Genomic DNA, 269055 nt, shown 5'->3' on the forward strand with positions numbered 1-269055 from the left:
AGGCCCTGGGCCTTTGCTGACACCTGCTGGCCTGGCTGAGTCACTGCAGCCTCAGAACTCAGAGCCTGGAGGATGGACGGAGTTTGCGAGCTGGAGGAGACTGGGGGGGGGGGGGGGTGTGGCGCCTTGCAGGTGGGGCAAGAGCAGTGGATTTCTTGGTCACCCCTCGAATCCCACTCCTCTTTGGCTGCGCACAGGGAAAGAGGCGGAGTAGCCAGACTTCAGGTCCCTCAGGTTGCTCCCACCCGGGAGCCCTGTCCCAGTGAGCTGGAATATGGGGGCTTCCACTCCATTTTTGCCGGCAGTCCCTTCCCCCATCGAAGGTCGCTGCCCACTCCCATCCACCAAGAACTTCATCCTGGCTCAGCCGAAGCAACATCCCTGCTCGCAGGAGAAAGAAAGGGGGCTTGCTTTTTTTTTTTTTTTTTTTTTTTGCCGTACGCGGGCCTCTCACTGTTGTGGCCTCTCCCGTTGCGGAGCACAGGCTCCGGACGCGCAGGCTCAGCGGCCATGGCTCACGGGCCCAGCCGCTCCGCGGCACGTGGGATCTTCCCGGACCGGGGCACGAACCCGCGTCCCCTGCATCGGCAGGCGGACTCTCAACCACTGCGCCACCAGGGAAGCCCGGGGCTTGCTTTTTGATGTAAGAGAGCCTCATCCTCCCCCAATCAGAGATCGCTCAGAGCCGTCCCAGAAATCTTCCCCTTGACCAAACTGATCCCTGACACCCATGCACTCACACACACTCACACAGTTGGCCAAGGCTCACAGGGTGTTGAAAGAGGAAAGAAGGAGGCCTAACTTCTTCCAGTTAGTCCCACGGCCCTGGGCGCCCCCGTCCCCAGGGTCCTGAGAAGTCGGTGACAAGGTGAGGGACAGGAGGGTCATGCAGAAGCCTGGGGGCAGCCGTCACCAAGAAGGGAAATCCAGCCCTACACCCTGCACCTCCCCTAAGAGGGGCGGCTCAGACGCTGTGTCCCTGTGAGTGGGGCAGACCCAGGGAGAGTCGGGGTTACAGAAAGAAGCAGGAGCTGAGTGGAGAGAGCGAGAGCCACCTAATGCTCGCCTTTCAGAAATGGGGGGAGGCCTCCCCTCACTTTTTCTGTGCTGATGGTCATTCTCCTCGTTGTCCAGATGCTGAAGATCTTGATACTCCTTGGTCATGGTAGGGCTGGCTGGACCTGGGACCAGGTCAGGGCTGGGGTTAGGGCTGAGGCTACGGCTGAACAGAGTTGGGGTGTGTGGTCCAGTCCCTTTCTAGGTGATCAGCAGGAGACCTTTCTTCTTGCTCCCATTCCCTCCCAGGCCTGACATCCAAACTCTATCTTCCACAGTTTTCCCACTCCATCCCCAGCCCTCCTGACATGGGGCCCCTCCATCCCCTCCGCCACCCCACCCCCCAGTTAGTCACCCCCCCACAGCCGTTCTTCCCCTTTTACTTGCTGAAGGTCTCAAGGTTGACTGCTGGGTCCCTCGATGCTGCACAGATCCCAGGCTAAGAAACGGGCTGAAGCCTGGAGGATTAGGGTGCGCAGACAGCCCTGGGTGGTGGGAGAGGAGGGGGCAGGGTCCATATGAGGGCCCTGAGCCCTGTGCGTCTGCCTGTCTGTGCGTCTGCTTGTCTATGTGTCCAAACACACCAAACCTGGCATCTCCAGTGCCTGGGACTTTGGACGTAAACAGAGGTAGAACTGGATTTGGAACTCTGGGGTGTGGGGCTGGGAGCGGGGGATGGGTTGCCTCTTCTTTTCCTCCCAGGGGTGGGGAGTCTCCCCGGTCTGTCCCCATTCCTTGTATGCAGTCACCTCACTCATGGCACCATTTGGGAGGGGGCCAGGCCAGGAGGGGCCAGGGTGCAGTTTGCCGTTTCCCCTCTGCCCCTCCCCCCTTTCACTTCCTGCCTCTGAATTTCCCAGAATTGGTGGTGTCTCCAAATATCCCTGACCGGGATCAGAGGGGCCGATCTCTGCTCTTGCCCAATCCAGGCCTGTGACCCTGGCATCTGAGCCTGGGCCCGGCTTCACTGGGGCTCAGCCGCCAGACTCCCCAGCCTGCGGCTGAATGGCTTTGCTCTCCGGGGGGGAGTAAAGTCCTCCCAGCCGCGTAGGAGGCGGTGCAGGGAGAGGCAGGAGGACAGGCTTTTCCCACTCAGCCGGGATTGGTGCCAAAAAACCTCCAGTAATTCCTGTGTGCTTTTCCTTCATTACCTCCTCTCCTTAGCCCCCCGAGCACATCCCTATTCGATTCGCAGATGAAAAAACCGAGACCCTGAATGGTAAGACCTTACCCAGAGTCACACTGCAAGGAACAGCAGAGGGAGGGCTGGGATGTGGGCAGCCGGACTCCAGGACCTGTGTGCTGCCCCCAGAACCAGGGTCCCGTCCCGTCACCATAGCTGGGCCCCGGGGTCCCAGAAATGCTAAAAGTGGTCCCTCACAGCCCCAGGGAGAGTTCAGGGAGTGTTGTGTTCAGAGGAGTGTCTGGATTGGAATTATGCTAAATTAGAAATTGGGCAATGTTAAAGACGTTAATAAGTCTCACTTTAGGACCAAATGTGAAGTCACAGGAATCCTAGGTTACAGTTATTTCAGTGAGAAAACTAGACCTGAGTTAGGAGAGTTTACATTACATGAGATATTCAGGAACACGTCCCTTGCATAAAATAAGAAGCCCTGGCTACATCTCCTTTATCCGTGTCTTGAAAAGCCCCACGTTGTTTGCATGCACTGGGACTGTGGCCAGTAATTTTGGTGACTGTTGGGCTGTTAATTTGGCCTTCTCTGATATTATCGCTTACGATCCGGTTTATTCAGGCAAACAAACCTACGATGTTTCGGTCAGAATAACGGTCACCCTTACAGGAGTGGTGATTGGAAGGGAGCTTCTGGGCGATGGAAATGTTCTACTTCTTGAACTGGATGCCAGTTGCAAGGCTGTGTTCAGTTTGTAAAACTGCTGAAAGCTGTACACTTAAGATCTGTGCATTCTTCTGTTTGCATCTTATACAGGAATAAGATGTTCCTGCAAGCTGGTTCTACCCTATAACCATATTCCCAAACCCCTTGCTTAGGGAGCAGTACTTGGACCAGTGCCGAAAAATACGCCAAAGCCAACAAGTTTAGGGTGAGAGTCAGAGGTGATAAAACACTGTGAAGAAAGCCAGACAAACAACACGATACACCCGGTGGCTGACTTACAAGCCACCTGTAAGATACCAGAGATAATCCTGAGAAACTAAAAAGTAGCTAAAAACAAAACAACAACACATGGCGGTAGATATATGCACCCTGAGAACTCTTTACATTTATCCCTTTAAGAATATATACCTTGGGATTTCCCTGGCGGTCCAGTGGTTAGGACTCCGCACTTCCACAGCAGGGGTCCTGGGTTCGATCCCTGGTCAGGGAACCCACAAGCTGCGCAGCAAGGCCAAAAAACAAAAAAGAATGTATACCTTGAATTATGCAAGGTCTTCAGGGACACAGCCTCGCGTATTCATTTTCTATTGCAGAGTAACAATGCAACCCAAACCTAGTGGCTTGAAAGGACACCGATTTATTAGCTCATAGCTCCGTAGGGCAGAAGTCCAAGCTGGCTTCTCTGCTCAGGGTCTGACAAAGCTGAGATTAAGGTGCTGGCAGGACTGTATTCATTTTTGGAGGCAAAGGAGAAGAATCTGCTCCCAAGCTCCTTCAGGTTGCTGACAGAACCCAGTTCCTTGCAGCCGTAGGATTGAGGTCCCCATCTCCTTGCTGGCTGTCGTCTGGGGGCCACCCTCTGTTCCTCGAGGCCACCTGCCTTCCTCATCGCATGGCCCCTCCATCTGCAAAGTCAGCAACAGTGCCTGGAATCTTCCTCAAGGTGCAGATCTCTCTGACTCCCCCTGTGCTTTCAAAGGGGCTCCTGGGATTCGATTAGGCCCACCTGGAGAATCTTCCTGTCCTAAGGTCAGCTGTGTACATGACATACACAACAACTTAAGAACAGGAGCCAGAAGTGATGAGACGCTATGAAGAAAGCCAGACAAACAACACGACACACCGGGTGCCGATTGACAAGCCAGACCCCTGTACAGTGTGTACGGCCATAGGTAAGGGTCACTCCCTATAACATAACAATTGTGAGAGAGATCTCAGCATGTCCTCAGGTGCTGGGGAGGACAGTATGGAATCTTGGGGGCCACTTTTAGAACTCTGCCTCTTCATGCAAAGTGACGCTGTCCCCTCTGAGTACACTTCACCTTGGGATATGGAGCACGTGCAGAGAGCAATTCAGAGAGGCCAGGCTCCAAACCTGGGAATCCCACCACCAGGCTCCCTAGGGGAGGTCTGTGACGCTGGCCTGAAAGAACAGGAAGGATTTTTATCAGCTGTAATAAGCAAGTGACCCTGGAAAGAGTGGGAGAAATGTCCAGAGTTGTAGCTTGGGCCACCCTGAGGAGGGCCTTCAGTCTCAGGGTGAGGCATCTTGAATGTCATTCAGAAGCACAGAGGTCTCCAAACTGGGGGAGCATGTGCCCCAGGGGTATCACAAGATCATCCATTAAGAAGGTGGCAAGAGGCGGCAAGGAATGCTTCCCAGAACTTCTGCTGCCAGTGTCCTTGTCCCCACGGTGAGCCACGGCCATCCCCCCTCTGCAGGAAACACTCCAACACTAGCATGTCTCAAGATTCTGCCCTCCAAGAAAATCTTGCCATGATTGGATAGGACCCCCAAATAAATATTCCAACCTTCAACCTGTTCACTTTTACATCCCTGAAAATGAATCACCATTGGAACAAAAGTTAAGAGAATTAAGACAAGAAACACAAGAACGGAACCAACAGTTCTGGGCAAACCAGAATTTGACTTTTCTAAAGGCTTTGAGATGGGCCACTTCTCAGGAAATCCACATCCAGACTTCTCCAGAGCACTGAGAGCTGTGTCCTAGCCAAGGAAAAACAAAAAGACGAAGAAAGGGAGTTCTGATAGCTGTCTTCTTTTAGGAAAAAGAAGAATTTATTGACTCAAGACTAAAAGCCAAAGGCCTGGAACTGAGAGCTGAATTAGGTCAAAAAGCAACATTGAATGCAGAAGAAATGGCTGACTTTTTTTTTTTTTTTTTTTGCAGTACGCGGGCCTCTCACTGCTGTGGCCTCTCCCGTTGCGGAGCACAGGCTCCGGACGCGCGGGCTCAGCGGCCATGGCTCACGGGCCCAGCCACTCCGCGGTATGTGGGATCCTCCTGGACCGGGACACGAACCCGTGTCCCCCGCACCAGCAGGCGGACTCCCAACCACTGCGCCACCAGGGAAGCCCGAAATGGCTGACTTTTACAAGGAATTTTTAAGTAAACATTTTCGGAAGCACATGTATTGTAACAGGGACTGGTACAAGCGTAATTTTGCCATCACCTTCTTCATGGGAAAAGTGGCCCTGGAGAGGATGTGGAACAAGCTTAAACTGAAATAAAAGAAGACCAGCAATGAGGAGCCCACCCTGACCCGCCCACCCTGAACCACCCACCGGTGTCTGAGTTTCCACGAGAAGCAGCTGCTTATAGGAGCTCATTTTACGAGGGCTCTAAAACCTGTGAGTGCAGGGCAGGCTGGGAGGACGCGGGTCCTGGTGCGCTGTGGCCCATGCGGCTCCATCCTGGCTGTGGATTCCAGGCTGGCTCTTGGTCACGGAAGTGATGTTAAATAAAACCCAAGCACTGTGGGGGAAAAAAAAAAAAGAGGGTGTGGCAAGAAAACATTAGAACTTTATTTAGGGAATCCCCTGGAGGTCCAGTGGTTAGGACTCTGGGCTTTCACTGCTGAGGGCCCGGGTTCAATCCCTGGTGGGGAGCTAAAGTCCCTCAAGCTGTGTGGCGTGGCAAAAAAGAAACAAAACCAAAAAACAAAACCAAACACTTTATATATATTTTTATCCCTTTTCTTTAGATTTCTACTTGGGGATGTGTTTTATCACGTGCATAATAGACCTGTACAGTGGTCAATGTGTGTTAGTGATCTATTGCTGTAAAATGATCGCTCCAAAACTGAGCAATTTAAAGCGAAGAATAGTTATCATCTCACTCAGTTTCTGAGGGTCAGGAACCTGGGTGCAGCTTAGCGGGTTAGTTCTGGCTCAGAGTCTCTCAGGAGAGTGCAGTCAGGATGTATATCCATGCTACAGTCATTTGAAGACTTGACTGAGACTGGAGGATCAGCTTCCAAGATGACTCACTCACAAGACTGGCAAGTTAGTGCTGGCTGTTGGCAGGAGGTCTCAGCTCCTCACCACACGGGCCCCTCCACAGGGCTGCTTGAGTGTCCTTGCAACATGGCAGCTGGCTTCCCCCAGAGCAAATGATCGGAGAGCACAGGTGGAGGCTGCAATTTCTTTTATGACCTAGCCTCAGAAGTAACACTCCATCATCTCCACAGCATCCTAGTGGCTCCCCAGTGTGGAAAGGAACCACACGAGAGTGTGAATTCCAGGGGGTGAGAATAATCAGGGTCCATCTTGAAGGCTGGCTGCCACAAGATGTATAGAATTATTAGATGAGTGAATGTGCACTGGGGACACACAACCAAAAACACTGTACTGATGTTGGCACCTGAACAGCCAAGTTAAAGACTGACTACAGGGGCCCGTGAAGAGTTGCAGGCAGGGCAGTGGTGAGGTCAGAGCTGCAAGCTGAACAATGGCCTGGCCTCGGGGTGGGTGCTGGGTCAAAGGTGGGTCCCTGAGAGGCAGGGGGCTCTGTCAGGAGGCTGCTGAGTGGGTCTCAGTAAGAAAGTGTGAGGCTTGAGGCCAGAGAGGGAAGGTCACAGGGGCAGAACGTTGCAGAAGATGGAGCTGACCTGGCGGCTGCTGAACACAGAGCGAAGGGGGGATGGGGGCAAGGGCAGCAGTGCACCTGACCGGGGTCCACAAGGCTCCTGGAGACCACAGAGACTTCTGCTTACACTGAAGGCAGGGTCTTGGGTGCTGCCCTGTGATGAGGCCACAGTGGAAAGAAAGCAGACCAGGACGGAATCCCCCACTGTGGGGGAAGCAGAAGAAAGAGCCCCAGGAAGTGGGGGTGACCTTCAGGGCCAGCTCTGGGGACTCCAAGTGCCAGATTAAAGACGGTCAAGGAGAAAGGGGTCTGGGCCTCCTATCGGAGTGAGTCAGGAAGAGGGAAGTGCTTTTCTGGCAGGTGGAGGCGGGGCCTGGGCAGTTGGGGGACGGAGAAGGGGCTGGTGGGGAGAGGGACGCTGAGAAGGAAGGATGCCGACGGCCAGAGGTCCCCAAGAAGGATGTTAAGGGGGTGGAAAACTAGAGAAGCAGAAAGAACCTAAAGGCTGCTATCAGCCAGATCTGAGTTCACCTTATCTAGGAAGTGGGTTTAATGCCCATCTCAGAGGTACGTCAAGGTTAAATAAGATAATGAGTGGAAAGCCCTTAGAACAGTACCTGGCACGTACCAAGTGCTCTGTGCATGCTACCTATTTTTATTCTTATTATTATCACTAGCAGCACAGCCAAGCGTTGAGTTACCTCCAGGGCCTCTGCATGAGGGGAAAGGGGGAAGGCTGGGTCAGGATAGCAGAGGAGGTCTCTCCCCAAATCCCAGAGGGTGGTGAGCAACTTCCCCAGGGCAGAACTGGGGCCCTGGGGTGTTGTCTGAGTTAAGACAGCCCCCTCCCCTCCTATGGAGGAGACCTGTGTCCTGAGCCCACACCTGCTCACACTTCTCTCTCAGAGCGCTTTTGACCTCGTGTTTGGAGTGGGCCCCAGACCCAGAGGGTTGGGATTCCACCTCGTGCCTCTCAGCACCCTGTGGGCTGCAGAGTTGTGTGCCCAGCAGACCCAGCAGAAGAGGTGACAACAAATGGGCAGAGGGGCACAGAGAAGGCTCTGTGCTGACTTTCCAAAGAGGGTGACCAGTGGTTCCCCAAATCTAGCCGAGGCTGACTTGGGCTTGGGTGGAGATGAGACAGGGGAGGTTAGGGGGCTGCACTAGGGCTGGAGGGCTCAGCGCCAGAAGCAGCGGCAGAGAAAGAGGGGGCTCTGAGCAGGAAGCGGGGGAGCCACTGCACACAAGTTTCAGATGTGAACTGATAAACCCACCCAGGGGCTTCAGCATCCCCTCCCTGGTGCTGGACGAGAACTCGCCTGTGTGGAGGGGCCGCAGCGCCCCGTCTCCCGTAGGCACGCCCCATCCTGGCTCTGTCCTCCCCAACCCCACTGTCTTTTGTGCTGGGACAGCCAGGATCCTGTGACACAGGACCCTCTGTCCTCTTTCCTACTTTTAGAGGGTGAAAATTTTAGAAAATTGTAAAACTCCAAAGGTTTCCAAGTTTTATTTAACTTTCCAGTTTACCCAGTAACAGAGAACAGATCAAGAGGCCAAGAGCAATAACCATTAGCAGATTCTAGCGTGTGCCAGGCAGTGTAACAATGGCTTTACGTGTTTTTTCCCTTCATTCCTCACAAGAATCCAACAAAGTAGTTACTATTCCCATTTAACAGCCAGGGAAACAGGGTCAGAGGCGTTAAGCCCTTTGGCCAGTTGCAGTGACACCACGCCTCTCATCTTGGCCTCTCATCTTGACCTACGACCACCTCCTCCCTGGCTCTCTACTGCCCCCGACCATACCTCCTTCACCAGGACCCACGGCAGCCAGCCGCTGCCCTCTTACAGCCCTCCCGCAGGACTTTTCCTGGTATTTATAAAATCCGCGTGAAGGCCTCAGGCCTTGCTGATTCCTCTGACCCATATCCTACTTATCTCCCTCCCCTGACCCTGCTCCACTCTGTGACCTCTTTCTGTCCACCAACGTTACAAACTTCTTCCTACCTTGCATCTTCTCTCTACCTGACACACTCCCCCACCCCATGCTTCATCACAGTTCAGGTCTCAACTCAAACGTCGCTCCAAGAAGAAGCCGCCCTGACAACCCTGTCTAGACTAGCAAGGACACACACCCAGTGGTCACTTTCTTTCCTCAATAGCACCGTCATTATCTTAAATTCCCTGCATTCCTTTACTTGCTACTCTCTGTCCCCACTGGGTAGACCCCCCAAGTTCCCCAAGGGCAGGGACACTGTGTTCCCAGCATTTCAAACACTGGCACCAAGGAAGATCCAAATTAGTATTTGTTGAAAAAAACAGAGGGGGGTGAAGAGGAGCCAGGCTTTTTAAAAATAATAAATTTAAAAATAAATAAAAGTGGGAAAAAAAAAAAAAAGAGGATCAGGCTTTGAACTCCAGTCTGTGTGGGAACCCAGCGCGCCTACCACTCAAGCACATGTGGTCTCCCTAAAGGGACAGGAAAGAGCTCTTTATAGATTTGGAAGAATACATCCCAAACTGCTAACATGCTTCCCTCTGAGGAGTATGTGGAATGAGATGGGGAAGGAACTTTTTTTTAGCCACGCGTATTTCTATATTTATTTGCAGTTTTGTAAGGTATGCGTATTAGTGTTGTAACCTAAAACACAACACATGCACAACTAGGGGATTTTACCCCTTCTCAGTGAACTCTCCTTAACCCCCTAGATGCAGACGGGTTACCTGCACACGCCTTCCTCAGCTCACAGCTTTCTCCCTTCAGCCAATGGCAGAGAATGTGAGCACAGCCTCAAACCATTTGCTCCTACGTAGAATCAAGCTAAAAGAAGGGTTATTGGAAAAGGCGGTGCTTCTCCATCCACCAAGACATCAGAATCACCTGCGACGTTTCCTGAAAGGCAGACACCACCACCCCCAGTCCCACCCCCAGGACTGGCCTCTGCTGGATTGAGTGCTGCTCAAAAACCAGCAGGGCGATCCAGAGAGGACCCCTGCTTTAAGGGCCACACCTCTGGGGATCTCCACCTCTAGCCTTGGATCTGGTCAGGCCAGGGCAGCACCCCCCAACACTGCCCCCCAACACTGCCCCTGGGGGTTGGTCTTTTCCATCCAACTCCCAAATCTGGCAGCGGTGGCTACAAAATTGCCCTTTTGCACAGTTCAGGACTTAACCACCCCACCTCAGCCTTCCTCCCTGGGGTCCCTGAATGAGAGATAGAAAGAGGTAGGTGGGATCCCCCAGCTGGTGTCAGCAATGGCTCATCTATGCTGCAGTTGAGGCTGGTGTGAGGGGAGCCTGTCAAGCATATGAACAGTGGCAGACGGGAAGCTGAGAACGAGTATCTACGGAGCAGCATCTGAGAAACTTCAGTTAGGATTTAGGGCCCAGGAAAACCTGACTCCCTAAAAGAGCCAGAAGTTTTTCTCCTTCATAATATACACAACATACATGTATATGTATGTATGTATGTATGTAATGGACCATTTCCCTTTTTGCCCTGTCTACCAGGAAGCTCAGAAATCATATTTACCCTCATAGCTAATACATCTGTTTCTCCTATTTTTACCTTTGGTATCACATTCTATTTTCCTACCCTTATTATTTGGAAAACTGCTTCAAATATTTCCTATAGAGATGGGGCAGACATAAAGAAATCCAATGAATATTCACACAGCATTTCTTATCAGCAAACCTCTCTGAAGGTCACTGCCAGAGCCCAGCTCTGTCCACGGCTCCAAACATGAATGAAGTGTCCTCACTATTTTCTTTAGAGACCATTCTGCTGCCCGACAGGACTGAGACAGCCCAGGGGAGTGGTCAGGGCTGGGCTACATTTGCAAGTCCTCTTTCTGGGTCTGTCAGTGACCTTGGACCGAGCTCCAGCCCTGCCCCACCCCAACCCCAGGCCCATTCTTCATTAACGACCCTGAAGCCTTGATTTGCAGGTTCCAACAAGGCCCGTTTCAGGCCACTCTATCCTGTGGGGTGGGGAGTGCAGGGGGGCGGGGAAGAAGGATCTGACCTTACCAGACCCATCCCTATGCTCCCACCCGGTCTCCCCCCTCACCCGGGGCCCAAATAACCAGGCCACACACCAGGTTTCAAGTATCTGTCTCTTCCTTTCACTCTCTCAAAAGAAAAAATAAATAAATTGCAGAAGGCGGCAGCATTTCCAGTCTTCCCCTGGTTCCCAGACACCCTACCCCCAACCCTGCCCCCCCCCACATTCCCGCTCCCTAGACCCATCCCTCCCCATTCCCCCAAAAAAAAATCCCAGGAAAAAAAAAAAAAAAAAAGCCACAGTTAGACCTTCCACTCATGCAAACCGGCAAAGAAAAAAGGTGGGGGGCATGTAGAAAGCAGGGGGCTCACAGTGGAGTCCCCCTACTTATCCCCCCAAAAACCACCTTTGAGAAGAAAAAAAATGGAAAAAAATAAATGAGAAATCAAGGGGCAGGGGGAGTTATGATGGGGGCAGGGATGACCCCAGACCCTGCCTCGGGAGAGCGCGGAGGCCTGTAGCCCTGCATCCCTGCAGCGGGGTGCTCCTTGAGGGGGGCCCTGACTTCCGCAATGTGTGTGGGAGAAGATGGGGGAAGGCAGGTGGCCCCTGGTGGGTCTGTGTGTGCGTTGGGGGCGGGCAGGGGCGAGGGGTCCTAAGGAGCTAGGGCTCGGGATCAGGAGCCCAGGGCTCCCCCCCCAGACCCCAGGTTCCTGGGGTTCAGGAGTCCAGTTCTGGGGTGCGGGGATACATGCAGAGGAGTGTCCCCCCTCCAATGGGCTGGATCCAGTTAGAAAGGAAATAAATAAGAAGGGGTGGGAGGGAGGCTGGAGGTGCGAAGGGCGTGGGCAATTCAGTCCAGACCAAGGGCCTGGGCGATGGAGGCGGGGCGAGTCCAGGCCAAGCCAGGGCAGGAATCAGAGTCTCTCTCGGGCTGGGACCCAGATGTAGGGGCCTGAGAGGTCCTCGATGACGCGCTTCACCTTGTGGTAGATCTCCTCAAAGCTGTCTCCCTCCACGATGGCTGGGGGTAGGGGGGGAGCAGGGAGTCAGGCCCAGAGGGGCACCTTTTTCTAATTCTCCTATCCACGTGCCGCGGGGCTGCACCCACCCAAAGGGGACACGTCTCTCTAAACCACCCACCCAGTGGGGGCCCCCTCTTTGAATCTGAACCAAAGGTGCCTTGTGTGCGCCTCACCTGAGAAGCACTCTGTGAATTCCTGCTCCAGTTTGGTGGCTCTGTCGAAGGCTTTGCGGGCTTGCTCCTCTGTGATCCGCTTATTAATCTCTCTGTGGACAGTGAGAGACACACAGACCTGAGGGTGGGTCCTGCCCCACCTTTTATCTCCTCCATCCAGAGCTGTGAGGTCGCAACCAGTATTTTCTCATCTGGAGCACGAAGCAAAAAATACAATTCCTGGGCTTCCCTGGTGGCGCAGTGGTTGAGAGTCGGCAGGCGACACGGGTTCCTGCCCCGGTCCGGGAAGATCCCAAATGACGCGGAGCAGCTAGGCCCGTGAGCCGTGGCCACTGAGCCTGCGCGTCCGCAACGGGAGAGGCCACAACAGTGAGAGGCCCGCGTACCGCAAAAAAAAACACAAAAAACAAAACAATTCCCAATAACCTCTGGGGCCACAGACGGGCCCCCTCCCCATGACCCACCCCAGCCGGGTGTGGCCACTCCAGGGACCTCTCCAGAGCCTCAGCCTTCCAGCCGGCAGCCCCAGTGAAGGGATTAAGACCCTAACTGCCGAGAGCCCCGAAGCCCTGGCTCGGCCTAGAAGGTGTGTACCCCCAGGGGTTGCTGGGAGTTGTAGTCCTGCCTAGCCCGGGGCAGGAGAAAAGGAAAGAGGCCTGGGAGTCCTGGTATCCTCTGGGTTCCAGCTCTAGGTGCAGATTTCCCTCAAGGGCTGCCGGAGCTGCTGTCTAGGGTTCTGAGGGAACAGTGCAACACAGAGGCCTTCTGAGGCCCAGAGCCACAGGTGTGGGCGAGCAGAGGGGAAGCCCCCCGGGACCATACTCACAGCACATTCTCCAGGGAGCGGGGGCGGATGAAGATGGCGATAGGGTGCAGGTGGGCCGCCTGCAGCCGCCGCACGGCATTGGCCGAGACATCGAGGATGCAGTGCTTCCCCTGGGGGCGGGCAGCGGGGGCGGAGGCGGACCAGCAGGTGGCGGGAAAGGACACAGGTGCCAGGACAGGACACAGTTCATGGAAAGGTAGGGAACGGGGGATTGGCCGAAAGGGAAATGACATGGATGTCGAAAGACACACAGACAGAGAGAGTTGAGGCAGGAAAGGTATGGATAGACAGAATGAAAGACAGAGAGAAAAAGGCGAGGGGCAGACGGAGGGCAAGGGAGGGGTCAGCACAGGAGGGAGGGAGTGGGGGGAAGGAGGGAGGTGTGAGGAACCAAAAGATGGGGCAGAGCAAGGCGGGGAGGGGGGGGTCGCGAGAAGCAAAGAAAAAGGAGAAAGGAAGTAGGATAGAGGGAGGAGGGAGGGGAGGAAGTAGGATAGAGAGAGGAGGGAGGGGAGGACGGACAGAGGACAGACAGATGGAAGGAACAAGGAGAGACAGATGGGAGGGAGGAGAGGCAGATGGAGAAAGGAGCCATGGAGGGAGAGGGCAGGGTGGGGGCAGCAGGGAGAAGGTGGGGGCAGAGGAGTGGGAGGGGAGAGGGGAGAGGGCCAAAGGGGAGCCGGCAGAAGGGAGGGACCGAGTGGGGGGAGGCCGAGCCACCAAGGGCAAGGCCGCAGGAAGAGAGGTGAAATGGGGCAAGGAGGAGGGCAGGGGAGGAGAGGGGACAGATGGCAGAGCAGAGTTTGGGGTCAGGCACCAAGGGAGGGAGGGAGGCAGGGAGAGCGGGGCACCAGAGAGCAGGCGGGCAGAGTTGCCCAAGAGGAGCAGGAGGTGGAGAAGCGGAGTGGAGACCCAGCAGGGAAGAGACAGAGAGAGAGCGCGTTAGAGAGCTAAAGGAAGGCCACGGGGGGCGGGCAGGAGGACGGCGCCGCGGCTCCTACCTGCTCGGCCACCTCGCGCACGGACTGGACGCTGGTTCCATACAGGTGGCTGTTGTACTGGCCGGCCTCAATGAACTTGTGCGCCTGGATGTCCTTCTCCATTTTCTCCCGGGATGACACGAAGTGGTAATCCCGGCCATCTATCTCATACTCCCGCTTGGGCCGTGTCGTATCTGCCAGGAAGTCACCACCCAAAGATCTAACCACCATCCCTCTAGCTTAAACCCTGCCTACAGTGACACCCCCCCCCCCCACAGAGTGCCCAGCCAGTCCTTCAGGGAAGGGGGCAGCTGGGGAGACTTCCTCAGCAACCCCGGGTCCTCCAAGTCCCCGGCCTGGAAAGGTCACCATGGAACATGAGGGTGGCTGAGAAGCACCCTTCTCTGAGAACCCGTATGTCCAGCTGCATCCCAATGCCCGGAAGCGGCTCTGCCTGTGTGACCGCTTGGGCCCCCCCACCCATTCCAAGGCCCCGGCACTCACGGGGAACACAGGATCCAAACTTGTCGGGGAACTCGGAGAGGAGATCATCATTGGCACGGTCCTTGGTGGGCCCGAGGATGATGATGGGGCGAGCGTAGTGCACTGAGGAGAGAGTGCGGGGTCAGGTGGGGAGCAGAGCAGGGAGCAGGGGTGGCTGGGCCAGGTCGCACAGCCAGACCTCACCTTCCATCTGTGTCACCGTCTCGTAGCTCAGGACCGAGTCTTCTCGACCTAGTGGGAGGCAGGGCGTCGGCAAGGGGGCTCTGATGCAGGGGACCTGGGGCCCTGTGCTGCCGTCCTGAGGACTCAAGTGAGGCTCAGGGCCCCTCTCACCTCAGGTCTTCCCAAACTGACCCTACGTACCCTGTGATCCAGAGCTGGAGCCCCAATCCTAGGAAGAAAGAGCAGGCCATGCGATTGGTCAAGAGTCCAGGCCCACGAGCCCCCCACTCTTCCACCCAAGCTCACGGCCTCCTCTACCTACCTTGGCCTTTAACCTTGACCACTCCCGTCGCTCAACCCTGTGGGATACATGGAGGGATGGTGGGGGGGCGTGTAGGGAAATGCCCATGAGGAGCCCGATGGCCTCACCCCGGGCCAGCTGAGAACCCCATCTCTCAGCAGCCCCTGGGCCCCGTGCTCCTAAATGAGGCGTTTGCCAGAAGTGCTCATGTGAGTCATGGTGCTGCTGGGAAGGCCCAGCAGACGGATGCCCAAGGAGTCAGTAGGCAGACCCATGTCCTCCCTACTGGCTGCCCAGCCTGGGGACCTTGGGAGCGTCAGTGCCTGGGGCAGGAAGGCTCACCGCCGTTTGCTGGGGATAAAGCCGATGTCATCAGTCTCGCTGTCAGAGTGGACCCGCCGCGCCTGCCACCACTCCTCGTCACTGGCGTCGATGACATGCAGCACATCCCCAAAGCGGAAGCTCAGAGCCTGGCTCAGGAAGCCACAGTCCTTGGTCTTGTCGTAGTCAAACAGGGCCCTGGAGGGCAGGCGGCCTTTGGTCAGAGCCTGGTGAGGACTCCGTCCCCCAGGACCCAACCTGGAGGTTCTGCCCCGGGGTCTAGAGACAAGCACAGGTGCCGTGGATTCTGAGAAACCCTAGAACTGTGTGGGGACCAAAAGCTCTACCGAAACTCATGATCACCATAACTATGAACTGTCATTCAGTCCACACTGTGTCAGGGATCAGACAGGCTATGGATTCAGTGCAATTTCTAGAGTAAGATCTAGAACGGCACCCTCCCAAGAAAGCAGTTGCAGTATGCACACACGTCACAGTCACAGGGGCAACGTGGACCCGAACTCGTAAGGGAAAGAAAAAAAGATCACTCTCTGCAAACTCTGGTTACCCTCAGCAGTATGAAACTCCTGTAAGTCATAACCCCTGAGGTCAGGACAAGGGAAGGAATGACCGCAGAGATAGCAGAGATGTTGAGCAGATCACTGGGGCTAGAAAGATGGGAAGGGACCCCAGGATTGCCCGGCATCACCTGGGAGTCAGAACTGACCAGCCCTGGGAGCCAGCTGAAGCCTGCAGGGAGGAAAGGGCCAGACGAGGCTCCAGTCTGAGCCGGGCATCTGGGCGGATGGAGGTGCCATTCAGGGAGAGAGAACACTGACTGGGTGGGACAGACAGCACGAGCGCACGGGAGAAAGAGGTGAGCTCACAGTTTGGGACATGTTGCGTGTGAATGCCTGTGGGACATCCCCATGGACGTGTCCAGAAAGCAGATGGCCAGAACTGCAGGTCTAGACCTCAAGGAAGAGGCCAGGCCAGAGCTGACAGCTCTGAGAGACATCTGCAAGCGAGTGGCAGGTGAGGCCATGGGAGTGGACGGGCCCCCAAAGGGAGAGAAGGGAAAAAGCATCAGACACAGCGCCTAGGCCTGCGGAGAATGAGAAAGAGGAGCCAATGGGAGAAGGAGCCCCAAGAAGGTAGCAAAACGCCACCGGAGAGATGGGGACAGACTGGAGAGAGCGGTGGTCCACCTCCCCTGGACTGCGTTATCCCACAGGGCTGGGCAGTCTGCAGCAATATATTCCAAAAGCCGAGAGGCCCCCTGCTCTGCCAGGCGTTACCCTTTGAGTTACCAGATTGTGGGACAGCTGGGGGTACCAGGGGAGGTGCCAGGGTGACCGGGGCTAGTGGCAGTAGGGATCACAGGGACTACTTCACAATGCTAACCTGTGCGGGAATGCCAGCTGAGCGTCGCCAGCTGAGCGTCGGCCGGCAGGGGTGGGGGGAGGGGGGGGCCAGCAGGGTTGAGGGGGAAAGCTGGCTGGGGGACGAGGGGCACAGGAGGACTTGGAGCCCAGCCCGGGAAGCGTCCGACCTGATGTAGAAACCCCTTTTGGGATTGCTTCGCAGGGAGGCAGTCCCTGAGCCCAGGCTGCTGTTCATGAGCTGTTCCCGAAGGTCGTGGATCTTGGCCTCGAACCGGCTGTACTCTGAGGAAGGACAAGAAGGTTCCTGAGCTCGGGCCCCATACTACCGCCACCCTCCCTCGCCCCCTGCTGAAGCCAGGAGCCGAGGAGACAGAGAGCTGAGCCCACGAGAAGGCGCGCTGCAGGCCCGATACCTTCCGGTTTATACTGAGCGATGATCGTGACTGTCTGACCTGCGTTCTTCAGGGCAATGGCAGCCTGCTCGTGGCTGGCGTTGCGGAGGTCAACACCATTGACCTAGAGAGAGCAGGAGAGGCTGAGTCACTAGAGATGCAGGCCAGGCTCCAGCCCCCAGGCCTCTGCCCTCAGGGGAGGGGGTGGTCCGGGCAAGGGCTGGCCTTCCCTCACCGAGAGGATCTGGTCCCCCTTCCGCAGCTCCCCACTGAGGTCCGCAGGGCCCCCGGCCAGGATGAAGGAGATGAAGATGCCTTCACCGTCCTCGCCACCCACGATGTTGAAGCCCAGGCCCGTGGATCCCCGGTGGATCACGATCCGCCTCGGTTCTCGGGGGATGTCTTCCTCCCCGAGCAGGTCCTTGGCCACTGGGGAGTAGCGCCGAGGGGAGGTGGGGGTCATGGCTGTGGGGTAGTCAGTGCCCAGGTAGCTGCTATGACTGATCTCGTTGTCCAGGTGCTGGGAATAGGCTGGGGGAAGACGTGGGCGAAAGGATGAGATGGAAGTACATGGAAGAAGACAGCGCCCACCACCCCACCTCCTCCCTAGGGAATCAGCAGAGCCAGACTCAGGGAAAGGGGAAGTTACTGTGCCAGAGAAACAAGGCTGGGGTGGTGAAGGGGGCGTCAGGTCACAGCAATGTCAGGGGCAGGAATTCACAGGTGACGTAGAGGTTGGTGCTCCTAGGGGACAGTGGATCTTAAGGGTATGTGACCTCGGTATGGCAGGGATCACGGAGCCAAGGAGAATATTAATACCAGGCTTTGGGGTTTTTCGTTTGGTTGTAGCATCTCTCAAATCCCTTCATCTATGAAATTCCTCTCCCTTTCCCCACCCCCCCCTTGGCCATTCATTTGTTGAAAAAACTAGGGCATTGTCTAGCAGAATTTCCCACATTCTACTAGGGAAATTCTAATAGGTAAATCACTGCTTGCATCCCTGCCCCTGGGGTGTTAACCTGCGCCTCTGCCCTGTATTTCCTGTACTCTGGTCATCCGCAAAGAGACTCAAGTTCACTTTTTGGCAAGAATATTTCATAGGTGGTGCTGCGTGCTTTCTGCATTATGACAGGATGCAATAATGTCCGGTTGCCTTCTCTTAGGTAAGACATATCTGTAGGTTCAGGGATTGTCAACCTGATCCATACATTGTAAAGCCCCCCATCAGGCTTTCACCTAAGAGTTTTAGCAGCCACTGATGATCGCTGCCTGGTCCTCACAGTTCACTGGGGACAGCAAAATAGCGCTGACATTCTATGTTTGTTTGTGGTTTTTCTTTGAGGGAGGAACATTTATTAGTGAGAATTCGTCTGTAAAAGAGAACGTTCCTGGGCTTCCCTGGTGGCGCAGTGGTTAAGAATCCGCCTGCCAATGCAGGGGACACAGTTTCGAGCCCTGGTCCGGGAACATCCCACATGCCACGGAGCAACTAAGCCTGTGCGCCACAACTACTGAACCTGCGCTCTAAAGTCCGCGAGCCACAACTACGGAGCCTGCATGCCACAACTACTGAAGCCCGTGTGCCTAGAGCCTGTGCTCTGCAACAAAGAGAAGCCACCACAACGAGAAGCCCGCGCACCGCAAATAGTAGCCCCCGCTCGTTGCAACTAGAGAAAGCCCGCGCGCGGCAACGAAGACCCAATGCAGCCCAAAAATAAATAAATAAATAGATTCAAAAAAAAAAAAAGAACGTTCCCATATCAACCATTTGGTTACTCTAAGGTGCAGTTTGTACAGGAAGGGAGAATAAATGCTTGACTCTTTCCCTTTATTTGCCAGTTTTCAGAATGGATGAGTTCCCTAGCATCCTCTAAAGGTACCCAATTGTTTTGAAGTATCATTATAATCCTGTAGATTTTAACATATCTAATGAGTTTTGGTTGAATGGCCAGTTTCAACTTCTGTGTCTTTGACACGACCCTTTCATATCTTCCTTGCTTTCTAGTATGAAAGATGTGACAAGCTCATCTTGCACATTTCTTGCTCAAGATTTGGAATTGAATAAAAAAAAAAAGATTTGGAATTGGCCCTTTCTCCAAGGAGCCAAGGTTCCTTTTGGTAGGTTATGGTGTTTAGAAACAAGACCATGTGATTTTAATATGGTCTTACAGTATGATTTCAGATTTGGACGGAGCAGTCACATCTCGTTATTCTTTTCCAAAAATTTCTTAGCTATTCTCCCAAATGTATTTTTCCAGTTGGGGGTAGGGGGGACATTAAAATTCTGATGAGGACTGCATAAAATGTAGAGATTAACTTGGAGAAGATTGAGATATTTAGCATATTATGTTTTTTGCGTCAGGAAGCACGATGTGACTCTCCAATTCTTCAGTCTTCTTTTATGTCCTTCAGTAAAGTTTCATCATTTTTCTCATGTAAATCTTACACACTTCTTGTCAAGCTTATTTTTCTACGAATTTTATAGAGCTTTTCTCCTGTGGCAAAAGGGATCTTTTTACCCATTACATTTTTGATGGCCACTTTCTTAACCCTACATATTATTTCTAAGTTCTTCGGTTAATTCACTTAGATTTTAATCTAGATGGACAAAAGTATAATTTACAAATAAGGATAAGTTTGTTTCTCCCCTTTCAAATGTAAGTAACATCTATTCATTCTTTTTCTCTTGCTACACTGCCTGAAGGCTCTAAAGCAGTGATTCTCACGCAGGGGAATTTCGCCTCCCGGGGGACATTTGGCAGTGTCTCAAGACATTCTTGGTTGTTCTCACTGGTGGGGAGGGGTACCATTTCATCTGATAGACAGAGGCCAGGGCTGCTGTTAAACATCCTACAGGGCACAGAACAACCCCCTACAACAAAGAATGTCAACAGTCCCAACACTGAGAAACTCCGCTCTAAAGCAATGTGGAATAACAGTAGCAGGAAGAGGCATCCTTGCCTAGTTCCTAACTTAATGTACACACTGCTAGGATTTTATCATTAGAATGTGTTCATTGTTAGTTTTTGATAGCTATTCTTCAATCACGTTAAGGAAAATTCTTCTGTTCCTAGTATACTAAGTTTCCCTCCAAAAATAGGATGATGGATTTCATCAAATGCCTTTTCCACATCTATTTGAAATGAACTTACCCTTTTTCTCCCTTAACTTTTCAATACAAAAAATCATACTGAGAGGTTTCATAATATGAACCACCTTTAATTCCCTGAAATAAACCCTACTTTGTGACAATGTTATTCCCTTAATACACTGCTGCGTTTGTTGTGCAACTATGTTATTAGATACTTTTACATCTCTGTTCAGAAGCAAAATTGGCCTATACTTTCCTTCTTCTTCCTCCTTTTTTTTTTTTTTTTTTTTTTTGCCACACCGCACGGCTTGCAGGATCTTAGTTCTGCCACCAGGGATTGAAGCCAGGCCACGGCAGTGAAAGCCCAGAATCCTAACCATTAGGTCACCAGGGAACTCCCTACTTTCCTTCTTTTATATAATCTTTGTGACCATTTTCAAATGCCCTCATAAAATGAAATGTGAGACATTTTATCTTTTCTTATATTCAAAAAGAGCATAAGAATTATCTACTCCATGAGGATTTGATAAAATTAGCCATAAAACCATCTGGGCCTTGTGCCCTCTGCGGGAGGAACTATTGACAATCTTTTCTAGTTCTTTGATGGTGACCGATTTTCCATCTATTCTCCAACCACAGGAAGTGACAGAGGTTGTGGCCAGTTCAGGGGAAATATCTGAAGAGGAATGGTCGGTCACCAGGGATGTCATGGGGTGACTGAGCTGGGGCATGGGCAGCTCTGGGGTTTGGAGGGCTCTCACAGGTTGTGATGTCTGGGGGAGCATAGCTGTCACTCAGGTAGGCATTGCTGGGCTTGGCCACCTTTAGGTAGACAACATCATATGTGTTCTTCAGGGCTGCCACGGCATCCTCATGCATGACGTCCTCCAGCCCCACACTGTTGACCTAGGGTCAAGGGAAGCAGAGTTCAGACAGAACCAGAAACATCCTCAAGACGGATGCACTGAGGGTGAGCCGATGAGGAAGCCTGGGCCTGCTCAGGACCAGGAGGCAAGACCTAAGTGTGGGCTAGAAAAGTGATGGGGGTCCTCACCGCCAGGATCTTGTCTCCAATCTGCAACCTCCCATCCTTGTGGGCAGCACCCCCTTCGATAATCTTGGTTACATAGATGCTATTATCTCCGGGGATGTGCTGGTTCCCTACACCTCCAGCAATGCTGAAGCCAAGACCTAGATGGAGGGGAAGGCAGAGGTGGGTGCCCAGGTACCTGGGGAGCAGGCCTTGGGGCAGCGGACAGTGGGATGGGGGTGGAGACATAACAGGTTACTACCTTTAGGCCCCTTGATGAGCTTGATCTCCATGAGCTTCTCAGCCGGGGGCTTCCGGCGCATGACGTAGAGGCGGACGATGGAGCCTGCCTCTTTGAGGGCCTCCACCGCAGCTGAGTGGGTCACCTCCCGCACGTCCACTTCATTTACAAACAAGATGCTATCGTTGACCCTGAGGGCAGCAAAGTGGGCCTGAGCCAGGAGCTTCCTGCTGCCCTGGCCCTCCCTTTCCAGGGAATCAGCATCCTAACCCCTGTCTCTTCTCCCCACCTGAGACGGCCATCCTGGGCAGCAGCCCCACCAGGAATGATCTTGGTGATGAAAATGGATGGGTCGTCACCGATGTGTGGGTTATCAGTGCCACCTGCGATGCTGAAGCCCAGACCTGAGTTACCCTGGGCAGAAGGAGGGGAAGAGGGTCAGCTCCCCTCACCACCCGCTCTAGACAGGGCAAGGGGGTAGGGGAGTGGGTCGGGGAGTTGTGACCAGAGCAGGAAGGGACAGGGTTAAGAGGCTGGCCACAGAGAACGGGCACAGAGAGAAGCACAGACAGGGAGCGAGCGGGGAGGACCTTGGAGGGAGGAGCCTGCTCACCCTTTCCAGTGTGATCTCCTCGTATTCCATTTCCCCCTCTGTCCCGTTCACCTGCAACTCCAGCACGGGCCAGAAACACAAGAGCAGTGAGACAGACTTCCTACCTGAGAACCTGGCCCTACCCTGGCTGCTGGGACCCAGGCCCTCCCTGTCTCCCTCCTCTCTTCTGTAATGGCCACAAAATCTAAACAACTCACATATCCCGGGGCTTCTAGGGTATCTGTGTTGACAATCACAGGGGGAGAATTGGCCTGTGAGGGGAAAAAGGAGACGAAAAGCTGCCTGAACCTTGGCTCAAGAGGGAGCCGGTAACCAAGAGTCCCACCAGCCTGGCTACCTCCTCAGTCTCTTAACCCAGCCCGCTCTGCTACCCTTGACTCCCTGAAGGACCCAGCCTCAGTCCGTGTTACATACACACACACACACACACATACACATGCTGGACCCAATTCTGCCCAGCCCAGGCCCCCTGCATGTGGAAGGAGGTGTCTGAGAAGGAGGAAGGGAGAGACAGCCAGATAGGGGAGCAGCAGATGGTAAAGGGTTGGCTGGAGGGGCGCCTTGGAGGGGGGGAAGCGTCTCACCGGATGTAACACCACCGAGTGTTACATGCCTTATGCGCTACACACAGACACCACAGGACTTATGTCCACTGGGTCCTGCTCTCCCTTCCTGCCCCCATCCCTGTCCCTATCCGCCCACATACACCCAGATACCTTCATAACCCTCCCTCAGATTTGCCCCTCATTTTCACACACATTTGCCCTAAACCCTGGGCCCCGGGAATCCGGGGTTCCCCCAGATGCAGGCCCCACCCTCCCTCTCGCCCACCCACCATTAAATCTACTCCTTCCTCTAGGGACCCTGTTGCCTAGCAACGGTATCTAAGCCCAGCCAAGGCCTGGGGAGACCCACCTCCTGGAGGCCCCGTCGCCAGGACAACAGGAGGGGGAGATGGGGCGTGGCCTAAGGACAACCAGATTCCCAAAGGCAGAAGGGATCCTCTAGCCCCGCCTTTCCTGACCTGGGCCCCGCCCCCTCCCCCCCACCGCCGCGTTAGCCCGGCAGAAATAAGTCCAGGCTGAGGAGGATTGAGGGCGCAGCGCACCCTGAATAACTTCCTTTCCTCCCTCCCGTACGCCCCTCACCCTATGCAGTGCAAAGAACATCAGGAAAGAGGAGTGGTGAAAGACATCCGGGTCCTATCCTCTCATCTATTCTCCGCCCGCCCACCACTTCATCCGGGAAAGGGTTAAAGTGGGGTGTGCCCAGGTCCCTGACGTCAGTCGCCTCGACGCAGCAGGGTCTCTAGATTCCAGGGCGGAGCCCGCTTTAGGCCGGTCCTAGGGGCTTCCCCAATTGCCTGGGCAACCGAAGCCACGTTTCCATGGCAATGGGGGAAGGCGGCCAAAAGCCTCCTTCCGGGGTCCCCAACCTATCTCCTCCTTAAACAAGTATTTATTTGGAGCCTACCAAGCGCGAGGCACTCATCACGGATTCCCCAGACTCCTCGCTCTCTCCTTCCAAAGGGGTCCCTCCTCTCTCCTACTGCTATTTGTCCATACTACACATTTTCAAGCTCTATAGTTGATTTCATATCCATAAATCTATTAACACCATCCTCCGACCCTTCAAATCTCAGCAGATGCTAACTGTCCAACCAATAGCCACTGACTGCCCAACTCTCATCCGCACGTCCATCCTCTATCCCACAGCCTATCCTCAATCGCCATCCCCATCCTTATCCTAGAATTTCCTTTCCCAGGCCCCATCTTGTATCCGCAACTACCTTCATCTGTGTCCCTCTCTCTACCCCACCCGATAACCTCCATCTACATCTCTGCCCCACCCTTCAATTCGCATCTTCCATTCTCCATCCGCTTCCCTGTCCACTTCCCTGTCCGCATCCTCCCATCTGGGCCCATCCCTTATCAGTCTCCTGCTCTTATCCTCCACCTTAATTTCTGATTCCCCAGAGAGATCAGCACCACCCTCCCTTAGTTCATCCTCAAACCCTCAAGATTCTATGGCCAAATCACAATCCTTCATTCTCAACCCATTCCCCCTCTCCTCTGAAAATTGAGGCTTCTCCTGTCCCCCAGCTCAGGCCTTGTCATGGGACCTCCCTCCCACACTCACGGCCTCCAGCACTCTCTCCTTCCACTTCCCTCTGCTTCCTGGGCTCAGATTCCAAATCTCCCTAGTTCTGTACTAACTACCACCTTCTCTCCTCTTCTCCTTCCCCAGGGACTTAATGGCCCCATCTTGGGGGAAAAAAAGCATCTCTAGGAATCCTCTGCACCATCTCCTCATCTCCAGAGCCTTCCTTTCCTTCCTCTCAATCAGTTCGACCTGCTGCCCTGATTTCACAGTCTCATCCTTGTCTGTCTCCTGGCCCAGGACCTCTTACCCTTCTGTTGCCTCTCCACTTTGCTACCTGCCTGAGAACAGTCTTTTTCTCCCTCTCCAATTCCTCTCCTACCACATCCTTCTCACCCCAGAACCTACTGCTGCCCCCTCTCTGCCTCCTCATCTCTAGGCTCAGAAACCTCCTCACCATCTTCTTGGTGAAATGTCAACAACCCCCCCTTCCAGGGCATCCCACAAGATCCTAGAATCTCACCCCTGACCCCACAGTGTTCCCGTGAATCTCCCTGCTAGCCTGGTACACTCCATCCTCCCCAGCCTGTGCCCCCGGAAGAGGAGATTGAGGGGGAAGAAGTTGGGAGCCGGCTGCCGAGGCAGAAGGCTGATCAGGCCGCAGAGGGCCTGAGCTGGGGATCAGGGAGAGGGAGAAAGAGAGTGCGTGGGAGGAAGAGAGAGACAGCATCTAGAACCAGCCCGCCAGCCAACAGGGAGGGAAAGGCAGCGAGGGGGGTGGCGCACAGGAGGGGTGCAAAGGCCGGGGCAGGGGATGGAGGCAGAAAGGCCCGTGCGACTAGTCTCAGGCCAGACAGATGGAAAGGGCTGGAGAGCCAGGCCCAGAGGCCGGAAGTGGGGGGGAGGAGGCAGCGAAGGGACAAGAGCAAATGAGGGCAGCGCTCTGGCCGCAGAAAATGGAAATGGAGATGGAGGGTGTGAAGGAATGAAGAGGGCTGGGGCGCGAGAGCATCCTGGGGGATGCACACATCTCAACACACGTGCGCACAGACACGCAGACACACACACACACGCACACACACACACTCCTGGCTGTAAGCCCTACACCCACTCCCAATTGCCTGGCCTCTCTTTCTCCTCTTTGGTAATCAGGTGTTTCCAACGCCCCAAATGCCCCCTCCCTCCCCCGGCCCCAGGAGCCCAAGCCCAGCTCCCCAGCCCCGGCCTCCCCCCACCTACGGCTCACGCCCTACCGGGCCTTGGGGGATGTTGTAGCTCCGAGGCTCCGAGGGCCGCACTGGGGAGGGGGCCGCCTGAGTCTCCTACCTTGAGGGGGGAGAAGTGGGCGTGGCCCACGACCCCTTGGACGGCCTCGAGGTGGGACAAGTTCCTCTCCGCCACGTGCACCAGCTCGGGGGCGTTTACCTGGTTGGGGAGGTGGGCCGGGCTGTGCTCCAGAGGGGGCGTGTCTTCATCTTGGTAGCGGTATTTCTGGGGACGGGGACGAAGGCGTCACAGGGGCCGGCCCAGCGCCTCGGGCTCCAGGCTGCCCGCCCCGGCGCGCCTCCTCTTCTCCCCCCCGCCCCCCCCCCGCCCCCCCGCCAGTGCAGTGCGGAAGGCCCTGGGGCCTGGCCAGCTCCTCCCCCTCCCTGTCCTCCAGCCCATTGGCTCCCCTCTCTCCACCTCCCCACATCCCCTTCTCCCGCCAGGGCCTCGGCACCTCTCCTCTCTTCCCAAAGCCCTGCCCCATCCCCCAACTCCTTCAACTCCCAGCCTAGGACCCCCGCCTTCTACCCAGCACACTCCCTCCTCTGGCTTCCGTTTCCTCACCCCTCTCCCAGAGCTCCAGCCCTTCTGACACGTGCACCCCCGTTCTCTACATCCATCCCCAGCGTCCTTGCTTTCCTCATCAGCTTCCCCCCATTTCCTCTTTACCTTAATCCCACTGCTTCCTTCCAGTTGCTTCTCCCACTCTGTACCCCACCCCACCCTCCTTGCCTCAGTCTCCCCACTGCAGCCTCTACCCCTGGAGTGAGTGGCTCTCCAGCACCTTGCAGGCCCCAGGCAGGGACCACAGTCAAGCCCTTCGACTAGCCGGTACTTGGCGTCAGCCCCCCTGGCAGGACACAGCTAAACCCGGCCAGCTGGCCTCGCTGGTTCCCAGGTCATTGGCAAAGGGGCCCCAGGAGTCTACCCCGCCTCTACAAACGCCTACAGCCCAGGCAGCTAATCGGATATACTAGAAGGAGAAGGGGGAGAAAAGGGGAGGAACAGAGACAGTAGGGCTCAGAAGGGGGGCAGGAATGGGTGTCAGCTTCCAGGTTTGCTGACTGCGGGAGGGGGTAGAGCCTCAGAACGAATTCCTGGTCTCCCTCCGGCCTCTTGGAGTGAGAGACCCAACCTGACCCCTGACTCCCTTCCTAACTAACCACGTGCCATCTCAAGGGCCTCCCATACTACCTTAATAGGGACATCAGTAAGTGAGATTAACTGGGGACCAGAGAGAGGAAAAGGGCAGCTGGAGATAGTGAAGGGCAGTGCCTCTGCCTGGGTCCTCCCACATCTGCCTCTGCTCTCATAGAAGCAAATCCTCCCCAAAACCAGGCTCCATGGAGGAGGGGGAGGCTGCCATATGCAGGGCTCCCTCAGAGACTGGAAAAGACAGAATACACTCCCCAGTACACGTGGGTGAAAAGAGAAGGCAAGATTTCCCTCTCAAAAAAAGTATCTGAGAAACTGAGAGGACCCCAACATTTGGAGACCAACAGTTACAAGGTCAAACTGGAGGAAACTTATCAAGGTCAATGCCTGATGCTACAGTATGACTGAAAATTCTGAGGATGAGGAACCAAGGCTGAGGATGTAATCCAACTTTGGCCGTGGTTAAGGATGAAGTAAGAGAATAGGAAGAAGAAGATGGTACATGGAGATTCTCAAACCCAGGACACACCTTGATACATTTGAAGAGCCTTAAAGAAGGAAAACATGGGGCTCATCAAGGTACACTCTGTTTTCTGGCCTTGGAGAGAGACTTGACTTGGAGACAGTCTCGGAGAGAGAATCCCAAGCTCCCTCCAGGTTTCCATATCATGAACACCAAAAGTGGAGAAGGGAAGCTAGGGGAAGTATAAGCTAAATAATCCTCCTCAAAGCTGGGCCCTCCTGGATAACAGAATTCGATGAAATGAAAGAGGCTGTCATTCCACACCCTGAAAAGGTGGTCTTCAGCCTGGACAGTGCGAGATCTGAGGGACAGAGCCCCAGAACTGGAGGGGCCAGGGAGAAAGGGAGGAGGCAGCTGTGCCTCCACTTCACCAGGCCCCCAATTCCCTGCATGATACATGAGGCAGGGCCAAGGGTTGCAGCTTCAAGTTTGGAGTCAGGGGAAGGGTTTGAGCCCAATGCCCCTCCATCTTTATTTACCCCACCTCACACAGAAAATTCCCGAATCTCGATGAAGAACTATCAGGGTGCACATAACAAAAATGGAAGTTTGCGAAGGGACATTTCATTGTTTATTCTAGATAGGAGATGAAAGTAAATTTGTAGCACAGTGAGACTGCAGACACCTCTCCCTGCCTCATCCCCATGGGGGGCGGGGGTGTCTAGGACTGAGGAAAAGGCTGCTCCTGATTGGGAGACAAGGTGAGGGAGATGGGGAACAAGGAAAGGGTACCAAAGTTCCCAGAATGTGGCTGGAGGAGGTTAGGGCCTGTGCTCAGTCCCTGGACATTTTCTAAGTAAATGTAGTAAGGAAAAACCTCTGGAGAGGTGGGGCTGGGAGAGAGTCATTCAGAAACTGCAAACTGGTAGGTGGGGGTCGGGGTCAGCACCTCTCATCCCAGATGACAGGACAACTAAAGCAGGACAGGCAAGAAAGGAGGATCCCCTCTTTTACCCTACAGGGACTCAGGGCCGCCGCGGGGCGACAGCTCCAGTGCTATTGGGATCAAGTCTGAACCCCCAATATATTAAGGCATAGGATAAATCAAAAGGCTGGGGGGTGCTGTTGTTCTTTCCCCCTTGGCTCCCTCCTCACCGGAGCCCCAGTTACAAGAATGACCTGGAACCCAGCCTTGTACCCCCAGAATAGAGGGGTGTGAGTGAAAGTGGATGATCATAGGAGGGGCGACCCACTGTGCCTGTCCGCGAGACACTGCAACCCAGAGACCCCCCAAGCAGAAGGAAGAGCGACAGCACTTGAAGCTTGCACCCTGAGATTTGGGGGGTCCGGGAAGAGGGGAGCGGAGCCGGAGCCCGTACCGCGGCACGTACCACGCAGAGACACATGGAGGCGAATCTGTTCCGAGCCGACATGGAGAAGGGGAGGGGACTGAGGGGAAGGGGTGGGTGGGAGAGCAAGGGTCCCAGGGTTGGGGGAGGGGGAGGGGCAGAGGGGCGGGGGCTGCGGCGGCCGCGGCAACTGGAGGCTGCAGCCTGGGGGGTGGGGGGTGAAACGGCGCCTGCGCAGTGCGGGAGAGCGTCACGATGGGAGAGAAGGGGTGAGGGGAGACCCTCTTAGCAATCAACTTCCTTGGTTCCAGCTGTTTCTCTGTGCACTTCACGTTCCACAGTATATTCCTATTCCTTTACAAATAGACTCACTCCTAAAATTTACCAATTTATCGCTCTGGTTCTCTGGGACCCCTTATTCTATCCAATCTCCCACCCCTAAAATCACCAGGTCCTAACTATTACAAAACCTCACTGGACTCTCAGGGTGCAGGGAAGGAAGCAGCTCTTCTCCCTCATTTCAGAAGGACCCCCAAGGGATCTAAACTGCCTCCCACAATCCCCTCCCCCCAACCTCCCCAAAGATTGTTAATGTAGACAACATCCCCACAGATGCCAAGACACCTCCTATTCTAACCAGCGGGAAAGCCCCACATGATAGCCAGACAACGCTTTCCAAGAGTTGAAGGACCACAGATCCTGTTGTGCCCTCAAATTAATCTACCCTTTAAATCATCCCTATTAAAATTATATCTATTCCCCCAATCCACTGACAGAGACCTTGAAATTAGTGCAACTATTACCCTTGCTCTAATGTAAACACCCAAATAAGCAGTCCTCAAATTTGTTTGGGGTCCCCTGTCCAAATCCTTGAACCTAATGAGATACTCATGAGTTTCTAATATACCGTTCCCCAATACCACCAAATCCCATTTCAGGGAATACGTAATGTAATTTAAAGCTGACCTTCTAAATTCAATTGAAACCTCTTCAATTTATTACCAAACCTTTAAATTAAGAGATGTTTCCCTATTCCTTTTCTTTCCCCCTTAAATGCATACATTACTCCCTTTTCTGGCTGCCCTCCCCTACATCTCAACATTCCCCCCACCATGATTCTGAATTTTAACTTTGTTGGAAGATTACTCCCAAATATATCTATCTCCCCCACACCCAAGTCTCAAAAATTTTTTACCAAAATAAGATCTGGCCTGCAACTTGCAGTGACCCACAAATCTCCCATAACACCCCAAAATGACTGCCTCAGATGTCTTGCATTTTGTCCCAAACTGAACCTGAAAGCATCTCTTCCAAATATTCTCCCATTGAACGCCCACCTTTCCAACTCTTAAAGCCCAGTGAGCAGTCCCCTAAAATCTGCTTCTCTTGGCTTTTCTAAAATGCCTACATATGGTAGAGAGGACGGACTTCCCTAGAACCTGACCCATGCCCCCTCTCTCCCCGTTGGTTGGAATCTGTTAGATGCGCCCCCGAGATGACCCCCAAGGTCCTAGTTTCATATCTGGACAGAATGCTTGGATCCGGGAGCCAGTGCGGAAAGGGCTGAACTCGAAATTCCTTCTAGAAAAGAAAATGCACAGGCCCTAGTTCTCCACCAGTGGGCGCTGTGGCCCATTAAGACCCTCCCCCATCCCCCATTTCCTTTTTCCCTCCATTTTCCGTTTCCCCGTTGCCTGGCAACGCAGCAATCCAGGACTTTGCTGTCGCCTAGCAACCGTCTCCCTGGAACATAGAGCTGAGGTAGGAGGTTTTGCTCTGATGGAATCCGAACAGGCCTCCATCTTAGGAAAACTGAGACGTCAGATCGCCCAACCCCCGGATTCTCCTTTCCAAAGACCCCCGCGCCCCGCAGTTTCTTAGACAACAAGCCCCTCAAACCCTGTCTCCTTTCGGCACATGGGACCACGTCACGCCCCTGCCGGGTCAGCCCCGCCCTCATTTCGGGCCGGTTACCCAGCCTAAGGCCCCGCCCCTTTCGTTGCCCGCCACCCTTGGTAGAGTAAGCCAGACCCCGCCCACCTGCCTCCAGGAGACCGCGCCTCCGTCCACTTCCCGCCCATTCGCTCCCCCGGCCTCGCCCACACTGCCCCTCCGCCACGCCCCAGTCGGCCAATGAATGAGGCCGTTGGCCACACTGCCCCGCCCCCGGCATCTTAGCTTTGCCCAATAAGGACCACCCGGAGGGTTTAACCGCTTCGCCTCCGGGACTCTGGCCAAATACCCCTGGTCTTTCCCCACTTTCCCCCCTCCCCCACTTGTTCTGCTCCGCCCCCCGCCCCCCTCGCCCGGCCCTCAAGTCCGCCACGCAACTTCAGTCGTCGCCGGTTACCATGGCAACGGCGGCAGCAGCGCGGGGAGAAGGGGGAGGGACGGGGGCGGAGTGGGAGAAAGAGATGCTCAGAGACAAGAGATACAGCCAGAGAGCTAGGCACAGAGTAAGACTAAGTGACAGCTATAAAGGCACAGTTAGCACAAAGCACAGGACCTGGCACATTGTAGGTATTCAATAAATGATCCTTAAATTACTGCGGCAGAAGTCTAAATATAGGCAATGAAAGATGGAGGACTCAGACGGAGCCGGGAAGCTCAACGACCGCAAAGCATGAGCACCGTCTACCCCACCCAGCATTTTTGGGGGGGGACAAGTGCCATGTGCCCCCTGCTGGCTCCTCCTAAGCTAACCCTCCGCTGCCCTGGATAGAGATGAACCACAACTCCCAACAGCCCCACGGGCAGCAACTCGCCAACACCGACAGATCTTGCGCCTCAAGGCCTTATGGGACTTCGAGTCCCCGCCATCCCGAGACTGACAAGTTTTCCGGCCAAGGAACGTGGCAAGCCTGGGTCTCCACAGCTCTGTAAAACCACAAAATGCATGATCCTCTCTGCGCAAGACTCCTTCCTTCGGGGATGCTCAACCCTGGGCTCCATCGAAGAAGCAGGATTCTTGAAGGGAAATGAATAAACCCATCCTCCCAGAATAGCTGCCACTGCAGGCAAACCCCTCACCCTTGCTCGTGTATGTGTGTTCACATGTTGGAAGCAGAGCCCACACATTCCAACTGGCTTTCTGTGTACACCTGCACATAAGGGACCATAGCCAGGGAGCCTAAGGCTAAGAGGCAGGCTAAGGGCAGGAGACAGGAGGAACTGAGAATCAGACAGACATTAAAGGAGAGCAGGCCAGAGAAACTGAGGCACAAAAATCCACTGAAACTACAGGGATGGGAGGAAGAGGCAGTATGGGAGAAAGCCCAAAGCCCACAAAATGGGGGATAAGCAAGTAGCCCTGGAGAGGCGGTGGGGGCTTGGACTTAAAGGTCCCCAGCCCCCAGTCTCCTCCATCCATGCTCACACATGCATGACGCATGTGTAGATGCATGTGTATATACATATATGAGTTTGTGGCAAAGAACATGTGTGTCCTCAGCTCCCTCCCCTGAGAATCTGCAGTTCCCACTAAATATAACCCCCTCCCCAGCCTGTGACTCACCCAGACCCCGCCTCCCGGCCCCCACTTCCTGTCCCACCCCCCAACCCCCAGCTGCCTGCCACCCGCCCAAGCCTCCCTCCACACACCAGGCATCCAGCTTTCCAGTCCCAGAGTCTTACAGCCAAGACCTAGGTATTCTGCATCCCACCAGAAGCTTGCTAGTGCTCCCCATCCAAGATCTCCTGCACTTGCCAGCCTCCAACCACAGGGACACCCTTGTACAGATCTTCACTGCTGCCAGCCCGGCCTTTCTCCTACACCTTCTCACCCCAGTAACCTTAGATCCAGGTGTCTTCCTCCACCTTGATCCCAAGTGTCAGGGGTAACAGGAACATTCCCCTCCATCTGCTCTTCTCCCTCCTTCTCAACCAGGGGTAGATTCAGTGTGGGAGGAAACGGGGATGTTGGGCACCTTCCTGGGCCACCCCCAAATTTTGCACCACGCACCTGGTGCCCCTCCTCAAATCCCCTCTCCCCAAACCTCTCATCCTCCTCCTCAGGAGCTGGCAACCTCAGCTGCTGCAACCTTCTACCTCCCAAGGGAATACCCCAAATCCTAACCTCACCTGGTCCATTCCCTCAGGTGATCCTATGTCAGGCCCCAGCTCTCTGACAACTCCCAAGTATCCCCATTCCACATGATCGAACCCTAAATTGACAGTTCCCTCAAATTGAGAGCGCCCCCAAATGTATCAGCCATGAGACGCTTCTTTTATAGCCTGAAGGCCCACCCCTTCCCTGCCAGCTGACACCCCCAGACCAGTCAGGTACTCACAACCAGTAACCTTCTACCCTCAAGCCAGGAGCCCTGTGAAATTGGGCAAGGCACCTGGAAGCCAGCTTGTCCTCCAAGAGGGAAGAGGTCCCCCCCGCCATGCAGTCCACCTTCTAACATACAGCAAGCAGGACTCCCATGTGAGCCAGGCTTCTCCTTAAATAAGTCTCCCTCAAACATCATTGGTGAACCTCAAAATCCACCAGATCCCCCAAGTCACAGAATACCCCCAATTTTCCATTTCCCTCAAAGGGCTCACTCCAGGGGGCACCTGTGGCCAAACCCAGCATTTTCTCAGATGTGAACCCCCAAACTAAATTATGACCCCCGTAGATACATCTTCTGATGCTCTCACCCCAGGGCCCCCAGCCGCGGATTAGGCCTGACTAACCCCTCCCCACGAACTCATACCCTCCCCCCAGTTTATAGGTCCCCCCTCATGCTTACCTTGGTTGTCACTATACAGAGACAGTCCATGTTGGGGGGCCTGGCCGCGGCGGCGGGTAAGGGGCTCTGACTTCATCGGAGTTTCGTTCCTCCCCTCCGTGGGTTCTCACCCCTCCCCCCTCCGCACCCCACTTTTGCAGGGGGGGCCAGGATGGGGGGAGGGGTGAGAGGGGAAAGAGGGGGTTGGAGAAGGGAAGGGTAGGGGAGCGTGGGAGGGAGGGGAAGGGGGCCCTAAAAAGGGGTCCCCAATGGAGGGGAGGGGGCTTAGGGAGCACACCCCGATTCTCAGGAGGGGCGGGGGCACCGGGGGCTGGCAGCCCCGGAGTTCGGGGGCTGGGGCATGAGCTGAGGTGGGGGAGGGGAACTGGATTTCGGGGAGCCCCGGGGTAGGGGGGGGTCTTGCCTAACGGCCAGGGGCTAGGGGCCGTGGCGGGGGAGTGGGGTGGGGGGGGTCGGAGGCGGCAGCGGCCGAGGGAGCCGTGGAGCCGAGGAGGGAAGGGGAGAGAGGAGGAGAGAGGAAGCAGGGGGAGGGAGGGAGGGAGGGAGCGAGGAGCGAGAAGGGGGGGGGGTGCCTTGGCAGAGTTAACTGCTTCCGCGCTGGCAGGAACCCGGATAATGGGAAAGGAGAAGGAAGCAGGAGCCCAGAGGCCCTGAGGCAAACATGGAGTCTCGGCCAGCCACCAGCGATGACAGCAGAGGCAGTGAGGAGGAAGTTCATTTCTCAGACGAGGAGGCACACACAGATGGGCTGGGAGCACCCGGGGTTGTTGAGATACTGGAGAAAGGCCATGGTAGGGGGTAGGGAGTGAGGGAGGGGCTGGCAGGAGGGAATCCCTGGGGGCCTAGTGCTCCCTCAGGATTCACAGGAGGAAGCCTGAAAAGTGACTGCGTCCTAGACTCTTCAGTGCCTGAAACTGGGGCAGGTAAAGAAGAGTGGGAAGCAAGAGGGCGAAGGGGCTACAGGACGGGAAAGAGTGCATTCTCCTTGCCCCTGACTCAGGATGTTGTCCCCAGGGCCCCCAAGTCTCAGGTTCATATTCGCAGTACTTTGGTCCCCCTCCAGCCCTGCCTGCTCCCTTGGGAAGTCAGGCCCCCACCCTCACCCCTTTACCTGACTCTCTGAGATGGAAGCCTCGTAATAGTCCAGGATGTCTGTCACAGGAACAGAGCTGAGTTAGCTCTCCCCCCACCTCCCACCCCCCACCCCATCCCCCCGCCTCCCTGGCTGCCCCTGCCATCACCTCTCCTCCATCTGCCTGGTAAGGACAGAGGAACTCCTCTAGCCAAGGCTGGTGGACTGGATGCTGACGGATGACCCCTGCCCGGGGCTCCTGCTTGTACCAAACGATCTCCAGGCTCCAAACCAGCCCCCAAGTTCAGTAATTGCCCTCACAGGCACAGGCCAGCCCTTTCCACAACCGCCCCCCAGAAAACTGGGGCGACTCACCCAGCAAGGCCTGGAAGAGGTCACTGTGCAGCACCGTGAGGAGAGGGGGTGCCCATCGCAATAGTGGGGGGGCCAGGAGCCAGAGGGCTGACCTGGGAGCTGGTGAAATGCAAGTGAGGGGGGATTGGGACAAGGACGAGATTGAGGGACCAACACACTCACCTCCTCTTCCCCAGCCTTTGCCCTCTCACCCCAGACTCTCTGGAAAGGTCCAGGGAGAAGGACCCCTGGGTCCCAGCCCCCCACCAGCCCCCAGGCCTCTCCTTCACAAGGACTCCTGTTTTTCACCTCTTGGTCCTGGTCCCTCAGACATCTCTCTCTTCTCTCACTTTAATCTCTCTAATCCACCGGATCAGAGCTGAGCTGTCTTCTCCCCACCCAGCCTGAGCTGTCAGGTAAAGTTGGCAGGCTTGAGCCGCCCACCATTCCATTCTTCCCAGGTCCCCAGGCACCACCGCCACCACCACCTTCCCCCTCACACGCTGGCCCCTCTCTCCAAAGCCAGGCATGACCCCAACATTTTCCTGAGAACCGGGGAAGAGGGCCACCCCCAAGGGGCTCTGCTCTCACAGCTCAAAAGGAGGGGAAGCTGTCACTCTCTCCTCCTGGGGCCTGTCCCCAGTGAGAATGGCAAAAAGAGGGGCATAAATTACCTGGGACTTCTTGACCCAGAGTAGACGTGTGTGTGTGTGTGTGTGTGTGTGTGTGTGTGTGTGTGTGTGTGTGTGTGTGTGTGTGTGTGTGTGTGTGTGAAGGGGACGGGACATGAGAATTCCTACAGTTCCTCTCAGGACTGGGAAGAATCCATCTGCCCAGAGGTCTGCCCTGAGCACATGGTCTCAGGAAGGAACAAGAGAGGGTGCAGAGAGATGTTCAGGAAGCTTTCAGAGGCCCTAAGGGGGAGGCAGCAAACCTCGGGGTCCTTCCTACTGTGAAAATTTTGGTGTTTCCAGAGTTAGTGACAACTCTGTCGTCTCAGGATAATATGCCTGAGCCATTCACACTCACTTTGAGTCACCCACCCCACTATTTTTTTTAATTGAATTAAATTTATTTATTTTTTTATACAACAGGTTCTTACTAGTTATCTATTTTATACACATCAGTGTATACATGTCAATCCCAATCTCCCAATTCATCCCGCCACCAACACCCCCGTCCCCTACCCCTTTCCCCCCTTGGTGTCCATATGTTTGTTCTCTACATTTGTGTCTCTATTTCTGCATTGCAAACGGTTCATCTGTATGTACCATTTTTCTAGATTCCACATATATGTGTTAATTTACGATATTTGTTTTTCTCTTTCTGACTTACTTCACTCTGTAAAACAGTCTCTAGATCCATCCATGTCTCTACAAGTGACCCAATTTTGTTCCTTTTTATGGCTGAGTAATATTCCATTGTATATATGTACCATATCTTCTTTATCCATTTGTCTGTTGATGGGCATTTAGGTTGTTTCCATGACCTGGCTATTGTAAATAGTGCTGCAATGAACATGGGGGTGCATGTGTCTTTTTCAATTATGGTTCTCTCAGGGTATATGCCCAGTAGTGGGATTGCTGGGTCATAGGGTAGTTCTATTTTTAGATTTTTAAGGAAACTTCATACTGTTCTCCATAGTGGCTGTATCAATTTACATTCCCACCAATAGTGCAAGAGGGTTCCCTTTTCTCCACACCCTCTCCAGCATTTGTTGTTTGTAGATTTTCTGATGATGCCCATTCTAACCGCACCCCACTATTTCCCTCTGTTTTGTGTTGGTGGAGACGGATTTCACGAGGAACCCCAAAGAGTCCTCTTTCCATGCCTCTGCCTCTGGCATCTATCTTACGTTTATGTCTTCCCACCTCTCCCTTCTAATTCCACCTGGGAAGTCCTCCCTTCAGTCTACCCTCCATCCCTCTGGCTGCAGCCGCCTAAGTTCCTCAGTCTTCCGTCTCAGCCTATCTTATCACCCCTTCTGAGGGCTACACTCCAGTTCGGACAGGCGAGATGAAGGAGTTTGGGGGAGACAAGGGACATTTGGAAATGACCCTAGGTCAACCAGAATGCAGGGGTTCGGTGGCGCTCCGGAACTACAGCCCCCAGCATGCCCCAGCGGCCGGAAACCCCGCCCACCGCCTCCCGGTGCATTGTGGAGGATGAGGCAAGGCTGGAGGACCAGACTTTGGCTAACCCGGCGAGAGCGCTAAGTCAACGCTCAGGGTAGCAGCGGTCGGAGCGGTTCGGTGATGCAGGCGGCGAGGATGGCGCCGAGCATGGGGCGGCAGCTGCTGAGGTTGGGGAGCGGGAGGTGTGTGTATGACAGGGGGTAAGGGGGCAGTGGGCTCGGACACCGGGCCAGGACTGAACCCCCTACTCCCCACAGCTCGCGGTCCAGTGCGCTCCTTGGGCAGCCCCGGCCCGGCCTCGCCTGGCGACCCTATGCCAGTGGGGCCGCCCAGGTAAGTGACGGCCACCTTCGAGGGTATGAGAGCGGGAAGCCGCCTCGGCTCCCACCTCCCCGCCGCCGGCAGGGGTCTCCCTCTTGGTCCCAGTCACCTGCCGATCGCCCTGGCGCCGAAAGTAGGGGAAAGGGCAGACCAGGGTGCCCTGAAGATGAAACTAGGGGAAAGGTGGCGGATGCGCCCTCCCCTGGCACCCAGCTCTTCCCCTTTGCTTTCCTTGGTACTTTGGAATCCCCTTCCCCGGCCTCACTAACCATCCCTTTCCCCAGGCGGCTGTGGAGAAGTCCGATTCTCTCTCTTCTGAGGCTTCGACCAGGGAAAACCGGGCCAAGCCGGTATGTGGCTCGAGCCCGGGAGGAGCTAAGCCAGGGACAGACCCACCCCACACTGCTCCCTGAAACTCCCTTCTCCCTGTGCAGGAATCTAAGTCCTTTGCTGTAGGGATGTTCAAAGGCCAGCTCACCACCGATCAGGTGTTCCCGTACCCCTCTGGTAAGGAAACGGATAGGCGGAGCTGGATAGGGATGGGGCGTCTTCCCCTGACCGCCTCGCCTGGCCTGACCTGCCCGTCCCTCTCGCCACTCCAACCCCTGCAGTGCTCAACGAGGACCAGACACAGTTTCTTAAAGAGCTGGTGGGGCCTGTGTCCCGATTCTTTGAGGTGAGCAATGCCAGCCTGAGGAATAGAGCTTGGTCCCTGATGGGGTGGGAAAGAGGATAAGGAGCTTAACAGGAGCCTGGATGTGAGATCCTGTGCCTTCCCCAGGAGGTGAACGATCCTGCCAAGAATGACATGCTGGAGCAAGTGGAGGAGACCACTATGCAGGGTCTCAAGGAGCTGGGGGCCTTTGGTCTGCAAGTGCCCAGTGAACTGGGTGGTGTGGGTCTCTGCAACACCCAGGTGAGGGAGCTCCCTCGGTCACCTCCAGTGTCCCAGTCTACACCTCACCCCTGGAGCTAAGGTCTCTGCCAAGAGCTGCCCTGGGGGCCTGTGGGATGTTGACGGTTACCACCAAACTACTTGCAGTTCCCAAGGGCCATGGACCTCACCCAGGGTCCCAAGTCCTAATGAATCGCTAAGGTGGGGACTGCCTGAGGGTAGTGTAGGGAACCAACCTCCCACCAAGACCTGGAACAGACCTGCCAGTGTCCTTCTGCCGTGGCCCCACTTGCTCTGCCCACTCGCTCTGCACGGATGCCCACGTCGGGCTCTGCCCTGCTGCCCACGCTTTCCTGCTAAGGGCAGGTCCCCACGTAGCCAGTTACAGCCCCAGATGCCTGTTTCCCCTCCAGTATGCCCGCTTGGTGGAGATCGTGGGCATGCATGACCTCGGCCTGGCCATCGTCCTGGGGGCCCATCAGAGCATCGGTTTCAAAGGCATCCTGCTCTTCGGCACAAAGGCCCAGAAAGAAAAATACCTCCCCAAACTGGCATCTGGTGAGGCAGCCCTAGGAGACCCAGAGATCGGGCGTGTCCTGGGCCTGGCACAAATTAGGCTGTGTGCTCCTTAGATCACCACACAGCTGGGTGTGTTGGCTGGGGGAGATTCTGGGTAGACATCACAGTGTGCTGGTGGGGAAATACAAAGACACTGAATATCGCCAGAAGCGTTAAGGGGGAATACCTTTGTGGGTGGGTGGGCACTAAAGGGCCTTTCCTGCCCATCAGAACCCAGTGTAAAGGAGCTCTTTCTCCAACAGGGGAGACTATTGCCGCTTTCTGTCTAACTGAGCCCTCAAGTGGATCAGATGCAGCCTCTATCCGAACCTCAGCTGTGCCTAGCCCCTGTGGAAGATACTATACCCTCAGTGGAAGCAAGATTTGGATCAGGCACTCTGCTCCCACTTTTCCCTCTTCTCCACCTCTGCCCACGTCCAGGCCCCACTGCTCCATCCTGACTGCCTCTCACTTTTCCACAGTAATGGAGGCCTAGCGGATATCTTCACGGTCTTTGCCAAGACACCAGTTAAAGACACAGCCACGGGGGCCATGAAGGAGAAGATCACAGCTTTTGTGGTGGAGAGGAGCTTTGGAGGTGTCACCAAGTGAGTGGGCTGGGGAGAAAGAGGTAGAGCCAGGGAGAGGGCAGTACTGAGTTCCAGGGCAGATGGCTGTCACAGGTCACTCTGGGGATGGGTGCAAAAGCCAGAGCATTTGGATGGCATGTTCCTTTTAGGCCTAGCATGCATGCAACTGACCTAAAGTTTGGCTTCAGCAACCACTGAGCCCATCACACGACAGCGGGATAGAGCCAGGCCTCCTCAGCCCTCTGGGCATGCCAGGGACTGCTGCCTGCGCCTCCTACAGGCTGGCTCATAATGAATGAATGGCTCACCCACACACACCCAGTGGCAACTTCTCCACCCTGTCTGTCACAGCGGGCCCCCTGAGAAGAAGATGGGCATCAAGGCCTCAAACACGGCAGAGGTGCACTTTGACGGAGTACAGGTGCCGTCAGAGAACGTACTGGGTGAGGTGGGGGGCGGCTTCAAGGTCGCCATGCACATTCTCAACAACGGAAGGTTTGGCATGGCCGCGGCCATGGCAGGCACCATGAAGGGCATCATTGCTAAGGCGGTGAGTACCCTGCCTGAGTCCCTAGCTAGCCTGAATCTAAGCCTAAGTCACACTGTCTCCCTTTCCATGTGTCCCCTGGTCTCTTGCAAGCCCTCCCTCCACCAGAGGCCCCTCCCCTGCCAACAGCTCCAGACTTGATAGCTTAGGTCTCCACCCAGCCTGGACTGAACTCTTGGCTGTGGCCAAAGCCCACCCATCCCAGCGCAGCCCAGCCCCTCTCCCGGAAAGAGGAGACTAGAGAACCACAGTGGGACACACGTGCCCTCTTCCAGGTGGATCATGCTGCTAATCGTACCCAGTTTGGGGAAAAAATTCACAACTTTGGGATGATCCAGGAGAAGCTGGCCCGGATGGCTATGCTGCAATATGTGACTGAGGTGAGGGCCACCCCCCTCCCCGGAGCCCTGAGGCCTTCTTCCCGGTTGGGTCAGACTACAACCCCCAGCAGCACCTGGGGCAGTGGGTCTCCAGCTTTACACCAATGCCCTAGGGGATGCGGGGAGGCATAGTCAGCTCAGCTTCCGCAGGATGGAGAGAGCCATGCTGTTCTGCCGAGGTGCTTCCAGAGGTCCCTGAAATTTGGTCTACCCCACCCCACCCTTACTCCTTCTTCACCCCTTTCAAGAAGTCAAATGCCTGCAAGCCCCTGACGAACTGACCAGGGAACCAAATATTTGGACATGCCTGACACACGGCATTGGAAGGTGAAGGCGAGGGCCACAGGGCGCCAGGGCAGACCCAGTCTTGTAGATGTGGGTGATCAGGTCGAGTCTGATGCAGCCCTTTTCCATTTCCCTTCACGTGTCCCAACCTCAGTCCATGGCGTACATGGTGAGCGCCAACATGGACCAGGGATCCACAGACTTCCAGATAGAGGCTGCCATCAGCAAGATCTTTGGCTCGGTGAGGTCCCAGGCCTGGGGGGAGGGAGAGCCCGGTTTGGGAGCTTGGCTCCAAACCCAATTTTGGGTGTTTTCTTTGTCCCTAGGAGGCAGCCTGGAAGGTGACAGATGAGTGCATCCAAATCATGGGGGGCATGGGCTTCATGAAGGTACAGAACACTTCTCTGCCCAGGCCGGCTGCAGCGGGCCAGGAGGAGGAGGCGGCACGTCCAGCATGGGTGTATGATCTGTCTTCCCCTGTGGCAGGAGCCTGGGGTAGAGCGTGTGCTCCGAGATCTTCGCATCTTCCGGATCTTTGAAGGGACGAATGACATTCTCCGGCTGTTCGTGGCTCTGCAGGGCTGTATGGTAAGAGGGAGGAGAAATGGGGGGAGGAGCTGGGCAGGACAGCGGAGTCCTGACTATTGGACCCTCCTCCCCCCACAGGACAAAGGAAAGGAACTCTCGGGGCTTGGCAATGCTCTAAAGAATCCTTTTGGGAATGCTGGCCTCCTGCTGGGAGAGGCAAGCAAACAGCTGAGGCGGTAAGCTTAGGGGCCAGGGCAGGGCGGGGCGGGGCGGGGTAGGGCAGGGTATGGCAACTAACCAGTCACCCTTCCCCTTTCTCTAAGGCGGGCAGGGCTGGGCAGTGGCCTGAGTCTCAGCGGCACCATCCACCAGGAACTGAGTCGGAGCGGTGAGCTGGTGAGTAAGTGGTCAAGGTGGGGGGACAGTCTGCGTCGAAGACTGACAGGGCTGGGCCCCACTCTGAGCCCCGGGCACCTTCCCCATCTCTTTAGGCAGTGCAGGCTCTGGAGCAGTTTGCTGCAGTGGTGGAGACCAAGCTGATAAAACACAAGAAGGAGATAGTCAGTGAGTGAGCTCTACCCCATTCCCGCCCCCCACTTTCCTTTCCCTCCCACTAACCACCCCCCAACCGCATCCCATCTACCTGACAGACGAACAGTTTCTGCTGCAGCGTCTGGCAGACAGTGCCATTGACCTCTATGCCATGGTGGTGGTTCTGTCCAGGTGAGGAGGCAGTGGGGGAGGCCTGAGCTGCAATGGGGGCACTGGGGGTCCTGGGCCAGGCTCACAGCCCAGATTGGTTTCCTCCTACTTCCCCCCAGGGCCTCAAGGGCCCTGAGTGAGGGCCACCCCACAGCCCAGCATGAGAAAATGCTCTGTGACAGCTGGTGTACTGAGGTGAGATCCAGGGCTACCAAGTACGGGGGGGCGGCAGGGGGGCCCTCGAGGCACAGGCCTGACCCCTCCTTCCCCCTCCCCAGGCTGCAGCCCGGATCCGGGAGAACATGGCTGCTCTGCAGTCTGACCCCCAGCAGCAGGAACTCTTCCGTAACTTCAAAAGCATCTCCAAGGCCTTGGTGGAGCGGGGGGGCGTGGTCACCAGCAACCCCCTTGGCTTCTGAATACTCCCAGCTAGGGCCTGGCCCAGAATATGCCTTCTCCCAAGCCCAAGCCCAGGCCCCTTCTGTGCTGATCCTGGTTCTGCCTTGAAGGGGGCCTCGGCCCAGGACGGTGCCTACTCTCAGAGGGAGTGCTCACCGCCTCACAAATAAAGTCTCTAACAAGTCATGCTCTGCTGCCGTACCGCTGTCCTTTCCCTTGCTGCCTGCCTCCCTCCCAAAGAAAGGAGCCAGAGGCATGGGGAGTTTGCCCCTATTGCTTTATTTGGTGTTTTATACAAGTGACTAAAATAAATAGAGTAACAAAAGCAGCTACACAACCCCCAAATACCCCAGCTTTCTTTGACTGCTGTCTAGGGGAACCAACCCCCTTCCACTTCCCAGGGTACCACCGACTGACCACCCTCCCACCCTGTGCAGGACAGAGCTGACTGGGCAAATGGAGTAGGAGATCACATTTTGGGGTTAGAAGAAGGGGCCCAGGAGACAGGGATTCTTCATACAAAAGAGAAAACGTCTAGTAAAAAAATAGTCCCAAAAATGTAAAAAAAGTCTATTTTAACCCCCCAAAAAGGCTTATAAAAAACAATAAAGCTAAAAATAACCAAAGGTCCCTTGTTGACCCCTGAGGGAAGGGGGAGGAACCAGGCACTGCTGGAAAGAGTCACAGTGGCAACAACCTCACAGCAGGCAGCAGCCCACAGGACAGGCTGAGTCCAGGCACCAGAGGAGTAATGAGCACGTGACTGACGAGACACCCAATCACAGGACAGGAGCACCAAGCACTGACAGGCCAAGGTTGGAGATCCAACATGGCCCCACCACACGCTCTACATAACATCCACAAAGAACTCACTGGGGTTGCCCATGGCCATGTGGAAGCTTTGGCGGCTGGCCGTCAGCTCTGGGGGCACGGAGCCCAGGTCTCTGACTGGAGGGGCCCCTGGAGGCTGCACTGCTGGAGGGACAGGGGGCGGGGGAGGGGGCATCATGACCACCATCATGGGGTTATACGGGAGGGCCATGCCAGGAGGCGGGCCATAGGGATGGAGCCCTGGGTGGGCTCGGAGATTGGGAGCACCTCCTGATGAGCCCCTGGATGGGGGAGGGCCCCCATCACCAGTCCCACCAGGTTCCCCACCCCGCCGAAGGCTGCCGCCCCGGCTGGAAGGCTCAGACTCACTGCCGCTGCCAGACTTGGACTCAGGGGCCCGCTCCTCAGGCCTCCCTGTGCGCCCCACCCCCCCATCGCTTCGTGTCGACCCACTGCTCCGGCTCCCTGTGGGGGGAGAGGGGATGGGAGCAACTGAGCCCCAGCCCAGGGTCCCTTGGCCTCCCCAGTCCCCGCTCCAGCCTCTGCTCCCTGGCTTCACCTTGGTGCCCACGTCCAGGCCCCAGCTGTATGGGGATCTGGCGGTGACTTACCCTCACTGTGCTGGCTGCTGGCACTGCCTCCGCCGTAGGTGTAGGATGAGAGCTCGTGGTAGGGTGGGGGCTGGGGACTGTATGGATGCGGGGCTGGGTACTGGTAGGAGAAGGTAGGCAGCAGGGGCCAGGGCGTGGCCCCGGGCAAGGGAGCCAAGGTGTCCTGGTCCGAAGCGCCACTGGAGCCATCGTTGTCATTCAGAGACAGGTTGACTAGGTCTGGAAGGCAAGAGAAAGACCCAGAATCACTGCTTTAAGAAGCCAGCACCCCAAGACATCGAATGAAGAGGAACTGGGAACCGTTTCCCCACAACCATCCATGATGGGGGTTAAAACGAAGGCCTCGGACAGGAAATGTCCCACCGGCCACAGCCATCAGGGCAGAAACTCGGCCAGGGCCACCACTAGTCCCACGTGCTTCTATGTGACTCAGGAAAAGCCGCCCTCCCCACCAGCAGACACAACCCTGCACGTGACGCACAGCTCGTCCGGCAGAACACCGGGGGACGTCAGCCCCCACGCGTGTCACCAGCCAGCGCAGGGCCCAGCGCAGGACGCACGCTGCTCAGCGTCCACGGTGGCCCTTAGGCCTGGGGTTGGAGAGGCAGGACGAGGCGGCCAGATCCGCTCTCCCTGGGCTGGGACAGGGGCACTCACAACTCTCACAGCCGCCACTGAGGTCTCCAAAGACATAATAGCACTGCTCAGAGAAGGTGATCTTGTTCACAGTGTGCCGGATGAGGCCCGCCTTGAGCAGCCCGCTGGCATACTTTCGGGCCTCCCGCCGCTCAGGAAAGCCCTCCACGTGATGGTAGAGCCAGTCAACCACGTCCGAGCCTAGATCGCCCAGGGCAAAGAAAGGCCTCAGGTTCTCCTCCCCAGCTCCTGCCTCACCCCTGCCTGGACCACTCCCAGCTGTGGCCTCCTCCTCCCCACACCACCTGCCCAGAGCCCAGCCATACCCAGAAAGGCGTTAGGGATGGTGATCTTGAGCCACATGCGGTCCCGAACTTCCAGTCCAGACTCTGGAGCTGCCATGGCCTTGGTCACAGATGCCATGTCTGTATGGATGGAGAGGCCCCGGCCCTCACAGCCTGACAAAGGAGAAACAGAGGAGCGGTGGATTCACACCACACTGGGTGGTCTTCCAGGGAGGCTGGATGAGGTGGGCCTGGGGGCTCACCATCCGGAAGAGAGGACCCAGATGTGATGGTGCTCATGGACGAAGAGCCTGGATAGGCTGGGAAGGTGCCAGTCAGCGCAGCAGAGTGTGAGACCCAGGCAGCAGGGTCAATCGGCTGGATGGGCTCATCTGGGAGAGCAAAGGCCACCAAGATGGTCACTTCCCAGTCCCAGAGAGCCAGCCCTGTCCCTCCCCGAATCAGACTCCTGTCCCAGCCCCACCTTGACCCTCACCCACCCACTCCCTGTAGCCTGGAGGCCAAGGGTATCCACACCCGCCCTGTCCTCCCAGCTACAGGTCCCTGAGCATCACTCACTTCGGGGGAGAGTGAAATAGGCCTGGGGAGAGGGATCCCAGCACTTGGCTACAGTCAGCACGATGGGGCTGTGAGGAAGAGGAGGCCAGTCAGGCTGGGGTGAGGGGAGAGGCCTGAGGAGTGGGGAAGCCTGGAATGAGAATAGGTGAGGGACAAAAAAAGGAAAAGAAAAAAGGAGCACAGACATGGCTGGGCCAGAGAAGGTAATGGTGGAAGGCTCCACAATGCGGGTGACTCACCAACACGGGTAACTCTTAAAAACACACTGCTGAGTAATTCAAGTGAGTATACGCCGCATGGTCCCATTCAGAGCAAGTCCGAAAACAGGTAAAACTAAACTGTGTTGTTCAAAAACACGTGTATGGCCGGTGAAACAACGACCAAGCAAACCATCGTGGTGATGACCAAAGCATCAGCAGAGTGGTTACCTCTGGGGGAGTGAGGAGGGAGGGAGTGGGAAGGGACACTGTGAGGGGCTCTCCCCGGGTCAGAAAGCTTCTAGGTCATGATCTAGGCGGTGGCGACGCAAACACCCACTCACTCCAGACTCACTTGTCACGCGTTCTTGCTCTACATATTTTTTTTGGGCAGCGCCGTGCGGTATGCGGGATCTTAGTTCCCTGACCAAGGACCGAACCCTCGCCCCCTGCAGTGGAAGCGCGGAGTCCCAACCACTGGACCGCCAGGGAAGTCCCATATTACGTACTTTCTGATGAGCGTTATGTTTTACCACTTTTTAAAGTAATAAAACGAAAGGTGAAAAGGCAAAGAAAGAGAACCAAGGACCTGAGACCAGCTCGAAGGCTCACCCCGGCTTGTGCACGATGTCCCTCAGCACCCGCACCGCATCATCGTTGCTCATGTTCTCAAAGTTCATGTCGTTCACCTGGCAGGAGGGGCGGTGGGTCAAAGGTGGGGGAGAGGGGCTGAGGGCCCCGGCCTGGGTCAGCGGGTGGCCCCGCCCCAGCTCACCTGCAAAAGCATGTCCCCGGGCTCAATGCGCCCATCAGCCGCCACAGCCCCACCCTTCATGATGGAGCCGATGTAGATGCCTCCATCTCCCCGCTCGTTGCTCTGACCCACGATGGAGATGCCCAGGAAGTTGTACTTCTCTGTGGAGGGAGGCCAGGTGACGAGAGGAAGGCCCAGCCTCATGCCTCCCAGGGACCCTGGAGACCAGGTCCTCCCAGCCCCCAGGGCCCGGGCGCCCTCCATACCCATGTTGAGCGTGACTGTGATGATGTTGAGAGACATGGTGGAATCGGTGACGCTGCTGAAGGATGAGGCCTGTGGTGGGTAAAGGGGAAGGAGCCGGACTGCCTCCAACAAGCCGGGACAAGCCCCAGGATTCTCCCTGTCTGGGCCTTGTACCCCCGAAACCAAGGCCCGTGCCCCCAGCTCCCCCGAGGTCCAGCTGCCCCACAAGAAGCCCCTCACCCTCTCCAGGCGGGGTGGCCGCTGTTTCCTCCGCCGCCGGTGGCGCTTGAGGAGGCGGGAGGCGCTGCTCTGCTCCGTGGAGCTGCTGAACCTGCCGGGAGGTCGGGCGGGGAGCTGGCCGGGCGGTGGTCGCGGGGCCAAAGGAGAGGACGGAGTGGCGGTGGGGGGGCACCCCGGGGAGGCCTACGGAGCCCCACCTGCTCATGGTGTCCTCCTCGTCCGAGTCCCCCAGGCTGGTGCTCTCCAGCTCACTGGTCATGAGGGTGGAGGAGCTCTCGTACCCTGCCAGGTGGCGCTCCAGCCTCGAGGGGCCGCTGGGCCGGTGGCCCCCCGCTGAGGGAGAACAGGAACCTCAGGAACCAGGACTCGGGCTCCTCACCCTTGTCAGGGCTTTGGGTCGGAGCCGACCCCTCCCCAACTCCCAGTCTAGCCGGCCTCCAGGCCTGGCCCCCCTCACCGCCGCGCTCACTGCTGTCTCGCCTGCGAGGTCGCTCCCGCCTCAGAGACACCACTGACTCTGTTTCTGTCTCGGGCTCCAGATTTTCCCGGCTGCTAGACACGTTAGGGCTAGATGGGCAGAGAGGGTTTCCCACCTGCGTCAGTGGGACAAGGCTCCTAATCGTCGGCTTCCCCTCCCAAGGGGCTTGGATTCCTTCCTCACCTCCCTCCCCTGGACTCAAGAATCCCACGGACTCACTGGAAGGATGGAGGCCTGGAGTCTCCAATGCCACTGGTCCTCTCTGGTGGCAGAGGGGGTACAGGTGGCGGTGGAGGCACCGGGTCTGTCCGAGGCTCGTGGGCTGGGGGGGCCATCTCAGGTTGGGGGTTATCTGATGACACTAACTAGAAGGATGCAAGTGATTTGAAAAGAACAACAACAAAAGAAAACGGCTCAATGAGGAATATGAGAGGCACATGAGATGAGAGTAAGAGGAAAGAGTAGAAAAGGGGACGGCGCCTGAGAGAGCCCGGAGAAAAGCACAAAAAAAGCGGCAGCAAGCATTAGAGGCTCCAGAAGGAGAAGGCTGAGGAGCTCCAGCTGGCTGGCTCTCCAAAAGGTAAGGAGGATGGGAGTTCCCTGGCAGTACAGCGGTTAGGACTCGGCGCTCTCACCGGCAGGCCCAGGTTCAATCCCTGTCGGGAAGGCCACACAGGGCATGGCCAAAAACAAACAAAGAAACAAACAGGTAAGGAGGCAAAGAGCCAGAGCTTCCGGCAACTGCGAGGGGGCGGGCACAGGCTGAGGCTTGGAGGAGTTTGGCAATGCCAGAGGGACTCTCCGGCAGGGCCCCTTACCCAGGATACCACCCTTCCGTTGAAGCAGGGAAGGCGAGCATTGTCATCTGAAATCTCTTCCTTCACCACCCTGCCGAGAGACAAGGTAAAGGTCAGTGAGACTGGACTGGCTTCCCCCATTCCCACCCGCATTCGAAGTTTCTCCCAATCTTCATCCAGCTCAAGGATGTGGCTTTTCTCCAACGTTGTCCGAGTCCCCTTCTCTGACGCTGTAACACTTACACCTAAGAAATCACCAAACTCAATTCCCTTTTCTTATTTCTCCTTCTCTCCCCAGCTCATCCTCAGGGGCTCAGCGCTGTTCCAGAGATTTCCTAGAGTCTGATTCAAACCTCTCAGTCCAATTTCAAAGGCTTCCCGTAAGGTTGCCCCAGCTGCCCCAAATATCTAACCTTAGGAGCTTGCAGGCAGCCTCCCTCCAACTTTCACCGTATTCCTCACACAACTTCCCCCAAAGGCTTTGGTCCTCATCTACATCTCTACTTTTATGCTTTCCTTAGTTTTCTCTAATTCACTTTCAGAGAGATGTCCAAATGTACTGTCTTCCCCTAGATAAAAATACCCATTAGATCAAAGAATAGTACTTCCTCACTAGACTGAGCTCCCAAGCAGAGGTGAAGCCCAGATCCCCATTCTCCTGTGCCTCACCTGGCACAAACTCTGCACTAAGCAATCTGCTCCTCCTGATAGACCCTAAAGCCCAGTCCTGGGGGTCACCTCTCCCATCGGTTCCTTCAACGGACCTTCTTTTCAATCACCAAGTGAAATCATCAATGCCTGTTTTGTTCAACACCATGTCCCCGGCCACAGACCAAAGTACCTGACACTTCGTAAGCATTAACAAATACCTGCTGGCTAAACTAATAAACGTATAAACTATGACACACTCTGCCCTGAACAGACTCTCACACACACTCACCCCCAAATTGGGATATCTGGTCGGATTAACCCTTTAGCCTAATATGGTTCTAAGAATGTGGATATATGTCAACTCAATCCCACCTATTATCAATGTGACAACACAACCCAGTCACTACCAATCTGTCTCAGCATAACGTTGTATTCTTCACAACATAATCCAGTCTCAGCATAGTCCAGCCTTCCAAGTGATTCTATCCTGTATTATCATAACCTAGTTTAAGAATTAGACTCAATGCTAATAAGGGCAATGACCACACACCAAGAACGTACCATGCACCTGTACTAAGCATTTTACTCTGGTTAACTCCATTTCACAGATGAAATCAAGGCACAAAAGTTGAATAAACTACCCCAGATTATAGTGCTGACAAATAGAACATTGAAATCCAAGGTAACCCCCAAGACAGTACCACCTTCCCAACGTCCAACAGTGTTTCTAGGTAGAGCCCAGTCTGTTCAGCTTTCCTATAACCCAGGCTATCCCAGCCTGATCCAGCCTCCCTTCAAGAGCTGAGACTGAGGACCAAGAGAGCACAGTCCCAAAGGCTATAAACACAAAAGGGCCTACTCTGCATTATTTAAAGTCCCGGTCTTGCCCAGACTGTCCCAAATTACCCCAGGGTAGCCCAATCTAGTCTACCACGTGCAGCTGTCTACACCAATATAGACTAGAATATCCCAATACAGCTGACTGTACCAGCTGTATTGGTACAGACCCCGTCAGCCCCGTCTGCCCTTGTATTGAGTGTCCCAATAAAAACTAGGCCCCCAGAGAAACTAAAATCAATCAATAGAACCCGCTGGAGACCAGAATGGCATCCCAACAGAACACTCTGCGTTAGTACGGACTAGACTGTCCCCAAACTATCCTGTCTGCCTTAGTATAGGACAGAACATCCCAAGCCTGCCCAGTATAGCCTAATCTACATCAGCAGAGTCCACAATATCCCTACATAGCCTGTGTGCTACAGGACTACTCACAATGTAGTTACCAGCGGAGAGATCAATCTACCTCAGCACAGACCAGAACACCCAAAAATAAACCAGTGTGCCCCACTCTATTCCAGTATAGCCTAATCTTCTATAATCTGGTTTAGTATATCCCAGTCTGTCCTCCTACAGTTCCGCACGCCTCAATCTGTCTAAGCATAACCTTGTCCGTCCTGGGATAGCCAATCTACACGAGCATAGTAAAGATGTGCTCCACTATAGCCCAGAAAATCCCAGCATGTCCCAAAGAAGACCAGTGACCCTCAAAATTACCCAACCCACAAAAGCACAGCCCCCGTCGTTCCTAGTCTAGGCCTCGCGCTCACCCGAAATCCTGATCCATAGACTTGAAAAAGTACTTAGCGCCCGCGGGCCGCTGCAAGACGCTCTTGAAATCGCCGAGGGTGATGCGCTCGGCGGGGACTGGGATCTTCACCAGGTAGGGAGTCTCTTCTTCATCCAGGTGGTAAATCACCTTCGTCTCCCCGACACCACCGCCCCCAGCGCCGCTGCCCGCCATGGTCTCGCCCGCGCGCTCCCGGGCTCCGCCGCCCACCCAGCGGGGCTGATCGCCCCCGCCGCGCCTGCGCACTCCCACGAACCGACGCGCGAGCAACGCGACCGACCCAGCGTAAGAAAGGTGCAAAAGGGAAAAAGACAAGGCTCAGCGGGGTGACGGCGTGGGGGGGGGGGCCGGTGGGGACGGGCCGTGGGGCGCGACCCAAAGCCGCGGGCTCCGGCGCCGCAGCCGCCGCAGACGTCGCGAAGGCTCTCCAGCGCCCCGCCCACCTCTCCCCATGTCACGTGACTAGAACTAGCCCACCCCCGCTCTGCCCGTAACGCCCCACCACGTGATCCTCACTGGTCACGTGACTCTCAGCTCCGCCTAGCGCCCTCGTCACATTATTGCCACTTTCAGCAACGGTCTCCCAACCCTCTACGGCTCCGCCCCCAAGTGTGTCCCCACCCGCCTCCTCCAACTACCCCGGCTCGGCTGGCCTCTGCCCTCAGGGGGCACCCCGCTTTACCCCCTGAGGGAGAGAGCTTCAAGCAACTATATGATCCGCTGGAGCGTGCAAGTGGGAGGTGAGGGTGGGAATTGGGGGGGGGGTCCTTGACTGGGGGGTGAGGTGGGGCAAAGCCAATCGAGGTCCTAGGGTTGGTGGAAAAGGCGCAGCGCCAGGCCATTTTCAGCTTGGACTTTTAAGAGAGGCGTTTCAGCCCCACCTCCAGCCAGCTTTTCCAAAGCCTCCCTCCCAAGCAGGACAGTCAGTGAGGGCTATAAACACAAAAGAGCCCACTCTGCTTTATTTACAACACGAAGGCTGCCTGTACAAACAGCTGGCCAATATTATTAAAAACAAAAGAGGTGAGTGAGAACATCGTCACCTTTCTGTTTTCCTTCCTCCCTCGGCCAAGCTCTGGTTGGTACTCCACCTCTGAGCTGCCATACTCAAAAGGTGAAGTCCAAAATTAAAAATACAACCGGTGTAGAATAAATGGGGAGTGAGATAAAAGAAAAAATGAGGGAGGGGAGTGCTATATTTACACTAGCGTTTTATAGACAACCGTCCCACTCCATCCCAACTCCAACCCTGGCCCAGGAAGTGAGCGGTGGCAGGTCCAAGGGACAGAGCTTAAGTGTCTAGGGACCCAGACAGCTTCCCACCCCCAACTGCAATAGGTCCGAGTTCAAGTCCACAAGATGGGAAGAAAGGGTAGGATAGGAACATCACTCATTTCCAAACCAGCCTCCCTTGGGAATTTCTGCCTTGAAGTGGGACAACATCCCAGCTCCGGGGGACAAGCTGATGACCCTGAGGCTCAGTTCCCAAGTCATGTTGCCATTCGAAGTTCCAGCCTAGAGATGGCATATGTCAGGGCTCTCCAGATTTCGGAGGCCCCGCTAACCGCCGGGCCTCTGGCCGCAGTTCCTTGCATTTCTGGCAGTAAAAGAAATCAGGGACATTGGTCTTCTTAATCTTAGCACAGGAGAGGTGGATCCATGTTCCACACAGGCTGCACTCAATCATGGGCCGGCCTGCAAAGGGCTTTCGGCAGTAACATGTGATCAGATCCCATGAGTCATCACCTGGGGAAAAGAAGGTTTGTTTGGTGTTCTGCTGGAGCTCTTAGATCCACAATACCCCCAAACCCACCAACCCAGCTACCCCTGGGCAGCCCCAAACTTCTCACCTGATTCTACCATGATGTCCTCATCCATGACCCGCATCTCGCCTTCACTGGAGCTGGCATCTCCATCTTGGCTTGTTTCAGTGCTGCCCACGTCCTTGCTTTCACTGTCAGTGGGAGGGACTCCTTCAGGGTGCACTGTGGCAGGGGGCCTAGGAGCCTCAGGAGGTGTTGGCAGCACAGGGGCTGGGGCTTCCCCTCCTACCACTGCTGCCATCTCTTCCTCCTCCTCTTCTTCCTCTTCTTCCTCCTCCTCTTCAGAGTCTGTATCGCTGGGGGGTGCCCGAGGAGGCCCAGGAGGTGGGAGTCTATCCCCCCGCTCTGCCTTTTTCAACTTCCGCTTCTTGCTCTTCTTGATTCGAGACCTCTTTTCCCCATCCCCAGGGGCTGGCCGAGGCCTCCGAAGCACCCCAAAGCCTGTCCCCCCTCCTGGCCCCAACTTTCGGTTCTTTCGGTCCTTCTTTCGAGGAGGCTGGGAGAGATCCCCCTGGGAAAGGGGCACTGGGGTGAGAGCAGCAGGGGGCCGGGAGGCATGTGTCAGGGATGTGGGGGACAGTGGAGATGCCATTTTGGGCCCATCTAGATCAAAGAGAGAGTCCTTGAGTTTCATCTTCTCAAGCAGGGTGGCACTATCAGGGGCCTGCAGACGAGGGAAAGTGGACCTTGGGGGTCCTGGCTGGGTGGGACCTGCTTGAGCTGCCCTTCTCTTGGATGACTTTGCTTTCTTAACAAAGGTCTGGATGGTTCTGAGATCTGAGGGGGCTGAGTCCCAGCCATCGCTGTCTGCCGCACTCTCACCTCGCAATGGAGAGCTGGAGCCGGAGGCTGGCCAGTCATTTTCCTTAAAGGGGAGAAGAGACCAGGATCAGCAAGGGGCCCAGGGTCATCTCAGCCCCTATACACACCCAACTTAAAAGACCAAAATATCTGGCCAAAACCACTAAATCTTACTATATTCAGAAAACTTATCCCCATCCCAATTCCCATCAGCATCTCCTCTTGAACACTTCATGTTACCCCTGACCTCAAATTATAACCATCTCCCCAATGCCCACTGCCTTCACAACACAGCATCCCCCAGACCAGAGCCATTTTTCTCTAGCTCTTTCTGAACAGCCTCATTTTTTACCATTTTCAGTCCCTAAAGTTTTTACCCAAAAGCACCTTCCATTTAGAGCACCCCAAAACCATTCACTGCACTCAAACCACCTATTAGTCCCACCCCCACTCCAGATACTAATTTTCCCACCAAAATTTCCATTTCCCTAGTCTTACATATAATTTCTAGGCTTTGCCTACAACGTAACACAGTCTCATAAGCTCAAGAGCCCCTCTACAGCCCTAGGACACCACCCTCCAGTCAGTTGTCCTCCTGTCCCTACCTCCTTGCTAGGGGGGATGTAACCAGCATAGGCCAAAACAAAACTGCAGAATTTGTTGAAATCCTCAATTGTTCTCCGTCGTTTCTCTGGTGGCTGAAAGGAAAAAAATATGTAGCACACAGAGTTTACGAGGGACATTCCCAAAAGCATAGTCCCTGGAGTGAGAAATCTGGAAAAAGTGGGAGAGGGAGAGAGAAAGAGCAGGAGATCCTGCAGTAATACTGGGCTGCAAAAGAATGGGAAACCTCACCTGAGTCTCTGGCTTAAGGGTCGGAGGTGGATCTGTGAAAGCAATAAAAACTGAGTCAAGGCACTAGGAAAGAGTCGGTGTAAGACCCCACCTCTCAACCTCCGAGGTCCCAAGTGAACCCCCTCCTCTCCCAGGTCCCTCAGCCAGGCGAGCAGGCCCCCAGCGGTGCTGGACCCGCCGCTGCTCCCCCTTCCGCCCCGCGAGGGGCGGAGCCTGGGCGCGGCGCCCTCTCAGGCCTCGCTATAGCGCTCCCCTTCCCCCCACCGGAGGCTTGGCGCTCCGCCCCCCCCACCCCCAACTCACGGTTTCTCTAGACTCCGGGTTCCTCGGCTCTCTCGGCGCCCCACCCGCCATACCGCCCCCCGGACCGAGCTCGGGCTGCCGCCTGCCCCTGTCCTTCACACGCGCCCAGTGCCCGGAGTTCCCACCCCGCCGCGCTCTACCGCCCCGGGCCCTCCGCGACCGCACACGCCGCCCGCCGGCCCCCAGGGTCTAGGATGACCACGCCGAACCGCTCCCCGCCCTCCGGCCCCTTCTACTTGAGCACGAGGCCCGGCGCGCCCCTCACCCCCACCAAACACACACGGGCTCACACATCCAACGCCACTTCGCGGCCGGGACAGACCTGAGAGCTCTCACCCGGACGCGGCCCCACCTGCCCCCCCTTACCGCGCTCCCCACAATTTCGCCGTCCCCCCGCCCCCATCCGGGGCTTTGGCCCCTCCCCGTCTCGAGCTCCTCGGGCTCCCCGCCGGGCCCCGGGCCCAGTTCCGAGCTCTCTCCGGCCGCCGCCCCCCCTCCCTGCCCCCGGACTCGCCAGCAAGTCACTAGGCTACGGACCCCTAAACTCGAGCCCCCCCCAACCAGCTACTCTCTTCCTCCCCAGCAACCCCCGCTGCTGCCGCCGCTGCCCCCCTCACCCTCCGCAACTCCCAGGCTCTAACCCTCGCCGACCGACCAACCCCCCCTCCCCCCGGCGCAACTCGCCGGCCTTAAACCCCCACCCCGCCCCACCGCCCCCAAAACTAGCCAGCTCTTGTCGCTTCCCGGCTCCCTCTCCCCACAACCACCCCCCGCATAGATCTCTCTATCGCAGACAATACCCAGACCCTCTCTTCTCCCCACAACTATCTGCCCACCCCTCCAACAATCACCGGGCTAGCTCCGGCGGCAACTACCGGGAGCTCCGGCACCACCGCCACAAACTCCCCCACCTCGCCGAACTACCGAGCTCCTCACTCAATCCTTTTCTACATCCTTCCTCCCCAACAACTCTCCGGCCCCCAAATTCCCCCGACCTCCCAGTTCTAGGGCCCCAACCTGCCGGAGGCCCTTTCGGCCCCTAACCCCCGAAGCTGTGGGTTTCCAGCTCCCGCTCCCCCATCCCACCCCACCCGCCCTACACACACACAGCGCCTGATCTCCAACTACCCCCAGCCCAGTCTCCCACTCCTCTTTCTCCAACGTCTCTCAACTCGTCACTCTCCCACCTCCAGGGGCAGGCCCCCGACCCCTTCCCCGCCCTCCCCCGCTGGGCTCCGGGGCTCGACCTCCAAGTTTGCCAATAGATTCCTCGCCCGCCCCCCGCCGGCTAAGCGCTCTGTACCGGTCGAGAGCTCACCTTCGGGACTGGGCTCCGCCATGGCTTCCAGCATCGCCCCCTCCCCTCCTCCCGGTCCGGCGCCCCCCTCCCCTGAGCCGGGGATCCCGGTGCCGCCTCCGGTGCTCGGTGCTCCTACTGCCTCGCTCCACGGAGGTGTCTGCTTCGACTCGGTTGTGACTCGAGTCCGCTAGCCGCTGCCGCCACCTCCCTCTACCACTGCCTCCCGCACTCCCGGACCGGGCCCCCTCCCCCCGCGCCGCCGGCCGCCTGCTCCCTCCTCCTTCTCTCCTCCCTCCCTCCTCCTCTCTCCCCCCTCCCTTCGCGGGCGCTAACGCGCAATGCATCAAGGGGATTATAGTCCGTCCGGGGGCAGCAAAAAGGACACTGCATAACCCTCCGGAACTTCAGTTCCCAGCAAGCCACGGATTGGCGCAGGCGCACTAAACCGCTCTCCTCCCCCGGGGAGTGGCGGGGAGATTGGGAGCAGAGGGGAGAGGGGAAGAGTGCGCTCAGGCTCCTGGGAAATGTAGGCTGGGCGGGGCTAAGAAAGAAGGGGACGAAGGGAAAGAAGGGATTAGAACTTTCGGCCACCATACTGCCTCATTCTGCGGCTTCTTTCTACCCACGGGGGACCGCCCCACTTCCGGCCAGACACAGAAAAGGCTGCTGGGAGATGAAGTTCTCCCGGTGATAATGGCTCCCTCCTCCCCGTGTTCTCCCTCTCCTGGATTACACTCCACTGGATCCCTCACGCCGGCACAGAGTCTGTCTAAGCGACATGCATCTGAGGACAGAGTCCTTTTACTAGCTCCCACACTCGAAAATCTCCTTCACCCAAAAGATTATGACAAACTTGGATGGTTTATCTAAAGCAGGTGCTTTCAAACTTCCACAGAAACCCACAGTAAAAAAAAAATTTTCTTTTATAACCTCAGGACCCAATCCATACACACGTATATAAAACTGAACTTTCATGAAATGATACTCAGTATTCCATCCATCACAACAAAAGCACACTTTTTATGCACAAGGAAAAGCCCAACATAAAAACAAACCAAAATATACCACTATCCCTCCAACCTCCTCTTTCCCCACCACTGACGAGGGAGAACAAAAGGGGGAGGGGAGCAACACAAAGAAAAATCCAGTTCAGTTCGGTGGTTTTCTCTTTATTGATGTGCCTCCTACCTCCCCCCACAATTTCAGTCCCTTCCATCTACCCCCAAAAAAGAAGGTGGTGAAAAGAAGGGATTGTTGGGGTTCTGAGCCCCTTGGGCAGTTAGAAAGGGAAAAGAAACCAAAACAATCACCAGATGTGACACAGATTGACAGTCAAGAAGTCTAAAGCAGAATGGGAAAGGTGGTAAAGGGGAAGAATGGAGAAAGAGTGGGTACTAGAGGCCATCTCCCACATTAACTCTTGTGTTTAAAGGGGCTGGAAGAGAGTCTCAAACATTAGGAAGTGCAGGTCCTGAAAAAGGGAGGTGGTGTTTGACCCTCAAGGAGGAGCAGGTCAAGGAAGGGGGGCCACCTCTCTCTTTGTAGAATGGGACCCCCCCACCTTAGGGACAGCAGCTTCACAGACCATAGACACTTTCGTCACTGTAGGCAATGTATAGAAAGAAGTCTTCTTCATGGTGTTCCTGGGGTGAAAGCAGAAAGTAACAGTGTTCAGGCAACTGGGCCTTAGTTACTTGAACCACCCACCACCGGGGCAGATTCTTCCAAAACCATTCTTTTTGACTCTCCCTCTCACTTGCTCCAGGCCCTAGATGTTGAACAGTATTATTCTAGCCAACAGTCTTGGGCAAAAAGACCTCAAACTGTTCTCTGCTGCCTTGGAACAGGGAGGGGCCTGGGGAGAGTCTGCATCACAACAGTTGTTCCAGCTCACTATTCTCTCTTCTTTCTACTCCCACGGCCCTGTCCAAATCCCCAACCCAGGACTATGTGGAAATTTTAAGAGCAAATATAAAATTGAGAGCTAAGTAAGCCAGTTTGGTCCAAGAATTGCTGACTTAAAACTTTTTCCCTCTCAAGTGCTTCCAACTCCTCTCCAAAGCCTCCACTAGTTCCCAGGCACCATACCTGGTATAGCTGACCCATCGTGGCACTGGTGGGTGGAATGACATTGTTGACAAAGAAAAACAAGGCATCCTCAGCTCGGAGATGAATTCGCTTCCGGATCAAGAAGTAGAACTGACCAACTGCCAAAGATACAAGGCCTGATAAAGTCAGAGATCACAAATGCCCTCAAAAGAACACCTTCTATGTGGAGCCTCCTCCCACAGAGACTGCGCTCCCACCCCCAGGAAGCAAACCCGGGTATTGGGTCAGATTCCCACCTGTAAGATCAGAAGGCACCAGATATTTCTTTTTGTCCAGGTCTCCTATCCGAGCTTTGGGAGCCTTTTCTACTATCACCTGTTAAAGAGAAGGTTAAAATTAGGAGACATTAGGTATATAGCCCGACAGCTCCACCTGTCAAGAACTCAAACAACAACATTCCTAGCACCCACACCTACCCCAGACTCATTTCTCTTTGTCTCTGAACACGCGGCGCAGCCCTGAGTAGGGATTCTGACCCCACTGACTCAAATTCACCTAAACATCCAGGATCCCTAAACAGGGCGTCATAACAAACCGTTATTTTAATCATAAGGGGATGACCTGTCTGGGCCGACTACAGCTTCAATTTCAAAAACCCCATGTGAAGCTCAGACTGTCAAACGCCCCACAGCTTCCCACATGAATCTCAAGGTCTGTCTCTCGCGTCTACATCCTCTCACCCCCAGCTCTACCGCTACCCCACTCCTTTCACCTCCGGTCCCAGGGACAGCAGTTTCGGTCTCGTTCCCAACCCCGCCACAGCCGGCAGCCTGAGGCCCGCGCTGCGGGTCCCGGACTCAAGCCCGGGCTGTGGCGTCAGCGCCAGCGCCCCGCGCCCTCGGCCCTGGCTACTGTCCTCACCGGGACCCGGTCCGGGTATTTCTTTCGGATCTTCTCGCCCTCAGAGCGGCGCTTCTCGAACGGATGCTCCTCTTTATACACGAACTTCATCCTCCCGGGAACCGGGCTGGACCGGGCTGGGCTGAGGGAACCCGGGGGGGGCCGGGATGGGGGGCGGTGGCGACGGCGGCGACGCGCGGGCGGATTCGGCGGAGCGATCCCGGGACTTGGGCCACTTCCCTATTCACCAACCCCGCCCCCGACCAGCAGGAGCCTCCCCGCCTGCTATGTTACGCCGCTAGCGCAACGGCCCTAACGCCACTAGCGTAGCACCACCTACTGACCGCCACCCCCACGCCGTCAGTGCGATAGCTTTGGAATCAACTTGGAGGCTACGCAGGCGGCGTAGGAAAGACTGTTGGCTTTTGCTATCGTCGAAAATAACTGAAAACCCATTTTCCGAGTTCCCCCCAGGAAGGTAATGATGAAAATGGCTGGAAGATGGTAACCGTAATTTGAGACTTGGCTCTCCAAAAGTTCTTTTCGGAAATAACGTACAGGAAAAAGAGCAGATAATTACAAGGAGAGCTATTCACGAAACGTGTTGGTACGTTGAAGGCGGCCGTTGACACCAAAACAAAGTAGTACCCAAGCGGAGGAAGTGGTCTCCGGAAATAGAGGGCAAAAACGAAACGTATGTTTGGAGAGACGCACGGAACGCTTAGGTTCCAGGGGTGAGTGGACCAATAGGGACTAGAGAGGAGGTCCGAAAAGTAAGGGCTACGTCAGCGCGGAAGAATACTGCACTGTCTGTACCCGAGAATCATGTGATCTCGGAGAAGGGCGGGGCGTCACGTGGCGGGTGCGAGGAAGTAGAGCCGGCTTAGGCTTCGGGGAGGAAAGCGCTGGGGAGGTGGAGCCCCGGTGCTCGGCCTGCCCGCCGGTGGCGTGGAGCACCCCCCCTCTTCCCGCCCCACGCCGCTCAGGGGCAGCGTCTGCTTAGCTTGTTCACGTCAACCCCCTAGACGAAATGCTGGCTTTGCCGGCGCCCAGGTCTCTCCTTTCGTATTTCTCCGTCCTACCGCACTGAAGCTCACGTTCCCTCAGGACACACAGTTGTCCTTTCACTCCCCGACAAGGGCGCCCATCCTGTCACTAAGTCCCTTTCCACCAGGGAAAGCTACCACCACCATTCCCCCTACCCCTCGGGTCTCCAGCAGCCTCTTTTCCTTCTGCCTAGGGGACAGGGTGGGTGTGAACACAGACCCCTCCCTTCATTTCCCAAAACCCCAGAGAAGGACCTAGGGCAGCCTTGGTTTTAAAGTTATAATGCATGGTTTAAAAGAGAGAAAAGAAAAAAAAAGAAAGCTGGTTACAGGTCTGAGGGAATCTAGGAAGAAGGGAAAATAGAAAGTAAGGGAGGGGACAAGTTTGGGGAAAATCCAGTGGCCCAAAATCCCAGTTTCCCACCCACAACCCAGCCCTTGGAGTGAAGAATTAGATCAGTTTTGTACAAGAGTTTTTAAAAAAACAAATCACAACAAAGCTGGCTTGGCTTCTCTTTGAGCCTCCCGGATTACCGAATGTCTGTCTCCCACTCTGGCCAGTCCTGTCTCTCCACCAGACACTGTTGCGGCTCTCCTAGGCCTCCGCTTATGTCCCAGTCTGGGGTTTCCAGGGAGTGCGAACACGAAGTTAGAGTGAGGCTGCTTGAGAATCTGGCCCTTGTGTCCATCCAGACTCCATATGGAGTGCAGGGCTCCCAGGGCAGAGAGGGGTGGGAGGGGCAGACCCTGCCCAGGCAGTCCTCACCAGTGGACAGGGCACCAGACGGCATCCCGAGGGCTCACCCTCCCTTTCCCCCCCACCCCAACTCAGGTGGAGGGGGAGCAGCTGTCACCAGAGCCTATGTTGGTGAAGGTTTCGGCTCAGCACAGAACGAACATCAGCGGTGAACCTGGGACAACAATAACTTGCATTGGTAGAGTCCTTATGTTGATATCCTCACACTAGTGTAAGGCAGCCTCACGGAAGACGTGGGGTGGAAAGGATCACCGTTTTCACATGAGACAGGTTCAGTTTGCCCAAAACCCAAAGGCTAAAAGTGATGAGTTTTAAAAAGACCTTGTTCAAAAGTAATATTCTTAAGGGAAAAGAGATAAGTAAAGTAAAACAGGACAAACTTTTATTCCTTCTTGGGATCCCCCACCCGCTTCTCTCCTCAGAAATCTAAGTGTCTAGCTTCCCTTACCTGAGGGCATCCAGCATCGGAAGCAGGTTGAGAAGGGCGGTATCGCTGGGGTCACTGAACCAGGATTTGATGGGGATGGCATTGTCTAGAGTGGGTGAAAAGGCACATGAGAAGAAACAAAGGATTCAAGAGAGATAGGGTGTTTTTCCTTTTATTTGGGGGTGGGTTTCATTACTTTAAAATATATATCCCCCCCGCAAACTGAATGACCTAAGTAAAACCTCCTTGATTTATTCTTCAAAATAAAATAAAATTTTAATCACCGTATTTCATACTAGGGCGAGGCTTCTAGTCAAACTTACTGCCTTGTGTGTACCTGAAGCAATTTGATATGAGAAATCTGATTTATGAAATGGATATGGCGGGGCGGGGAACATCTCATTTAAAAGAGAAACAACTTGCATCCTGACCTACTGTAAACCAGGGAATCCCAGCTCCATGCATTCAAAATACCTACTCAGAACCACTTCCTAGTCCTGCCAGACTCACCACCGTCCCCTGTACCTGGATGGCTCCTGTAAGCCCCTGGGGAGTTATCCAGGATCACAATGCTGGAGAGGTCACTGTGGACCACAGAGAGGTCCTTGATGTAGCTGCCCAATTCCAAAGTGCAGTGCTGGAAGGCAGGGTGAGCTGGTCATCAAAAGGAGACTCGCCCTCTGTGATTGCTCCCCCAATCCCAACAATGCCCACAGGCAGCCAGTTCTCACAAAAGGGATTATACAGTATGCCTCCCCGACACCCTCAGAAGGTTCCATTCCAGGGCAGTTGCCTTAAACTCAGGTCCCTCCCTGATGGCCTGCCTCCCAAGCCTCACTCTTAGACCTGGACGCTAGCCCCTTACCTGTCTGTAGTATCTCCTTTTGAGAATGCTTCTGCTATTATCCAGTTTATCTGCCACAGCAGAGCCGTAAATTTCCATGCTTGCTGTGAACACCACCAGCTCGTACCACTGGCTCACCTAAAAGAGATTGGAGGAGAGGAAGGTGTCAGAAGAGATGATCATTCAGACATATAGATCCCTTTTACTAAGACTCTAGCAGAGTCCTTCAGGACTTCCAACAACACTGAATGTCTCTGAGGACACAAAATTCTGAAACTGTCCTCAAACTCAAGAGTCTTAGGCACCATACACCCTTAAGATTCACAGATGCAAGAACAAAAGAGTGGGAAGGGGCTTCCCTGGTGGCGCAGTGGTTGAGAGTCCGCCTGCTGATGCAGGGGACGCGGGTTCGTGCCCCGGTCCGGGAGGATCCCACATGTCGCGGAGCGGCTAGGCCTGTGGGCCATGGCCGCTGGGCCTGCGCGTCCGGAGCCTGTGCTCCGCAACAAGAGAGGCCGCAGCAGTGAGAGGCCCGCGTACCGCAAAAAAAAAAAGAGCGGGAAGGCTGTGGAAGAATAGAATTGCATCAGCAAAACAAATGAACCCAAACTATCGAAAGCCATTCTCTGAGCATCCTACAACCTCCCCTCTCCAAAACTGCCCTTACCCATTTCTCCTGATCCCTTACTTCCTCCAAATCCTCTAAATTCCCTGAGCCCTAAAACCATTGCTTCATCACAGAGCTGCCTTCAGCTTCTGCAAACTCACCACTTCCAAGAAGAAATCCACATGGGGCCTCTTATGTACAAAAAACCGGACGGGATGTTTGTCTATTACCACCTGTAGAGGAACACAGCAGGGCTGGGAGAAGTCCTGAGCACCACAACACAGGCCTAAAGGATACCCCCCACCCTCCCACTGCCTGCTTCCCTCCTTCAGGCTGCCAGAGGACACAGCCAGGGATGAGATGCTCTGGGACTGGCAAAGAATTGAGCAGAATAACAGACGTAACCATTCCATCACTTCCCAGCCCCACACACCTTGAGAATGAAGTCAGGAGGCGTTCCAGGCCGGACTGTAGGCCTCAGGACCCCATCGTGATGGGAGTGAATAAGTGTCTCATCCAGATCCAGCACCAGGATCTTCCTCTTCACCTGGCCTGAACCACAACGGGAAGGGGTAACACCAACCAACCTCCAGCCAAGACCTTGAACCCTACCTCAGCTAGGGTTCCTCCCAGTCAGCATACTCACTTAGCCGATTCCGGGACACAGGAGATAAGGGAAGGATGTCATATCGAACAGTTTGGTACTGAATTACCTAGGAATAGCAAGAGAGAGGTTTAGAACCCTTGACAAGGAAATCTTCCCCACTAGTAATAGGAAGCACGTGTTGAACATTTACCATACACTGGGCATAGTGTAATTTAGGGTTGTTTCTTTAATTCTCAGAACAACCCTAATAACAATATCATCTACATCTTAAGGACAAAGAAACCAAGGCTTGGAAAAGTTAAATACTTTGCCTAACACCCCACAGCTAGGAATTGTCTTATGTAGCAGTTTGCCCCTCCAGTTAGAATGAAAGCAAGGATTTTGTCTCAATCGTGGCTGTATTCCTAGAACACTATAGCAGGGGTGGTCACTTACATTAGAATCAATGAAATGGTGGAGGCAGGATTGTACCTGTGCAGTCTGATCCAAGAACGTGCCCTCTTAACCATGATGTTATCCTGCTACATGGAACAAAGAAATGCGTGGCCCTCCCCACCTCCACCTCAAGAATTCTCTGTGACACCTCTCATCACCTCCTGTTGGGAGCTGAGGGCCTCAGATTCCTTAGTGGACAGGGCGTAGGAGTCAGGAGGGGAGGTCCTTGGGTCACTAAGGGGAACAGAGAATGAGGGAATCCAGGGGTTGTCAGGTCAGCTAAGTTCCTCTGGCTGGGGGCCACCAGGCCTATTTTAACCAGCCACCTGTCCATTTCTGTCTCTACTAGCCAAGTCACAAGTTGTAGAGAACCTCAGCCCTCTGAACAGCCTCCTTATCCTGGTACCCAGGGCAAGGCAGAGAACACTGGAAAGCCCCACTCACCAGGCAGACCGATAGAGTATCAAGAAGGCCAGAGTGAAGTAAGGGCTGTGAGTGGGAGGTGAGGAAGGGACAAGGACATCACCATCTCGGCCTTCCAGCTTCTCCAAGCCTTCTCTAGAGGCTCCTGTTTCCAGCACTCAAATCTCTCCCATGCAAAGCTTGGCAATTCCCTCCTCTGCTCTTTTCTTCTAAGCACAGTCCGTCCCTAGGCCCCAAGCCTCACGAACCAGGCTCTCCACGTGCAAACCAAAGGGCTCTCTCCCCCTAATCCCAAGGCATGTGCCCTTCTTTTCTCTCGGGGCTGCGATGAGGGCTGCAACAGCTCGGGTGTCCTGCCCTGCTATCTCGGGTTGCACATGCGGGGCATGTAGGGAATGCTCTAAGCATCTGCCAGAAAGGGGGTGGGGGGAGAAACCAGATTGGAAAGGAAGGAAGGGAAGACAAAAGGCTGTGGGGTCAGTGCTGCCCAGAGGAGAGCAATTTTGCAAGGAACCAGTCTCTGCATGGGCTGGAGCCCATCCCTGCACCCAGAACAGAAAACTGCTATGTTAGGGGAAGAAGGGGAGATGCTCGGAGCAAGGCCAGGAAGAGAGGACAGCAGCTAACACGTAAGGAAAATCCCAGGAGCTAGTCCCCCACACATCTCCGTATCTCTGACCCGATTCTTCTTGGCTCCTAACCCTTATCTCAGGGAAACAGCCCTGCCTACAACCATGACCACCCTGAAACAATCCTCACCCTAAACCCTAAATCAGGAAGTGGAAGGAGTGGAGTAGTAAAGGAGACACTGAATCCAAGGCCATTCCCCAAATCAGTAAGTCAACCACCACTACCACTCAGGGCTTTCTGGAAGTTCCTTGACCTAGGCAGCCCCTACCTGGTTTTATTCCTTCATGTTTTATTGAGGTATGCCTGAGTACAGACTGGAGACCCTCTGCACCCCAGCTCACCGAATCCTCCCCAGACTCCTTCAGAGGATTCTCCCCCGTGATGGTGAGAACACAGAGCACATTAAATGATGTTAGCCTAAGGAGGTTTGACCTTGGAGAAAAGCTATGGGGGAGGAAACCCAGAGATACACTCCCCACAGTATCCCTCACAATGCTGGGGTCTCCTGGAGAAACAATCTGAGAAGCGTGCCCTCAGATTCAAACCTTAAACTGACAAGCACCGTCTTCTGATAGGGACACCCAAACTTTAATGTGCTCCCTTCCACAACTAAAGATGCCAATGATAAATGCATCTTTTTTAATCTCAAAGTCTTAATAAACCCAAATATTCACACTCACACTATGAAATGAGTTTTCAGGACCTTTTTGGAAGAGTTCCCTTAATTTGAACTGCAGGGGTTTCTCCTTCACACCCAGGGCTTTTCCCACGTTCCCATCCTTGTTGGTGACATACGCCCCCCACCCACCCCCACCCCTGGCACATGAGCCTGTCTCTCCCTTGTTATGAGACCAAACACACACGGAGGTTCCAAATAATAGGAGGGTCTTTCACAAGCCCACATCAACAGACCTGCTGCCATCAAACAGGTGTTCCCCGCCCCTCGGCTTCTTTAGCAACAACTCTAGCTTTCTTAAAGAGCACCCCACCCATCACCCTAGCCCCCAAGAGTTGCCAAATCCTTTTCCCATCTAGCCCCCCTCCACCATCTCGGTTCTACTACAAGGGTCTTCCTCTTCCCCGTCCCACCCCATGCCCAGCGACGGGTGCTCTAATTCTCTAGCGATAAAAGCTGCCGCCGGGGCTCAGTCTCTAGGCCCAAACAGAGGCCCGAGACTTTCCAAAAACCCTCGAGCACCGCTGACAGAGGTCCCCACCACCACCAGCGCCCACCCAGGCTCACCGTGCGGATCTGCCTCCGCAAAAGGTAAATGAAGAAGCTCCAGAGCTTGGCGGCGAAGGCCACGAACGTGCGCAGCCCCAGCAGACACTGCGTCCGCATCATCCCGATGACCCCGGCACCGCCGGCCCCGGGGCCCCCGCGGCCCAGCTCCGCCAGCCCCCCGGGGGCAGCCCCCCGCCACCGGGAGGGGGAACGGGGGCCCCGAGTGGCAGGAGAGGCTGCAGAGAGGGGCACGGAGCGGGCGGCTCAGAAAGCCACCCACGACGAGGGGAAAGCCCAGCGGAACGGGGAGCTGGGGGACAGGCGTGGGCAGCCCGCGGGGGCCCACATGGGCGGGGAGTGGCACCGACGAATTCGCGGAGGTTGCGGGCCGAGACAGGTCGGGCTACGATGGGGTCCTCCGAGACCAGGAGGGAAGGGGATGGAGAATTGGGGGAGGGGGCTGTGGGGGAGGGGGCTAGGGAGAAGGGAGGGAGGGAGAAGGAAGGGGGAGGGGAAGGGGGAAGCGGAGGGTGGCCCGCTGCGCAGGCGCGCTAGGGGGCTGCCCGCGGGAAAGGGGCGGGCGGGGGCAGCGGCGGGCGCAGGGCCGCGGTGGCGGCGAACGGACCGGCTGAGCCAAGGAGTCGGGAAGGAGGGGAGGGGGAGCCGAAGGGCGCGGATGGCTGGACTGGAGCGGCCTCCCCCTCCCCGAGGTCGGGGGTGCCTCAGCCGCTAGGAAGCGGGGTTGCAGCCTCTGCAGCTGGATTTCCCACTCTGACAGGCGCCATTTTACCGCCCAAAGGCCTCCCTCCTTCTTTCTTCCCCCCTCCTCTTCCCCTCTGACGCTACTTCCGGTGGTGACGTGTATTCGCTTCACCGGGGCTGAAGTTCCCCCTACTCTGTCTTCGGGGGTGGGGATAAGGAAAGTGGAGCGTGCTCCGAACAAGGCCCCAGTATGGCGCATGCGCGGAGGGTGGTGCTGGGGCGGGGCCTAGGGCAAAGCAGGCCCGCCTCGAATTGCATGGGCGGGGCGGAGTGACATCACTTGCGCCAGAGGCTCCGACAGTAGGGCGGGCTTGCGCGGCCACTTGCCCCTCCCATAGACAACTGCCCCAACGGCTCTTCCCGCCCTAGTCACGGTAAAAATGTAGAGAGGGGCGTCGTCCCTGCGTCTGTGCACCAGGGCTCAGGAGGGGTCGATCCGCGTGAGCCTTCCTGGGATAGTAAACCTAAGCACCACTCACGCCAGGTTACGCCAGGTCTTAGTGGTGGGAGAGATCGTGGATGCCCCGCCCCTTCCATGTGGAGGGGCGGGGCAATGGGTAGTTACGCCATCAGAGGGCGTCCGAAGAGGGACGCGACGCATTTTGGAGATGCTGGAGTCGCTCTTGGCTCTTGGTGGCCTGGTGCTGCTGCGGGGTGAGGGTCACAGACACAGGAGCAGGGCCCAAGGGGCGGAAGTGGAGAGGAAGGGCCGTGGGTAAGAGGCCAGGGGTGGAGGCCGTTACCGGTTCGCGAATGCGAAAACCTCAGTGTTCTCAGGCTGTTTTTCCGTCCCTCGCTCTCCCCAGACTCCGTGGAGTGGGAGGGGCGCAGCCTCTTGAAGGCGCTTATCAAGAAATCTGCACTGTGGTGAGTATCCCGCAGTGTCTCGCTGTCCTACCCGAGAAGGGAGCCTGGGCCCCACTCTTTGACACTCCCCCTCATCTCTGCCTCAGTGGGGAGCAAGTCCACATCCTGGGCTGTGAAGTGAGCGAAGAAGAGTTTCGTGAAGGTTTTGACTCCAATATCAACAGCCGGTAAGTACAAATTGGAAGAGATTTAATTGAATTTGGGACCTCTGTTGCTGAGGAACTCCCCTTCCAGCAACAGGGGCAAACCTGATATGTAGTAGCAGCTACTTATTCATCGAATGGATATGCGTTTTTCAAGAGGTAGGAATTAGTAAGAGGAATGATGAAGAGTAGTATCTGGAGAATCCAAAGCAGGGACCATAGAAGATGAGAGGAACAGAGTAATAAAAGGCCGACAGTACAGGTTAGCACTAGAGGCTGGACTGGAGAACAAGAATAAACGTGTGCTGCCTTTTGAGTTATTCAGAATCTGGTGATCAACATGCATCAGCACTAACTGCAGGGTACATAGGGACTTGTCCTACAGGCAGAAGGAACAGTTTATGCAAAATTAGAGAGGTATGGAAGGCATACCTGTTCATGGGAGATGGAAGAGCTTCCTGAGGTCAGACAGAGAGAGGTACCTGGTAGTAAAAGGTCTTAACAGAGCACGAAAAGGAAAATTTGGGAGGAGAGTGATAACATCATACTGGTTAGAAAGACTCGTCCAGTGACCACAGTGTGGAGAATGGGTTAGGAGGGGGCAGCCAGGAGATAGGGATACCAGGTGGGAAGGCTGTTGCAGTAATGCAGGTTCACTCAGAGGTATAAGTACCGGTTAAGAACTAGTTGTGAACCAGGAGCTGAGCTAGGCTAGAGCAGTGAATGAAGCCGACATGATTCCTGTTCCAGTGAATCTTAGAGAATAGCGGTAGGAGGCGACAGAGGCCTGGCTAAAGACAGTGGCAGTAGGGATGGAGAGTTTAGGACAAATGTAAAAGGACTTTAGCAGGTAGAATTTCCAGGGCTTAACAGACTGATGTGGGGTAGAGGAAAGCAGCCAGATCAGGAGGTACCTGAATCCACCTATGTTGGGTGGTTAAGAAAGATTACTTCCTGGTCTGGTTAGCTAAGTGGATAATAACAGTTTACACCTGTCTGTTGAGCCCTAATTTTGTATCAGCTGTTATAGTAGAGGTGATGCTGTAAAGATGGCATTCACAAGAGAAGCAGAAGAAAGGAGATGTCTGGGAACAAGTTCTACCACTGTGAAGCTTTCCCAGGATTTCTAGTCCATGCCAGTCTCTTTTCCTGAATCGCTGTGTAATCTGTAGTTAGTACCTCAGGACTTGATTCTTGACCTTCTCTAAGCTGTCCTACAGGCAGGAACCATGTCTCAGGTCCTCTCTTTTCTCTTTATCCATTCGAGAATGATACACTTTAGGCATCACTTAGTACTGTGCCGTCAGGAGGTTGGTATTCCTATTTTATAAATGAAGAAACCGAGTCTTACAGAGGTGAAGTAACGTATCAGTTAGGTGACCTTGGACAGGTAGAACCAAGCTTGCAGCTCAGGGCTGCCTGATGCCAAAGTCTGTGCTCTCAATTACTGTATTCTACTTCTCAGTAAAAACTTTTCACTAATGTTTAGGATATTAGTGAAAATTGAGAAACAAGCTGCAAAGATCAGAAGCTGAATTTGGAGATTGGGGGAAGGGCAGTAGGATCATGCCTTTCCGTTTCTCTTTGCAGGCTGGTTTACCATGACCTCTTTAGAGACCCTCTCAACTGGTCAGAGACTGGGGAAACCCTTCCTGGGGGTCCCCTGGAAGCCTTGAGGGCCCTGTGCAGGAGGACAGATCCTGGCCCTGTCACTATTGCTCTCGATTCCCTCAGCTGGCTGCTGCTTCACCTTCCCTGCACCACACTCTGCCAGACTCTGCACACTCTGAGCCATCAGGACTCCTGCCATGGTGAGACTCTTCCTTCATTTCTTCCCACCATAAATTCCCCCTGCCAAGGGATGTGCCCCTTTCCACCCTAACAGGAAACATATCAGGGATCTCCAACTGGACTTTTTCCATCTCTTTAGCCTTTATTCTAGTTCTTGGTTTCTTCATAATGCTATCTAATTACTCTTTTTTTTCTTTTCCAAGTTTTTTTTTCCCTCATTCATTCATTCAACAAACATATGCATACATACACTGTATCAGGTAGAGTTCTAGATAATGGAAAAATAAAGGCTAACTGTAGTCAGCTCCTTGCCTTCCAGGAGCTCAAAATTCTGTAAAGGTATAGACAAGTAAACCAGCAATTACTAGACAGTCTGATAAGGACCATGATGATAAAGGAACATGCACAGAGTACCTTAAGGAAGGAATGTCTTGAAGAGCAAGGGCCATTTTGTCCAGCTGGGGGCACTGGGACTAGCCCTAAAGTACAGTGGGTACTAGAATGGGCTTTAGAGTCAGATACCCAGCTCGGTATGCAGGTGCTTGGTCTCACAGTGCTTCTGTTTCCTCAGTAAAAGCCAAGGAAGGAGGGAGTTTATAGTATGAAGATGAACCACTTGGAATTGCTTTTTTTGTGGATCAGATATGATCAAATGTCAGCAATTTCATACAGTCCAACCTAAAAATGCAAGTATTTAGTGCGGTGCCTGACGCTTTGTAAATGCTGCTAAAAAGGGAGGGAAGGAAAGAGGGGATCTAAGGCACTGACTGGGATCTTGGCAAGTTCCTGACACTGCAGATGGTTCAGTGTGTAAGAGATGAGGCTGGAAAACAAGCGGAGAACAGATGCTGAAAGTGTGGATTCCATCCTGAAAGCCTTGAGGCGCTCCTGTGGAATGATGTCAGAGCAGTGCCTTGATTCGATGTGCATTGGAATAAGAAAGTGTTTCAAAGATGAGGGCTGAAAGAGGTCAGAGCAGGGCAGTGACACTGGCCGAGGTCAGTCAGGATCCTGGCAGAGCTCTGAGGGAATGTGGCCCTCTCCTTCCTTTTTTCCTCTTCACTATTTGATCCCAGGCCTCCCCTGAATGCTCCCTACTGCCCTTCGTGCACCACCTTTCTTGTCCCTTTCCAGGTGACAGCTCCCCAGGAGAGCAGGTGCATGTGCTGGGCCTGCTGCATGAAGAGCTTCACGGCCCAGGCCCCTTGGGAGTGCTGAGCAGCCTTGCTCAGACCGAGGTGACCCTGAGCGGTGCGATGGGCCAGGCTTCAGCCCACATCCTCTATCGGAGGCCCCAACAGCGCCCGACCCACCAGGTCAGAAGCACAGGAGAACTGGAGGTTGGGGTCAGAGAGGAAGAGCAATAAAACGGCTGATGCGATGGAGCACCTCCCTAGGCTCTCGTGGTTTGAGCATTGCCCTCGTATCTGCACAGCTGCCCTGTGAGGTAGATTGTTTTATTATCCCCATTCTGTAGCCTGGAAAGCTTGGATCCTGTGAGCTTAACCAATGAAAGACACTGCCTTCCAGGAGATGAAAAAGGAGAACAAGAGCTGGAAGTAGCCAGTTACATAAGTGGCTGGGAGCTGGGGTGGCAGGTCCTGGTTCTCTGGTTTGCTCAGTAAGACGAAAAAAACCTTCTTAATACTCTTCTTTCTTCTCCCCAGACTCAGTGGTTCTCCATCCTTCCTGACTTCAACCTGGAGCTCCAGGGGGGGCTGCCCCTAGAGCCCCAGCCTTACCCAGATCCTCGTGTTCCCTCGGTATCTAAGAGAGCCAGGGCCGGAACAAGGGGATGCAGTTTGGAGTCTGGAAAAAGGAGAGAGGGGGATAAAGACTGCAGAGGTTGGGGGTGGGGTCGGGGATTTCAGTGATGGGGCAGAGTGGCAGCATCCTTTGTCTCTACAGATGGACCCCACGACTCATTTGACTTTTAACCTTCGCCTGTCCAAGAAAGAGAGAGAAGCCAAAGATAGCCTGACCCTGCCCTTCCAGTTCAGCTCAGAAAAGTAAGGTTGGGGCCTCAGTGCCCGGGTCCCTGAGCTGAGCCCAGCATCTGCGCCTAAGAGGTGGGGCAACAGCAGGTTGTTGATTAACCTCTTAGACTTTATAGGGGCTGAAGTCCACTTCCAGAGGCACGTCTGGGGAGGAGTTCTCTACCCACCCAAACCCCAGCAATGGCAAAGGTCCTTTATGTCTTTTTTCTCTCCGTTAGAGCCTTGGGTCCCAGCTCCACAGATATCCCTAGAGTAATCTGGGCCTGGGTTGAGCCAGACCAGACCCTGGGGAAGCGGCCCTGTCTCCAGGCAGTGGTGCTAAGACGATAGGAAGCTAGATGGGTATGGTAGAGGCAGGTTAATAAAGGCTTAGTAGATGCCTGTTGTCCTGTGCCCAGTGTGTGGGCAGGTGAAGCAAGACTTCGGCAGGATCCTTGCCCTCAAGCTAAGAACTTAGGCTATTATGAGAGCGGTATAGGAGTATCTACCCTGTACCAGGTGGTGCTTCCGTGCTAACTAAACGAGGTCACACAAAGGGACTTAGACCAAGAAAACATGGAGGCCAAAGAGGGAGTCACTGTCAAGGAAAGAGGGTATCCAGACATGACCCATTACCCACCCTCACCAGCACCAATCTCCCTTTATGTCTTCTCAGACAGCAGGCGCTACTGTGCCCTGGGCTGGGCCAGGCTACCAGCCACATTTTCTATGAGCCAGATGCTTACGATGACCTGGACCAAGAAGACCCAGATGATGACCTAGATGTTTAACTGGCCAGGAGATGTGACTAGACTGTAATTGGAGGAAGAGGGAGACCTTGGGCCCATAACCATCCTTCCATTGTTTGCATTGGCCTTAGCCTGTCTCTGCCCCATCTTTGTTCCCTGTGTCTGTGGAGGCCGTGCCCTGTGACCCATGAGCCAGGGAGCAGCTTCCAGTGAGGAGAGAAAGTGGAATGGGGGCATAAGGGAAGGTGACACCCCCCCCAAGCCTAATAAAATCTTAATTTTTAAATTAAAAACAAAAGCTCTTTGGTTGCTATTTAAGCAAGAGTTGCGAGTGGATAGGATTGGAGGCTGGGCGGGGATGAGGGAAGCCAAGAACATGAGTTGTTTAGAGTCAATAGTCAAAAGTGTCGGGGACTGCATGACTGAAATGGTGGAGCTGGGACACCCTTGCACACCATTGGTGGTCAATAAATGTTTTTTTAACTGAAGTAGGTACACTTTAGGTTCTGCAAGGATCTGGGTTGGAAGAAAGCAGATGCCCCAAGGGAAAAAAGTCTACTTTCCAAAACATATTTTTATTACTGTACAAAAAGCACACCCTCCCCCTTTTTGTCTCCCTGCCACCCAACACCCCAGGGAACTGTACATGGTGTGCTGGGCTAGAGTGACCGCAGGCTTCTGCTCGGCACCCTGCCCACGGGTTGAGCTCTCTGCCCCAGGTCCTTTCAGATGTCTGGGGGCACCTCTAGGCTGCCAGGCTGGGGTAAGGGCATTCCCAGCTTACACGTACTCCTTGGCAGAGTTGGGCTTAGGGTAGGAGCGGGGTGCACGGTACCCAACTTTGCCCTCACTCCCAGGACAGGAGCAAGAGAGCAGTGCACCTCCCAGGAGGACCAGAGCGGACCCTGCCCAACCAATGAAGATGGCAGGACCAAACTCATACCTGTGGAGACAGAATTGGGGTCAGAAACCCTGGCCTGCCTCTTCCGACCCCAGACCCCTTAGGAGGCAGGGCTCCCTTACTTACTTAACATTCATGGGGACCAACGGGTTGTAAAAGTCTGTGACAATCTGGTGGCCATACCAGGAGCAAGCTATCAAGGCAGCAAGACCTGGAGAAAGAATGAGGATTGAGATATTGTGAGCTCCCTGCAAACCAACACCGTGCCCACCCTTACCCCTCCAGGATGGGCAAGAAGAGAGTCCTTGGGCCCACCTTGGACTTGTTGCTCACCTGCCAAGATGAAAATGATGCCTCCGGCCATGGCTGTACGGGCCTTCTTCACTTTGTCGTCCCCCCCACAGTTTGTACACTTCATGCCCATCGTGGCCACAAACGTGGCCAGGAAGCCCAGCACCAGGGAGACCACCATTAGGGCTCGGGTGGCCTGCAAGGCCGCTGCAGGAAAGGGGGAAGGATGCTGTCCTTGATGGAAATGCCAGCGGCCCTCGGATGGCTCCAGCCTCTGAGTCGCCGGCTGCACCCACTCGCCGCAGGGCTGGGGCCCCCTCGACGCCCAAGTCCCGGGCCAGAGCGGGTGGATCCCGCCCCCTCCCGACTCCGCGGGCCTTCCCGCTCCGCCCCGCCCTCTCGGCTCCAGGATCCGCCCGGGGCGCCAGGGTTTCGACGAAACTGACACGGGGAGGGGAAAGGGTGAAAGGGTACATCGAAGAGGAACCGAGGTGGTGGCCTGAGCCCCGGAAGCGGTGGTCGGAGCCCCGACGCCGCCCTCAGATCCCGGCCCTCGTCCCAGCTCTGACCCCACTATCGAGGCCACGGTTTGTGGCTTCGGCTAATCTGCCGATAAGATTAGAAGCCGCAGGCGGCGCCCCAGGACTGACAGGGTGCACGACTCCTCGGCCCTCGGTCCGACCCCGCGGGCCCCAACCCAACTCCGAGGCCTCCAGCCCGCGCCGCCTTTTGTCAGAGAAAAGGGCGGGAGATGGCGGAGGCCGTGGCCTCCTCGGGGTGGGGGGAGGGGAAGGCCCCGCCCCGGCCCCAGGACTCGGCTTCCCGGGAGGTGCTTGGGCCGCCGGCCGCCAAGCCCGAAGACTAGGCCGGTCCGTAGGCGAAGAGGGGCGCAGCCGGCCCCGGAGGCGCGCACGTGCAGCCCCAGAATCTCGGCCCGCGGCGTCCCCAGCCCGACCGCTTCCGCTTCCTCCTCTCCGCCCGCCCTCGCCGGCAACCCAGGGCGTCGGGCCGTGTGGCCTGGGGCGGGGGCCCGCGCCCACCCCGCGACCTCGGCCCTGGACGCGTCCGCCCCGTCGGTCCCGCGGCCTTACCAGGCAGGGCGAGCACCGAGTCGTACATTTTGCAGCTCATCATGCCCGTGCTCTGCGTGACGCAGTCCATCCACAGCCCCTTGTACATGGCCTGGGCGGTGATGATGTTGTCGCCGGCGTACGAGCTCACCTGCCACTGCGGGATGGCGGTGCACGCCACCAGGCCCACCCAGCCCAGTAGAGCCATGGAAAAGCCCAGCAGCTGCAGGCCCGAATTGGCCATTTCCTCCCTCAGAAAAGACGGGAGGCGCCGGGCTGGCGAGTTTTGTCCCCCAGAGAGGCAAAAAAGTTTTTGGCCGAGTGCTTGCAAATCTTGTCACCGAAGTAAACACAAATCTACCCCTCCGGCGGGGCGAGGATCTCACAGCAGAGGGAACAGGACTGGTGGCCGACAAAAGCAATCCGCGAAGACCCGGCAGTTCCCTTCGGCGCTCGGCGACCCTTCCCAAACAAAAGGTGGAGGGGCCGTGTGGGCGCGGTCCCGGGTGCTGGAAGTCCCCAGAGTATCCTGGGCTGTCGGCCCAAGGCTGCTGTGCGATGAGAGGCCGCTCAGCGGTGAGCGGGCAGGTGCGGGCGGACAGGTGCGGCGCACCTGAGTATATGTAGGTCGTCGGGGGCGCGCCCCCGCGGGCACCGGGAGCGCGAGGCGGGGAGGGACCGGAGGGGCGGCCGAGGATGACCTGACGTCACCGAAGGGACACTCACCTGAGCCGGAAGTTCTGGCCCCCACCCCTCCTGGCCCAGGTGAGGAGGAAGAAACCTGAGCACCAGGGTCACGCCCCTTCACTTGCCGGGCTTGGACCGCCGGAGGGGAGGAGGCGGAGTCTTCTCGGGAGTCCCAAGCTCCGAGTAAGCCCCTCTGGACCGGAGGTCCCTCGGGCACCAGGATGTCCCTTCCCCTCTCCCCAACAGGTGCTCTAAGAGCGCGCCGGAGCCGGAGCGGGGGGGATGCCCCAGACCTGCCTTGGCTCCACCTTTCCCCCACGCAGGGACTCTCGGGTTCTACTCTGGGCGCTCTTTGTCCCGCCCTACTTTCGCCCCAACCCTCTGCTCTTTTTCTCTTTTCCTAGCCGATCCCACCTTCAAGGGCTCTGGCTCCAATCCTGCAGAACTCCCCACTTCAGCAGCCTTATTGGAGTCTCCACCGCCAAAGCCACCTACCTCCTAGCACCCACCCACCCCTCGCCGCTGTCGCCCTCCAACAGACACCCGGCTTCCAGGCATGGCGCCCCAACACCCCCCATCTCCTTGGCCCCTATTCCGATCCCTGCTTGACATGACTTAATGGCGGGGCCGTTGGCACCCCACCTCCCAGCGTTCACTATCCCATCCCGCCTCAAGGGTCCTTGTAGCAGAAGGAAGAAACCGCTGAGGCCAGAAGGCAGCAGAGAGTGGGAGCGAGGTAAAGCCAGGGTCAGAGTCTTGGCCACACCCATCATTCCGCTCCCTTGGAGTCTTTCCAACTTGTCCTCCACCTTTCCTTCTTCCTCCTCCCCCAGCCCTGCACACATTTCTCTCCCTCATTCTGAGCCTGAACCTGACCCTTTATGTGCCCTCTCCCACCCTCTCACCATTCTGTCCTCCAGAACACCTGGCTCTAATGTAGCCTTTGATTCAGCCCTCAGATTGCCACCTCGCCCTCAGGTTTCTTCTCTCACTCTCCCCGAGCTATGTATGGCCCCATCCTTTCTCCACACATCTCCTCCAAGCACCCCCCATTTATTCATTCCTCCCTCATCTGTTATCATCTCCCCTTCCTGTCTTTTCTGCTTCCTATTTTACTTCCTACTCTTTTGGTCTACCTTTGTGCCCTATCTCCAGCCCCCTTGGAGCCCAGCATCACCAAGTAGCCTTTCTTTGCATCTTCCTGAGTGCACATCGCTGCCACCGCCTTGTCCAGTTTCCTCCCAATCTTCCTCTCCAACCTCCTGACACCGCTCAGGCTCACACACCTTTCTTACTCTGTCTCTCTCATTTAATTTTTCTCTCTCCTTTTTTCACCTCAACTCTCTCACATTTCCCGTCTTTGCTCCTCCCTCTCAAACATTTCTCTGTAAGTCTTTCCTTCTTTTATTCAATAAAAATATTAAAGCGTCCTTCATGCTCAGCTAATTAACCTGCTTTTCTATAAAATGCAGACTTTAATGAACTCTTTTTTTTTTTTTTTTTTTTGCGGTACGCGGGCCTCTCACTGCTGTGGCCTCTCCCGTTGCGGAGCACAGGCTCCGGACACGCAGGCTCAGCGGCCATGGCTCACGGGCCCAACCACTCCACGGCATGTGGGATCTTCCCGGACCGAGGCACGAACCCGTGTCCCCTGCCTCGGCAGGCGGACTCTCAACCACTGCTCCACCAGGGAAGCCCTAATGAACTCTTTATTATTCATTTTAATTTTTCTACCTTTTGATTAATGGTGAGGTTCTTTGTTTTTTTTTTTTTTCAGGTGCTTTCCAGCTCAGAAATTCCATGTTTCTCATTACGTAAGTATATCCAGGTCCCCTCCAAGTTAAGAGCATCTCAGGCCAAGCCACCATCACCTCTTGCCTGGACACTGCAACTGCCTCCAAACCAATCTCCCTGCTTCCCTCCTGGTCCTTCTAAAATCTGTTCTCCGGAAGTGACTTTTTTTTCCCCAAATAAACTTAAATCTTGTCACTTCCTGTTTAAAATCCTTAAAACTTCCAATGGCACACTTTTGCTCCTATTGCTGCACTGGATTTGGCTAATAAATGCCACACTGTGGCTTACCAGACTGTGCGTCAGCCACACTTCCTGAACTGTGCTATGTGCCTTCCCACAACAGTGCCTTTGCACTCTGTTCTCTATGCCTGGGTGCTCATCTCCATCTACCCCACCCAACCTCCCTCTACCTTGCTAACCGACTCATCCTTCAGCTCTCAGCTCAAATATTACTTCTCCTGGGAAGCCTGGCCTGACTACCCCATCCCAGGCTGAGTCAGATCACCTGCTGAATGCTCTCACCGCTACACGTACTTTACTTTCAAAGCTCTTATCATGGTTAGAAACTATTTACCTTGTGTGATTATTTACTCTATGTCAGTCTCCCCACTGTTAGGTTCCAAGAGGGCAGAGATATGTCTGAATTTTATCACCAATAAATAGTTGATGAATGAATGATTAAATTGCAAATTAACAAGATTTTCATCCACCTGTTTGACAAGTAGAAATTTTCTGAGTCCCTATGTAATGTACCAGGCACCATGCTTGACACGGGGGCTACAGCTATAAACAAGAGGACACTGCAGACTTCCCTGGTGGTCCAGTGGTTAAGACTCCGCGCTTCCACTACAGGGGGCACGAGTTCAATCCCTCGTCAGGGAAGTTCTGAATGCCAGGCAGTGCAGCCAAAGAGAAGAAAAACAAAAAACAAGAGGACACTGCACTCAGGTAACTTAGATTCTAGAGGGAGGAGGCTGGCAATAAAGACATAAAAATGGTGCATGTTTTGAAGGCAATAAAATAGGGTAATGTGTTGGATGAGGTTGGGTCCACTCCAGAGTGAGGTCAGGGAGACCTTTCTAGGAAGGGACTGTTAAATAATGAGCCAGCCAGGGGAGAACCATATTATAGGTAGAGGGAACAGCAAGTGCTAAGACCCTGTGTCGATTGTCCCTTTGAGACTTGTTGTATTAACTTAAAGCAGGATCTCTCAACCTCGGCACTGTTAATACTCGGGGCCAGATAATTCTTTATTATGGGTGACTGTCCTGTGCATCATAGGATATTTAACAGCACCCTTTTCTTCCACTGATTTGATGCCAGTAGAACCTTCCCCAACACCCCAGTGTGACAATCAAAAATGTCTCCAGAATAAACAACAAGGTCCTGCTGTATAGCACAGGGAACCATATTCAATATTCTGTAATAAACCATAATGGAAAAGAATGTGTGTGTGTATTTGAATCACTTTGCTGTACAGCAGAAATGAACACAACATTGTAAATCAACTACACTTCAATAAAATAAAATTTTTTAAAATGTCTCCAGACATTGCCAGATGTCCCAGTGAGGGGATGAGCAAAATTGGTCCCAGTTAAGAACCACTGATTTAAAGTGTGACCAGTCAGCATCACTAGTAGCCTAGTAGCCTTCAAGTAAAGAGTTGGGTCCAAGGAGCAAGTGGATGGATGGTTGGAATTAATCAGGATTTGGGTTTTGCTAAAAAGAGAGAGAAGGGTGAGTTCCCTGGTGGACTAGTGGTTAGGATTCTGGGCTTTCACTGGTGTAGCCTGGGTTCAATCCCTCGTCAGGGAACTGAGAATCCAAAATAAAAGAAAAAAAAACACAGAGAGAGAGAAGGGATTTTAAAGTATTTGCATGAGAGTGATTATGTGCTAGATCATGGATATAAATTGGGTATAAAAGAGAGTAAACATAAAAGGGAGTCAGTGTCGGTGGATAGTGAAAAACTGATTGGGTCAATGATTTCAAGGTCTCCATGAAGTGAAAGGAGTAGGGATACGTGAGTAGATGACCCGGAAGGCTAGGAGGTGATCATAAGAGGTGCAAGGCTTGAATTCCAGAAACTGGAAGAGGGTGTTTTAGGAGATGACAGAGCTATGAGTAGGGGCCTGAGGGTGGGCTGAAGAGAAAGGTCACTGGAGAGGAGACTGAAGGCTGAGAGACTGTAAGTCGGTGGAGTAGTGGGCTTTGAAGTCAACAGCAATGATGATGAGAACATAGGTGTAAAGAGGAAGACGATGAGCCAGGTGCTAAAGTTGTCAGTGAATGCGGGTGAAGGATCAGGCTGGAAGACCCCAGCAACAATTAGAGGTAGTGGGCAATGTACTTCCAGAGATGAACATCATAGGAGCAGAGGATTTCGAAGGATGAAGGAAGAATAATGGTCTAAAGTAGCATTGAGGATCAGTACTCCCAGCTCCAGACCCTGAGGTATATGAAGTAGGACCAAAAATAGGCCTTTATTAAAAGGGCTGCTGGGACTTCTCTGGCGGTCCAGTGGTTAAGATTCCGTGCTTCCACTGCAAGGGATGCAGGTTTGATCCCTGGTTGGGGAGCTAAGATCCCATGTGCCATGCAGCGTGGCAAAAAATAATTTAATTTAATTTAAGAAAAGGGCTGCCAGGGAAGTGTGTCCTCCAAGACAGCCAGGTTTCAGAAAGGAGCATTCAGAGAAGAGGCTGGCATATAAGGGTGATGACAGATGTTGAGTCCAGAAGTTACAGTGGAAGAATTTGAAAGATCAAATTTGGTTGGAATATTGGATCAGGTTAGGGGACCTACACCATATGAGGTAGGCAACCTGATGTGGAAACCCTACCAACTTGTTTATTTCTATGGGAAAATATGTTTTGAGTTCTGAAAAAAACTGATAAATAAGTGAACTCTGGAAACTTGCAATGTTATTTTAATATTATGTATTATAACTCAAAAACTCATTATTATACAGGTCACTGGTGATTATTTTACTGGTCAGACCAAGAAGTTATGCACCCAAGGCAGTTAAAATATTCCAGGTTCCAATTCCACCCCATTCAGGAATTTATTCTTGGGCCTCAATTGCCTCATCTATAAAATAGGAACGATAATATTTTGCCTGCTTGGGAAACAGGATGCTGGTCCAGATAATCTCCTATGGTTCAGCCTGGAGTGCATTTTGAGATACAGATCTGGAGAAGGAGTGAAAAAGTGACCAACTCATTTTCTGAGGCTACGTTACTCTTGCCTCTGAAATCAGTTAAGGGTAATATAAGTATTATAGGCCCATTTCATTTATAAATACAGATGCAAACATCATTAATAAAATATTACTTAACCAAATGTAAAAAATGTTTTTAAAGAGTAATACATTACGGGCTTCCCTGGTAGCGCAGTGGTTGAGAGTCCGCCTGCCGATGCAGGGGACACGGGTTCGTGCCACAGTCCGGGAAGATCCCACATGCCGCATAGCGGCTGGGTCCGTGGGCCATGGCCGCTGAGCCTGCGCGTCTGGAGCCTGTGCTCTGCAACGGGAGAGGCCACGACAGTGAGAGGCCCGTGTATCACAAAAAAACAAACAAAAAAAAACACTCAGTTTGCATCACTGACAAAAATTATGAAGCATCTAGGAAACCAAGTATTCATAAGACCTCAGTGGAAGAAAAAATTTAATTCTACTAAAAAACATAGAAGATGACTTGAATAAACAGAGAGATAGTCCATGCTCTTAAATGGGATGACTTAACATTATAAAGATATCACTTGTCCCCAGAATAACTTACGATTTGATATATTACCCATAAAAATTCATCTGGTGGTTGTTTTTTGTTTTGGGGGAGGGTTTTTGAAAGATCTTGATAAGTTTACCCTCAAATTTGTTTGGAGCAATAAGAAAAAGAACAAAAAAACACAAATGGTTAAGTTGACACTGAGAGGGAAGATTTCTCCGGTGGTCCAGTGGGTAGGACTCCACGCTCCCAAGTTCGATCCCTGCTCGGGGAACTAGATCCCACATGCACGCTGCAACTAAGAGTTCACGTGCCACAACTAAGAAGTGCACATGCCACAACTAAGGATCCCTCACTAAACATGCCACAATGAAGATCCCACGTGCTGCAACTAAGACCCAGCACAGCCTAAATAAATAAATCAATTAATTAAAAAAAAAAGTTGACGCTGAGTGGTAAGAGTAACAAGAGGGATCTTGCCCTTCCAGAAATTTAAACTTGCTACAAAGCATCCAGCAACAATAACTGTATAGTATTAGTGCAAGGACAGATACACCAATGGAACAGAATACCAGAGACAGACACTTGTATATGTCAGAATCGGACATGTGGTAAATGTGGCTCAATATGAGGAAAATAAATTGGATCCCTAACACCCAAAACAAGGATGAACTCTAGATGGATTAAAAAGAGCTAAATATCAAGAGTAAAACTATAAAGTTATTGGAAGAAAAGGTGAATTTGTGATGCAGAGATGGAAAAGAACATATGCAAAATTTCAAAATCACAAACCCTAAAGGGAAAATTGGTCATTCTGATTACACCAAATTTAAGGATTTCTATCAAATGAAGTTCACCGAAGAAAAATTAATAGGCAGCCGATACAACAAGAGAAAATATTTGCAATGTCCAAATCTGACAAAGAACTGATATTATTTGTTTAAATGTCTTGCCCATCAACAAGAAAAATATTCCAAGAGAAAATGGGCAGAGAATACAAGGAGGGAATCTGCAGAAAAAAGACGGTCAAAGTGCTAACAAGTGTTTAAAGGGATGCTCCAAGCCGTTAAGTAATCACAGAAAACTGCAGTAAGATATCACCTTTCACCTACTGAACTGACACATATTAGAAATCGAAGCAAATTGTCATTTGATTAAAATCTCATATAGCCCATTCTGAATTTTAAAAGACTGACCATCTTAAGTGTTGGTGAGGGTGTGGAAGAACTGGAACTTTCAGACATTGCTGGTGGGAATGTAAAATGGGACAACCACTTTGGAAAACAGTTTGGCCGATTCATAAAAAATTACACACTACTGTCTGCTGCTAAGGTTTCCACTACAGATGCAAGAAAAAAGTGTCCTGGCACTTTCTGTCTGTCTGATTGTGGCAGCCCAGACTGAGTAGGGGAAATATAGGGAAAAATTGTTTGCAACTCAGAAATGACCTTGTGAGCAGTAAAAGCCTGGTTTACTCACCAAAAAAAAAAAAAAAGTTACACACACACCTATCATATAATCCAGCCGTTCTACTCCTAGGTATTTTCCAAGAGAAATAAAAGCATACATGTCCTTACAAAGACTTGTACGTGAATGTTCCTGGCAGCTTTATTTGTAATGGCCCCAAACTGGAAATAACCCAGATATCCATCAACAGGTGAATGGATAATCAAACTAATTACTATGGATAATCAAATCAATGATATTTCCCAACAAAAATGAATGAACTCGTAATACACGCAACAACATACATGAATCTCAAAATAATTACAGTAAGTAAAAGAAACCCAGACAAAAAGAGTACGCCCTGTATGATTTCATTTGCATAAAATTCTAAAAAATGCAAACTGGCCCATAATGACCGAAATCAGATCAGTGGTTGCCTAGAGGCTGAAGAGACGAATTACAAAGAGGTACAAGGAAACACTGCAGGTGATGGATGTGTTCATTATTTTGATTCTGGGGAGAGTTTCATGGGTGTATACATATGTCAAAACTTATCAGATTATGGATGTTAACCTGACTTACTGTGGTAATCATTTCGCAATATATACAAATATAGAATCATTATGTTATACACCAGAAATTAATGTTACATGTCAGTTATACATCAATTAAAAAAATCTTTTGACTTACCAAATTGTACATTTTATTTCATAAAAAAATTTTTTTTTCTTTTTTCTTTTTTTTGCTGTGTTGCGTCTTCATTGCTGCGTGTGGGCTTTCTCTAGTTGTGGTGAGCAGGGGCTACTCTTTGTGGAGGTTCGTGGGCTTCTCATTGCAGTGCGCGGGCTTCTCATTGCAGTTCGCAGGCTTCTCATTGCGGTGGCTTCTCTTGTTGTGGAACATGGGCTCCAGGCGTGCAGGCTTCAGTAGTTGTGGCTCGCAGCCTCAGTAGTTGTGGCGCACGGGCTTAGTTGCTCCGCGGCATGTGGGATCTTCCCAGACCAGGGCTCGAACCCGTGTCCCCTGCATTGGCAGGCGGATTCTTAACCACTGTGCCACCAAGGAAGTCCCCAAATTGTACATTTTAAATATGTGCAGTTTATTGTTTGTCGATTATATCTCAATAGAGCTGTTTTAAAAAAACAAAAACAATTAACTGTATTCAATTCTATTTTAAGCACGATGTGACTATTACATTATTCACCTTCATTAAAACCCTAAGATGTAGATACTATTATTATCTCACTTCTCATTTTACAGATGAGGTAAACAAGGCACAAAGAGCTTAGGTAACTTTCCCAACGGCGGCTTGAAGTTAGTAAATATCAAAGCTGGGACTCACCTCAGGCAGTTTGGGCTCTTAACTATGCATACCCTTAACTATCCTGCTCTGGGTGGATGCTGCCTGAGAGGGTATGGTGGTAGTGGAACCCTCCCAAACTGCTGATGGAACTGGAGACTGTGATTGTCATTCTTATGAGCAAGCTGGTAACTCTTAGTCAAATTAGGTGTAAGTATACCCTATGACTCAGCAATTCTGCTCGGTGGAGATAGATAGAAATAAAGACAAAGACCTAGGCAGAGGCAGAGACATATCCCCCATAAAGAGCCTTGTATGAAAATGTTCACTGCCACGTTATTTGTTGTGGTTGGGAAGTGGAGGTGACATGGGTGCTTATCAAGGGGATGACTGACATTGTGGAGTATAATGCAACAATAAATTATGCAATAAATAAATAATGCAATAGATTAATTATACAACAATAACTTTGATAATCATAGAACATGAAGGGGGTTTTTATTTTTTTGGCTGCGCCCTGCGGCTTGTGGGACCTTAGTTCCCTGACCAGGGATCGAACGCATGCCCCCTGCAATGGAAGCTCAGAGTCCTGACCACCAGACCGCCAGGGAATTCCCTGAATGGGTTTTTAAAACATAGTGCTTACTGAAAATAAGTAAGATCAGATTGAAATAGGTAACCAGTTGCTATTTACATAAATTAAAAATGTGTGCACACAAAAAATGTCATGTTTTGCAGGTGAGCATTAAATACATTGGAATGGTTGTCTTTTGAGGGAGGACAAATGAGAAATGGGTGTGGAAATAAAAGAGAATAACTTTTTAAATAAAAACAAGATAAGATAGAGATCAGTGAGGATCATGTACCAAGAACTGTGTCATTAATTCAATCCTCTGTACCTGAGACTCTCATATATTGACAAAAACAGTGACGGGACAAAGGGAGGAGATGGCATTGCTGGAGCTCAGGGGTCCAAGCTTTCCCTCCAGAAGCTGGAAGCAAAGTGGGCCTGTAGAGTAGGAGCTGGACGCAGAGAGAGGGAAGAAATATTCTGGCTTTCTCCTGCCCTCCAATCTCTTACCTACTGTGGGCTGCACCAGGCCAGAAGGCAGTGAACACAGGAGCTTGAAAACAAAAGCCCACAGGGATCAACTCCCCATGACATAGGGCAGAGCTTAGGAAGGGCTACAACTGGTTCTGAGATCAAATGGGCCAAAGATTAATTTCTAGGCAAATCAACACACACAGGCTCCAGTGTGAAGTACCCACTTGTGTCCTGTGTCTCTCTCCTTCCTTTTCCATCCTCTCTCAATCGACCTCTTTCTCCCACCGTCCCAGCCATTTTTCTTCCTCCCTCCCAACTGTCTCTCCTTATTCCTGTTGTCTCTTCTACTCCTCCATCACTCTCTCCATACACTTTACTCTATCTCCTGTATCTAGCTCCGATTTGCTTTCCTTGATTCCACTTTCTCTGGGGTTTAAACTCCTGGAAGCGTCAGAACACAGCATCTGAATGAGATCAGGAATGTGCCGTGCCCTGAGTGCCAGGACAGACCCCAGCCCTGCACTCCACCTGCTACACTGACTTATCATCTGCCCCCAATCTGTGCCTCCCCCCAACTCCCTTTTTTCCTCTTGGCACTCTTCTTGGCTTTTCCTCTCTCCCTGCCCTCCTCCCTTTGTGGTATTCCAGCATCCCTGGCTTTCCTTTTACCTTCCTGATTGGTCCCTCTCCGCTTCCATCAATCGCTTCTGCTCCTTTCTGCTCATAAATGATTGGTTCTCCTCAACCAGCAGACCTTAGTTCTCCATCTACATCTACTTGGTCAGATATGTGGAGCCATTCACCAAAGGTTTCCCCGCTTTGTGATTGCTCCCTAATCCGCATTCTTGGCCATCAGGAGCAGACCCTCATTCCATTCGTTCAACAAACATTTACTGAGTGCCCACCCCTAGGCTGGGTGCTGGGGATACAGAGGTAAACAAGATGCTCATCTGTCCTCAAGGTTAAGGTGCAGAGAAGAAACTATGACAATACACTATATTGGAGACACATGGACTTTTTTTTAAAAATAAATTTACTTATTTATTTTTGGCTGTGTTGGGTCTTCATTGCTGCACGCAGGCTTTCTCTAGTTGTGGCGAGCGGGAGCTTCTCTTGTTGCAGAGCATGGGCTCTAGGCGCGCGGGCTTCAGTAGTTGTGGCACGCGGGTCAGCAGTTGTGGCGCACAGGCTTAGTTGCTCCGCGGCATGTGGGATCTTCCGGACCAGGGCTCGAACACTTGTCCCCTGCAGCGGCAGGCAGATTCTTAACCACTGTGCCACCAGGGAAGTCCTGGGGACACACGGATTTCTGGAGGAAAGCCAAGGAAGGTGTCACAGAGAGGGTGAGCTTTTTTTGGAGGATGAATAGGAGTCCTCTGGTATTGCAGACTGAAGGATTAGCATGGCAAAGGCACCAAGGAGTGAAACAGCACAGTGTGTTCTAGGTACAAGAAGTGGTTAAGGGGGCTTCCCTGGTGGCGCAGTGGTTGAGAGTTCGCCTGCCAATGCGGGGGACACGGGTTCGTGCCTCGGTCCGGGAAGATCCCACATGCCGCGGAGTGGCTGGGCCCGTGAGCCATGGCCGCTGAGCCTGCGTGTCCGGAGCCTGTTCTCCACAATGGGAGGGGCCACAAAAGTGAGAGTCCCGCGTACCGCAAAAAAAAAAAAAAAAAAAAAAAAGTAGTTAGGAATTGACTAAAACTCAAGGGAGAGGACAGAAAGTGAGGCAAAGATAGAAGAGGAAAGGCAGGAGGTTTTGTTCACTCTGAAAGGGGTTTGAACTTGACAGTAGGCAACAAAGACTTCTGGGGGGAGCGTGAGTGAGAGGTTGGACTGTTTTGTGTGGTACTCTGCCCTCCCTGTTGGGGAAGAGGAGGAGCAGGGAGACCAGTCAGGGTGATGGTGGTCTGGACCAGAGTGGCAACAGTACAGGTGGAGAAAATCAGATGACTATGAGAGTTTAGGAGGTCAAAACTCCAATGTTGATAACTAACTGGATAAAGGGGTGGGGGCGGGTGCAGGAGGGGAGAAATCAAGCATGACTTCCTCCTTCTGATAGGAGTGACAGGATGGCTAATAGGACCATTCACTGGGATGAGGAAGTTAGCAGGAGGAGCAGGTCTGGACACTCTTACCATGTGAGCTGCCCACCCACGCGGCAGCTGAACAGTCGGATCTGGAGCTCCAGAAAGAGGCCTGGGCTGGAAGTAATGGAAGCCTTAGAGAGGTAGAATGACGGGGACAGTGGGCCGGAGACCACCCTGGCCCGATCCGCTGCGGATCCGCGTTCTCCCTCCAGGTGGCACTAAAGCCCCGCGCTTCTGAGTCCCCTTTTCCCAGACGCGCGCTCTCTGTACTCCGAGTGTTCCGCTGCTCTGGGGACTCGCCACCCCTAGGTCGCGCCCTCCTCGCTGGGCAGGATTTAGCTGGGGATTCAAACCCAGAGCGACCTCTAGAAAGCGTGTCCTAGTCGTCCACGCGGCTAGCACATTTTTGGCGGCTCTGGGGGCTCAGGACTGGTGACGTGGTTGGTGTGACCACCTGTCCCTCGGGCCGCCTCCAGGAACCAACGTGGGGAACCGGTGTAGGGGCAGGGCCAGATAGACAGTGCCCAGAGCAGGGATGCATGGAAAGAGGACCACCAAGGCCAGACACCCGACCCGCTAGGAACGGAATTTCCTGTGCCCAAGGCCATCTCCGCGTGGGAAGCGTGTCGCGGATCCTTTAAGGCTCCGTCTCCCTGCCCTCCCCCGCCCGGGACCGGCCGGGACACCCGGGACCTGACATTTGGCGTCTCCCAATGTGGGAGCTAAAAATAACCACTGTGGGTTACTCCAGGCCATTGCTCCGCACCCACCCCGCGCGCCGGCTCGCGCAGTTTTGGGCCGCCCGAGTTGTCTCCCGGGCAAGTGTACCTGGTCCGTCCCTTCCTCTCGGACCCCGCCGTCCCGAGCCGCCGCTAAGGGCTTTGAAGTCGCTTCTTCAGCCCCGAACCTTGGCCGGGGGGCGGAGTCCTCACACTGAGGGGAACTTGGTCTCCAGGGGTCCCAGGACCCCCTTTTCAAAACTTCCGGGACGTAGGCCGGCGGGAACCCGCGGGGCGTGTCTCGCCCGGCTCGCTGACGGGCGTGGCCTCGCTGGCCTACCCTACAGCAGGTGCCAAACTCTCAGCCTCAGGGAGGGGCGTGGCCTTCTGGGGTGTGCGGGCTCCCGGCCAATGGGTGCTGTGAAAGGCGTGGCCCTGGGGAACCGCCGGGGCTGCTCTTCGGGTCTTTCCCCCGCCGGCCAGGCTCAGCCAGATCCCCGGGAGCTGCTCTCTGGCTCCTCGGCTTGTGGCTGTGGGTCCCACCAGGCTCGCCCTCCGCACAAAGCTCCGCGACCCCCATCGCCCCCGCTCCCTCTGCCCGCCAAGGCTAGGGCCGCAGACCCCCAGTCGCCTCCCTCTCATCTACGGCAGCTCGTGCATCTCCAGTTCCTAAGACAAGATGCCGTCGGGCTTCCAACAGATCGGCTCCGAAGTAGGGTTTGGCATGCGGGGGCGGGACGCGGACACGGGTCCCGCTTTTCTCGGGCTGGGGTCGCGGTTGGGGTCAGCTAGGGGGCGGTCCTTGCGCAGACGCAGGGGGTGGGGGTGGGGGACTGGCTATTTATACCCGGGCTGGACAACCCGTGACTGTCGGATTCCAGTCCCTCCAAGAGGCAGAGTGCGTCTGGGGGATTATTCGGGGGCTAGGACAGCGGCTGGATTCTGCGAGTCCAGGGTTCGCCCCCTTCTCTAGTTGGCGGCGAGTTGCGCCGGGATCGTGGACACTCTGCCCTCAAGAAAGCAGATCCAGGCGGGTCTTGCCCTTCAGCAGCTGTCCTAGCTCGCCCGCAACTTTTCGAGGACCGGAGGTTCTCCGTAGGCCCACCCCCACCCCCACTCTTGTCAGTCCTCCAGGACGCTGAACTTTCCCTCGCCCCACGGTTGGTGGAGGGGTAGAGGGGAGTGTCAGCCCTTCCTCCCCCAGCTCAGGTTTCCGTTTGGAGACAGTCTGTGCCGCCAGCGATCAGGCACCACCGCTACCGCACCTCATACCACCTTCCCGCCCCCATCCCCTGGGCAAGGCTCTCCTAGGCAAAAGCCAGCATGGCCCCCTGCCCTTCGTCGCAGCTTAGAGGGGGAAGGGAGGCCGGGGCGGAGACAGAGAAGGCCATAGGCCAGGAGGAATGACCCCGATGTCCTTTTGGGAAATGGCTTTCTTGAGCCTGTTGGGGGCTTCCAGGAGCCCGCGGAGAGAACCCCCAGATGGGAGGGGAGAGGACAGACGGTGATGACGATGATGCACTTGTCACTTTATAAAACCAGCACTGTTGGGGACACTGTTAACGTTTGATTTTGATTTTCACACTTTCACGGACAGGTAGGCAAATTAGGCAACATCACCCCTATCTCCCCAGTTCAGAGTGGGGCAGCGACTTACCCAAGGTCACACAAATCTGAACTCAGGTCTTTTAAGCCCAAGCCTGTCCCAAGGTCACAGAGGAATTGTGAGACCCAGGTCCTCAAACATTTCTCTGCCTGCTGGACTCAAACATCAGTTTCTTCTCCATGCCCTGGTACTCTCGGGTTCTTCCTGCTCTTGTTTACGTTGAGATCTTCAAGTGACTCCTAATATGGCCCACTTTGCCTCGCCCAACATGTTGGATGGAACCCAGCATCTCAAGGCTCCTGCTGGGCCTGGGCCCCTTGAGGAAGGAAAGATGCCATGATTCCATGTGATATGCCTCCTCTCTGCTTCCGCCTGCCCAGGATGGGGAGCACCCCCAGCAACGAGTCACTGGGACCCTGGTCCTCGCCGTATTCTCCGCTGTGCTCGGCTCCCTGCAGTTTGGCTACAACATCGGGGTCATCAATGCCCCCCAGAAGGTGAGGGGCTACAGCCGGCAGAGTGGGGGGCCCAGACAAGGCAGGGGGTGTCAGGAGTGAGCAGAGAGGGAGGAGTCTGCAGGGAATAACTCCTGTGCTGTCCCCCAGGTGATTGAACAGAGCTACAATGAGACGTGGCTGGGGAGGCAGGGGCCTGAGGGACCCGGCTCCATCCCACCAGGCACCCTCACCATGCTCTGGGCTCTCTCCGTGGCCATCTTCTCTGTGGGCGGCATGATCTCCTCCTTCCTGATTGGAGTCATCTCTCAGTGGTTGGGAAGGTATGAGGCTGGAGGGCAAGGGAAAACAGGAAGGGAGCCAGAGTACCAATGCCCTAACTCTCACAGCCCCACTCTTTGCCTGCCAGGAAGAGGGCAATGCTGTTCAACAATGCCCTGGCAGTGCTAGGAGGCGCCCTCATGGGCCTGGCCAAGGCGGCTGCCTCCTACGAGTTGCTCATTCTTGGACGGTTCCTCATTGGCGCCTACTCAGGTACCCGCGGGCACTGTGGTCCCGCCCAGTGCCTTGCTCTCCTTCACTCTCCCTGGGCTTGGGGGTCAGAGTGGGCAGCTGCCCTCAGAAGCTCTCTCCTTCCCTCTGCCCAGGGCTGACGTCGGGGCTGGTGCCCATGTACGTGGGGGAGATCGCCCCCACTCACCTGCGGGGCGCCTTGGGGACACTCAACCAACTGGCCATCGTCACTGGCATCCTGATTGCCCAGGTGACTGGACCTGGCCTCATGGGAGGCTGGGAAGGGGGTTGGGGTGGGGCTCTGGGGACAGGCTGAACGGCCTGCCCTCCCTCCCACCCTTCTGCCACAGGTGCTGGGCTTGGAGTCCATACTGGGCACTGCTACCCTATGGCCACTACTCCTGGGCATCACTATGCTGCCTGCCCTCCTGCAGCTGGTCCTGCTGCCCTTCTGCCCAGAAAGCCCCCGCTACCTGTACATCATCCGGAACCTGGAGGGGCCCGCCAGAAAGAGTGAGCTCCCACGCCGTCTTGCTGGTGCCTGTCCTCCTCCCAGGCCCCCTCCCTGCCCTCTCAGACCTGACCCTACTCACCTCCAGGTTTGAAGCGCCTGACAGGCTGGGCCGACGTGTCTGAAGAGCTGGCTGAGCTGAAGGAGGAGAAGCGGAAGCTGGAGCATGAGCGGCCACTGTCCCTGCTCCAGCTCCTGGGCAGCCACATCCATCGGCAACCCCTCGTCATTGCAATTGTGCTGCAGCTGAGCCAGCAGCTGTCGGGCATCAACGCAGTACGTATGCAGCAGCCTCCAGGAAGGGCAAGGGTCAGGGAAGAGCCTGAGAGGAGGGAAGAAGGGAGCAAGCCCCCTCCGTTAAAATTCAGGGTCAGTCCAGCTTGGAGTGGCTGCAAGGGAGGGAGGGACACATCCCTGCCATCCCCTTTTCTTCTCGCCCACCTCTAGGTTTTCTATTATTCAACCAGCATCTTCGAGACGGCGGGGGTAGGGCAACCAGCCTACGCCACCATCGGAGCCGGTGTGGTCAACATGGTCTTCACCTTGGTCTCGGTAACTACTTACCTCTGGAAGGGCCCCCACCATTGGTTTCACAACCCTGGGCTTCCTGGAGATCCAGCTCTTGGTTGGCCCCACCCACCTAACCCCTCCCACTTCCCAAGCCTTAAAGGCCCCTTGCAAGCCCTGACTCTCCCCTCAGGTGTTCTTGGTGGAACGGGCTGGGCGCCGGACCCTCCAACTCCTAGGCCTGGCAGGCATGTGTGGCTGTGCCATCTTGATGACCGTGGCTCTGCTTCTGCTGGTGAGGCCTAGGGAGAGGGAAGGGGACCTGTGGCCCAACCCAGGGGAACTGCCCCAAGGGGCTCTGTGGGCAGCCAGGGCCATGCCTCAACATACATGCCTTTGATCCTGAGGCCAGGCCGTATGCCAGGACCGTGCTGCCGAGGGACCCAGGCTGCACTTCCTCCTCTGGGTGGAAGCTGTAGCACAATCCTGGCAGCCAGGGAGGAGAGCCCCTGTCAAGCCTCAGGACCAATAATTCCTAAGGACCCAGCTCTAGAACCAAGTGGGAATCCACAGTCGTAAGAGCTGGGAGACCACATGTTCCCTCTGCCCTGAATTGGCAAAGGGTGGCCAGCTGAATGTCAAATGCTCGAGGACCTATTCTAACCAAGGGTGGCCAGCCCCCCGTGAGCAGCTGGTAGGGGTAGATGCCAGTTTGCTGGGTTGAGGGCAAAGGAAGATCCAGAAAGACCTAACCTGAATTCTCCACCCTCCCTGCCTGGCCCCCAGGAGCGGGTTCCAGCCATGAGCTATGTCTCCATCGTGGCCATCTTTGGCTTTGTGGCCTTCTTTGAGATTGGCCCTGGCCCCATCCCCTGGTTCATCGTGGCCGAGCTCTTCAGCCAGGGACCCCGCCCAGCAGCCATGGCTGTGGCTGGTTTCTCCAACTGGACGTGCAACTTCATCATTGGCATGGGTTTCCAGTATGTTGCGGTAGGTCCCCTGCCCGGTCCCCATCTCCCACATGGTCAGCCATAGGATGGCAACTCACACTCACAACTAGCCCAGTTGCTTTCCAGTCAGCATTTCCCCCTTTCCCCTGCCCATAGAGTGCTGGTCTAGGGGTCACTTTGGTGGACCACGTGGGTCCTGAAGACCACCTGTTCCACCAGAATCAAAGAAGGGAACTGACCTAGATTGGATAACAACAGAGGTTTCTTCAGAACAAACTAGTGGCATAACTTACTTAGACTAGGAGTAATATTACAAACTTCATATTAATACTGCAAATGGCCGGGAATCCACTCTGACTTCAGTGACTCAGGATGGTAAGAGAGGGAGAAACCAGGAGAGTTGGGGTTCAGAGAATTCTTTTCTCACTAAATTCTCCTGGTAATTTCCATTGCCCCGCAAAGGAGCCACCTGCTCTGTGCAGTATCCCTGTGAAGGCTTTCGTCCCTGGCTTGCCGGAGGCCACCCGTTCCCTCCCCTCTGTCAACACCTCTTTCTCCACTTGTCCCAGGATGCTATGGGTCCCTACGTCTTCCTTCTATTCGCGGTCCTCCTGCTTGGCTTCTTCATCTTCACCTTCTTAAAAGTGCCTGAAACCCGCGGCCGGACGTTTGACCAGATCTCAGCCGCCTTCCGCCGGACACCCTCTCTTTTAGAGCAGGAGGTGAAACCCAGCACAGAGCTTGAGTACTTAGGGCCAGATGAGAATGACTGAGGGGCCAAGCAGGGGCGGGAGAGCCAGTTCTTCAACCCGCCCAGAGACCCCCTCCTTTCCTCTGCAGCACTTTAACCCTCTCTTCCCCATTACTTCCAGGGTGGAGAAACCCCCTGCAGCCTGGTGGAATTGGGAAGCTGGAGGGAAGGGTGGTCTGAGCACCCCCCTCATTCCCCTCGTGTGACTCTTGGATTATTTGTGTTGTGGTTAGGCTGTGGCCGTGGGGTGGGCCATTCTCCCTTCTCATCCCCTCCTTCCTCTGTAGCCCACCCGCACCCCGCCCCAGCTCCAGGATACTTCCGCCCCAGCCAGAGTAGGGGGATTATAGGGAGGAGAGGCTCTAAGACTGACTTTCCGGTGGGCGTGAACTGAAGCCAAGAGCAGGACTGGAGAAGAGATATCTAGTTCCTGCCACCTTGGACTCCTCCCACTCTGGCACTTTCTCTGAATTCTTGCCACAGACTCTGGGTGAAAGGGGGGGGGTCTGTCTTGTCCCCTCCAGGGCAAAGGACGCACCCCTCCCAAGGTCTAACCTCACCTCTCTCACTGCAGGCTCAGTCCTCTTGCTCGGGCTTCTGGGGTGAGAGGGAACACACGTCCACACGTGGGGAGAGGAAGGGACAGCAGGCACCTCTCTAGACTCAGGGTTCCGGGACCCACCCCAGCTGCTCCCCAAGGCTGCCAGATGGGGGCCCCAGCTCTTTCCTCCTCTCCCATCCCGGGAGGGTGTTGTACCCAAAGGCTTTTGACCAACTAAGGGAAAGAGGGATTTGAAAGGCTGCCTGTGAACACTGGGCTGGGAGGAGCCTTCAGATATTTTTGTATATGTTTGGAAAAGAAGGGGCAGGGAGAAGAAACTGAAGGTCTGTTGTACTAAATGTATATATATATAGATCCGTATATAAAGTTACTGTATGAGATGAGCGTCCTGTCATGCGAAGACACTCCGGGATGGGCTGAGGCAGGGACCATAGCCACCCCAACCCCCATCTCCTCTCCATCCTGCCTCAGCTCGAGGCCCCCTCTGGATGCTGTCACTCACTCACCCCCCCGCCACCTCAAGAGTTGTAGTCACTGCTTTCCTTAACGGTAGTAAATGCTCGGTAAGGTGACGCTGCAGGTGCCAGACGCTGCTCTCGGCACTTCAGGAAACACTCATTCTGCCAGCGAGGCATTAGCCCCGTTTCACAGATGGGAAAAGTCAACTTCACAGGGATGAAGGCACTTCTGCAGAGCTGTACAGCTAGAAACGTGGGCACAGGATCTGAGCGCAGGCCCTGCCGCCACCCCCTCTACAGTAAGTTACGAGCGAGGCTCTGAACAGAAAAGAGGCAGAGACCAAGACAACAGGAAAGCCTGTTTTTGTTTTTACTGGAGGCTCAGGTGGCACATGACGGTTCATAAAATGGCTTCAGAGGTAGGGGGTAGTGGGGAAACAAAAAATAAACTGGGAGGGGAAAGAAAAACAACCAGGAGGAGGTAAGAGCTGGCTGGTTCCTTCTCAGCCTGATTTAGGGGAGGGAGTTGGTGACTCTGAACTATAAGGATGGATCCCTTCCTTTAACCCTTGGTCAGGGAGAGAAAAAAAAGCCAAAGGCTGTTGCTTTGGCCCTCCTGAGTCTCCAGGAAAAAGGGGAAAAGCTGGTGTTTCGATGTCATGAATTGTGGGAAAGCGGGGAGGGAGCTGCTGGGTAGGATCCAGGTCAGTTGGAAAAACTGGCAGATACCTGAGAGGAAGAGAGACCGAAAAATCACGACCAGCAGCTTATCACCACCCAGCCCCATCCCCACCCTCTTGGTACCTGTCCTGGGCCTGCCACTCACCAGATGGTGGCTCTGGGTGTCCTTCGAGTTGGAATCACTCCGGTATGCCAGTTGGGGGGTCCCCACTGTTGATGGGGGCCGAGGTCTAGAGAGAACAAGGGTGGCCGACTGAGACCCTCTTGTCCTTTGGAGCCCCCAACTTCAACCTCCTCCCACCTTTTCTCTTCCCGTTCCTCCCCCAGTTCACATCCACAGGCTGGTGCTGGGGCTCCCAGCAGAGCTGAGAGGGAGTCTGCAGGGGGTGACGTGGGCTCGACCGCCTCTGCTGGGGTTTCCTGGTGGGTTGGGGTGCCCGCCAGGCGTGGACCCAGCAGCACTGTCTCTTGGGTGTCAGGCTGCGTGAAACAGGGTGGGTGGGAGCAAGGCCAGGAGAAGGGGGACAAAGAGAGGGAAGGGAAAGGAAAAGAAGACAGAAGTGGGGGAAGAAGGGAGACAGGCAAGTTGGCCACAGCCTTTTCCTTCATTCTCCCCTGCCACACACGAACAGTCCAAGGTCCTCACCTCTGGGGCTGTGGGCCGCCCGGGTCCAGGGGGCTGCTGACGTCTCCGCTGGAAGTAGGGGCGGTTTCGTGAGCGCTGGGGCTCAGGCCGGGAACCGTCAGTGGGGCCTTGGCTGGGCTTGGTCTCGCCATCCCCACTTTCTGTGGTGGGCTGCTGGGGTGGCCTGGGGTGGAAAGGCCTGGGGAGAAAAGTAGGGACCCTGAAGGGACAGGAGCCCTGTGCGGACCACGTCCCTCCCTCCCAGGGCCACCCAGCAGAGGTGGACCAGGCTGCCTCTCCGTCCCCACCCCATCCCAGCAGTGCCTGCTAACCCCTGGGCACCTCAGCAGTAATTGCTCAGCTACCCAGCCCTCATGACTACTGGCTTCAGGGCCATCCCCTTCCCATCCTCCTGTCCCCATACTGGCTGGCAAAGGGGAAGACAGAGCCCAGGACAGGGAGTCTTACCTTCGGTACCTGGGCCGGAATCTGGGTGGGGGTACCCGCTCATCTCCCTGCTGTTGGTCCCCCTCCAACGGGGCTCTCTCTTTGGGATCTGCCCCATCAGTGCCCTGGGAACACACAAAGGCCCGGGTGAGCCGGGTGGCACCAGCTGTCCAGGTGTCTGCAGCTCTTCCCAGGCCACCATTCTGCTTCGTCTGGGGACTCTGGTCTCCAGCCTCACCAACTCTCGCAGCTGGTTCCCACGTTCCCAGTTCCCCTCACCTCTATGGGCGGCTGCTGGGTGGGGGGCCGAGGGCCTCGCACAAAGCGCCGTCGGTAGAAGAAGGGTGGTGGGCGCCGTCGTCTGGGCCGCTGCCCGGAGTCTTCAGCACGCTCCCCTTCGCTGCCTAGTTCTGTCCGGCCCGATGGAGCCTCTGCCACCATGGGTGGCGGGGCAGCTGGGCGGGGCCGGGGGATGAATCGGCGGAACCTACGTCGGTTGGGGGCATAGCGGCTGCCCTTCACTGGCACCCCGCCGGGCCCAGTTACATTAGCAGCTTCTGCGCCCTGCGGGGGGAGGTGGGGAGGAACGGGTGAGAACCTGCTCCAAAAACCAGTGCGCAACCTTCCCAGTCTTGCCTGAATCATTGTCTTCCCATCCTTCCAGCTAAATGCCCCTTTCCAGCTTTCCTCCAGGTCCTATAACTTCTACTTCTTTCCACCCTCCCCAGAGAAAGAGTGGCAGGTGTTTGGACCCTTCTAGGAGGGACCACATCTGCAACTGGTCCTTTTGAAATAGCTGCCACTGGACCCTCTTGAGGTTTAGCCTGGAGGTGGGGTGGGGAGGGAGAAAGAGGGTTGGCAGTAGGTGTCTGTCTCCGGGAGGGCTGATTCTGAGAGGAGAATGTGGGCACGGGCCCCGCGTGGAGAACAGGCATGGGAGTATTTGGTGAACTATACAAAGAAACCCAGATACTGCTGACTGGTGACAGCGACACGTTCTTTAGGACATCCCTTAGAGTGGCCAGAACGTTAAGGATGACAAGGTCTGCGTGAGTACACAGTCCTGGTCCTACAGCCTGGGCTGCTCGGCCAGAGGAGGAGCTGGCCTGAGGAGGCCAGAGCCTCAGGGGACTTCCAGGCCACCCTCCCACGGCTTGGTGGGCTCTCCATCCCACCGCAGCCCTCGAACCTTCTCTCCTTCCACGACATCGAACTCCACAGTCTCCCCATCTCCAACGCTGCGCAGAAACTTCCTCGGGTTGTTTCTTTTAATAGCTGTCTGGTTAGGGAAAGGCCAGGAGAAAGGTGAGGACAGCCAGCCGGGAGTCTCTCGCGCCCCTGCTGGGTCCACCACCCAATTTCATTCTTTTCAAAATTTTATTGAATACTTGTGGGCTGGGGCTGGAGGGTGGAGCAAGGAGAAGGCAGTCAAAGTTTAGCGGGGGAAAAGCCACAGACTAGCGGCTTTCAAACAACTGTGCAGTTCACCATGGTCCCCAGAACACACTCCCTCCTCCCCCACCCCTCAAGGATTTCAAGAAGGGAAGCAAGAAACATGAACTCAAAAGCAAAACAAAAAGCTGAGAGAGTCTTAAGTTGCAAAGTGGGTAAAACGTACTGTGCTTCTTACCTCAATCCCACTGAGAGCGCTCTCCACCAAAGCAGTGGTTCTCAAACTGTGCGTGCATCACAAACACCTGGAGAGCTTGTAAAAACAGGCTGCTGGTCCCTCCCCCAAGCCTGATTGATTCGCTAGGACTGAGGTGGGCCTGAGAATTTGGATGTCAGGTGATGCTGCTGTTGCAGGGACCACACTTTGAGAACCACTGCACCCAAGTAGCGCAAGCCTGTGTCCTTTCCCTTGGACACCGCCTGTAATTCATTCTAAGGGTGTTCACAGGTCCCAGTAGGTAGTGAGCGTGCCATGCCCAGAGGGCAACAGGTACGTTTCTTACAGAGACAACCCAACACAAGTGGGGCCAATGCAGTTAATACAGGCACCTGAGGCGGGTGGATGGGGGAACTATTTCCGGGTAGGAGATGAAAGCTGGAGAAACATGATCTGTGCTGCTAAGGATAAGGGCAAAAGCCATCAAAGAGGGCGGGTTCCTCCCCTCAGAAAGTCAACCTAGCTCTTACCTGGTGAACAAAGACATCCTCCTTGGTGTCATTCCTGCAGGACAGGATGGGTTGTTAGGGGGTGACTTTGGTAAGGCGCTCACCTCCACTGAAGCCTCCCTAGCTACCATTCCTAAGACTTGTGGCCCCATCCTCTCCACCTTCCACGGCAGCTTGGGGTGAAACAGGGCCCAGGGAGTGAGACAAGAGCCAGCGGGGGCCCCCTGAAGCTGGTATGAAGCAAATATCCCTAAAACCTCCATGAAAAACCTGGGCTTCACGAGGAAAGGGCTGTGGGGGGAGGCAAAGGCACCTTGAAGGAGCTGGGCCAGATTTCACCTGCTGAGCACTCCACCCTCTACCCCAGGGCACCTTAGAACCTGGTGGTGCTGGGTATAACTGTCCCCAGCCAACAACCCCTCTTCCCCAACCCACATCACGGGTGGAAAATTCCACTCGGTTTCCCTCTTTCTATAGTCAAGGAGGGAGAAAGTGGGGACGGGAGTTGAGGTGCAGAACACGTTTGAGGAGGGGAAAATGGGTCAAGAACTTGCTCCAAACAGCCACAAAACTGTGTTCTCAGCCTGGAGGTGAACCCCAGGCCCCCTCTCAACACACCAAGAAATCAAGGATGAGAGAGAACATTCGATCTGTCACGACCTTGCCTATCACCCCAGTTTATCCTAGCACCCCAATGGGGGAGGGGTGAGGTCTTCCCTCAGAACCTCCCAGGAGTCCTCATTTCCAGAATTAGAGAGGGACCCTTCCCTAGAACAAGTGTTCTAGCTTTAAAGCACTTAGATCTGCACAAAGGTCAGCCTGCTAAGAGGGAACTGGGACCTCCCAGGAGGTCTGGGCTCGGCAGGGTGCCTGGGCTGGGGAAGGCCCTCTGGGAGAGACCTGGCTCCGCTCAGAATCCGCCACTACGCCCCGCCCAGTGCGGGGGCGGGGGTGGGTGGGTGGGTGGGAGGGGCTGCGGAACTGAAGGAAAGCAGCAGCCTCGGGCTGTGCTGGCGCCTCCCTTCCCCAACCCCCACCGGACGCAGTCCCATCAGGTGGGGGATTGATTCAACGAGCTAACAGCTCCGTTAGGGAGATGAGTTATGAGAGTGCTAAGTGTGCTGCCCTAAACAGGAAATGAGTGAGGATTCCAGCCCGGAGGCACAGAGAGCAGGTACATTCTGCCACAAAGGCGGCGGCAAACTAAACCAGAAGGTGACCCAGACAGGCTTGGGAGGGTCAGAACCAGGTTTGCCAACTTCTTAGATCATTAACCCTCTGCTGCCCTTGAAGATGTGGAGGCGGCTTCGTCTTGCCCACATCTGTGCTGTGGTTAAAGACTTTCAATCAGCGTCAGCTGGACATTGCAACCATGTGCCTTGGTAGGGGTAGGGATGAGGCTGGAAAGGTGTCCAGTCCCACAGGCCAGTTTGGAAGGCACCCATTCCACCCCCTCCCTGGGTTCCTCAGATACCTGTTGATGAATCCGTAACCATTCCGCACGTTGAACCATTTGACAGTGCCCAGGACTTGGATTGCTGCCAGGCAGGGATGCAGTGGGGACAGTAAGATGGGGAAAGAGATGGAGTTCGACTCAGTTTTGAGACACTCCAAAATCTAGTCTACCTCCCTATTACCTATTAAGCTTAACTTCACGCCAACCAAGTTTCACCCAGTAGCTTCAAGGCATTCTTACCCCAGTTCCACTACGTAAATGGAAGCGCCCATACAGGGGGGCTCAGGCTTTCAAAACTTCCGATTCTAAGGCACGTTCCTCACATCCTACAAATCAAGGCCCTTCACCTAGAACCGGGTACTCACCTGGTCCACGAACTTCCGCCCTCAGGTCATAACTGAGGGTCTCTCTAGCCCTCCCCGTGTAAGGGTCACTAGTGCACTTGCTTCCTGGTCCCAGAGATTTACCTAACACTAACTCGAGTCATCAAGGCCAAAAGTCTCCCGCCCCGGGGGCGTGGCCAGACCCTACCAGACTAACCACGCCCTCCCGCCCAAGAACTGCAGGATTTCCCACCAGGGGAACCCACTTCGGTCCGCTGGCCTCAGCCTAGCTAGTCCTTTGAGTCTCGAGCCAAACCGGCCTTCGGCTTTCCGGACCCCACCGGGGTCCACGATGCCCCTCCCCCAGCCCGCCGACCCCCTTAGAGCAGCCCTGGCGCGCGCCCCGCCCCTCACCCAGCACCGGCTTGTCCGCCTGACTCCGGGCCGGGGGCGCGGGGGTCCCCGAGGCCGCCGTCGCTGGGTTGCCAGGGGTGCGGGGGCCCGGCGCCGAGGGGGTCCCAGCAGCGGGGCCCGAGGAGGCTGCGGCTCCGACTCCGCCCGCCCCGCTGCCTGCTTTCTGCGACTCCCCTGCGGGCACCGGAACCACCACCGCTACCACCCCTGCCGCCGTCGCGGGCACCGTGGCCGCGGGGGCCGCTGTCGCCACCACTGCCGCCTCCGCCTCGCTCATCCCGCCGGGCCCAGTACCGGCCCCCGCCGCCACCTCCTCCTCCTCCGCCGCCACCGGCCCGGCCCCTCCCCCTGGCTCGCGAACCCACTGCCAGGCTTGGTCCTCGCGCCCCGAGCCTCGCCTGCACGCCGGCAGCGGGCCCTGAGCTGAAGCCAATCGGAGCCCGCAGCCGCGGCGCGCGCAGGCCCCGCCTCCCGGCCACAGGCCAATCCTAGCGAAGCTACCCCCCCCAGGCCAGCACGCCGGCCCCGCCTCCTGAACTTGGCAAGGAGGCCGAGGCCCCCGCCCGCAGCCTTGTAAGTACACCTGGGCCCCGCCCCGTTGCCGTCACGTGACCCACCACAGCCCAACCCATTGGCCGACGGCCTCTTTCCCTTCCCCCCGCCCCTTTCCACCGGCCGCGGGAAATCAAACGGGCTGGTCGCGCCCCAACCGCCACCTGGCCTCTGCACGAAGGGCGGGGCGGGGCGGGGGGCGCAGCTCTAAGGTTGCCTCTGACGACCCGGGCGGGGGGCCTGAGCCCGCAGCCTCGGTCCCGGCTGTGAGCGGTACCGCTCGCTTCCACTCTCGAGGCCACGCTTGCCCGCACAGCGCCAGGTGTGGTTGCTTTCTCCTAGCCCGCCCGACCCTCTCCCTAGAGGATGACCCACACACCCTGGCCTGCGGGATCAGCCCGCGCGGCCAGCCAGACTTTCCCAGCTCACGGTTGCTCTCACAAGCCGAGGACTCTCACACTTCAGTTTGTTTTTGAGGTATAATTTACATACAGCAAAATGCACAACTCTTCGCTGAGTTTTGATAAACTGTTCATCCATGTAATCAACACCTTAACCAAGGTGTTTTTCCCTCGCTCTGGGAGGTTCCCTCGAGCCCCTTCCGGGCAGGTCCAACCTCCGCACAAACCACCGCTGTTCTGATGTTTTCCACCCGAGATCAGTTTCAGGGTCCACAGTGCTGGGCGCTTTGGTCTCCGGCTAGGTGGGGCCTCCGTCTCCAGCTCCTCGCCCTCTCCCTGGCTGCTCCCTCCGCCTTCTTCCTTTTATCCAACTGGCCAGGCTCTTCGGACTCAAGGCAGTTTCGTCTGCCTCCATGTCTCTCAGGGTGACTTGGCTTCAAGTATCAGCTTACATTTCACTCCTCACTATCACTTCTTTACTTTTCTCATGGCATTTTTTGAAATATGAAATTGCTTATTTATACTATTCCTGCCCACTCCGAAACTCTTAAGCCGTGAACTCCACAGCAAAATCCGTGTAGTTATGCCTGACTCCTGGAACAGTGCCTGGCATAACACTGGCACGCAATATTGCTTGAGCAAATGAATGGTCCCCATTCCACAGATGAAAAAACTGAGGCCCTGTGCGAGGCTTGCCCCGGGTTTCTCGGGAGTCCAGGTGTCCGGCCCGGGAGACGCTCTCTCTCTCCCAGAAAGATGCGGCTCCAGAAGCCGCTCCCGCCGAGGGCCGTCTCCCCGACCCGGGCAGGACGCGTATTTTTAGCAGGGACAGCACGCCCCCGGGCAGCACACGTGCCCCCAGGCTCTGCCCGGCCCCACGTGCGCTTCCGCAGCCCCGAAGTCCCCCGCCAGGCCAGCGTCCGCTTTCCAGACGGCGGCCGCTGCCAATCCCGGTGCCGGCGCGCCCTCTGCCGGCCGCTTCGGGAGGCCGCCCGCCCCGGCTTCCTCTCTGTCCTTCCACCGCTACCCCGCTAGCCCCACCGCTCCCACCCTTTCGCAGTTGAAGATTCTGTTTCCCGGGGCATCGGGCACCAGAAAAAGAGAAAAGATGCGAAAACAACTAAATCAAGGCGAGGCCGTGAAGGATAAAGAAATGACCACCCTCTTTTAGACTATTAAGGACCAACTTACCTATATCCAGCCCTGAGCTCAAGGAATTCGAGAAGCATGAGACCAAGGCTGGGGGGAGGCAAGCAAGGTAACTCACAGTGTGACCCCGGCAACCAAAGAATCGCGTGGAAGGTACAGAGGGAGCTCAGGTGTGGACTGGTTAACTGTAAGGTTAGAAGGTGAGAGAGAGGAAGCTAACAGAAAGGGTGAGCCCTATTTGTAGTAAAATTAAAAATATGTCAGGAGATCAAGGGTGCTGCAGGAAAAGTACATTTGGCCGACAGCACCGAGACATGAAACAATACTTAGACATACAACAATTACATACTCTCTATCCCCATGGATAAGAAGTAGCAGATGCCACAGAGATTTGCAATTAATATCCCTGTTCAGTTGAAGGGTTTGTGCATGTAATTTTCTGGTTATTTAATTTCACACACACACACACACACACACACACACACACACACACACTCACACACACCCCACAAGGCATACGGGATCTTAGTTCTCCCACCAGGGATCGAACCCGTGCCCCCTGCAGTGGAAGCCCAAATTCTTAACCACTGGACTGCCAGGGAAGTCCCTATTTAAATATTTTTAAGTACTATAGATAACAAGGGCTCCAGGCATTCTTGTGAAAAGCCTTCCTCCTCTTACTGTCCCTCTCTTTCTGTCATTTCCTGCCCACCTGCAATCTGGCCTATCTTGTTCACTGTTAAAAATAAATAAATAAATAAAACAAAACCCCTACCTCCTAACTCTTGCTCTACACCTCTCCATCAAATTAACACAAAACTTCCTGAAGAAAGTCTCTACTGTCTCTACTTCCTCATCTTTCTTTCACACCCCACCAACCCAAACCTGGTTTCTGTCCCCACCACTCCACTGAGATGGCTTCACCAATGGTCCACACCCTCTTCTTAACTGAGACATTTGGGGCCTGGTTTTGGGTTCTCTTTCAACTCCATCTGCAGAAGTGGTCCTGCCAAAGCTTCCACAGCTTCACCTTCCCCCATGCCCTGATACCTCTCCTTCTGTGGCTTGTTCTCCACCAGCCTCAATCTTTCCTGGACTGTCTTCTCCTGTCACCCCCCTTCTATAGGTAATTTTATCCATTCCCCTGGTTTTGGTGACCATCTGCTACTGATCGCTCTTAAACCTGTGTGTCTCCAGCCCTGAGTCTTTCCCACCTTCTAGCAGACTCTGAGCCAGACATCCTCTAGCCAATTGCTTCTCAGGCTTCTGAAACGTAAGTCCTCATCCAGGCTCCTCTTTTTCCCCCTCCCATGCTGAGGTATGTCGCCACTTACCCACAATCATTCCTTAGTGCCCATTCCTCCTTTGTAGAACAGTTTCCCCTGGATGCCCACGCTCAGCACAGCAAAGGTGAAGGTTTATGGTATCAAACTGAGATATGTGAAAGATTTACAAGATGCTGTTGCCTCGCTTTACCCTTAGTACCAAACACTACCAGCGACTTCCGCCTCTAACTTTCTCCTTGCTGCCCAAATCAAGGTCTATTGCTTCTTCTGTCTGCTAATACCTGCTCTCTTATTTCTCAGCTGCTACCAAGAGAGTGCTCCATACCTACAGCCCCTCCCTCTCTTGCCCCATTTGCTCTTTAGCTACTGTTAGCTCTGCCCTCTCCTTTTCCAGGTTCTGCTAGCACTCCGCCAAATCCTTGACCTTTTCTCTGCCCTCTACGTCCTGTCCTACCTACTATATCTGATATTACTTACTGCCTCCTTCTTGAAACCTCCTCCTTGTATTTTTTTTAACCTAATTGCAGTAACAGTCAATATTTATTGAGCACTAAGTATGTGCCACATGCTGTGTTAAACACTTTAAATGTCTTCAGTCATTTACTCCTTCCAGCAGCCCTGAGAAGTGGATACTAGTATAATTATCCCCATTTTCCAGATAACAAAACAGAGGAATAGTGAAGTTAAGCAACCATCCTAAAGTCACACAGCTCTTGAACAAGCCAAGCTGAGAATCCAGTGCAGACCAGCCCAACTCCAGAGGCCATCTTCTTTCTTTTTTAATATTTACTTATTTATTTATTTTGGCTGTGCCGGGTCTTCGTTGTGGCACGTGGGATCTTCGTTGTGGCATGTGAACTCTTAGCTACGGCATGTGGGATCTAGTTCCCTGACCAGGGATCGAACCCGGGCCCCCTGCGTTGGGAGCTCAGAGACTTAGCCACTGGACCACCAGGGATGTCCCCCAGAGCCCATCTTCTAAGTCGCCAACCTCCTTCCACTGTGCTGGGACTATACTTTCCCATCTTCCCCAACAATCCTTTGACCCCCACATTCCCTCTAGTACTTTCCATATGTCAGGCTTTTCCTTCGAAACTAATTTTTTTTAATTTATTTTTTATTGAAGTATAGTTGAATTACGATGTTGTGTTAATTACTGCTGTACAGAAAAGTGACTTGTATACATTCTTTTTCATATTCTTTTCCATTATGGTTTATCACAGGATAGTGAATATAGTTCTTTGTGCTCTACAGTAGGACCTTGTTGTTTATCCATCCTATATATACCAGCCTTTGAAACTACATTTCTTAAAAGACTGTTTCCATCACCCAGGCTCTGCTTCTTCCCTTGGGAGGGGGGAGGGGCATGAGGAAAGACACTGACATCTGCCCTGTCACTTAGTTCAATGGACCCTTTTTTTACCCTTGTTCCTCCACCTCTGTCTATGTGACAGATGTAACTGGAGACCATCTCCTTCTCAGACTTCTTCGTGGGCTCCTCAAGCTTTTATTTGCTAGAGTCCCCAGTTCTTCTGTTCTGACTCTGTCACCTTTGGGGAATTTGTCCACTTCCACTGCTTCAGCTATGACCTGTTACAGGTAGAATTGTGTCCCCCAAAATATACGTTGAAACCCCAACCCCTGGTACCTGTGAATGTGACCTTATTTGGAAATAAGGTCCTTGCAGATGAAATGAAATCAAGATGAAGTCATTGGGCTGGGCCCTAATCCATATGACGGGTGTCCTTATAAGAGGAAACTACCATGTAAAGACAGACACATAGGGACAATGCCATGCGATGACAGGGCAGAGACGCAAGTGCTATAGCTGCAATCCAAGGAGTGCCTGGGCTACCAGAAGCTGAAAGAGGCAAGGAAGGATCCTCTTTTCAAGACTTGGAAGAGAGGGCAGCCCTGCCAACATCTTGATTTCAGACTTCTATCCTATAGAACTGTAAGAATAAGCTTCTGTAGTTTTCAGCACCAAGTTTGTGACACTTTGTTACAGCAGCCCTAGGAAACCAATAAACAACCCAAACACAGATGACTCCCCAGGCTATGCCGCTAGCCCAGACCACCCTCCTGAGCTCCAGATCTGTGATGCCCAGCTGCCACCTGGAACTCTCCAGGGTCCCCTGTCTCGGGAAAGGGCTCCAGTATATCTGGCTGTGGTGATATGCACTCTGCTGTGCTTACCTGTTTCATGCTCTCAGCATTTCTCACCTGCATCCTCCAAAATTGCCCCCCTCCCATCCACTTTTCACGAAGCACCCCACAAGCAAAATAGCCTCCCAGTCATTCTGTCCTAACCCTGCCTTTATTTTCACTGTAGTATTTATCAGTACCTGATATTTTCTTGTTTTTAATGTATATAAGCTCGGGTTCTTGGCTGGCTTCTTCACTGCTGTATTCTAAGCATCTAAAACTGTACCTGGCATCTGGTAAGTGGCCAGTAAAGAGCTGACTGAATGAAAGAAGAAAGCCAGAAAGATCTTTCTAAAATGCTTTTTTTTCTCAGTACAGATCTGTCGTCACAGAAAGTTCTAGCAGACAGCACTGTTACACAACGCTCTCTTTCAACCTCAACTTCCATGATACTAAATCCGTTCTCAAAGTTCCAGGGATTCCCTGTTTGAATTAACTTCACGGACATTTATGGAGTACCTTCCTCCGACCATGTGGTGGGGAAGGCAGGGTGGACGGAATGATCACCACAGCGCTCCTTAGCAACTCTGTGTGTCTTCTAAAAATAGTTCAGGTGGGAAATTCCCTGGCACTCCAGTGCTTAGGACTCTGGACTTCCACTGCAGAGAGACTGGGTTCGATCCCTGGTCAGGGAACTAAGATCTCATAAGCCGGGCTGTGCAGCCAATAAATAAATAAATACATACATAAACAAATAAAAATAGTTCAGGTGGTTTACAATAAAATATGCCTGTTCATTTATTTCCTCAACAAGCATTTAGTGAGCACTTTCTGTGCGCCAAGGTGCTATAAAAGGTGCTGGGAAGACACTTATTCGGTGGTGAATAAGACACTCCCTGCCCTCACACCACTTACAGTCTAGTAAAGGAAGTGATGAAATAAGTCAACAGATATACATGATAATAACAGATGTAATCAAAGCCATGAAGGAAATGCACAGATTGGTGTGGTGTGTAGAATAGGAGGCTGTAAGGGGATAATCTAGAATTAGGCCACCAGGAAGACACTGCTGGGAGGTGTGTCACAGTTTATGCTGTGACCTGAAGGATGAGAAGAAGACAGCCAAGTGTTGGGATTAGGGAAGAGAGTTCCAGGCACATGAAAAAAAAAATTAATGCAAAGGCCCTGACGCAGAAAAGACATGAGCCTATCAGAGGAAAATGTTTAGTGAACAAGGTGGAGGATGAGATAGGCAGGGCCAGATTAGCCAACGCTTTGGAACCTGGATTTTATCCTAAGAGTGATGGGAAGTCTTTGAAGGGTTTTATTTTTATTTAAAATTTAAAATAAATTAATTTATTTGGCTGCGTTGGGTCTTCGTTGCGGTGCGCGAGCTTCTCATTGCAGTGGCTTCTCTTGTATCAGAGCACAGGCTCTAGGCATGCGGGCTTCAGTAGTGGCAGCACACAGGCTCAGTAGTTGTGGCTCACAGGCTCTAGAGCGCAGGCTTGGTAGTTGTGGCGCACAGACTTAGTTGCTCCGTGGCATGTGGGATCTTCCCAGACCAGGGCTCGAACCCCTGTCCCCTAGCACTGGCAGGCGGGTTCTAAACCACTGCGCCACCAGGGAAGTCCCCTTTCAAGGGTTTTAAAAGGGGGAATGAGTGATATGGTCTAATTTATTATTTTTTAATAAACTTTATTTTTTTAATTAAAAAAATTTTTTTTGGCCACACTGCATGGCTTGCGGGATCTTAGTTCCCTGACCAGGGGTCCAACCTGCGCCCTTGACAGTGAAAGCACAGTCCTAACCCCTGGACCACAGGGAATTCCCAAAACTTTATTTTTTAAAGCAGTTTTAGATTCACAGCAAAATTAAGTGGATGATACAGAGCTTTCTCGTATACCCTCTGCACCCATGCATGCACAGCCTCCCCTACTTGACTTACATTTTAAAAATATTACTTGGCTGCTCTGGGGAAAATAAACTGGAGGGAGGCAGAGGTGATGGGGCCGCGGATTAGTGAGGATGGAGAGAAATGGACGAGTTTGAAGTACATTTTGGAAGTAGTGTCTGCAGGGCTTGATGGTGGACTGGATGTGGCGGTGAGAGAAAAGGAATCACGGAATCTAGGGTTTTAGCTTGAACGTGGGCAGATGCTGATGCTATTTATTTCCACGAGAAACCCTGGCAAGAGGAACATAGTCAGGGGCTTGGTTTGGGGCTTGTTTGAAACATCCAAGAAGAGCGCTCAGGCAGGCAGTTTGAGGGATGCGTCTGCGGCTCAGGAGAAAGTTGAGGCTGGAGCCCCGCGCAGATGGGAGTTACAGCCCTAGGTCAGGCTGAGCTCCCTATGAAGTAAGTGTTGAACTCTCTATTGTCACAGATGAGGAGATAGTCCCAGAGAGGCTAAGTGACTGGGCCAAAGTGATGTACCGAATTGAATCTCGGAGACAGAGTTTTGGGTGAAGTAGAAAAGAATAGCCTTATTGCTTTGCCAGGCAAAGGGGGACACAGCGGGCTCGTGCCTCTCAGAATTGTGTGTCCCAACCCATGAGGAATTGGTGAGGAGTTTTTTTTTTTTGTTTTTTTTTTTTTTTTTTTACGGTGTGCGGGCCTCCCACTGTCGCGGCCTCTCCCGTTGCGGAGCACAGGCTCCAGACGCGCAGGCTCAGCGTCCACGGCGCACGGGCCAAGCCGCTCCGCGGCACGCGGGATCCCCCCGGACCGGGGCACGAACCCACGTCCCCTGAATCGGCAGGCGGACCCTCAACCACTGCGCCACCAGGGAAGCCCTGGTGAGGAGTTTTTATAGCAATGGATCAAGTGTAGGGTTGCTGATAAGATTAGAGTGTGTGCAGGGCTTGCACTCCTTTCATCTTGTCTCAGGTGGTCTCCTAATTTTTTTTTTTGGCCTGGCATGCAGGATCTTAGTTCCCCGACCAGGGATTGAACCTGCGCCCTCTGCAGGAGTCTTAACCACTGGACCAGGGAAGTCCCTGCTTTCCTAATCCTGATTGACTTCTCTGGTTCCTTTAATGTTGCCTCAGGTGGTTTCTTGGCTGCCTCTCCCTTGTCTCTGTCTGCATCCTCTCCCTTCCCGAGGAGCAACTGTTTGAATCTGCCCTTTGGAACCCAGGGAAGGTCATGGAGGCTGGAGTCTGTTCCCTACAAACAAGAAACAGGGGACAGAAAGGCTTCCATGCCCAGGAGCCCCACAGGGTCCTGCTCGGTTTCAAAAGCTACACAGTGTGAGTGGCCCAGGAGGGGGAAGGGCATGACTGTGTTGGGAGGTGCAGGAGGCCTGCGGAGGCTCTGGCGAGGAACAGCTGGGATGGGGAGGTTGGAACCTAAATCCCGCAGGCCTCGAATCCAGGCAAAAATCCTGTCCTGAATCCAGAGGCGCCTGAATGATGTCTAAAGCGCTTTACTGGGTTCTTCTCGGTGGAATTGACTCTTCTCAGAGGACTAACCCCTTTGGTGAGGATTTAGTCCTCCCTGGCAGGCTGCAGAAGACAGTGGGGGTAGTTTGGTCAGATCAAACTCTGACATTACAGCTCAGTCTGGGGAGCCCAAGCAGCCCCTAAGATGGGCTACGCAGATGAACTGCAGGGCAGACTTGAGGAACTTCCTCTTCAGGGTTGGCAGGAGGGGAGACTCCCTCCTCTCTAAACAGGCAGGAGATGGGCCTCAAGCAGGGGGAATCCTCTTTCTTTCTTTTTTAAATTAAATTTAATTAATTAATTAATTAAGGCTGCATCGGGTCTTAGTTGCGGCACGCGGGATATCCATTGAGGCATGCCGGATCTTTCATTGTGGCAAGCGGGCTTCTCTCTAGTTGTGGCGTGCGGGTTTTCTCTTCTCTAGCTGTGGCACGCGGGTTCCAGAGCGTGTGGTCTCTGTAGTTTGCGGCACGTGGGCTCCAGTTGAGGCGTGCGAGCTCAGTAGTTGTGGCGTGAGGGCTTAGTTGCGCCTCTGGAATGTGAGATCTTATGTCCCAGACCAAGGATCCAACCCACGTCCCCTGCATCGCACAGTGGGGAAACTTCTTTCTTGTCCAACTTCCATCTCTAAAGCTGGTTTCCCCTTTGTGAAACTAGGAGTTCGTGAGTCCCACTCATCTCTGAGTTGCCCAGTCCCGTTTTCCTTCAAAGAACAAATTGGGGGCACCAGTGCCAAGAAGAGTCAGTTATTTTAAGCTGAACCGAGCATCGTAAAGACGAGGAGAGGTGAACACAGGAGAGAGAAGGGCATGCAGGTCTTGGACCTGTTTCCTGGCAGGTCAGGACAAGGTGGCTCTGATGTGTGCCCTGAGTAGACTCTTTAATCTCTAACTTCAACTCACATCTCACTGTTTTTGATTTCGTTTTGTTTTTGAGATATAATTGACATATAATATTATATTTGTTTCAGATGTGCAACATAGTGATTTGATATATGTATAGATTGCAAAATGATTATCACACTATCTAGTTAACATCCTTATCACACTATATCTAGTTAACATACATCACCACACATAGTTACAATTTTTCCTTCTTCCTGTGATGAGAACTTTGAACCTCTACTCTTAGCAACTTTCAAGCATACAATACAGTGTAATTAGGTATAGTCACCATGCTGTACATTACATCCTCAGGACTTTTTACTTTATAATTGGAAGTTTGTACCTTTGACCCCCTTCACCCATTTCACCCACCTGCCACATCTCACTGGTCTTTTTTTTCCATGCCACATGGCATGCAGGATCTTAGTTCCCCAACCAGGGATTGAATGCATGCCCCCTGCAGTGGAAGTCTTTTTTTTTTTTCCACATTCTCAACTTTATTTCCCATCCTAGTGATGGCTCCTCTGTACAGTGTAGGAAAGGGACCCCCACCAGGGGTGCGGAGAGACAGTGTAGGCCGGACTTGACCGTCAGTGAAGGTGACGAGGATGACCAGAGACTGGCAACCACACAACAGGAAGCCAGAGGTGGCCCTTCCAAGTCTCATCAAGGACCCAGAGTGGGTTTCAGAGCCCCAAGGGCCTAACAGTACGATTCCCAGAAGCCAAGGTCCGCAAGCCATCAAGGAGTGCCCAAGGCCCCAGTGAGGCCTAGAGGGCCAGGGTGTCTTTGATGAGGCTGCGCATGGTGTTGGTGACGGAGGAGCCCAGGGTGTCGGTGATTTGGAAGGAGATCTTGTAGAGGTAGGGCTGCACGTCCCGCAAGCCTGTGTCACACACGTTGTCCACCTCCGACTGCGAGGGCATCTTGGGCGTGTCCTCGTGCTGGTTCATCACCTCTACAATGTTGGTGATCTTCTTGCAAAACTTCTCACCCACCTTCTCCCGGCAGATCTGCCGCCCCCTGTAGTGGAAGTCTTAGCTACTGAACCACCAGGAAGGTCCCCTCACTGGTGTTTTTTTTTTTTTTAATAAATTTATTTATTTATGGCTGTGTTGGGTCTTCATTGCTGTGCACGGGCTTTCTTTAGTTGTGGCGAGCGGGGGCTACTCTTTGTTGCAGTGAGCGGGCTTCTCATTGTGGCTTCTCTTGTTGCGGAGCACGGGCTCTAGGCGCACAGGCTTCAGTAGTTGTGGCACGTGGGCATAGTAGTTATGTCTCGTGGGCTCTAGAGCTCAGGCTCAGTAGTTGTGGTGCACGGGCTTAGTTGCTTCGCGGCATGTGGGATCTTCCCAGGCCAGGGCTCGAACCCGTGTCCCTGCATTGGCAGGCAGATTCTTAACCACTGCGCCACCAGGGAAGCCCCCCTCGCTGGTCTTAAAACCCTCTTTCTTCTTGATTCCCGCTGAGCATCTGGCAGTTTCTCTCGGGCTCAGATTGCTGCCCCTCCTCATTCATTCACTCATTTATTTATTCATTCTATAAACATTCAGAGCTAGCCACGTGTCAGGTTCTGTGGTGGGTGTGGGGACTACCCTGCTCACACAGAGCTCAGCGTCTGGAGAGGGAGACAGACATATTGTCTGTAGGACAGGCGATGGGTAGGAGTGAGCACAGGGGCAGAGAAGATGCCATTCAAGTTAGCCTGGGAGTGTCAGGATGGCATGGGCTGGAGGTGAAGCCAGACCTCAGTGCTGAAAGGCACAGGAGAAATGGCCAGGTGGAGAGAGGGGAGGCAGGAATGGGATTTGGAGTGACCAAGTGACTGTGGGCCGGTGCACGGGCCCTGGACCCAGGATGCAGCAAGGGTAGTCCTGTTTGAGGATTGAGGCCCTAACCTGCCCCTTGGATCTTCCTTCTCTCAACACAGAGGCCATCTGCCCTTCAGTTCCTCTCTTATACCTTGAGATATTCTTTTTGGTTTTTTTGGCCTCGTGGCTTGCGTTCCCGACCAGGGATTGAACCCAGGGCTCCTGCAGTGGGAGTGCAGATTCCTAACCACTGCACCGCCAGGGAATTCCCCTTTGAGGTGTTCTTTTCATGGGTCTAGACCAGCCAAGAAGGGTTGATACCCAGCTAATTTTGCTTTATCCCTTGCCCACCAAGTTCCCAGACCTTCCCTCACCCTGTTGACGGCCGATCTTTCTCCAGGTTCCTCAGCTCGGGTGTCTCCCTGACAAAAGAACTGCCGGGCTTCCAGGCTGGGTTTGGCCCCTCTGGGCGCTCACTCAGCCCCCGCGTGCCCTGCTGTCGGCTGCATGGCTCTGCTCTGCAGTTGCCCGGCTACCTTTTTTAAAAAATATATTTATTTATTTATTTGGTTGCACCAGGTCTTAGTTGCAGAAGGCGGGCTCCTTAGTTGTGGCATGCAAACTCTCAGTTGCGGCATGCATGTGGGATCTAGTTCCCTGACCAGGGATTGAACCTGGGCCCCCTGCATTGGGGGCACGGAATCTTAGCCACTGTGCCACCAGGGAAGTCCCCTGGCTACCTCTTCAGTCTGACCACAGGGCTTGGCCCAGAGCGAGCCTCAGTTTCTACCTGGAGAGTGAATGACTGAGCAAACGAATGATCTAATGCTCTAGAGTCATTTGCGATGGGCTCACTGAGTTTCCTTCTTCTGTGAACTGGGTCCCTGTTCCGTCCTCAGACCTATTCCCTACTTGCTTGGTCCAGTTTCTAAGAGACTTTCTGGCTTCTCTCCCTAGCACCTGGGTTCTGCAAGGCCTCTGGGAATGGGGGGGGGGGGTGGGGAGAACTCCTGGGCCTTTCCTCCAGGCCCAGAACCACTCCAGTCTCATTCTTCTCCATCTCCACCCTCTTTTTCTTAACTTCCACAGGAGCAAGGTCAAAATCACGGAAGATCCCTCAGGCATTTTCTCAGGGCTTCTCCTCCTACTCTCATACCAACTGCTGTTCATAAACCCATCAGTCACTGGTGGTAGACAGGTACTGGCCTGAGCACACGGGCTAATGTTATACATTGGTTTATTATCTGATAATCTCCTTCTCCCAACTGTGGGGCAGGGACCATAGTGCTAATCTCACCACCCTTGTATCCCAAGTATCTGGCACTTAATGGACTCAGTAAATATGAACTGAATGAATGGACGACTGAGTGAATGCACTCAAGGTTTCTCCGCTGATCCCAGCAGCTGAGTGCTGTAAGAGCGGGTCCAGGAACGTCCCGCCCCCTCACCCACACCTAAGCGTTACCCATTTGCTCATCCTCAAGCTTCGCTTAGTCTGTTTGACTTTTTTTTAACTTTGTTTTGTTTTGGCCGCGCCACACGGCGGCATGTGGGAGCTTAGTTCCTCCCTCCACCAGGAATCGAACCCACACCCTCAACAGTGAAAGCGCAGAGTCCTAACTCCTGGACCGCCAGGGAATTCCCAACAACACATTTTTTTTTTCCATCAATTTGGTAAGAGTTTATTTAGGTTTTCTATTTCTTTGATTTAATTTTGATAAATTGTATATATGTATACACATACATTATATATTTCAGGAAATTGTCCACTTAGACTGTTTACAAATGTATTAACAAAGAACGGTCTGAAGCACTTTGATTATGGAAAATGTCAAACATGCATAAGGAGAAAAAAGAGTATCATAAACCCATTTCCCATCCCCTAACTTTAGCCTTATCTATACCTCTTCCCACTTCTGCCTCTCATGTATTATTTTGAGACAAACTCCAGAGATATCATTTCACATGTAAATAGTTCCATATGTACTGTTAAAGACGACTTTAAAAAATAACCTCATATTAGCACACCAAACACATGAATAATTTCCTAATATAAAATACCAGTGTTCAGACTTCTAATTGTCTCTTAATGTTCCCACCCTTTTGTACTTTGTTTGAGTCCAAACTCACTCATTTGACTTACATTTTTTAATCTGTAGTTTCCCCTGCTGGTTTTCTTTTTCCCTTTGTAATTTATTTATTGAGGAAATGCTCATTTTTTTTTCTTTTGTTCAGCAAGTCTTCTTCATAGTTTGTCTTATAATGGTTTCTAATCTCAGCTATAGTTGATTTATGACCTTTTCCACTTCTAACATAGTTTATGTCTTTTTTTTCTAGGTTGATCTTGCCAGAGGTATGTCTATTGTTATTATTTTTTTAAACAAAGGACCAGCTTTAGCTTTTCCAACAACACATTTTTAAAGTAACAGCTTTATCAGGATATTCATATACTAACAATTTAATTATTTAAAGTGTACAATTCGATGGTTTGTTTTTTGTTTTTTGTTTTTTGTTTTTTGCGGTACGCGGGCCTGTTGTGGCCTCTCCCGTTGCAGAGCACAGGCTCTGGACGCGCAGTCTCAGTGGCCATGGCTCACGGGCCCAGCCGCTCCGTGGCATGTGGGATCTTCCCGGACCGGGTCACGAACCCGTGTCCCCTGCATCGGCAGGCGGACTCTCAACCACTGCGCCACCAGGGAAGCCCCAATTCAATGTTTTTTAATATCTGAAGAGGGCAACCATCACTCCAATCAATTTTAGAACATTTTCATCATCCTAAAAGACACCCTTTGCCCCTTCCCCCACAGGCGTTAGCAGTCCCTCCCCATGTCTTCATTTCTCCCTAACCCCTAAGCACTAGGCAACTACTCTCTACTTTCTGTCTCTATGGATTTGCCTATTCTGTACATTTCATGTAAATGGAATTACACACTACTGTATGTGGCCTTTTGTGACTGACTTTTATTTAGCATAGTTTCATGGTTCATCCATGTTGTAGCATGTACCCAGTACTTCAATCCTTTTTATTGTTGAATAAGATTTCATTGTATGGATATACTATATTTTATTTATCCTTTCATCAGTTGATGGACATTTGAGTAGTTTCTACTTTTTGGCTGTTATGAATAATGCTGCTTTGAATATTCGTGTACAAGAGTTTTCATTTTCTTTTTAATTAATTAATTAATTTATTCACCTATTTATTTGGCTGTGTTGGGTCTTTGTTGCTGCACACGGGCTTTCTCTAGTTGCGGCGAGCAGGGGCTACTCCTCGTTGCAGTGCGCGGGGCTTCTCATTGCAGTGGCTTCTCTTGTTGCGGAGTACGGGCTGTAGGTGTGCAGACTTCAGTAGTTGTGGCATGCAAGCTCAGTAGTTGTGGCACACGGGCTTAGTTGCTCTGAGGCATGTGGGATCTTCCCCCACCAGGGCTCGAACCCGTGTCCCCTGCGTTGGCAGGCAGATTCTTAACCACTGCGCCACCAGAGAACCCCAAGTGTTTTTAAATTGAGGGTGAAATTCACATAACATAAAACTAAACATTTTAAATAAACAATTCAGTGGTATTTAGTACATTCATATGTTGTGCAACCACCACCTCTAATTCCAAAACATTTCATCACTCTAAAATAAAACCCCATGACCATTAAGCGGTTACTTCCCATTCCCCTCCCTTTTAGCACCTGGTGACCACCAGCCTGCTTTTTTTTTTTTTTTTTTTTTGCTGTACGCGGGCCTCTCACTGTTGTGGCCTCTCCCATTGCGGAGCACAGGCTCCGGACGCGCAGGCTCAGCAGCCATGGCTCATGGGCCCAGCCGCTCCGTGGCATGTGGGATCTTCCCGGACCGGGGCACGAACCCACGTCCCCTGCATCGGCAGGCGGACTCTTAACCACTGCGCCACCACGGAAGCCCCAGCCTGCTTTTTTTTCTATGGATTTACCTATTCTGTATATCTCATATCAATGGACTCATAGAGTATGTGACCTATTTTTGTTTGGCTTCTTTCACCTATCATGATGTTTTCAAAGTTCATCTAGGCTCTCTAAACATTTGTGTGCAAGGATTTGAGTACCTGTTTTTAATTTTTGGGGGTGGGTATATACTTAGGAGTGGAATTGTTGGGTCATTTGGACAATACATCTTTGAGAAGAGCATGAATTGAACTTTCAAACAGTGCACCCAGGAAGTTTGTTTTCCCCAAAGGAAATGGCAGAAACTTCAGAAAATTGAGTGGGAGGAGCTGGGGGTGATAGTATAATGTGCTACGTAAATGTATTAATTCAAGCTAGTGTTTGCAGTTCATATCCATCATGTCACATCTTAAACAAGAACCAGATTTAGGATTTTGGATTCCAAGTCGAGCTATTTAGCTGCTTGTCTTGTTCCATAATACTGTTGTCAACCTAGCTTACTGAAGCAAACAAGGTAGCTATGAAGGTAGTGCTGAAAACCTAGGAACTAGAGGAAGAAGACTACAAACTTTCAGGAAAAGCAGCGCCTTTCTTCTCTAGAACGAGGGCCAGGGAAATTCATTCCGAGAGATAGTTTGTTTCTGGTTTCATTGGTCACTTCCCATGATTTAGAGAATGTCAGTGTAATTTGATACAGCACTCTTCTTTATAGAGAATTTTTTCTAAGGGTGCTCGTAGACAACTGTTTTGGAGACCGCAGAGAACAGTTGGGGGAAAAAGAGAAACGTCATGTAAATCTCTTTATTTTAGGATTCAGAAGTAGAATGGCCTCTATGGAAGCCATAGAGACCAACATGGACCGAGGGTTTAAACAAGATGGTGGCTGGGACAGGACCGCTCTATCTTTCTGGATGAAACTCTATGGCAGAGCAGAGTCGCACAGTTCAGAGAAGTGAAGCTGAGATGGGTGGTAACCCGACCACACTAGCGCGCTGGGAAGAGTGGAGCGTAAAGAGCTCTCTCGCGCATGTGTGGAACCAGGGGAAGTGGGAAGCGGGGAAATGGGTTTTGAGACCAAGGACCCACCCCACAGTACAAGTTTTCTGAAACGTGTGAGTCTTAAGCCCAGCTAAAGTCGAGGTGGGGCGTTTCCTAAGGCGCATGCGTTCTAGACGACACCAGCAGTACAGTGGCGTGGTCTTTTCAACGCCTGGCGTACAGACGACGTCTGAAGTGGAAGGGGCGGTCAGGACTCCCAACACGCATGCGCCTTGAGGCCGAGGCGTTTCCTTCAGAGGGTGTGGAGTGCAGGGCTTCTTATTGCGCAGGCGCAAGAACCGTCCGGTAGGGCTGGTGGTCTAACACGGGGATGGGAGAGGAGGTTGAAGGGATTAAAAAACCGGATGCGCCTGCGCGTTGCCTACTGGTGGGACGAACTCAGGAATTGTGAGGGGCGGGGTCACGGATGCGCGTCATTGGATGGGTAGGTGGGAGGGAGGGTGGAGAGCCGGGAGAATCTGTGCGCTTGCGCAGTGCGGGGGTGGAGGGCGGAGGAGATAGATAGCACGCTTGCGCGGCTGTCACAGGGCTGCTTGGTTGGTCAGTGGGGAGTCGGCGCCTGCGTACTAAGACCCGTGTGCAGCAGCGGCGGCGGCGGTAGAGGCGGCGGCGGCGGCGGCAGCGGGCTCTGGGGCAGCGGTTGGGCTCGCCGCGAGTGAACGGGGTCGAGTCAGTGCATTCGCGCGAGGTGAGAGCGGGCAGGGCGCGCGTGCGCGGAACCTTGGCTTGGGCCTGGGAGTAGAGATGGAACTGCGCGAGGGTCGGGGAGGGGGCAGAGGGGATCGGCGGCCGCCGCCGCCGCACAAGATTCGGTCTGAGAGCGGCGCGAGGTGCGGAGAGGCTCGGGCGCGCGACCCGGTTGGCGCGCGGGGTGACGGTTGGGGCTGGCCCGGTGACGTTGGAGCGACGCAGGGCGGGGGACGGCGAGCCGCGAGGCCGCCACGCGGGAAAGGCCGCCGGGCGGCCAAGCTGGGGCGAGGGCCGGGGGCAAGATCGGCCCGCCGGGGTAAGGGTACCTGGGACGTTGAGAACCGGGCGCCGCGCGGCCACGTGAGGTGGGGGAGGGGGCTATTCGGTGTGAGGGCATGTGGGGGGGGGTTGGCGGCCGGCGGGGGGGAGGGGAGGCTGCGTGGCTCCGGCCTGGCGCGGCCTTTGAGGAGGGGGTGGCCGCAGTACCGGAAGTGCCCCCTATGAGAGGCTGCCCTTGGGGTCGGAGGCCGCATGGCCGAAGGTGGACGGGGGCCGCATGGCAGCGCGGGGACCCCTCCCCCCAGGTCCCGGCCACCGGAAGCCCCGGGCGGCCACATGGTGGGCGGGAGCCGGCAACCCCCAGCGCGGAGAGAGGTGGTCCTCGCGGGCGCCTAAGGGAGTTTGGAATTTTGAGGAGTGGGAGAAGCCCGACGCCCTGATCTTGATCACCTCCGTGAGCCCGCTGTGGGCATATGTTAGCGCTCCCCCACCTCATGGGCCCCTGTAGCTTTTCCCCCAATCCTCCTGTGAAGTGAGGCGGCCAGCCAGGTGTAAGTGGCATTTGTCCGTGCTGGGACGCCAGAGAAAGTGGGAAACCGAGGGCGATTGGACGGGAGCCCAACTCTTATCGGTCGTCCCGACAGCGCTTTAAAGTCCCGGGCAGATGAATTACCCATTTTGATAGGTGCTCTTCACCTTGTCACTGTCTTTCTCGTTGTGTCTGTTTTGGGAGTTCCTGGTTTTAGGGTCCTTAACTCTGCTAGCCTAGTATAATTTACACTACTCACTAACTACTACCAGCCTTTTGCTTTCATTTTATCGTCATTCACCACTCCCCACTCTCCCACTTTCTACTGACTGTACAGGCCCGGCCTGAAAAGCCGACAGGACCGGTGCATCCTGGGAAAAGTGGGAGGGCCCTTGAGGAGAGGCTGGGTTCCTGGGTTCCCTTTGGGAAAGCAGAGGTGTTTGGCAGGGAGATCAGTTAGAAAACAACTTTACTTTCTCCCCCTCGGCTGCGTCTGCAAATGCATGTTGGAGAGGCGGGAATCCCCCAAAGAGGCCTTGTGGTTTCCTGTACCAGTGACTGGCTCGTGTGTGGATAGGGTGGGGGGGGTAACAGAGACGGGTGGGGCTCCCTGTCCTCCGGTCTCCACCCCTCCCCCCCCACATTAGCCCCGCCCTTTTGCTGGCTCATAGCTGCTCACCTAATTATAGCCCTGGTTATGTGTGGGGAAGAGGGGTGGTTGGTTTTCAGTGGCAAGCAACACCTGAGTCCTCCCCCTACCAGGAATTAGGCCTTTGCCCATCTCAGAGATTTGACATCCTGACTTCCTGGAGCTTTTTCTATCCCGGGCCACCCCTTTAGCTTTCATTTGGGGTGGGGAATCCTGCTTATCTCCCACCGCCACACACATAGTATTTTTGATTCCAATCAGTATTTAATCTAGGAACTTTATTTTACGTGGGTAATGGAATAAAGTGCTGGGGAAAAAATGAAGCAGTGTTTCTAGAGTAGAGTGGGATAAATTGGAGACCCTATTAATTCTATCCTTACTGACCCTAGTTCTCTTCTTGATTCTAGTTGGAATCGAAGCCTCTTAAAATGGCAGATGATTTGGACTTCGAGACAGGAGATGCAGGGGCCTCAGCCACCTTCCCGATGCAGTGCTCAGCATTACGTAAGAATGGCTTTGTGGTGCTCAAAGGCCGGCCATGTAAGATTGTGGAGATGTCAACCTCCAAGACTGGCAAGCACGGCCATGCCAAGGTTAGAATTTCATTTCCATATCTTGTCTTCCCCACCAGCTGTCATCAATGCTAGCCCCCTATCTTCTTTAGCTCTTTTATTACCATCCAGTTCCTTGTGTTCAGCACTCAGCCCTGGACACCTTTTTCAACTACTACACCAGCCTTCAGCTTCCTCCTTGGTTACCCTTCTGTGCCCTGTCATCCTTGGAATCCCCCCTTTCTCCATCTTTGTGTGTCTCCAACTTCTCTTTGTGGTCCTTTATGCTCTGACTCTTCAGCTGCTCCGTCACTTTTTCTATTTGTCTGTCCATTTGAGTCTTTGTAGGTTCTCTTTGTTTCTATCACTTTGCCCAGGATTTCTCCAATCCTAACATCTCTCGGAGGGGCTCCAGTGTACACCTCTGATTTTCCAAATTGCTGCCCCACTCTCCAGTGCCAGCTCTCCCCTTGGATCTCTGATGCAGCATCAGAGTGTCTCTACCTGCCCCCTCTCCTGGAGCCTCCTTGCTTCCTTAGGTCCTAACATTTTTCTTATATCCCTCCTTGTAACTTTACTTTTTCTTTTTTCTCAAAAGTTCAACCTGATTCACCCTTGTTGGATTTCTTGTGGTTTTGTTCCCAAATCAGTTTTTCTGTCTTCTGTTGACTTGGCACATCCTGAGTTACCCCAGATGTCTAGATCATTCTTTGTTCTTTCTGGTTTTCTTATTTCCTAAATGCATCGTTTTTTCTGTTCTTTCCCCAAGTCCTTTTTTCTTTTCAGCTGTCTTCTTTCTCATTCCTTCCTGTTTTCTCAGCTCTTTTCCTTCTACCTTCCTTATTTTCCAAGTTCTCAGCCTTTTATGCTGATGTCCAGAAAGCTTCTTCCAGACTTTCACCTAGACTCCTCCTGCTCCCCTAGGATCCTGGTCTCTCGTTAATGTTTTGATAGCTCGAGGTGACTGCTCCAAGCCTGTCCTACAACCTTCCTGTGTGCTGTCAACTCCAGTCTCAGTGGTGGTCTTTTGGCCCCAGGCTCTTTTTAGAGGCTTTAGTGTTTCTTTCTTGAGTTGATTGGTTCAATTCCAGCTCCTCTAATCTTTGTCCTGACAACCTAGTCTGACTTCCCTCACTAGCCAGGGATAACTTGAGCCTTTATCTCCTCCATCCTAGAGTTTGGTTGGGTTTCTCTTTGATGTGATGCATGCATACAGGTCCATCTGGTTGGTATTGACATCTTTACTGGGAAGAAATATGAAGATATCTGCCCGTCAACTCATAATATGGATGTCCCCAACATCAAAAGGAACGATTTCCAGGTATGTAGATGGTCTGGATGTAGATGGGTTAGTGGTTTGTGGGAGGAAAATAGAGACTGGCGAGAAGACCTTGTGCTGAGAGAAGGGAGATTGGCAGGAGGAGAGGGTATTTGGTATTAGCAGTTTCCCACCCTAGTTTGCCCATCAGACCCTTTATCCTCAGGCTACTTGGGCCTACCTTCAGCTTCCTTCCCTGTCTGCCCCCAGCTGATTGGCATCCAGGATGGGTATCTATCACTGCTCCAAGACAGCGGGGAGGTGCGAGAGGACCTCCGTCTGCCTGAGGGAGATCTTGGCAAGGAGATTGAGCAGAAGTACGACTGTGGAGAAGAGATACTGGTATGGTGCCCCCCCTCTTTCTTTTATGCCCAGCCTTGTTCTTTGTGCTTCTTTCTCTGAGCTCAGACTTGACTATCCCCCATGCTCCCCCAGATCACGGTGCTGTCTGCCATGACAGAGGAGGCAGCTGTTGCAATCAAGGCCATGGCAAAATAACTGGCTCCCAGGTGAGTGTGGTGACCCCCCTCCCCCCAGCCCCCTCCACTCACTTTGTTATCTCCATGGAAGAGCTACTTTGGTCTTAATTGACTGTGGTGCTTGTTCCCCTCACCCTTTTTCCCTTTGAAGGTTTTATCCTGTCTCACCTGGTTTCTCTCTTCTACCCAGGGTGGCTGTGGTGGCAGCAGTGATCCTCCAGCCTGCAGAGGCCCCCTCCCCCAGCCTGGCCCAGCTCTGGCCCGGCCCTTGGCTGGACTCCTCCTACACAATTTATTTGACATTTTATTTTGGTTTCCCCTACACCCTCAATCTGTCGGGGAGCCCGTGCCCTTCACCCTGCTCCCTTGGCCAGGAGTGAGTGAACCATGGCCTTGGTGACGCTGCCCTCCTCTTCTCCCCTCGCACTACAGCCCTGGTGGGGGAGACCGGGTGGGTGCTGCTTGTGGTTTAGGTTGGTTTGGTTTTTTTTTTTTTTTTTTGGTATTTTTTTTTTTTTTTTTTTAATTCAATCTGGAATCAGAAAGCTGTGGATTCTGGCAAATGTTCCTTGTGCCCTTCTCCTACTCATCCCTGGTCTGGTCCCTTATTCCCCAATAGCCCTTTTTCCCAAGCACCACCCCCACAGACTGGGGACCAGCCCCCTCCCCTGCCTATGTCTCTCCCCAAATCCCTTTAAATGGGAAGGGAAGAGGAGGAGAGGGGAGGGGACCTGCCCCCTCCTCAGGCATCTGGGAGGGCCCTGCCCCCATGGGCTTCACCCTTTCCTGCGGGCTCTCTCCCCGACACATTTGTTAAAAATCAAACCTGAATAAAACTACAAGTTTAATATGAAGCCCCCAACTCAGCTGCTGCATCGAAATAAATCGGTATTTGCTGACTAGAACGTCAATTTGGAAATCAGAAAGAAGAGTATAGGTTGAACTCTGCCACTGAGCTCATTACAACCAACCTGCTGTCCCCCTGTGGTTCCTATGGACCTGCCAGCCACCCCTCACCCTCCTAGCAGCCCAGTGGGAGGCAACACAGATAGTCGCAGCCAGGGTCAGTGGCAAGTAGATTTTATTGGCCTGGGACTAAGACACACCAGGGATCCTCCCCCACGGCAGGGGCTGGGGGCAAGGTTGAAGATCAAATCTGATGGTCACTTGTGGTAGAATCGCGGGTTCTGGCTGTGCTGGATGAAGGGGAGCCGAGGGCCAGGCTGGCTGGTGGTTGCAAAGCCCGACTGGCAGCGGTGATGAAAGGAGGGCTTTGTCAGCGTGCGTGCCCTCCCTTTTACTCCACGCCCAACTGAGAGCCATCCCAAGGGAGGAAGGGAATATGGGGGTGGGGACCACCTATCCTACCCAGTCCTGTTTCCTTGTCGTGTAGGGATTCTCACGGGCTGGATTACCACCTTACCTTTCCTGCTGGTTGCATCTGCACAGGGAGCTGGGGTGAGGCCAGGAGTCCAGGAGCTGGATGCAGAGCTTGGGGATGCATGGGGCGCAGGGAGGACTGCAGAGAACAAAGTTAGCTGAGGCAACCTGCGGCTCCCCTTAGCATAGGTAGCCCTTCCCTGACCTCGCAAGGCTCTACTCACTGAGTCAGAGAAGCCCGTCTGTTGGTTAGCATGTTCCATTTGTTTTTGCAAGGACAGGGCACCACCAGGCTGGAGGAACCCTAGGTGGGGAGGAAGGGTGTGAAGTGAGTAGAGAATGGAGAAAGGAAGGGAGGACCCGTGAAACTGGGCCCCTGCGTGGGGTGTCCGTCACCTGTCTGGGTGGGCTGAAAGTGGCTGTGCACGGCATAGGGCTGAGGCTGTGGCTGAGACAGGTACTGTACTGCAGGAAATGCGGAAGGTGCTGAGGAGGCAAGAGACAGTCACGAGAACCTCCTCGTAGCCTGTTCCCCACTCCTCCCTCTGGGCCTTGAGGAAAGCTCTCTTCCTCTTTTCCCACTGCTCACCTCTGAGCTGCTGACTAGGACTGTAGGCAGGCTGTGTGGGTCCATAGTGAGGTGGGGGCTGAGCAGTCCCATAGGCGCCGCCCGGGCTGCCTTGGAATTGCCCATGCTCTGGGGTCCCTGCGAAAGCAGCTGCTGAGCCCACGTAGTGCCGGGTCTAAGGAGGAAAGATGAGAACTCAACTGCCTGTGAACTCCATGAAGCAAAAACTCAAGTGACTGCCTCATTTCCTGTACACAGTTTGGTGGGACACACTCATGACTTGAGTGCTGGCTGGTAAGCACGCTGGGGTCTGGGTGGTAGTAGTAGGGAAAAAAATTCAGCCTAGACACCCATTTCTACTGTTCTTACCGTAAGCACTTGGGGTCCAAACATCTGTTTGGCTCTGTCTGCTGCCATGAGGGTGCCTGGGCGATTGTGTCCTCCAGGGCTCCCTAGAGAGGGAGAGGGGCTTCATGATGCTGAAATGAGGCAGCAACCTACTGGAAGGCGCATTCTGACAAGCAGTTTCTTTAATCCTTACCCTGCATGCTGAGGAGGTGAGTTCCAGTGTGAACGGTCAGGCCTTGCTGGTATGCCGCTGATGTCAGAGTGGTCAGGTCACTGGAGGGAAAGGAAGGCAGATCAAAGACAAGTCCGACCCATGCCGTTCCCACCCCCCTCCCCGTCCCGTTTGCCATTAAACACTGATGTTTTGTTACCCGATCCCAGTTACACTTTGGGCCCAATTTTATTTTTAGCTCTCCAATCTCACCTCTGCTCTTTTCGCCTCCGTTTTTCCTCCTCATGTAAAACTTTCTTGAGCTGCAGGAAAAGCTGATGTTTCTCTTCCTGTAGGGCTAAAAGCTTCTCCTGCAACTTCAGGATCTGGGGAGGGGAGAGAAGGTGAAGGCAGGAGAGCCAAGAGAAGAAAGAGCTGGGAGAGATGAAGAGACTGCTTACTTGTTCCTTGGTTTCCTCTAGTGACATTCTCTCTTCCATCTCCTTTTTCTTTCTTCTCTCCTGCTCTTCCTTCATCTTCTGTTCCATCATCTTGTCCACCTCTTCCTCCTCTGGAATAAGAGTCAGGTAGAAAGAGAAAGTGGCTGGATGGTTAAACTATCAGAATGTTAGAGAATGAAGACCGGCAAAAACTGGTTATCCCAGTACTCTTTGTACTTGCTCCAGTACCAAAAGCACTAGGAGGGGACAGGCTTCCCCATCACCGCGCGGGGGCTGGGGCGGGGAGGTTTATTAGGTGCTCTCCAAGGTCCTTCCCAGCTCCAGGGCGCTGGAGTTTAGGTGTGGCCTCTAATCCCCGACACAACGGGGCTGTCCGTCCCTCTAGCTTCGGCCGCTGTGCACTGGTCTGCCCGTGGGTGGGGGGGTCAGCCCTGGGAGAGCGGTGCTCCCCGGGCCGTGCATCCTCCCGCTTTGGCCCCGTCTCACCCTGCCGCTTGCGCTCCCGCTCCATCATGATGTGCCGGTGCAACGCCCTGGCCATGGCGTTGGAAAGCTTGGGGCGCTCCAGGAGCGCAGGCATGGTGCTGCCGGGGGCGCTCGGGCCGTGGGCGCCCGGCTCTGTCGCTGGCTGCCAGACCTCGGGCCGGGCCTACGGGGAGGCGGGCGCTCAGGGGTAGCGCGCCGGGCCGGGCAGAAGCCGCCCGCCCGCCGCCCCGGTCACGTGCCCACCGCCCGGACCGACCCTCAACGCGGCTCCTCCGCGTGCGCGGGCGGGGGTCTTGGCGCTCCCGCCCCCTGCCCGCCACCCGGGCGCCTGCCCCTCCCTACCCGCCTTCTCGTCGCTTTCTCCGCGGCCTCCCGAGCGCCTGGGCCGTAGCGTCACATCCGGCCGCTCGGCCGAATCCTTCCGGAGTCGGGGCGGCCGCGGGCTCGCGGGTTGGGCGGGGCGGTGGGGCGGGGCGGGGCGGTGGGGCGGGGCAGACGGTAGCGCCCGCGACGGGTGCCCGCGGTGTCCAAACGCCTCCGCTGCGCCCCGGCCGCGCACCGCGAAACGCCCCTACCGGGCCGGCCCCGCGGGCGGAGTCCCTGACGTGGCGGGGCCGGGGCTCCTCCGGGAGGCGAGAGGCGCGCGCGAGAGAGGCCGAGGCGGCTGCTCTGAGACGGCGTTTATTGGCTCCTTAGAAATCAGAGTCAGTAACAACTGTACAGAGGCCCGACCCCCGGCGCCGCCTTCCCCACTCCCGCCTGGGCCGGAAAAGCAGCTTCATGTGGGGCACCGGGAGACTCCTCTGGAATTCACAGTAACCAGAACAGAAACGGAAATAAATTAAGTGTATGGGGGAGGAGTCGCGGGGAGTCATGCTCCCCAGATCAGTGCATGGAGAGGGTTCCCCAGGGCCTGCGGCCGGGCTCCCCGCTGCGCCTTCACCTCGGAGGGAGGGACTGTCCGAGCCCTGGGCACGGAGACAGCTCCGCTTCCCAGCTAGTCTGAGAGTCTGCCCGCATGCTCCTGTGCATCTGCCAGGCTGAGCACTCAGCGTGCCGTGGGTCGCTGGAGTGAGGTGGTGGCAGTCGTCATTCAGAGTCCACGGGCCGAGGCCCAACTGTGCTTGTAGTGGTGCGGCCTCACCCCTCACTCCACCCGTACCAGCAGGGCATAGAGAAGTGTGGCCCCCTTCTCCTTGGTTACCCACTCAAGTTCAGCTGGGCTGAAGTGAGGGTCGGGAGGCTCTCTGAGGGCAGCGGAAGGGGGTCCGGGGGTGTAGGAGCCAGGGCGCACACACACCTGGAACGCCACCTGGGCCTGGTGTGTCTGCTGGGATTTGGGGTCCCGGAATCTGTCAGGTAAGAAGCATAAATAGGGCAGTGAGACCTCTGGGCCCAAGACCTCTCCCCCTTTCCAGCTGCCACCACGACAGTTAGAAGCTGGCCTTGCTGTTCTCAGGAATCACTCTCTCCGTACAGGAACCTGGCTCTAGCCGTCCTCTCTACTTGAAATGGCCTTCCTCCCAATGCCTGCTCGCCTAACTCCCTCCTGCCTTCTCCAAGTCTTTGCTCAGATCTCACCTTCTTAATGAAGTCTACCCAGACCACCCTATACCATACGCCCGCTCCAACCACACTTCTGACCCACTTCACCCACTCTTTTTGTTTCCATAGTACTTACTTGTCACCTTTAAAAATACTAAATACTTATTATGCATAAACATTCTAGAGCAAGAAAGAGCATAACTTCCACATGCCTAGGGTTCCCTTCTTTGTTCTCTGTGATAGGACAAAATAAGTGGTACTTGTGCAAAGACTGTGTGAAGAAAGGGCTGGGTAGAGACTGAGGAACTAGGGAGACAAGGTGGGAGAGGAGAGGGAATCATGGCGACCCGTGTGGCCCCAGGCCCTGCTTCCTGTGTACTCACTGCACTTTGGATGCCAGGGCCTCAGCCCCAGCGTATTGGAGGGAGGGGGAAAGCAGCACTGGAGGGGGCTGCTGCTCCCGAGGAGGCGCGCAGTTCTCGCCAGGCTCCTCAAACCCCAGCCCAGGCTCTCCCTTCAAGGGCCGGCAGCTCAGGATGGAAGCAGTGCCTGTGAGGAGAGCTGGGTCAGGGTGGCCCCCCCATGGCCCATGGGCCCGGCCTGCCCGGCCTCTGCCGGTGCCGCGGTACCTGCTCCCAGCTCCCCCCGGTCCAGCACCCTCCGGACGGCTGCCACGTTGCTCCCATGATACGCCATGTGCCACTTCTTGGTTAGTGTCCCAGCCTCTAGGCGGGGATTCACCCTAGGAGGTGGACAGATAGGACAAAGGTCACTGGCTCCCCGAGGTCATTCCCCAGACAAGAAGTTTTGTCTTCTACCATACACCCTCTCGGGACCTCCCTTTCTCAAGGGGGCAAAGAACAGTGAGAGAGAAGCATGACCCTGCCCCATACGTACCTGAGGTTGAACCTGCACCAGCCAAAGGGCAGAGCGTATTCCCGCGGGGGCTCCCCACGGCGCCTGTGGGCCTCATCCCCTCGAAGCTTCCGGCAAGACTCACAGTAGCACAGGCTGCGCTTCGGCGGAGGCATGAAATAATCCTCTGTGGAGAGTGAGTGGCAGACTTTGTGGCATGGCTCCCGCCCTGGGTCTCAGCCATGTGGCCTCTTTCCTACTGGTCTCCAGGGCTCCGGCCATGGCCCTGGGCTGGGCAGGGAATGAGGCAGGTTCTGGGGGACTGGGGACTCACCAGGAAGCAGCAGCAGTTCCTGGAAACGGGAGCAAAGGGCGTGGTACTCACAGCTCTTGAGGGGGCTAGCAGTGGGCGGTGGACCCCAGCACACACTCTCCTTGATACCTGAGGGAGCAGAAGGGGCAAAGGTCACGGGAGCCGGGGCCAGAAGTACGAGGTGGGGGTGAGATGGGATCCTGGCCCCTTCGGCTGGCTCACCATCCACCATGTCAGCTTTCTCCATGTCCCCTTGGGTTCCAGCACTCTTTCCACTGGCAGCCCCTGGTTCAGGGGTCACGATTGTCACCTGCAGGGGAGAGGGGTGGTCAGCCAGAGTGTGACCAGCCCCCAGAGCCTGCTGATCCCCTCCTTGAACTCCAGACTTCCCCTGTCCTTGGACAGCCCAGCCTCCCAGGCACCACTCCTCCCCGCCTCTGCTGCCACTAACCTGCTCACACTGCCCGTAGAGGTCCACGAGCGCATGGCAGGGCTGGGGGACATCTGGCACAGCCACTCCCTGGTCCATCCCATTGATGTGGAGATGCAGCCCCCCAGAGCTGTCTAGCCGCAGTCCCAGGATGGTGCCTTCAGGACATGTGTCCAGATTTGGCCCAAACTTCTCACAGATCTGGGGGGAGAGACCTACTGTCTTCCCAGAGATCAGACTCCCACCGGCAGCAGCCGCCCCGGCCCTTCACTAAGCTTCGGGTCGCCAGTCCCTGGGCTTTGCCTCCACACTTGCCCACTGCCCAGGCTCTGCCCCTGCTTCAGTTACCTAGACTCCACCTCCCCCAGCCCCACCCCCCGCAACATTCTCCACGGCAGGGATGTAGGAGGAGACGATGAGCCCGAGACTGACCAGGTAACGCCGCTCACGCCCTTGCCCATCCACTACAGGACGCCTTTATACCTACGGTCCTAGCTCCAGGGCTAGGGGCCCCTCTTCTTCCTCTCGGCCAGCCCCTCCCCCTTCTCTCTGCTCCCTACCCACCTTGAGACCGTTGTGGAAGACCCCACGGCCCCGCAGCAGCCAGGCCGCCCGTTTGAGGGCACAGGCAGAAGCAGGGAAGTTGAGCCTCTCCGGTGGGCAGGTAATGACTCCCAGGACAAGGGAAGATGTCCACTGCCGGTTCAAGAAGTCTATCCGTACCTGGGGAGAAGGCAACCACTCCGCAATCATGGCCTCCTACAAAGAGGTCACCCACCCTGCAGGACCGGGCTCCTCACCCCAGCCAGGGAGAGAAGACGGCACCCCACAGTGTGGCCTGGGATGCCACCCCTTCCGATGCCTGGACGGACAGGAAACTGCAAATTCAGCTGTGTCCTTCCTTCTTTCAGCCTTGGTCTTGTTATTGCTTCTAAAAGGATTCTTGTCCCCATGGGCTTTCTTCACCTGCCTAACTCTGACAAATTGTAGTCTGCAGCACAAGACCCCCTCCTCTGGAAAGCATGCCCTGTTCCCACATATAGAATCAGGAGTCTCCCTGGCATCCCTCAGCCCCTCTCCACTGCTTCCCTCGTCACAGCCCCCAGGTGGGTACTTCCTGGAAACTGATATACAACTGCCACCACAGGATATGAACAAAAGCCCAGGAAGCTCACCCAAAGGGCATGCCTTCCACTTTGTCCTCAACCTGGAAAAGCCTCTCTGCAGGAGGGCTGGCCCTGGGTCACCCTGAGCAAGAGGAGCCGGGGACAAGGAGGTGAGGCCCACCTGGACCAGCAGCTGGGGCACCAGGGGCTGGCTGATGACAACGATGCCCTGGTTGTAGCTGGCCACTCGTGTAGCTGTACGGTTCCCGTTGGACAAGAGAATATTCTTCCCATGGTTCTCTAGGAACTCGAGGGCTGTGGGCATAACGGCCACTTGATTCTGGCCCTGGTGTGGAGGAGAGAGTGAGCTGCGGGGCGGCCGACACGAGGCCTGAGCCACCCCACTGGGCTTGACAGAGCCTGCAGATAAGCCTCCGCCCACCCAGGGCTGGATCAGAGAACCTGAAGACGACCCAACGGGCCACCAACGGTCCCTCCCTGTGCCCAGTGGGCCCTGCTGCTGCCTCTTACTTCCAGGCTGTGCTCCTCGCCCTCATCCTCCTCCTCGCCCTCGCTGCCAGTGTCCGAGCTGGGGGAAGGAGGCTGGGTGCCTTCTGGCTCGTCCAGCCTGGTGGAGCTGACAATAGAAACACTCCGCACTGGCCCATACAGATCCAACACGGCCCACACGCTCTGGGGGCACACAGACCCAGAAGTCAGAGATCAGTGGAGGACCTCAACCCCACTCCCAGGCCCAGTGCTGGTCTTGGGTCTACCTTGGCAATGCCGGTGGCTGCAGGCCCCATATCCTCTCCATCTACCAGGACGTGCATCGTGTCATCTGCCCCTCGGCGAATGCCCACACGGCTCCCCACCTAGGGCCAAGGTGAGGCAAGGACAAGTGCTCAGCCCGCCTCTCCCCGCCACCCCGACTCCCACGCCCACCCCAGTCCCTGAAGTCAGCTGCTTCACCCCCAGCCTCTCGAGGTTCCGGCCATAGTTCATCCTCTGGAGCTGCCCGTCGCGCCTCACTTCACAGCTGGACACCATCCAGGTGGTCTTAGTCCGGAGCTCTGGCAGGGAGGGAGGCAGCCCCGGGCCACTGCCCGCTCCAGGCCCCGTCTCCCCCGGTGCTAGTGTGGTCAGCCCTAGCCGGAGGGAACCAGCCCACTTCTCATCCAGCTCCTCCACTTTCACCTGTGAGAGAGAGGAACTCTCAGTGGCACTGTGGGGCAGGAGGGTGGGAAGCAGTCTGGCTCTGCTGTGAAGGGTCCGCCACCTCCCCTGTCACTTCGCCACAGCCCACCTCAAAGACCTCCTCGGTCTTGAGCTCCTTGGTGCTGAAGACGAGGCCGTGGGCGTAGCCGGCAGCACGCACCGCCCTCGTGCCGTCTTCCTCCAGGGTGATGTTCTTGCCGCAAGTACTGTGGAATCGGTGAGCCACGCCAGCCGCTGTGGAAAGATGGCACCAGAGGATGGGGGAGGACTGGGGCAGCAAGCTTCAGACAGGACACAGGCAAAGCTTTCAGGTGAAGCAGGAAGTTGACGCGAAGGTCCCACCTCCAGTGCACCCTCAAGACCCCTGACTCCTCTTTCACCGAGGCAAGACCCAGTCCCAAACCTGCCACGCCCAGCTACGGTGTCCCGGCCCGCTGGTGGCGGGGAAGGGTCTAGGCCCTGTGTAGCAGGTGTAACCTCCTCCCCTCTTCTTGGCTGCTTCCCACCACGGGTTGATCCCTCCCCCTCGGTCTGCAGCTGCTGCAGCCAGCCTATCTTTGAACAGCTTCCGTGACCTGGAAACTGCATCCCCCAGGCCCACAGCAGGCAGGCAGAGCCCTCCCTCCCTCCCTGCCGGCTGAACCTGGGGAGTGCAGGGGGAATGACTTCTCAGTGGCGGTGTTGCTGGTCGCCAGGCTGTTGTCCATGGGGCCGGTGGCATTGGTGATGGACACTTGGACACACTGGCCATATAGATCCACTACTGCATACACCTCTGGGTAAGAAAGGAAGGGGTCAGGAGCCTGATAGCCAGGGGTGGGCTGGGCTGAAGGTGGCAGGGCGAAAGCCACGGAGTAGTCACCTTTACCGGGAGGCAAGCCTGAGCAGGCAGCGCCTTGGTCCTGGCCGTTGATGAAGTAGTGCAGATCGCCCTTGGCAGTGCGCATCATGCCGATGCGGGCACCCGTGCCTAGCGCGTCAAGGTCACACCCGTAGTTGTTGCGCATGGTGTTACCGTCTTGCATGATGGCTGTGCCGCTGGGGGGATGACAGAAGGAGTAGGTCAGCCTCCCAGCTTCCTCTCCCCACACAGGCCTCTGCCCAGTCTCTGCTTGTCGGAACCTTCCAGTGCCTCAGACTGGGATCTCGATCTGGGGTCTGAGACCCAATCTTGTATCCTTCATCCCTGGGGTCCCCCCCGGGAAAAGCAGGAGCTTCCCTAAGGGTGTGGGGGGAGGGCTTCCCAGAATCGAAGGGACTGGGCAGCCAGAACTCCTGGGTCTGTCATTGTCTATGGCCACCACATGCCCCAACTCTGCGTCCCTCATCCCAGCCAGCTCCACCCAGCCCCACCCAGCTGGTCCCCAAAGCAGACAGCCCAACCTCAGCATCCACGTATCGTAGTCAATGTCCGTCATAGTGTTGGGGAATTCAAGGTCCTCAGGCCGAATAGCGGTCACTCCTGGAAGGAGGCAGGGGTGGGTCTGAGCTGAGCCCCCAGCCTCCTGCAGCCAGCACCTGACTGCAATGCATGCGCGCGCGCGCGCGCACACACACACACACACACACACACACACACACACACACACGTGCCCCTCACCAGCCTCGATGGAGCCTGACCAGCGGTCTACCATCTTCTGAATGACAATTTCAAACAGCTCTCCATCCCTCAGGGCCCTGCCAGGGAGAATGGCCATCAGACAGGCCCTACTTGGGTGGCCGACGCTGGGTAGTAGGAAAGTGGGCACATGAAAGTGCCAACACTGACCGGTTGGAGATGACGATGGCGTCATTGAACTCGCTGCGGCAGTTGTGGCGGAGCGCAGTGCGGCCACCGTTGGTGATGACTGCGTTGCTGCCATGCAGCTGGTGGAAGCGGAGGTCGGAGCCCCCGGTCCCGGATGACGGGGAGCTTGGAGACACCTGGTTGTTCCCCTCAGGGAGTGGCTCAGGAACCTGGGGCACCTCTGCAAGAGTGGACATCACCCATTAGGATTACAGTTGTCTCTGAGGCCTCCCAAGGCCACCCCAACCCCTGCCCAGCCCGGCCCTCACCCACGTCGTCCACAATGGTGGCCTGGGCTGCCTGGCCATAGAGATCAACGACAGCATAGACGCCCGGGGGCACGTTCCAGGCGGCGGGGCCCTGAGTCATCCCATTGACAAAGAAGTGGAGAGTTCCGTCCTCCCGCCGCACCACGCCCACCGTGTCCCCTGCCTTGGAAGAAGGGGGGCTGGAGTGAGGAGTCAGGCGGAGTTCCTGCCTGGGCCGGTCCCGCAGCAGCCCCACCTTGCCTACCTCCCTGCTGCCGACACCTGGCGGTACCCCCACTCTCCCACCTTGAGCCGGTCCAGGTTGTGCCCATATTCGTCCAAGATGGTCGTCCCATTGTGCATCACCCCATTCCCTGTCATCATCCAGGTCCCTAGGGGAACAAGGAGTGGCAGAGGCCATAAGGGGAAAGCCAGAGCTCCTCTCCTCTACATAGCGGTCCCCACATTACTCCCCAAAGCCATTAGCCCATCCCGCCTTTTCTTTGACACTTGCTTGCTTCCCAGAGCAGGGCAAGAAAACTCTGCAGTTCCCAAGCCAGCCACAGGCCCTGTCCACATGGCACTCCTCAGCCACTGAATGCGTCGTCATAAATGTGACAAGTGAAAGAGGGGCTGGAGAACAAGCTTCAGGGCTTCAGGGACGGCTTCCCCCCTAGCATCCTATCTTGGCCCTGCCCTTCTTGGGAGCTCACCAGAGCGCAAGTTGGTCATGGTGGAGGGCAACTGGAGGTAGGCAGGGTTGTGGGTGGTGACGCCAATCTCAATGGAGCCAGCCCATTTGTCCACCATCTTGTCGATGCGCACCTGGAACACCTCTCCGTCCCGCAGGGCTCTGCTGCTCAGTACCACGCCATGATTGAAGTCGTCAGTGGCACTGAGGGCACAGCAAGTGGGGACTCAGATCCCGACACACATACTGAGTGTGCCAAAGCTCAGCCCGGCGATGCCTGCCCGACACCCACTACCCAAGTCAAGCAGCCACGCTTCACACTCCAAGAGGCCCCCCTTCTCTGTCCAGGATGCCCCACACCAGACTCCTGCTGCCTCCCACTGCCCCACCCCTCCCCCCAATCCCATCAGAGCCCCTCCGCAGGCTTCTCCCCACCCCATGGGCCATACTGGGGCCTCAGGGCAGTGCGTCCCTCGTGGGTGATGGCTGCCTTCTGCCCACAGTTGGGGTGGAAGAGCAGGCGCTCGGGTTCTGCCTGGGCCGCAGGAGCAGCCCGGCGGAGAGCACCCTCAGGGGACAGCGCCCGCAGGATGGCATTGTTCCGGCGTAGGCGGTCACTGTGGTTGTTATTGTGGACGATGGTCACCTTCACAGCCATCCCATACAAGTCCACCACACCGTACACCACTGGGGGCGTCAAGGGGGTAGCCACGCCTGCGGGGGTGGAAGGCACAGGGAATGGGGGGATGAGGGGAGAAGAGTCAATATAGGGAGATGGAGCATGAAACAGGCAAGAGAATGAGATACAGACCCCCTCACAGCAAAAGCCCTGGCCCAGCTGCTCTCTCTGAGCTTCCCCTTACCCTGATCAATGCCATTAATGAAGAAGTGTAGGGCAGAGTTGGACTTCCTCGTGAGACCAATGTGGTCGCCCTCCTATTCAAAGCAGAAAAATAACAGCCTGGAATCCATTCACAATCAGGCTCCAGACTTGTCCTGGGGACTGTGAGAACAGAGTGGGCTTCGAGCCTTCCCACCACACCATGCGACAGGGAAACAGCTCCAAAAGGCTCCCACGCGTCTCAGGCCACTCTGATGCTCAAGGCAAGTCAGGCACTGTGTTAAACCACTTTATCAACACCGACCTATTAACCCTCACGACAGTCTATCGAAAACTACTGACGGGTTCATTTCTAGACATTAAGAAGAAACAGGGGCTTCCCTGGTGGCGCAGTGGTTGGGGGTCCGCCTGCCGATGCGGGGGATGCGGGTTTGTGCCCCGGTCCGGGAGGATCCCGCGTGCCGCGGAGCGGCTGGACCCGTGGGCTATGGCCGCTGAGCCTGCGCGTCCAGAGCCTGTGCTCTGCAGCGGGAGAGGCCACAACAGTGAGAGGCCCGCGTACCGCGAAAAAAAAAAAGAAACAACTACCAAAGAGGATAAGTTTCTTGCTGCAGGTCACTACCACGAATGGCCAAACAGAGAAATGAATTAAACCCATCTGACTCCCAAATTTGAGTGCCTAACTGTTGGGCAACCCTGCCTTCTCAGAAGGAGCCTTCAAGCAAAAGATAAAGGGCCTTGCCCTAGGTCAGAGAGCACAGTGCCCAGGCAGGGCTGCACAGTGCCCGGGCACCCCTGGAGACTGGCCCGCGCTTTGAGCCCACCCTCACCTGCAGCTCATCCAGACTGAATTCACAGTACTCCCGGCGGGTGCCCTTGCCGTTGGTCAGGATCCCGCAGCCACTCATCATGATGGTGCCTGGGGGAAGCGGACACCCTGGTTAGGGTACGGGCTCCCTTCACCTCAGCAACCACAGGCCATGCCCACCCTGCCGGGGGCTGGTACCTGACTGCAGGTTGGTCATGGTGGCTGGGTACTCCAAATTGTTGGGGTTGTGGGTGGTGACACCAATCTCAATGGAGCCTGACCACTTATCTATGAGCTTGTCGATGCGGATCTTGGGTGTAGTGACAGTGGAAGGGAGAGGCGGGGAATGTAAATGCAGAGAAAAAACTCTGTGCCCTTGGCTCTTCCCCAGGCCACCCCCGCCCCCTTCCAGCATCAAGCCCCATCTCTAGCTCCCGGAGGGTGAGGTGCCAGCCAGACCCCAGGGCCTTGCACACCTCAAACATCTCATTGTCCCGGAGTGGGCGGTTGGTCATGACAACCCCATTGTTGAATTCATCCAGGGGCCGGCGGCGCTCTGCCGTCTTATTATTGTTGCTGAGTTTGATGAGGGTTCCACACTTCTCGTGAAAAAGGAGGGCATCGTTGGAAGTGAGGATGGGTGAGGTGGCAGTGCCGCTCGGCCCCGGTGCTTCCCCTGCCGGTGGGGAGCTCAGGTTCACATTTAGGAGCCCCCCGTTGTAGGCAGACAGGATGGCGTTGCTCACCACCTCGGAGAGCTCCATGCTGGCAAATTCTGCGATAGCAGGGCGGAGGAAGGAAGCAGAAATGAGTCTCCTCATCCTCAGGCTTGCCGTGTTCCCCCTACCCCTCTCCTGAGGTCCCTCCCTGTCCACCTCACTTCCCACTCCCCTTCCCGGGACCTCCCCGGAGCCCTCACCATTATGCGACTCAAGGCTGTTAGGAAACGTCTCCGGCCGGGCCTGCGCGGGGGACACCGTGAAGGCTGGCGACCAAGTGGGATAGGAGGGGAATAAGGGTTCGGCCCCTGCTGCAGGGCCCACAGCCATGACACCCCTCCTCTAGTCCCTGCTATCCCCTTCAACAGACTCGGGGGTCTGAGTGGCCCTGCCCATACCCTACTTGTCACTACATTTCCCCCATTCCTTCAGCCATTCCCTCTGCCCCACTCCTCCACCACTGCCCCAGCTGTGTTCTCACCTTCATCCCCAGAGGTCCCCTGTTCAGACCAGGTAGAATCTTCAGCGGGAGCAGAGGGTTCGAGGGGAGGTGTGGGGACGGGAGTAGGGGGGCTGAAGCCCGGCTCAGGGGGTAGCACGGTGATCTGGGTGCACTTGCCGTAAAGGTCCACGACGGCCCAGACACGAGCTGGCAGGCCCGTGGCGGCCACGCCGCAATCCCGCCCATTCACCCAGAGCCGCAGCTCCCCAGCAGCTGTGCGCTCCACGCCCACACGGTCCCCTTCGCCAAGCTGGTCCAGGTCCTGCCCATACTCCTCCAGCACAGAACGTCCATCCCTCAGCACCGAGCAGCCTGACACTACCCACGAGCCCCCCTTCAGCCCCGTGGCGCTGCTTGGGAAGTCCAGCACACTGGGGTCCAGTGCCGTCACCCCAATCTCAATGGAGCCACTCCAGGAGTTGACCTGTGATGGGGTGATGGACAGGGACTCAGGATGGGCCACGAATGGGTCTCCCACCACTAGGAAACCACATTTCACAGGCCACTGTGTCCCCCTCTTCCCACCTCTCAGACAGCTAACTGGCTTTGCTCTCTTGAGACACAAGGCATCACCATCCAGAGATGCAGTCCCACAGGTATTTTCTGGACTCTGGTCTCAGGGGATGGTTGGGCCCGCTCTCCTTTAGCAACTCTGCTTTGTACTGTGGGTGCTCACTGTCTACAACACCACGCCTTTCCCCACCAGGCTGGCTAAATTCCCTGGCCCCAGCCCCCTGCCGCCTCTAACTTCCCTGGTCTCTGTGGCCCCTCAACCAGCCAAATTCACAGCTCTCCACGTCCATATTCCTTGCTCTTGTATATGGCTCTCTCCCTCCTTGTATATGGCCTATTTCTCTCCTAGACTCTGGCTGCACTCAAACTCACCCTTCTCCCAAATTCTGTCTCTGTGCACCCGGCCTCTTCACCACATTATGCACAGGCACACACACCTCTTGCTCCTTGAATATCTCTCTTCATCCACCTTTCTGGCCAAACCGGTGAGTTTGTCCTTCAATGGTTGTTCTTCTTTTGATTATCTCTCTTCTCCTCCCATCACACTTCTGACATCTCTCCATCCTCCATCTCCCCAAAATTGTTCCAGATCTGTTCCCTAGTCATTATAGTGGGTGGGGCCCCACGTCCCTTCCCTGCTCCTGGATCTTAAGAAAACTCAAGCTCTCCTTGTCTCCTTCTCCTTAAGACTGAATGTTTCCGTTTCATGGTCCCTTCCCGCCCATCACCTACCTGGTGTCCTGTCTGGCGGTTCCCTCTCGGTACCCGGTGATGTGGACTACCCTGGCTGGCCTCCCCCATCTCCTTCTAGTCCCCTCCCACCACCCTCCACATCTCTCTTCCGCGGCCCCAGCTCCGCACCTTGCGGTCGATGCGGACGGTGAAGATGCGTCCATCGCGCAAGGGTTCCCGGCTCAACACCAGCCCGTGATTAAACTCCTGGCCCGGCTGCTGCCGCCGCGCTGTACGCCCACAGGCCGATAGGCTCACCAAGCGCCCGGTGCGCGGGTGCAGCTCCCCGCCGCTGCCCGGACCCCCGCCGGACCCCGGTCCTGGGCCGCTCCCGCCGGGGGGGCCCCCACCCCCACCCGGCCCCGGCCCGGGGCCTCCCCCAGAGCCCCCACTCCCACCCGACCCCGCCGCCATCGCCGCTGACACCGGGGCCGCGCGACAGCCGCGCTTGGCGGCACCGTGGCAACCGCGGTGCACGGACGCCCTGAGGGAATAGGACCGGGGGGTTGGGGCCAGATATGCTTTACGGCAGTGCCGGGCGATAAAGCATCCCGGGTTAGGGAACTAAGGACTACCACGGTGGGAAGAGAAAGGACGACAGGGTCGGGCAGGTTTGCTTTACGACACGGGCGAGGTGACGGAGTGGCTTCAGAGGGGTGAAGACGGGCCGGGAGCTTTTGCGACAGTGGGAGAAACGACTGCCGCAGGCATCTTTACGACGCGACGGGGGGGAGTTGGTGCCCAAACACTTTCAGCTTTGCGACAGCTGCACCGAAGACCCCGCCTTCGTCGAAGCAGGCAACACCTTGAAGTATTCGCTTTACGGCAAGGGGAGGGGGGAGCTTTCCTTCGCTCTGCTCGTTTCGAAGCGGTGTGAGCGAGCTCTGAGTTCCCAGAGCAGGGAACTGGTAGCTTTGTAAATGAAAATATCTGCCCTCCCTACCACTGAGACCGGTTATGTCTTTCTAGAGTGTCGCAGTCCCTCCACTTTGTATCACAACTCTCCGCAGAGGCAGAGCGGCCCGGCTTTGGGGGGAAAAAAAGCTCGCGGATGTTTCTAGTCAAGCCTATCTTGAGGTTTTAAAGCCACGAATAAAGAATGCAAAGGAACCCCGGCAGGAAGTTTCAAGCAACGGCGCTGATATTCCCCAAAGATTCCCCCAGAGCTGTCAACAAACCCCCAGCACAACTCACTCGACGCTCTCGCTAAGCTTAGAGGACTGTGACGTCACAATTAGGCTTCACGCCCCACGGCCAGGACCCCTGACTACGATTGGATAATTCGGATGAGGGCAGCGATGGGGAGAAAGGCGGGAACAAATCCCAGAGACAAAGAAAAGTCTTAGGGTGGGACAGGAGAGGAGGGGCGAGCGGAGAGGCTCCCAGCCCGAGGTCCCTATACAGTTTTTCCGCCCCCCGCGGCTCCAGGGAGCAGTGGGGGAGGGGACCCAGGCCTAGCCCAAGCGTCCCCCGCCCGCCGCGGTGGGGGCGGGGCTATGTGGTGCAGGGAGCCGGGGCGGGGTAGCTTAGCGTGGCCCGTTAGTGGTGCCATGGAGAAGCAGGAATCTCTGGGGGCTACTAGCGGCCTCGACGGAGAATCTCCTGGAGGGCCAACCAGGGGAGTGCCCGGAGGCATCGGAGGAGTCGAGGCAGGCGCCGGGCTGCCCTGCGGAGTAGCCATGTTTTACGGTTCTGGGCCCCCCATACACTCCGGGGGAACCGTAATTGGCAGTCCTGGTTCTAGCCAGCCCTCCGGAGGGACAGCAGTCTTCGGTTCCGGCCTCAACCGGCATCCCGGGTCCGGTACACACCCTGGCGGGCTTAATCCCCCCTTCCCTGGAACCAGTGTATGCGGGACGTCCAACCTGGGGTCCGGGGGGCCTGGGGTGTACAACTCGGGATACATTCCGCACTCCGGGTCAACTTGCATGCACCCCGACAAACCCTGTGAGGACCGGCCCCGGAGCATACTAAAAAACAGAAGCTCCACCGTGATGCACAAATCCCCCAGGGCGGAGAGGTAAGGAGCCCGGGAGGAAGGGATTCCAGACACTAGAGGAGGCGGAGTCAGGGGAGAAGGGGCGGAGTGCCAAGAACTAAAAGTGAGAGTAGGTGAGGGTAATTGGGTAGGAAATCTGAGGTTCCTAGCCTTTGAGAGAGTAGCAGGTACCGGATAAGAAGTCAGCATGTACCCTAACTACATCGTACGTGATTGTCATCAGGTGTGACCCCATCCCCAGCCTCCTACACCTCTGGAACTACAAGGGGGTGCAAGCAACAGTTTTTGAATGACTGTAAGAATGAGAGAGGGCTGTGAGGAGGAGGGCACTAGAAGGTTTCCTCCCCCTTTTCTGTGTCCTTGCCTCACCCGAAGGAAAAAGTGTCAGCGCTGGGATGAAATGAATATTCTGGCGACCTACCACCCTGCTGACAAGGACTATGGATTTATGAAGGTGGATGAGCCCCGCACTCCCAACCACAGGTGCTGAGCCCTCAGCCCTAGCCCTTCAGCCCAGACTCTCTTCCCTACTCAAAGGAGTGGGGGACTGCCTGCTATCCCCTTCTGAGGCACTGCTTCCTCCCTCCTGTGCAGGCTGCAGGACAGCGACGAAGACCTGCTCGCGGGGACCTCTCACACAATGACTCCTGAGGAGCTAGCAGAGAGGTGAGAGTCCTCCTGCCGATGCAGGGGACACGGGTTCGTGCCCCGGTCCAGGAGGATCCCACATGCTGCGGAGCGGCTGGGCCCGTGAGCCATGGCCGCTGAGCCTGCACGTCCGGAGCCTGTGCTCCGCAACGGGAGAGGCCACAACAGTGAGAGGCCAGCGTACTGCAAGAAACAAAAACAAAAACAAAGTGGGGGAGTCAGCCAGCTTGGCCCCATCTACCACCTGCTCCCATTGTTCTCTCCCTTCCGTGCCCCCAACTGGCTTCCCTCCCCTTCAGGTTTGCAACAATGGACAATTTCTGCCCCAAGGTCTTCCTGTACAGTGATAACAGAAGCTCAGGGTCTTCAGACAACTTTTCCAAGACACGTAAGATGTGGGGTGGGGATTGAGTGGAAAGTGGGTGGCGTGAGCCTTCAGCGAGAGCCTGGCAGGAAAGCCAAGCTCTGACGCTGGCCCACAGAATCCAGTGATTTTGAAAAGCGCCGCAAGGCACACTACAATGAAGGAAAGTTCCTCAAGCCTCCGAAAAAGCTGCCCTTGGATAATAACAAGAACAGCAGTGTGGGCAGTGTCAGTATGAGCAATGGCAGTCGAGGTGTGATGCTGGCCTCAGAGCCCAGGCCTGTGGAGAGAGGCGGGGCAAGAGGACTGACCAGAGGAGTCAAAGGTGAGCTTGGCCTGGCGGCCAGGAACCACATCCTAGAAGTCAAAGGTTAGCTATGGTGGGGCCCCAGGGACCCAAGGTAATTGTAGTCCAGAACCTTCTCCACCATGGCCTGTCTTCCTCAGGGCCCTGCTGGCTGACAGGGAGGCCATGCTGGAAGGTGACCCCAGGGAAGACAGAGGGCAGCTGGAGTGGGGTCCTCATCAGGATAGCCCCCAAGGAAAGCTGGCTGGGGAGGAGGAACAGAAAGCCAAGCGAACCGTGGCCGGTGGAAAAGTCACTGACTTTTTTCTAAAAACGGGGGGTGGGGGGTGATAGAAGTGAGATGAGAACCTGGGGCTTGAGCTTCTCCCCGGGGCTTGGGGGTCACAGTGGAGCTGGTGGCCTGTATTCGCTAGGTGGCCACATGACTCAGATTGATTTGGGTGACTCCTCAGCTTCCCCTGCCTTAAGAAATCAGTCCCCAGCTTCATCCACCACCGTCGTGTTGGAGAAGGAAATTGATCTGCGACGCAAGGAGTATTATAGCAAACGAAGATATCTGAGGTGCTCTCCCCACCCTGAACTTGAGGAGGACACAGAAGATGAGCAGCAGACCAGTGAGAGCTGGGCTGGGTCAGCCTGGGAGCGGGGCGGTGGCCGAGAACCAACAGACTGATGGGTGCCCCAACCCTGATCCTGTGATGCTTCCAGGCTCCACAAGCTTGAATTGCGTGATTGAGAATCCCATAAGCACTGAGGTCCGTCTGCTGGACCACACTGGAAGCCCCTCGCAGGATTACAAGGCCACCGAGAGTTCCCTGAAGGTGACAATGATGTCATCGAAGCCTGGTGAGGGCACCAGGCCACTATCTCACCAGGCCTGGCTCTTGGCAAGCTCCCATCCCCCCAACCCCCATTCCCCTCAGGCCAGTAGGTCAGCAGCAGGTGATGAGAGAGGCCCTCAACATCATTGTGTGCAACGTGGATTGTATGGAGGGACCCAGGGAGGCGCAGAGGGATCGGGACCTCCTGCCAGCTTAGCACCACCGCTGCCCCTATGCCTCCTTCCTGATTCCTCTCTGCCACCTACCCTGCTCCAGGTACTGCCCCGTCCTCCAAAGACAGTGGGTCCCGAGCAATGTCTGGCTGGTGTCAGTGGCTGGTATCCAAGGGGCTGAACTGGCAAAGCACCGAAGGTTCAGAGAGGGAACCTGGAAGCCACCCAAACTCCTCAAACCAAAACCAGCACAGATGTGAGCCTGAGCAGGGGCAAGGGGCTGGCCAGGGAGGGAGAGGGGCTGAGTGGGTCGGTTCTAGGGAGTCAGGGGGTCGCATGGGCCAGATCTTTTGCCTGCTGCAAGAAAGCCACTAACCCAGTCCCTCCTCTCTCCAGATGAAACCCTGCAGCTCCAGTGGACTCAGGAGGAGGAAACCAGACGATGGAAACTGTAGCCAGCTGGGGATGGGGTGGGGGCCAACCTGTCCCCGCCTTCACACCCTTGGTAGGGGTAGACAATAAAGAGAAGAAAAGCAGGAGTCTGGGTATTGGGGGTCCAGGCTGGGCCTGAGCTGTCATTGAGGAGTGGGGGGCAGAAAGGGAAGTTCACACACAGGAAACCACAGGCAAGCAGAGCAGAGAAGAAAGCTTGGAGTGGTCTGGGGGATTGGACTCAACAGGCCCCCAGGAGTCCAAGAAGACCCCACTGCAGCCGTCTGACAATGATTGGTGTGATTCAGTCAGCCACACACCAGTATCATCTTTAATTCTTACACACCCTGGACGTAGGAATTATCATGCCCATCTTTCAGATGAGGAAACTGAGGAATCAGAGAGCTTTGCCCAGGGTCACGCAATCAGGATTTGAACCTGTATGTCTCAGGCCCCCACAACTCAACCACTGAAGGAGACTGAAGCAGAGACCAGGGTCCCGGTAGGAAGGTGACTGCAGATAGGCTCTGAGGGCGGGGCTGTGGCTTCTCTGATCTCAGGGCCTTTCTCCACCGCCCAGGCCCCGCCTCTACCCCTCCCAGCGTTGCCTGGAAGTGTGGGGTGAGAGCTCCTCTTAGGACACCCCTTCCACTTAGGGAAAGAATCGCGCCCCCCAGGCTCTACCCAGGAGAGGATCCTTTCCTTCTTCCTCATCAGCACGCCACCTCCCCCCGGGGCAGGGAGTACCGACACCTGCATCCCCACCCTCCAGGCCCCAGGGCCCACTGGCCCCGGAGCAGTCAAGCTGAGATGACGGTCAAGCTAGATTTTGAGGAGTGCCTTAAGGACTCACCCCGCTTCCGGTAAGTGTGCACAGGTCTCCAGGGGCGGGGGAGGGGGGCAGGCAGAGGCGGGGAGGTCCAACACCCCCTAATACACACGCACACCTTCCCCAAGTCGGAGGATGTCTTTCCAGGGAGTAAGTCTCAAAGGGACAAGATCCAGCTTATGGGCCAAAGCAGTACCTCTGCTATCGAATCTCATGCTCTGATGCTCGCCACCCACTGCATGTGTGAAGGGGGCCCCTCCAGCCTCTCTCACTCCCAGAGCTGGCATTCCCTCCTCCCTCTCTCTGGACCCCTGCCCCTCCCCCAGCACCTGCACTGGGCGGTTAGCAACTTCCTGCCCTCGCCACATCCACCCTCTTTCTACCCTTCCTGCTCTGGCCTGGGCTGTAGTAGCTCCCACAGTGTGCAGAGTGAGCGAGCCAGAGAGGGTGGGTGGGCAGTTCTTAAATCATCAGCCTTTTCCGTCTGTACCCTTCACCCCCTAACCCTGACCCCCGGCCCTGCCGAGGTGGACAGACCAGATGGACCCAAGCTCTGTTCCTGTGACCCCATCCCTCCTTTCCCAGAGCCTCTATCGAGCTGGTGGAAGCCGAAGTGTCGGAATTGGAGACCCGGCTGGAAAAGGTGATCCTGACGTGGAGAGAGGTGACCCGGGGTGGGATTAAGATGAGAGGGGTGAGGCCAGGGAGAAAACTAGAGACCAAGAATGAGTTCCGGGGATTACTGAATGCTAACCAGGTGGGGTAGATGTTTGGGGCTACAGAGGAGCCAAAAAGTGGTTCTGTGCCCTGAAGGGGCTCAGAGTCTTGGAAAACAAGAGCACCTGTGGGCTTACTTGGTCGGTTCTTGAGACCTGCATTATGCGAGCCGTGGGCGCCTCAGGGAGAAGCAGGCTGTTTCTGCCCTCAGGGGGCTCACAGACTAGCCATGGAAAACAAACCAGTAAAACACTTGAATACACACAGTAAGGCCTTCCTAGATATTCTTTATAAAAACGGCACACTCCCACCTCCCTTATTTGACTTTTTTTTTCTTTACAGCCTTTATCTCAGTCTGACACCTTTTATGTTTACTCGCGGTATTAGTTTTCTATTGTTGTGTAACAAGTTATTACAAACTCGGTGACTTAAAACAACGCACAGGTGTTATCGTAGGTTTTGTGGGTCAGGAGTCGAGCGCAGCTTGACGGTGCTCCGCTCAGGGTCTCACAGGCCGCAGCCGAGGTGTTGACAGAGGCTGTAGCCTCATCCGTAGCTGAGGGTTTTCTTCTGAGCTCACGTGGTTGTTGGCAGAATTCAGGTCCTTGCTGTTGCCGGATGGAGGCGCTCATCTCCTAGAGGCCACCCACAGTTCCCTGCCACCGGGCCCTGTCCGTAGGCGGTTTACTTCATAGCAGCCTGCTTCTTTAGTGCCAGCAGCAGTCTCCCTTGCAAGTGCTGGCAAGATGGCATCAGTTTACGTCAGAATGTGACCACAGCAGTGAATCTGTCCCCTTTGTCATTTGGGGGTGTCATCCCATCGCCCTTGCCATATCGTATTCTACTGATTAGAAGCAACTCACAGGTCTCACTCACCCACACTCAGGGGGTGAGGATTATGCAAGGGTGGGATCATCAGGGGTCACCTTAGCCTGTGTCTGTCAGGCTTGCCAATTTTTTTTCTTGTCTACTCTTCCCCACTGGAATGGAAGTGTCATGAGGAACTTTTCCATTTTGTTTTTGCTCAATCCCCAGTGCCTATACCATGTCCTGAAAGTTAGCAGGTGACCAAATAATATATACATTTTTTAATTGACGTGTAGTTGATTTACAGTGTTGTGTTAGTTTCTGCTGTACAACAAAGTGATTCAGTTTACCTATGAATATATACATATATTTTTAAGTTAAACTTTGTATTTTTAGTTAATTGCAGAGTCACAAGAAGTTGCAAAAATAGTACAGAGAGATCCCACGTACCTATCTCCCAACTTCCCCCAATGACAGCATCTTCCATAACTGTAGTATACTCCCCATACCAGGAAATTGCTGTTGGCATGATACAACGAACTGTCTAAAGACTTTACTTGGGTTTTACCTGTTTTGCATATACTCTTAAAAAAAAATCTTTGTGTATAATTCAATGGCACTTTATCACACGTATAGATCTGCCGATGCAGAGGACACGGGTTCGTGCCCTGGTCCGGGAAGATCCCACATGCCGCGGAGTGGCTGGGCCCGTGAGCCATGGCTGCTGAGCCTGCGCATCCGGAGCCTGTGCTCTGCAATGGGAGAGCCCACGGCAGTGAGAGGCCCGTGTACTGCAAAAAAAAAAAAAAAAAAACTCGTATCACCACAAAGGAACTCTTTTGTGCCATTCTTTGTAATGATAACCCCCCTCCCCAGCCCCTTCCTCATCCATGACGACCACTCATCTGTTTTCTATTTCTAGGCTTCTGTCCTTTCTAGATTGTTATCTAGGTAGAATCATATAGTATGTGACCGTTCAAGATTGGCCTGGCCTTTTTGTTCCTCTCAGAATAATGTCTCTGAAGTTTATTCAAGTTGTGGCATATCAGTAGTGATCAGCAGTTCATTAATAGTTCACAGATGAATAGCTCATTCCTTTTGCCTTGCTGCCCCATGCTATTGTATGGATGTACCAGTGTGTCACTAGTTCAATCTTATGAAAGTTCCTTATTCAGGTATTTGGGAAGGAAGGTGAGGTGGTTAAGGAAAAGGCTGGACACCTTGCTCTCCCAGAGATCCTCCTCTGGCCAGTCACTTGTCCCTTTGTTTATCAAACCTCCTTGTTTGTAATTAGGGCCAGACAGAATGGGCCCTAGGAGCACCATCTTTGCCCTGACCCTTGGGCCTAGCTGACGGATTAATATTTATGAGGGCATGTTTACTAAGCACAGAATGGACAACTGTAGACAGTAAATACTGTAGAATTTAATACCAACCAGATAGAACATTCATCCTGGGTGTCAGATAGAGCGTGAGGATGGCATTTCTGGGGAACTCTGGATCCAAGCAGACGGAGCAGGGCAGGAGAGACGTTTTGGAGGTGAAGCTGACACTGGCTTCGGTGACAGGCTGGGAGGAATTTTGTTCCAGGCATGGAGTAGTGGGAGCAAAGAAACAGAGATGAGGAAGCACCACGTGTGTGTTAGAAACTGGTCTGGGCCACAGAGGAGTGTAGATGAGGAGGGGCAGGGAGGGGCACAGCCCTGGGAAAGGGGAGAGGAAGTAGGACAGGAGCGGGGGTGGCACTGGGTATTGGTGGCGCGTGGCACGACTCCCCGTTGCTCTGTTGCTTCCTAGCTCCTCAAGCTGGGTAATGGCCTCCTGGAAAGTGGGCGCCACTACCTTGCCGCCAGCCGGGCCTTCATTGTTGGCATTTGTGACCTGGCCCACCTGGGTCCACCAGAGCCCATGATGGCGGTATGTGGAGGGTCCAAACCAGGCTGGGGTGGGGTCTGGGATGTGGAGAGATCCTGTGGAAGGGGAGGGTTGGTCTGGGGTCTGCGGGTGCCAGGCCAGAGCAGGCTGGGTCTAGGGATGGGAGGGCCCTACCGCCCATGCCTGATACTCTCTCTGTGCCTCTTCTTGCCTAGGAGTGTCTGGACAAATTCACTCAGAGCCTGAGCCACAAGCTGGACAGCCATGCAGTAAGTGGGGGTAGGTAGGGCTGGTGAGGGGAGCAAGGGCGTCTGTGGTCCTGACCGCCACCTGCCAATTTCTGCTTCCCTCAGGAGCTTCTAGATGCCACCCAGCACACACTGCAGCAGCAAATCCAAACTCTGGTCAAGGAGTGAGTTAGGAGGGAAACCAGTCCTCCAGCCCTCTTCCCATTGCCGCAGGGGCCTCCCTGAATGAAGGAGTTGTGAGATTGGGGGCTTCTGGTGCCTTATTGTTAGCCCCCATCCCAAGGATCCCCTTGGAGTTCTGACCGTCCATAGGCTAGCTGCAAGGCTATGAGCGAATCTCAAGGACTTCTCTGCTGGGGGCAGGAGGGTGTATCGATGATTTTCTGTTATCCCCACACCCCCAGAGGTCTCCGGGGCTTCCGAGAGGCTCGCCGGGATTTCTGGCGGGGGGCTGAGAGCCTGGAGGCTGCTCTGACCCACAACGCAGAGGTCCCCAGGCGCCGGGCCCAGGAGGCAGAAGAGGCCGGAGCTGCTCTGAAGGTTGCTCGAGCTGGGTACCGGGGACGGGCCCTGGATTATGCCCTGCAGGTGCCTGCCCCAACCTGCCTTCTTGGGGTGCCAGGACCCCAGTCACCTCGAGGCTGGAGAGTCACTGGTGTGCAGTGGGGGGTTGGGGGGTGGGTGGGTCATGCGTCTGTGTTTTCAAGGCTGATCTGAGGTCTTTTGGGTTCTCAGATCAATGTGATTGAGGACAAGAGGAAGTTTGACATCATGGAGTTTGTGAGTTGCCGTGGACGCGAGGGCACGGAGGGGAGGAGCCTGCTGATGGGAGCAGGAGGGAGAGGAAAAGAGAGGGGTCTGCCCCCTACCCACCTTGTCCCCCAGGTGCTGCGTCTGGTGGAGGCCCAGGCCACCCATTTCCAGCAGGGCCACGAGGAGCTGAGCCGGCTGGCCCAGTATCGCAAGGAGCTGGGTGGCCAGGTAGAGACCCAGGGCGCAGGCAGGTGGAAGAGGGAGGGTAGGGGCTCTGAGATGACTCTCCTGGCCTTGTTTTGGGAGGCTGGGCCATCTGAGATGCCCCTCCTGTGCTCAGTTACACCGGCTGGTCTTGAATTCGGCTCGAGAGAAGAGGGACATGGAGCAAAGACACGTGCTGCTGAAACAGAAGGTGAGGGCTGGGCTGCGGGCAGGAAGCAGATGGGCCTGGGGCCTTGGTCTCTGCACACCTCAGTTGCCCTTTGACCCTTTTGTGCCCCCAGGAGCTGGGTAGGGAAGAGCCAGAGCCAAGCCTAAAGGAGGGGCCTGGTGGCCTGGTCATGGAAGGGCACCTCTTCAAACGGGCCAGCAATGCATTTAAAACCTGGAGCAGGTGAGGCGCAGACACCCCAATCGGCCAAACCCATCAGGTTAAATTTTTTTGAGTGTGCTAACTACAGCCAGGAAAAACAGACAAACCCCCTGCCTTCAGAGAGTTTACATTCCGTCAGCAAAGACAGACAAGAACGTAATAATTAAGTAAATTATCTCTTAGAAGGTAAGAGTACCATAGGTGAAAAATAATAAAGCAAGCAATGTGGAGAGCTGGGGGGGAGTTGCAATTTTAAATAGGGTGGGCAGGGAGTTCCCTGGTGGCCTAGTGGTTAGGATTCCGGGCGTTTGCTGCCGTGGCCCAGGTTCAGTCGCTGGGCAGGGAACTGAGAATCCCGCAAGCTCTGTGGCCAAAAAATAATAATAATGATAAAAGTAAATAAATAGGGCGGTCAGCAAAGGCCTCATGAAAAGATGACTTCTGAGTGAAGACGGGAAGGATGCCTGGGAGAAAATGTCCTAGGCAGAAGGAGGAGCAAGCGCCAAGGCCCTGAGGAGCCTGGAAGGTGTGAGGAACAGAGACGAGGCCCAGGGTGTGGACAGAGGGAGGGAAGAGGAAGTGGCAGGGGATGCAGGTGGAGCTAATGAGGGCGTGAACCACGACACGGCCTTGTTGGCTCTACTCTGAGGGAAGTGGGGAGCCATCGCAGGGTGCGGAGCAGGGTGGCGATCTGCTCTGGCTCGACCCCTTCCCCTTCCAGGGCCACTGCCAGCCCATATGGGATCTTTGCGCAAATTAGAAGAGAGAGCCCCTCCTCCAAGCTACTTTTTTTTTTTAATTTTAATTTTAAATTAAAAATTTGGGGGGGCCACACTTCATGGCTTGCAGGATCTTGGTTCCCTGACTGGGGATCGAACCCGGGTCCTCGGCAGTGAAAGTGCAGAGTCCTAACCACTGGACTGCCAGGGAATTCTCTCCAAGATACTTCTCCTTGCCAAAACATTGTAGCAATAGATTTATTAAACAATGCATTTTACTGCCATCTGCTGGAAAGTTGTCTTCATAAATGTTATCAAATCTGGGGTACTCGGGATGTGAATAGCACCCCTTAGATGTCCCTGGCTGCACCTCTGTCACCCTCCTCTGGAACATCTCATGGGATGGGCAGCCCGGTCTCTCTCCTCTCAGCAAGATCCTTATGGGACTAAGAGCACAGCCTCTCTCCTGTCTGTGTCCCGAGCCGCATTCCAATGCCGCCCATGTCATTAACCCTACTTCTGCCTCTTCCAGACGCTGGTTTACTATTCAGAGCAACCAACTGGTTTATCAGAAGAAGCACAAGGTGAGTAGGCCCAGGTCCTGGGTGCCCGGGCCCAGGAGGACTCAGCCCTGCTGTGGCTGCCTGGACGCCTGCCCCCCGATCTCCTTTCCCTGTCAGGACCCTGTGACTGTGGTGGTGGATGACCTTCGTCTCTGCACAGTGAAGCTCTGTCCTGACTCAGAAAGGCGGTTCTGCTTTGAGGTGGTGTCCCCCAGCAAGTGAGTGCAGTGCCCAGGGGTGACACCCGTATATCTCAATTTTACCAACTGGAAAGGCAGGGCCAATCACAAAGGCACCTCTGGAGCAGGATCTTGGAGTCCCCTGATGCAGCCCCAGGCATTAGCCCTTTGGTGGCTCAATTGAGGGGCAGGCTAGGGGAGGGTCTAGGGTGAAGGGGGATATCTGGAAGGATATTACCAACTAGTGCAGAGGTATTTCAATATGAGTGGTACCAGCTGAATACTAGCTGAATGTCAGCCTGCCTGTCCTGCCACTCGGCTCCCCAGGCCTCAGACCCCTCCCTGCCCTCCGGCTGCCCCCCTGCCCAGGTCCTGCCTCCTGCAGGCTGACTCAGAGCGCCTCCTGCAGCTGTGGGTCAGTGCTGTGCAGAGCAGCATCGCTACGGCCTTCAGCCAGGCTCGCCTTGATGACAGCCCCCGGGGTCCAGGCCAGGTACCTTAACATGGGGGTGCAGGGCCAGACTGCCCAGGGAGATGGGACATCGCTTCCCCTAGACCTCAGAGCCACTCTTTCTTCCCCTGTCTCCCCCAGGGCTCAGGACACCTGGCCATGGGCTCCGCCGCCACCCTGGGCTCTGGCGGGATGAGCAGGGGAAGGGATTCTGGTGGAGTCGGGCATGTGGCAGCCCAGGTGCAGAGCGTGGACGGCAACGCCCAGTGCTGTGACTGCCGGGAGCCGGCCCCTGAGTGGGCCAGCATCAACCTGGGCGTCACCCTCTGCATTCAGTGCTCCGGCATTCACAGGTCACTCCCCAAGGTCCCAAGCGCGGGCCCCTGCTCTTTCTGGCAGCAGTGGAGTGGGATGGAGGCAAGCTGGAGCCCAGCACAGGGGCTCCTCCCTCCCTTCCCGCCCTGCCTGGGCTTCCTCTCAGATTCTGTCTGTCGCTGGGCACAGGCCTGGGCCAATCCTATGGGGCACAGGGTGGACCCAGGTGGGCCCAGCCCCTCAGTGTCCTGGTCTGGCCTGGGTAGGGGGACACCCAGGGGGGTTGAGTGGCTTGACTGGATGAGGTGCGGGGTCAGGGCTGCTGAGGGCGGGGGAGCTGACGAAAAGCAGAGAGAGGTGTCAGATGTCGTGAGGCCTTAGCAAGTCTATGCGTCCCATCATTCTGGTGGAAGCGGGGAGGGGGAATGGCGTGGAAAGAGTTGTCCCGGCCAGAGTGCGTGGAGAGAGGGGAGGTGGCTGGAGAGGATGAGAAGAGAGAAGAAGGAATGGTGAACAGGCGGGATCCTGCCAGATACAGGTCAAGGCTGCACGGCCCTGGCTGCCCTGCTGCCTCCTGGCCCAGTGCCTCTGCACGGGACCCCCACGCTGGACCTTGCCCCCAAGTCTTTCCAGGAGCAGCAGCACCTCCCCCGGCTGCTTCCCCCACAGAGGGCCTGACCTCCCCTCTGCCCTCCAGGAGCCTTGGAGTTCATTTCTCCAAAGTCCGGTCCCTGACCCTTGACTCATGGGAGCCGGAACTCGTGAAGGTGACTTGGGGTGCTGTGAGAGTGTGGGGTGCGGTGAGGGCAGGGCTGCAGAGCCCTGAGGGCTCAGACACTCACCTGCACCCTACCCGTCTGTCTCTGCCTCTGCCTGGGCCGCCTGAAGCTCATGTGTGAGCTGGGGAATGTCGTCATGAATCAGATCTATGAGGCCCGTGTGGAGGCCATGGCCGTGAAGAAGCCAGGGCCCAGCTGCTCCCGGTGAGGCTGGGGTGGAGGGACTGGGGCTGCCCTCCTTATGGGCAGGGAGGGAGGAGAGCCTGGGATGGGAGGAGGGAAGACTGTCGCCTTCTTCTCCCACAACCCTCCCCCACCAGGCAAGAGAAGGAGGCCTGGATTCACGCCAAATACGTGGAGAAGAAGTTCCTGACCAAGCTTCCCGAGGTTCGTGGGCGAAGAGGTGGCCGGGGGCCCCCGAGGGGGCAGCCTCCTGTGCCCCCAAAGCCGGGCACCATCAGGCCCCAGCCTGGGAGCTTCAGACCCAAGCCAGGTATAGGGTTGGCTGGGCATTTGTTGAGCGCCTGCCGTGTGCTCAGCATGGTGCCAAGCCCGGTGGGGAGGCACAGAGTCTGGGGCCCACGTCTTCCCCTCGAGCCTGTTATGGGGGGCCACAGCCCACTGGCACTGGTTTTTTGAGGCAAGAGTTTCGGGGATTACGGTGAAAGATGGGAAGGACCGTGGGGCTGGGAGGAAGCCAGGAGGGCTATGTGAGGGTGTCACCAGCATGAGAAAAGTCAGGAGAATGAGTTAGGGTTTCCAGAGGCCTGTGGAGGAGGGTGTGAGTTTGGCTGGAACCGAGGGAGCCAAGAGAGCTGAGGCTGACCGTCACCATGTCAGCTTACCCCTGACATCCCAGCCAGTCAGGGTGGTTGGACAGGAAGAGGTGAACACTGCCATCTATCCCATATGCCCTAGGGGACCTACCCACACCCACTCACACCCACCATCACTTCCCACCACAATCCCCAGTCTTGAAGGCCTCCCCACAGTTGAGAAGTGAACTATCCCATTACAGCATCGGGGGACTGTGCTGAGGGTTTTCTTCCCAGATTCACAGCTGGTTCCCCCTAACAGAGCCACCCTCTGAGGACCTGGGCAGCCTGCACCCTGGGGCCCTGCTCTTTCGAGCTGCTGGGCATCCTCCATCCCTTCCCACCATGGCTGATGCCCTCGCCCATGGAGCCGATGTCAACTGGGTCCACGGGGGTCAGGAGAATGCCACACCGCTGATCCAGGCCACAGCTGCTGTGAGAGTCTTGCCGACCTCCCCACCCCACCCCACCCTTAGGCTCCTCCTCTCCTCCCCTACTCCGGACTTTGGTCCCAGCTCTTAGCCTCTCCCACCTCATAGGGAGTGATAACCAATAGAGCCTGGTTGCTAAGAGTGTGAGATTTGGAGGCAGACAAACTTGGGTTTGAACCCAGACCCTCACCACTTACAATTATGAACCTTCGTGTACCTCAGTTTCCTCATCTGTAAAATAGGGATAACATACCTCATTAGGTTGTACTATGGATTTAATGTATGAATACATGTAAAGAGCCGGAGCAGAGCCTGCCATCCCATACCCACCCTCGGAACTGACCCCACTCTAAAATATCTTTAAATTTGCCTCAAAAGATGCCACCCTTTATCCCCATTCTCTACTTCTCCACGCAGAATTCTCTTCTGGCCTGTGAGTTCCTCCTCCAGAACGGGGCAAACGTGAACCAAGTGGACAGCCACGGCCGAGGCCCGCTCCACCACGCAACCATTCTTGGCCACACGGGGTAGGGGCGGCAGGGATAATGACCTTGAGGAGGAAGGCTCCAGACAGGGTGAGGGGCCGGCTGAACTTGGCTGTCCTGTCCAGGCTGGCCTGCCTATTCCTGAAACGGGGGGCCGATCTGGGAGCCCGAGACTCTGAAGGCAGAGACCCCCTGACCATCGCCGTGGAAACAGCCAACGCTGACATCGTCACTCTGTGAGGATGCCTGAAGAGGCGGGGCTCGCGCTTGCACTATCCACTTGGGCGGGGCTAACACCGAGACCCCTGCGTGCTAGGCGGGGCCTGGGGAGGGGAGGGGCCAGCTCCAGGACCAGACGTTGAAAGGATGCTCCAAGTGTTGACTGAGGCTTGGAGTAGGAAGGGGGGAGGGCAGGGTCCGAGGAAGGTGAGTTTATTCTGAGAGAGGCATCATTCATTAACATTGTTGTCTGGCGTCTTTAAAGCACTAGACCCTGGGGAAACAGGTGAATGAAACAGCCCAGCTCAAAGGATGGGAGTTGGGGCGGGGGGAGTGAGGAGAATGTCATTCATTCCTTAATTGCCTCCCCTTCAGGCTGCGATTGGCAAAGATGAGGGAGGTCGATGCGGCCCAGGGCCAGGCTGGTAAAGTACCCCCCACCCCCCTCTTTCCCCACACAACATTGTAACTCTGGGCTTCTGGGCGCTGGTGACCCGTCCCCAACCCCCTGTGCCCAGCTTCATTGATTAATTACATCATTTATTCAACAAATATGTATTGGGCCCATCCTACGCACCGGGTCCTTGAAACAGAGCAAAGAATAGGCGAGGGCGCCGCCCTGACGGTGCAGATGTCCCTTCCACCCACGCTGGAAGCGCGTGCTCTTACCAGGCCGGGCTGTCCCTATTGTACCCTTCCGTGCTAGGGCCCAGCCACCCGGCATCCCAGCCCTTCCTCCCTCCCCTCAGGAGACGAGACGTATCTCGATATCTTCCGCGACTTCTCCCTCATGGCGTCCGACAACCCGGAGAAGCTGAGCCGGCGTAGCCATGACCTACACACGCTTTGATCCCAGGCCTTCGAGGGCCCGCACCCCCCATCCCTGCCCTTCCCACCGCCCTCCCCTTTCTATTAAAGCCTTTGTGCTTTGCTTTTCAAAGTTCATTTATTGAGCATCCCCGTCGGGCGGGTGAGGTGTAGGACACTGAGGCTTCTGGGGTGCAGGAGCGATTGGGAGTTTGCGAACTGGAGTCACTCGAGGGGCGACTCCCGGGGAGTGAACTGGGAGCTTCGGCCTCGGCCCGAGTGCCGGGCGGCTCTGAGGCGGGGCTGGCGGGCTCAGGAGACGTGGTCAGACCCGTCAGGCCCGGCAGAGGCCGCTTGCGTGGGCTGGGTCCAGCCTTCTCTGGGGGGGATGGGGGGTGCTGGCATAGGACCGGGATGGAGAGGCTGGCTCGGGCCACCCCAGCCCGGAAGCATCCCTGGAATGCGGCAACTCAGCACCCGCCTCCTCGGGAATTCCCTGCGGGAGCGACTAAAAAGGAACTAATCCAAAACCCCCGACGGCTGGGCCTCAGTTTTTTTAGCTGCCGGATAGGAGACGCCGGCCCCCGCCGAGTTGCAGACGTGAGGTCGGGCACACCTAGGGGCCGGCGGGGCCGTCACGGCCACATCCTTAACGACGCGCCTGAGTCACCCCCCGGACCCCACCCGCGCTAGCGTCCGCCAGTCCAGCCCGTCAGCCCCGTCTCTCCAGTTCGCCACTCCGCTTCCACCACCACCGGAGCCGCGCGCTCCGGGCGGGGGCGGGGCGCCCAGGGGGCGGGGCTGCCTCTTAAAGGGCCCCCGGCCGCTGCCCTTAGGCCACCTCCTTGGGGCGGAGAGTACTTAAGCGGCTGCGGCGAAACCCGGAGAAGGCGGCGGCGCCCGGTCCCGAGACTCCCGGCTGCTTCCATAGGAGTCCTAGGACCCTCCCAGCTCGGATTGAGCGTGTATCTTCGCTCCCCAGCCGATACAGAGGCACCTCCGCCATCGGCTCCGGTCAGCCTCGCCTCCTTCTCCTGGGACCAGCGCCGGAGCCAGGCCAGGCCAGGCCTCTGACTGGCCCCCGGAGCCCTGCGTGGACTCGCCCACGGTGACAGCGGTCTGCCCGAGAGCTGGTCCCTTCAGAGTCGGCCTTGTGCTCGCCACCGTCACCTGCTGGTTGGATTGCGGAAACCCACTGTCAGAAGACCACAGAAAGGAATCGCCGACCACCCAGAATCGGATGCGTGTGGACCTAAATCTCCCGTCCCTCTCTGACTTCCCTCTGCTCGTTTCATCCGTTGTCTCAATCTTTCCGGCGTTTCTGTGCCCGGAAACCATCCTCCACCACCCAGGTAGCTGGGGTGAGCCCCCAATCTTGCTGCCTTGTACTCCAACCTGAGCCTCCGACCCAGAGACAGTCTGAACCTTACGACCCAATTCTGCACACATCCAGGAAGTTCTGCCTTTTCTTCTCTTTCGGTGTCTTCGATACTCCTCAAAATTTCTCCTCCTCCTGTGCCCTCCTCGCCCCCCTCCTTTGGGGGCCCCGTGACCCTGAATGTCGGGGGCACGCTATATTCCACTACTTTGGAGACCCTGACTCGATTCCCAGACTCCATGCTGGGGGCCATGTTTAGGGCTGGTACTCCCATTACCCCCAACCTCAATCCCCAGGGAGGCGGCCACTACTTTATCGACCGAGATGGCAAGGCCTTCCGGCACATCCTCAATTTCCTACGTCTGGGCCGCCTGGACCTGCCCTGTGGATACGGGGAGACAGCGCTTCTCAGGGCAGAGGCTGACTTTTACCAGATCCGGCCCCTCCTGGATGCCCTGCGGGAACTGGAGGCCTCTCAGGGGACCCCGGCACCCACAGCCGCCCTGCTCCACGCAGATGTAGATAGCAGCCCCCGCCTGGTGCACTTCTCTGCTCGTCGGGGCCCACACCACTATGAGCTGAGCTCTGTCCAGGTGGACACCTTCCGGGCCAACCTCTTCTGCACCGACCCTGAGTGTCTGGGTGCCATGCGTGCCCGATTTGGTGTGGCCAATGAGGACAGGGCGGAGGGAGGCCCACACTTTCATCTGGAATGGGCCCCCTGCCCTGCAGAGCTCCCCGAAGTGGAGTACAGGAGACTGGGGCTGCAGCCGCTGTGGACTGGGGGGCCAGGAGAGCGACGGGAGGTGGTGGGCACTCCAGGCTTCCTGGAGGAGGTGCTGCGGGTGGCCCTGGAGCATGGCTTCCGTCTCGACTCCGTCTTCCCTGACCCCGAAGACCTGCTCAACTCCCGATCTCTGCGCTTTGTCCGACACTAGGAACTGAGAACTAGGAATGCTGCCTTCAGTTTGACTGTGTGGGCGAGGGGGGGGGTTAGAAAGAATGGGTCAGTAAAGAGGGTGAAGTCTCTCCTGAGCCTCTTCCTAGCTCTGCTCCTGGAGCTGTGAGAGTCAGGGGCCCCGTTGCACCTGACTGGAGCCCAGATGTGGGCAGGAATCCCCAAACCAGAGAGAGCCCAAGGGCTCATGAGACCAGAGGGTCTGGACTGGTGCTAATCCTGGGAGGGGTGGGGAAGCTTCCCTGGCTGGTCCTCGCCTGAGCCTGGGGACCTTCGGTGTTTCCTTGCTTGGAGCTTAGTATCCAGGGTCTGGAAAAGTGGGGATGCTTCTCTGCCCAGGCTAGGCTTAGCAGAACCGTGGAGGGACAGTGAGGTGTGGGGGAAATGAGAGACTTTAGATTGCTCTAATGTGGTCTTCTGGACTGTGACTTCTCCTGGAGCTGGTGGCCTGGCCTGGCCTGACCAAAGATAGGTCAGAACACTCTGAAACACGGGAAGGGAGATTCTTTGCTGTGTTCCAAGCCACCACTGAGGGAGACAGAAGGGCTACACCCCATCCTAGCTTGGCACAAGGGAGCTAGGAGAATCCCCATTAACTATGGGGCTGGAGCATCCCTCTGGAGATCCAAGTGTTTTAAAGGATCCCATATTGATGGTGGGGCTGGCCATGGGGAGGAGCGGGGCATCTCCTTGCGTCCTCGCCTTCCTTCCTTCATGTGAACGTGCCTGTTAGCCAGTGAGTCTGACTGATGCATGGGTCCCTGGCATCCTGGCTCCCATCCATGTCGCTGGAGGTGGTGTCTGTGTGCTGGCTTTTCTGTGGTCTCTGCGTGTCCAGGCCTGTTTGGGGTTGCTCAGAAACTATTTTGGCACCAGGTGTGTCCGCGGTATGGGTGTGAGTAGACTGAGAATTAGGTTAATCCCAAGGTGTGTGTGTGTACATGTGCTTCACATCACCACGTAGGCAGGAGGGGCCTGCTGGGCTTTGAGTCACTAGGATCTTCTGGTGAGAAGTAAGAGAAGTCACTGGGCTTAGCTGGGCCTTGGAGGCCTGTATAGAGCTCTCGGTTACTAAGGCAACAATGAGCCTGTTGCTAGGAGATAGCTGGGGAAGGCCCAAGGCTGCCCAGGGCAGAGAGGAGATGAACAGAAGAGTTTGAGAGAGTGGGGGAGGATATGGAAAGGGATGGGATACTCACAAACAACTTCTTCACTGGGGGAGTCACTTATTATTTATCACTGGTCATGATTTACAAGAAGAAAAATAAAGTTTCTCTTGGAACCACAAACTCGTAAAGGCTGCTGAGGGCTAGGTTGGGAGTACAGCAGACCTGCTTTCTCTGTCCATGTCCCACTAGAGGTTTCTTCTTCTGGCCCCAGTTCCTTGGGCCCCAGGTTTACCCCAGTCAGTCAGGGATGGAGCAGTGGCACTGTTCTGGAATGTTCTAGAGACTCCAACTGTTCTGGAACACTCTAGAACCTCCAGGCAAAGGACTGGAACCAGGATCACAGAGCATTCCAAGGCCTTCCCAGCCTGGGTGGGGCCAGCCCCCGCTCCAGAACCTGCAGCGGGCCGCATGTGGATGCTGGCACTAGGTGGGATCTTCCTGGCAGCCGCCCAGGCCTGTGTCTTCTGCCGCTTCCCAGACCGTGACTTGTCGGGCCGCCTGGCTCAGCTTTGCAGCCAGATGGAGGCCCAGTGGAAGGACTGTGAAGTCTCCTGGAACTTCTCGGCCTTTGCCTTAGGTAAGATCAGACATCCAGGGATGGGCTCAGCAACAGTCACCCCTGTGCCCTAAGGGGGCTGCATGTGGCCTCCCAGCTGTGCCTCTCAGCCATCTTCTCAGTCCACTGGCCTCTCTGGACACACTGGCCTCTCCCTCTGGGAGAGCTTCTTCAGACCCTGGGAAAGTCAGGAAAGGCCCCAGAACCTCCTTCTGGGCCAATGAGGGAATCTCGCCCGGTCCTTATCCATCTCCACAGATGATGCATCCTTGAAAAAAGTCACAGAGAAGACTCACAGAGTCCTGAGGGTCATGGGTGAGGCCGAGGGGGAGGTACAACGCAGGGGCTTGGATGGCACCAAGGAGGGGGTTGGGAGGAGGGGGCTGGGGAGGCAGGGAAGGGTGGTGGGTGGGTGGAGACAGGAGGGCGTGATGGGGAGGCGCTGGGTGAAGGTGTAGATGTGAACCGGCCGTGCTGAGACCCCGGGCACTAAAGCTGCTCTCTGCCTCCCCAGAGATCGAAGGGTCTCTCTCCTCACTCCTTTCATATTGGAAATGGCTTCAAAAGACCAAGCTCCCAGAATACAACAGGGAAGGTACTGATGCGGGGAGGGATCAAGGGGTGCCTAGGTCCTCAGGCAAAGGAGGGTGTGGCTGAGCTCATCCACCCCCATCCTCCTTGTCTTTCATTTCAGCTCTCTGCGCTCCCGCCTGCCGTGAGTAGGAAAGGGAAGGGGTAGCAAGGGCCACGGGCCTCGGGGGGACCTGAGGAGAGCCTGCAGTTTGGGGAGGAAGTGTGGGACTCTCGCAGGGTTCAGCGAAGCTTCCCGCCCCAGAGCTGGTCCTGCTGTCTCCTGCAGGGGGCAGCACCATCCTGTACAACTGCTCCACCTGCCAGGGCTTCGAGGTGTACTGCTGGCCCCGAAAGCGCTGCTTCCCAGGTCCTTACTCCCCACCCCTGCCTCACCCCGCCCAGATCTCTGAGCTGTTAGGCTACCCCAGCATCGATGGGTGTGGTCCCCGGGATCATTCACTGCCTCCTGGGGTCCCTGCAGGAAGTCACGATCTTTGGGAAGCCAGGATTCTGCTGCTCTTTGTCTCCGGAGCCGCCCTCCTCCTGGGTATTCTGAGCTTCGCGGTGGAGTGAGTTGGGGGATAAGGGCCAGAAACAGCCTCACTACCTCCGACCCATCAGTACCCTTCCCCACCCCCCATCCTTCCTCTTTCCCTCCCAGCCCTCCCCTTCCCTTCCCTGGACTCCCACCCTCTGTCTTCCCTCAGGTACAGCCACCTCCAAGCAAAAAGTGACTTGTGAAGACGAGGACACATCTTAGCCTCCAGTTCTAAGGAGCATGTGCCCACAACTTCCACTTCTCTCGTGGGGCGGGGTGGGGGGGGAGGGGGGCAACCAGACCCTTAGTTCCAGCCCCAACGGTTCAGTCTTCCAGACCCTGATACCCAGACATCCCCACAATCCCAGCGTCAGATGGCGTCCAGGGACCCAGGCACCCACAGCTGGAAAGTTCCTCGCCTCCAGTCCTCAACCAATCAGACAGAGGCAGTTACCGTGCCAGGAAAATATCTACAGAAGGAAAGAATCCCCTCCATACACACTCCCACTCCCACACCCCCTTCTGCCTGTTCCCGGAAAGCGGGGGCTGTCTGCCCCAGAAGCTCCTCTTGGCCCTCCTGTGACTGATTGGGAATCCGGGAATGAGTGTTCTGGAAAAGTCCCTCCCCCTAGAGTGAGACCACATCACTCAGACTGCTGGCATGCTACCCTTCCATTTAATACTGTGAAGGCTCCCACAGAGGCCCAACTAAACCTGTTGTCAAATGGCCTCGACCTCTGCCTGGCCTCTGTCTGCGACTGGGGAGGGCAGAGGGAGCGCGGGAGTCTCTTGTAGCCCAGTGGTTCTCAGCCGGGGGGGGTGGGTGGATTTTGCACGCGATGAGATGTTTGGCAATATATCTGGAGACATTTTTGATTGTTTTGATGGGGGGTTTTGAGGATGTGCTACTGGCATCTAGTAGGCAGAGACCAGGGATGCCGCGAAATATCCAAAAATGCCCGGGAAAGTCCTCCACGACAAAGAGCTATCGTGCGTGTCCGAACCGTCAGCAGTGTGTGGTTGAGAGACCCTGGTATTTGGTCCTTTGGCTATCAGGAGTTTGGGTTTGGGGGATGGGAGATGGGACATGAAAAGAGAGGCCTATCACCGACCGTAAGTCTCAGCCCAAGGACCTGGGCCGGCCTTCACCTAGCGCCGTGGTTTACAAACTGGGTCCCTCGAGGCTCCCAGTTCTCAACCAGCTGGACATTGGAGTCATCTGGGCAACTTTAAAAACTACCTGTTGCTGGGCCTCATCTCCAGAGATTCTGAGTTTGGTGGTCTCATATGGGGCTTCAGTTAATCTAACTTACAGCCAGGGTTAGAACCACTGTTTGGGGGATCCATTAAGGTCCTGGGGATGGAGAGGGGAATGCTTACCCCTCCCAGGAGAACACCTTCTATTTTGTTCTACACATTCTAGTCCAGTCCTTTCATTTTACACCAAAAAATGAGACCCCGGGATCACACAGCCAGGTCGTACAACTTGCCCGAGATCATACAATGATTCATACATTCATTCATTTGACAAATACTAAGGGATTGCCGGTCACGTGCCAGGCAGCGTTGCTGCCCGTACTGGGGTGAGAAACCCGCTCCCGACTGCCCAGGCACCACAGCTCTCCTCTGGTTTGCGGTAGCTGCCTCACACCCTCTTAGGCTGTGCCCTCTTTCCAGGCTCAGCATTTTGGAGCTGTCCTTGTTTTCACACCCAATGTGCAGTGGGTCAACCGTTCTGTCCATTCCTGAAGGATCTCTATCCCATCTGTCTCCTCCTCCTGCTCTATGGCCCCCAGCCCACTCTAGAACCCTCTCGTCGTGGACCCCAGTCTCCCAGATGTGCATCTGATTCTGCCCACGCCCCTCAAATCCACTGCACCCTCAGTGGCCACACTGGTCTTCTTAAAACTCCACATCGCTCAAACACCCTGTCCAGTATCAAATGATGCTTAAAAACTTGGGCTCTGGAGTTGGGCTGCCCAACTTCAAATCCTGGCTCTGGTTCTTACTGGACCTTGGGAAAGTCATTTAATTTCTCTGTTCCTGTTTCCTCATGTTTTAAATGCAGATCATATATTTCCTTGAGTCCATGGCTTTTTTTTTTTTTTCTGTTTACATTTGAACATCTCTGAAGAACCCATCTTAAATTGAAGACATGTCATGGCATAACGGTATATTTTACAATTGATGATATCTTAAATTCAACCCAGCAGTACTGACCTTACAGAATTACTGTGAGGTCCAAATCAGTCCATATAAAATCCTTGGGACTGTGCCCAACGTGTAATGGGCCCTCATTAACTATCAGCCATTATAATCTCTTACTTAAAACCTTCCCTAGCTCTTCCTTGCCTGCAGAGTATAGAGTTGGCCCTTGACCCTGACATTCAAGGCTCTCCATCAGCAGCTCCCACCATCTTATATAGTCATCAGGCCAGAACTGTCCAGACACAGAACTGGAATCTCCCTTGAACGCCCCACAGGCATCTCAGACTCCACACGTGTCCACCTCCCTTAGACACGCCTTCCTCCTGACCCCACCCCCTCCTGGGATCTCTCAGGCTTAATGGCAGTGCCCGCAGTGTCATGGGCATCCTCCTCCTCTCATGCCATGTGCCCACTTCTTACCTGTAGGTGATCTACCTTGGTCATACTTCTTGGAATCTGACCCCCAGGTGTCCCTGGAGCTTTATCTCAGCTCTGCCCACCTCACAGCCATACTGAGTCACTTCTAGTTGCCCCAACACTGTTTCCTCATGTCTGCTCGCCTTTGTCCAGTCTTGTGCCTCTACCTGGAATGACTATCTCCTTTGGCTCAGATATCACCTCTTCTGAGAGGCCTTCTCTGAGCTCCTGAGTCAGAGTGGCATGAGTCTGCTCTAGACATCTCTCATGTGGCACCTGTTACATCAGGTGGTGGTGTTTCTTTACACATCTTCCCTCTACACCACGCATTCCTCTCTAAAGCCACTGCTTAAGGTTTTGTGTCTTTGTTTCCTCAGAGCCTGGCACATGGGAGATGCCAGGAAGTGTCCCTGACGACTCCAGCACCTTCTCTGAACCCGTGTGATATGCCTTCCCCATATAAGCCCTTCATGAGCACTTAGCACAGGAGGCTGGTGGACTTTGTGCTTTTCTTGTGCACATAAGGCCAACCGACCGCAGCGTGGCCTGCCAGGGCAGGGATGGTTTTTCTGAGCCCCTCACCAAACGGGAGGCTTCTGTGGGTGTGGCAGTTTTAAACAATGGCCCCACATTCTTTGACATGCCTCCCATCTAGAGGTAGGTTCTATGTATCCTTCCCTTGACCCTGGGCTCCGTGACTAGCAGGCCAATTGAATGTGGCAGAAGGTACAGTGTGCCACTTTCTGAGCCCAGGCCTTAAGAATCTAGCACCTTCTGCCCTCTGCCTTTTGGGACACTCACTCTGGAACTCAGTCACTCATGCTATGTGGATGCCCAGCCTACGTCGAGTCCACATGGAGGACTTCCCTGGTGGTCCAGTGGTTAAGACTCCGTGCCTCCACTACAGGGGGCACGGGTTCAATCCCTGGTCCGGAAACTAAGGTCCCGCATGCCGCGTGGTGCAGCCAAAAGCAGAGTCCTCATGGAGGGATTCAGCCAAAAGCCAGCATCTACTGCCAGACGTGTGAGTGATACCACAGCTGTCAAGTCATCCCCAGACTTTGTTTTTCCACCCACGGCCCCAGACATAGTAGAGCAGAGATAAACCATTCCCACAGTGTCCTGTTGGAGGTCCAGACACTAAAAGTCTAGAGCATAATAAAATAGTTGTTTTAATGCCACTAGGCATTGTTGCTCAACAATAGATAACTGGAACAGTGGGGCAGAAAAAAAAAGGGCCTAGGAGCTGGCACTAAAGGCCCTGGGTTGGGACTTCTCTGGAGGTCCAGTGGTTGAGACTCTGCGCTTCCACTGCAGGGGACTCGAGTTCAGTCCCTGGCTGGGGAACTAAGATCCCGCATGCCGTGAGGCACGGCCAAAAATAATAATAATAAAATAAAATAAATAAAGGCCCTGGGTTGACGACATTGCTGGCCCTGCCACTTCCTAGCTATGTATGTACATGAGAAACATCACTTCACCAGCCTGAGCCTCAGTCTTCCTACCTGTAAAATGGAGTTAATGATGGCTAACAGGTATGGAGACTACATGTCAGACATCATTCTAAGCATTTGAAGCATTGTATTAGTGACCTACAGCTGTGTAACAAATTATTCTAAAACTCAATTGTCTAAAACGATAAAGCCTTACTATCTCACAGTTTCTGTGGATCAGAAATTCAGGAGCAGCTAAAATGGGTGTTTCTGGCTCAGGGTTTCTGATGAGGGTGCAGTCAGGATGTTGGTCAGGGCTGCAGAAATCTAAGGGCTGGTGGATCAGCTTCCAAGATGGCTCACTCACACGCCTGGCAAGTCGGTGCCGGCTGCCGGCAGGAGCCTCTCCATAGGGCTGCTTGACTTGCCTCAGGACATGGTGGCTGGCCTCCTTCAGAGCGAGTGACCCAAGAGAGGAAGGCAGAACCCACACTGTCTTTCACGACCTAGCTCAGAAGTCACACGCCATTCTTTTCACAATATCCCATTGCTTACACAGATCAGCCGTATTCATTGTGGGAAGGCACAGCAGCGTGACACCGGGAGGGCAGTTCGTTGGGAGCCATTTTGGAGACTGGCTACCACACACCTAGACACAGTTAATTCTCCAATAACCCCGCGAGGTAGATACTCCTAACAAGCTCATCTTGAAGATGAGGAAACAGAGGCATAAAAACGTGAAGTAACTTGCTCAGATTTCTAGGATGGTAAGTGGTAAAGCTGGGATTCAAACTCAGGTAGTCAGGCTCCAGAGGTGAGATCTCAGCTACTGCTCTGTAAAGGCCCTCAGCTCCATTATGAGCCTGAAGGAATATGGTAGATACAAGAGTGCTTCCACTTTAGGGGACTTCCCTGGCGGTCCAGTGGTTAAGACTCCGCACTTCCAAGGCAAGGGGCCTGGGTTCGATCCCTGGTTGGGGACTAAGATACCATCTGCCACGCGGTGCAGCCAAAGAATGAGGGAAAAAAATAAAAAAGGAGTCCTTCCACTTCAGAAAGTAAACCACCAGATATATACAAGGTGGTGGGCTGGTGACTCCATTAATGAGTGAGGCAAGTGCAAATTGGGAAAGGATGGGACCTCAGGGTCCTGGGAGATGGAGATGGGGTGACGGAACAGAGGGTTTTACCCAAGGGTCTGGGGGGAGCTAACCATGTGGCGCCAGGGAGTGCCACATGGGGAGGGGGGCAGGGATGGGCTCACCAGGAGAATGTTTACAGATAAAGTTTAGAAACTGTCATCCCCATCACTCCCAGCAAAGGAGCTCATGATGTCAAAAATCTTTGTTTCACTCTACCCAGATGACTCTGTCTCATCCCTTTGTTCAGCAAAGGTTACCGAGCACTTATAAGTCAGGCACTTAGACTGGGCACGGGGGACCTAGCAATGCCCAGGCAAGATGAAGTCACTTTCTACCTGGAGCTTGGAATCTAGCAGGGAAGACGGACAAGTTACTGGCAAATTCTACCAGAGCAATGAGTGCAATGACGGGAAAGCACAGGGATCTTGGGGTGCAGGGGAAGAGACCTGACCAGTTAGGAGTAGTCTTCCTGAACTTAGCAAGGCCAGGTTGGGAGAAGGGTGGGAAGACTTCCAAGCAGAGGGAACAGCCATGCAAAGGTTCAGAAGAGAGACAGCCAGAAGGCTGCGGTGCTTTCCCGGGCCCAGAGGTTGATGTGGGTCAGGTGGAAGGGGGAGAGCCTAGTGACCTCAGGGCTCAGAGGAGAAAAGGATAAGGTAAAGAGGCACCAATGTAGTTCCTGATAGGAGCCGAGAGGTTTCTGCACAAGGATGGGCCCTACTCCTCACCCAAACCCAAGGGGGGAGAGGGGAGGTTGGCCACCTGGGTGCCCTCTCTACTCGTCCTCCTGGTTCTCTGCCCTGCAGAGAAAGACTTGGCCCTGGCGGTGTGGATGTGTTCATCTTTCTCGGATGCAAGGCCTGCAGGCAGGGCAGAGGTTGGGGAAAGGCAGATGGAGGGGGTGGTGCTCGATCTGGGCCTCCAAGTTTAAGTGTTAGCAGGATGCCCCATCTCAGCCTGGAGGAGGTGCTCCCAGTGGGGGTGAGGATGGTCAGGCTGTGCTCCCCCACACCCCATCATCCTTTATGGGCAAAGGTGGAGATGAGAGACGCTTAACTCCAAAAGTAAGAAACGAATAGGGAGAAGGGGAGGGATAAAGGGGCCTCTGATTCCCTAGGTTTTTTCCAAGCCAAAGACAAAGGTGGGGCAGAGCCTCTGCCTCTGGTTTCCTGCTGGAGCACAGAGCACCTAGGCTAGGAGTCCAATCAGTAGCACCCCCCATCCTCAGCCTCCTCTCCATCCCACAGCCAAGGTCCAGGCAGGGGCAGCCTCTCTCCCCTGAACCAGTGGTCAGGGCCTCTTCCTTGAGCTCCCTGCTGCTTCTCTCTCACCTTTCCCTAGCCTCTTACTACCGCAGGCTGGTTCTGTCACTAACCTGTTAAACCTTTCAGTGGTTACCAGAGCCCTCAGGTAAGGCCCAAGCTCCTGAGTGTGTTCTGCAAGACCCTGCAGAATGAATCCAACCAGGGCAAGGATCACGTCAGCTTGTGCACCTGGGTCCCCAGAACCGTGAAAGCTTGCTGGAAGGCTGAACTGATGCCTAGTTTGGCTTCTGCCAGCCTCTCCGGCTGCATTTGCCTTCATATCCCCCCATGTGCTCTACACTCATGTATTCATTCAACTCCCAGAGGACCTGTAGTGCCCCCAGATCTGTGAGGACACTGGACATTCAGAGGAAAATCAGGTTTCACATGCTCTTCCCTGAAGGTGCCCATGGAGCATTGTGTTTCCCACCAAGAACTTGGACAACACCAAGATGAATCTCAAAAATGGGTTGAGTGAAAGAAGCCAAATGCAAATAATAAACAGTGTGTGATTCCATTGACAGAAAGGTCCAGAGCAAGCAAAAGTGATCTATGGGTTTTAGAAATCAGAAGAGCAATTGCTGGGGAATTCCCTGGCATTCCAGTGGTTAGGACTCAGCGCTTTCACTGCCAAGGGCGCGGGTTCAATCCCTGGTCAGGGGAACTAAGATCCTGCAAGCCTGCGCTGCATGGCCAAATTAAAAAAAAAAAAAAGAATAGCAGTTGCCTCTGGGGAATGGCATTGATTGAAAATGGGCATAAGGCTACTTCCTGGGATCACAGAAATGTTCTGGGGACTTCCCTGGTGGTCCAGTGGTTAAGACTCCGCGCTCCCGGGCTTCCCTGGTGGCGCAGTGGTTGAGAGTCCTCCTGCCGATGCCGGGGACACGGGTTCGTGCCCCGGTTCGGGAAGATCCCACATGCTGCGGAGCGGTTAGGCCTGTGAGCCATGGCCGCTGAGCCTGCGCGTCCGGAGCCTGTGCTCCGCAACGGGAGAGGCCACAACAGTGAGAGGCCCGCGTACCGCAAAAAAAAAAAAAAAAAAAAAGACTCCCCGCTCCCAATGCAGGGGGCTTGGGTTCGATCCCTGGTTGGGGAACTAAATCACACATGCCACACCTAAGAGTTTGCGTGCTGCAACTAAAAAAGTCCACATGCCACAACTAAATAAAAGATCCTGCGTGCCGCAACGAAGATCCTGCGTGCTGCAACTAAGACCCGGTGCAGCCAAATAAATAAATAAATATTTACCAAAAAAAAGAAAAAAAGAAAGAAATGTTTTGGGTCTTTATTTGCATTAACGGATATGTATATTTGTTGAAATGCATTGAACCATACAGTTAAATCTGTGCATGTTACTGAATATGTTATATCTCAGTAAAGTACTGTCAATAGAAAGTTTAGTAATGTTTATATAACTATAACTAACAAAACCCCCTCAGTGTATGGATTAAACAGCACATCAGACATAATCAAAGAGAGAATTGGTGAACTGGAAGAGAGTTGAAGAGATGACCTGGATTGCATTACAGAGACACAAAGAATGGAAAAAACGGAAGAGGGGTTAAAAGATTGGAAGGACAAAAAAAGAAAAAAGATTTGGAGGACAGTGAAAAGGCCTAGCATACTTCTAATCAGAGTCCTCAAAGGACAGAACACAAGGAAAGGAGGAAAAAGAGTATCTGGAGAGATACTGGCTGATAATTTTCCAAAACTGGTGAAAGATATGAATTCATAGACAAAGGAAATACAATAGAATTAATAGAAAGGGATCCATACTTAGACTCTTTGTAATATAACTACGAAACACCAATGATATCTTAAAAGCAGGGAGAAAAGACAGATCACCTACAAAGAAATAACAATTAGATTGAGCAGTCTTCTTCATAACCAATATGCATTGCACCTATGATATGCCTACACTGTCCCAGGTACCTTAGGAGGAACAAGACAGATCCAGCCCCTACTGTGTGGAGCTAGCCCACAGTATATCAGAGATGACAGATGTGGAGGGAACAATCACATGTCATCTGGCCTGGTTGGAGGGCAAGAGAATTGGCAAGAAAACCACAGAAGTAAAACTGTGAACTATGATTTTTTTCCCATTAAGGCTGGATTTTCCCATGTGTTTACCAAGATGAGGTGGGCTTTTCCTCCCAAGGGACTCTGGGGACAGCAGCTGCTATGCTTACACATCCTTCCTTGAGACAGAAGGAGACAGGCCAGATATCCTAAGGCTGATGGCTTCCTCCCTGGGACCCCTGAGGGAAAAGGAGAGAGCATCCTTCTCCTCAGAGCCTTCTTTGAGCCAGACTGTGTCCCTGCCCCACAGGCCAAGTAGCACCATACTGGGCCCTGGGGTCAGCAGAGGTGACATGTGGGGAGGGGCTTATGCCAGAATGAGGCCAGGAAGTGCCAGTGATGGGAATGCACGCCCTGAGGCATGGAGTGCCGCCCTTGATCACCAAGACCAGGTACCAAGCTGGGATGGGGCTGAGGAGCCACTCAGAAGCTGTCTCCACCCCCAGCCCCCTCCACAAGAATCCCCACAGAGTCCACCCTGCGGAGCTCCCCAAACGGTCCTTTTCAGGGGCAGCACATTAGACGGGGAAAAGGACATTCAGAGCTGGGAAAACGCCAATGGCTTCAGTCTTAGACTCTGTCCGGGCTGGGAGCTGACTTCGTGCACCACCATCAACACCTCCGCCGTGGCGCCCTTCCCAAGTCCGCTGCACCAGGCCGGCTTCCTCCATCAGAGTGCCAGGAAGCCCTCTCCCCTACTAGGGGGCTGCGACTATGTCCTGTTTAGCCTTATATTCCCGGGGCCTGGGCGGGATATCTCTACTAGGTGCGTATTCATTTAAGGGGTGGGGCTCTGCTTGAGAGAGGTGGAGGACTTGGTAAGAGGAGGTAGGGGAGACGGAGACGGGATACCGAGGAGGAAGTCCAGGGAGGGGTGAGAAGTTCTTTGGCGAAGTCTGGAAAGGGGGTGGGAAGGTGGAGAGAGGGTGGGAAGGAGGCGAGCAAAGGACAGGGGAAGGGAGGCTTCTCAGGATCTGGCCTGGCGGAGGAGCGGCCGCCAGGCGCCCTCACCTAGTCGACCGGTGGACCCGGGCCACGCCGCCAGGCCCCGCCCCCCGCGGCCTCCGTCCCGCCCTTCTCGGGATTTAGTCCCGGCAGCCTGGGAGGCTCCCCAGCCGCCGCTTCCGCTTTCGCGAGGTGAGGGTCCGGAGAGGCAGGGGCGCCGGCGAGCGGGCTGGAGGGGCGGCGGTCGCTTGGGAGCGCGTCCGCGGGTGCTGAGCCTCCCCTCCCCAGTCCTTACCTTCCGCGGGCGCGTCTCCTCCTGTCCCCCATCTCGTGCTTTCCCCTTCTCACCTGGCTACTGGTGCTGGTCTCCCAGCGTCCTGGGCTTTCGCCTTCCCCGCCCCTGCTCGTGCTCGATTCCTCGCCACCTCCGAGTGTCCATCTGGACCCTGCCTGGGGTCCTCCGCTTCTTCCGGCCTTCACTAAGTAGGGGGAGGGAGGGGGCCAGGTGTGTGTGCAGGCAGCCGGCACCCAGATCACCTAGAGCCTTATTTAATAAAGATTGGTGGAGTTGCCCTGGAGCCAGGTTAGAGCGAGTGACTCAGGTGTGCCGGCCAGGCTCTGTACCTGGAGCTGAGCTCAGGTGGGTGTGGAAGGGACTGTGCACCTGGCAGACTGGGTGGCTCTGAGCAGTACCTGAGCTTAACCGCCCATCACAAATGCCCGATTTGATTTCAAATGTTGCTGCCTCGGGTGTAGAGGAGGCAATGACCCTGGGCGTCTCTGGGCAGAGGAGGCAGTCTGCCCACATAACGTAGGTATGTGTGGACACCGTAACTTGATGTCTTGTGTGTTGTATGTGTTTGTGTGGACCTGGGTGTCTCAGACATGAGGCAGTGTATCTTGGAGGCAGTGAACTCAACATGTCTCAAGTAGGTGTGTGTGAGGGGTACCTGGCAGGAAACCTGGTGTTCTACGGCAGCGTATACTGGAATGCCTCAGCTTTGAGAGGACATGTATCTGGGTGTCTCAGGTGTCTTTTGCATCATATCTATAGGAGTGTGTGTGTGTGTGTGTGTGTGTGTGTTGTACCTGCGTATCTCAGGTATGGTGTGGTTAGTGTATCTGGGCATCTCTGGAGTGTATGTGGTGGGTCAGGATGTCTCAGGTGTACCTGAGTGGGTGTGTACAAGGGTGCACTTCAGGCCTAAAAGGTGGTGAATCTGGGTGGCCTAGGGGTACGGGCAGTGTGTCATAATAGCTCAAAGTGAGCAGGGCCACACACCTGGAGTCTGTGCAGCGCTGAAATCTTAGGTGTGAGGAGAACATTCTTCCTGGGGTTTGTGTGTGTGAGGGGCAGGAATCCTGGTTGGTTCTCGTGTCCCTCCCTCTGTACCTGAGTATTTCTGAGGGGTTGAGGGTGGAGCAGGCAACCATGTCTCTGGTTCCTGAGTGTCTCAGGTGCCCACCCTGGGCCATGCGTCTGGGGGACAGGGCACCACAGGGGTTCCTCCTCCAGACATGCTCCACGAGGCGGGCTCCCTGTGGCTGCTTCGGCTGCTTCAGGACATCCAGCTGGCCCAGTTTTACCGACCCATCCTTGAGGAGCTTAATGTTACTCGGCCAGAGCACTTCGACTTTGTAAGACCTGAGGATCTGGACGGCGTTGGCATGGGCCGGCCTGGTGAGGGTCCCCTGCCCCAAGGCCCTGCTGTCTCCTTCCGCAGCCTGTTAGTTGCTACTCTCTCCACCACCACCACACCCACCAGCCCCCTTCTTGCCTGTAAATCCCTTGCATCCTGCTCCCCGCCTCCCCCATTACCCCATCCCTTTGATTCTGGCCTTCCCCAGCCCAGCGTAGACTGGCTGAAGCTCTGAAGAGGCACCGTTCGGGGCTCAAGTCTAAGAACTGGGTCTACAAGGTGTGTGTTTTGGGGTGGCGGTGAGAGGCTTAAAGGGCCAGCTCAGGCCCCGGCAGGGGCTGGGCTGAGTGGCAGAGAAGGATGTATGCAGGGTTCCACACACATGATTTCCACCACTGTTTCAGATCCTTGGGGGCTTTGCCCCAGGGCAGAAGGAGACCACCCCACCCTCAGACAGCCTTCCATCCCTCCCTGAGCCAGATGGGGGACTCAAGTGTCTGATCCCAGACCGGGCTGTGTGCAGAGGGGAGCTTCTGGGCTCCGGCTGCTTTGGTGTGGTGCACCGAGGGCTGTGGACACTGCCCAGTGGCAAGGCTGTGAGTCTCCAGGGAGCCCACTTCATTCTGGGTACCTGGGTCAGCTTCTCCCTCTGTTCTGTGTGCCCCTCTGCTCTGGCCTTGGCTTAACTGTTCCCTACGTTGCCTGATGGTGCTTCCCCCCACCCCCAGGTCCCAGTGGCTGTCAAGTCCCTCCGGGTGGGTCCCGAAGGCCCCGAGGGCACTGAGCTAGGGGACTTCCTGCGAGAGGTATCCATCATGATGAACTTGGAACACCCACACTTGCTGTGTCTGCACGGCCTCGTACTGGGCCAGCCTCTGCAGATGGTGAGCAAACCCAGACGCCGGCTCGCGGGACAGTCCCGGGGGCCGATGTGCGACAGGAGGGTGAGCGCCAGGGTCTCGTGTGGCCGGACCACCGCTCGCACGGCTGTGCTCCCACAGGTGATGGAGCTGGCGCCCCTGGGCTCCCTGCACGCACGCCTGACCGCCCCGGCCCCCACGCCCCCGCTGCCCGTGGCCTTGCTCTGCCTCTTCCTGCGGCAGGTGGCGGGGGCCATGGCGTACCTGGGGGCCCGCGGGCTGGTGCACCGAGACCTCGCTACGCGCAACTTGCTGCTGGCTTCACCGCGCACAATCAAGGTGGCTGACTTCGGGCTGGTGCGGCCGCTGGGCGGCGCTCAGGGCCACTACGTCATGGGCGGACCCCGCCGCATCCCCTACGCCTGGTGAGGGGCCGGGCGGAGGGGAGGGATCTGAAGGGCAGGAGCTGAGGGGGTGCGGAGGGGCTGGTCCTCTGAGGGAGGCGTAGATTGGAGGAGTCGTCGTCGGGTCTGGAAGGGCCAGGAAAGGAGGACTTCTGAGCACCACGGCGGGCGCACTAAAGGGGCATGCCCAGTGGCAGGTGGGCGCTCCGGGGCACACACCCGGCACACATCCAGCCCCCTTCAGCTCCGCTTCCGCAGGTGTGCGCCGGAGAGCCTGCGCCACGGGGCCTTCTCTTCTGCCTCGGACGTGTGGATGTTTGGGGTGACGCTGTGGGAGATGTTCTCCGGGGGCGAGGAGCCCTGGGCCGGGGTCCCGCCGTACCTCATCCTGCAGCGGCTGGAGAAGGACCGAGCCCGCCTGCGTAGGCCTCCGCTCTGCTCCAGGGCCCTCTACGCCCTCGCCTTGCGCTGCTGGGCCCCCCACCCTGCTGACCGGCCCACCTTTTCCTACCTCGAAGGGCTGCTCCAAGAGGTGGGAACTCCTGCCTCCCCAGAAACACTCAGTCTCTTTTCCCTCCGTTCCCTCTCCTAGGGTTCCATGCACAAGACTAATGTATACTGGTTCCCGGGTTGGGGTCTGGGACTTGGCTCTGAACGAAGCAGATCCAGTCCCTGCCTTCAGGGTGCTCAGAGCCCCAGGGAGACAGCTGGGGTCTAGTGGATGCAGGCTGAAGGGCCGGGGGCTGGAGCAGAGAGAGGGAAGCCCAGAGCCCAGAGCAGTAGGATGTAGTGGGTGTTTGACAGGCAGAGGAAAGGTTCAGCGTGGGAGGGGGAAGTACGGTGATTAAGGTGGCAGAGGCATCTTAGGGGTGCACCAAGGAGGGACTTGTGAGACACGGTAAATAACCAGCGCTAACACCTAGAGCACTCGATCTGTGTAAGATACTGTACTAAGTGCCTTATGTGTATCCTTATACATGTTCACTCGTTTAATCCTCACAACAACCCAGCTCGATTTTAGAGAGGGGGCAGTTAAGGCACTGACAGTTTAAGCGATTTGCCAAAAGTCACACAGGAAGTGGAGGACTGGAGATCTGAATCAGTCAATATGACTTCAGCGCTGTGCCCTAAATCACTATATACTCTACTATTGAAGGAGTTTAGTCCTTAACTCTGAGGGCACCTGGGGGCCATGGAAAGGGCTGTGAGCAGGGGAGTTATAAGCCACATTCCAGGTTATGTCACTCTGGTTTGGTGCAAGAATGGATTAGAAGGACGGTACTGAAGGTAGAAAAACCAGCGGGCCACAGTGGCTGTGAAGCAGAAGTAAGATGAAGAGGTCTGGCCGAGGGTCGAGGCAGTGGTGCTATGGTGAAGTGGAAAATTCCCAGAGGTGCTTGGGAGGCAGATATGATGGGCCTGGGTGTGGAGTAAAAGCAGTGTGCAGGGTGACTCTCCCCTTGGTCCCCTAGGTAGAGGCAGGGTCCCCCTTTGTTGCTCCTTGACCCCTGGGCTGTGTCCAGCTTGGCACGGGATCCAGGTCTGCCTCCTCCACTGGATTACAACTGAGGGACAGGGACAGTCCCACCCTGGGGCCAGGACAGAGGACATACCTGGTATGGGTTTGCTTGCTGGGTACACGAACAGTCTCCACTCTGCTCCCATGATATTACCCTTCTGACTCAGGCCACAAGCCCAGCCACCCTCTCCTCCTGTCTCTGTAGGCCTGGCCTCCTGAGGGACGTTGTGTGAGGGACGTCACAGAGCCCGGTGCCCTGAGGATGGAGCCTGGTGACCCCATCACTATCATCGAGGGCAGGTGAGGGCCTCGTGCCTCCCACCCATCCCCAGGGGGAGGACTCCCTCCGCACCCTCCTGGCCCTGGTCCCAGCTCAGCTTCTCCCCAGCTGCTTGAACCCCAATCCTCTGCCTCATCTCCTCCTCTCCCCACTGGGCCCCGAGAGCTCCACCACAGTCCTGGCCTCCGGGCTGGAGCCACCGCTGGCCCATAGAGCCCTTTTGTTTGAGAGAGAAAAAAAGCTTCCCTTCCTCCAGGCAGATGCAGCTCCATGGCGCACAGCTTGCGAGCTGAATGTGGGCTGGAGCCCAGCCCTCACTCTCCCCTGGCTCCCATCCCCTTCACCAGCGCCTCTTCCCACAGCCCCGACTCCACAACCTGGAAGGGCCAGAATGGTCGCACATTCAAAGTGGGCAACTTCCCAGCCTCAGCAGTGACGCTGGTAGACTCACCAGCCACCCATCCAGTCCTCAGAGGCTCCCCTGCCCGGGGAGAGCGACGCCAGGGAAACATAGATGGGTGAGGACCTGATACAGCTGGGGGCAGAGCTGGACTGGGGGAACCAACCCAGTCTAGCAACTTCTCTGGAAGGGGAGCCTGGGGAGGCGGATGGGGTAAAGCTGGGGGGGAGGCTGGACTCGCCTTCCCGCTGGAGCTTCCACTCTGGGTCCCGGCCTGCCTGGAAGCCCCAGAGGTTCTTTGGGAGAGGGCGCTGCTATAGGGGGTAGGGCTGGGGGGTGTGGAGAACGAACTGGAACACTCTCCAACAGGGACAGAGTGAAGGTAAAGCTTCGGGATCCCCCTCCAGCTCGGGGCCAGAGAAGGGATGTGGCCCTGCAGAGGACGAAAGGTGGGCATGGCGGTGAGGGACGGGGCTTCCAGGGTCTCCGAGGACGTCAAGGACAAGCCTCTGGCGATGCCCCCTGCTCTGAAGCCCTGCCTTTGCAGATATGATTTCCCCACCTGTGGTTTCCTGGCCCCCATTCTGCCTGCTGACATCCTGGCTGTACTTTAGACAGAGTCTCCCCACTGCAGCCCTGGCAGTTCTTTGGACCCTCAGCTGCTTCGGCCTGGGCGTCCAACCTGCACACCTAGTTTCTTGTCCCCCCAACACGAAGACCACCCCGAGGACAGTACAGATAGCCAGAGAATGGGAAGAAGGCAGCTGGGCTTCCTCTCAAGTTATTTTTTCTCAAATGTGTAGGCATTTCCAAGAGTCTGGAGTCGGTTCTGTCCCTGGGCCCCCACCCCACAGGAGGTGGGTCGAGCCCCCCCGAACTTCGACATGCCAGAACTGTGCCCCCCAGCTCCCCCGTAGCCACCAGCTCCTCTTCCCAGCCCAGCCAGCCTCCCAGGGAGCGGCCTCCCTGGCCCAAAAGAGAACCCCTACACAGTCACCCTGTGGGAGCGCCTGGAGCCAGCAAAGCCACCGTCCCCTCTGGGGGACTCTTGCCTGACCCCGAGTTGCAGAGGAGGATTATGGAGGTGAGGTCTCCCTGAAGAGTCCTGGTGTCCAGAAGGGGCTACGGGCTGGCGAAGGGCCTAAGTGAGGCTTTGTCCCCGGCAGGTGGAGCTGAGCGTGCATGGAGTCACCCACCAGGAGTGCCAGGAGGCTCTAAGAGCCACCGGGGGTGACGTGGCTTCTGCCATCCGGAACCTCAAGGTACAGCCACACCCTTCTCTTGGGTCCCTGCCCCTCCCAGACTGGCCCTCTGGCCGCCAGCTGCCTTTCCCCTTGTCCCCACAGGTGGACCAGCTCTTCTATCTCAGCAGCTGGTCCAGAGCGGACTGCCGGCGCATCCTGGAGCGTTACCAGTGGGACCTCTCAGCCGCCAGTCGCTACGTCCTGGCACGGCCCTGAGCTCTGCTCCTTTGGGCACAGACACCAGGCGGACCAAGGGCCTGGTCACGTGGGACCAAGCAGAACCGGAACAAGGTCCTGACAGGGTGTGTTCCCACCTGGGGAGAGCCTGCCATGGGCAGGTACCGGAGGAGCCCAGGATCGGGCACTGGTGAGTGTCTCCTCACCCTGCCCGTTGGTGTCTGAGGGCGTGAGCTCCCTTGGCCATAGGAGGATCTAGTGCACTCTGCCCACCACATTCCCAACAAAGGAGGACTTGGAGGAACAGAGCTGCGACACGTCACACCCATGGGAAGCTTCTATCGCTACAGAAGATGAGCAAGAGGCCGTTCTGGGCCGCGGGAACAAGCATCCTGAACTGCCATGAGCTACCACACTGGGCTCTGTGGGAGCAGCCATCCTGACTCGGGGCATATGGACCGAACTGCCTTGGCTTGGTCTGGGGCCGTCATGGGTGATGAAGGTGGCTCTCCTGGACTCGAGGACACTTGATCCTGGCAGCATGGATTAGGAGATGGGCCAGCCCCCGCCCATCCAAGCTGTCGTATTTCCCTTTGTTTCTTCCCACACCCAACTCTTTCTCCTGCCCTCTCCCACTACATACATCTTCCAATGTCCAAAAAGTTACAAAGTTTATACGAATATAACATACAAAGATGCAGCCTCCTTCCTAAGGAAGGGGTAGGAAGGGGTGGTAAGGCACAGGAAGTTGCAGCAAGCACCAGCTGAGGGAGAGGAAGTCGGCATCGGGGCCCTGGCCCTATAGCTATCAGGGCGGGGGGGGGGTAGGGATCCCCCTCAGAGCGCCATCATCTGAGGCTGAACTAATTGGCCAAGCTGATGCGGGGAGAGGGTGACCGGGTCAGCCGTCTTCGGTGCTGCTTGACCCCAGCCCTGTCATAAAACCCTGCATTCTAAGGCCTCATCTGGAGCAGAGGCCCTGGAGGGGGTTGGGAGAAAGTCAGCAGGGAAAGTTGGAAAGCTGATACGCCCATGTGCTGAGGGTCTGCTGGAGGCAGTGGTGGGAAGTAGCAGGGGAAGGGCTCTTGTACATACCCTTCCGGAGGGGCTACAGGTGAAGCAGGCCAGGGGAGGAGGGGAGGCATGGGGCACCAAGCCTCCAGCCTCTCAGGCAGCCCTGTCTCTCCCCTGCAGTGCACATGGAGGGAAAGGGGCTGCCTCTGAGGCGGGGCCAGGGCAGGTGACCATCTTGAATTCTGGTTGAGATGATGGTCTCCTCACCCCGAGGTGGCCTCTAACTGGTGATGGCAGAGGGCCCAGCGCCTCCTCGCTTCTCGAAGAACATGTAGTCCTGAGGGAAGGGCACGGTCAGCAGGAGATCTGGCTGGGCCAGCCTGGCTCAGCTATCACAACCCAGGTCTGGAACCACAAGCCCCCATAGACTCTGTCCCTAACCCTCTCCTAGCAGGAGACCAAGAAGTGCTCAAAACCTCAGAGTGAGAGCAAAAGGGCAGCGGGGGGCAGGGGCGGGGGCCCCGACTCACAATGAGGAATGTGGCTCCCAGCAGCACAGCCTTCACCCTCACATCCAGGTCCAGTGGGAACTGCAGGCCAAAGTCATCTGCATCGGTGAGGGCTTCTCGGAGCAGCCCACCCCACTGCTTGCTGATGCGGCCCACACTGCGGGATTCATCTGGAGTCTTCACCTGGCAGGAGAGAAGGAAAGAGGGAGGGAGGGAGGACCCGCATGGGGAGGATGTGCCTGATCTCATCGGCATCCAGTCTCACTCCCACAGTCACCACATACGAACTGTGCAGGCTCTACACCTAGCGAGTCCTCCCAAAGCCTTGGGTTTCCATGTGACATCTGGGGAAACTGAGGCACCTGAGGTCACACTGTGAGTACACAGCAAAAATCAGGTTGCAGGCTCAGATCCGTTGTTCTTGAAAGGCCACATATGACTACTAGACATCAGTGCTGGGAGAAACAGAAGCACAATACAGTCTAATCTCCTTAGGGGATGGCCAGGCACTAGGTTTGTTTTGGTTACCAAAGTCCCTGCCGCCCGCAGTTCGTGCAGTCTGTGCCCTGCACAGAGTAGCCTGGCCAAGCCGGCAAGGGAGGCTGCTGAATGCCTGGCTGCACTCTACCAGCCGACCAGGCTGCTAGACGGCCCAAAGGGGTGCCTGTCGTCCTCGCATCTGCAAGGTAGGGAGGACTCTCTAGCATGGCATGCAAGCCTCATCCAGGGTGGATCCGAGCCCATCTAGTGGGGGGAGGGGACAGCAGAAAGTGGCCTCTGAGGACTAGGATTTCCACTGGCCTCCCTAGGCCCAGCAGCAACAGGCCCTGCCAGTGTGGATGGTAATTCACCGTGACTCCCTGGACTTTTTCCTGTGCTCATTCTCCAGTGGCTAGAACTAGAGCGATGTCCTTCCCATCTCCTTCCCGCATGGTCCTACAGCCCTGGGCCGTTTCCTGCATACCAGTCCCAGGGTGGGTAGGGCCTCTCCCAGCCAGCCCTACGGTCCCAAGAGTGCAGCCCCAAATGTGGACCATTCATAATTATGTAAAAGGAAGACTGGCCCGTTGAGAACCCCACGATCTACATATTCCCAACCAGAGTTCACCCAGTTACCTCTCTCCCAACCAGTTCCCATCACAGAACCTTCCCCCAGCTACCAAGGTGACTCAGTTTTTAAAAGTAACCTAAGATAAGGCACATCATCAGAAGCCTTGGAAAGTCTACTGGGACACACCTGTTGTTTCTCCCTTATCTACACAGATATTCAAGTGCCTCTGTCTTCTAGAAAGTAAGGTGTTTCCCAGGCCTTACTTTGAAATGGTCATCACTTGGGTTCTCCAGGCTCCAGGTTGGTGACTGAAATGCATGGTAAGAAGGATTCCAGGCTGGGGGTGGGTTGGTGGGTGGGCGTCTGGACTTATCGGTTGGCAGGGCAAGCCACAGGATGTTAACAAGTAGTGCTTGCTCCAGGACTTGGGCTCACGAACTCACACACAGTGGCCATGCGGGCCCAGCCCATGGTACACTCAGTAAGCATCCTTCACCCTAAATCCAGCCTGACCTTAGATTTTTTTTCTCCCTCAACACAGGGCTGCAGGTCACAATCAGCATTGGCCCTTAAGGTGAAACCCTCTTTGCCATATTTTTATAAGACCGTGGGCCATCCTATTTCTGAATAGAGGAAAACTGGAAATGTGGTAGGCATCACAGTGGATTTGGACTGATGAGCTCTTGACCGTCCTGTTGGCCATCCTGCCACACGGATCATCTCGGTTTCTGAAGGTCCCAGGAATCTCCCCTTATTCCTGATACCTCAAAGTTGGTGTCTGTGCCACAGCCACAGGTCCAGCAGGGCCCCACCACTCGCAGGACGGTCTGGCGGTCAGCGTCTTGGATGGAGAACTTGGGGAGGAAGGGATGCCAGGTCTGTAGAACGTGGCCAATGGTGGTGCCTGGTGGCGCCTGTACTTCCATCTGGAGTGGGCAGCAGACAGGATCACTGCCCAGCCAGGCACCCTGGCCCAAGCGCTCACCGGTCTAGCTTTATCACCTGTCTCCCCTCACAAGACCTCCCATCCCCTTCACTAGACCACCTGTCATCCCTCTCACTAGACCTCCCATCCCACCTAAGCCCAGCCCCCACAGGAGGCACGCCTCATTTCATGCCTCATCCCGGTCGTGCCCTGGTCATCGGCCTGCCCCCTACCCAAGTTTCTCCCTGGCCCCATCCTTCCCCGCCCACCTCCTGGAGGCCACAGGGACAGCAGCTGCAGCCACAGTGGAGGGGGCGGAGCAGGCGCAGCACCTCTCTGTCCCCGGGGTCCACCAGGCGTACACGCAGGGGCCGGCGGGCGCCACAGCATAGCCGCGCACAGCAGTTGCTCTCCTCCGCCGCCTGACCCAGGGGCTGTCCGGCTCCCGAGCGCAGTTCGTAGCGGTTACAGGTCTCCCAGCCCAGGAGCGCTGCCAAGGGGTGACACACTGAGGCTCGGACACCAGTGCCTGCCCAAGAGCCCACTATTTGCCCCCGTCACGAGGCCCAACATACTCCTCCTTTCACTCACCTTCCACCCGCTCAGCCTTCTGGTGAATCAAGATCTGATCAATCTGGAAAGAGAGTAGGGGAACGCGCAGACATCAGCTGGCCGGCCTAGTCGCCTGGGTCCCCTCCCTGTCACTCCTCCCTCCCTCCCTCCCTCCCTCTCACTCACCTGCGCCAGGAATTCGAGGCCAAAAGGCACCCCTGGCAGTGGCAAAAAGGGGGCAGCTGGTCCCGGGGCCCCAGGGCCGGGCGAGGGGAAGACAGCAAAGCCGGGCGCAGGGGTAGGCACGTGGGCGGGCATTGGTGCCTGCCCCGGCCCGGGCCCAGGATGCAGCGTCGGCTCCGGGTACCCAGCGGTCACAGGGTAGGGAGGTGGGGGCGAAGGGGCGTAGCCTGTGGGGGGCAAGTAGCCTGTGGGGGGACAGGAGTAGGTTAGAAGGGGCCCCCGACCTCATCTCTTTACCCCTTGGCCCATGGGCCGCGAGGCTGCGGGGGAAATGTGGTGGGAAGAGAATGAGAAAGATGGGGCGGGGGAGCAGGGCGGCGGCTTCTCGGGAGGAAGGGAGGGGCCCCACACAGCCAGTCCGAGCACATTCCCGGAGGATGCGTCCGACACCGGGTTCCCAAGTCCGTGGCGGGGGGGCGGATAACGGAGACCCTCGGCCTTGCGACCACTTACCTGCCATGGGAGAGGGGCGAGGGTTCGCGGGATGTCGCTGTCCCGGAGGCTTAGTTCTAGAAGTGGAGGCAAGCTCGGAGACAGCCAGACAGACACAAAGACAGACACAAAGATGGACAGGCAAACGCAGAGCGGCAGCTGCGCCCAGCGCCGGCCCAGGGTCTCTAGGGCGGCGCTTCTGACTCGGGGAGAAACCGAAAGTGTCAGCGGGCAAGGCGGGGGCCCTGGGACCCTGGATTCCCTCAGGGGCCCCAGAACCGCCCCCTCCCTTTGTTCTCCCATTCTCCGCAGAGGCGGCTGTTGGCAGACGGCAGGACAGATGGACCTGCGGTCAGACCGACGGCCCCACCTCAAGGGAGGTCTCCTGACCCGTTCCCCCTGCTCACCTGAAGCCCCTAGAATAGCCCGGGTGCCCAGCACTCGGCAGCTCTCGGGAGCTGGTGGAGGCGGGCCCAGGAGCTGACTCCACCCCACGACCCGTCCAGGCCCCGCCCCTCCCAGCCTGAGCAGAGCGCCTGCGCAGGCAGACTGCCGGCTCTCCTGCGGCGCCGGGACTCCAGGCCACCCGCTTCACGGCTTGGCGGGCGTCCCCGCCTTTTCCGCTTGGATGCAGAAGCCCAGAGATGAAGCTCGCCTGCGAGGGTAGCCGGGTGAGCCCTAGCCCTGCGACTCCCGCCAGGCCTGCGGGCGCAGAGTGGTCAGTGCCCCTTGGTGGGAACGAGGGCCGCTTGCGCGGCTCGGGAGCCCAGGCTCCTCCTCCCGAGGGCGGTTCGGGCCTCGCTGACGCAGCGGAACACCCTGCACACTCACCCATTGGCTTCTAGGACTGACTCCTGGCTCCCCTTCTGCCTCCCTGGGGCAACCTTGCTAGTCTCCTCTCCCTGACGTAGCAGTGACCCACACAGACCCGTTGCAATTATAGTACTTCCTTCAGGCGCCCCCAGCCACACGGGGGATAGACTGCCAGACAGTGTCAGTAACGAGTGGGCGTGAGGTGAGGCTCAGGGGGGCCAGAGGAGACAGCGCGGTCCGCAGGAAAGCCTTCTCCCAACAAGAATCGCTTCTTTCGCTTTGTTTGAGTCCTGAGCCCAGGCCCGCAGGTGTGAGGAAGTCCTGCGCCTTGGGGGCCTATAGGCTGAGCGGCAAGAGATGAGTTCAGAGTCCGGCCCACGTGCACAGAGGGCCTTGTGGGAGCTGCGCTTTGGCCCCCAGGGCAGTGGGGAGCCCACTGAAAGATTTTCAGTCAGAGGGAGAAGGTCAGATGTTTTAGGAAAACCATTTAACCTGTATGGTGGAGACCAACAGAGGCCCCCAGGCTGGGTTGGCAGTAGTCTGGGGGAGAGGATGGTTGTGATAGTGTGGACAGAAGTGGCAGATTTTGGAGATATTTAGACAATAATATGGAACTTGTTTGGGAAGTGAGATGTGGAGGTGAGGAGTCCAGGCTGACCTCAGGTGCCTGTCTGGTGACCAGGCAGATGGAGGTCTCACCCATCAAGATGCACATGGGGAGAAGCAGGTTTGGCGGCTCCTTTGTCCCTATGTCCATGTTCCTCTGGGCTGGTCCTACAGCTTCAGTCATCATCTTCAAACCCAAATGCTGGACTTCTCCCCTGGTATCCCTTAGTGCCCCAGATTCTACCTGGCCCAAACCACGCGCCAGCCTCCACCAAAACACAGACATACAGAAGTTCAGTTATTCAACAGAGATTTACTGATCCCCTACTATATTTCAGACAGGTAATAGAAATATTTAGCAGTTTTTTAAAATTCCCAGTCTCCTGGGGTTTACATTTTAGTGAGGAAGAGACAGACAAGGTACTTAAAATACATCAGAAGTCAGACGGTGACAAGTGCTATAAAGAAAAATAGAGCAGGATAAGAAGGACAGAGAATGGTGGACAAGAGTTGCAATTTTATAGGGGGAAGACTAGAAAGTGATGGCTGAGCAAAGACCTAAAGGAGGTCAAGGATTAAGCCATGCAGACTTCTGGGTGAAGAGTTTTTCAGACAGAGGGAACGAGGGCAGAGGCCCTGAGGTAGAAGTGTGCCTTGTTTGTTCAGTGAACCAAAAGGCCAGTGTGGCTGGAATGGAATGAACGAGGGGGAGGAAAGAGAGATCACAGGAGGCCAGATCACATACAGCCCTGTAGACCACTGGCTTCTACTCTGAGTGAAATGGAAAGTGTTGGAGGGTTTGGCCAGAGAAGAGATATGAGATTTACATACTGAGAGTGTTCCTCAACCCTGGCCACAAGTTCGAATCATCTGGGGTGCTGTAAAAATACCTCTAGCTGGGCCCCACTTCATAGCAATTACATTAGAATATCTGGGGTGAGGTGCAGACATAGGAACTTTTTGAGAATTCCCTGGTAGATTTTAAATTGCAGCTAAGGCTGAGGGTGACAGTGTTAGAAGGATTTCTCTCTGTCTCTGTCTCAGGCGGCTTTGTCCGGAGTAGGCTGTAGGTAGGCAAGGGCAGAGGGAAGTTCTTTTAGAAAGCTAGATGAGATTTGCAGGTGGCGTGGACCAGCTGCCAGAGTGGTAGCAATGGAGGTGGTGAGAAATGGTCAGTTTCCAGTTATGTATTTGAGCCAACAGGACTTGATGATGGCTTGGATATAGAATGTGAGGAAAAGGGAAGTCAAAGTTGACTCAGGCTTGGCCCAGGAGACCCTTCACTCTTACTGCTTTGTCATTTCCTGCCTGCCCACTCCATCCTGAGCTCCAGGCACTCCAGTTCTCCTCGACTTGTTACCAGTATAATCTTGTCCGTTTTTCTGGTGAACTATGCATGCTGAAAACCCAGCAAATGCGCCAAAGTCTTACCAGTCGCCTAAGGCAAACAAGCCCACCTCAGTATCTACTTGTAACACTGAACACATTGTATCAAATTATTTTTTAAAGGGTCTGTCTCCACTGCTGAAATCTTAGTTTCTTGGTATGTACAAGAAGGAAAAAGCTCAGCTTTGGAAACTGGACAGAAGAGAGTTTGAATCACAGCTTCCCCAGGTCCTGGCTGTATGATACAGAAGAAGTTGCTTCACCTCTCTTAGCTTCACTTTCCACTGACTTGCAGGACTGTTGAGAAGACTGGTAACAATGTGCAGCAATAATAGGGACCAGTTACCACGTGGTCCTTATTTATCTTGGTTTTCCAAGAGTCTGACCCACAGGGAGGATCAAAGCAAAGGTATTAGGGATATATTACATGGACGGTGGCCATGCCAAATGTCAGGGTTTCCTCCAGCTGGAGGTTCCCTGTGCTCCAGATGCTGCCTGAGATGAAGGGTGGATGGAAATGCAGCAAGGGCACTGCACTGGGAAGTAAGAGCCTGGGGATCCAGTGTCGGCTCTGCCACTGGCACTCTGCACCACTCTGGAGGTCCCCCTGAGGCCTTATTTTACTCTATTTTATTTTATTTTGGCCGCACCGTGCGGCTCGTAGGATCTTAGTTCCCCAACCAGGGATTGAACCCAGGCCCACAGCAGTGAACTCGCAGAGCCCTAACCACTGGACTGCCAGGGAATTCCCCTCTTTATTTAATTTTTTTTTTAATTTACTTATTTGGCTGCACTGGGTCTTGGTTGCGGCACGCAGGACCTTCATCCCAGCATGTGGGATCTTTTTTTTCGTTGTGGCCTGTGCGCTCTTTAGTTGCGGCATGTGAACTCTCAGTTGCGCACGTGGGGTCTAGTTCCCTGACCAGGGATCAAACCCGGGCCCCCTGCACTGGGAGCGTGGAGTCTTAGCCACTGAACCACCAGGGAAATCCCTCCCCTCATCTTTAAAATGAAGAGATATTGTGATCCTCTACTAATACACCTCAAGTGTATGCCTCCTCCCTGGATATAAATGCTTCAGTGGCTCCCCATTGCCCTCAGAAGGGTCCAACCTCTCAGCACAAGGCATTCCACCATTTGGCCCCGTCTATCCTCATCTTTCACTACTGACCCTCTCATGATCTTCAAGCCAGCCACCAGCAATTCTTTCTGGTCTTGAAGGCACAGGGCTCTCTTGCCTCCAAGGCTCTTGCCTTGGTCTGGAACACACCACTCTCCCTCATCACTTAATTCCTGCAGGTCTCCACTGAACACTGTACACTGCAGCTGCTACAGGGTCTGGAGCTTAGCCAGGACTAGGGTCGGAGATAAATTCTGGATTTAGAAATATGCAGATTGTAATTAAAGCTATGGGGCCAAATGAAATTACCTAGAAATCGTCTCACTCAGCTAAACGGTCTGCACTTTTTGGAATGCACACCGTCAGAAAAATTAAGTATGTACCCCTCAGTATACTATACAGATATGCACGTTTATAAAATATACACAAAAATAGAAATTTTAAAAGGTGAAATTAAAATATGTATACCTATGAGTTCTACTTTTTTTTAAATTAAAAATTGGAAACCATTGATTTAAATTGGGTATAGACAAGAAGCCAGCAGAGGAGCCACAGAGATAGGGAAGACCAGGAGAGTGGTGTCAGAGAAGGAACAGGATGTGTTCGAGGACAGTGTGGCCAACTGTGTCAAATGCTGCAGAGGCTGAGGAAGATGAGACTGAAAATCATCCACTGGGTCTGGCAACCAAGAGGTCATAGTGATTCATGGGATCCTTCCAAGGGCATCTATGGGGAAGAGATGGGATAGAAGACAGACCAGAGTGGGTTGCAGAGTAAACTTGAGGCCAGATCTCTGTCCTGAGCTCAGACACCTCCCTGAGCTCCCCAACTACCTGCTTGGTGCCTCCACTTGGATGTCTCCCAGGCATTTCAGAAGCAACATGTCCAAAACTGACCTCCTGATCTGCCTCCCTCTAATCTGCCCCACCCTTCAGTATTTCTCATCTAAGTAACAGCACCTCCATCCAACCCGGTGCGTAAACCAGAAATCTCCCTCTCATTCACCCCTTCTGAATTGAACATTTTTACCACCTCTTCCACCCTCGGCCAAGCCACCGTCACCATCTCACACCTGGACCTCTTTAGTGGCCTCCTGGCTGGTTTCCCTGTTGCCATCCTTGCTGTCCTCTGATTGGTTCTCCAGATCTTTTAAACACATAAATCAGATCCTAGCACTCTCTCACTTTAAACCTTTCAATGACTTAACCGTTGCGCTGCAAATAAATTCTGAGCACCTCACCACACCACACGTCAGCCACGCTGCTTTTGCTCTTTCTCCAACACGCCCAGTTCTCTCCTGCCTCAGGGATTTCAAACTGCTCCATTTCGGCCTGTTTGCCAGGTATTCTTTCTGCCAAAAACACACTTCCCCTCCACTCTGCGCATGGTTAGTTCCAGCTTCAACAGGACCTCCTCTGCGAGGCCTTCCCATCTAAAGGGGCACACCCTCCACTGCCCCATTGTTCCAGCCCCCCTGTTCTTTTCTTTCAAGCACATAGCATACCTCACAGTGATATATTTGTGTTTAGTTGTTTAAGGTCTGTTTCCTATACCAGATGGGAAACCCCACGAGGGAAACATGGTGTCTGTCTCGTGCATGGTTCAATTTCCTTGTAACATGTGTCTGCCTGACACGTGACCAACACTTGATGAGCACTGGTTTAATAAAAATTGCCCACCAAATACCCTCCAGTTCTCTGCTGTAGGTGCTACTCCAGCCCACCTTGCCACCTTTTCTCATTCCTCTCCTGCCTAAGTCAGAAACTCATCCCACACCGAGGACTCAGGTGGCCCCGTACCCCTCCCTTCCCACCTCTGTCTCTTTGTTCACTGTTTCAGCCACACAACAGAGCTCTTTTAAGAATCATCTCAAGCACTGTGAAGCATTTTCTGACCCCCAATACATGATGTTCTGTCCCTGCTTTGAACCCCAAAGTATTTTGTAACTAATGACACCTCATCCCGCCTTGCCTTAACCCTGACTTCTAGAGTAAGGGGCTGCTCAAAAAACCGTCTACCCGGATACCAAGGGGGAAAGGGGTGGGGTGGGAGGAACTGGGAGACTGGGATGGACACATATACATTATTGATACTATGTATAAAATAGACAACTGATGGGAACATACTATAGAGCACAGGGAACCCTACCTAATGCACCATGGTAACCTAAATGGGAGAGAAGTCCAAACGGGAGGGGATATCTGTATGTGTATAGCTGATTCATTTTGTTGTGCAGTGCAGGCTAACACAACATTGTAAAGCACCCATACTCCAATAAAAAATTAAAAAGGAAAGAAAACCCACTACCCTACAGAAATCTAGTATTAATGCTAGTGAGCATCAGAACCACAAGATGAGCTTATTAGAATACAGATTGCCAGGCCCTGAAGAGGGCTTTGGTAAGGATCTGCATTATTTCAAGCATTCTTTATGACTCTAATGTCCACCAGTTTAAGAACCTCATAACAAGTTAACTTGAAGTGAACCCTGACTCTCCACCCAGGTCCAAGTCTCGCTGATTCGGTCTTAGGAAAGGGAAGGAGTTCAAAGGTTGACAATCCCTACCCTTCCTCCTTTAAGAGGTTAAGATGAACAAAGACTCCAAAGTTCTTTATTTGCCTTTCTCTTTTAATTCCCTCCCTGCTCCACTTCTAAAAGGAAGTACCCAGAAATTAAACACAAGGAAGCTCAAAGAGCCAAGGCAAGCCAGCCCAAGAGTAGCAGGCTCCCTCCCACAGGGGCCAAAGTCTGGACGCTGGGGTCTCCACTCAGAGCCTGGTAGTAAAACGTGGTGCAGAATAAGGTAGTTCCAGAAGCTAGCAGTAACCCGGCCTGAAGGAGATACAAGGCGGAATGCAGGCCAGTAAGAACAGGGCAGGCTAGAGGGAGTGGGTGGGGCTTGGTCAGGGTTAGGGGTGGGAGGAATTACCCAGAGGGGCTTTCTGCACAGGGGCACCCCTAACAGGGCCAGGCTGTGTAAGAAGTGGTGTTTGTTGGTCTTGTCAAAGAGCTGTAAGAAAAGGAGAAATGGGGGGACTTCCTAAGCAACGAAGGATCCCGGGGGGACACAACGGACAAGAGTTCGTCCTCCAACCCCACCTCTCAAGTCCCAGCTTGCCCCTCCCTCAGGCACCCAGGCCTCAAGAGTTGCATACCTTGCCGCTACAAAGGCCCGCGCCCCGTCCCTCCCCTACTTCCCTCAGGGACCCCAGACTTTTTGCCCTCATAGGCCCCGAAGTCGAGGAGCCCCAGGGCAGTTACTTCACCTCCTTCCCGTAGGCATCCGGAAACTGGGCTCCTGTGGAAAGGAGAAGCAAAGGTTACCAGTCCTAGCGCCAACCTCGACCGCCCCCACTCCCAAGGGGACCCAGGTGGACGCAGGCGAGAAAGGGCGCCCCCAGTAGGCTTCTAATTGGTGGAAACACGCATTGGGCAGTTCTGGGAACCAACTGGGCCGGGCTGAGGGACTTTAAAAGGTTTAGGGCTCCGCGGGTCGTCTGGTCGATGGGAGGGCCGACACTTCCCATAGATTCCGCCTCTGCACCAGACCCTAAAGATCGCCCCCAACACAATCCCAGCTCCGTCCCCAGCCTCCTGACCGTGCGCCCCGTAGGAGGCCAAGCCTAAGGCCCCAGCTCCAGACAAGGCGCCCAGGCGGCGGAAAGCAGCCCCCGGACCAGCCATGGCAATGGACGGTCACGCGCCGGACGAACACCGCCTGGGCCACCCAAGAGGCCAGCCAATCCCGATCTCCCATGCAAATAAAGTCCACATGTGCCCAATCCGGTCCGTGTTCATTTCAGCGTCCAGGTCCTCACCCGGGTACTTGGGCCTTTGTAAAACCTCTGTTGAGTGGCGAAGACTTCTGGCGGGCGGAGAAACCAGAACCAATTAGGAGCGGAGGAGCGGAGCAGTGGAGGCGGGGCTGGGGGGCGGGACTAGAGGATTTGCGTCACGGATTGGCCCACTTTCCAAGTTGGTAGCCTCTTTTAACACCTCGCCCCCCCCCACCTCCGGCCAATTTCCAAAGATCCCGGTCCCCTTGCAAAGTTCCGCCCCTTTCCCCACAAGCTCCTCCTTTTCAGCTTTAAACCAGACCCACTCCCAAAAAGAGGCGGCCTCACGGATAGCCAAGCCCCACCCACCACCGTTAAACCCCGCCCACTACCCAAATGGCCCCTCCTCCAGAACCGAAGGCTCCGCCTTCATACGATGTCCCGCCCCTTAGAGTTCACCCCCTCCTTCCTTCCCCACCCCCCGCACTAACTGCGAGAACCCGGAGGGTGGGAGATAACGGTGTGTGTGTGGGGTGTCTCCACCCTGCCCTGCTGGCCTGCTTCGTCCATCCGTCGGTCTGTCCACTCCCGTCCCCTTCCACCTTCTCCAATCCCCCCCACACTCTGGAGGGCGGGCGGGCAGGCGGGTGCGAGCGAGGGGTGTGCGCCGCTCTCTCGGCAGGGGGCGGGGGAGGCGGCCGCGCGGTGACGCGCGGGGCTGCTGCGGCTGCTCAGCCGGCGGATCATCACTCTCTGGCTGGGATGGACGCGGGGCGGGCGGGCCCTGGCGCGCGGGGCCAGGAGTCCGGGCCTCCCGGCTGCTGAGCGTTGCCCGAAGCCTACCCCTTACCTCCGCTTTCCCTCCTAGGATCTGTGCCGACCCCCGCCCCGGGGCTCCAGACTCGGCTCCCGCCCTCCTCTGACTCCCCAGACCTCCCCCTCCCGCCCGCCCTCGGGATCGACTAGATCCCTCCCCCTCCCTGAGGATTCCGGCTGGATCCCTGCCCCTGCACCGCGGATCCTGCGCTCCCGGGTTTTGGCCCCCTGGGGATTGCCGTGGACTCCTCCTCCCGTACCCGATCCCTCAGGATCCTCCGCCTGTACCGCCTTTTGGTCCCTCGAAGCCAGCCCACGGAGCCAGTGGATTCCCAATCCAGCCCTGTCCCGTTGCCTCCTCCTCCCTCCGCCGTCCCCACTGCGGGGTTCCCTGTTCTTGGGCTCCTCCTGACCCCATCCCCTACCTCTCCTTTCCCCGGGGATCGACTGGATCCCGGCCCCGCCCCCGGGGGCTGGGGCGATCTCCCTCCCCCGCCGGGTGAGGCGCTGCGGGCGGGGGCTGGGCCTGCGGGGCCGCGGGGGCTCAGAGGCCGCCGCCCCCCTCCCGAAGCCCGTCCGCCCCCTACTCAGAGCCCTGGATGGAGGCACCACGGCCCCAGGGCTGAGCCAGGTAGGAGCTAAGCCGGGCCGGGTGGAGGGGGCTGCGTGGCGGTCCATTGGGGTCTCCCTCTCCCCATCTCTCTCCCTGCGCCTGGTTTCCCCCAGCCTGCTCTGTCTGCGTGTCTCCGCCTAGGGATGCTCTCGCCGTGTCTCTGCGTCTCGGTCTCTTTGTCTCTGCCTCTCTCCAGCCCATGAATGATCCTTTGAATGGGCCCACAGACCCCGTGTGTTCCCATCTCCCCCTCCCCCTCCTTCTCCCCTTCCCGGCCAAGCCATTTTCCCCACTGCAGGAAGAAGCGGGGGGGCTATGGCCTGAGCCCCCGTCCCTCAACTCTCCCTGACCGGGGGAGTCAGGCCTGGGCAGGAATGGAGCGAACAAGGCAGAGGGATGGGGGGGGGCAAGATGTGGCAGACAGAGATGAGGAGAGCAGGGGAGAGAAAATGGGGGAGACAGAAATAGGGAAAGAGAGAGAGAAATAGAAGGGGCTTGAGAGAGAAATTTGGGGAAGGGATTTGAAGGAGACAGAAAAATGAGAAACACCAAAGAGGGAGGTGTAGAAGAGAGAGAGATGAAAGAAGACTGAGGGGCGAGAGACTGAAGGCAAGAGCTGGAGCAAGCTGGAAGAGGCCGTGGAAAGATGCTCTGAGGGAGTGCTATGGAGAGGAGAGAGATGGGGGGGGAGGGCTCCAGTGGGAGGGAAGAAGGGAGAGAAGCTGGCAGGGAGGAGGCCAGGGGCCCAAAGTACCTTAAGGGAGGGGGGTGACAGAGGCAGACCTTGTTCGCGGGAGGCGGAGGGGGTGGGTGGGGGAGGGGCGCCAAGGCCATGGAAGCAGAGTCCAGCCTGGCATAGGCAGAGGAGAACCTGGAGGAGCCAGCCCCAAGCCCCCTCCAGGTGATGGGGGAACAGGAGCTTAAGAGGGCCTGAAGAAAGGGAGGGCATGACTGGGTGTGTGTGGTAAGGATTCCTGTGTCCTCATCTCTGGAATAAACTGACACCTGCAGAGAGCCAACCTCGGGCTGGTGCCTGGCTCTGAAAACCCCGCGTCAGCAAACAGCTCTGGCGGCTCTGGGGGGGACGGGGGGACTTGCTGAGATGACCCGGGTGTCTGCCCCTTCAGTCCGATCTGTTCCCTTGTCCTGCTCCTGCTGCCCTGAGCACCCAGGCATCAAGGCAGCAACTGTGGGGCCTGGCAAGGGGAAGGGGAGGTGAATAGCTGGGATGGGATGAGAAGAGGCCAAGGTTTGTCCCCAGGGCATGGGTCAAAATGCCATGCATAGAAGAAGAGGTGTCTGGGGTTCAAGGCTGTTCAAGACTGTGGGAGGGGAGCCATTGGTGGGTGCACCTGATTCTCCTTAAAGCCACCTCAGCACCCCTTCTCCCCAGCCAGAGGCCTGGTCACTAGGGCTAGTTCTGACTGGCCAACAAGGGGCAAGAGGCAGCTCTTTTAGGGTTCTCTAGGCCCCTAGTCTCCAACTCCCCTCAACACATATACTTCTCCCTCTATGCGAAGGCTGGGGGAAACTCTAGCATTCTGACTCATGTCTCTGCTCTCCTCCTCATGCCCTGAATGGACCCCATAACCAACCCAGCCCCTTCCCGTCTTCCTCCAGACCCCCACCCCCACCCCCACTCCAGGGTTAAAGCTGCAGCCCGTTGCCGAGGTAGCATTGCGGGGCAGCATCCTGTCGCCCGGCAACCGGCTGCAGAATCACACACCTGTCCCCGGATTTGCCCCTCCAGCATCCCCTCCCCATCCCCTCCCTGCCTCAAGGCACCTTAACTTCTGAGGGGAGAAATGGAGAGGCCCTGGGGTGCAGGGGTCTCCCCCACTACACAAATCCTTCTAGAATGAGATGTTGAAGGGAGGGTAAGGTGCTGGGCTTGTGCAGTCCCAAGAAAGACCCAAGTCTGGCCTGGGGTGGGAGTTCAGTGCCATGAAATTACAGCTCAGAAGTGATTAACACGTATAAACAAACCCACCACTTCCTGCTAATTAATGACTTGGTATTTTTATTTTCTCTTCCTTGTCTGTCTCATCCCTCCCAGGGAGGTGGGAACTGGGACTCCTGAGTCCCTGAGGAGAACATGCCTGGGAGGGATAAACAGCTGGAAGGGGAAGTACTGGGTCTGGGGAGCTGACCCTCCTTCCCCTCTGGTGGTCCTAGACGTTTAACACATCTGGACCTCACCCCAGCCTCAGACTTTTCTATCTGGGTCCCTGCTGAGGGGAGGGGGTGGCTGGGGTGGGGGGGGAGGTGTCAAGGGGCCAGAGGATGGAAGAAGGGGGACAACTTAGTCTGAATTCCGACTCACTAACCACCTGTCTCTTCTGTTTCCCCATTCCTGTCTGTCTGCCCCGTCCAATTTCCCTTCCCTTCTTGCACCTCTTCTCTGTATTTTTCTGTCCGTCCGTCTGTCTGTCCCTCCTCCCCGCAGGTTGGGCCTGCCTTCACCTTCTCCCACTTCCTTCCCCTTCCCCACCCCTCGCCCCCTCCATGGAGAGGAACAGACCCCTTCTCTGTCCCGTCTAACCCAGGTCCCTCCCCACCCCCCTCCTCCCTCCCTTTCCCCCGCCCCCTCCTCCCTCCTGGGGCGAGGGGGGCCTCCCTCCCTCTCCCCCCCCTTCTCTCTCTCTCCGAGGGGGGGGGTCCCGGGGAGGGAGGGGGGGTCCCCCGATCAGCATGTGGCTCCTGGCGCTGTGTCTGGTGGGGCTGGCGGGGGCTCAGCGGGGGGGAGGGGGTCCCGGCGGCGGCGCCCCGGGCGGCCCGGGCCTGGGTCTTGGCAGCCTCGGGGAGGAGCGCTTCCCAGTGGTGAACACGGCCTACGGGCGAGTGCGCGGCGTGCGGCGCGAGCTCAACAACGAGATCCTGGGCCCGGTCGTGCAGTTCCTGGGCGTGCCCTACGCCACGCCCCCCCTGGGCGCCCGCCGCTTCCAGCCGCCTGAGGCCCCCGCCTCGTGGCCCGGCGTGCGCAACGCCACCACCCTGCCGCCCGCCTGCCCGCAGAACCTGCACGGGGCGCTGCCCGCCATCATGCTACCCGTGTGGTTCACCGACAACCTGGAGGCGGCCGCCACCTACGTGCAGAACCAGAGCGAGGACTGCCTGTACCTCAACCTCTACGTGCCCACCGAGGACGGTAAGGGCGCGGGCACCGGGCCGGGCCCCCGGTGGACACAGCCCACAGACATCCATGCACACCCTCAGGCGCCGGCAGGCCCCGGGCCGGGAGCTGGGCCTTTGCCGGGGCCGTGAGGGGCAGTGCGTCCCTGCGGGCTCTGCGTGCCCTCCCAGGGTGGTACGGGTCCCTGCCAGGCAGTCCCAGGAACGAATCCCACAGTCAGCCCAGAAGCTCTTTGTGCACCCAGAGAGCCGATGGCGAGGGCAGCAGGACTAGGCTGGACCTACCCACCCGCTGCCCACAGAGGCACACACAGAGGGGACACTGAGGGCGGTCAGGTGGTGGAGGCATCCATCATCAGCTGCGTAGACAGCCACTCCGGCTCTGCCCCATCTCCTGCGCCCAGGCCTGGGCTTGTCCTCAGCCACTGCCCACTTGAGCTCCACCTGCACCTCAAGGACCGCAAAGACTCCTTCTCCCCAGGCCAGCATGGGCAGACGTCCTTCTGTCACATGCAGGGCCCCTCACCTGAGCTGAGTGCCTCTTCCCCAGGATGCTCTGTCCCCTGATCGCTATACACTCCCGAAGGATCAGGGAAGCTCCTTGCCAAGGGCCCCTCCACTCACAGCACAGCCCTCCCATCCCCAACAGAACACCTTCCCTGGGGCTCCGAGCTGGCTCTTCTTGACAATGAACTCTCTAGTTCACTGCGGCAGTGCTCTAGTCCCCAGCAGCAGTTTCCCACCGGACAGTTCCCCCCAGCCAGCCTCCAGCACATCGAGCCCAACCAGTGTCAGTACCTTCCAGCAGCCCATGGCAGAGGGTAATCAGCAGGCCTACAGCCACCCCAACAGACCATCCTCACTAAGAGCGCCCACGTTATCCTTCCTCCTCCCCGTGTCACCACTCCAAAACCCCCGACACACACAGAGACCATCCACTCTGATAACACCCGCCACAGGCCGTTTTCCAACAACTTTACATATAGGCTTGGTATCCAGGAACCCCACTGTACACCCTACACACCCAACACCCACACATCATGAACTCAAGTCCCACTACAAGACCAGGAATTTCAAATACTCAACACTCAGGTCAGGTACCCAACCGACCGGCACACTGACCTTGTGCTCTAGAATCCCACATATCAAAATTCCCAGCACCTTCACACAGCACGGACACCAACACTTCTCTGGAATTGTGTACCCTGTCACCCATGTAGACCTGTGCTCCTCAGTATCTCTGGGGATAGATCATGTGCCCTAGTAACACCCATACACAGGCCTTTACCCCAGTAACCCTGCAGCTGGACCACGTGCTCCAACAGGCTACTCACACCACAGTCCCCTATGTTCTCAACACCTCTCAGACATTGCTTACCCCAGCTCCTGCCTAGAGGTCATCAGTATCATACCTCAGGCTGTGACAGCACAGGTGGCAACCCTATACCCTACTCACAGATCAAGTACTCCAACACCTCGCTCCCTGCACCCGGAGGACATGCCAATCACAGAACACCTCATGCACCTCAACACCATCACTACCCCTCCCCGTATAAGCCACGCCTCCTAGCCACCCATACACACAATGCACGGAAGTTTCTACCCCAATCCTGTTCAGATTCCAAGCACTCTGATAGACCACTTACCCTAATACATTCCACACATCCTCCCCAATATCCCAACACCCTCTGCCTCAGAGCCGTCCACTCTACCTTCCCTTGCCCTCTCATGGACCACCTACCCCAGCGCCCTCCTACCAGTGAATTATTCACCCTAGTGCCTCCAATAGGCCACCCATCTCAATGCTCTCCACTCGTGGACTCTCCACCCACATCTTCAGGTAGAAAGCTGTCCCGCCTGCAAAGCCCCGCTCAGTGGGCTATTGTCTCGTCACCCCTCATGTGAAACATTCACCCAGCACTTCCCACTAATGGACTGTCCACCCCAACACCTCCACACAAATTGCCCACCCTGCCCCCACCCCACCCATGCCCACACCTTCTGTATTTTTAACCATCGCTTATTGCAGACCTGCTTGGGGCCTGACACATTCAGGTGATCTCACTGAATCTTCACACCAGCTCTGAGAGGAAGACGTTCACTCAGGCGCGCGCACACACACACACACACACACTCATACACACACAGCCGCACACATCATATTCTCACGCGCACACACGCCCTGCTGACTTCATCCCCATCCCCATCCCTATCCTGTCGGAGAAGAACAGGCCCTGATCCTAATGGGTCCCTTTGGGGCCATCACCACCAGTTGGGAGAAGCCTTGTGGAGGCTGGCCACAGCCTTACTGACCCATCCCTCCTCATGCTGGTCCCCAGGCCACCGAGGAGAAATTGATCAGCCTGGGGGAACCCCTCAGGTCTCTGGGTTCCAGCTCTCCCTTGACTAATCTCCCAATCTGAAAGAAGCCTAGAGCCAAACTCTGAGCCCAGTCTGAGGCCTTTCCTTGACGGGGCACACCTTGCACCTCCCCGCGCCTCCTGGCACCTTATGTGTCGGGCTGGCTCAGGGCCACTGTGTTTCCTATTCCCTATTTGTGGACTGAACCCCCAATTGGGGAGGGGGGCTTTTGGCATTAGAGCAGGGGTTGGTGGGGGGCTGGCGCCCCTGGTGGGGAGTTCACCATCTGTGGGGGAGGAGAGCAGGCCTGGGTAAGGGATGAGGGTGGGGAGGGGGGTCAGAGGGAAGAGGTGGAGTGGAGGGCAAGACCTGATGACCCCTTTCCCTGCTTCACCCCACAGTAGGGAGATGGGGTGAGAAGTCAGGCTTGTGAGTGCGGATGGAAGAGAAATGCTGGCTGGTGAGAGGCTGGGAGGTGGGCAGGCATCCCTCGCTGACCTCCCCCCTGCCGGCCAGTGGAGAGCTGAGGGCTTCCAGGGGCTGTGAGCTGTGGGGACGGGCTGCCCCACCCCCATCCTACCCTCTGCCCTCCAGATGGGTCCAGAGGGAAGCAGAGTCCTTTCTGCTGGAACCCCTCCTCTCTACAGCCTAGGGGAGTGGGCAGGTGCTTGGCTGGTCCTGAAGAGGGCCTGCGTGAGTGGTGGCGCCCCTCCCCGGGCGGGACACAGCTGGCCTTGGGCTCCCAGGCTCCCTGGTTGGCTTCCCCTCCCCTCCCACCCACCCCACCTCTAACACCGTTTCATTTCCAGCAATTAGCAAACACTTGGACAAGCCAAATCCTTTCCAGCCAAATCAATATGTCTTAAGACAGGCCTCAGCCCACTCAGGCACCCCACCCCCCCAAAACCAGCCTTTTCTTTGGGGCATGACTTTTTCCGGGGAGGGGAACAAAATTTGGGTTGTAGAAACGTTTTTCTCTTTTCTTGGTTTCTTTTTCTTGAAAACAAATTTTGCTTTTTTTGGCTTATTTTTTCTGCCCCTCACCCTCCCCTTTTCTGCTTTCTCTCCTCCCCTCCCCATCCACCACCTCCCCTCGACCCCCATCTTTCCCCACAAAATTGTCCTTTTTTCTCTGTTTTGTGTTCCCGGTCTTAGGTCCGCTCACAAAAAAACGTGACGAGGCGACGCTCAATCCGCCAGACACAGGTAGATTTAAAAATCCCGCTGCTGCATGTGGTTGCTGATAAGAGGACGTTCTCGGCCCCGCCCCTAACTAAATGCCCTCACAGCCCTCAAGGCCCCTCAGTCGTTTTCCCAACTAAAAACGAAAAAGAAAAGAAAAGAAAAATTTGTAATAATTGGAAAAAAGAATTACGAAAACTTCAAACGAAATTTGAACAATGTTGGACCCACTAGAAAACCGGCAAGAAAAGCTTAAACATGGCGAAAATAAAGTGCAAAAAGAAATTGGAATGTCAGAAAAAAAACAAAAACCAAAAAAACACCAAAGAATTGGATAAAATGTTTAGTTTGACAGACATTTGGACTGTTTTGAAACTTGTGAAATATAACATTTGAAAAAACAATTTTAATTTGGAGCAAAATAACATTTGAAAAAAACAAATTTAAGTTGGCAAATTGATGACACAGTCGAGACAGCAGAAACCTGCTACAGTTTCCAAAACAAAGCCTGTCCGATGCAGAAAACGCACATTTGAAGCAAATTAAAGAATTTGGACATTTTTGAAAACAGGGCCCAAAATCTTGAAGTTTCACCACAAAATTTTGAAAAAGTGCAAAGAACTTTTTTCTTTTTTTCTTTTTTTCCAAAAACGGATCTTTTTCGGTTTCTTGGTTTTTTGGGTTTTTTTCTTTTCTTGTTGAATCTGCCCCGAGAGCTTCTTGTTTTTTGGTTGTTGTTTTTTTCTTTCTTTCTTCTTTCTTGATCCTGTTTTTTGTTGTTGGTTTTGAATTCTTGTCGCCCCAGCCCCCCTTCCTGCTCCTCCCCTTTCTGACTCCCCCTCCCCCCTCGCTGGGAGTGGAGGTGCTGGGTGGGGAGGAGCAGGGAGGAGTGAGGACATTTAGGACAGGACCTCGGAGGGAAGGAGACCAGCCTGAACTGTTGGAAGGCCACTGGAGGTTCAGGAACAAAGGGAAGAATAGGATTGGGGGAGGACACAGAGAGGGCACTGCCCACCTAGGAGCTCCTGGCCAAAGTCAGGTGGAAGGAGGTGTCATAGAAGGTCCTAAGAGACAGGAGGCAGGAAGCTGTCTGTGGGGGGATGGAGGGGAGTGTCTCAGTGACCTGTTGTTTGACCTTCTGCCAGGAGGGAAGTTCCTAGCGGCATGAGGGAGGTGGGCAGAGGCACTGGGGACCAGCTGTGCTGGCGTCACCCTAGGCCTGGATCTTATTTGCCCGAGTGCCCAGGCTGGTCAGAGATTGCAGGTGTCAAGAAAGAGGAGGGCCTGGAGGCCAGGGGTGACGCCAGCACAGGCACTGTGGCTGCATCGTGGAGGAGCTGCAGGGGCAGGGACCCCGGCAAGCCCTCTCAGACTCCCACCCTCTTCCAGAATTAGTTACCCCTCAAGGGGCCTTCTACATATGGGAGTGATCATGGGATCCTTTGGTGACATGGCAAGAGAAGGGTCCAGAGCTCAGGACTTAGGCCAGTTTGGGGGGTCCGAGACTAGAGCTGCACCCTGGCTTCATTAGGCAGGCTCTTTCCCACCCTGCCGCCTCCTGCCACAGTAATTAGGCTGGGGGTTGCCATGGTAACTGGGGAGGTGACCTAGAAAGGAATTAGGGCGGGGAGGAGACCAAGCCCCCAGGGACCCTAGGGCCTGGCACCCCCTCACCCACAGACCAGGCTACCATGTGGAGCTGAGGCCCACGGCCTGAGTCGAAGGAAACGCCAGGACCCTCCCAGGATCTCTAGCTCCAGTGGCAGCCTTGGGAGCTCGCTCTTCCTAGGAGCAGGAGGGAGATTTGCTGTGTGTGTGTGGGGAGGGGTTCCCCTGGGTCCAGCAGATGCCCTGAGGAGGGCCAGCCCCCAGCCCTGCCTCTGCTAGGCTTCTTGGAAGGTCTGCCAGGCATGGGGAGAAGTGCTGTAGGGCACACTGGCAGGAGGTGGGGAGGGATCTTCTGCCAGGGCTAGCTGGGGAGGGAGGGAGGGGAATCCGGTCTTGCCCCCCAGGGATGGGAGTGACATGTCCCCTGAGCTCAGGGCTGGAACTCAGCAGGCCTGGGAGCTGGGCGGTGCTGCTTCTGGTCTGACTGTGTCCTTGTCCCCCACCCCCCGGCCCACCTACCCGCCCCCTCCCCACGCAGATATCCGGGACTCCGGGAAGAAGCCGGTGATGCTGTTTCTGCATGGCGGCTCCTACATGGAGGGCACCGGGAACATGTTCGATGGCTCTGTCCTGGCCGCCTACGGCAACGTCATTGTAGCCACACTCAACTACCGGCTTGGGGTGCTCGGTGAGGGTGGGCAGCCAACTCTAGGGGCTGGAGTCTGGGAGGAGGGCCTGCCGGCAGGGTTCCTCTAAACCCAGCAGAAGCAGAATGGCTTCTGGGCTGGACTGAGCTGCCCATAAAGAGGGCAAGGGTGCTGTGACACCCCCAGGAAGCCCCCTTTCTTCCTCTACCCCCAGGTTTTCTCAGCACTGGGGACCAGGCTGCAAAAGGCAACTATGGGCTCCTGGACCAGATCCAGGCCTTGCGCTGGCTCAGTGAGAACATTGCCCACTTTGGGGGCGACCCCGAGCGCATCACCATCTTCGGATCTGGAGCAGGGGCCTCCTGTGTCAACCTTCTGATCCTCTCCCACCATTCGGAAGGTACCAGCCACCTCCTCAGCCTGTCCCTCCTGTCCCCTTTCTCACACCCCCGACCCCACCAGGTCCCCCTTCTCCTCCCTCAGGCTGTTACAGCCCAGCCTAAAGCCTGCCTGTCCCACCAGGGCTGTTCCAGAAGGCCATCGCCCAGAGTGGCACTGCCATCTCTAGCTGGTCTGTCAACTACCAGCCGCTCAAGTACACGCGGCTGCTGGCGGCCAAGGTGGGCTGTGACCGGGAGGACAGCGCCGAGGCTGTGGAGTGTCTGCGCCGGAAGCCTTCTCGGGAGTTGGTGGACCAGGACGTGCAGCCTGCCCGGTATGGGGGTGGGAGAGGGCCAGGTCCAGGCCTCCATTCTCCTTGCTGGTTCCAAGGAGGTTGAGGGTGAGAGGTGCCCGCAGGCCACAGGCATTCCATTTAGCCAGGAGAGGTGGGCTTCAAGGCCCTCCCGGGGCCCTGCCTTCTCCCAGAAGCCTTCCCTAAGCGGAGGTGCCTAAACAGAGCCAATGTGCACAAGACTCCATGAAGTGCTTGAGGGAGGACTTCCCGAGAGGCCAAGTACCCTGAAGGGCTCAGAAGGTTTTAGCTAGGGGAGAGGGGTCTTCTGAGCAGAGGACTCAGCAGGCTGTGAGCTGAGAGGAGGCCGGTGAACAGGTGATGCGACCTTGACCCCTTCTCCCCAGCTACCATATCGCCTTTGGGCCCGTGGTGGACGGTGACGTAGTCCCCGATGACCCTGAGATCCTCATGCAGCAGGGAGAATTCCTCAACTACGACATGCTCATCGGTGTCAACCAGGGAGAGGGCCTCAAGTTCGTGGAGGACTCGGCGGAGAGCGAGGATGGCGTGTCCGCCAGCGCCTTCGACTTCACCGTCTCCAACTTTGTGGACAACCTGTATGGCTACCCGGAGGGCAAGGATGTGCTGCGGGAGACCATCAAGTTTATGTACACGGACTGGGCCGACAGGGACAATGGCGAGATGCGGCGCAAGACCCTGCTGGCGCTCTTTACCGACCACCAGTGGGTGGCACCGGCTGTGGCCACCGCCAAGTTGCACGCTGACTACCAGTCCCCTGTCTACTTTTACACCTTCTACCACCACTGCCAGGCTGAGGGCCGGCCCGAGTGGGCAGATGCAGCACACGGGGATGAGCTGCCCTACGTCTTTGGTGTGCCCATGGTGGGCGCCACCGACCTCTTCCCCTGCAACTTCTCCAAGAATGATGTCATGCTCAGCGCCGTGGTCATGACCTACTGGACCAACTTCGCCAAGACCGGGTGAGGGCCAGAGGGGTTGGGTCGGGCATCCCTGCAGGTCAGGGCACATACCCCCTCCATCCTCAGCCCCTTCTCTCCCTCTCCTTCACACGGCCATCATTCCTCCATCAAGGCACTCTTGCCTTCTCAACTCAGACACCTGCCGGACAGCTCTTCTGTGTGTGTTGAAGACTCAGAAGAGTTGGACGGAGAGGTCCCTGTCTTTTCTGGGGGGCGGGCTCACTTGGTGCCTTCGGCTCCGTGTCTGTCTCTCCTTCCCTCCCTTTCCCACCCAGCTCTCTCCTTCTCCTCCCAGAGCTCGGCCCGCTGTCTGAGTGCTCCCGTCTGTGTGTCTGAGTGTGTGTGAGGGTTTGTGTCTGTCTGTCTATTGCTGTCTCTGCCTCTCTCTCTTGAAATCTGTTGATATCTCTGCTTGCTTTGATCTGGTTACTCTGTACTCGCTGGTTTCCCCCTAGCTGTCTCTCATGTCCTTTTGTGTCTCTGTTTCCATATGTCTCTATCTCATTCAGTCTCAGACTCTGCCTCTGTCACTGGTGGTCTGTCTCTGCCCTCTCTGCCCCTCTGTCCTCATCTCAGACTGTCTCTGGCAGTCTGGCTTCATCCCTATTTGTCTGTCTGTCCGTCCGTCTCTGGCAGTTTCTCTGTCTCTTCGTGTCCGTCTCTGTCTCTCTTCCCGTCTCCCCAGCTCTCTGCATCTCTGTCCATCTCTCTCCCCATTCCTCCCATAGCAGGCCCCCACCCCCGCCTTTCATGGGAGCCTCACCCTTACTCCTCCTTTCCCTGCCCCGCTGTGTCCACAGCGACCCCAACCAGCCGGTGCCACAGGACACCAAGTTCATCCACACCAAGCCCAACCGCTTCGAGGAGGTGGTGTGGAGCAAGTTCAACAGCAAGGAGAAGCAGTACCTGCACATCGGCTTGAAGCCGCGCGTGCGCGACAACTACCGCGCCAACAAGGTGGCCTTCTGGCTGGAGCTCGTGCCGCACCTGCACAACCTGCACACGGAGCTCTTCACCACCACCACGCGCCTCCCTCCCTACGCCACGCGCTGGCCGCCGCGCCCGCCCCCTGGTGCCCCGGGCACTCGCCGCCCGCCGCCTCCGGCCACCCTGCCGCCCGAGCCCGAGCCCGAGCCGGGCCCCCGGGCCTACGACCGCTTCCCCGGGGACTCCCGAGACTACTCCACGGAGCTCAGCGTCACCGTGGCCGTGGGCGCCTCCCTCCTCTTCCTCAACATCCTTGCCTTCGCCGCCCTCTACTACAAGCGGGACCGGCGGCAGGAGCTGCGGTGCAGGCGGCTCAGCCCCCCCGGCGGCTCGGGCTCCGGCGTGCCCGGCGGGGGCCCCCTGCTCCCTGCGGCCGGCCGTGAGCTGCCACCCGAGGAGGAGCTGGTGTCGCTGCAGCTGAAGCGGGGCGGGGGCGTCGGGGCGGACCCTGCGGAGGCCCTGCGCCCCGCCTGCCCGCCCGACTACACCCTGGCCCTGCGCCGGGCGCCGGACGATGTGCCTCTCTTGGCCCCCGGGGCCCTGACCCTGCTGCCCAGCGGCCTGGGGCCACCCCCTCCCCCGCCGCCCCCCTCCCTCCATCCCTTTGGGCCTTTCCCCCCACCTCCCCCCACCACTACCAGCCACAACAACACGCTCCCCCATCCCCACTCCACCACTCGGGTATAGGGGGCGGCTGGGGAGGCCCCCCTCCCCGGCCCTCCCGGCCCGCTCAGAAGGCAGGGAGGAGGACTTGGCGACAGGCTTTTGTCGTGTGGAGCTGTCACACGTCGAGGAGCTTTAGGTGGACATGGGTTTCCTCGCCGGGATGCGTGCGCTTCTCCCGCGCGGAGTGGCCCGTTCTCTTCTCCGGACGTGGGCCTTTGAACAACTGGGGGGGGTGTTTCTTCCCCTCCGTCGTCTGGACACCCGTCTTCGGTGTGTGGAGACGCGGAAGTATTTTCCCACGTGGAGGTGTGCTTTCTCACGAGGGGGTGCGTTTTCCCATGTGCAGGGTGAGGGTTTTTTTTGCCGCCCTGGACACATGTTGGCTCCCTCAAAGAATTTCTGTGGGGATTTGTGCCCCAGAATCCTGTTCCCTCATGCCTTCTCCCACCTCCTCCCTCCTCCCACCCCCTGGAGACCCTGGAAGTGGTGTGTTCACAAACAGCGACCCTTGGCCACCGGACGACGCAGGGTGGTGCCTGGGAAGTAGCGAGGAAATCACAGCCCCCCTGCCCTGCCCCCAGCCCTCCCGCCCCAGCGAAGCATGTGTATCCCCCGTGGCACAAGTGAGGTGAAGCACGGTCTCCCCAGGGCAGGCCTCGCCTTCCACAGATGACAGACACACATTCCCTGCCGCGGGGAAGGGAGGAGATCCTGCATCCCTGTGCTGCCTGGGAACGTGTCTTCCCCTGGGTCCAGGATGCATTTCTGAGTGGAAACATGTTCTTGCATGTGGATGTATGTTTTCCCATGCAGACGGCCCCTTTCTCTCCAGCACTTCCCTGCATCTTAGGGCCTCAGGCCCAGCACTTACCTTCTCACAAGGGAGACTTGTGAGAAGGACAAGTGAAAGGACTTCAAACTGACAGAAGCTGAGGGGGAGGGACAAACCCTGAGGAGATGAACAGACCCTAAGCTCTGCCCTTCCTTCCCCTAGAGTTCGGGGGGTGGGGGGCTGCGTGGCACCTGCCACCCACAGAGGCCGTGCATGTTTGACCAAAACTCTCACCGCGGTCTGAGGGCAGCCCTTCTTCCCTCAGTCCTCAGACCGTCGCTCATCCGTGCCAAACTGGTGAGGTAGGTTTGAGGGGCGAAGACCCTCCAAAACGTGCCAAGGATTCCTCAGCCCTGGACCCGGGCAGGTAGGATACAGGAGAGGGGGAGGTGGCAGCTAAAGGGGTCCCGCCTGCGTCCCTCTTCTCGCCATGTCTCATCCCTCCCTCTCTGCCCCTGTTTTCCCTCCCCCCTTCGCCGTCCCCCTCTGAAGACATCCCTTCCAGGTCTCAAGCCAGCTTCTCCCCTCAGCTGCCCACCCCCTCCTTTGACCTGCCCCCTCTCCCCTGGGCCCCCAGGGCTGAGGGAAAGGAGCAGTGGAGGGGGGAGGGGAGGAGAGCAGGGGAGAAAGGCTTCCCCGGACAGGTTGGGGGAGAGAGCGGGGTCAGCTGCACTGAGGAACAGATGGAGGGGGCAGTGGGGGACAGCGCTTGGGCAGACACCAGCAGGAAGAATTTGATCTGAGAGGATGTGTGTAAGGCGACTGCCCACAGAGGAACGGTCTGGGCCTCTGGGGAAGGGAACAATGTCGGGAAGCGTTTCAAGGGACACCAGCCGAGAAGGAGCCGATCCCCGTCTGCTGGCATTTTGTGGGTTCCTTGGTGCCAAATTTGAATAGGGGGTGGAGTGCTGTCTTCCACTGACCCCCAAATCCCTGGTCTTGGCTCCCCAGAACTTTGCCTCCTGCCTGTCCCTCTGCCCCCACCTCCACCCATGGAAACTTAGTTCTTTTCCTACCCCTTCCCCTGCCTGGTCTAGCTCCTTTCCAAACAGCCCTGCCTTCTAAATGCTAGGGACCTGGGCCCTGAACCCTGTAGACAGATGCCCCCCAAACTGGGGCATGGGAGGGGGGCTGGGGGACCCCATGATTCAGCCACGGACTCCAATGCCCAGCCCCTGTCCCCAGAACAATTCCTTGACAATCCCCTGCCCCCACCCCAACCCTTCGCGGCTCTGTACACATTTTTAAACCTGGCAAAAGATGAAGAGAATATTGTAAATATAAAAGTTTAACTGTTGGATTTGCCTGCTGTTGTGTTGGGAGGTGGGGGGGGGGCTCTAAAGAAACAAACCCTGGAGAAGTGACTCTGCCAGTGAGGGAGAGGGAGGGGGTCCGAGCCCACAGCCCTTGCCAGTGAACAGCTCTGAGGTCAGAGAGAAAGGGGGAGTGGGTGCTGGGGTGAGGTGGTCATTGGTAATGAGGTTGTTCGGGGAGTTAAGATCAGGACCAGTGTCTGTGCAGAGGTCAGAGCCTCGCGTAGAGGACCAGGCAGGGGCTGATGGGGACAGACAGCAAACAGGCCAGAGGGCCTATGGGCTGGTGCAGGTGGCTGGCTACAGGAGAGACACGCAAGGTGAAGGGTTTGGCCTCTGCTAAGCCCTGGCTCAGGCTGGAGGGTCAAACACAGGCCCAGGACTCTCCCTCTTGGCACATTTTGAGGGAGAGCCCCACATCACTGTGACCCGCTTACCCCCAGGAGCCTCTGGGACAGGAAGGCGGCCGATGGTACTGTGGGCACAGTAGGTTGGGGGCCTAGGGACCCCCATGGCCACGGCTGAGTGGCCCCGGCCCGGCTGGGCCTCGTGTCACAGCACCAACAACTGCCAGGACCTGGGCAACTCCATCCTGTCGCTGCTGGGCCTCATCATCTGCGTTAACATTGGCATCAATACGGTGACACTGGTCAGGGTGGGGCCGGGTGGGAGGGTGCTGGCAGGATGGCTGGGGGGCAGGCCGGGTGGCGGGGGCCTGCCTGGAATCACTGTGTCCTCCCCCACCTAGCTCTGGCGCAGACTCCGTGGCTTCTTACACCAAGTGTTTCGAGTTATTTGTGAGAAAGGTAAGTGGAGGATGGGGAGGTTGGGGAATAGGAAAGGCAGAAACCAGATGTTCTAGCCCTGACCTTAAGCGGGCCCCTTCCTCTCCCGCTCTCCCTGCTCAGACACCGTAACTATGCAGATTCTCTTCCTGCACCCTGCCTCTCCAACCTTGGAGAAGCCAGGCTCCCCACCAGCCTCTCACCTGTCCCTGATCCACAGAAGCTTCTGAGTTATGCTCACCTGCGAAGCACACCCAGCCCCCGAAGCAGAGCGCCCCTGCAGTCGGCCTTCGGTGCACCATGGACCCTGTGAAAATGACCGTGTCCCCCCCCACCCACTCGCCACCATCGCCGTCGAGACTCTTCAGCACGCCGCGCCCACCGCCCCATAGCCTGGGCCCCTGACAACTGACTGCGATGACGAGAAGCCCCCACGTCAGCACACAACAATCTGCCCCCACAACTGGAATTGCCCCAAGGACTGGGAAGGCTTTCAGTCCACCCAGGGGTTCTGGACTCCCTGGGCCCAGGATGCCGTGGAGCCACCTACCCAGACCATCCGCTTCCAGCAAACTGCAGAGGGAAGGCCACTCAAAAGAGGGGCAGTCAGAGCTGGGCCTACAGGCCTACGCGTACCCTCTGAACCCCCGCCCCACAGCCCTCAGGCCCTGAGCCACAAGAACGGGTGGGGGGTGTCCCAGGCAGAACAGGAGCAGTGCCCGCCAGCCCAGCCACCCATCCTGGGCCCAGCCCACGTCGCAGACATCCCCCGGCGCCACTCCTCAGGGCGCGTAGCCTATAATGCCAGAGACGTGAGGCGGCGGCTGCGGGAGCTGACCAGGGAGGTGGAGGCCCTGTCCCACTGTTACCCCCCGGTCTCTGGATCCAGCACGGCTGAGGGGACGGGAAAGGCCTGGGTATACCATTCCCTGACAGAGAGGTGACTGGAAGAAGAATAAAAAGAAGAGAGGAGGTGGTTTGTGGTGGTGTGGGGGGGTGCCAGGGCCCACACAGCACCCAGAAGCCTGGTTGCTAAGGAAATGATCTCCCTGGCAACAGGGCCTAGAGAGCCCTGAGGACCCTCATCAACCTCTTGGCCTCACCAGGCCCTGTCCTCAGCCCTTCCCCAGGCCCTTCTTGGTTCCAAGGCTCCCACCTGCCTCTACTCTGTTCTTTAGTGCCCAGGGAAGCCCCCCAAATCCCATTCCAGATCCCCAGGCAGTACTGGCCTCAGTCTCTCAGAGGTCCGGCTCCTACCAGAGCCCTGATTTAGGCTGTAACTACAGGTGAGGTGTGGTCCCTCTGAAGCCCTGGTTCCTTTGGGGAGGGATGGCTGAGAGTGAGGGTACCCAGGCCCTCACAGTTCCCCAGTCAGAACCCAAAGCTCCTGTATACTCGAGAAGGCTTGGAGCGGAGGATAAAATATTGAGGACACTCTCAAGGGCTGCGTCCACACAGCCCTGTGTGACCTCACTGCTCTGATTAGCACTTCCATGTCACAAATGAGGTGACTGAGGCTCAGAGACGCCAAGTGACTTATTCATGGTCACACGGACACCAAGGATCAACTTCATGGCCTCAGACATTCCATCCCCCTGCTCCCACAGGTAGATTCCCATTGCTACTGGCCCATCAGAGTCTCCTCCCACCTTCCTCAGTTTCCCATGTAAACTCATCGGGATATTGCATCCACTGGACAGCAGGGAAACCCAGGCCCTACCTACTTCTAGACACTTGGGATCACACACACGCACACAACCTGGGAACAAGGAGCCAGGTCGAAGGGACTAGACCTCACCTTCCATACCAGATGGGTTCCTGGAATGTGAGCAGATAGGCCTTTTATGAATCACCCTGCTTCTCTGTTCATTTTCATTTGACTAACGTTATCGATCATTTTAAGCTGATTCCATTAAGTGGGTCTATATTGAGCACCTGTTATGTGTTTGGAGTCTTGATGGAAAATGCCCACTGGCTCTTTCTATTTCTTTCTTTCTTTTTTTTCTTTTTGGCCATGCAGTGTGGTTTGCAGGATCTTAGTTCCCCAACCAGAGATTGAACCGGGGCCCTCATCAATGAAAGCGTGGAGTCCTAATCGCTGGACCTCCTGGGAATTCCCAGTTCCTCTATATCTGTTGAGATGTTCATTGTACAAACAAAATGACTTGAGGTTCCCCAGGTACCACTTTCACAGACCCCAGCAATGTACCCTGTTTATAATAGTAGATTCCTTTTGTCATATCACAATTACATCTATTTTGTGCTTTGTGAATTTCATGTGGTTTTCTCAAGACAGCAGCTAACCGTTTTTCACCTCGGAGGGTTGGCTCAGTGGGAGGGCAGTTGGTTAGGAAGGAGAGAAACCATGGTTGGGGGTGGTCTCTGGCAAAGGTGGCAAACCCTTGCTTTGAAGCGAAGGGGCCAGTGGGCTCAGTGACCACCAACACCTAAGGCTGCAACCCCCCGCCAGGAAGGGGTGGGTACGGTGGGTACTAGAGGGGTTATGACAGGGAAATGGGCAGGACAAGGAGGGGATGGTGCAGTGGGGCGACCCCAGAGGGGACTCTTACTGTCACTCATCCATCTAGTCACCCTCGCTGCTGGCCCCAAGCAGGCGTGGGTGGGGAATAACAACAGGCTACATAAGCTGCTATAATGTCTCGAACAATGAAATGGAGGAAATCCTTTATGCATGATTCAGTCCCTATGAAGACTGTCTCTCATCTGTAGCAACCATGCTTGCAAATCAAGTTAAGCAAGGCCCCGTGGAGACAGAAGGGCAGACTGAACTCTGGGGACTAGGCTCCATGTAGTGGGAGCCGAGGGCAGAGATGGCCAGATAAAGGGCCAGCTGAGTGGATGAAAGATTGGCCACCTCGGCATTGTGACTCCCTGCAACGTGCCTCGTTATGACCATGCTCCCTCACCTGTTGGTGGGTGTCCGCAGGTCCTGGCATGACTGCACTGTGGGTCAGGGCTGGTGGCGGGTGGGGGCGGCCTGCGGCCCAGATGGCCCTAGGACCCCCCCACCATGGAAAACTGGCTCTGGTATGACAACCTGGGGTGCTGCCATCAATACCAAGAAAGTACCCAGAATGCGGAGGACTTCCTACTCCTGCTGCTGGGCCTTGTCGTTCTTGTCAGCATTGGGATCAGCATGGCAACTATGGTCAGAGATGGTTGGGGACCACCAGTAGGGGTGAAGAGGGCTGAGGGTGGGAACCAGCTGCAGCCTGCACCTCCGTCTGCAGGAACGGTCTTGGCTGGGACGGGGGGTGAGGGTGGAGAGCCTGGCCTTCATTTTCACCCGCCCCACCCCACCCCACCCCAGGTATGGCATGGGCTCCAGAATGCCTTAGACAAGACCATCTATTGGATTAATCAGAAAAGTAAGTACGGTAGACAGGTAGGGGGTACCCCGCCCCCGCCACTCCCAGGGCCCTAGAAACCCAGGGCCCCAGGTTCCCAACCCTGAACTCTTCTGACAGTTGCCCTGCCCTCACGGACTCTCGCCTCCCCCAGATGAAATCTCGCAGGCTTGTGAAAGTTCCCCCAAACATCCTCCAGCCAAGGCCCAAGATGTCCACATCCACTGCACCCTGGACCCTGTGGAAGTGAAGATGGCCTTGCCCGCTTGCTACTCCCTGTCCTCCTACCATCATCTCCGCAACCATAGACGCAGCTGCAGCCGCCGCCCCTGCAGCCACCAGCGGAGGCCGAAGAACCGCAGACAATTCCCCTACAGCCGCTCAGGCTTCCGTAGGCCGCATCGCAGCCACGGGATGTCACAGCTGCGGCCGATGCCCTCCTTTGATCGGGAGGACCCGGACTCCTACCTGGAGGAGGAAGATGACCTTTCCTTCCCACAACCCAAGTACCCGTGGGGGTGCTGGGGAGGGCTCTACCAGCAGATGGGCCTGCCCTCCAACGTGGGCCTCTGGGGCCGCCAGGGTGGGATCCTGGCCAGCCTGCCACCACCCTGTTTCTACCTGTCGCCCGAGCTGCGCCGCATGGCCAAGCGTGTGGAGGCCAAGTCCGAGCTAAGGCTGCAGTCCTTCGGGGCCCCCTGCTCACCATCCCGCATCTGGGGCAACGTGGAGGCTGACCGGTGGACCTCGTCTCCACCACCTCCCCGACGATTGCCCCCTAAACCCTCGTGGGTCCCTGGGGGGCACAGCACTTACCCCTCAAGGGGCCAGCTCCCGTATGACTCCTGGGATCAACGGCGGCGTGGTCTGGAGAGCTCTGAGCCTCCATCCGCTCTGGTGCCTCGGTGCTGCCGGCCCAAAGCCTGGCAGCGCAACTCCCCCCCGGCCCACGGACGGAGCCTCCCCAGCTGTGCTCACAGCCAACCCAACCGCAGCCCGCACCCCTTCACGGGACACTTGAACTACTCCTGGGATCCCCACGAGGTGCGGCGCCGGGCGGCCGAATGGGCTGAGACGCTGCCCGTGCGGCGCCCTCTGGCCACGTCCGCCTCCCTCACGGTGCTGGCCGAGGCCTCGTACCAGCGGGCCCTGGCTCCCAGCTCTGCGCTGCTCCTCCGCCCCTCCCAGCCCCTGCCCGACGTCCAGGCTACCGAGCACCCTCCACCCCCGCCCACCTTCATGCCACTCAGGCGGAACCCGGGGGGCAATGCCAACTACCAGGTGTGTGACAGTCTGGAGCTGAAGCGGCAAGTGCACGAGAGCCAAGCGCGGGCCAACTCGCTGCTACCTTCCACCTTGGCCTCGAGGCCCTCTCTGCACAGGAGCCAGACTGGGAAAATGAACTGACCAGCAGCAAATGGGGGCGGGGGCGGGGGGCGGCAGGGCATGGAGAGAGGAATAAAGAGCGCCAGAGTCCAGGAAACACTGGTGGTCTGTGGCTTGGAAGCACCACTCCTTCTGCCAGCCTGGGTCCCTGCCCTTGGCTTCCTGCAATAAGAAGCCAGTGTCCCCTTCTTGGCCTGAGGGTCCCTTTGGTTTAGTGGCCACAGTTCTGCCAGCAGGCCCCTCCTGGTCCTATACCATGCACTAAGTACATCTGCAGCTGCAGACTCCAAACCACTGGTCTCTGGGCACCTCCTCTGTGTCTCAGCTGTCCCTGTCCCCAAAGAGCCTCATACAAGAAGCTGCTTCCAAACTGGGAGATTCCACATCTGGGCAGGTCCAGCTCCAGGCCCAGTGAAGGGCATGAAGAAGGCTGAGGCTCTGGACTCCAACCAGGCCTTCAGCAGGCCTCTGAGGCCAAGGTCTTCCTAGTCTCAAGAGGGGCCAAGAGACGGAATGTGTCATTCGAACAAGTGAGTCAGCGGGCGGTGAGCGAATGAATGACCGCTCGAGCGGAGGTGTGCCGGCCACCGGGCCCTGTTTGACTGTCCAGGCTCAGCTTACCTGACCCTGGTTACCAGGGGAATGCCACCCTGGGCCCTCCTTTTCGTCCCCCTCCCTCACTGTGACCTCACCACCTGCCCCACTATGACCCAGTCTGGCTCCCAGTGACTATGTGGAGGCCAGGGGACCCAGGCAGTCCTTGGACCCCCGGCCATGGGTGAGCGAGCCCTCTGCAGAGCCGAGCCATGCTCTGGCACCATCCCCAGGAAATGCCAGGAGCAAGGAGACTCAATTCTTTTGCTCCTGATCAGATTAATCTTCCTGAACTTGGGGATGAATGTGGTGACTATGGTCAGGGCAGGATCTGTGCAGCGCGGTTGGGGGAGCCCTGGGGTCTTGAAGGGGCTGAGGTGGGAGGGCTGCTGGGGTGTGACCGGACAAGGGTTGGATTTCAGGGCTCACCCTGCTCCCGGCCTCGCCCCTCCCCTTCTTCCCTCAACTCTGGAGGCATCTGAAGAGATTCTTGCGGGCACTTTTCAATCGTATTTTCCACAAAGGTGAGTGGGCGCCGGCGTGGGTTCAGGGGATGTGGGCCTGTCCCCTTTCTTCTATCCCTGCCTTGATTCTCAGCCCCTCAGGAACCCAGGCCCTGACCCATCTCGCCTTTCCCCGCAGACAAGCAAGCCAGCTGTGTAGGCAGCCATCGCATGTGCATGCGCTGCTCCGTGGATCCCAAGAACCTGTGCTCAAGAGTTTCTCCCTGCTTCCGCCATCGCCCAAGCTTCCTGCTCGGGCACCCAAACCACCCTGACTCCTGGATACCAGACACAAAGGATGAGAATGCTTCTAAGTGCTGCTGGATGCCGCCTCAGTGTGGACGGGCTGGGGCTTCCACGGAGGCTCCACGGGGACTGTGGAAGGAGCGGGTAGTGGGAGCTGGGGAGGCCCCTCCGGTCACAGCCTTAAAGTCCCAAGCCAACTTTTACTCCAGGTAGGAGACATCTTCCAAGCTCCGCAGGATGAGCAAGGTGGGCGTGGTTCCACTCCGCCTGCCCCAAGACAGCAAGACTAAGACCCCAGACTCTGACCCAGCCCAGGCCCCAGCCCGGGCCCAGACCCGCCCCCCAGTTCAGCCCCCTGCGCACGCTCCTGCCAAGGCCCAGACCTTCTCCTCAGCCCACCCCACTGAGCACACCCACCCCCCAGTCGGAGACCTGCTCCCGAGGCCACGCCCATGAGCACACTTCCGCCCAGGCCCAGGCCTTCTCCCTAGTGCACCCCACTGGGAACACTCCTGCCAAAGCCCAGACCTTCTCCTCCACCCACCCCACTGAGCACGCCCCACCTCAGGCCCAGACTCGCTCCACATTCCACCCCCCTGAGCACACCACCCCCCAGGCCCAGACCCCCTCCCCAGCCCTCACCCCTGAGCACAGCCCTGCCCAGGTCCAGGGCCCTGAGCATACCTCAGCCCATACCCCAGCGCAGGCCCAAGCCCAGGCCCCCTCACATGCCTCAGCCCAGTCCCTGGGCCACACTTCTGTCTGCACCCTGACCCATGCTCATCTGACCTATATCCATGCCAACACTCTGGTCCCTCCCCCAACTTCTGCCCCAGTCCCTCCCCCAACTTCTGCCCCTGCTACTACTCCTGCCCTAGTCCCTACACCAGCCCCTGTCCCGACCTCTGACACAACCTCTGTCCTAGCGCTGGTCATGGCCCTGACGAACACTCCAGTCCCTTCCACCACCCCTACCCCCATCCTAGATTCTATTCCCTCTACCTTGTCTGCCTTCAGCCAAGGCCTCTCCTCCAGCCGTGTGGTCTACGATGCCCGCAGGGTAAAGCAGAACTTATTCCATGTGTGTCCCCCTCAGAACCCTGGGTATTCCAGAAAGGACTTGGGTACCCTCTCCAGGCCCCAAGAGGGGCATGGTCTGGTGAGCTCTGGTACAGCTGAACACTCAAGCAATGTAATGGGGACAGTGCTAAGCCCTCCACAGGATCCATACTGGGTTACCTGGAGTTGGGGAATATGGAATGGAAGATCTCAAATGATGCCAAAGACAAATTTGTACAGTCCAAGACCTTCCCTTACTGCAGCTTCCTTCCTTGCAGGTCTGAGAAGAGAAACACGGACACCCAGACTCCAGTCTACCCCAAATTCCTGTACTCCAAGGATGCTGCACCTTCTCAACCTTGCTTCCATTCTCGAACCAGTGCCCAGAGCTCACCATGCACCATGCCTCCACCATGCACTCTTTATCTGCCTCTTGTTTCTCCCAGATCATGGGTCCTTCATCAACACAGCAACCACCAGAAGCCCTCCACCTTAATACAACCCCCCACCTTTCCCCCAACCTCCAAGTCTCCTCGGTCTGTCCTCTCTTCCCAGGGCCCCATCCCTCCCCAGTTATCCACTACTTTCCAAACCCCAAGCCAGGCCCAACCCCCTGGACTTCATGAGAGTCTAGGCCTCAACCAAGGTTCTATCCTCCCAAGGACCCCAGGCCCTTCCAAAGTCTGCAGAGTTTCCAGAAACCCAGGCCTTACCCCAAACCCAGGCCTCCCCCAAGAACCCAGGCCTTGCTCAAGATCCAGGCCTCCACAAGCTTCCAGGCCTTACCCAAGATGCTGGAATTTACAGGGGCTCAGAACATACCCATGACCCTAGCTTACACAGCACTCAGGAATTAATCGAGATCCTGGCCCCCATAAGGGTCCAGCCCTTACTGAAGACTCTGGCTTATCCAAGAGATCAGGCCTCCATAACAACTCATGCCTTATCCCAAATCCTGGCCTCCACAGGAACCCTCTAGGAACTGACTCTGTCGAAGTTTTGGGCCCACATCAGACCCCCCTGAGGCAGTTCGTCGAAAGGAGGATGCAGGGCAGCACATACCATGGACTTGTGTCCCACCCAGTCAGAACTCCTGCTCTCCCAAGGCTCAGGTGGCCTACAATGACCTGCTAACCTTCTCAGAGGTACCTGTACTGATTGAGCTGCAATCACCCTCCCGGCGAGCAGGCAGCCAAGACTGGGTGTACCACCCAATGGATACAGTTCCTCCAGCCTGCCAGAACTATCGCCAGATGTCTACACCTCCCCAAACCAGCTGGAAGCCCTACTGTCCTGGGTCAGGCACCCGGCTAGGGCATGTGGTCTTTGACGCCCGCCAGAGACAGTTCAGGCAGGGACAAGTGTGAAGCTCTGTCTCCCAGGCGCCGTCACCTACAGACATCCAACAACTCACTGGAGACCATCAAGGAGTGGGGATATCGGTGTGTGATGAGCAACTTAGAAAAAGAGGGGACAGATATGCATGAGGAATAAAGAGACAAGAGAAGTGTTCTGTGGGTGGTTGAGGACATCCACCCCAGCCCCATCCCACAGGGCCTGATGAGAACCTAAACTATCCCTGCTTTCCTTCCATCGCTGTCTAGCTAAATCCGTTATCCCCAAGGCCCTAGAGTTGCATCGTCAATTACAGTAGCCACTGGCCAAATGCGTATTAGAATGTAAATTAGTTAAAATTAAGGAAAATTAATTCTGTTAAAAATTAAGTTAAAAATTCTCTTCCTCAGGGAACAGAATTTCCCTGGCATCCAGTTCTGTTCCCTGGCGGTCCAGTTGTTGGGACTTGGCGCTTTCACTGCTGTGGCTGGGGTTCAATCCCTGGTAAGGGAACTCAGACCCCGCAAGCTTCATGGCTTGGCCAAAAAAAAAATTCTGTTCCTCAGTGCCACGACCTTCTAAGGGCTCAGTAGGCACATGGAGCTAGTGGCTACTGCACTGGACGGCACAGATTTAGAACATTTGCATCATCATGGAAAATGCTATTGCAGAGCAGTGCTTTAGAGTTTAGAGCAATTTTCCTTTCCCTGTCACCCACCCCCGGCATCTTAAAGCTCCCCCAGAGCCCAGAGAACTTAGCTCTTCTTAGGGTGGCTCAGAAGCCACCCTCTGGGGAGGAGGTAAGATGTGGGGATGGACACCCAATGCCTGATTTCCCCAGACTGTGAGAAAGAGCCCAGGCTTCAGTTTTCCTCATCTGGTCTCTTGGGTCACGACCAGATGTACGGAAACTTGCCTCCCCCGTTCTGGGCTGTGTTTGGGGCTCTTGGTTACTGAGGGAGAAGACCTCTCTTTGTCAGTGACTAGGAAACCTTGTGTTTTAGGCTCCCCAAATTGAGCCCTGGATTCTGAGGGTCCCCTCCTTCATAGGCCTCTCAATTTTTCGAGGTGTCTCCACTTAATTTTCTTGCCCATGGACTTAGGCCTAGTTCACTGTGGAGACAGACCCCTGGGAAAAAGGAATGTTAAAAATCCTGGTCCAGTATGCATTGGTCTAATCTGTGAGTGTGTCTCTGGTGTCCTATCTTTCTGTCCTATTATTCTGGCTCCTAGTTTCATCCTGGACTTAAGCTGTGTCCATGATAGCTCTGGTCGCTGAAAGCCATTTCCTTCCCCTGATAATTTTTCATTGCCCTGCCCTAGCCCAGCTGGAGTTTCCTCTGGACTTGATTTTCAGTCCTGATAACTCTTCTGTATACACACATAAGCTGCGAGATTCCAAAGTGTTTTCCCTGCCACCATTTGTGTGTCTGAGGTGGGCAACACTAATATGTCCCTTCCCTGAGTCAGATGTCCATCCCTGGGTCACTACATGCACACTATCAGTGTGTTCTTGTCTAACGTTACCACCGCCGATTCCAAGGAGATACGTCCCAGCCGGAGAGCCCATTTCCAACACCTCTCTGGCTCAGCTCTGACCTTGGACAAGTCATGTGCAACCTTTCTAGGCTTGCAGTCTCATCTCTAAAATGAAGTTATAATTGCATGCAAGAACCCTTCTAGATTTAAATGACCAGGGCTCCTCTACTCCCAAGTGAGATGTAGAGTCCCCTATTTCTCCGCATGCCCTAGTGTATGTCCGTCATTATTGTTTGCTATTCAGATCCATCCTATTAGGCCTCTGTTCTAACCCCAAGGAGTGTTTGTGCGGTTCACCTGGCCTTGTAAAGACACAGAATAGTTTATCATAAAGACACAGAATAGTTTATCTCCAAAGAAACTACAACTTCCATCAGGCACTACAACGGAACAGGAAAGGATGTGGGGGCGTGGCCCCAACGCCCTGGTAGCTTTGAAGACAAACTACAACTCCCAGGATAGCCGCGAGATCTCTGCAGAGCGAAAGGAGTGACTGAACTCTGACTGGAGGCCGGGCTGGTCCGGAACCACCCCCACAGTCTCCAGAAAGGGGCGTGGTTATAATTTAGGGGCGTGACCTTGCGGGCAGCAGGAAGAAGTTACCTGTTGAATCTTACTATCCATTCTCTTCCCAGTCTTTGTAGCTAACCCTAAGAGGGAAGCCGCAAGCCACTAGCTTCTTCTGAAAAAAGAGGTAAGGGGGCGTAGACAAGGGGCAGCGAAGGAGGCTATTGCATTCCTTAGGAGGGGCCAAACAGCTACTTTCTACCTGCTGAGTCAGGTGAACCGTTCCATGGGGGCGGGGACCAGCATATGAGAAAAAGGCAAAGACGGAGGAGGTATTTATTTGTTCTCTTTCAAGACTAAATTTAGGACCCTTCGTCTGCAGACCCATTGGCGGACTGTGTCTTGGGAACCCTCTTGGCCTCTGGAAGAGAAAAGAACGGGGGCCAGTTTTCCGCAGCAAAAGGAACGGCCCGTCTGGGCTTCCTCCCGTCTGTGTATTTCCTAGCCCCCAAACGACAGAGCCCTATGGCTTCCGCGGTCTGGGGGAGTGCTCCCTGGTGGGGCCCACCGCCCCCAGCCCCAGCCCGGCCGCTCACGGACATCGACTTCTGCTCTGGGGCGCAGCTGCAAGAACTAACCCAGCTGATCCAGGAGCTGGGTGTCCAGGCGAGCTGGAGTGAAGGTCCCAAGCCAGGACCAGATCTCCTCCAGGCCAAGGACTTTGTTTTCTCTTTGCTTGGTAAGTAACCCTCCCAGCCTTCGGGAACTTGCAGCTCTCAGCTCCGCCTCACCCCGCCCCGGCTCTGGATCACGCCTTTACGATCCCTTCTCTTTCCTTAGGTCTCGTTCACCGCCGGGACCCTCGCTTTCCTCCTCAGGCAGAGCTCTTGCTGCTTCGTGGCGGGATTCGCGAGGGCTCCCTGGATCTGGGGCCTGCGCCTCTAGGTCCCTACGCTCGGGGACCTCACTACGACGCCGGCTTCACACTCCTGGTGCCCGTGCTTTCGCTAGATGGCACTGGGCAGGAGCTGCAACCGGACGTGGGATCCTGTTACGCATGGCTCTTCCTCCCAGAGCAGGTACGCGGAACCTCGGTCCGGGAGGCATGGCAGGATTGCCTAGGACCCCCAGTCCCAGGAGGACGTGATTCGATCCACCCAGCCCAAAGCAAAGAAACTCCCAAGGATCCGCAAATCTCCGTGGACCAGCTACACGGTGACGTCACTGAGCCTGAGGCACACGAGTCTTTGGAAAACTCACCTAGTAATGTTTCAGTGCCAGAGTTGCCTCAACAAGACGTAACCGATATTGACTTTACCTCACCAATGAAAAAAACGAATGGTGACGTCACCAAAGCAGCCGAAGTTAGCCCAGTGCCACAGCCGTCGGAGGCTCCGGAGGCATGGCCCACATTGTGCCCCGCCCAGGTGGCTGCCTGGTTCTTTGCTTCACTGGCTGCGGTCGCTGAGTCCCTGTTTCCGGTCCCGGGTGCCCCGCGCTTGGTCCACGCAGCCCGCCACGCGGGGGTCACCACCATCCTCGTGGCTACGCCCGGGCCCCCGCGCCGCCTCTTGCTTTTCGACTTGATCCCCGTGGTGTCCGTGGCCGGCTGGCCCCAGGGGGCTCGGAGCCACTCGTGGGCCGGCCCGCTGGCCTCGGAGTCGTCTTCCTTCTACCTGGTGCCCGGCGGCGGCGGCGGCACAGAGCGGCCGGACGCCCCCGGCTGGCAGCTCTGCTTCGCCCGCCAAGAGCTGGCGCTCAAGACGCGCATACCCGTTCCCCTGCTGCAAGCGCACGCGGCGGCCCAGGCGCTGCTGCGCCCGCTGGTGGCCGGGACTAGGGTCGCGGCGCCCTACCTCCTGCGGACGTTGCTCTACTGGGCGTGCGAGCGGCTGCCCGCGCTCTATCTGGCGCGACCCGAGAATGCGGGCGCCTGCTGCCTCGGGCTGCTGGATGAGCTGGGCCGGGTGCTCGAGGCTGGGACGCTGCCCCACTATTTTCTGAGTGGCCAAAAGCTCCGTGCGGGGGACGGCGCCGCTTCGCTGCTCGGGGCGTTGGCCCTGCTTCGCAGGGACCCTGCCCTCGCCCTGCGCGCCGCTGTGGAAGAGGCCAAGGCTGCACGCAAGGGGGGCGGCTTAGCCGGCGTGGGAGGCGGGGCCCATTAAAGACGCTGTTCCTACTAACCTCGAATGTGCTTCTGTTGGCCAGCGGGATGTGGAGGGAACTGCTCTCCCCTCACCTGGGAGACAGGCTGCTGAGCGATTTGGGCCTGAAGAGCCCGTTCTAGAAGGCCTCCTCGCCGGTTCCTCCGCTTCCTCGTACCCTCCTCCCGCCCCATCCCTGGCACAGGTCGTTCCATTCTGGCCTCTCCACTTTCCAAATCTGTGGCCAGCACCCCTCCCACTCCGGTGCAGCGTCTGGCATCCATCTCCCGCCAGTTCTTATGGTCTTTTCTCTTAGGAGTCAATAGGGATGGGGGTAATATATTTGCTGAAAAAACGTGTAAAGGAGAGAGGTATGGAGACCAGGGACTGACAGTTTGTCTCACACAAAAGCAGAGACATTAAGGAGGCCGGATTTCACCCCAGGCTAGACTTCACCACCACCGCTATCTCTTCAGTTATTCCCCCCACCTTCCTCATCCAGTTCCGTCCTCCATCCCGGGCAATAGGGTCCCTTTCTCCATTCTCGGGGCATCCGCCATTCCATCTATCTAAGCCCAACCTCTCCTCCCATCCAGAGTTCCATTCAGTGGAGTCGCCTCCTTGTCCCTCCTCCTCTGAACCCCGAGACATGCGGCCTTGCCTCGGCTCCGCCTGTCTCTAAGACCTTCGCCACTCCCTGCCTCCAAGGAACCCCGGGGTTCCGCCCGCCCAGCTTCACCCCCGCCACTCTTTCCCGGCGTCTCCGCCCCCTGCCCCGCCCCCGGGCCGGCTCTCGGAGGAGAGGGGAGCCGCTGTCGCCGCCGCCGCCTCAGCTTCCCACAGCCGCTACCGCTGCCTCCGCTGCCGCCGCTCCGCTTGGCCCAGCCGCCAGGCCCAGTGCTCACTTCGCCAGACCAGGGCGCTCTGCGGAGACACCCTCAATCCTTCCTGGGGTCCGGGACGCCTAGCCGGGCGTGGGGGGAAGCTCCGCTTGCGGGGTACAGGGAGGGAGGAGCCTGGAACCGGAGCCAGCGCCAGCCGACCCCGGATCGACAAGACAGGACAGGTTGAGGGGCGTCGGGGAAGGAAGAGGGGGTGCTATAGGCAGTCCCGGGGAGGACAAGGAAGCCCTGTCGCAGAAAGCTCTGATGCGCTCTGACTTACAGCGGGTCTGTTCACATTTGGGGACCCGTGACAACGTGGGTGCACTCCTCTCTCGGGGGGCTGGTTGGATTGGAGGGCGTGGGATCTAAACAGCACCAGCTGTCCCCGAGGAAATTAGGGGCTGCCAGAAAAAAAAAGCCAAAAACCTATGCTCCTTATTCCGAGGTGACAGAGGGCCCTCCAGACAACCACCTGGTGTAACCACTAGGAAGGGCGGATTTGGAGGTGACTTCAAAAGGAGTGGATGGTAACAAGGTGAGGAAGGGGGCTCAGCAGCTGGAACGCTGTGCCACTAGAATTGGGGGTGACTTGGTAAAAAGCGGTATCGTCCAGAGACAGGGTCTGGGAACCTCTTCTTGCTGATTGGCGACAGTCTGGATATTTCAAGGCATAGTTTTTTGGGGATTTCAGTGAAAAAAAGTGGGGGATCCTTCACTTAGTGGGTGGCAAAGGAAAAGACACCAAGGTTGGGTTCTCCCTAGACACTGGCAGCACCCCAGCAGGGGTGGGGTGAGCTAATATCCCCAAAGCTAAGGACCCACACCCTTAAAATTACAAGAGTGGCTTTGGCAGGAGTGCACGGCCCGGAAATAGGGTGGAAAGGTGCCTGGGGATATTGGAACCACATCCTGGAAAATTTGAGGGTCTTGGCTTTGGGATAGTGTTAGTGGGGGACAGGGACACTAGAGATCAGAGAAGGGGGAGTTTTCTGTGGGGGGCAAAGGTCGAGGGTGGGGTCAACTGAGAGGTACATAGGCTGCTGGGTCTGGCGAAACTAGCACGAGGCCCAAGGGTGGGAGCTGGTGCCTGGGGTGGGGGTCGTCTAGGGCTTATCCTCAGGTCCCGTGGGTGAGGCGGCGAGTCGGACCGGAGAGTCAAGAGCATGTCCTGGTGAGCTAGCGGGCTTCTCCGGGGGGGGGGGCAGCGCGCTCCGGGAGCCTGCCGGTTTTGGGGTGTCTCCTCCCGGGGCGCCATGGCGGCACTGGCCAGCAGCCTGATCCGGCAGAAGCGGGAGGTCCACGAGCCCGGGGGCAGCCGGCCCGTGTCGGCGCAGCGGCGCGTGTGTCCCCGCGGCACCAAGTCCCTTTGCCAGAAGCAGCTCCTCATCCTGCTGTCCAAGGTGCGACTGTGCGGGGGGCGGCCCGCGCGGCCGGACCGCTGCCCGGGTGAGTGGCTGGGGCGGGGTCTCCGGGCCGGGGGTCTCTCTGCCTGGGAGGTTGAGGCCAGGGACTCGGAAGAGCGGGGCCCGACTGACGGGGGCTCCCCAAAAGTGAAAGGGGGTGGGCCTGGACCACAAACTCTCGGCCAGACGATGCCTCAGTTTCCCTTCTCTCTCGCCCATAACCCCGAGTCCCCTTGCTTTCGAGGGCAAGGGGAAGGCTTGAGGGGCTAAGCCTGGTGCCCCGAAGCCTGGCAGCTCCCGCTCGGCCCCCCTCCCAACACAGGAGTCCCCACCCCCACCATCCTCTGCCTACGTGCCGTCTCTCGCGATTCTTTCAATGCCGAGTGGAGGGGCCTGGGGGTTCCGGACGCCTGGGTCACCCCGAGGGTTTCTGCGGCTCCGGCAGCCCCGCCCCCGCCTCGGTTCTCCCGCTCCTCCGAGCCTTGGATCCGTTCCGCCTCGCCGAGCTTGCCTGGCTCGGTACCAATCTCCCCAGCTCTCCCCCGGGTGTCCTTGCAGCTACCTCGCCAGTCCGCCCCTCTGTGCGCCCTCCTCCCGTGACCTGCACTTCAAGAAGAGAGCTGGGCACTCCCCCATGACCGCCTACGCGACTCAGAAATCGGGTCCCACGGGCTCAGGGGACCCTCTGCCGCGAGGAACTCAGACACACTAAACGCCTGGATACCCGCACGGAGACTGGGGGTCGTACCATCTACGAGGGGGTACCGGGAACTCGGCCGCAAGCGCCGGGGGAGGAGAGTTGTGAGGGTTAGCGTGTGGTCCCCGTCCAGGTGCGACAGGCGGGAAGTCCCTCTGGCCTCGCTCCTGTCCTCTCTCAGCTCCCCTAGGGGGAGACCCCCCCCACCCCCCGCTGGCGTCCTCCTCCCCCCGCCGCCGGCCCTCCGCAGTGGTACGGTCCGCAGCCCACCCTTTGAGTGGGACCCAGCCCCCACGTGAGTCAGCCTGCCTCACCAGCTCCCTGGCCCCCTCCCCCATTTCCTTGGTTTGGTACCGAATATCCCCCATCCCAGGCGGGTTACCTGGCTGAAGGGGAGAGGCTGAGCCTCAGGGAGGGCGGGGACCCCGCGAGCCAGCAGACTGACAGACAGACAGACAGACAGATGGGTCAGTGTCAGACAGGCCGGCGCTGGGCCAAGGCGAGGCCCGCGCGAAGCGAGAGGCAGCCGCAGCAGCAGGTGCTGAGTCAGCGTCAGGCCCAGTCCCACCCCCACTCCTGAGGGGGCGCCCCTACCCTGGGGTCACCTTAATGCCCCCCACATTCGCAAACACACTGCCCCTTCAGCAGCTCTGCCTGTCTCCCTTTGTCCTCTGCGTTTCCATGTATCTCTCCCCTTCCTCTTCCTTCTTCTCCCCTCCCCCCATTCTGGTTGAGCTGTAGAGTAGGAATTAAATACATTTCAATCAATTAAACTGAAAGCTGGTTAGAGGAAGCAGAAGGGACCCACACCCCAGCTTCCTCTGGAGTCAAAGAGAGGTGGGAGAGAGCTTGCTTAGAGGGTCAGGGAGTTGGGGCCCTGGGACCCTCTTCCTTCCCTCCATCCTCCTTTCTTTCTCTCCTCTGATCCCGCCAAGTGTAGCAATGTTTCTGGGAACAGAGATGTCATGTTCCAAGATGAATGTCTCTCTCTCCAGAGCCTCAGCTCAAAGGCATCGTCACCAAACTGTTCTGCCGCCAGGGTTTCTACCTCCAGGCGAATTCCGATGGGAGCATCCAGGGCACCCCAGAGGACACCAGCTCTTTCAGTGAGAGGGGAAGCCAGCTGCTGGGTGGGAAGGGGGAGCGCAGGCATAGGAGATGACAGTCCTATTGTGGCTTCAGGTTCTGTTGTTTTCAGTCTGGCTTTTTTTTTTTTTTTAGATGTTGGGGGTAGGAGTTTATTAATTAATTAATTTATTTTTGCTGTGTTGGGTCTTGGTTTCTGTGCGAGGGCTTTCTCTAGTTGTGTCGAGCGGGGGCCACTCTTCATCGCTGTGCGCGGGCCTCTCACTATCGCGGCCTCTCTTGTTGCGGAGCACAGGCTTCAGACGCGCAGGCTCAGTAGTTGTGGCTTACGGGCCTAGTTGCTCTGCGGCATGTGGGATCCTCCCAGACCAGGGCTTGAACCTGTGTCCCCTGCATTAGCAGGCAGATTCTCAACCACTACGCCACCAGGGAAGCCCCAGTCTGGCTTTTTGACCCCGCAAAGGAAGAAGTAGAACTGGGACCAGAATTGAGGGGGGGCTCAGATGGGGATTGGAGGCTTGGCGTACTGATACCCATTCTCTCCACCCCCAGCCCACTTCAACCTGATCCCTGTGGGGCTCCGTGTAGTCACCATCCAGAGTGCCAAGCTGGGTCACTACGTGGCCATGAACGCTGAGGGGCTGCTCTACAGCTCGGTGAGACAAGGGGGCAAAGTGGCCTGGAGTCAGGGGACTCCCCTAGCTACAGCCTTCCCAACTACAGATATTTTGCAGCTCAGGGCTTCCTCTCCCTCCAGCTCTTGCCTGTCCTCACTGCCCGCTCCCAAGCACCTCCTCTAGCATCCCTCCAATCCCTTCTCCTCGAATAGCCTCTTAAATACCCCCAGGCTCTTTGAATGTCCAACTCTTTCAACCTTTTAGGACCCCTGTGTCTTCTCCAACCTCCTCTAGACCTCATTATTACTCACTTCCCCAGAGTCATTCAGGATGCTGGGGAAGGATTCAGGAACTCCTCCAAGCAGAAATTCCCTCCAGGTGCCCTGGATGGTGAGAGGTTGGGAGTAGAGCAGAGAGAAGTTATCTTCTTATCCCAGGCCCCCAGAAGTCTAGGTCCCGGCCCTCGGGGGGCCACCAGACTCTTCCTCATCCTCCCTTTCTCCCAGTTCCTGCGTGGACTCAGAAGTTGGCTCTCCCAGTCTCAAACGTATGGATTATATCCTGCCTTGTTCTTCCCAGGGCTCCCTTCTGTTCAGTGATGTGTCTTTTTGTCTTTCTGTCTGTGTGTGCCTTTCTGGATCTTTGTCTCCTCAGCCACATTTCACAGCTGAGTGTCGCTTTAAGGAGTGCGTCTTTGAGAATTACTATGTCCTGTACGCCTCTGCTCTCTATCGCCAGCGTCGTTCTGGCCGGGCCTGGTACCTGGGCCTGGACAAGGAGGGCCGAGTCATGAAGGGAAATCGAGTCAAGAAGACCAAGGCAGCCGCCCACTTTGTGCCCAAGCTCCTGGAGGGTGAGTATGGACCCCCAGGGAAGAGGTGGACCACATGGGACGGTATTGACCTAGACATGGACATTTAGTGACACACAGCTAAGGGCTATAAGTGTTTTAAGAGGACACATGCTATGACAGGTCAAGCCAGGAAGGCTTTGGCCTTTGGAGGTTTGGGAAGCTCTCCTTCTGTGGGTTCCCAGAGGAGGAGTGTAGGGGAAGGGAGCCCTTTCAGAGCTCTCTTGGTGCCTAACTCTCCTTCCTGCTCCTCTCTCTCCCCTTCACAGTGGCTGTGTACCGGGAGCCTTCTCTCCACAGTGTCCCTGAGACCTCCCCTTCCAGTCCCCCTGCCCGCTGCCATGTAGTCCCCAGACTGGAAGCTCCCTGCTCTAGCCACCACCACAGCCTGTCTCCCAGCCCTGCTTCTGGCCCTGCTCTCACCCCTGCTGCCACACTCATGCCCTGAGCAGCCATGTCCCACCAGGTGCTCTACCCTGAGGGAGCCTAGGGGCCGGCCATGACTTCCGGGGCTGCTGAGACCCTTAGATCCTTGGGCCCGGGAAAGGGGTCAGAGAGGGGGATGTCTGAAAATGGTCCTGGCTGATCACTTCTTTCCTTCCACACTTACGCCCTCCAAAGCCTTTTCCCGAGATGGTGCGGGGGGGGTTCCAAAACTGACAAAACCAGGGCATAAATCTTCCCCACCCCGGGCTCAGCCAGTTCCTGGAGCCCTTTGCCCTTTTCATGGCCACCAAGCCATAGACTTATAGGTCCACTGCAGCTCAGGATTAGTTTCCTTCTTTCGCTACTCCACCTTTTGCCTTGTTCCAGACAGGCTCTGGAACACCAGGCACCCCAGCCAGGGCCATTTCTGCACCCAGGGTCTGTGCTGGAACACAGGCATGCTGCCAGGCTCTGTTCTGGATCCATCAGGCTTCTGTCCTTCACCCAGATGGACCCCTGGTTTCCAATTAGAGAGAGGCTGGATTTGGGCCCTGTCCAGCTGCTGGTCTTGGCCTGAATTGGGCCAGTCTCAGATCACCACAGGTTTAACTTTCTTACCTCAGAGACACCCAATTCTAGAGCGTGGTGTTCTAGACACATACAGAGCCATACTTCCTTCTGAATCTCAGCTCTAGGACATAGACCACGACTCTCAGCCCTTCCCTCTAGGATGGAACTAGAGCCTATATAGGCATGTTATTGCTCTAGAGTAAGAGTTCTAGACCCACGCTTCCACCTTCTCTAGTGATACCTGTTAAGCAGGAGCTCTGGAAAGGACCCAGCTATGATTCACAAAGAACTAAGTCCAGAACTTCTTGTTTTCCCTAGACAATTTTCCAAAAATCTTATTCTTCCTATAGAATGCTAACCTTATTTTTTACATGCAGTTTCTAGCTCCTGCAACTCAGCTGGGGTCCTGCCAGGGAACAGAGGCTGAGGAAGGGCAGAGGAGTTTTGGAAGGAATCCCTGGCTCATAGAAGGGCAGCTAGGATGGGAAAGTGGCCAGAACCATGGCATGACTGGACCTGTGCCTGGGTTGGGGGGACATGAACACTTAGCTACCTCAGCAGGAATTCCTTCCAGGTCCCCTTTAAAGCTGAGGTCTTTAGGGTAATGGGTCTAGAATAAAAAAGACAAATGGGACATAGCTTTGAACCCCCTCAAATGAGGAGACACCAATTCAGCAATAAGTCCCATCCTTCTCCCCTACAGGTCAGGCCAAGGACGGTGAGGGCCTCTTGGTCTCTAGACCTCATACACCCCTCCAGCTTCTAACTGAATAGAACTTGCTTTACCTCAGCTGGGTGTTAGGTACCCAAAAAGGCTCTGCTCCCAGGGACCAGTCTCCACTCCATGCTTTCTCAATTAAAGACGATTTATACAATTGAAGTGTTGTCTGCCATCTGTGGGTAGCAGGCTTTGGCAGTCGCTCGGGGAGGGATCAAGTCCCAGGGGCGGGGCGGGTAGGCTGGCGGCTGCCCCCCAATAACAGGTGCACATTCCTGGGCGCCTCGTCACTTCCCCTGCGCTGGCTGTCCTGGTGGCTCACCCAAGCGGACTCACTGAGCGACGCGGGCGGGCTATGACCCCAGGGGCGCTGCTGCTGCTGGGGGCGTTGGGGGCGCCGTTCGCCCCGGGTAAGTCTGGGCCTCAAAGGGGCAGTGACAGGGCCAGAGGTCGTGGCCGGGCATCAGGGCTTCACTCAGTTCTCTCCTCCTCCAGGCGCCCGCGGCTCGGAGGCGGAGGGCCGACTCCGCGAGAAACTTTTCTCGGGCTATGATAGCTCGGTGAGGCCGGCGCGGGAGGTGGGAGACCGCGTCGGGGTCAGCATTGGTCTCAGCCTAGCGCAATTAATCAGCCTGGTGAGGGCGCACACGGGGAGTTGAGGTCTGGCCCACTAGTCGGCTGGGGGGCGTGGCTTTAGGCAGGGCGGGACCCAGGGACCACTGTGGGCGGGGTCCGGGGCGAGGCCAGGCTGGGTGACTGACGGGCCGTTAGTAGAGATTGGGTCGAAATCGGACCAATGGACAAGCTGTGGGCGTGGCTGCTGGACGGGCCAGGATGGGGCCGGGCAGGATGATGAACGGGCCTGTGGGCAGATCTCAAAGTGGAGCTGGGGCCGATGGACAGGCCGAAGAGCGGACCTTGGGGCGGGGTCATAGGCTGGGGCGGACCTTGGTGCCGGGCAGGGTCAATAAACAACAGCGGGCAGAGATTCACTCCGGCCGGGGCCGGGACTGGTAAATGAACTGGCTGGCTGTACGGCCAGCAGGAAGTTTACGAGATAGAGGCGGAGCTTAAGCCAACGCAGTTTATAGGAGGTGGGGCTTGAATCCAAGAGGGTGCGACTCAGGAAAAGAAGGGAGGTTCCAGGGAGAGTTTACCCACCGAGCCCCTCATTTCTCTACACTGACATCATATCTCCCCTTTAAACTTTTCCCTTCTAGAACGAGAAGGATGAGGAGATGAGCACAAAGGTCTACTTAGACCTGGTACGGAGACCCCCGCAGGGTGGGAAAGGGCGGGCGTCCCGCTGCCTTTACAATTTCCTCGAATGTCCCGCCCAGTAAGATTTTTTTTTTTTTTTTTTTGCATCACGGCCTCAGAAAACACATTTGTAACTGAAACAGAAGCTTCAGGAAACAATACCTATCTTTACTATGGGAGCTGCATTCCATGCATTTTTCATTCTAAATTTTTTTTTTTAACACTGGTTTGGGGCCACTCATTTGATTCCGGACCTATGAAAAGGGTCGTTAACTGCAGTTTGAAAACCACTGTTTTAGAGGCTAGCGTGCAACCCCCTCGTTTTTACAGAAAGAAGAAATTGGGGCCCGATGAGAGAGAAGGGGAAATTAGTTGATAGGGTCCCAAAGAGTGCAGGTGGAGTCTTAAACAGAGCCCCGGCCTCCAGAACCACAGACCATGCCTGCGCGGCTCTCCTCCCTTGCATTCCCTGCCCGGACTTCCTTCGCACATCCCAAGACTCCTTCCAGCCTCCAGCCCCAGACGGCCCCTCAGCCTCTGCTTCCCTAGGAGTGGACTGACTACAGGCTGAGCTGGGACCCTGAGGAGCACGAGGGCATCGATTCACTCCGCATCACTGCTGAATCTGTGTGGCTACCAGACGTGGTGCTCCTAAACAAGTAAGGATGTTCCCAGAGTCTGGGAGGTGGGGCAGGGCCTCTGGAGGGGCGCGGCCTCCGGAGGGAGGGGCCTGATCCCAGATAAGAAGATTCTTTCCCTGCAGCAACGACGGAAATTTTGATGTTGCTCTGGACATCAGCGTCGTGGTGTCCTCCGACGGCTCCGTGCGCTGGCAGCCCCCGGGCATCTATCGCAGCAGCTGCAGCATCCAGGTGTCCGGGCCCCACCTGGGAAGCTCAAGGCGCTCCTAGAGACCCTCACTCAGATATCCCTCCTCCATTATCCCCATGACCCTCACGTCTCTCTTACCCTTCTGGTTTTCCGTTGAGTTTCATCTTCTCTGTCCACTTTCATTGACTTTCAGTCTTCCTCAGTGACCGCCCCCCTCCATTGTCCATGACCTCCCCGCATAACCTTCTTATTCCTCTGTGACTCCACTTCTCTGTGATCTTCCCCTGGTGGTCCCTATCTCCCTAGTGCCCCATAGCCTCTGACCCCTGTCTGCCCTGTGACCTCCCCAACTCCCCCAGCCCTGACCAGCTCTCTGGCAGCTCTAGTGATTCTCCACTCCATCCAGGTCACCTACTTCCCCTTTGACTGGCAGAACTGCACCATGGTGTTCAGTTCCTATAGCTATGACAGCTCAGAAGTCAGTCTGCAGACCGGCTTGGGTCCCGATGGGCAGGAGCGGCAGGAAGTGCACATTCATGAAGGCACCTTTATTGGTGAGTGGGCATGGCTCCCATGTCCATGGGCTTTATGATTTCCAGTTTCTAACAGGCTGATAAATATATTCCCTCAGTGAGTCCCTGTGGGTTCAGCAAGATAGGTGTAACTGTCTATATTTTGTGGTTATGGAAATTGAGACTTGCTTAAATTTATTAGAGATGGGCTGTCCAGCCCAGGGACCATAGCTGGCCCCTTATTACATCAGTCCCCCCTGCTCTAGGATGTGGCAGAGAAAGCCATATCTGGGAATTCCCTGGCGGTCCAGTGGTTAGGACTCCACACTTTCACTGCTGAGGGCCCGGGTTCAATCCCTCGTTGGGGAACTAAGATCCCACAAGCAGCGTGGTGGCGCAGTGAGGCAAAAAAAAAAAAGAAAGAAAAAAGAAAAGAAAGCCGTATATCCGGCACCAACAAAGACAGGTTCCACATCTGTGTCACCTTCTCTTCTCCCCCGCCTCCGCCACCCAAGAGAATGGTCAATGGGAGATTATTCACAAGCCTTCTCGGCTAATCCAGCCTCCAGTGGATCCTAGGGGAGGCGGGGAAAGACGGCGTGAAGCAGTCACCTTCTACCTCATCATTCGCCGGAAGCCTCTCTTTTACCTGGTCAACGTCATCGCCCCATGCATCCTCATCACTCTTCTGGCCATCTTCGTCTTCTACCTGCCACCAGATGCAGGTAAGAGGGGAAGGGGCCCAGCACTCCTTCTTGCCAATAGCTCAGGTTCTTGCTCTTCACCCATAATACAGGGAAGGTTTTCCTGCCAACTCAAGCCTTCATGAACTGTGCCTCAGCAATCTCACCCAGGTTTTCCTTTCAGGAAGATCCTTTGCCTCTGCATCCAGATTTCCCCTCCAACCTCAAGCTCTACCTCCCCTCTGCTGCTCACTTCTCTGCACCCAGTAACTTCTGAACTCTTCCCTTCAGAATCCTAGGATCTCATCCTTGGAACTGCCACTCCTCTGACCAACAAACTCCCAGGCTTAGCTAACGCTTCCTTTCCCTTTCCGCATTCCTGGCATCCTCCCTCCCCCACTTGTCAAATGCCGCCTACTAGTCCCTTAACCTCCTATGTCCCTTGGAAATAATAGCCAACATTTCTCTAGGAGACAGCACAATATGCTAACAGAGTAACCTTGGGCAAATTCCTTAATCTCTTAGTGTCCTTATCTGGAAATAGGACAGTCGTTGTCCCTCCCACATAGGACTATTTTGAGGATTAACTGAGTTAATAGAACTATGCCTGGTACTCTGTAAGCTTTGTGTAAGTGTAGGTATAGTCTTTTCTAATTTTGAGCACTTGCTATAAGATAATACAAATAATGTGTTACATATATTAACTCAGTTCTAATCTTCACAACTCTGTGAGGTAAGTACTGAATTGTCTTCCCGTTTCACAGAGGCTAAGTGACTTTAAGTCATTCACCTGACATTACACACAGAGAGGCAGTGTTGCTATTCCAACCCTGCTTAGTACTAGTCTGATCCAGAGACTGATATCCTAAACTCTCATATTCAAAGATGCTTTACTGGGAGTTCTCTGGTAGGCTAGTGGTTAGGATTCTGGGCTTTCACTGCTGTGGCCTGAAAAACAAAACAAAACAAACAAAAAGCACACGCTTTCCTTCTCTCTGTAATCAAGCCCTCTCTCAGTCTAGGGAAGGAGAGTGATGCATCTCTAGAACACACTTCCACATGTAACTCCTCCTTCTTCCTGGAGCAAGGCAAATCTTGGAACCCAATATTACAGGACTAAAGTAGAACAGACCATAATAGTTATTTATTTCAATACCTTCCATGAAGTTTGCAGTGCCTGTTGTATGCCACAGTAATAACCAGCCACCTGGCATATTCTTACATACTTGGTTTCATTTTTAGATCCTTCGATTTGCTATATAGTTCCTGCTACAGGGGTTGGTCCATTCATTCATTTAACAATACTTGTTGAACATCTGTAATGTGCAAGGCACTGGGAATACATCAGTGAATAAAACAGACAAAAATCCCTGCTCTCATGGAGTTTATATTCTAGTGGCGGAGACAGTCAGTAAACATAATAAACCCATTGGATAGTATATTATTATTTTTTTAATTAATTAATTTATTTAGGCTGCGTTTGGCCTTTGTTGCTGCACGGGGCTTTCTCTAGTTGTGGTGAACAGGGGCTACTTTCGTTGCAGTGCACGGGCTTCTCATTGCGGTGGCTCCTCTTGTTGTGGAACACGGAATCTAGGCGCGTGGGCTTCAGTAGTTGTGGCACGCGGGCTCTAGAGCACAAGCTCAGTAGTTGTGGCGCACGGGCTTAGTTGCTCCGCGGTATGTGGGATCTTCCCGGACCAGGGCTCGAACCCGCATCCCCTGCATTGGCAGGCGGATTCCTAACCACTGTGCCACCAGGGAAGTCCTAGATAGTATATTAGGAGAGGTCAATTCCTAAGAAGGAAAAATAGGAAAAGGGTTTGGGGAGGATGAGAATGGGGGTAGGGGTTGCAATTTATTTATTTATTTAAACAATTTTATTGAAATATAGTTGATTTACAATGTTGTGTTTCATTTCTGCTGTACAGCAAAGTGACTCATTTACAGATATATATATTTTTTCATATTCTTTTCCGCTATGGTTTATCACAGGGGTTGCAATTTAAAAATAGGATGGTCAGTGAATGCCTCACTAAAAAGGGAATGTTTGATCAATATTTGAACAAAGCCTTGAAGGAAGTGAAAGAATGACCCTGGTAGATATCTGGGGGAAGAAATTACCAGGAGGAGTTAACAGTGAATGCAAAGGCTCTGAGGTGGGCGTGTGCCTTGCATATTCAAGAAATAGTCAACGTAACTGAATGAAGTAAGCAAGAGAGAAAACAGTATGAGATGTAGTCAGAGAGCTAATGGGAAGGCCTTGTAGACTTCAGTAAGGACTTTTATGCTAAAGGCGATGGGAAGCCACTGGAGTGATATGATCTGATTTACATTTCAACGGGATCAACCCGGCTGCTCTGTTGAGAACAGTCAGCAGGGGGGCAAAGGATGAAGCAAAGAGGAGGCCTTTATAATAACTCAGATCTGAGGTAATGGTGGCTGGTACCAGGATGGTAGTGGTAAATGTGATAAGTCATCAGTTTCAGGATATATTTTGAAGATAGAGCCAATAGGGTTTGGTATGGATTGGATATGGGATGAGAGAGAGGAGAGCTGAGAATGACTCAAAGGGATTTGGCCTGAGCCACAGGAAAGGTCGAGTTGTCATTTATGAACTGAGGCAGACTATGTGGGGAGTCGGTGGTGAGGGAATTAAGTTTTGGACATGTTAAGTTCGAGATGTCTAGTGGACACCCAAATGGAGAGGTTAAGTAGGTAGGTGGATACAAGTGTGGAATTTAGGGGAATCAGTCCAGGTTGGAGGTATAAATGTAGGAGTTATTTGCATGCAGTTGGCCCTTCCAAAAGCCTGTCCTTGAGTGGGCTGGAAACACGGTCACTGATTATGCCAGGGAGATTGCTTTCTGGCGAAGCCTAATCCTTCCGCCTTCCCCTCTGTCCCCCAAGGAGAGAAGATGGGGCTCTCGATCTTTGCCCTGCTGACCCTTACTGTGTTCCTGCTGCTGCTGGCAGACAAAGTGCCTGAGACCTCCCTGTCTGTCCCCATCATTATCAAATACCTCATGTTTACCATGGTCCTCGTCACCTTCTCAGTCATCCTTAGCGTCGTAGTCCTCAACCTGCACCATCGCTCACCCCACACCCATCAAATGCCCCTTTGGGTCCGTCAGGTAAGAAGATCTCCTCTCCAACCTGTGTTAACTCTCAATCCTAGTATTTGGCTTTTTGTCCAGGTATCGCTCCTCCCTCCCACCGACTTCAACCTTCCCTTTCACAGACCTGAGGGAGAACTACAACTCCTGGTAGAGTGTCAAAGTGCCAAGGTCTTTGGGTGTTGAAATGTTGCCCAATTAATTTTATCCTCCCATCATTAACATTGCGTAGATCCCAGACTCTCTTCATCAATACTGCCCATCGTGGGTCCCAAGGAAGCATTCTAAGGGTTAGGTACTATCAGGGTGGAAGCCCTCAGAACTTTTCTTTCCAGTCAGGATGCCTCCTAACCCACTTAAGAACTCTTGGGCTGTGTAGTTGCATTTCATCTGTGGGACGCATGCACGCATGCGCAGGAATGGGCACATGCCGTGGGGGTGGTTGGCGGCTTCCCTTCTGGTCTGAGAGCATAAGAGCCCCCTCCAATACGCCTCTTCTTCTACTCTGCAGATCTTTATCCACAAACTCCCTCCATATCTGGGTCTGAAGAGACCCAAACCTGAGAAAGACCAGATACCGGAGCCACCTCCTATACCTCTCAGGGATTCTCCAGGAAGTGGCTGGGGTCGGGGAACAGATGAATATTTCATCCGCAAGCCACCAAATGATTTTCTCTTCCCCAAACCCAACAGGTAGTATTTACTCCCCATCGCCCACGTAGAAGGGAGAGGGAGAACTACACTTCCCAGGAGACTGTGCGGAGGCAGGCGTCCTAAGCTCCCGGAGGATGTCGTGGTTGAGCATCATGGGACTTGTAGTATCCCTTCTGTTGCCCACTTTGCAGGGAGGTGGGAACTAAAGCGTAAGGGAATAGGAGGAATTGCGGAAGGCTAGAGAGGTCGCCGCTGTCGGAGAGAACCTGAAGTGCTCTCTCACGTTTTGAAACCTGGATGGGCGCTGGAGGAGGGAGTCGGGGCGGGGCCTAGAGCACCCGCGCAGGCCGTCTTTGCGCCCCGGTCGTGGCCAAACAGACTTGCCTCTTCCAGGTTCCAGCCTGAACTGTCTGCCCCGGACCTGCGGCGATTTACCGATGGTCCAAGCCGGGCTGTGGGCCTGCCTCCCGAGCTACGGGAGGTCGTTTCCTCAATCAGCTACATCGCTCAACAGCTGCAGGAACAGGAGGACTACGACGCGGTGAGTCCAAAGAGGGTGGGCCAAGGCAAGGCCTGGGTGGCCTTGGCTCCACCCACAAACTTAGACTCCGCCCCCAGCGCTCAATTTTATTTCTGATTGGAAGTTTGCCTCACTTGGTCCCGCCCCCTGGTTTCCAACTTGTTCTTTACTCACCTCCGTCGCCTGCAGTTTTGCTCTCTGCTATTCTGCGGGCCCGCCCTTGTCTCAAAGCCGTGGTAGGAGGACCTGGGTGCGGTACAGGGCCTTGGGGCCGCCTTCCCTGGGGGTCTGGAGCTCAGGAACAGTTTCCTCTTCCTACCCCCAGCTGAAGGAGGACTGGCAGTTTGTGGCCATGGTGGTGGACCGCCTCTTCCTGTGGACCTTCATCATCTTCACGAGCGTCGGGACCCTCGTCATCTTTCTGGACGCCACGTACCATTTGCCCCCTCCCGACCCCTTTCCTTGAGGACGAGAGGGCCGAGACCGAGGTTCTCGGCCAGTTGAATTGAGAGTTTGGTAGTACTCTCAAGTCCCATCCCTTTCTGCATCTTAAGTCCTTCACTAGGAGTCCAATCCTCTCATCATTTCGTTTCTAGGGAGGAAGCCCAAGTGGGACTGGGCAGATGGGGGCCTTGGGCCCACCTGAAATGCACTATCCGATTATTTACTCTTTGGCTTCTTGAAGAAGCTCCATTGGATATTCACATCTAGGTTGGCAATGAATGGAACAAAGTACAAGAACTAGATTGTAAGCCTTCTGAGGGCAGGAACTATGTCTGTTCACTGTAATATCCCCAGCACCTAGCACAGATCCTAACCTATACAGCCAGTACCTCTGGTTGAATGAATAGGGAAATTTTTTTTCTGTAAGGAAGTACACTAAGTAATAGTGTTTATGTTTGCATGTTGGGACTAGTGGTCGTTTTTTCTTTGTTTTTACGTTTCTGTAGTTTATTGTATTTTGTAATATGTATTATCTTTAGGATAAAAAAAAGGTTATTTCTAAAAGGATGCATTTGTAATGAGGATAAAAAAAGCACACTGTAAAAACCTTAAGTTCCAGCTTTGGTGCCCAAACTTTGGACAAGCTACTAAACTGCCCTGTGCCTCAGTTTCCCCATCTGTAAAATGAAGCTAATAATAATATCTGCTCCCTAGTCTGAGGATCATATGAGAAGATGAGAACAAAAGCATTATACAGTATACATCAGAGGTTACAAACTGGTGTGTTTCGTTTGGCCCATGTTGTTGGCCAGCAGAATTTAAAATTTGAATTGGTTTGCTACTTTTAAAATGTGGATATTTCACATAGAAATTTGGATTTCTGGCTTCTCTTGAAACTTTTTAAGAACTACAGTAGCACCAGGTCTGATTCCCCTGTTGGCAGCAACCTGCTAGAGCTGATTAGTGGCTGCCCACTCTGGTCAAGGTATTTGTATCAGAATTCCTCCAAGGCCCCACCCACCTAACCACTCATTTTACTTGCCCATGCCTGCATAACACTAGACAAAATACAGGGGAGGGGAGGAGGGACAGGGAGTTGAAGCCCGTGGGAGGCCAGGAGTGGAACAAGAAAGGGTGTTGGTGTCTCTTATGGCCATCACACACTTTGTGCCTGTTTCCTTTCAGTTTGGAGAAAGGGCTTCATCTGGGAGATGAAGATCTTGTGCCCAGCAGGCTCTGTGAACTGGACTGCGTTAATGTTTCTGCCTGAAGGTCAGAGCAAAGTCAGCTTTAGCCTAGTGGCTGCAGCAATTACAGTGAAGTACCTAGGGTCAACAGGCTCTCACGCCTACTCAATTGCTGGAAGTTGGTGTCCTAAGAGGGAGAATAGGGCTACAACTTGTAGGGATCCCTGTGGGACAAGGTTAGCATGTCCCTGTCCAGCCAGACCCACCAGCCACGCCAATAATTGCACCTGGCATCCCACTGCGGAGCACAGTTCATTTGTCTTGTTGGTTTATTGGCCTAGAGAGTTGGACACACACACAAATGCGGAGATAAATATTGGTCAGTTTCTCTAAATCTGGGTCCTCACTACGTATAGAGCTAGAGTCTGTAGAATTCTAAATCTTGCGTGCTGTGGCACAGAACCAGTGGCCTTCCCACTCCACCGTCACCCTTCTTCCCAGGGAACATGGGGAAAGAGGGCACAAACTGACAAGACTTAATAATTTTCAAAAGACAAAATTGCAAAATCCCAAATTTCCAACATGTGAAATTCACAATATTCAAGTTCCCCAACTCCGATACATGTATTTTAATCGCCATTTCGCCACAATCTCCTTTGTTGCCCAGAACCACCAAATTCTGGAAACTATTTTCCTAAATCATATTTTCAAAAAAATAAATGTCTACATTCTCAGTTCTCCCAAAATGTCCATGGTTTTAGAATTTTGACCTGTTCTGAAATTCAAATTCCCTGGTCCATCCTCAACCCCTTCCATCTCTGTGCCTTTTTGCCTCAGAGGAGTGCAGGTTAAGGATATAGGGGGACTGTTATCGCATCTGCCCCCTGCCTCCAAGGCCTTCCTCAGTCTCTCTTGTGGTTCCGCTGTGTATGTGTATATATATATATATATATATATATATATATATATATATATATATATATATATATATATTTATATATATAATTTGTGTGTAGATATATATGTATTCTTTATTATGTACTTTTATTCGCAGTTTTTCTAAAGTGCCAGAAACAAGATTTGTGGGAATTTTTTTTGTGATTTTTTTTTTTTTTTTTGCATTTTTCCCCGTTTTAAACTTTTCTCCCCCTTAAAAATTGGAACTCGGTATGGTACATTCAGTAGGAAACTCTTCACTCGGACTGTGGCCAAGACCAAGAAAAGTGCAAAGAGACAGAGGAGGAGTGAAGGAGCGACACTCCTCCGTGGTTAACATTCAGGGAGCCTGTCGAAAACCTCCCCTTTCCGTATGCTGGGAGGGCGAGAAGAGGCAGGAGGTTGGTCCTGTCCCTCCCCCCAAACCCCCTCCCTCCAAAAGCCATGATCTTGCCCTTTCAGCATCAGTTGAGAGGGCAGCCATCTTGGCCCCAAAAAACAGTAGCTGAGAAAAAGGCTGCCATTTTGATGACAACTTTTCCCCTTTTTAAACTGCACTCCTCTAATTCCCATTTTTCAAATTTGCTCCCCCAAACTGGCTCTCCCCTCGTGAGCTGTTTTTTTTTTCTGGGGGGGGGGGGAGGTGGGTGGATGGAAAATGTTCATCCAATCACAGAGTGGGGAGGCCCAGTTATCAAAGAGAATTAGGAGCAAACATTTCTTCAACTCCCCCACTGGAAGGAAACATAGGGACCCCTGACCAGGGTTAACTAGTGCAAATTAGGGATTAGGGACTTATAAGGTCCCTGTACCCCATCCCTAGGCTGGGATCTTTGGGCGTGGGGAACTGAGTCAAAGATGGGGTGTAAGGTGCTATTTTGCAGGGAAAGTTGGTGGGGATACCCCAAAGCCCACCAAGGGAGTAGGATGGTTCACCAAAAACCATCTGGAGTGATTGGTGAGGGAAGTGATACTGGGGGAAAAAAGGAGGTTAAGGTAAGGATGGGAGGTCATGTGCAAATCTTGGGCTTACCCACCCATCCAACCCCCATCCATTTTTCTGGCTATTTGGTCTAGTCTGGGAGAAACCATCGGGAAAAAAAACAGGGAGAAAGTAGATTCCCTTCCCCATCCCATATAGAGCTCCTCCCTCCTGGCCCCCAAATCTGGTTTAGCCCAGAAGAGGCCATATGTAGAGGCAGGAAGAGGTGCAATCTACCTACTTCTTTTGCCTTGGAAGAGTCTGGGGCTCACGAGATTTGAGGGTCAAAGTAGGGCTGAGATTGGTGCTGCCCTGGGCTGGGAAAGTACTCAGCCATGGAACAGATAGGTAGCCCTCCCCCCAGCACCTCCTTGACCTGGATGGGAGAGGCCATCTCCAGAGTCTAGGAGTATAAGGAGGAATATGGAAGATCCAAAGGCATGGAAGCCAAGGAAGGGATGGCATCTTAATGTGAAGGAAATGGGCACAGAAACCCACCGTTGGGGAGAATGGAATCCAAAGCCACACTCCCAGGTGAGTGTCAGGTATCACAATGGTCTGGTCCAGGCCCTGGGCCACAAAGGATGGAATGTGCTGGGAAGCATCTGGGCAAGGGCTTAGAGAAAGCTTCAGAACGAGGGGGGAACATTAGGTGAGAGAGATGGTTTCCCCCTAGGTTTACGAATCAGGGGGGCGGGTTAGACATTCAGAGCTGGTGGGGGCTATGAGTAGAGATTCATTTAAGTATATTGCTCAGTTGCCCCAAGGGCTGGAGAAGGGATGGGAGCTGGCCCTGCCCCTCACGGAGGCCATTCCCTGGAGGAGAACTGAGAGGGGAACCACCAAAGATCCCTTCCCAGGTGGTGGGAAAACTACAATCTCACACAAAGCAGCCTGACCCCTGAGCTCCAGAGGCCCCCAAGTCCCTGCACAAGAGTGTGGAGGGGCTCCCAAGGGGCAGGGAGGCCAGGGAGCTGGTAGTGGCGGGGGTTCAGGGAGGGTGGCATCTGGTGAAAGGGGGGATCTGGGCCCAGAGCTCACCCCACATCTCCCTTCTGGGTTCTTTCAACCCCTGCCCTTTCCCCTTCTCCCTTAGGGGGGACTGGTGGAGGGAGAGTTGGGGGCGGTGGAGTTGGGGGGGTAGGGGGTGCTGCTTGAGGGTTGACTGCGTAGCCAAAGACCCCTGGTAGGAAGGGAAGGGCCCCCCCACCCTTCTCATCAGGTAGGACCATGTTAAGAGCAACTGGGAGAGCGGCCAAGTTGCTGAAGTTGTAAGGGTAGGCGGCAAGAAGCTGGGGCCCATAGACGAGTGGGTAGGGCTCAGGGTAGAAGGTGACTTTGGCAGCCCCCATCCCCTCCATCCGGTCCCCCCGCCCAGCCCCCACTGGCCCCTCACTCCCAGCTTTTCCCCTGCCACTGCCAGATTCCCGGCCGCTCCCGATCAGAGCCAGTGGAAATTCCTGCACAGGTGGGTATGCATAGGTACCCCCTCCTGCCACCACTGAGGGCTCCTCCCCCCCTGAGATGACAGGGTCCTGGAGCGAGGCGGTTTTGGAAGCTTCCTCAGCAGCAGCGCTCCCGCCACCCGCCTCCCCGCTGGATGAGGAGACTTGCATCTCTTGGGGAGCCTCCTCCTTGACGTCCCCGGCTCGGGTGCCAACGCAGCCCTTGGAGTAGGCAATGACAGGCGTGGGGGTACCCCCGGGCCGCTCGGCAGCATGCCTCTGCCCGTGGCGGCTCAGGGCGGCTGCCGTCTTGCACACCTTGGCGCAGTGAGGGCAGGCGAAGCGGGTGGAAGGCTTCCGTCCAGCCCGAGAGTTGTGGGAGCCCCCGCCGTGGGCCTCCTGGTGCTTGCGCAGCTTCCTCAGGGTGGCAAATGTCTGGGCACAGTCCCCACAGCGGTGCCTCCGCTCGCCGCGGGCACGCCCTGCGGGGCCCTCGGCCGCCGGGGTCTCCTCCCAGCTCCTCCGTTCCAGCTTCTGTCTCCAGCGAGGCGGCCGGCGGCCTCTGGGCATCCCGCCGCCCCCGCTGCTGCCCGGGCCTGCGGCTCCAGCCTTGCGCTTGGGCTTGTACGAGTAGTAGGGCCTCCAGAGCTGGTCCTCCCCGCCAGCCTTCGACTCCTCCTCGTCCTCCTCATCCTCCTCGTCCTCCTCCTCGTCCTCCTCTTCATCCTCCTCCTCGCTCTCCTCCATCTCCTCTCCACTCAGCTCCCCGGGACGCAGGTCAGTTTCTGAGATGCGGCGCTTGACAATAGCCTCCTCACCGATTCGTACAGTGATCTGACACAGTGGAGGTGGAGCCTGCAGCTGAGAGGGACCCCGGCCAGGCCCTGCAGGGGGACCCCCGCCCCCACCAAGCCCACCAGCTGGCTTGGCCGTGTAGGTCAGAGTCCTTGTGGCCCGTGGGTTCCGGCCCTTGGCCTCCTCCGTGGCTGTGGCTGGGCTGCCGGCTGGGGCTGGGCTGGCTGGGGCAGCTGCAGGCACAGGGGGAGGAGGTGGGTACTCACGTTTTTTGGGGGGCCGTGGCGGAGCAGTGTAAGTGATGACTGAGGCAGCTTGGGCCCCCCCTGTGCTGGCCGGCCCACTCCCTGCTCCACCACTGGTGCTACCCCCGTGTACAATGACAGAGGGAGCTGGGTGGGCAAAAGTGATGACAGACGGTGGGGGGCCAGGCTCTGGGGCAGGTGGGGGTCCGGGTGGTGGGCTGGCCGGCATTGCCGCAGGGGCCGGAGTGTTGAGGCTCGGAGAAAGGGGGGCCTCGGGGGCTCCCTGGCTGTAGGTCTTGTAGGGCCGCTTGGCCGCCCGCATGGGGAGCAGGCGGTACAGCTTGAGGGTATTGAGCTTGGGCTTATAGCCTCCATTGGGCGTCTTCTCACTGGCTAGGAGGCCCGGGCTAATGCCATGGAAGGCTCGCTGGTGGGTCTTCAGGTTATAGTAGGTGACAAAGGTCTCCCAGCAGAAGATGCACTGGTACCTGGGCCAGGACGGCATGGAACAGGGCAGGGCCAGAGCCAGTTGAGTCAGGGGCCGTGAAGCTACGGCCTCAGCTTCCCACGTCCTCTCCTGCCTCCACTCAGACCTTGAACTGCCCCAGCCATTTGCTCACCCTCCTTAAAGGCTGCTTGTCTCACCCTGCCAGCCTCAGAAAGGACACCAGTCCCAGTACAGTGCCCCCCACTGGCTGTGAGATGCCAGGCCTCAGCTGTTCCGTCTGTGAACTGGGAGTAATCACACACCTTGCCTACCTCCCAAAGCCTCCTTCTGAAGCTCACATGACAGAAGGGGGAAATGTCTTATGAACAGGGGTGCATTACAGCTGTTGCTGGACATGCCTGAGCTCCCTAGTCCTGTCCCATGAAGCAACTTTCTCTTCCTCGGTCTCTTCCACATCACCAAGCCAGGACGTGACACCTGGAGGTGCTAATAAACATCAGTGGAAGGAAACGGGGCTGAAGGGAGGCAGAAGGGTGAGTGATGGAAAGCAGGTGAGCAGGGGCTAGTGGGTGAGCAGGCGTCTCAGGATGAGTTTCTAGGCCCCATGCTCTGCCCATTCTCTCCCTTGTCCCTGTGATCCCTGAGTGGACAAGGTCCCATGTGACCCCTCCCCCCACCATCCCCGGCCGTGCAGGCCACTCACCTGCGTTCCCCGGTGTGCCACACCTCGTGCTTGGTACGGTACTCAGCCAGGGCGAACACCTTCTCACAGTAGCGGCAGGGGTACTTCCTCCGCCACGAGTGTACATTGCTGTGCCGCTTCAGGCTGGACAGGGTCACGTAGGAACGCTCACAGGCCGCGCACACGTATAGCACGTGGCCGCCCACCACCTTCACCACGTGCTCGGGACCACCTCGGAAGCCCACTGGTGGGGGCAGGGCTGAGGCGTCCACTCCTGAAGGGCCACTGGGGCCAGAGCCCCCGGCTCCCAGCCCTGCAGACCCCCGAGTGCTGGCCCCCCTACGACACTGTGCCTCATGGGTCTGCAGCCGCTTGGGATGGATGAAGCTTTTCCCACATCGGGGGCAGGGGAGGGGCCGCCGGGGCAGGGGAGGCTGTGAGTCAGGGGCCTGGGCCTCAGCCCTGTCACCCTCCCACTCCCCGGCTGGCCTAGGCCCAGGCCCGAAGTTGTCTTCTTCAGGCTGCGAGGTGGCCATGGGGGCTGGGGCAGGAGGTGCCCAGGCATCACCTCCCTCCCCCAGGCCCTGCAGGCGGGAGATGCCCAGACGCCGCCCCAGAGCGCCGATCTCTGCCACGGCTGCCCCGTCCCCTCCACCACCAGGTAGTGCCAGCCGGGCACTGTAGATGAAATTGAGGACATCAGAGAAGGCAGCTGCTGGGACCCCTGGCAGCTCCAGGACCCGGGGTGGGGATGAAGCGGGAGGTGAGGGTGGAGGGGGAGAGGAGGAGGAAGAGGAGGAGGAGGAAGAAGCTGTGGTGGAGGCAGGGTTGGGGGCAGAGCCCCCAGTAATTGGTGGGAGGGGCAGTGGGGCTGAAGCGAGCAGGGCCTCTCTGAAGAAGGGACTAGAAGCAGCCAGGACGCTGCGGTGAGCAGGGAACTTGGTGTCTCCGGCTATGAGGGTGACGTCACAGAAGAGGCCACGGAGCCGCTGCTCATTGAGCTGGCGCAGGACGGCGGGGGCATGGGACGGGTCTGTCACCTCTGCTGGGGGGGGCATGGCGCCAGCCTAGATGGAGGAGAAGAGGCCAGGGGAGGATCTCAGAGGCTGGGCAGAGGGCGGGGGCCTCTAAAATCAGAGGTGAGCTGGGAGGGGGTGGGGGGCTGTTGGCCAGAGACGGGTGGAAGGCTGACTGACTTCTGGTCACGGAAGTGAGGGGTTAACCTTAGCCACCCCACGTCCAGCCAGCATCCAACGCCCGTGTGTCAAACGTCGGGGGCTGGTAGAGGCCAGGAATACCTCAGGTCTTGATGAAGGTCAGGGGTCAAGACTTCCAAGCCACAGACTAGCGAGGTAAGCAATGGACACCTCTCTCCCACTGGGAGGGGGAGGGAGGCCCCACAGCCTCTGCTGACCATTTCTCAGGACTCCCCGGCCTGGACAACACGGCTGCTCTGCTGGCCTGCTGCCTCAGGCCAGCCTCCCGCGGGGCAGACCTCTCGCACCACCTCACCTGAGAGCACAGCCAACATGGAGCAGAGCGGGGGTGGCTCAGCGAGTCCCTTCTGCCGGGCCTCTTCCCTCTGTGGGGAAACAGAAACCCCAGTCCTCAATAAGGGAACCGGACGGGAGGGGACCCAGGAGGTGGGGGGTGGCGCAGTGTGCAGGGCCAACGAGGCCCAGGCTGCTCTGCAGACCCTGACCCTCCTGGGAGCCCGAGAGGTTATTTGCTGAGCTGCCTCCAGTTGGACCTAGGAGTTCACACAAATTATTGCAAAGCCTTGTGCTGCTGGCCCCCAGAAGTACAGGAACAAGATAATTTGCATATTCCCAATTTGCCTCAAAACAATCCAGGAGCATAGTTCAATCCCGTAGGTCCAGGGAAGCCTGCTGGATCACTCTCAAGTCCCTTTGGCCCAACCTTCGGGGCTCAAAGGAAATCAAAGATTTGCATGTTGTCTTTCACTATAATAGTCTCATTTACATATCAAGATAGATTTGTCTGAGCTTTTTCATTGGACCAAGCTGCTAGATATTCAAATTAGGAGAGGACCTCTTGACATTAAATCTTAGAGGGGGTTTCTGGCCTAGGTGCCAGGTGACCACTGAAGACCACGAACTCTTGCACACGTGCCAGCTTGCTCCAATCTCTGAAGGGCACTAGAAGGCCACCAGACCGGAAGTGAGGAAGCTTGGGTCCCACTCCTTATTCTGACAGCTGGTGGCTTTAGGACTTTGGCTTAAAAAGGGGAGGGTGGGGAATGCAACCCCTATCTCACTCTTGCTGGGAGGCTCATCCAAAAGGAATAGCAGGCAGCCCAAATGTGAGCTGTGGTGGCCACTGCCCAGAAAGCACCTCACAGCCTCAGCTTTGGGGGCTAATTTTCAGTTGAAGATCTCAATTCCAGAGCCATAAAGTAACTTAGCCAAAGACAGAGCTGGTCATAACAGGTGGGGCCTGTTCACAGACCCAGGCCTCTTGACCTGAGAGCAGAGCTCTCGGCCCCTCTCGTGAACCCTCCATGAAGCCTGGGAGCCCTCCCCTTGCGCACGCCCTGGGTCGCACATGACCTCCGAGGTGTCCTGCGTCAGGAGTTCCTCATACAATTCCCACCCCCCCAGAAAACGCTCTCTTCCCATTTATTACTCATACTATCTGGACTAAGTTGCCTGCCCTCCACAGCCCATTTCATGTTCCCGAAAGACTGCTCTGAGCCCTCTCCTGGAGGACGAGGAGGGTGGTAAACAGGGGTGATATTCAAAAGTTCTAACAGCCCCGACTGCCAGGCACACACCTAGGTCAAATGCCTCTCCATCAGTTGAGTTGCTGGATTGCAGGTGGGTCAGGAATCCAGGGGAAGGGGCCCCGTTCGCGGTTTGGTGTTCAGTTCTGTTTGTAAAATGGGGAAAGAGAGCAAGGCCTCCCACTCCCTTCTGTGACAGCCACCAGCCAACAGGGACCCCCAAGAGTTGATGCTTTTACTTGCATTACCTCATTTGTTCCTCATCACTACCCTGAAAGGTAGCAGTTAGCTTCTTGACTTTAAAGTGACAGGCTGAGGCTCGGAGATGCTAGGTCGCTGCCCAAGGATATATGACCAGTTGGTAGCAGGGCTGGGATCTGATCCCAGGAAGTTCGGCTCAAAAGCCTGCGTTCTTGATTATATCACATCAGGATGAAGGACATGTTTACAGCTGGGATACTGTGATATAACAAGAAATAAAGTTGACCCTTGAACAACATAGGTTTGAACTGCACAGGTCCACTTACACATGGATTTTTTTCAATGGTAAATATGACAGCACTACACGATCCGAGGTTGGTTGAATCCGAGGAAGCGGAACCTTGGATACGGAGGCCCGATTGTAAGGCTATACTTGGATTTTCCACTGCGTGGACGGTCTGCGCCCCTAACCCGCACACTGTTCGAGGGTCAACTGTAATATATTTGGTCTTTGTCCCCATTGCTGACACACAGCTCCTAAAACTCTTGTAATTTCCCAAGTAACAGGGGTGCTAGGAGAATCTTATTCTAACATTTGGTCTTTGAGCCCAGTTCTTGACATTAAGCTCCTCAACTCCTTGGAATTTCCTGGGTGATAGGAGAGTCTCTTGTTCTAATGAGGCGACTCTTGGTGGGATCCCGGATGCGGGCTGGTCGCCAGAAAGACAGAGCCATGATTAGAAGTTTGGAACTTTCAGCCCCAGTCCCCCACTGCCTCTGGGGAGAGAAGAGGGCCTGGAGACTCAGGTAATAATCGATCATGCCTATGTGATGAGGCCTCCATAAAAGTCCCTGAAATATGGGGTTCAGAGAGCTTCTGGTTGCTAAACACATCCCCATGGCGAGAGGGTAGTGCACCCCAACTTTGTGAAGACAGAAGTTCCTGTCCTTGGACCCTTCCAGACCTCGCCCTCTGTACCTCTTCATTTGGCTATTATCATATCCTTTATTATATAATAAACCAATAAATGTAAGTATTTCCCTCAGTTCTGTAAGCCATCCTAGCAAATTATCAAGTCTGAGGACGGGGTCATGAGAAAGCCTGATGTCTTGATGGTCAGTCAGAAGTACAGGAGGTCTGGGGAATTCCCTGGTGGTCCAGTCGTTAGGACTCTGTGCTGCCACTGCAGGGGTCACGGGTTCAATCCCTGGTTGGGGAACTAAGATCCCACAGGCCGTGCAGCACGGCCAAAAAACTAAATAAAATAAAATAGAACTAAAAGTTTTAAAACAAAAAAAACTACAGGAGGTCTGGGCTTGCAAACTGGTATCTGAAGTGGGGGCAGTCTTGTGGGAATGAGCCCTTAACCTCTGGGATCTGATGCTATCTCCAGGCAGACAGTATCGGAATTGAACTGAATTGTAGGACACCCAGCTAGTGTCAGAGAACTGGTCAGTGTGGGGAGAAAAACCCACACGTTTCGTGTCAGAAGTGTCATGAGTTGAGTGTACAGGAAAACAGTTGTTTTTCTTTCAACAGCACCCACTAGGGCCGCCACCAGCCCATCTAGGATCTTTGTGGAAATTAGAGGAAGGGGAAAAAAATAGAGGAAAAGGCCACGCACAGCAAAGCTTGATTCTGGCCCCCACTCACCCCCTTGGCCAGGCCTGCCCACCTGCACAGCCATATGGGCTTGGGGCCTACTGAGGCATGGCTGTGTGCTGACTGCCGAAATATTTGGACAAGGCCTATCAAGGCTTTTTAGAACCACAGAGGTCCAAGGCTGGCCTGGCCCTTGGAGATCATCTAGAACCATCATCATCATGGTACTTGGAGCTGCCATTGATGAGAAAAATATTATGTGCCAAATCCAGTGCTAAGCATTTTATCTGCATTATCTCAACACTCAAAAGGACCACAGTGAGGCAGGGGCTAGTGTCAAACCCATTTTACAGATGAGGAAACTGAGGCTTTAAATACTCCAGACACCTCACTTGCAGGTAGAGAGAACGTAGTGACAGGGTGATTTGCCCCTGATCTCACTGCTAACCAAGCTGGGTTTGGACCCTGCTCTCCTGAGTTCAACTGCCCCACCAGAGGCCACTGCCCTGCAAGGGTTTATGGGAGGTGGAGAAGACACTAGTTATGGGACCCTGGGCAAGTTACTTAACCTCTCTGTATGTCAGTTTCCTTGTCAATGAGGTGGGGATAATGAGAAGCGCCCACTACATAGGGTTGTAAAGAATAAACGAGCTGATGACTGGCAGTACTAGAAGAGTGCCTGCCATGCAGCAAATGCTCAGGAAGTGCTAGCTCTAATTATCATCTTGGAACTCAGTCCCGGAAAATGGTGGGGGGAAGTGGTGAAGAAAAAGGGGCAGAAATCAGGCTTCAGGGTAGGTTTGATGGCTCTGTGGTTTTTAGTTTGTTTTTACCATTTCTCTACTCTTAACTGGCTGTGTGATCTTAGAGGTGTGACTGAGGTGCAGATCTGAGGGCTGCCACCAGATACACTCCACCTCTTGCTGTTCCCTCTGCCTGGAATGTTCTTTCCTCAGGTAGCCTCATGCCTTGCTGCCCCACCTCCTTTAAGCCTTGACTCAAAAGTCACCTTCCCCCAAGGCCCTCCCTGGCCACCCCGTACCTCCCCAAACTCCCTATCCCTCTCCCCTACTTTATTTTCCTCCTTGGCATTTAGTAAGACATACTGTTCATTCATCGCTAGACTGCAAGCTCCAGGGGAGGGAGAGATTTTTGTCTGCTTTGTTCACTGCTACCTCCAGTGCTTAGAACAGTGCCTGATACGTAGTGGGAGATCAAAAACATTTGGGGTAAATGAATGAACCTGCTTTCTTCAAGTCGTCCTGGAGTGTGTCCACTTTCAGGAAGGACGCCATCCTCAGTCCTGGACTGACTTGGCCAGGAGCTGGGGGTGGCGAGCGTAACTTGACCACTTCCAGGGTGCTCACGCTTTGCCTGATTTACCTCCAGGGCTTTACAGGCGTTGCCTCATTTAATGGTTTCCTCAGCCACCCAAAGTTGGCATTTATATTATCCCAATTTTACAGATGAGGAAACTGAAGCTCACAGAGGGATTTACCTTGCTCAAGGTCACACAGCTTGTGGGCAGCAGAGTCAAAATTCAAATCCAGGCCTGCGTGAACCCAGATGCAGGGTCCTTCCCTCTGCCACACTGCCGGGGCCAGCGGGCTACCGAAATCACCACGCGAGGTCTCACGTGCTAAATGGTAACTGTGTCATATCTGACTCCACCCTTTCCCTCACTCTCCACATCCAGCAGCCACTGAGTCTGGTCAAATATGCAACCCAGTTTTTTTTTGTTTTTTGTTTTCTTTTTTGGCCATGCTGTGCGGCTTAGGGGATTTTAGTTTCCTGACCAGGGATCGAACCTGGGCCCTCAGCAGTGAGAGTGTGGAGTCCTAACCACTAGACTGCCAGGGAATTCCCTGCGGCCCAGCTTGGGAATGGCTCTGGAAACCTTCCCTCTAACCTGCCTCTGGCTCCCAAACTAGCTCAGGGCCTTGCTAACACTCATGGTCCAAGGCCATGGCCTCCCAGCTCGTCCCCTGCTTCTGGTCTTAGCTTCCACCATCCAGCCTTCCTCTCACCGAGGATCAATGGCCCCGAAGCAGCTCAGGTGGCATCGCTCCTGGGCTCAGAAACCTTCTCGGGCCTCCACTCCGGAATAAAGCTCAATTTCCTCAGCCGAGCATTCGAGTCTGATTCCCATCTTCCTCTCTATTCTTGCGTTGCATGAGTCTCCCCTTAAGCACACGCTGTGCTCTCCATCCCCAGCAGTCCCACACCTCCATGCCCTCGCCCATGCTGGTTCTCCTGCTAGAAATACAACCTTCCCCCCAGCCTCTTCCCCAAATCCCTCCAAAATGTTAAGATCTACCTCAAATGCCATCTCCCTCTTGGCCCTCCCTGACCCTCAGGACAAGAACAATCTCTCCTTTGCCTGGTTCATCAATGTTTTGTGCTCCTGTGGCCAGTATCCAGTAGTGGATGCTAGGTTCTCCCTCCCAGGCTGAGACTCCCTAAGTCACTGTTTAAACACACCAGTCTTCTGAAATGGACTGGTGCAGGTGTTAAGTTCTGCAGAAATTGGGCAGAAGTGCGTGTGTGTTTGGCGGGGGTGGTGCACAGAGAGGCCCACAGAAAGCTTCAAAAGGGCACTAGAGGACACATATAAAGAGCACATGATCTGGAATCAGACTGGCTGGGTTCAAATCCAGCTTTACTTCTTACTAGCTAAGGGGCTTTGGGCAAATTACTTCTCTGGGCCTCGGCTGGCTCATTTGAAAAAGGGAGGTACTTAGAACTCCTACTTCCACGCGGCGCTGGGAGGACTACATGAGTGACCATACGTAAAAGCACTGAGGACAGTGCCTGGTGCACAGTGTTAAATAAGTGTTTACTGTTATTAACCAAGCCCCAGGAAGGGGCTCAGTGCTGGCAGAGGGCTGACAGTGGCTGGCACAGGCATAGTCCCCAGACTGTAGCTACTTTCCAGGTATGCTTTCCATGTGCTACCTACCTACAGCCCTGTTGGAAGACGGACAGGGCAGGTGATTCGCCCCATTTTAAAGATGAGGAACTGAGGCTCACTTAGGGAAGGTGCCAGCGAGGAAGGGGTAGGGCCCGAACTCCTCAGTTCTAGTCTAGGCCTCCTTGCCCTCCACCAGGCCGTGGTGCACCTGTTGTGCAGGCCTGACATAGCCAGCACGCCCCCACGCAGTGGGGGGGGCCTGGCCATAGTGTCCTCCCTGCCCCCATGCACACGCACCCTCCCCGCCAGGCCAGGGGCAGACCACAGCGATATGTACACTTGGAACACACACACACACACACACACACACACACACACACACACACACACACACACACACACACACACACACACACACATCTACAGAAGGGCCTGGGCCCCAAAGGTGAGGAAAACCTGTTCTGAGGAATCTGCCTACTGAGCAAATTCCATTCCCAGACCCTTCCACGGTCGCAGGAGGGGCCCAGTGTGCATCACAGAAGAGACAGAATAGCAGAGATCCCTGCAAGGGGGCAGAGAGAGGGTTGAAGCAGGAGGAGACTGAAAACTTCATGTTTCTTTTTTCCATTTCAGTGACAAGAGTCACACCCGGCCTTTACATAAACATGGCCAAGGAGCTGCTCCGTCCAAGTTGAGTTTCCTCGCAGCTGCCAGGCCTCTCCACCCGGTGACCCTGACGCGCTGGGCGGGCCGGCGAGGGGCTAGCGCACAGACCCTGCACAGACTAGCTGGGCTGCCCGACAACACCCAGGCCTCCCGCCTGCTGCCCTTGCTCTGCCCCATATTTATCTCCCCTCCTTCTTCATAACATATCCCCACAGCAGCCCCACATGGCCACTCCAACACGCAGAGGCAGGCACGCACACACAGCTCACGGCTGATCTCCAGAGTCCGAGGCCCACACGGCCCTTGTCACGCCATCGCCCTCCCCACAAGTGTTTTCTGACCAGCTTGCTTCCCAGCCCAACAGCACAGATGGGCTCCCACAAACGACGTCACAAAAGAATCCCGTAGGGAATGTCGCAAACACACAACCTTCCCCTCGCTCGGCTGCCCCCCCATCCCATAAACACAACCTGCATGTTCCACCCAGGGCCCCTCACACTGGTGCCAGCCGCCCTAGGGGTACCTGAGACACACCCTGGGGCTTCTCACTTCCTGCACGACCCGCAGGACCTGAGTTCTAGACATGCACCCCCCGCGCCCTCCCTCCCCTGTGCCACCTGATCGTCACATGGACCCAAGAACCCATCCAGCGGGCCATCCTCTCCGAGACTGGACCACACCTCAGCGGGGCCGCATGAACGGGACCGGACCCGACACCTTCCCACTCAGACTCAAGGGTACACAACTGCCCTCTCCAGCTGGGCACACAACACCCTGCACTCCGGCGCCCTCCACAGCACTTACCCCTCGCCAGCTACGCAGAAAACAACAGTTCCCAAATAGTTCATATGTGCAGCGCCAGACACATATGTGCAAGAAAACACACGCCGGTGTAAAACATAAAACCCCACACCTAACAAACTCCGCCGGTACTGTGCCCGGCTTCAAATGCGGACCTGTCACCCAAAGCCACAGGGCCACATCTTGTAATTCTGCCCCACAACACTGGACTCTCTCCGTCTGGCTTTCTGTCCCCATAGCCCGGGAGAGCCCTGCAGGACCCCTGGCTGCCGCACCAACCAACAGTGGTGACCAGGAGAGGTTTACCTTGCCCCACAACACAGGAGGAGACACACAAGCTCCAGGACTCACAGCCACAACCCTGCCCCGACGGCGCGGCGGCTCCGGGTCGCCTGCTCGCCCTGCGCACCCCGCACACCCCAACTCTAGGGCACTCGGCGGCCCACCCCTCCCCCCACCCCCCTGCCTGGCTCCTACGCCATCGCCCTCCCAGCGGCTTGCAGCGCCGGCCCGGGCTCACACCCGCCCCGCCCCACCCCAACGTGCCCCACAGGGGGAGGGGGACACTGGGCTGCAGAATTAACCCTTCAAGCGGGGAATGAGCGCGGCCCTTTCCACGGCCCCAGGCGATCGCGCCCCCCGGCCGCCGCTGGGTCGGACGCCGTACCCGGGCCCCCTTAGTCGCACCCCCCCCCCAGCGCCGTGCGCGCCTGGAGGCGGGGCCAGATTCAGCCCCCGACCCCTGAGCCCCCAGGTCAACCCCAAAGGGGAGCGGTCGCGGCACGGGACGTGGCCCGGGCCCCCGCGGCACCGGGCAGCGGGGAGGGGGCCCGGCTGTTGGCTCCGGTCCGCCCTGGCCCTGCCCGGTTCGCCCCGGGGCCCACCTGACTGCGATGGCGCCGCGTCCGCCAGGCCCGACTCATCACCGTGGCCGCCACCGGCCGCTCCGGTTTCGCCCGCCTCCAGCTCCGGCTCCGGCTCCGGCCCCGGCCCCCCCAGCGCCCGGCCCCGGCCCGGCCCCGCCGCCGCCGCCGCCGCCGCCGCCGCCGCCGCTGACATCATCGGCTCCCCCCGCCCCGGTCCTACCCCCACCCCCACCCCCGGAAACAGTACCCCCCCAGCGCCGCCGCCGCCGCCGCCGCCGCCGAGAGGAGGCTGGCGCAGCGCAGCAGGCACAGACACCAGGCTCCGGGCTCGGGCTCGGGGCGAGCGCGCCCGACGGCCTGCGCCCGGACCGATCCCGGGAAGGGAACGGCGCCACGCAGGGCGGCCGGACGGGTGGGCACCGAGCTAGGCGCGGGCCTGGCTGCAGCAGCAGCGGCGCGGGGCCGCACGACCACCCACTCCCTGGGAAGGGGTTCCCCCCCCGCCCCCTGCACGCTCTTCACTCAGTGGTGCACACCGCCCAGAGCACGCACACCCTCTCCGCAGACACACAACGTGGCAGGCTCACAATCAGGCCCAATGGGACCCGCAGACCCAGGCTCAGCATACTCAAAGGGGCAGCCCTGGAGAAACACACACACACACACACACACACACACACACACACACACACACACACACACACACACACACACACACACACACGCTCCCTCTCCAGAAATGCACAGGGACCCCCCCCCCGACCCCCCAGGCCGCGAGCTGGGAACGCCCCAGCCCTACAGAACAGGTACACGTAAATGGCTACCAGCGCAGATGAACACGCAGCTTGCTATTTTGTTCCCACCGGCAGAAACATCCACATGTATATACTCTGCGTAAATGCAGAGGACTTGGTGTGGACCTCCTGGGACAGCACCAACACCACCAGGTGGAAGCACACAGAGGAGAAACACATTCCTGAAACTCCAGAGGGACAGTCCCAGAGACTCCTCCCAGGTGTTCAAAAATTCAAAACTCAAGAGAAAGAGGAGCTGGCCCTCAGAGGTCCTTTCCATAAAACCTTTCGGAAATCGGGCAAGACATAAATAAATTAACTAAATTAACTAAATTAACTAAAAACCGAAGATATCTCATCACAGAGGTAGTTGAAAAGAGGAAAAAAAGAATCAGACAGACTTTGGAGTCACAAAAATGTAAAGCAAGCGGAGTTGGAAACATTGAGAAAATCGGCCCGCCCCCCCTCAGGGAGGTTCCAGGGAAGAACTCCGCCACCCCTCCAACCAGCTCACAATGGCTGGAGCTCTGAAGGGCCCAGAGCCCCTGAGCCAGGAGGAGAGGAGGAAGTCCAAGGGAAAGATGGTGAGTGTGGGGCGCAGGGGCGCACAGCCCCCTTCCCTGTAGCTCCTGGCTGCTCCCTTCCCCCTTCTTCTCTAAAACTTCCCAGCTTTCCTAGACACCCACAAGCAAAATTCATAATGGTGTTCCCAGATGTCCCTGGAACCTGTGACATCACACAGATACACAGCATCTGAGGCCGCCTCCCCTTCCTCAAACCAACAGAGCATCCCTGGGTCCTCTTTTTCTCCTCCCGGGAACAACTTACCCAGAGAAACACGATGCTCCAGGACTGCTCACTCCCTGCTTCCTGCTTTAGAGGCTCCAGACCCACACTGTACCACCTCATCCATCTTTCAGGCCCTTTCTAGCTCCCAAGAGTTCCTCGGCAAGACAGCCTGCCCTTCTACTGCCCTACAGGGTCCCAGAACCCAGCCTGACATTCGCCCTACCCCTGGTCCCCTGGACTATGGCTGCCCTAATGCCCGCGCTCCTTTCTCCCTAACAGGCTGGCTGTCACCCCTACTTCAACCTGCCCGACTTCACCCAGCCATCACTGCCCTCCACTCCATCCAGCCTCCCCTCGCACCAGCGCTGCCGGCCCTCTGATGTCACCAAGGGCCTGCTCGTGGCCCTGCTGGGTGGGGGCCTGCCCGCTGGCTTCGTGGGCCCCTTCTCCCATATGGCTTACCAGGCTTCCCACTTACCCTCGCTGGAGCTGCTCATCTGTCGATGCCTCTTCCACCTCCCTATTGCCCTGCTGCTGAAACTGCGTGGTGACCCCCTCTTAGGACCTTCCGATGTCCGGGGCCGGGCCTGCCTCCATGCCCTGTTCAACGTCCTCAGCATCGGATGCGCCTACAGTGCGGTTCAGGTGGTGCCCGCTGGCAATGCTGCCACCGTCCGCAAAGGTTCTTCCACCGTCTGCTCTGCTCTCCTTGCCCTCTGCCTCGAGAGCCAGCGTCTCAGTGGCTATGACTGGTGTGGCTTGTTGGGCAGCACGCTGGGACTCATCATCATCGTGGGACCTGGACTAGGGACACTGCAGGAGGGGACCACGGGCCTCTACACTGCCCTGGGCTATGTGCTCACTTTCCTGGGTGGCCTGGCACTGTCGCTGGGCCTCCTGGTGTACCGCTCCCTGGACTTCCCCTCCTGCCTACTGACAGTGGCCTTCCTGTTTGGCTTGGTGGGGCTGGTGGGCTCCGTGCCAGGCCTCTTTCTGCTGCAGACCCCCGTGTTGCCTAATGATCCTCTGAGTTGGAGCTGTGTGGGGGCAGTGGGGATCCTCGCCCTGGTCTCCTTTGTGTCTGTCAGTTATGCGGTCACCAAGGCCCACCCTGCCCTGGTGTGTGCCGTCCTGCACTCTGAGGTGGTGGTGGCTCTGATGCTGCAGTATTATGTGCTCTATGAGACCGTGGCACCTTCTGACATCATGGGGGCAGGGGTCGTGTTGGGCAGCATTGCCATCATCACCACCCAGAACCTCAGCTGTGAGAGGGAAGGTCAGGTGGAGTGAGATCGAACTTGAGAGCCTGGGGGTGGGGTGGGGGGGACTGGGTAAATAGAAGGAAAAACTGGAATACAAACATGTGAGAACAAGTGACTGTAAAAGAACTGGTGTGGGAGAGTGACACCCCTTGGAGTCAATGGTGAATTGGGGACTCAGTGGAGAGGGATTGCCTAGAAGACTGCCTGGAAGACCTGGAACAAGCCTGGAGAGCAGGAGTCTAGGCTGGGGCTTGAAGGGAGGTCTGAGGAGCAGATCAAAGTGGCTGAGGCAGGCAGGCCATGAGCCACTGGGAGGATTTTTCCCTCAGCGGCAGAGAGAAAAGCCTTGGGGCTGGAGTGTCTGGGGCTTTCAGGCAAACAGAGCAAGCAGCTGCGGTGGGGGAAGGGAGTGTGTTTTTTTTTTCTCTGAGCGATGGTTTCCCTTCCTCGTGGTTATGCCTCCCCACCTTGGGGTGGTGACGTGATATTGACATCAAACAAGGATCACTCTGAATGTGGCTGTGCAGTTGGTGTCATCTCTGCTTTGGAAGGACAGTGGAAGTCCTACCCCCTGCTCTTATTGGAGAATCCCTTGGGATCCCCGCACCACCACCCCCCGCCCCATTTTTGAAATATTCTAGAAGGGGTAGGATTTCCTAATGTTCAGATGCATTGACCCTGAGTCTCCCAGGATTTTTGTGTCCCACCCAATGGCTAATCTGCTTTTCCTGGATTGTCGCGGTCCCGTGATCTCTCCCGGACAGTGGCCAGCGTCCTTCCGGAGAAGGCCTCTGAGCTGAGACCTCTTCGAGCGGCTCAGGTCGAGGATCCAGAACGAGAGCTCCGTACAGCGCCCCATTAGAGGCTAGGAGATGCCCACCCGTCCCAGGAGGCCGCTCGACAGATATCAGCTACTTCCGGACAAGCAATTGGCCTCGCCATGTTGATCCTTCTTGCATATTCAGTGACATTACTGCATATTCATGACCAAGGGCGGCCCCAGTACTCCCCCTCTTCGGGAACCCACTTGGGAGGATCCGACCGGCCCCGCCTCCTTCATTACCGAATCTCAGAACAGACCATTTTCCAGCGTGGGGGGGTGATATTAATCAGAAACTTTGGCGGAAGATGAAACCACACGCCAAACTAGAATAAAAGCGGCCTATATTTACCCTCGAATCTTCAAACCTTAAACTTCAGGGCGGGAGGTAGTAGCGAGGGGAGGCGGCGGGATAAAAAAATTCCCTTCCCCTTCGTCATTTCAAAAGGTGACCAGCCAGGGAGCCGGGGAGGGAGGAACAACGACGCGAGCGCGCGCCCCGTGCACGCCGGCGCAGTCGACCCCGTAGCGCAAGGGAGGGCGGGAAAGGAAGGGGCGGGGGAATGCCAGGGCGAATCTATAAAGGGCGTCATCCGGCCAGCTCGCTCTTCAGAAGCGCCGAGAGCGCGGCCGGGACGGTTGGAGAAGAAGGCGGCTCCCGGAAGGGGGAGAGACAAACTGCCGTAACCTCTGCCGTTCAGGAGCCCGGTTACTTATTTATTCGTTACCCTTTTTCTTCTTCCTCCCCCAGAACCTTTTCCTTTCCCTTCCTCTTTTTATTTTCTTTTTGGGAGACGAAAAATCTCCGGAAAGGCGGAGGAGAGCTCCTTTCGCCCCTTTTCGTTTCCCCGCCTCCTTTCCTCCCCCACCTTTTCCTCCTCCGGCTTTTTCCTCCCAACTCGGGGAGGTCCTTCCCGGCGGCCGCCCCGACAGGGTCTGAGCGCCTAGGCGCAGGCGGCGCAGGCTTTTTGTAGTGAGGTTTGCGCCTGCGCAGCGCGCCTGCCTCCGCGATGCATGGGGGTGGCCCCCCCTCCGGGGACAGCGCATGCCCGCTGCGCACCATCAAGAGAGTGCAGTTCGGAGTCCTCAGTCCGGATGAACTGGTAAGCGGCTCTGCCCTCTCACTCCTCCTCCCGCCCGCGTGGCGGGCGGGGCTTGACGGCCGCCGCGGAAACTTGGCGCTTTTCCCTGCCCAAAGGAGGACAGGCGGGGAGGATGGGTCAGCGGCGCCAAGGCAGTGCAGAGTCCAGCCTCGCGGCCAACGAGAATTAAATTTTCCTAGGGGGTCAGCAAGCTTAGCTCTGTGTCCGAGCTGGGGGCCGGGCCGCAGGAGGGGCTGGAGGGTGAGAAGGAGGGCGAGAAGGTTGATTGGCTCCACACCGCAGATACCGACGTTAAGAGATACCACACCAATCTTTTGGGTGAGAAGCCGAGCCCCAGATTTTTTTCCCTCCCCTCTACAGTTATTAACTGAGCACCTGCTACGTGATAGACGTGACAGACGGCGGGGATGCAGAGCTGAAAAAGACAAAGACCCTGCCTTCTAGAGCACTTTCTTTGGGAAGGGTCAGGGGAGACAGACAATAAACACGAATAAATGAATGAACAAGATAATTCAGTTAAGGGCAAGTGCCTTGCAGAAAGTGAAATGGTGTAATGCGATGGAGAGTGACCGAGGTGAGGCTGCTTTAGATGGCGTGGTGTCAGGGTATGGGAAGCCCTGTTTGAGGAGGTGACATTACTCGAATGATGAGAAGCAGCCAGTCTCCTAGACCATAGATTCTAGGTCAGTAGCTTTTCAGGCAGAGGAAAGAGCAAGTGCAAAGTGCCTGAACGAGGGAATAACTTGGTGTGCCTCGGGGGCTGAAAGGTGGCCAGGGTGGCTGGGGTGTAGTGGGTGAGAAAGAGAGTATTAAACCATTCTTGGAGAAGCATGAGGTGGGGCAGTCCAGGTGGGACATTATAAATCATGGTAAGGAATCTGGATTTCATTCTATTTTCAGTAGGAAGTCATTGGAGAATTATAAGCAGGAGAGTGATATCAAGTTTACATTTTAAAAAAATTACTGCTTTGATGGTCCTGTGAAGAACTGACTGGGGAGGAGAACTGAGAATGGAAGCAGGAAAGATGAGGGAGGAGGGAGAGCTGTTGGCCCTTTGGACGCCTTTGTGGAGCAAACTGGAGGAAGCCAGTGGGCTGGAGAGAATGGAATTGAATGGCTCTGTTTGTGGATGGAGACAAGTTTGCTAGAGGAGGAGGCTCAGCTGTAGGAAAGTTGTGTCAGGAGTTAGAACCTCCCGAACTCAGACCACACCGAATAAATTCCAGATGGGGTTGAGGTTGAAATCTAAAAAACAAAACTGTAAAACACTTGAAAAATGCAGAAGGCTTTTGGGGGCTGATACCAGGGGCAGAAACCCTTAACCTTCTCTAACCCAAGTCTTGATTTTACTTCATAGCTGGTCAGTACCTGAAAGGATTAGTTTTTCTCTTTCTTGTTTCCTCAGTAGAATGTAAATTTCACGAGTGACTTTGTATTCACTTCTTTCTCCAGCATCTCAAATAGTGCCTGGCACATAATAGGCATGTACTAAAAGTTACTTGAATTAAATGAGTGAAGGAAATAATTGTACAGGTACATAAAGATACATGTGGAAGGATTTTTATTTCAACATTGTGTGAAATTATAAATCACCTAATTATTTATTAGTAAGGATTCTATTGAATAACTCAGGGTTTATTATAATAGAACAAGACCTTCCCAGTAGGTTAAACCCCCTGATCCCCTGTGCCCAAACTGCTGAGGCACCGCAGCAAACTCACAGGGGCCCAGTGAGAGATTTTAAATTTTTAAGAGAAGCACGGAAGCACAGCTGCGTTTGCCCTGGGAACTACTAGGTTGGGCAGTTCCCTTTCAGCATTAGGTGGCGCCAGAGCCCTTTTGATGATGTCATATCTTTGTGAAGCTGGGTTTTTAGCAGTTGCTAAATACTGGGCAAAAATCAGTGTAAAGCAAGAGATAAGAGTGGTGCTGGGGTGTGGATAAGGCCAAGAAGAGTTAGAGAATACTTTATAAAGAGGTGACATTTGAACTGGGTCTTAAAAATGAATAGAAGTTTGCTGGAAAGGCGGGCAGGGGAAGAAAAGGAATTTTGAGGAATCTCTTGTGGCTGGAGCATAAATGTTGAGGACGGGGGACCTTGGGTGTCTAACCTGTTATCACGTGGGCAGTGAGAACCAGTGTTTGGATGAAGGATTGGGGGCTAAAGTAGTTTGTGTATAATTCAAAGTATAACTTATGGTAGAGGGTTAGTCCAGAACATTCCAGGACAGCCCCTGGTCCAGTCTTAGTGCCCAGAAGCAGAGGGAGTCCTTAGAAGGTGGCTGGCTTGGTGAGCATGGACTTGGAGCAGAGGGGAGTGAAATGCTTTGAGTGTTGTTCTCCTTAGGCCTCTCTAGTGACTCTTCTGGCTGCCAGATTCAGGTCTGCGCCTGCTCTTTTGTGTTTCATTCAAGGTGAGCAAACCCCCTCTTTGTGCTTCTCATCAGACACGATGCAGCTGATGGGGTTCCAGCTTTGTGAATTTAGTCACCACAGGCCTGTCTCCCTGAGATTTCATCAGGTCATCTTGATGAGCGTGGTGGAAGTTCGGAACCTCTTAGCCTTGCACCTGTAGACCATTTTGGTTTCTACCCAGCAGTGACTAATTAGATCCATTATGAGACGATTATTGGTTTGACTGTAAGGGAACAACCTTCTCTTTTCAAGTTCTTTTTTTTTCTTTTTATCGAGGTCTTCGAGGGCACTTCCCTGCAGTGGAGGGTCCTAAGGCAGTTTAGTTCAGTTTAACAAACAATTATTGAGAGCCATCGGGTCCAGGGTGATAGGGGAATGCTACCTGCCTGAGAGATGCTTATAATCTATGGGGAAGACAAACCCCAGTGGGCCATTTCATTGCATTATGAGATTTGCAGTGATGGAGGGATTATGGAAGCACAGAGTGGGGCTCACCAGTCTGGCTCGTGAGGCTGTGGAAAGGCTTCTTGGAAGAAGCAGTGCCTGAGCTGAGTCTTCAGATAGCAGTTTGTCTTGTGGGGAGGGCATCCCAAGCAGAGATACAAAGACCCCAAGTAGTGGAGCACATATGCTGGGTAATAGGGGGGCTGCTGGGGAGTCAGCTACCGATGTGGAGGAAGAAAGGAAGGTGGAAACGTCATAAAACTCTTTGTAAGCCATCCTGCTGAATTTGGATATCATTCTGAGAACAAGAGGGTATGAAGATTAGATTTCCAAATTAGAAAGAGCACCCTGATCATAGTATGGCTGGGTAGGAGAGAAGGGCTGGTGACCCACGGAACGCTTGGATACATACTACAAAGGACAGGCCTGAGCTAGGGCAGTGGGCGTAGGGATGGAGAAAAGGGGCAAGATTTAAGAACTGTTTGTTCAGGAGGTAAAATAACCTGTACATGGGCTCCCCTGGTGGCGCAGTGGTTGGGAGTCCGCCTGCCGATGCAGGGGACGCGGGCTCGTGCCCCGGTCCAGGAGGATCCCACATGCCGCGGAGCGGCTGGGCCCGTGAGCCATGGCCGCTGAGCCTGCGCGTCCGGAGCCTGTGCTCTGCAAGGGGAGAGGCCACGACAGGCCCGCGTACCGCAAAAAATAACCTGTATTTGGTGAATGATTGGATAATAACAGCTGTCATATATTGAACACCTATTCCATCTTGGGTTTCAGCAGGTTAATTAAATCCTTAATGGTTATATAGATGATAAGTGATAGAGCTGGAATTGCAAATTAGAGGTCTCTGACTCCAGGCCATGCTTGTTCCACTGCTTTATGACTGTGGGTAAGGAAGGGTAAGTGTTGGTTTCTGACTTGAGTTCCACTACCTTAGATGGGGACTAAAGGAAAAGGAGAGATTTTTGTGGAGAAGGGAGTTTGCTTTTAGACATGTTGGATTTGATTTATCAGGGGGAGATCTACAGGGGGTTCAGTAGGTGGTTTAGTATGTTAATCCGAAGTCCAGAAGAAAGGTGAGGCCTGGAGGGTAGAGATTTGTTGTGAGTAAATAGTGAGAATCATGGCATAGCATTTGGGTGTGATGAGAAGTGTGGATGCGCTAAAACCTTGGGGAGTGGCAGTGTTTAAGGAGCAGACCAAGGCACCCCTTCCCCTTTGGAGCCGTAAGTTTGTTTTCTCTGTCTGTGAGTCTGTTTCTGTTTTGTAAATAAGTTCATTTGTATCATGTTTTAGATTCCACATGTAAGTGATGTCATATGATACTTGTCTTTGACTTCACTTAGTATCATAATCCCTAGGTTCATCCATGTTGCTGCAAATGGCATTATTTCGCTCTATTTTGTGGCTGAGTGGTATTCTGTTGTATATATGTACCACATCTCCTTTATCCATTCATCTGTCAATGGGCATTTAGGTTGCTTCCACGTCCTGGCTATTGTAAATAGTGCTGCTTCAAATCCTGGAGTTGAAGTAATTGTTTCTGCTGCAGTATAGTAGAATGGGATGAGCATGTGTTTGGGATCGCAGCGGGGTGGGTTTGACGTCTGCAGCTTCCTTGAGATTGAGGCCTTGGGCAGTCACTTTACACAGCCTCAGGTTTCTCATGTCTAAGAGACAGGAATTCACTCCTAGACGGTTAGTGGTTAGGGTAAGAGGAACAGGTACGTTTGGTACCTGGCATGAAGTTGACACTCAGATAGAAGCTTTTATTAAATTCTTCTAAGGTCTTCTCTCTGGAAGTTTAGCGGACCAAAGCTTAACTAATTTTAAAGTTCTTGGTTTTCAGTGTGTGAAAAGATGCCAAAGGTTTCCTTGAACAGCCTTTAGCTCAGAGCAGAAATCTCTTCTCCAAGTTGTACCTACTTCTGAGCCCGTCCTTCCCTCCCTTTCCTCCACTGAATTGGTCCCACTGAGTCCTGGCTCCACCTTGCCCAGGATTCCGGCCCTTGGCTCTGCCTCCATCTCTTGAGGCTCCGGGGTTCACTTCTGCTCCAGATAATTTTCAACAACCTCTGCTCTAGCGCCCCCCTCTCCTGTTCTGTCCTAAAATATCTGAACATGGAAGGGTTCAGGTTGACCCAGGCCCTTGAGAAGGAGGAGGTGACAAGGATGGGGGCAGAGAGTGCCTAACTTTAGGAGCATGTCTTGGGCAGAGCACTTGGGCTGTCATGATGAGGGTGCCTTACAGGGAGGTTCTGGCCTTGATTTCAGCTTTGGGAAAGAAACAAGGCATTGAATTTTTCCCTCTTGAAACAACTTTTATTTCTTTTGCTGTTAAATTCTGTAGATGACAGTGACCTAGAATTCAACCCAGTAGGATATCCAGGGTTCAAGTCCTAGAGGTAGGTGACGTGTACGGAGCCCAGAGTTGACCACACACTAGTCTGAACGCCCCCTCCCGCTCAGACAGTGACTGGAACGAGCTTTTGACTTGCGATACTTGACTTTGGCATTTCCACAGTCAGATATCACACACGCTGACCCCCATTTCCCTCGCTTCAGGCTAAACCTGCTTAGTTCTTCTGTAAGTAGTTTGGGGTTTTTAAAGGCCTTAGTACAGAGCTCCTCAGCCACGAAGTCTGGAAACTAGGAATTCTATTTAGTTGTTATTGGCCTTTCTTTGCTGCAGAAACGAATGTCTGTGACAGAGGGCGGCATCAAATACCCAGAGACCACCGAGGGAGGCCGCCCCAAGCTTGGGGGGCTGATGGATCCGAGGCAGGGGGTGATTGAGAGGACTGGCCGCTGCCAAACCTGTGCAGGTGAGCGCTGGGGGCCGGCACAGGACCCTAGAGGGAGGGAGAGGCTTGTCCTTACAGAAAGCCAGGACTAGGGGTGGACACCTGCAAACCTGGTCTCTGAGGTGAGTGCTGGGAGGAAAGTGTTGTATGTGTGTTCCCACAGGAAACATGACAGAGTGTCCTGGCCACTTTGGCCACATTGAGCTGGCCAAACCTGTGTTCCATGTCGGCTTCCTGGTCAAGACAATGAAAGTTTTGCGCTGCGTCTGCTTCTTCTGCTCCAAATTGCTTGTGGACTCTGTGAGTGGGAGATGGGCTCTGGCCTGGGGAAGGGGTTGCTGGGGGGTGGGCAGGGGAGCAGCCCCAACTGACCCCTCTCTGCTCTGTCCACAGAACAACCCAAAGATCAAGGACATTTTGGCTAAGTCCAAGGGGCAGCCCAAGAAGCGGCTCACACACGTCTATGACCTCTGCAAGGGCAAAAACATCTGCGAGGGCGGGGAGGAGATGGACAACAAGTTCGGTGTGGAGCAGCCTGAGGGCGATGAGGATTTGACCAAAGAAAAGGTAGCCGGGGCTGCCCAGACTCTTGGGAGGGGGTGAGGGCTGGTCCCAGAGGCCCGGAGGGAAGAAGATGGGGAGGCAGTGGAAGCAGCAGGAGCCCGAAGGTCACAGAAGAGCGGGAGGGGCGGCCCGGCCAGGTGTTGGGGGAGAAGGCCCGGCCTCTGCGCTCTGATGGCCCCTCTGTCTCCTTGGAAGGGCCACGGCGGCTGTGGGCGGTACCAGCCCCGGATCCGGCGCTCCGGCCTGGAGCTGTACGCAGAGTGGAAGCACGTCAACGAGGACTCTCAGGAGAAGAAGATCCTGCTGAGTCCTGAGCGGGTGCACGAGATCTTCAAACGCATCTCAGATGAGGAGTGCTTCGTCCTGGGCATGGAGCCTCGCTACGCCCGGCCCGAGTGGATGATTGTCACTGTGCTGCCCGTGCCCCCGCTCTCCGTGCGGCCTGCTGTTGTGATGCAGGGCTCTGCCCGCAACCAGGTCAGCGCCTGCAGGGCCCTGCCGCTCAGCTAGGCCAGGTGTCCGCACGGAGGGAGGCCGGTGGCGGGGACGAAGGCATGCGAGGGTGACGGACAGGTCACCTGGGCCTGAAGGTACCCTGCCGCTTGCTGGCTATGTGAGCCCCTTAAGGAGGTTAGAGCTCACAAAGGTGCTTGTGGATCTGTGAACCGAGAGCCACTGTGAACCGAGAGCCACTGTGAACCAGAGCTGCTTCCCAGGGTGGTGTGAAGGGAGGGTGAGAGGCACCGCGTGCTGGCACATGCAGACTGAGCGCTCAGGGTTGGCTGGATTGTGATGCTTCTGACTTCCTGCCTCAGGATGACCTGACACACAAACTGGCCGACATCGTGAAGATCAACAATCAGCTTCGGCGCAACGAGCAGAACGGCGCGGCCGCGCATGTCATCGCTGAGGACGTGAAGCTCCTCCAGTTCCACGTGGCCACCATGGTGGACAACGAGCTGCCTGGCTTGCCTCGTGTGAGTGGACAGGCTCCCTGTGCCCTACGCCTGGAGGAAAGGGGAGGGCGCCCGGCTGGGGGCTGGTGCTGACTGCGGGGGTGCCCCCCACCCTGCGTTTCCTCACAGGCCATGCAGAAGTCTGGGCGTCCCCTCAAGTCCCTGAAGCAGCGGTTGAAGGGCAAGGAAGGCCGTGTGCGCGGGAACCTGATGGGCAAGCGGGTGGACTTCTCGGCCCGCACTGTCATCACCCCCGACCCCAACCTCTCCATTGACCAGGTTGGCGTGCCTCGCTCCATTGCCGCCAATATGACCTTTGCGGAGATCGTCACCCCCTTCAACATTGATAGGTGTGCTCAATTCAGAAGCCCTGCCTGGAGGGGTCGGGGAGGGTGGGGGGAATGGGCTCGGAGCAAGAAGGAGAGAGTGTTGAAGTTTATAATTATTATCATCTTTATGTTTTTTTAACTTTATTTTTGGCTGTGTTGGGTCTTCGTTGCTGCATGCAGGCTTTCTCTAGTTGCGACGAGCGGGGGCTTCTCTTCATTGCGGCGCGCGGGCTTCTCATTGCGGTGGCTCCTCTTGTTGCGGGAGCACGGGCTCTGGGTGTGCGGGCTTTCTCTAGTTGCAGCATGCAGGCTCAGTAGTTGCGGTACGTGGGCCCTAGAGCACGTGGGCTTCAGTAGTTGTGGCACACGGGCTCTAGGGCACACGGGCTCAGTAGTTGTGGCGCACGGGCCTAGTTGCTTCGCAGCATGTGGGATCTTCCCAGACCAGGGATCAAACCCATGTCCCCTGCATTGGCAGGCGGATTCTTAACCACTGTACCACCAGGGAAGTCCCAAGTGTCGAAGTTTAGAAGTTTGGGTTGTCACTTGGGGCTTTGGGGTGAGGGTGGCAACAAGGGATTTTTGGGAAGCATTTTGTTCATTGCATCCCTTTCCTTCCTAGACTTCAGGAACTAGTGCGCAGGGGGAACAGCCAGTACCCAGGGGCCAAGTACATCATCCGGGACAACGGTGATCGCATTGACCTGCGTTTCCACCCCAAACCCAGTGACCTTCACCTGCAGACTGGCTATAAGGCATGTGTAATAGGCCAGGGCCTCTCTTACCTGAGCAGGAAGCTTTTTGGACTGGGGGCCAGCTGGAGTGGGCCGTCTGAGGCTGTCCTGTTCATTAGAATCCAAGCTTAAGAGACTCCTGCTGTCCTAGGCAAGCCTGTAGCTGCCAGCCCCTGGCATTCAAGGTGGGGGTCACGTAAACCCACGGGCAGCAAGAGGGACACAGGGCAGAAAGAGATCCGGGGGGAACAGAGCAGAAGGCTTCACGTTCAGAGTCTCTCGCGGTCTTTCCCAGCTGAGTTCCCTGAGGTTTGGGGACTACGTCTTCGTTTTCTCCGATAGCCTGGAATCTAGCCCAGGGCCTGGCCCAAAGCTGGTGGTTGATAAGCGTTTCAAGTGAAATAACACCACAGTGTCGTCTGTTTCAAAGCATCTTAGGTCTCCTATCACTTCATTCTTAGCATACCTCCTTCACTGAGGTTTTTCCCACACCTCACCTCCTTAGGTGGAACGGCACATGTGCGATGGGGACATTGTTATCTTCAACCGGCAGCCAACTTTGCACAAAATGTCCATGATGGGACATCGGGTTCGCATCCTGCCCTGGTCTACTTTTCGCTTGAATCTTAGGTCAGTCCATCGGCTGGGGCTGGGCTGGGCTGGGCTGCTCCCTGGGTCTCACTGCGGCATCTTTCCAACTCACTTTCCTCTTTGACTACAGTGTGACAACTCCATACAATGCCGATTTTGATGGGGATGAGATGAACTTGCACCTGCCACAGTCCCTGGAGACACGGGCTGAGATCCAGGAGCTCGCCATGGTGCCACGCATGATTGTCACCCCCCAGAGCAATCGCCCAGTTATGGGCATTGTGCAGGACACGCTGACCGCAGTGCGCAAATTCACCAAGAGGGACGTTTTCCTGGAGCGGGTGTGTGGTCCCTGGCCGGGGGAAACCTGGCCTGGGTGGGCAGGGGCCCAGCACAGCAAGGATGGGGGGAGGAGCAGTGACTTATGCCCTGACTTGCTCTGCACTGACCTGTATGTGAGACAGCAGAAGGAAAGGGAGTGAGCAAAGATCGAGGCCAAAAACGGTGTATGGCTTTAGCTCCCCATTTAATTCCTCAAAATGTCATGTAATTTTAGGTATCACCTGGAAAGTAAAGGCGAAGAGAGAAATAAGACTTTGTTGAAGTTCTGTTTATTTCTTTTTTACTTTCTCTTTGTTTCCTAATTATTAAAAGTAATTTGTACTTACTGTTAAAAGAAAAAGCAATCCCAAAGTCTCACTATCACAGTTAAGTTTTTAGTAAAAGTTTGGAAAACACTTTTCTTGCCATCCCTTTGCCTTCAAAGTCTGGCTTTCCCCTTGGGGCAATGAGGCCTCCCCTGACATTCCCAAGAGGTGAGACCTCCAGTTCTGACTTCTTGTCTTTCTTGCTCTTTTTCTCCAGGGGGAGGTGATGAACCTCCTGATGTTCCTGTCCACGTGGGACGGCAAGGTCCCACAGCCAGCCATCCTGAAGCCCCGGCCCCTGTGGACAGGGAAGCAGATCTTCTCCCTCATCATACCCGGCCACATCAACTGTATCCGCACCCACAGCACCCATCCCGATGATGAGGATAGTGGTCCTTACAAGCACATCTCTCCTGGGGACACCAAGGTAGGGCCTGGCTTCTGGTTGTGTGGGGAAGGGCTTTGGACATGGAAGCCACAGCAGGGGCTGTGAATGGTGCTCTCTGCAGGTGGTGGTGGAGAACGGGGAGCTGATCATGGGCATCCTGTGTAAGAAGTCTTTGGGCACATCAGCTGGCTCCCTGGTCCACATCTCTTACCTAGAGATGGGTCATGATATCACCCGCCTCTTCTACTCCAACATTCAGACTGTCATTAACAACTGGCTCCTCATTGAGGGTAAGCCTAGGGGCTCTACCACATCCTCTGTAAATCCTGTGTCCATCTCACTTCTTACTGCTCTTCTTCCATCCCTTTCTCTTCCCCCCCTTGGATTTGGTGTCCCTCCATCTACTCTCTTGGCTGTGATTCCATCCCATGTTTCTTGGGAGTCCAAAGAAGGTGTTGCTGATGCTTCTCTTTATTGCTAGGTCATACCATTGGCATTGGGGACTCCATTGCTGATTCTAAGACTTACCAAGACATTCAGAACACTATTAAGAAGGCCAAGCAGGATGTAATAGAGGTGAGAGGGAAGGCTGGGCAAAGACTGAATAAGAGGCTCTCAGTGGCTTTGAACTGAGTGAAGGGGACATTGGGATTGGAGAGACGGGGACCAGAAGACACTGACGTCTCCCTGAGAACGCAGCCTGCTCCTGTGCACCCAGGTCATTGAGAAGGCGCATAACAACGAGCTGGAGCCCACCCCGGGGAACACTTTGCGGCAGACCTTTGAGAACCAGGTGAACCGCATTCTCAACGATGCCCGAGACAAGACTGGCTCCTCTGCCCAGAAATCCCTGTCTGAATACAACAACTTTAAGTCAATGGTGGTGTCCGGGGCTAAAGGTTCCAAGATCAACATCTCCCAGGTGGGGAGCCTTGTCTTTCCAGAACTGGGGCCACACTGAAGGTGGGGAGGAGGAGGGAAGGGGTGTGCTGCTGGGGGGGGTTGGGGGAAAAGTATGGGGAACACTTATTCTCAAGGCAGAGGGAGTTGGATGCACCACACCTTTTCTGTTCCCCAGGTCATTGCTGTCGTCGGGCAGCAGAACGTGGAGGGCAAGCGGATCCCGTTTGGGTTCAAGCACCGGACTCTGCCTCACTTCATCAAAGATGACTATGGGCCTGAGAGCCGTGGCTTCGTGGAGAACTCCTACCTGGCCGGCCTCACGCCCACCGAGTTCTTCTTCCATGCCATGGGGGGTCGTGAGGGGCTCATCGACACAGCTGTCAAGACTGCTGAGACTGGTGAGGACTTTGGATCCAGGGCCCTTCCACGGGCTGGTCCCAGAGAGGACCGCAGGCAGAGAAGCCCCTGGGGAGTTTGAGCGGGGTTCTCAGGCTAAAGTCTTCTATCCCCAGAGAAGTAATTTTGACCTTTGTGGGAAGAATAGAGACTAAAGATCAAGAGTTAGGCAAATACTCTTGTTCTGGTTGCCATGCAGCATTCCATGATGCAGGGCTAGAGCCTCAGGGTCTCTGCTCCTGACCTGTCACATGGACGGTGTTTCCTAGGGGTCTCTACTGGACCCTGGGTCCGTCTGGTGGTGGGCATGGCTTTCATTGAGAGGCCTTGGGGATGAGAGGCTACTAGCTGGCTCTCCTGAGGACCAGAGTGGCCAGCAGGTCTTGTCCTGAAACAGGGAGGCTCCTCTTCTTGCTCTGGGTCCCTCAGTTGATTCCCTGCCCCTCAGGATACATCCAGCGGCGGCTGATCAAATCCATGGAGTCGGTGATGGTGAAGTATGACGCCACCGTGCGAAACTCCATCAATCAGGTGGTACAGCTGCGCTATGGTGAAGACGGCCTGGCGGGCGAGAGCGTTGAGTTCCAGAACCTGGCTACCCTCAAGCCTTCCAACAAGGCTTTCGAGAAGAAGTGAGAAGGCGGCAGGCGGGTGGTTCTTGCCCCTGGGCTCAGGGCCAGAGTGGTAGGGGTTCTCCTCCCCTCGCACGGTGAGATCACCTGGACCGTGTCCTGCAGTGGACCTTATACCGCCCCTTCCCCACCCATCTGGCAGCAGCTGCAAGATGGGAGAGGGCGGATGGAGACCAGATTTGAGACCCGCCCCCACTTTGTACAGAGGGGTGAGCATAAGCTCAGGTGCCATTGCACATCCTTGGGTCTGGATCTTTTGTTTCCCCACCCAGGATTATTCACAGCCCTGTTCCTGTGGGCTGCAGACCTCAGGAGCCTCACACTGTTCTTTGATCAGGGCCCTCCTGCCCCTTGACTCCACCCCTGTCACCTGCAGGTTCCGCTTTGATTATACCAATGAGAGGGCCCTGCGGCGCACCCTGCAGGAGGATGTGGTGAAGGACGTGCTGAGCAATGCGCACATTCAGAACGAGCTGGAGCGAGAATTTGAGCGGATGCGTGAGGACAGGGAGGTGCTCAGGGTCATCTTCCCAACTGGTGACAGCAAGGTGTGTGTGGGTGGGAAGGGCTGGGCTGGAGAAGTGCTGGCCCTGCATGGCTGGCCCTGACTTGGGGTCCTGCCTCCGTCCCTCCTGCCTCAGGTTGTCCTCCCCTGTAACCTGCTGCGCATGATCTGGAACGCTCAGAAGATCTTCCACATCAACCCTCGCCTTCCCTCTGACCTGCACCCCATCAAGGTGGTAGAGGGTGAGTACCTGCTTCAGGACCACCAGGCCAGGCAGGCTCTGCTAGCAGTGTCCTGGTCTACAACCTCTTCATCCCTCGTTTGGCCCTTAGGTGTCAAGGAGCTGAGCAAGAAGCTGGTGATTGTGAATGGGGACGACCCACTGAGCCGGCAGGCCCAGGAGAACGCCACCCTGCTCTTCAACATCCACCTGCGGTCCACGCTATGCTCCCGCCGCATGGCCGAGGAGTTTCGGCTCAGCGGAGAGGCCTTCGACTGGCTGCTCGGAGAGATCGAGTCCAAGTTCAACCAAGCCATTGTGAGTGTTGTACTCCTCACCCCAGCCTTGGTCCTCTGCTCTGATCTATTGATTTCTCTGGGCTCTGAGAACAGCCCACCTCTGCCCATAACTGCATAATAATAGATCTCATTCATTGAGACACTGCTGTGAACCAAGTCCTGTGTTGGAGGCTTTATACCTTTATTCCTTAGCAGTCCTAAGAAGACCCTAGTAGGGGGGAGGGGCTGTTAGTCCCATGTTGCAGAGACAAAAAGTGAACCTTGAAGAGGCAAACACATGAAAAGATGCTCAGTATCAGTAGCCGTCAGGGGAATGTAGTTCAAAACCACGGTGAGATACCACTTCATGCTCCCTAGGGTGACTAGAAAAAAACAAGTGTTGGCGAGGACGTAGAGAAATTGGAGCTCTCATACACTGCTGCTGGGAATGTTGCAACTGCTTTGGAGAACAGTCTGGCCGTTTCTCAAAAGTTTAAACATAGAGTTACCATATGACCCAGCAATTTCACTCCTAGGAATATGCCCAAGAGAATTGGAAGCACACGTCCACACAAAAACCCATACACAGATGTTCGGAGCAGTATTTTTCATAATAGCCAAGCAGTGGAAACAACCGAAATGTTCATCCGTTGATGAAGGATGAACAAGATAAGGGAATATTATGCTGTGGTAAAAAGTAATGAGCTGTCAAACCATAAAAAGACAGTGATCAACTTTAAATAGTATTACTAAGTAAAGAAGCCAGTCTGAAAAGGCTACATACTGTATGCTTCCAATTAAAAGATTAATTTTTGGGGACTTCCATGGCGGTCCAGTGGTTAAGACTTCGCACTTCACTGCAGGGGGTGTGGGTTCGATCCCTGGTCAGGAGCTAAGATCCTACATGCCTTGTGGCCAGAAATCAAAATGTAAAACAAAAGCAATATTGTAACAAATTCAAAAAAGACTTTAAAAATGGTCCATGTCAAAAAAAAAATCTTTAAAAAAAAAAAGATTAAATTTTATGGTATGTGATTATATCTCAATTAAAATAATGCATTGCGGGGGACTTCGCTGGTGGCTCAGTTGTTAAGAATCCGGCTGCCAACGCAGGGGTCACGGGTGCGAGCTCTGGTGCAGGAAGATCCCACATGGCACAGAGCAACTAAGCCCGTGCGCCACAACTACTGAAGCCCGCGCAGCTAGAGCCCGTGCTCCGCAACGAGAGAAGCCACCGCAGTGAGAAGCCCGCGCACCGCAACGAAGAGTTGCCCCCGCTCACTGTAACTAGAGAAAGCCCACGTGCAGCAACAAAGACCCAACACAGCCAAAAATAAATAATTTTTAAAAATTTATTTAAAAAAAATGCATTGGGGAGCTTCCCACTTAGAAGACTATCATCAAATGAATATTTACCCTGTGACTCTAGCACACAGCACTTTTAGAAGTGTGGAGTTTAGATGACATAGTCCCTATTCCTGGGTGTGCAGCACATCTGGGGCTGAATGGCGGGTGTAGACTGAAATGCCGTCTGAGGAAGGGGATGATCAAATAAGACTGATTTGTTTAAATCTCTGCCTTTTCTAAACACCTCTGCCCAGCCCTGACATGTCTCACTCTCACTCACCAGTGGGGAGGGATTTGCTCTTCTGAGGCCAGCTCTTCTTACTCCCCAGGCCCATCCTGGGGAAATGGTGGGAGCTCTGGCTGCACAGTCCCTTGGAGAACCTGCCACCCAGATGACTCTGAACACCTTCCACTATGCTGGTGTGTCCGCCAAGAATGTGACACTGGGTGTGCCCCGACTTAAGGAGCTCATCAACATTTCCAAGAAGCCAAAGACCCCTTCACTTACTGTCTTCCTGCTGGGCCAGTCTGCTCGAGATGCTGAGAGAGCCAAGGTGCGGCTTAGGGTAACGGGCTTCCTGGCAGGAGGAGGAGGGGACTCCTTCCCTTAAGTAAAGGGTTTGGCAGTCCCTCTGCAGGTGGCTTTGAAGAGGCCTTTGGAGCCACCCAAATGCCTGTCACGAATCCCTTTTTTTCCCCAGGATATTCTGTGCCGCCTGGAACATACAACGCTGAGGAAGGTGACTGCCAACACGGCCATCTACTATGACCCCAACCCCCAGAGCACGGTGGTGGCAGAGGATCAGGAGTGGGTGAATGTCTACTATGAGATGCCTGACTTTGATGTGGCCCGAATCTCCCCCTGGCTTTTGCGGGTGGAGCTGGACCGGAAGCACATGACTGATCGGAAGCTGACCATGGAGCAGATTGCCGAGAAGATCAATGCTGGTGAGGCTGGGGGTCCTGCCTAGGCCCCTGCCCGCCCTGTCCTGTCCCTGTGCTCGTCCCAGACAAGGCGCCCACACCCACCACCTTCCACTCACTGGTTCTGCTCCTCCAGGACACCCCTTCTCCAGGTCCCATCTGCACTGCTTTTTCCTTCTCATTGTTTCCCCTCCCTCTTTCTAGAAAGGCTCTGTGGGAAGGAGGGGAAAGCCAAAAGAGAGCCCATATGGGGAGAGCTGCGGACGAGCCGTGAGCAGAAGCAGTCCTGCAGCTGCAGTTCTCATTTTCCCAGGTTTCGGTGATGACTTGAATTGCATCTTTAACGATGATAATGCAGAGAAGCTGGTGCTCCGTATCCGCATCATGAACAGTGATGAAAACAAGATGCAAGAGGTAAACGGGACCCAAGCAGAAATTTATACGTCAGACATAAAAAGCCGATATATCTGGTTCCTGACCAAAGACATTAAAATGAAAGCAGCATTGAGTGCCAGTCACACCACCTAAAGTAGAGATGGGGGGAGGGTGGGTAGCAACGATCTGTAAGAAACGTGAACAGCAGCCATATAGATAAAACAGGCGGTGTTGGGGAATTCTCTGGCCATCCACTGGTTAGGATTCCGCGCTTTCACTGCCTAAGGTGTAGGTTCAATCCCTGGTCGCGGAACTAAGATCCAGCAAGCTGCGGGGTGCGGCCAAAAAAAAAAGCCCCAAAACAGAGGGTGTTGATTTGGTGGTGTCCCCATAACCCGGTCACTTGGCTCTCTCCTCCCTGCAGCTCCTGTGTGAGGGCAGGTCGGACAGTAGGAATTGCTGTGTCCTAGGGAAAGTGGTGTGACAGCGGGTGAAACAAGACCCAGGAACATGTTTGACCAGTGATTTCACTCCTGGGCACGGCTCCTAAAAAATTGTTCAGCAGATGTGGATACCTTAATAATACAAACTCAGAACTTACTATTGAACTGGGGGAGAGTAAATAAGAATGTGTGGATACGCGTCCATTAGACATCACACGTCAAGGCGTTAGTGGGCGGGCGAATGCTCGGTGAGTGCCAGGACGAGAGCAGAGGTGCTGTGCGCTTTGTTACAGCGCTTGGAGCACGCACAAGAGTGGGAATCGTGTTAAGGTGGTGGAGTGCAGTTGCCTTTTCTGAGGGTTTCTTTTTTAAATACCATCGTAAAAACACGATAGAAAGTAACCTCACTGGAACTGAAGAGAGCAGGTCTGGGCCACACCTGGCTCTCCAGGTCAGGCTGTGGTTTGGGGTGAGGGCGGGGACAGACCTGAGAATCCTAGGAGGGCTGACTCACTCTTGTTGCAGGAAGAAGAGGTGGTGGACAAGATGGATGACGACGTCTTCCTGCGCTGCATCGAGTCCAACATGCTGACAGATATGACCCTGCAGGGCATCGAGCAGATCAGCAAGGTCAGCCGTTCCGTCCCTGCAGCCCATCCAGCCCCTCTTCCCTCCCTCCCCATCCCCACCCGTCCAGCCTGAGCTTGCTCTGCCCCCCCCGCAGGTGTACATGCACTTGCCGCAGACGGACAACAAGAAGAAGATCATCATCACAGAGGACGGGGAGTTCAAGGCCTTGCAGGAGTGGATCCTGGAGACGGATGGCGTGAGCCTCATGCGGGTGCTGAGCGAGAAGGACGTGGACCCTGTGCGCACCACGTCCAACGACATCGTGGAGATCTTCACGGTGAGCCCCTCAGAGCCTTCTTCCCTGGTCCCTCTGGCTCAAGGCCCCCTCCGTAGGTCTCAGGCAGTGGTTGGGGTCCGTGCTCTCCCCTCAAGAGAGGGGTTGGTCAGGTGGTTTTATGCCTGAATCCACTTTTGCGTCTGGGCTTCACTGACTCCTGACTGTCCCTCTGTGGATCTGGGTGGTGGTGGCAGCAGGAGGAGAGCAGTTACTCGGTCTTGACCCTTCCCCACCCTTGACCCCCCACCCACACCCCTGCAATCCCCATGCCAGGTGCTGGGCATAGAAGCCGTGCGGAAGGCCCTGGAGCGGGAGCTGTACCACGTCATCTCCTTCGATGGTTCCTACGTCAATTACCGGCACTTGGCTCTCCTGTGTGATACCATGACCTGTCGTGGCCACTTGATGGCCATCACCCGACACGGAGTCAACCGCCAGGATACCGGACCTCTCATGAAGTGCTCCTTTGAGGAAACGGTAATGGCAGAAGTTCTGAGCGGGTGGAAGGAGAGAGAGCAGGGAGGAGGGATTGCTGTGGGAAGAGGGCATCCTCCACTGTGTGTGATGGGCCTCGGTGCGGTCATGGCTGGGTGGGTGGCTGTAACAGTGGTGGGACATAGGGGGGCGGGGTCTGACGGCACGCCCCCTCTTCCGAGGTTTAGGTGGATGTGCTTATGGAAGCAGCTGCACATGGAGAGAGCGACCCCATGAAGGGGGTGTCTGAGAACATCATGCTGGGCCAGCTGGCTCCAGCCGGCACTGGCTGTTTTGATCTCCTGCTCGATGCAGAGAAGTGCAAGTATGGCATGGAGATCCCCACCAACATCCCCGGCTTGGGGGCTGCCGGACGTGAGTACGAGGGGCTACGAGGAGGAGGTGGGGCGGTGGGGAGGCTGCACGTGGGCGCGGCGGCCAGTCCCGGGGCTGTTCATTGTGGGTCACTGTGCGCCTCTCTGCAGCCACCGGCATGTTCTTCGGCTCGGCCCCCAGTCCCATGGGAGGAATTTCTCCAGCCATGACACCCTGGAACCAGGGCGCAACCCCAGCCTACGGCGCCTGGTCCCCCAGTGTTGGTGAGTAGCCAGCCGGGAAGACAGCCCTCTGCGTGGTTCAGAGGGCGGGTGGGCTGGGCTCACGAGGGGTCCCCATGTGGAGATGCTGGGGGCTCTGGGAGTGTGTTGGGCTCCAGCTCTGGT

At 55.5% G+C, this 269055-nt stretch overlaps 31 protein-coding genes across 48 annotated transcripts in view; 18 read left to right on the plus strand and 13 right to left on the minus strand.

Moving 5' to 3' along the window:
* The window catches only part of LOC309975861 (asialoglycoprotein receptor 1), a 6612-nt gene extending 4966 nt beyond the window's left edge, over positions 1-1646 (minus strand). The window contains exons 1-2 of one of the 6 annotated variants that reach the window (XM_082861156.1): positions 1444-1646; positions 1056-1181 (exon numbers count right to left, since the gene is read on the minus strand). In XM_082861156.1, the coding sequence (XP_082717282.1) occupies positions 1056-1164 (109 nt within the window). In that variant the 5' untranslated portion in view covers positions 1165-1181; positions 1444-1646. Of the gene's footprint in view, positions 1-1055; positions 1182-1439 lie in introns of all 6 variants that reach the window. The other 5 variants (XM_082861155.1, XM_082861160.1, XM_082861159.1 and 2 more) reach the window with 5 other exon arrangements.
* Positions 1575-7725, plus strand: LOC309976149 (cytochrome c oxidase assembly factor 8-like; the record flags this gene model as incomplete). Its single annotated transcript, XM_082861627.1, has 6 exons — positions 1575-1592; positions 2221-2275; positions 3071-3123; positions 4659-4859; positions 4986-5049; positions 7715-7725. The coding sequence occupies 6 exons, from the start codon at positions 1575-1577 to the stop codon at positions 7723-7725; spliced, it is 402 nt and encodes a 133-aa protein (XP_082717753.1).
* Positions 7726-11726: 4001 nt separating this feature from the next.
* DLG4 (discs large MAGUK scaffold protein 4) lies at positions 11727-32952 on the minus strand (the record flags this gene model as incomplete). Of its 4 annotated transcripts, none has more annotated exons than XM_082860538.1 (20): positions 11727-11833; positions 12008-12099; positions 12834-12943; positions 13835-14007; positions 14318-14419; positions 14501-14548; positions 14681-14708; positions 14802-14838; positions 15123-15299; positions 16654-16768; positions 16900-17002; positions 17114-17409; positions 20731-20875; positions 21024-21160; positions 21262-21431; positions 21530-21654; positions 21854-21904; positions 22051-22104; positions 25379-25444; positions 32923-32952. In XM_082860538.1, the coding sequence occupies 20 exons, from the start codon at positions 32950-32952 to the stop codon at positions 11727-11729; spliced, it is 2166 nt and encodes a 721-aa protein (XP_082716664.1). The 4 variants fall into 4 exon arrangements, with proteins under 4 accessions (XP_082716664.1, XP_082716662.1, XP_082716661.1 ...); XM_082860536.1 differs by having other exon boundaries at positions 25280-25444; XM_082860535.1 differs by lacking the exon at positions 32923-32952 and adding an exon at positions 28229-28270 and having other exon boundaries at positions 25280-25444.
* A 3573-nt stretch (positions 32953-36525) lies between these two features.
* ACADVL (acyl-CoA dehydrogenase very long chain) lies at positions 36526-41909 on the plus strand. The gene is made up of 20 exons (XM_082860539.1): positions 36526-36665; positions 36741-36816; positions 37089-37154; positions 37239-37311; positions 37416-37480; positions 37586-37720; positions 38113-38257; positions 38521-38650; positions 38740-38865; positions 39199-39397; positions 39670-39774; positions 40214-40300; positions 40386-40448; positions 40546-40647; positions 40726-40823; positions 40911-40983; positions 41079-41151; positions 41238-41310; positions 41409-41484; positions 41568-41909. Exons 1-20 carry the CDS (start codon positions 36604-36606, stop codon positions 41706-41708), a joined length of 1968 nt encoding a protein of 655 aa, XP_082716665.1. The 5' UTR covers positions 36526-36603; the 3' UTR covers positions 41709-41909.
* Positions 41910-42427: 518 nt separating this feature from the next.
* DVL2 (dishevelled segment polarity protein 2) lies at positions 42428-49898 on the minus strand. 2 transcript variants are annotated; one of them, XM_082860534.1, is made up of 15 exons: positions 49600-49898; positions 47363-47432; positions 46764-46909; positions 46536-46633; positions 46264-46399; positions 46067-46157; positions 45847-45916; positions 45602-45741; positions 45439-45515; positions 44630-44697; positions 44314-44442; positions 44093-44224; positions 43788-43967; positions 43131-43349; positions 42428-42984 (listed from the first exon to the last, which is right to left on the minus strand). In XM_082860534.1, the coding sequence occupies exons 1-15, from the start codon at positions 49791-49793 to the stop codon at positions 42536-42538; spliced, it is 2199 nt and encodes a 732-aa protein (XP_082716660.1). In that variant the 5' UTR covers positions 49794-49898; the 3' UTR covers positions 42428-42535. The 2 variants fall into 2 exon arrangements, with proteins under 2 accessions (XP_082716660.1, XP_082716659.1); XM_082860533.1 differs by having other exon boundaries at positions 45847-46157.
* Positions 49899-50601: 703 nt separating this feature from the next.
* PHF23 (PHD finger protein 23) lies at positions 50602-54893 on the minus strand. The gene is made up of 5 exons (XM_082859902.1): positions 54720-54893; positions 53099-53130; positions 52849-52941; positions 51470-52307; positions 50602-51365 (listed from the first exon to the last, which is right to left on the minus strand). Exons 1-5 carry the CDS (start codon positions 54751-54753, stop codon positions 51151-51153), a joined length of 1212 nt encoding a protein of 403 aa, XP_082716028.1. The 5' UTR covers positions 54754-54893; the 3' UTR covers positions 50602-51150.
* Positions 54894-55854: 961 nt separating this feature from the next.
* Positions 55855-57889, minus strand: GABARAP (GABA type A receptor-associated protein). The gene is made up of 4 exons (XM_082860135.1): positions 57672-57889; positions 57047-57125; positions 56790-56908; positions 55855-56344 (listed from the first exon to the last, which is right to left on the minus strand). The coding sequence occupies exons 1-4, from the start codon at positions 57759-57761 to the stop codon at positions 56279-56281; spliced, it is 354 nt and encodes a 117-aa protein (XP_082716261.1). The 5' UTR covers positions 57762-57889; the 3' UTR covers positions 55855-56278.
* A 1069-nt stretch (positions 57890-58958) lies between these two features.
* CTDNEP1 (CTD nuclear envelope phosphatase 1) lies at positions 58959-65460 on the minus strand. Its single transcript, XM_082860586.1, has 8 exons — positions 64670-65460; positions 61978-62044; positions 61765-61883; positions 61493-61564; positions 60746-60862; positions 60406-60517; positions 59902-59986; positions 58959-59607 (listed from the first exon to the last, which is right to left on the minus strand). Exons 1-8 carry the CDS (start codon positions 64769-64771, stop codon positions 59547-59549), a joined length of 735 nt encoding a protein of 244 aa, XP_082716712.1. The 5' UTR covers positions 64772-65460; the 3' UTR covers positions 58959-59546.
* Positions 65461-65971: 511 nt separating this feature from the next.
* ELP5 (elongator acetyltransferase complex subunit 5) lies at positions 65972-71216 on the plus strand. 3 transcript variants are annotated; one of them, XR_014326950.1, is made up of 9 exons: positions 65995-66067; positions 66220-66280; positions 66367-66447; positions 68014-68234; positions 69349-69530; positions 69882-69977; positions 70123-70223; positions 70319-70400; positions 70867-70962. XR_014326950.1 is itself a non-coding variant. In XM_082860687.1 (8 exons), the coding sequence occupies exons 1-8, from the start codon at positions 66022-66024 to the stop codon at positions 70979-70981; spliced, it is 903 nt and encodes a 300-aa protein (XP_082716813.1). In that variant the 5' UTR covers positions 65972-66021; the 3' UTR covers positions 70982-71216. The 3 variants fall into 3 exon arrangements, 1 of the variants encoding a protein (XP_082716813.1); XR_014326951.1 differs by having other exon boundaries at positions 70328-70400; XM_082860687.1 differs by lacking the exon at positions 70319-70400 and having other exon boundaries at positions 65972-66067; positions 70867-71216.
* A 287-nt stretch (positions 71217-71503) lies between these two features.
* On the minus strand, positions 71504-73783 carry CLDN7 (claudin 7). The gene is made up of 4 exons (XM_082860854.1): positions 73223-73783; positions 72174-72338; positions 71967-72051; positions 71504-71882 (listed from the first exon to the last, which is right to left on the minus strand). Exons 1-4 carry the CDS (start codon positions 73443-73445, stop codon positions 71720-71722), a joined length of 636 nt encoding a protein of 211 aa, XP_082716980.1. The 5' UTR covers positions 73446-73783; the 3' UTR covers positions 71504-71719.
* Positions 73784-86660: 12877 nt separating this feature from the next.
* SLC2A4 (solute carrier family 2 member 4) lies at positions 86661-91443 on the plus strand. The gene is made up of 11 exons (XM_082859866.1): positions 86661-86719; positions 87994-88110; positions 88219-88391; positions 88478-88602; positions 88716-88831; positions 88932-89094; positions 89181-89368; positions 89540-89644; positions 89793-89894; positions 90386-90589; positions 91119-91443. Exons 1-11 carry the CDS (start codon positions 86687-86689, stop codon positions 91320-91322), a joined length of 1530 nt encoding a protein of 509 aa, XP_082715992.1. The 5' UTR covers positions 86661-86686; the 3' UTR covers positions 91323-91443.
* A 1511-nt stretch (positions 91444-92954) lies between these two features.
* Positions 92955-98661, minus strand: YBX2 (Y-box binding protein 2; the record flags this gene model as incomplete). The annotated part of the gene is made up of 9 exons (XM_082860004.1): positions 92955-93049; positions 93147-93231; positions 93648-93825; positions 94095-94198; positions 94353-94637; positions 95263-95352; positions 96213-96246; positions 97666-97729; positions 98385-98661. 8 exons carry the CDS (start codon positions 98659-98661, stop codon positions 93181-93183), a joined length of 1083 nt encoding a protein of 360 aa, XP_082716130.1. The 3' UTR covers positions 92955-93049; positions 93147-93180.
* A 16911-nt stretch (positions 98662-115572) lies between these two features.
* Positions 115573-119975, plus strand: EIF5A (eukaryotic translation initiation factor 5A). The gene is made up of 6 exons (XM_082860933.1): positions 115573-115714; positions 117581-117766; positions 118941-119045; positions 119253-119384; positions 119478-119551; positions 119712-119975. The coding sequence occupies exons 2-5, from the start codon at positions 117602-117604 to the stop codon at positions 119538-119540; spliced, it is 465 nt and encodes a 154-aa protein (XP_082717059.1). The 5' UTR covers positions 115573-115714; positions 117581-117601; the 3' UTR covers positions 119541-119551; positions 119712-119975.
* Positions 119976-119999: 24 nt separating this feature from the next.
* On the minus strand, positions 120000-123302 carry GPS2 (G protein pathway suppressor 2). 2 transcript variants are annotated; one of them, XM_082860932.1, is made up of 11 exons: positions 123258-123302; positions 122916-123078; positions 122430-122539; positions 122242-122354; positions 122011-122090; positions 121839-121921; positions 121491-121644; positions 121298-121387; positions 121126-121205; positions 120945-121040; positions 120000-120768 (listed from the first exon to the last, which is right to left on the minus strand). In XM_082860932.1, the coding sequence occupies exons 2-11, from the start codon at positions 123007-123009 to the stop codon at positions 120685-120687; spliced, it is 984 nt and encodes a 327-aa protein (XP_082717058.1). In that variant the 5' UTR covers positions 123010-123078; positions 123258-123302; the 3' UTR covers positions 120000-120684. The 2 variants fall into 2 exon arrangements, with proteins under 2 accessions (XP_082717058.1, XP_082717057.1); XM_082860931.1 differs by having other exon boundaries at positions 122242-122539.
* Positions 123303-123632: 330 nt separating this feature from the next.
* NEURL4 (neuralized E3 ubiquitin protein ligase 4) lies at positions 123633-135636 on the minus strand (the record flags this gene model as incomplete). Of its 2 annotated transcripts, none has more annotated exons than XM_082861567.1 (29): positions 123633-124267; positions 124844-125009; positions 125090-125202; positions 125358-125502; positions 125650-125757; positions 125851-125938; positions 126080-126259; positions 126623-126781; positions 127346-127510; positions 127696-127857; positions 127941-128039; positions 128137-128361; positions 128471-128616; positions 129026-129157; positions 129251-129420; positions 129766-129844; positions 129983-130059; positions 130151-130349; positions 130438-130600; positions 130723-130808; positions 131130-131311; positions 131557-131821; positions 131971-132043; positions 132779-132867; positions 132955-133066; positions 133233-133531; positions 133676-133741; positions 133957-134401; positions 135352-135636. In XM_082861567.1, 29 exons carry the CDS (start codon positions 135634-135636, stop codon positions 124063-124065), a joined length of 4683 nt encoding a protein of 1560 aa, XP_082717693.1. In that variant the 3' UTR covers positions 123633-124062. The 2 variants fall into 2 exon arrangements, with proteins under 2 accessions (XP_082717693.1, XP_082717692.1); XM_082861566.1 differs by having other exon boundaries at positions 129245-129420.
* A 5140-nt stretch (positions 135637-140776) lies between these two features.
* On the plus strand, positions 140777-151686 carry ACAP1 (ArfGAP with coiled-coil, ankyrin repeat and PH domains 1; the record flags this gene model as incomplete). The annotated part of the gene is made up of 22 exons (XM_082861628.1): positions 140777-140829; positions 141381-141438; positions 144117-144236; positions 144410-144463; positions 144548-144606; positions 144847-145030; positions 145178-145222; positions 145328-145423; positions 145536-145610; positions 145702-145811; positions 147042-147093; positions 147190-147290; positions 147621-147744; positions 147844-148055; positions 148715-148784; positions 148906-149000; positions 149117-149289; positions 149874-150046; positions 150460-150569; positions 150653-150763; positions 151122-151171; positions 151496-151686. 22 exons carry the CDS (start codon positions 140777-140779, stop codon positions 151594-151596), a joined length of 2226 nt encoding a protein of 741 aa, XP_082717754.1. The 3' UTR covers positions 151597-151686.
* Positions 151687-153062: 1376 nt separating this feature from the next.
* Positions 153063-153869, plus strand: KCTD11 (potassium channel tetramerization domain containing 11; the record flags this gene model as incomplete). The annotated part of the gene is made up of 1 exon (XM_082860136.1): positions 153063-153869. Exon 1 carries the CDS (start codon positions 153171-153173, stop codon positions 153867-153869), a length of 699 nt encoding a protein of 232 aa, XP_082716262.1. The 5' UTR covers positions 153063-153170.
* A 1597-nt stretch (positions 153870-155466) lies between these two features.
* TMEM95 (transmembrane protein 95) lies at positions 155467-156928 on the plus strand (the record flags this gene model as incomplete). Its single annotated transcript, XM_082860308.1, has 6 exons — positions 155467-155635; positions 155873-155929; positions 156129-156209; positions 156309-156329; positions 156474-156756; positions 156895-156928. 6 exons carry the CDS (start codon positions 155467-155469, stop codon positions 156926-156928), a joined length of 645 nt encoding a protein of 214 aa, XP_082716434.1.
* A 10830-nt stretch (positions 156929-167758) lies between these two features.
* TNK1 (tyrosine kinase non receptor 1) lies at positions 167759-172947 on the plus strand. 2 transcript variants are annotated; one of them, XM_082860063.1, is made up of 12 exons: positions 167759-167937; positions 168105-168175; positions 168301-168492; positions 168625-168780; positions 168898-169181; positions 169419-169692; positions 170885-170979; positions 171307-171477; positions 171729-171808; positions 172163-172443; positions 172526-172621; positions 172706-172947. In XM_082860063.1, exons 1-12 carry the CDS (start codon positions 167775-167777, stop codon positions 172817-172819), a joined length of 1977 nt encoding a protein of 658 aa, XP_082716189.1. In that variant the 5' UTR covers positions 167759-167774; the 3' UTR covers positions 172820-172947. The 2 variants fall into 2 exon arrangements, with proteins under 2 accessions (XP_082716189.1, XP_082716190.1); XM_082860064.1 differs by having other exon boundaries at positions 171322-171477.
* Positions 172948-173434: 487 nt separating this feature from the next.
* Positions 173435-177661, minus strand: PLSCR3 (phospholipid scramblase 3). Of its 2 annotated transcripts, none has more exons than XM_082860935.1 (7): positions 177528-177661; positions 177018-177259; positions 176871-176913; positions 176612-176769; positions 176119-176280; positions 174325-174486; positions 173435-174131 (listed from the first exon to the last, which is right to left on the minus strand). In XM_082860935.1, exons 1-7 carry the CDS (start codon positions 177532-177534, stop codon positions 174075-174077), a joined length of 831 nt encoding a protein of 276 aa, XP_082717061.1. In that variant the 5' UTR covers positions 177535-177661; the 3' UTR covers positions 173435-174074. The 2 variants fall into 2 exon arrangements, with proteins under 2 accessions (XP_082717061.1, XP_082717060.1); XM_082860934.1 differs by having other exon boundaries at positions 176549-176769.
* A 6030-nt stretch (positions 177662-183691) lies between these two features.
* TMEM256 (transmembrane protein 256) lies at positions 183692-185145 on the minus strand. Its single transcript, XM_082860242.1, has 4 exons — positions 185031-185145; positions 184698-184729; positions 184361-184441; positions 183692-184263 (listed from the first exon to the last, which is right to left on the minus strand). The coding sequence occupies exons 1-4, from the start codon at positions 185113-185115 to the stop codon at positions 184120-184122; spliced, it is 342 nt and encodes a 113-aa protein (XP_082716368.1). The 5' UTR covers positions 185116-185145; the 3' UTR covers positions 183692-184119.
* Positions 185146-189327: 4182 nt separating this feature from the next.
* On the plus strand, positions 189328-198917 carry NLGN2 (neuroligin 2; the record flags this gene model as incomplete). Its single annotated transcript, XM_082860369.1, has 7 exons — positions 189328-189784; positions 193285-193335; positions 195458-195607; positions 195781-195966; positions 196089-196281; positions 196647-197243; positions 198044-198917. 7 exons carry the CDS (start codon positions 189328-189330, stop codon positions 198915-198917), a joined length of 2508 nt encoding a protein of 835 aa, XP_082716495.1.
* Positions 198918-201552: 2635 nt separating this feature from the next.
* SPEM1 (spermatid maturation 1) lies at positions 201553-202770 on the plus strand (the record flags this gene model as incomplete). Its single annotated transcript, XM_082860648.1, is given in 7 exon segments — positions 201553-201690; positions 201790-201847; positions 202047-202153; positions 202155-202232; positions 202234-202421; positions 202423-202466; positions 202469-202770. Coding segments are annotated over 7 exon segments (915 nt in total).
* Positions 202771-204854: 2084 nt separating this feature from the next.
* Positions 204855-206601, plus strand: SPEM2 (SPEM family member 2; the record flags this gene model as incomplete). The annotated part of the gene is made up of 3 exons (XM_082860856.1): positions 204855-204995; positions 205158-205215; positions 205349-206601. Exons 1-3 carry the CDS (start codon positions 204858-204860, stop codon positions 206599-206601), a joined length of 1449 nt encoding a protein of 482 aa, XP_082716982.1. The 5' UTR covers positions 204855-204857.
* A 753-nt stretch (positions 206602-207354) lies between these two features.
* Positions 207355-210476, plus strand: SPEM3 (SPEM family member 3; the record flags this gene model as incomplete). The annotated part of the gene is given in 8 exon segments (XM_082861629.1): positions 207355-207492; positions 207879-208067; positions 208137-208298; positions 208348-209104; positions 209107-209688; positions 209833-209904; positions 209997-210327; positions 210329-210476. Coding segments are annotated over 8 exon segments (2379 nt in total).
* A 2297-nt stretch (positions 210477-212773) lies between these two features.
* Positions 212774-214546, plus strand: TMEM102 (transmembrane protein 102). Its single transcript, XM_082861568.1, has 2 exons — positions 212774-213102; positions 213204-214546. Exons 1-2 carry the CDS (start codon positions 212889-212891, stop codon positions 214526-214528), a joined length of 1539 nt encoding a protein of 512 aa, XP_082717694.1. The 5' UTR covers positions 212774-212888; the 3' UTR covers positions 214529-214546.
* A 2098-nt stretch (positions 214547-216644) lies between these two features.
* On the plus strand, positions 216645-220492 carry FGF11 (fibroblast growth factor 11; the record flags this gene model as incomplete). The annotated part of the gene is made up of 5 exons (XM_082861630.1): positions 216645-216837; positions 218487-218597; positions 219130-219233; positions 219849-220047; positions 220314-220492. 5 exons carry the CDS (start codon positions 216645-216647, stop codon positions 220490-220492), a joined length of 786 nt encoding a protein of 261 aa, XP_082717756.1.
* A 1621-nt stretch (positions 220493-222113) lies between these two features.
* On the plus strand, positions 222114-230826 carry CHRNB1 (cholinergic receptor nicotinic beta 1 subunit; the record flags this gene model as incomplete). Of its 2 annotated transcripts, XM_082860309.1 has the most annotated exons (11): positions 222114-222168; positions 222254-222393; positions 222979-223023; positions 223568-223677; positions 223782-223890; positions 224256-224403; positions 224877-225086; positions 227955-228178; positions 228672-228853; positions 229208-229355; positions 229660-230826. In XM_082860309.1, 11 exons carry the CDS (start codon positions 222114-222116, stop codon positions 229798-229800), a joined length of 1512 nt encoding a protein of 503 aa, XP_082716435.1. In that variant the 3' UTR covers positions 229801-230826. The 2 variants fall into 2 exon arrangements, with proteins under 2 accessions (XP_082716435.1, XP_082716436.1); XM_082860310.1 differs by lacking the exon at positions 222979-223023.
* A 1708-nt stretch (positions 230827-232534) lies between these two features.
* ZBTB4 (zinc finger and BTB domain containing 4) lies at positions 232535-246372 on the minus strand. Its single transcript, XM_082860857.1, has 4 exons — positions 246308-246372; positions 238011-238080; positions 236520-237565; positions 232535-235856 (listed from the first exon to the last, which is right to left on the minus strand). The coding sequence occupies exons 3-4, from the start codon at positions 237554-237556 to the stop codon at positions 233921-233923; spliced, it is 2973 nt and encodes a 990-aa protein (XP_082716983.1). The 5' UTR covers positions 237557-237565; positions 238011-238080; positions 246308-246372; the 3' UTR covers positions 232535-233920.
* Positions 246373-248124: 1752 nt separating this feature from the next.
* Positions 248125-249162, plus strand: SLC35G6 (solute carrier family 35 member G6; the record flags this gene model as incomplete). Its single annotated transcript, XM_082860936.1, is given in 2 exon segments — positions 248125-248145; positions 248149-249162. Coding segments are annotated over 2 exon segments (1035 nt in total).
* A 1422-nt stretch (positions 249163-250584) lies between these two features.
* POLR2A (RNA polymerase II subunit A) overlaps positions 250585-269055 on the plus strand; it is a 20330-nt gene continuing 1859 nt past the window's right edge. The window contains exons 1-27 of one of the 2 annotated variants that reach the window (XM_082861317.1): positions 250585-251057; positions 256609-256741; positions 256884-257020; positions 257114-257287; positions 257480-257761; positions 258100-258261; positions 258370-258590; positions 259192-259324; positions 259809-259933; positions 260025-260235; positions 260759-260968; positions 261051-261219; positions 261411-261505; positions 261648-261851; positions 262008-262230; positions 262677-262860; positions 263237-263408; positions 263502-263607; positions 263698-263903; positions 265540-265764; positions 265912-266158; positions 266448-266548; positions 267478-267582; positions 267677-267859; positions 268133-268336; positions 268522-268708; positions 268819-268932. In XM_082861317.1, the coding sequence (XP_082717443.1) occupies positions 250965-251057; positions 256609-256741; positions 256884-257020; positions 257114-257287; positions 257480-257761; positions 258100-258261; positions 258370-258590; positions 259192-259324; positions 259809-259933; positions 260025-260235; positions 260759-260968; positions 261051-261219; positions 261411-261505; positions 261648-261851; positions 262008-262230; positions 262677-262860; positions 263237-263408; positions 263502-263607; positions 263698-263903; positions 265540-265764; positions 265912-266158; positions 266448-266548; positions 267478-267582; positions 267677-267859; positions 268133-268336; positions 268522-268708; positions 268819-268932 (4606 nt within the window). In that variant the 5' untranslated portion in view covers positions 250585-250964. Of the gene's footprint in view, positions 251058-251525; positions 251632-256608; positions 256742-256883; positions 257021-257113; positions 257288-257479; positions 257762-258099; positions 258262-258369; positions 258591-259191; positions 259325-259808; positions 259934-260024; positions 260236-260758; positions 260969-261050; positions 261220-261410; positions 261506-261647; positions 261852-262007; positions 262231-262676; positions 262861-263236; positions 263409-263501; positions 263608-263697; positions 263904-265539; positions 265765-265911; positions 266159-266447; positions 266549-267477; positions 267583-267676; positions 267860-268132; positions 268337-268521; positions 268709-268818; positions 268933-269055 lie in introns of those variants that run through there. The other variant, XM_082861318.1, reaches the window with a different exon arrangement.

The sequence above is a fragment of the Leucopleurus acutus genome, assembly GCF_964270905.1.
Source record: "Leucopleurus acutus genome assembly, chromosome: 19".
Taxonomy (NCBI): domain Eukaryota; kingdom Metazoa; phylum Chordata; class Mammalia; order Artiodactyla; family Delphinidae; genus Leucopleurus; species Leucopleurus acutus.

Coding starts and splice junctions, on each gene's coding strand:
- ACADVL (XM_082860539.1), top strand. CDS start 36,604: ATGCAGGCGGCGAGGATGGCGCCGAGCATGGGGCGGCAGCTGCTGAGG. Junction 39,398..39,669: donor AGGGCATCATTGCTAAGGCG/GTGAGTACCCTG, acceptor GCCCTCTTCCAG/GTGGATCATGCTGCTAATCG. Junction 40,984..41,078: donor TGAGTCGGAGCGGTGAGCTG/GTGAGTAAGTGG, acceptor CCATCTCTTTAG/GCAGTGCAGGCTCTGGAGCA.
- DVL2 (XM_082860533.1), bottom strand. CDS start 49,793: ATGGCGGGCAGCGGCGCTGGGGGCGGTGGTGTCGGGGAGACGAAGGTG. Junction 45,516..45,601: donor CCGGGGACATGCTTTTGCAG/GTGAGCTGGGGC, acceptor CCCTCCTGCCAG/GTGAACGACATGAACTTTGA. Junction 44,698..45,438: donor GACATCGTGCACAAGCCGGG/GTGAGCCTTCGA, acceptor TCTTCCTCACAG/CCCCATCGTGCTGACTGTAG.
- PHF23 (XM_082859902.1), bottom strand. CDS start 54,753: ATGCTGGAAGCCATGGCGGAGCCCAGTCCCGAAG. Junction 52,308..52,848: donor ACATCCCCCCTAGCAAGGAG/GTAGGGACAGGA, acceptor CTCCCCTTTAAG/GAAAATGACTGGCCAGCCTC. Junction 51,366..51,469: donor GGACATCATGGTAGAATCAG/GTGAGAAGTTTG, acceptor TCTTTTCCCCAG/GTGATGACTCATGGGATCTG.
- GABARAP (XM_082860135.1), bottom strand. CDS start 57,761: ATGAAGTTCGTGTATAAAGAGGAGCATCCGTTCGAGAAGCGCCGCTCT. Junction 56,909..57,046: donor GGTGCCTTCTGATCTTACAG/GTGGGAATCTGA, acceptor TATCTTTGGCAG/TTGGTCAGTTCTACTTCTTG. Junction 56,345..56,789: donor CGATGGGTCAGCTATACCAG/GTATGGTGCCTG, acceptor CTTTCACCCCAG/GAACACCATGAAGAAGACTT.
- CTDNEP1 (XM_082860586.1), bottom strand. CDS start 64,771: ATGATGCGGACGCAGTGTCTGCTGGGGCTGCGCACGTTCGTGGCCTTC. Junction 61,884..61,977: donor TGTGTCCCGGAATCGGCTAA/GTGAGTATGCTG, acceptor GTTGTGGTTCAG/GCCAGGTGAAGAGGAAGATC. Junction 59,987..60,405: donor GGCTTACAGGAGCCATCCAG/GTACAGGGGACG, acceptor CACCCACTCTAG/ACAATGCCATCCCCATCAAA.
- ELP5 (XM_082860687.1), top strand. CDS start 66,022: ATGCTGGAGTCGCTCTTGGCTCTTGGTGGCCTGGTGCTGCTGCGGG. Junction 66,448..68,013: donor GACTCCAATATCAACAGCCG/GTAAGTACAAAT, acceptor TTCTCTTTGCAG/GCTGGTTTACCATGACCTCT. Junction 68,235..69,348: donor CCATCAGGACTCCTGCCATG/GTGAGACTCTTC, acceptor GTCCCTTTCCAG/GTGACAGCTCCCCAGGAGAG.
- CLDN7 (XM_082860854.1), bottom strand. CDS start 73,445: ATGGCCAATTCGGGCCTGCAGCTGCTGGGCTTTTCCATGGCTCTACTG. Junction 72,339..73,222: donor CTCGGTGCTCGCCCTGCCTG/GTAAGGCCGCGG, acceptor CCTTTCCTGCAG/CGGCCTTGCAGGCCACCCGA. Junction 71,883..71,966: donor TTGGTCCCCATGAATGTTAA/GTAAGTAAGGGA, acceptor CTGTCTCCACAG/GTATGAGTTTGGTCCTGCCA.
- SLC2A4 (XM_082859866.1), top strand. CDS start 86,687: ATGCCGTCGGGCTTCCAACAGATCGGCTCCGAA. Junction 86,720..87,993: donor TCCAACAGATCGGCTCCGAA/GTAGGGTTTGGC, acceptor CCGCCTGCCCAG/GATGGGGAGCACCCCCAGCA. Junction 89,895..90,385: donor CCGTGGCTCTGCTTCTGCTG/GTGAGGCCTAGG, acceptor CCTGGCCCCCAG/GAGCGGGTTCCAGCCATGAG.
- EIF5A (XM_082860933.1), top strand. CDS start 117,602: ATGGCAGATGATTTGGACTTCGAGACAGGAGATGCAGGGGCCTCAGCC. Junction 117,767..118,940: donor GCAAGCACGGCCATGCCAAG/GTTAGAATTTCA, acceptor GCATGCATACAG/GTCCATCTGGTTGGTATTGA. Junction 119,046..119,252: donor TCAAAAGGAACGATTTCCAG/GTATGTAGATGG, acceptor GTCTGCCCCCAG/CTGATTGGCATCCAGGATGG.
- GPS2 (XM_082860931.1), bottom strand. CDS start 123,009: ATGCCTGCGCTCCTGGAGCGCCCCAAGCTTTCCAACGCCATGGCCAGG. Junction 121,922..122,010: donor TCACCTCCTCAGCATGCAGG/GTAAGGATTAAA, acceptor CTCCCTCTCTAG/GGAGCCCTGGAGGACACAAT. Junction 121,645..121,838: donor TTGGACCCCAAGTGCTTACG/GTAAGAACAGTA, acceptor TTTCCTCCTTAG/ACCCGGCACTACGTGGGCTC.
- TNK1 (XM_082860063.1), top strand. CDS start 167,775: ATGCTCCACGAGGCGGGCTCCCTGTGGCTGCTTCGGCTGCTTCAGGAC. Junction 171,809..172,162: donor GGCCCTGCAGAGGACGAAAG/GTGGGCATGGCG, acceptor TCAAATGTGTAG/GCATTTCCAAGAGTCTGGAG. Junction 172,622..172,705: donor CTGCCATCCGGAACCTCAAG/GTACAGCCACAC, acceptor TTGTCCCCACAG/GTGGACCAGCTCTTCTATCT.
- PLSCR3 (XM_082860934.1), bottom strand. Junction 174,487..176,118: donor GCACAGACACCAACTTTGAG/GTATCAGGAATA, acceptor CTCTCCTGCCAG/GTGAAGACTCCAGATGAATC. Junction 174,132..174,324: donor TGGGAGCCACATTCCTCATT/GTGAGTCGGGGC, acceptor CCCTTCCCTCAG/GACTACATGTTCTTCGAGAA.
- TMEM256 (XM_082860242.1), bottom strand. CDS start 185,115: ATGGCTGGTCCGGGGGCTGCTTTCCGCCGCCTGGGCGCCTTGTCTGGA. Junction 184,730..185,030: donor GGCCTCCTACGGGGCGCACG/GTCAGGAGGCTG, acceptor TCCTTTCCACAG/GAGCCCAGTTTCCGGATGCC. Junction 184,442..184,697: donor CGGATGCCTACGGGAAGGAG/GTGAAGTAACTG, acceptor CTTTTCTTACAG/CTCTTTGACAAGACCAACAA.
- TMEM102 (XM_082861568.1), top strand. CDS start 212,889: ATGGCTTCCGCGGTCTGGGGGAGTGCTCCCTGGTGGGGCCCACCGCCC. Junction 213,103..213,203: donor CTTTGTTTTCTCTTTGCTTG/GTAAGTAACCCT, acceptor CTCTTTCCTTAG/GTCTCGTTCACCGCCGGGAC.
- ZBTB4 (XM_082860857.1), bottom strand. CDS start 237,556: ATGCCCCCCCCAGCAGAGGTGACAGACCCGTCCCATGCCCCCGCCGTC. Junction 235,857..236,519: donor TGGCACACCGGGGAACGCAG/GTGAGTGGCCTG, acceptor GTCCTGGCCCAG/GTACCAGTGCATCTTCTGCT.